At 37.4% G+C, this 267,390-nt stretch overlaps 7 protein-coding genes across 11 annotated transcripts; 2 read left to right on the forward strand and 5 right to left on the reverse strand.

Annotated features, from left to right (window-relative positions):
- Positions 1-25,200: 25,200 nt before the first annotated feature.
- MS3_00008093 (uncharacterized protein) lies at positions 25,201-36,759 on the forward strand. 2 transcript variants are annotated; one of them, XM_035732533.2, is made up of 8 exons: positions 25,201-25,462; positions 25,496-25,768; positions 25,803-25,928; positions 25,961-26,088; positions 26,126-26,228; positions 26,264-26,377; positions 27,517-27,641; positions 31,423-36,759. In XM_035732533.2, the coding sequence occupies exons 2-8, from the start codon at positions 25,601-25,603 to the stop codon at positions 31,502-31,504; spliced, it is 846 nt and encodes a 281-aa protein (XP_035587221.2). In that variant the 5' UTR covers positions 25,201-25,462; positions 25,496-25,600; the 3' UTR covers positions 31,505-36,759. The 2 variants fall into 2 exon arrangements, with proteins under 2 accessions (XP_035587221.2, XP_051067028.1); XM_051216438.1 differs by lacking the exons at positions 27,517-27,641; positions 31,423-36,759 and having other exon boundaries at positions 25,521-25,768; positions 25,961-26,377.
- On the reverse strand, positions 28,256-94,330 carry UHRF1BP1L (uhrf1 binding protein). Its single transcript, XM_035732534.2, has 26 exons — positions 94,241-94,330; positions 79,798-79,960; positions 79,709-79,747; positions 79,571-79,650; positions 79,411-79,522; positions 77,482-77,710; positions 73,661-73,824; positions 71,287-71,545; positions 70,271-70,363; positions 63,759-64,256; positions 61,451-61,557; positions 50,308-50,412; positions 46,937-47,017; positions 46,056-46,280; positions 43,385-44,689; positions 42,035-42,491; positions 38,564-39,093; positions 36,833-37,075; positions 29,481-35,105; positions 29,331-29,444; positions 29,174-29,298; positions 29,079-29,137; positions 28,830-28,993; positions 28,628-28,787; positions 28,471-28,587; positions 28,256-28,425 (listed from the first exon to the last, which is right to left on the reverse strand). Exons 6-19 carry the CDS (start codon positions 77,636-77,638, stop codon positions 35,052-35,054), a joined length of 4,278 nt encoding a protein of 1,425 aa, XP_035587222.2. The 5' UTR covers positions 77,639-77,710; positions 79,411-79,522; positions 79,571-79,650; positions 79,709-79,747; positions 79,798-79,960; positions 94,241-94,330; the 3' UTR covers positions 28,256-28,425; positions 28,471-28,587; positions 28,628-28,787; positions 28,830-28,993; positions 29,079-29,137; positions 29,174-29,298; positions 29,331-29,444; positions 29,481-35,051.
- Positions 83,780-90,754, reverse strand: CFDP2_19 (Craniofacial development protein 2). Its single transcript, XM_051216439.1, has 2 exons — positions 90,008-90,754; positions 83,780-88,602 (listed from the first exon to the last, which is right to left on the reverse strand). Exon 2 carries the CDS (start codon positions 85,220-85,222, stop codon positions 84,617-84,619), a length of 606 nt encoding a protein of 201 aa, XP_051067029.1. The 5' UTR covers positions 85,223-88,602; positions 90,008-90,754; the 3' UTR covers positions 83,780-84,616.
- Positions 94,331-106,107: 11,777 nt separating the features above from the next.
- On the forward strand, positions 106,108-108,436 carry MS3_00008097 (uncharacterized protein). Its single transcript, XM_051216440.1, has one exon. The coding sequence runs from the start codon at positions 106,868-106,870 to the stop codon at positions 107,204-107,206; it is 339 nt and encodes a 112-aa protein (XP_051067030.1). The 5' UTR covers positions 106,108-106,867; the 3' UTR covers positions 107,207-108,436.
- A 380-nt stretch (positions 108,437-108,816) lies between these two features.
- MS3_00008098 (uncharacterized protein) lies at positions 108,817-117,484 on the reverse strand. Of its 2 annotated transcripts, XM_012943886.3 has the most exons (4): positions 117,143-117,484; positions 113,855-114,079; positions 111,990-112,335; positions 109,063-109,390 (listed from the first exon to the last, which is right to left on the reverse strand). In XM_012943886.3, the coding sequence occupies exons 1-4, from the start codon at positions 117,290-117,292 to the stop codon at positions 109,131-109,133; spliced, it is 981 nt and encodes a 326-aa protein (XP_012799340.3). In that variant the 5' UTR covers positions 117,293-117,484; the 3' UTR covers positions 109,063-109,130. The 2 variants fall into 2 exon arrangements, with proteins under 2 accessions (XP_051067031.1, XP_012799340.3); XM_051216441.1 differs by having other exon boundaries at positions 108,817-114,079.
- Positions 117,485-135,918: 18,434 nt separating this feature from the next.
- THOC2_1 (THO complex subunit 2) lies at positions 135,919-197,621 on the reverse strand. Of its 2 annotated transcripts, XM_051216442.1 has the most exons (28): positions 197,514-197,621; positions 196,315-196,441; positions 196,213-196,270; positions 195,675-196,159; positions 195,541-195,633; positions 188,590-188,752; positions 188,315-188,544; positions 186,136-186,308; positions 184,759-185,083; positions 183,061-183,215; positions 179,785-179,886; positions 178,543-178,627; positions 174,974-175,067; positions 169,711-169,782; positions 169,198-169,294; positions 166,693-166,990; positions 166,084-166,248; positions 164,788-164,856; positions 163,205-163,426; positions 161,004-161,306; positions 158,820-158,990; positions 156,005-156,271; positions 152,410-152,917; positions 151,298-151,502; positions 150,279-150,346; positions 149,709-149,791; positions 143,229-143,631; positions 135,919-138,860 (listed from the first exon to the last, which is right to left on the reverse strand). In XM_051216442.1, the coding sequence occupies exons 4-28, from the start codon at positions 195,711-195,713 to the stop codon at positions 138,712-138,714; spliced, it is 4,539 nt and encodes a 1,512-aa protein (XP_051067032.1). In that variant the 5' UTR covers positions 195,714-196,159; positions 196,213-196,270; positions 196,315-196,441; positions 197,514-197,621; the 3' UTR covers positions 135,919-138,711. The 2 variants fall into 2 exon arrangements, with proteins under 2 accessions (XP_051067032.1, XP_051067033.1); XM_051216443.1 differs by lacking the exons at positions 135,919-138,860; positions 143,229-143,631; positions 149,709-149,791; ... (17 more) ...; positions 196,315-196,441; positions 197,514-197,621 and having other exon boundaries at positions 165,112-166,990; positions 179,785-180,955.
- Positions 197,622-245,877: 48,256 nt separating this feature from the next.
- ICA1_1 (Islet cell autoantigen 1) lies at positions 245,878-252,301 on the reverse strand. 2 transcript variants are annotated; one of them, XM_051216444.1, is made up of 7 exons: positions 252,198-252,301; positions 251,988-252,156; positions 251,885-251,957; positions 251,727-251,850; positions 251,135-251,345; positions 248,026-248,174; positions 245,878-247,989 (listed from the first exon to the last, which is right to left on the reverse strand). In XM_051216444.1, exons 1-7 carry the CDS (start codon positions 252,203-252,205, stop codon positions 247,980-247,982), a joined length of 744 nt encoding a protein of 247 aa, XP_051067034.1. In that variant the 5' UTR covers positions 252,206-252,301; the 3' UTR covers positions 245,878-247,979. The 2 variants fall into 2 exon arrangements, with proteins under 2 accessions (XP_051067034.1, XP_051067035.1); XM_051216445.1 differs by having other exon boundaries at positions 247,873-247,989; positions 251,885-252,156.
- Positions 252,302-267,390: the final 15,089 nt, after the last annotated feature.

Raw genomic sequence — 267,390 nt, forward strand, 5'->3', positions numbered from 1 at the left:
TCGTATATTTTCATATTAATTTTTAATATATAATATACACGACATGACGGATAGCGAGAAGAATACTATTAATGTTATAGACTCAGACGTACAGGCCATTCATTTTCGACCTGTATCATTTATCCCCCACGACCCTGACGTCTGGTTTGCTGCAATAGAGTCTCAGTTCGAGACTCGTCGCATCACGAGCCAAAGGCAAAAATACGCCTACGCTCTCGAATCGTTACCCGGGGACCATTTAGTAGCTGTTCGTGAGGTCGTCCTCAATTCTAACGTGCCTAATGTTTATGACCGCCTCAAGGAGGCAATTCTCCGACATTTCCTCCCATCGAGGGAGGAACGATTGAGGACCCTGTTAGCACGTCACCCCCTGGGTGATGCTAAACCAAGCCGTCACCTCACGCGCCTGCAATCTCTTGCAGGACCAACAGCACCTAACTCGGAGATAGTTAAGGAATTATGGCTCGAGTCACTACCAGCCCATATCCAACCTACTGTGACGGCCTTGCTCGAGGACTCACCGCTTAACCAGGTAGCCCTCATAGCAGACAAAATTTTGGCGAGGACTAGTAATAGAGACACCTATGTAGTTGCTTCGACGGCACGTCCTAAAGTAGACATGGACGCCGGTCATTCCTCGGCTCATGGTGACAGGGACGGGTGTATTCACACACGTCTTAGTTTTCGAGACCGTTGTAACGTACCCCAACCCTACGTCCCCGAGCCCGCTCAAGTTCTCGCAAACCCGTCACCACTCGCCCAAAAGGGCATCTTCCAGGCCACGCCGAAAGGCGGCTACGGAAGCGAGTGACAGTTGGTGCTGGTTCCATAGGTCCTTCGGGTCTGGCGCCCGCCGTTGTCGAGCACCATGCTCATACAAGGCGGGAAACGCCAGCGCCGGCGAGTAAAAGCGGCTGTACTCGCCGGCCCTTCTCCCCAGGTTGGTCGCCTATTCTATGTGCACGATTATCGCACAAACGCTAGGTTCCTAGTAGACACTGGGGCCCAAGTTTCTGTCGTACCACGAGGTAGCAGCAAGTCACAAGCCACAGTGCTTCGACTACGCGCTGCGAATGGCTCAGTCATTCCTACCTACGGTACACGACAACTCGCGGTCAACCTGGGCAACCGACGACGGTATCTGTGGACGTTCATCATTGCTGATGTTCCCACAGCCATACTAGGTATCGATTTTCTACAGCACTATGAATTGCTTGTCGATTCACGTAGGCTGCAGCTAATCGATACTTCGTCGAACAGCAAATTCATGGGCTGTAAAGCCCACATGGACGCGTACCGAATCCTCGGCACTTTTTACTCGCGTGACGATAAATTCCACGCTTTATTCGAGAAATTCCCCGTACTCACTAAACCACTCGAGGAGCTTCCATCGGTGACCAATCGTGTGGTACACCACATAGTCACCCGCGGACCGCCAGTCACGGCACGACCTCGCCGACTGGCACCGGACAAATTAGCTTTTGCTGAGCGTGAGTTTGACAATTTACTAGCTACTGGTATTATTCGTCCTTCTCACAGTCCATGGGCCTCTCCTCTACACATGGTGCGCAAAAAAGATGGGGTTAGTTGGAGACCATGAGGCGACTACCGAGCTCTAAACGTAGTTACGCGCTTTGATAGCTACCCCATCCCCCACATACACAACATCACGGCATCGCTCAAGGGCACGACTATCTTTTCTAAGATCGATCTGGTACGAGCGTATCATCAGATCCCAGTCGCTCTTGAAGATATCGAAAAGACCGCTATCACGACTCCTTTCGGTTTGTTTGAGTTTCTACGAATGCCATTTGGATTACGGAATGCTGCTCAAACTTTTCAAAGGTTTATCGATAGCATTGTACGAGACCTCGATTTTGTTCACGTCTATATTGATGACCTGTTAATCGCATCATCAAACGTAGATGAACATTATCAACATCTTACGCTATTATTCCAACGCCTTTCGGATAATGGAATAGTAGTTAACCCAGACAAATAATAATAATAATTTATTCTCAAATAACAGTTTGTTACATGAGGCATGCCAGTCTACAGGCAAGATCAAATGCGAGTTAGGTAAACGAGAAATAATATTTCTGGGTCATGTTATCAAGCAAGGGGTATTTTACCTTGTGAGGACAAAGTGCAAGCAATAAAGGAGTACAACGTGCCGTCCTCACTCAAGGAACTGAAGGCTTTTCTCGGTTTGGTTAACTTCTACCGTCGTTTCATCCCACACGCGGCAGAACGGTTACGACCACTAACCGACTTACTACGCGGCAACCCACGCAGATTGGAAATGAACGATTCTGCACGTACTGCATTCACTGAAATCAAAACGGCTCTTGTGCAAGCCACTCTTCTCGCCCATCCCGATCCATCAGCCACGCTTAGTATAGCGGTTGATGCATCCGATGTTGCTATAGGAGCAGTCATGCAACAAAACATCTCCGGTAGTTGGCAACCTCTCGAGTTTTTCTCACGACGCCTTACTACCACGGAGACGAGATATAGCGCTTTTGGTCGCGAGCTGCTAGCAGCCTACTGCGCCATCAAACATTTTCGGCACGCAGTAGAAGGACGTCGATTCATTTTATTCACCGACCATAAGCCCTTAACGTATGCTTTGCATACCAAGTCTGACCGCTACTCACCACGAGAGTACAGACATTTGGACTATATCTCCCAGTTCACGACAGACCTTCGTCACATCCAAGGCAAGTCGAACTGTGTTGCCGATGCTCTATCACGAATCCAAATGAATGCAGTTACCCTGCCGGTGCTCGATCTTCCTGCTATGGCCGCTGCCCAAGCAAACGATCCCAGCTGTACAAAAGCACCACACTCTACGTCCCTTCAGTATCAGGAAGTACCTCTAGCCACGACTTCTGGCACCATTCTATGTGATACTTCTACCGGTTTTCCTCGACCCATCGTACCCTCTGCTTATCGCCGTCTCGTTTTCGATACCCTGCATGGATTATCTCACCCAGGTATCGCAGCTACATTACGCCTCATCGCTGCACGATACGTCTGGCCGTCCATGAATAAAGATGTTCGTATGTGGGCTAAGCAATGCTTACAATGTCAACGATCAAAAGTGCACAGGCACGTAGCCGCCCCCCTCGGTACATTCGCTACGCCTGATGCTCGCTTCGATCACGTTCACTTAGACACTGTAGGACCACTGCCACCATCGCACGGGTATGATCACATACTCACGTGCATCGACCGCTTCACCAGATGGCCCGAAGCTATACCCATCGCGTCTATCACGGCGGAGACAGTTGCTCACCGCTTCGTAGAACGATGGATAGCTCTATATGGTTGTCCCTCGACTGTCACGACTGACCGAGGACAACAATTTGAGTCCGCACTATTCTCCTCACTCACTCGGCTGCTTGGTACGGAACGAATACGCACTACCGCCTACCATCCAGCTTCAAACGGTTTAGTTGAAAGGTTTCACCGGCAACTTAAAAGTGCTCTTCGAGCACACGAAAACGACGACTGGTACGGAACCTTACCGCTCGTTCTTTTAGGTATCAGAACGAGTTTGAAGGCAGATATCCAATGTTCCGCCGCTGAACTGGTATACGGCACGACATTGCGTCTGCCCGGGAATTCTTCACACCACGGAGCAGACCTAATTTCGCTAAATCAGACTACGTCCAACGACTGTCTGCATTTGTGCAAACGCTGTCTCCGGTGTCAAGTCGAATACAAAATCGACAGGTCGCTCTCCCTCGAGAGTTATCTACCTGTTCACATGTTTTCATACGAGTAGATTCGGTACGCAAACCTTTGCAACAACCTTACGAAGGCCCTTTTCGCGTGATCGCTCGTCACGAAAAGACCTTCAAGGTTGATCGACACGGCCGCGTCGAGATCGTCAGCATTGATCGTCTCAAACCAGCACACGTCGATGACAGTGCCCTATCTGACAACCTGAGATTCAATGCTAGACCTAGCAAACCTAGCGGGATCCTCAAATCATCTTCAGGTCCCACGCTAGATACATCTGAGACCTCATTCTCACGTCCCAGTCAACAGCACGCGTCATCTGCACCGTCTACGGACGAGACGACAGTCTCACGTCTAGATCAGCAGACCACGCCGCCCTTGACTTCGGATGAGATTGCAGGCTCACGCGACGCGAACGAGACTGCCGTCTCACGTTCCGGTCGCCGAGTACGGTTACCCGTACGCTTCCGCGAATAGTCGCACAGTCAACAACCGATACGGTGTAGGATTATTCCTATACTACACGTATGCTACACTCTTCTTTTTTTATTTTCTTTTGTTTCCTGAGCCCACGCCTTCGACCATCTCCATTTGGTTCCGTCGACTTCAGTCAACTTTGGCGAAAGCTGGCCTGATCACCCACGCTCTTGTCAACGTACTCAGTCGATATATTGGTTTCGAATGTTTGGCATACGCTTGGTCTCGAACTTGGTCGTTACGGTCGCTTCTGGTCTTTTGGCTCAACGTGCTTTCGTCCTACGTCTGCAGCGTTTCTGGTGCGCACCTCTACGAACGCCCTCTTCAGATCCTGGATACAAACCACTCTGGTGTAGCATGCCAACTCGAGCAATAAATACAACACATCGCTCCTGGTACTGTTCTCCGAAAACGACCTTCGTTGGCAACTCGACGATCAACGATCGCTTTCCTGTTCGCCAATTCTTCCGTCCTACAATCGCTCGTCAGCCGATCAGTCCCACGATTCAAACCGCTATTTATCGAAAGTGTAAACCCTTTCTAGCGGGGGCTCCTGTAGTGACTCACGTTTATCACGAGAACACGACTGGTTCAATAAAAATGCTTATTATTATAACCAACTTTACCAGTGTTTGTTTTAATGTGCTTTTGTTTAACTGTGCTAATTATAGCCATTTTGTGCTTCCATTACCTTCCATCATTGTTCCGCGGTTTTTGGTACTGTTCGCACGTACTCCTGTCTTCTGCTTTCGCTTGTACCTTTTCTTGGCACGATCTCGGTATTCGTTCAATACCACGAGATCGCCAACGAAATAAATCTGGTTACGTTCAATCCTCGCCTTCTGGTTTATCTGGCACGTGTTTCTTGGTAGCGGTGTTCACAGTTAATCTCAACTCGACGCCACGCTACACAGGTTTTTCACACCGAGTCATCAATTCTCGGAACCTGTTACCCGAAGCAGTGGTGTCCGCACCTTCGATTAACTCATGCAATAGAAGACTAGACACTTACAGAAGCATACTAGAAACGGAATAACATAAGCCGTGAGACTTCTACCTTTACTACACAAATCTGAATCTTAATTGAGGTTTAATTTTTTGTCTAAATTAGTGCCTTTGTTTTAGGGTGACGTAGTTGTTAAGACCAGTAGCCATCACATTATGGAACGAAGTATTGGTCGGTTGCATTATGAGAAATTATAAAACTAAATTTTAGGATCCAGTGGAGCAAAGATAAGCTAACAGACGGAATGAGTAAATGAATAGTTCAAACAAATAGTGAGAACAGGAAAACGTCTAGTGGTAACAAAAATATTGGATGATGTTAGTAGGGATGGGTTAGTAATAATAACAGAAGCTACGGCGATGTTACGAGATATGCATCAGATACAGTAGTTCCATACTGCTATCAATCAACCAGTCATTTACAACGAAGAACCTGGGACGTATGAACATTCGTTCATATTCCCATACCCTATTAGCACAGAAAGGTAAAATTCTCAAACCAAATCTTAGAATAGTAGAGGAAGTGACAGTATGAGTGGTTAGAGAATAAACTAGAGACCGTAGATACATTTCGAGAAAATACCAATTGGGGAAATAAGAAAATTACAGGAAATAAGCAGTTCATAATTTGGGAGAAGAAAAGGTTAGATTCGTGTTAGGATAGTCGGAAAAACATACCAGTAATTATCGTGTTAAGTCTATGGTGGCCTTGGACCTTAAATGTACATTTCTTATTGGTGGATGTTTATTTCACTTGTTAAATATTTTGTAAATGTTGTTTCCTATTTTATGATACGATGTGGTTTGTTTGTTTGGTATATAAATAGAGTATGTCTGAAATACAGTGATTCATAACTCAGAGGCTGTGACTTGTGTTCTTGACTCAACTGGCTAAGACAGACAGCGAAGCAGGGCCAATCAGGGCACTAGGTCGTCCACTACTTGTTTGCGTGTCCACTGTTACAGAAGCGATCGATAAATACGCTGTTTATCAAAACCTGCAGTCTCACACGTCACAACAATTCGCCTGCACCAGTGCAAACGATTTTGATCCATGTCATTCGAAGTCTCTAACCACTGGTTACGATAATCATTCAAACCCAACCAGGTAGTTTGCACTTATTAATATAGTTCATTTCAGTTGTCATTGACTTCATGGACTGTTAACATGTTTTGGGTTGGCTACCCCTAGCTTTCCTTCGGCCCGCTCCTGCACTAGAAAATATCGCTCTCTGGGGTAGGTAGTGGATGGACATACGTAACGCATGTCCTAATCACCTCATTTGATGAATTTTTTCCATCCTTACATCGTACTCCGCTTCTTATTCGGACACTGGTTACTCCCAAAACACACAAAAGATGCGTCGAAGAAACTTTTGATCGAATACTAGTAATCTACGAATATCCTCTATTCTTAATGACTGTGTTTTACATTCACAAGGTAGAAAGAAGCGAACTGCTGGGCAGCAAACTTGAAGAATTATGTTCTAATATGGTATTATTACTGCTCTAATAATAGACCTAATCCTAAAATTATAGACTTATCATGATATAACTTCCTAATCTATAAGATCTTACGTGGAAGTCACATAGTCGCCTACACCAACTCACTGCATCGTAACAATTACCAATTCGTGATAGAGAACAATCTTAGGCTAGGGATGGAACAATATATTTAATATGAATACAAGATATAAGGCAACGATATATTTAATATGAATAAAAGATATAAGGTGACCACGCCTGCATAGCCGAGCCATGCCATACGATCAACTCCAATTAATTCAATTCCTTCTTCCCGCCCTCGTTATCGTTGAGTTTTTCTCCGTGTTAAATGTTGAATGTCCATTTCCCATATTGTCTCGTGTTAGGGCCCACTACCACTACAAACTCTCTCATTGGTCGGTAGACGGATAATTCACCTACGTCACAAGTGACGCAAGCTGTCAAACACTAATCAAACCTTGTGAATCCTTGCTGAGATCTTGTCAGACACAAGGCATCAGGACGAGTGAGACTCCCAATATAGGTGAAGCGGTCAGTACGTTCAACCACTTTACTCCGTATCATTAATTCAGGGATGAAGTTAACCAATTTTGGAGCGATATTTTGCATTCGAAGTTAGAGAATCGCATCTTGAACATGTATGCGTTGTTACCTTAGATGGTCAGAAGACCAAATTTTGTCGGCATCAACTCTTGAAAGTCTTATCAGTAGAGGCATGTTTATGACAAAAATGAATAAAAATGGGAAAGCCGATAACGTTGACGAACACTACATGAAGTAACCAATTTTGATGACAGTTAATCATAAGTTGTGACACCATCATTAATGTTGGAGTAGAGAGCCTGTACAAGGTTAATGTACTTAGTTATTCCCTTCAATGGCAGACATTGCTATAGAACCTCACGATCAACAGAGTCGAACACTGCCTTCATTTCAAGTAATAAAACTATAATTGCACATCGGGAAGTATTTCAATGTTCCAGAACCTGTCAAAGGGTGAATATTTAGTCCCTTAACTTAATGCTGTTCATTAAGGCTGCTGTAGTAATATTGTATGTGAGAGCGTCTCATGTAGCGCTCACTCGCAGCAAAAACGAATGTGACCATATTTAGATATTAGCTTTTTGATGTGGAATTTATCGATAGGCGTAATGTAGAGGTACAGACAAGATATTTTTGTGTGAGTGACCAGGAGAGATAAGTGTGTTGCACACCGTTATCAAGTACCCTTATATAACAAGAACTGGAGCAGGTCGTCTTGCGTTTTATCCTCTAATTCTCTGACCGATTTTATGAGTTATCAGTGTGGTGCTCTCCACGATTTACGTTGTCAAGGCGCGCGCTTTGCTAATGGGAAGGTAAGCTCTAACGTGATTTGCATTTCTCAAACTTACGCAACAAAGGTGCCATTTTTAATCCAAAGAATCCGCCCTGAGTTTTACGTTTGGTCGATTACTTTTCTTTTTGAGTTTTACCTAAGTTAATAGTTAACTGTGGTTTTGCCTCGGCTTACTTATCAATACGAAATAGGAACAATGTTGATGGTAAGTACCATTAGTTTAGTAAACCACACACAGTTATTTGAACTTTGGTCTCCTGATAACGACAGTGCATAGTTATGATCAAGATATTGCACGTATTTCTAGGAAAAATTACATGGACTATGTCTACAAAGTTTACGGTACTCCATTATTCGTTTATCTTTCTCAAATGGCTCTTATTTTTGTTGTTTCAGAAGTTTTGAATGGATGTTGCTTGAAGATAGCAGAATACCTTAAGCAGTATGACGACATACATTTTCATTGGCGTAACAAAAACAACGTAGTCCCAAATTATCAAACATGGCTTTAGGAATAGTTGGCGGTAGAAATGTTTATCTACGAGATGTTGCTGTTATAAGGTGCTTCACTAATACAAAATTTAAAAGCCAGCACCGTGTAAATAAGTGGTTTATTTAGGTATTCACAGTAATGAAATAAAATTCGCATCGCAAGAAATCGTAATTCGCAGACTTCAATTACAGAAATTAGCAAATGTCACCAAATAAAGTTGCGCTATTTTGTTGTATGACTTCTTCGTCGTGCATTTCCTCGAATTTCGTGCGAAATTTTTCAGCATCTCTTAGATGTCGGCAAAGTAACTGGATACTTCTCTTTCTATTTCTGTTTAATACGTGTGCGGTGGCATTTATACTTACAACGTAACTGGCGCACAACATGCAGCTGTCTGTTAATAATATTATGTTTTTGTCAACGTTCACCATTAAGTGAAATGTCTTAGAATTAAAAGTATAGCAGAGTAACTTTCGTGCATGCAGTGATGAGGATAAAAAACGCACTATTTACATTCTTGGAAGCTGTAATCACAGTATGACTGGGATGTACAAGTAATACAGTGATAATCAACAAAAATGTGTGATGATGATGTAAATTGTCGGTCCCAGTTTTCTCAGTAATTACTAATACAAACACCCACATTCATATTCTTGTCCTAATATTTACGATGACTCCTTGCACCACAGCAGCTTTAATCTCGTCGTTTGCTAAATTTATGACTGTCATGATGTTGTTATTATGTTTGATTCAAGGTTGGAAGGCTCTAGTTTGAAGATCAGGTAACCTTCTCCTGGAGATATCGGTCGCCATGAATTTGGTTATGCAAGTGCATTTGTGTACGGTGTCGAAAGATGATATGCTGTGTTCTCAGTGATAAGACTGAGTTTGGAACAACAACATAAATATTAACACCTAAAGTATAATGGGGATTTTAATAACTAAACTTACACCTTGTTACGAATCCCAGCATACGAGTAAGAAGTGAGATCTTGAAAGTACGTTGGTGCACTACATAATGACAATTTAGTTCACCAAAACTATCAAGGTAGCAGGTTGAATTAACCATATGGCTGACATTGGATTCCATGAATGTTGATTATTTGGTCTTTATATCAATTATATAGGTTCATTAAACATCTATAAAAACTGCAGAGTGTAGCGTGGTGTCGATTTGGGATTGACTATGAACACCGCTACGAAGGATAGCGTGCCAAGTAAATCAGAAGGCGAAGGTTGAACGTAACAAAATAAATCCATAAAATCTCCGAGAAGCCAAATATCAGAAGGCAATTAATGGACCAAGTCGAGATATATATTTGCTGGCGATCTCGTGGTATCGAAAGGATACCGAGATCGTGCCAGGATACAAGCTTGGTTACAGAACGTAACCGAATTCACGCGAAGTTATAATCAAAGTGCGAGAATAAGAATAGAAATACAATATAGCTGTCATTAGCACAGTCAAACAAAAGCATATTAAAACAAACACTGGTACAGTTGGTCATAATAATAATTGTTTTTATTAAACCAGTCGTGTTCTCATGATAATTGTGAGTCACTACACTGTTGCTGTCATACATTATAAGATAGCGATATGTGTGTTTGGTTTTTGTTTCCAATCTGTACATCTATCACTGACCACATTTCATGATCACTGTCATTAAACGATTTCCCCAGCAATAACATCGGTAGCAAGATAGCTAAGCGTCTGAGCTTTTAGTTGCCCGCAAAACAGCAGTATACAGTCTTAGAAGATAAGTATTCTGTGTCTCAATGAAATGCAGCTGGCTGTGGACAAATGTTATGAATCTTTTTGACAACTGGGACTTTTAGTTTATCAGTCACTTACTCTGCTTGTATGTTTTCCTGTTAAACTAGACGCAGAAGCATGGGAACATTTAAATGGGAGCAAAATAATAACAGCATTGCAATACGGTACTAAGCCCATGTTATGCTTTGCGCAAGTAATAGTAGCTGACCTTATCTAATATTGATGAACTCAAGTTAAATCACAACTGCATAAATTCTTTGCTAAAAAACATGTGATTTAATTATTTATATATTCCACATTTCTGACTAAATTCATCAATATTTTTTCATTTAGAATGCAACAGTAGTGAGCCTTCACAGACCCTAAAAACTGTTTCGCCCATGGAACTATGGCCCTATGGAACTGTTTACGGGAGATCCAACGAACAGCAAATTTTAAAAAGGATGCTGGACTTCCATTTTAGTCTCACAACCACTTCCAGTACTTTTTTGACTTCTTTCACTCTTTCGTTTGGAAAAAAACAACAAAAACTGCAGCTTAACATTACCAATACAACTTTTAGACGGGAACTTGGTTTAAACCTTTGTTTGATATTAGATTCTTAGTGAAATTTCTTGAATAAATTTTTGAATCTAATGCTACTTTGTTTTATCTACTTAATCGTTGCAAGAAACTTGTGATAAGCGAGCCTCTCAGCACCTAGTTCATGTGTTCAAATGGTTGTGGACTGAATAGAAAAAGCTTTCGCTTAACAGGCTTCCGTGTCTAGTAGCAGGGGATCACCAATACCTCAAGGCAGGAAACTAGGTATGTTAACAATAAAAGAGGAAAAAGAAATCGGTAAATCACAGTGTGATACTATACTTAGTCCTTAAAAATAAATCCAGTTGCCTCTTCAAGGACTCCTGGGAAGTCGCTTGGACTAGCTCGGCCGGCAGCGAGTTCCAGCATTTGACAACTCTTAAGGAGGAGAAGTTGTGCCTACAGTCCGTTCTGCTATGTTGTGTCTCTAGTTTCTATGTGTTACCCCTTAGGTTAGTGTTGGAACTAAGCTTAATTAGGTGTTTTAGGGGATGTGCAGAAGTGTTAATGTTATTGTAAGCCATTAGGTCACCTCTAAGACGTCTATACTCTAATGAGTGGACGTTAAGTGATTGGAGGCGCTCTTCATAAGGTGATTTGGTGGATATCTTCTCCATTTCCTTGGGAGACCTACAGACTCGGGTCCTCCCATAGCTTATTCTAACCACCACGGGTTGTCACGCCAGCTGATGGATGGACACGCGTTAAACATCCTAACCGTACCTGCTTCTTATCTTATAGCTTCTAATCCAAATACCATATGACAAGCAAGCTATGCCCCTACCCGCACTAATGCAACACTAGTAACTCAAATGCACCCCGTATGGCACCTTACACTGGTTTACGCACTCGCTTAGCTCTTTAGTGAGAATATTAATACGGTCCTGCTGAAAATCCCATGAACCCCCCTACCTCCATCAAAACAAATAAGTCTGTATTTGCAGCATATAGCAATTTTATTATTCAAAAGTAAGATATAACAGCTAGAATTGGAGTAAAATGCCAGTATACAGCAGATGCACGTGGTACATGTCTTCATCGATTAACTGAAATAGAGAATACGGATATTAGCTTAACAGGCTTATTTAGAAAGACTAGTGTCTAATTTGAACTTACTGCGTGAGAAAGTTATACTGGAACTACGAATGTTGTAGAAATAGAGTTTCTTGGGGCGTACGAAGCACTCAGACTGTAAGACAGTTGTCCATAAATGATTCGAATATGAAGGTGAGAATTTGCAGGTTATTTTCATCGTAAGGGTGAACATATTAAGTACCGGTTGACATCATACCGTAAGAAAACACAAATTTGCGAGTGGTGAAATATGATCTATAAAAAAGTGAGCTTAATAACAGTTAATTACCTACTTACTCCCTGATCATGACCCTTCGGCTTCCTTTTATGGCCAAAACAGCAAACATACACTACACACTGGTAGCAGATTTCCGGCTTTTCAATGTTAAGCTTGCTTTTAACGCACTGAGTAATGGGTACAACCCCTCCATTACTGCTATATGGCATATTTTTTTATAACAAACCCTCTGCAATAGATTGGTAGCATCTGTGACTTCACCTATAGTTGTCGGAAGTCTGGGTCCTTTCGAAATCAGTACCGATATACCCTACTGCTGGGCAGTCTGTATTAGTTTGACTCGTTGGTGGGATAGTGTTGTCCATAATACTGAAGAAAATTAAAAACCGGAGATTGTTTCCTTTCATTTAGCCGATAACATCACAAAGGACAGTTAGGATAGAACATGAGGACAGTTAGTCACGGAGGGCAGCAACAATTATTTTAGCTAAAGAAACGAACTTCGGCTTTGGATATCTAGAAAACAAGTCAAAACAAAACCCATGACCATTTTAAAACATAAGACTAGCCAGCTTGGCTGAAGAAATACATTGACTTGAGTAGAAACAGCCAAAATCCAGAAAACAAAGCAAAATGAGGAAAAGTCTTGCAAAAACATTCAGAGTATTACATTAACTTCTGCATTTTAGCACACTGAAACATTAAATTCTGTAGCTACACAAAAGAAATAGCTGAAAAAAGCACAGAACGAAGAAAGCCGACCGACATTTTATAACACAAGACTAGTCAGATTGCCCGAAGAAATACATTGACTTGAGTAGAAGCAGCAAAAACCCAGAAAACATCGCTGATTCGAAATAAACTTCACACCGACATATAGAACATTACACTAACTGCGGCATTTTATCACACTGAGACATTAAATTACATGGGTACACAAAAGAATTAGCTGAAAGAAGCACAGAACGAATAAAGCCGACCGCCATTGCTTACAAAGATGGCGGATGTAACAATTCCCGCCTCATTCTGATTGGTTGCTAGGCTGAAGGGCACATTTAAGAAATTGAGTTGCGTTTAATTGCAGCCGTGAAAGTACAATTAATTGCATATTCCATCGTACAAGCTTTGCCGTTGTCTCAGTAGGTTGTAGATCACCAACGTAGATGATCTATGTCGAAATGATTGGAGGCCTACCCGAGTTAGACGTGAATGGTGTGACGAACCACCTAACGTCGAAGTCACACCTCGTGGTCAGCACCTTACGTGGACTACCTCCATTGACGTATTAAGGTACTATATATGCTTTGAAGATTGTACAACACAAAGGTCGTTATTACAGAAATATATTAGTTAAAGTAGATACAAGCGAAAGTAAGACCACTGCCGTATAGGCCAGTCCATTGTATACGATTAACTAATGCACGTTGGTTGTACATGACCTCGGCAGGGAGCAATGATCTGTTCGACATTCAGTGATCCAACTGCCGGGTGATTTGTTCAGGGCTCAGTGACATTTCACTGGCCCTACAAGGTCATATATGCACGAGACAACGAAACATCCGTTCCACACCGCTTTTTCAAAACACGTACGTCATCCCGGTGGACATGAAAAAAAAGTAATCGGCTTTCAAATGTAACTGCGCTTTCTTTTCCACGGCCTTGTACAGTCCGAAACACAGTGGATATTCCAGATTTAAACTTCTTGAGGTCAGTTGTGTGTGTGCATGCTAGCATGGTTCTCAGGTGCTTGAGTAAGTTTGTTGTACATTCTATCATAGCCAGGTAAGCTAATAATCTGGCCGAAAATCACCACACATTATTCTACAGATCTACGATCTCTGTAAACCATCGTCCTGTTCAAAGTTAAAGAGATGACTGACAATCAGTTAATTTGGACCTGTTGTTGTTCTCCGTTAATGTTAATGATACCTTCTGCACTATGGTTAATAAACTTGCTTTTTAATTATAATTTTTTATTTTCTAGTAACGCAGTACCATTCTTCGTGCTTCTTGTCCAAGAAATATTTCAGTTGACTCGACTGATGCGTTAAGGCCTAGTATGTTGGGCAGAAGGTTTATGATTTGGGTGGAATTCGGAACAACTTGGAATGAATTCCGGTACGTAGGAGAAATATGTTGTATGCACGTTAGATCTAAAACATGAACCCTAAAGCCTACGAATAATTGATAAACCATGGAGACCGTTAATATGAAGTGGAATTTTGGGTCTAAATTTGTGGATTGTCAGTCAATGCTTGGCGTGATTCTACAATAGAATGAGTATGTGAAAACGTCACTCCGGATTGCAAATAATCATCGTTGTGAAGGTTCGTGGATGATTTATGCTCCGCAGGAGAGGTGAATGGCTTCAGATGATAAGGACAATGTCAAGCCGTTGCTAATCTAACGATCGTCCTTAGACCAGGTGGTCACGTGTGTTAGAAAGCAGAGGTGCCTTGAAGTTGCTGCAACTGATTTGAAGACAGTGAAAGCACAAATGTTCATAGCTAAGTGTGTACACTTCTATTTTTTAAGCTGTAGCACCAGATTGAAGTCTTTAGTTTGCTAAGACGAAGAGGTGAACTGAGGAAATTTTCTTTAGAAGACGGACTCGTAACTAGACTTTGTTTTAGCAGCTACGATCACGCCGCTTTTGGCAAACGATATCTTGAAGTTGTTAGTATGGATTGGATCACCGACAGATTTGATGGTATTTGTTCGTTGACTATTGAACGGAGAGTCACCAGTTGTTATTAGCTAGTCAAAAAACCTAATTAAGAAATCTACTTCACATTCTCAGTACTGTAAATTGACCTTAGTAACTTCCTCAGCTAGCCGTTTGTCCTCTTTAATATCACGTTATATTTTATTCACAATTATGAGCTTATTGTTTATACGGAATGGTTTAGTTGTATAACATAAGAGCAAGTAAGAACAATGAGAATAAATAATTGTTTCAAATGTCATCGCAACTGCAGCAATACAGAAAAGTAGACCAGTACTTCTGCCCGCACGTAGGCACAGGCGGTCCGTGTACAGTAGACTACTGAAAGGGCTTTGTTAGTTGATGGGTACCATGGCAATAAAAGTATGTGTATCCAAGGTCTTCGTTGATTTCATGGTGGTTGTAGAAACAAGTGAATGATAACAATGGACATAGTCATATTAAAATATTGGGATCACGAAACGTACATACAGTAAATATTAAATTTATTTGTCCTCCATTTGTACATGGCTATCCAATAAACCCTCCTACTCACAGTACTTATCGACTATGCTTATTAGTCAAAATTAATGACTAAAAATATCTCAGCTGAACATAAAGTTGATATAGGGCATCTTAGCCACAGCAAATAATTTGTACAGTTAGCGCTGATATCCCTAAAAAATTTCTTGTAACATAAACCAAACGCAAAGTTGCGTCGGTATGACTGTGTGTAGACTGTACTGAGTGAATTTCAGTCAATGCAGAATTCATAACATGAATGCGTGTACCAAATGTATCACGCGTTATGTCTTTGAAATACTCCTGTAATCCTACAACGTCTTTGAATCGTTCTTGCCTGCAAAGAGCATATATAGAGGTGAGTCCTTGCCCAGCAACTAGCTAGATTAACAAAAAAATCAAAATAAGGTTGTTTTTATCCGTAACTTACCCAATTTTATCGGTCTGATAAGTTGAATCAATTCATACGACCGCTGGAAACGCGTAGTATATAGCTTTTTGCTCCCAGCGACTGAAACAAATAATTGAGATATTCTTATTTTTTCTGATACTTTTACTTCTGTGTTTGACTGGACTTACTGTAAAACACTGTTGATGTGTTTGGTGTCTGAAATCAATTAGTTAAAATGTACATTTGGCGACATGGATATGATTATGACTACATTTTGACAACATCGTTCTTGATAAGCTGCTTGTGGAACTTACTGGCGACCATTTATCAGATGATACATCTTAACATATCACTGAACAAAAATTGTCTCAAATATGATCCTTTGCTTGACATCCACTGTCATCTTGAAGGATCTGTGGAAATGTATCCTTCTGTGCAAGGATCGTTGTGCATGGTTTTAATAGACGTGACAATTAGCTCACCATTTACCGAACGGACCTGAAATCCAGACTGGTAGCGGAAATATTTAGACATGAAAGATAAATTCATTCGGAATGAAGGATAGCGATGTTTTCCTTGCTGAGTATAATATATAGTGTTGATCGTTTAGTTACTGATTAAGGCTACTGTTCCTGCGTTAACTGAATTTACTTCGGTTAAGGTAGTCGCCAAGAGTGTCATTTTTGTTTGAAGTAATTTATTACATGTGATTTTTGAGTACAGATACAAAAAGGTAGTGGTATTTTCCCTCGTTGAGTATATCTGTTAGTACTGTTTGTATCCAAAGATGTTAAGGTATTTGTATATCTATTTGTCTGACTTTTTGTTTATTGTTGTCAGTCACAGTAACATGCAAACCTCTATTTTTTGTGCTCAGTGTTTGCCATCTATAAAGCCTTAAGAGAACCTTATTCTGGAAATATGTTTTGTCCTTTATCTCTTTGCGAGATTTTATGACAGCAGAATATGGTTGTGGCAGATCTTCATGCTATTTCCCGGTCGATTATGGATTGCAGTGTGAAAACTCCTATAAGTGGCATTACATTGTGTGCACCGGGCAGACACCGGTTGTGTATAAAAGGTACTGCAGGCCATTTTCACGTTAGCCATGCAAAACATGTTGCTCTTCAAAGTCTCTGCTAATTCTTGAGGCTATTGGGCTGCTGAGTAAAGCTAAAAAAATTGCCCTCAGATAAAAACGCAAGAGCAGACGTGGAGAATTTAACTTTTAAGAAAACATTGAGAATTATCATGAGCACAGCACTGGGTTTGAATGAGACCATAAAGATAGAACCGATTAGAGAAATGGAAAGCAAGCATACAGATGTAAGCATGGTTACAAGATAAAAGAAGAAACGCGCTGAAAAGAAACTAATTGTAGGAAGCACTATGGTATGCAAATCTACCGTTTCAGTTCAGAATTCACATATCAACGCAAAACGAAATATGGTGAAGCAAAGACCGATCGGCGTCGATGATGCGATCAAGAGAAATAATGTGGTTAAAAGATTGGCATACAGTTATACCCAAAAACGAAAAGTAAGAAAACAAAGTGAGACCTCTACGTCTGACGAAAAATAGAGCTGCAAGGAAGGAGTGTTTTTAGGGAAGTAAATTTCAAAATGTATTGAGTCAGACCTCGTTGATAGGTCAGTCATTTTTCATAAATTGAGAAAACTCTTCCGAATAGATAATTGCGACCATTTACCTCTATAATGCTCGGACAACCGTCTGTTTCTAACAGACACCAACTTTGAACGTAAGGGGAAATATCATCTGACGTAGCGACCTTCACAACCGACTCATCGATGGACCTTAATTGATCACATCGTCGTTAGCCATCGTAGTAGGCGCTCAACAGAACACTGTAGCTCATTCTGAAACACACGTCTAGACTCGGATCACGCTCTACTTTCAGCGTGAATTTGTCTGCGTCTTACCAGATATAGAAAAGTCGCAGCACGGAAACTTGATGGTGAATAGGTTAAAAATATTTTTTAGGAACGCCTAGTGAAGTAGTTACTCAACCACTAAAGTGATATCCAATCCTAGGTATCTTTCCATGACATCCAGAAAGCTGTGGAAACAGCAGTGACATCTACCAATTACTTAGACAAAGGGGTTAGGATGAACTAGTGGATTCCAGAGGTGTCTACTGAACCGATAGATGGTCGGGAACTCATCCTATCTGGCTCCGAATACGATGACTGAATGGAGGCAGCTTAAACGTAGGCCAATAAAAAAGTCCTCTTATTGTGGTCTGCGTGATAATCATAACCGGTTGCTAAAGACTGAATGACATGGCTCAAAATTGTTTACATTGATACAGTTGCATTAATTTTTTGTGTTCCTCCAAATACCGAACTTCTGATTTAGTGATAATTTTTTTCTTTCACTGATTTATATTTTCTCGAATTGTATCTTTGATACCTGATGTTTTCTATCACCACTCGAACTGTTAATACTCCTACTATTCCGGGATTTGACCTGACAATTTGCGATAATTAAAAGCCTTCAGACTATTCTATGAACTAGGAATCCACGAGATAATGCAGTTTAATTCAGGTCGAACTATGTGGGCACAAACGAACGTATTGTATTTGGACCTCCAAACCAGGTGCACATCGAGTACAAAAGAATCACTAGTTCATATGAACACCATAAAATTTCACCTCTCTGTGCTAGTGGGGTATGGTGATGTGAACCGGTGGATATACGTACAAGGTTCTACGTTGCGACTTACTGACTGACATTACAGTTTGTTCCTCAATTGTCTGATATGCATATTGTCGGAGACGATTTATAATGACTTAGTTATAAGTAAAGTGACTAAGTGGGTTACCAAATGGATCGATAGTTTTCCACAGCCAGTGATACATGAGATTTAAGGTTTTCACACAAGTGGTGGACAGGAAAGCTTCTTCCGAAAATACGTATATATTTATTTTCAATTTCAACAAACTTTGGTTTGGAAAAGATCAGCCGAAAAAATATTGTGAATGTATGTTCATAAGTAATTTAATTTTACGAAATCAGTTCTCGCTGTACATTGGTCAACATTTCATTTACAGGTGAAAAAGTCTATCGCGTTCATTCAAATCCAGAAGCTATCATGCGAGAGCTAATGCAAAATGGACCAGTTGAAGTAGATTTTGAAGTGTATGCCGATTTCCCAAATTACAAATCAGGTGTTTACCAACACGTTAGTGGAGCCCTACTTGGTGGACATGCAGTGCGTTTACTTGGTTGGGGTGAAGAGAATAATGTACCCTACTGGTTAATTGCTAATTCATGGAATAGTGATTGGGGGGATAATGGTTATTTTAAAATAGTTCGTGGTAAAAATGAATGTGGGATTGAAAATGATGTCAATGCTGGAATACCGAAAACAAAATACTAGAGATTTTGGTAAAATATTTTTATTTGTATATCTGCATGTCTGCAAGTAAATTGGCTTCTGTAATTCATCATTATCATCATCATGAATACAATATTTACTTGGACACTGAGGAAAACATGAATAGTAATTAAAACTGGACAATCTCCCCAGTATTTTATTTAAAAATGTAGTAGCCATTTCGAATATTAAGTATTTTTTCTCAATATTTCAAATATTATTTATAAATATACCCCTAAACACATAGAAGACTTTTAGTCGTTGCATTTAATATATAAATCTAAATAAAATAGCAATTATATATATATATATATATATGCGTATATATCGGGGTCGTATTTTATATGTTTGATAACAGCCTAAGCCGTAGAATTCTGAATGGTTTAATGTTGTTGAAGATGGCTAGATTCTCTTGAAGCGAGCTCTTCTATACATTCAACCAATTAGATCCAGTCTAAAGAGTGAATCGATATTCTCGTAAATATCCTTTCTAAAATGCTGTTGCTAATGGTTCTTTCTATATTTTGCTGCAGAACAAAGTTTCACTGACAGGTGCTTCTACCAACCATAGTCTTTTTAAACCAATAACAATTTAATTAGAGTGAGAGCCCCTAAGGTACCATAGTCGTTTGTGATTTTTACGGACTTTTGATTATTTAGTATTCTGTCTCGGCCAAAAATGGTTGCATGGTCTCATTAGTGATTATTTTTTGAGACAGAAGTGATTTCAGAACATTTCTGGCTAACATTATGACATATTTCCATATTTTACCTCAGTGACTCGTTCCAGGTGGGTTAAAGTGCCATCCTCATCCTCTACCGTTAAGATCACTCTATACCTCATTTTGGTTCCGATATCTAATAATGTTTCAGACAATCTTCCGCTCCTCTATTATTCAAGCCGTTATTGCGAAATATTTGTCTTTGGTTTCCCGTTTCTGTGAAAAACCATGATAGTTCACATCAAAATGAGTCCGTACTAAAAGCATGAGTCATTTTTGTATAAATGCCTTTGATGTGAAAAAAAAATTAACAATTACTCTAAGGTAGTTTAAAGTAATATATACCAACCAGGCAAAAAGGCAGTACATGATTTTCTTGACAGCATTTCTGTTATGACTCCCTTATTCAGGAACATCGCGCAAAGTATAGTTTTTGATATAGATAGCTTTATTTTAAAACCATATGAATAGCAGAATGGCCCTTAATAATTCAGAACACCTCGCAAAGACCATTAGACTATTGTGTTATTCTGACATGCCCATCCCGTAGGTGATGTTGCATCACAATTAACTGTGCACCAAAGTGTTTATAGAGGAGTACAAATAACCGTTGGTTTCCGAAGGACAGATATTATAAATGCTGATGCTCATCTATGTGACTGACCTAGTTTAAAACTAAGTGATTAAGATTCCTCATCGAAGCATGGCATACCAGATTTTACATAACAGTTTTCCAACTATTTTTTCTGTGTCTTACTGCTACTTATGACCACCTTCACCGAGTCTTGACTGTACAGTATTCTAACGCTTATTTCAGGATAGCAACGAAGAACTTTGAACTAATCTAATCATTTCTCCCATGGCATTATTAGTACTTTCACTTTACAAAATGCCTGAGATCGATTACTTTCTATTCTGCTTACTTATGAAATTATCAATGAGCCATCTGTACAATAAAAGTGCTTTTACGAATTTGGAACATGATTTACATGTAATACTTGAAAAATTCCTATATTGTAGTTTTGAACAACATATATAAGTGAACAATATGGTTTTCGATTAGATCTTCATCAGGCTTTACTTGAATATACATGAATATGTAGATGCAGATCTGAAATCATTAAACGGATCAAGACAGTTTATAAGACAATGATAACAGTGGAATAGGTAACATAAATAAGCATAAAAAGTAAAAAGTAAAAATTGATAGTGTGATGTCTGGTGTACTAGTTGTGGTAAAAATAATAAAGGCTTGTATCAATGTTTCATAACAGGGAGTAGGTCGATGACTTGGAAAATAGACACTGAAATAACATTCATTAAAAGTTATAACATTATGCAATGAGGGATGTTCAGGTAAATGGACATTGAGGTTTACATTTGAGAAAAGGAAAGGGCAGGAGGAATGAAGAAAAATAATCGAAGAATGTGGAAAATAATAATAGATAAAATCTCTTAATAAGACCATGAGAGAGATAAAGGTGTTGCAAATTTCTTATGAACACAAAAACTTGGAATGTTAGCCCGAATTCCTGTAGATTCTGTTTTGTGTAAGAGACGAGATCGAACCCCGTAAAGAAAACTAATGGGGATACGATAAATAACATCAACTGATCTGTTTCTGTCTATTACATAACCGCTGTCGATCACTTGTGATAGAACCGAGATGCATATTTTCTTGGTAGTACCTTTTCTTAACTACAAAGGGAGGTGTTCACTGACTCATTGGTTCAGTTGTTTGGTGGACCCCATCAGGGAAATAGATAACAAGCATACCGATGTAGGCATTGTCACAAGGAAAAAGAAAAAGCAGGATGAGAATAAACTAGTTATGAATAGTACCAAGGTATGTGAATCTACGGTCTCAGTTCCGGATTCCCATATCAACGCAAAACAGACTATGGTGGGGCATACTCTGAGGGGTATATAGGATAATGATTGGCCTACAGTCACATCCAAAAAGTTGACCTCTTCTTTTGAGGCCAAACCGGAATTGGATTGAAAGGAGGAGAAGATTTCAAAAATTAAAATTCTGTAGACTGTTAAAACGGACCTCGCTGATAGGTCAGTCATTTTTCATAAACTGAGAAAAATCTTCCGAAAATGAACCAAAAGTTAGATTTGAACACAATCTCAGCCACATTAAATTTTTAATATACAAGCTACTTCCAGAAACAGTTTCAGGAGTTAGCATCTGTAAGCTTTATAGAATAGGACAATTGGTGGATTCTGAAAGTACTCAGAAAAACAGTCTCTTGAAGGTTACCTTTAGTTTGGCTGAAGAAAGAAACCTGATATTCAGAAACTCATGCAAACTGATTAGATCCGGAATGTACGTCCATGAGAATGTCGGCCTGGTTGATCGTATTGAGAGACGGTCGGAAGAAGTATGCTATACAAATGCTCGTAGCCTACCAAATAAAATGGCGAAGCTCAAGACAGTGGTGGATATAAAAAAACCCGGATCTGATTGCTATCTCAGAAACATGGTTACCGTCAGAAGTGGTTGGTGACTGTTTTTTATCCAGTAGGGCTGATAGATTGAACCGTAGGGGAGGCGTGGTTATCCTTTACACTCAAAGTAACTTAACCATACGACCTGTTGAAACAGTGGCACATGATTCAGGGAAATGTGAGCTGGTGTGTTGCAGGCTGAAATGTAGACGGCGAGATATTGAATTAGTTGCAGTATATCACAGTCCAGAATGTGTAGAGGACGATCAGAAAAAAGCAGGGGCTATGGCAAACTATTTTGGAGCAATTTTCACTCAGGAACATCTCATAGATGAAGAACTAGATCCTAATACAAAGTCAACAAACCATCTGCTCACCATGATCACTTAAGTCTCTTAGCACCGTAGGCAAGCGAAAGTCAACAGGACCGGATGAACCACATCCCAAAATCCTAAGACATATTGCAGCTCCACTGACTGTGATATTCTATATGTCACCTGACCAAAGTGTGTTACCTATGGACTGAAAGGATGCAATCGTCACTCCCACACATAAAACAAGACCAAGGCGACTTTCATCGAACTACAGACCTGTCAGCCTCACCAATGTTGTAGTTAAAATATTGGAAAGAATAGTCAGAAAGACAGTTTGACGGACGAACTTTCCATACAATCTTCAATAGTTTCATCCGTCCCCATTTAGAGTACGGAAACATAGTACTCCCCCTCACTCCATAAGGACAAGGTCACTTTGGAGCGTATCCAACGGCGAGCCACGAAATCAGTTCGAGGACTCAAATCTAAGCCTTACGAAGAACGCCTCCGTTCACTAGACCTTTACCCACTAGAATATAGGCGTCTTAGAGGTGATTTACTAATGGCTTATAGTATTCTTAACACTTCTGGACATCCTCTTAAACACCTACTTAAGCTTAGTTCGAATAATAATCTAAGGGGTAACACCCAGAAACTGGAAACACAACATAGCAAGACGGAATGTAGACACAACTTCTACTCCTTAAGAGTTGTCAAAAGCTGGAATTCGCTGCCGGCCGAGCTAGTCCAAGCGACTTCTCAGGAGTCCTTCAAGAGGCAACTTGACCTATTCTTAAGGACCAAGGACAGCATCACATTATGATTTACCAATTTCTTTTCCTTTTTATTGTTAACATACCTAGGTTCCTGCCTGGAGGATTTGGTGATCCCCTGCTACTAGACACGGAAGCCTGTTAAGCGAAAGCTTCTTCTATTCCGTCCACAACCATTTGAACCATTTGAACCATTTAGACTATAACGACATTTGTGGAAGTCAACAACATGTTAAACAGCGAATAACATGGTTTCAGAAAACGTTTATCTTGCACAACAAACCTCCTTATAGCAAGGGAGCATTGGGTGAAGGTGCTAGACAAAGGCAAATAAGCGGATGTTGTCTACATAAACTTCAGTGAGTCGTTTGACAAGGTGCCAACAAATGGACTTCTATTGATGTTAAAAAATCTTGGTATTGCCGGACCTCTCTTATAATGGCGTGAGGATTTCCTAGTAGGTCGCAGATAGAAAGTAAGAATAAATCCCAAGTTCTCTACCTGGAGACCAGTACTTGGTGGAGTAACTCAAAGTTCTGTCCTAGGTCCTAGGTATATAGACAATTTGTTAATTGCGAGTCCCGATTTAAAACCACACGAACAGCATGTGAGAGGAGTGCTAAAACGGCTGGATGAAAATTGAATGAACTCAAAGTTCTGTCCCAGGTCCTTTACTTTTTATACCGTATTTAAATGATCTCTCAAGTATAGTACAGTCTCCAATGTTATTATACGCTGACGATGTAAAAGTCTGGCGAGAAACAACGGGAGACGCAGATGCATGCGCACTTAGGGCAGACTTAAATAATATGACTAACTGGTCTGAAGAGTGGCTGACGCCTATCAATGCGGAAAAGTTTGTCTACATACACTTTGGGGATGCAGATCTCAATAGGTACGCCATAGGGAAGTGCCTGTACCCGTCGTTCTGTCTCATAAGGATTTTGGGGTGACAGTGAGTCATGATCTTAAGACCAATACCCATTGCCGGAGGTCGCAGCTAAGGGGTTTAGAATCCTCTGGGTCTTAAGACGGACATTCACTAATTTAGCTACGACCATGTTCACTACAGTATACACAACCTTAGTGAGGACTAAGCTTGAGAACTGTGTCAAGGCTGAAAGCTTCTGTTTAGAAGATGACTCGGATATCTTGGTAAAAGTACAGAGGGTAGCTACCCGTGCAATTCCAGAACTCCGGGAGTTACCATATAAAGAGCGGCTTGAAAAGCTAACCTTCCTTGCTCTGTCTTATCGTGGATCAAGTGGTGTTCTGATTTTGAATTATAAAACACTGGGAAATGATATAGGACCTAATATATCCTCCTTTTTCCTCCTACCAGACCAGGACATCTCAGAGGATTAGAAAAGCCAACAACGAAAAAACACCCGTGGCATACATAACGAGTCATCAATTCTTGGAACCTTCAATTGACTCTTTCAAGAGAAGACTAAACATTCACAAAAGCATACTAGAAAAGGGTTAACATAAACTGTAGGACTTTTGTCCTTGTATACTGTGCAAATAATTATTAATCTCAGAAGTCCTGTTACCTTATGTACTAATACAGAAGCTTCTTTCAGTCAAGCCTCAAAATTGTCTTAAGTGGCGAATCGTCATGATGACAATACCATTGAAGATTCATTCTATATTATGCATCATTACTATGACATCACTTTCATTGCTTACAGGACGGAGGGTGAAATCAAATCAAATTTTAAATTGTCTTGATTTGACCGTTTCTGGAAAAATTTACAAATTGTTGGGTTGGCGCGCCAATCGTTTTAAGACAGTTTGACCTTAAAGTGCTCAGCAATCTCCACCAATGAATGATTCGTTGCCTAGTTTTCTTGATCAGTTGACCATCTGATCCTAGTCTTGAACTCAAGATTCCATAAATCTGACGCTTGTGTTATTACTGATTATTTTATGTTGATTTGCTTAATAAATGTAAGTGCATTATGTGAATTTTCTAGGTCGTTGACTCACCTTATGTTCTCTGTTTCAGCCCTCCCCATTTACTCTTCATGCTACCCTAGTACATGAAGTACCTTCTGGCTAGACGACAACCGCTACAATCTTAACCTTATGGCTTTATCGTTTGACGACAAACTTCTTGGAGAAAAGGTCCATAATTACTGTAGCAGCAGTGAAGGCGAAGAGGACAGTGGCGAGAGTGGGAAGGAAAGTAACCCTTCTACTGTTGTTCCGAAAAGTTTAAACCCCCAAAATATATCCTATCTTGGCTCTCCACAGGTTAGGAATATTCTGAAATGTAATGTAGTTTTAGACTGGACCAAAGGGTGTAGTTGCTGATTATAAACGTTTTAAAAGACTGGAAAGTGAACGGAACGCTGAGAAAGAACGAAAACTTGTCGAATATACCAAACAGCATTCCTTTAGTTGCAGACCTTATGTATGTGGTTATAATTATTTTTTATTTTTAAGAGTAAAGATGAAAAGGAAGATGAACATACCCATTCGACCTTAAACGCTTCAGATGATAGCGACGATAACTTTTTGACTCAATATCGACAGAACAGAATAAATGAACTAAGAAAAGCCAACGAAAGTTTGTAAGCCTTTCTGTGTAAAAAACGTATAACTTTCAAGACCCACTTTCAACAAGATCTACGATCTGGTAGCGGATACATTTATTGAGGAGATAGATAACACAAACAAGAACACGACTGTTATTGTTTTTATATATGAAAATGTAAGTAACGTTTTGTATACGTTTTAAATACAAAGGGCAATAAATCATGTGCAAAAGTCAACACTTGTCTCGAAAAAATATATCACGGTTATCCTCATGTGAAGTTTTGTAGAATCCGAGCTTCTGAGGCTCATCTCAGTTACCGATTCGTAAGTTCTGTCTGTGGAGTTTATTTTCATATCTCATAACTGCATGTAATATATTTCGTATTTTCCCAGTTTTCTCCATATGGTTTGATCTACATACAGTTCGTTTTGTAAAGTGATCTCGTCTTTTGATTTCTTTTTCGCGGATTATGTGGCCATCTAACCACTCTTTTAACTGGAACGTTTGACCCTTAGTTTCGAAACACCGAACATCGTTCTATTCTTGAAAATGAAAGCCCTCTTGTCATGAGACCAAGCAGTGAAGTAGTTATGGATCCATGACTAGATAGCAGGTTATTATTGCAATTATACAAGATGATGTATAAAGCCATATCCAGAGCATTGTTATCACAAACAGCTCGATGTTTGTAGATTAATGCTTTTGGTGGAGTTTTGTTCTCTGACCTGGACTTCAGGTAGAAATTTGTGTTGATGGTTTCGTCCAGAAGAACGATGAAAGCTCCACAACCAAACTATTCAACTCAGAGGACAAAACTCCATCTGAGCTACAAATCCCCACCAGACTAATGTTTGCACAATTGTAGTGTCGCTGATTTGCCTGATGAACCGTGCATCCTACATATTGCTTCAAGGTCAGACGGATTCTGTGTTACATAAACATATAGTAAGTGGGAAATGCAAATGTGGGCACCTTGTTTCCAAATCTGGACCGCTTACCCATACATAAAGGTGATTTCTGTGGACACATTCAACTTTTCAATGGTTTCTCAAGCGTTTTGGTCTCCTGACGGATAGTGTCCTAGTCATGTATTTGATAATGTGAATTAATCATACTCCACTACATGTTATTGCATAAAGCCCTTTTCATATTTGAAAGCTAGGTTTTTACAGCATGGAAATCTAAATAATAGACAGCTCTTTTTGTCTTGAATTATGGTTACTAAGTTATGCTGACGAGTGTATCATAGAAAAGTGGCGTGATCTTAATTTTCTCAAATAATATCAAGTTTGACAAAGAGAATATCCCTGTTTGTCAAAAGGCTAGAAGTTTCTTACTCGATGGATAATGCGAATCATGTTGTAGTCGTAACTGGTTGTTATTTATACGTTGTATTTCTTAGTGTTTGACTTAATGGACGTTTCACTTGTTTAGTCCTTGTAATATGTGCATTCTTTAATAGTCTCACCGTGGTGTTCCTGCTATTGTGGTCTACAAAAATGGAGAGCTGATAGGGAATCTACTTTCCATTACTAAGGATCTTGATCTGGAGTTCTATCCAAACGATCTGGAGAATTACTTAGTTGAGTGAGTTATATGGTAGTCTTTTGTGTATTTTAATTGTACCCAAGCAATCAATAAAGGGAAAATAATGGGGTAACGCGCCTAAATGTCTGCTTCGCCTGTCAGGGGATTTTGCTCTGTTTTACATGTCGCTGAATTGTCTAATTTTCGTTTAAATACACGCCAAATTGTCTACTTTTCGCCTAAATACAATCCGGTTCATCTACTTTCGCTCCAATTTTTGGCACACCTTTGATCTAGCTTCAAATGTCTCGTATGTTCGCCTTTATTTCCATAGCAAACCACACAACTGCAATCGACGTTAAGAATGGTACATGTTTAAAGAAATTTATTGAAAAGAAAAAAACGTCATATTGTACATTATGAATAGTTGACATGCTAGAGCATCGATCGTTATGTATTTTGATTGTAATTGCCAAGTTTTGAAAAGATCTACAAAAGAAAGAACATGTTATGGGTTATTAATTAGGCACATGTACTTAATTACAAGTGCATTTAAAATCAGACAGGCTTTCTCAACACTCACTCAAAGAGCTTTACATGCAATTTGGAAAACAAGCGCATGTTTAAGAAAATGTTTCTTGAAAATGAAGTTGAATATATTACACTGGTAATGCCTTTTTTAAACTCCTGTTGAATTATTGAGAAGCGAAGTAATCTTCTTGTGAATTCTGAAATTTAATAAGCACAAAAAAATTACAACGATATCTAACTCCTATTGTTTTTTAAGCAACTACCTATGTGAAGTTCTACTTACGGTTATGTTCGTTAATACTGAACATCGCACCTACAAAACAGCGGTGAATAGTTATAAGTTTAAATTAGTACGTACATATTCTTGTTTTCTTTTATTACGCTTTTGCATTTTGTCTAATATCGTGAAAATATCCTTGCGTCGCGATGTCATGCAGTTTTGCAAGGTCTTTTCGTTCACCGATGAAGACAGGAACTGATCTGTTAATGCGCCTGGAAGTTAAAAGATTTCTTACTTCGTATGCAACCATAAAACCTGCATTTTTGACGTGCTCTTTCCGATGAAGTGCCAAGTATTGTGAAATGGCTGGCAACTTCAGGTGTCATGACGTATGACAAATTATAGCGCATAGACGTTCTAGGGTTATCATTCATTAACCACATCAGCATGGCCATCTGTAATACGAACAAATGATCCTGTTAATTTTGTTGGCTTACAAACTTGTCCCTTATAATTTCTTGCTGAAGACATGCGTCTAACATTCCCAGTCCCTCTTCAGATGACAAAGGGAACTGCTGGCTTAATAGTCCGCAATCGGATTGCCGCGGATGTTCACACCCACCAGACTTCGGCAGTAACTGCCTAATGTTGGCACTCAAGTCTGAAACGATTGACAATATGTTCTGCAGTACAGCATACAGTTTATCAAATTTTATAAACTTAACTCAGTGTGACACGTGACTTACTCGACCGCTAACGCACTGCCCACACGGACGTTAAGGGCGATGTGTCCAATTATGTCCAACTAGTTAATTAACATCTTCAAGGTAAACACGCCTACTTGGAGATTGGCGAGATAATGGTGTCCAGCAACCGATATTGGACGTGGCTGTTTCTAGCCTGCATCTGGGCCACATCCATGTCAACGGAATTGTAAAGAAACCCTTTTTCCGTTTCAATACACCTCTACGAAATGTTAATAAGGTTACTGTACTAACCTCTTCGGCTTCTCATTGGTAGTTGCAGGGTGTTTTCGTCCGTAGAAATGTTGATACGGTAAACATCTAATTTGTTGAAGGAAACCAACAACTCCTTTGCATTCTGGAGACTATCTATAGATAATGATCGTTTCTATGTTTGTAACTCACCGCATTCGTGAATGACCTTACACTTCAGGACTGATCAATTGTCCGTTGGATAGAGACAAAGTTCTTTCTCCACAAACCACTGTTTAGCTGCAATCATAAGCTGCCTCTTGCTCGGTGCATCTAAAATTATGTATTGTTTGTTGGCCGGCTAATGGGACATTAGAGGTAAGGAAATGGTTTATGGTAATATCATCAGCAAGATTGAAACAATACATTTACATAAACGTATATAGCAATGGAACAATCGTCATTTCATTTTATGGAACAATCTCTGAATAATTAACACAATTAAGGGCAATACATTTACAGTCAGTATATTCAATTGAAACCATGTGTGCTCATGACTAACTATCAAGCACATAAATATTCCTGTCACTATAATGGAAGGGTTCTTCGAAGTAATTGCGTAGGTCTGCGAATGACCTAATTTTCATCAATCCATTCTCCCCTTCATCAGTTACCAGACCAGGCTTCCCGTGTACTAGTACCACATTATCTGGCTTAAATAAAGTTATTTTAGTATTCTTAAGCATAATTACTTGTTTCCGTGAGTCTACCCTATCGGTTATCTGTGCACTATAAGTTGAACTACTAGCTTGGAGCCTATCACAAAAAGATATCTCCGCATAACGCTGAGCTACTTGCTTGGCTACAGCATACCCGCTATGCACTGATTTCTTAATTTGCCTCATATATGACTCGAATGGGAATGCTGAAAACAATCTAAAGGTCCATATGCACGAACATCGTCGCGAAGGTGCTGCAACAAATGCACATTGTAAACTAAGTTTTTGGACTCATAACACCATTCATATTTCTTACGAAAGTTCAGTAAACCCATTCTGACGGAATTTGTAGCGCTATTACGTAATCTTGGATGTGCTAACAAATAAATCGATAAATCTAAACGCCTGAAATTAGGGTACAAGGGTTGCGGTAAACTTTGTTGAAGAATTACGGGGCCTAAATATAGAAGAAACAGTCGGTACTCCGTAGCTTTCCATACTGAGATGAAGTCTAATGTGCGGTGTTTACGCTGAAAGTCGGAGGGAGTACTTGCCACGCAACTAGTTATTAACTTATTTATATCCCTAAATCCATGTATGTTCATTTTTCTTAGTCGTTTGTGAAAAAATTCCATCCATAGATTGACTAGTTTCTTCGTCACACCTAAGTATTAGTGATAATGAACATAAAAATAGATAGCACGCCACTCACTTGCATCTCGTAAGTTATTTGTGATGACCACCAAATATGTCGGGACACTAGTTAAACAACAAAGTTTGGATATATGGATGTAAGGAAAATCCTTGTCTACAAATTTCCCCCAAATATACGATGTAAGGGGGAAAAATCTACATTTACCCTTTATTGGTTGCTTCGGTAATTAATAGTGACACGCCGAATTTACAGAAAATCCTTTTTCTCGTTCTCAAAGTTGTTACGTCCAGGCGTTGACTTTATGCAACCACTAAAATTGTCAAACTTGTAACGTGTGCATTCCCACGTGGTTTTTGTTGAGGATTTATAAATCATGGCTAGCTGTCAATATTCAGAGGTCGATTTTAATGAATACAGTATACTTGTATTGGAGATTTACTATTATATATATTTTTTAAGAGTTTAGTATTTTACCATTTCATGGTTTTCGAAAGATTATATGCCAACCGTCTGTATAATTCCAAATAAATGTTTTATATTTTAAGTGGTCAGTTTAACCTACTTTTTGTTAATATTACTAAATTACAGTTTGAAGGATTTGCTAGGGTAAGCTGTTGAAATTCATGTTCACTTTTAATCACTTGGAAAATATGAGAACGAGTAAAATGTAGTAAAGATTCATGGATATAAGAATATTTCTTCAAACACTGTTCATCGTTCTATAATTTCAGTACTGTAACATCCATATGTATCTTTTCTCTTTAATCCGAAACTTCTGTAGGTATGGATTTCTGCCTGATAAAACAGTTGTTCAGTCTACTTCAGTGATAAATTCGTGTTCTCATCTTTGTAAAAAAAATTAAATCCTTTATTTTGTGTGCATTGAATATAAATTCAAAAGTATTTTGACTCAATTATATACATCTTCCCTTCTAAGTACATAATTGTTCCTTTTATGTGACCCTACGCAATTAATGTTTTTATGTTACTTAAAAATATTAAACCTTGTAATGATTGTTATATCTTAAAATCGGTAGTTTTCTTAAGAACTGTTTCTTTTTAACGTATTAGAATATGTTGCTTATGAGAGTAGAAATATTAAGATGTGAGAGTTTTCATTTTATCTTTGATTAATTTCACTGAATTAACGCTATTAAGTTCACTTCTGTTTCACTAGTATTGATCATCTTGAATTTGGAGTTGGATTCATATATATGACGCATAAAAAGGATAATGAAACTCCATTTATGTATAAAAACAACGATATTGTACCAGATGCATAAAGATCCACGGGGATCAATCTTGATATATCAAAATAATGTCATGGCATTAGTTTTTACATCATATTGCATTTTCATTACATTAATCGTATATACTTATTTCATGTCAGCCACCTAAAATGTTGATTAGACCACTTACCAATAATAACCGACTGGTCTGAATACGTCTACCAAATAAGCAACAGCTCTAATTTATCGCATAGAAATTTATTTGTGCAACTCAGTGTGCACGGATTTATACAAGGGGTTTGTAACCAAATTAAGAATGATGGCTAGTGATGCAACCTGGTTCCCTAGACAGAAGTGAAGCAATGTTTGAACTCATGGTTCAGTGGTTAAAAACCAGTTACTGTAATCACTAAGCCATTACTACTTAAGTTTTAAGATGGTCAGAAGTTGTATACTACACTAGCCAGTTATCAAACTATTTAAACGGAGTCAACATTGACAATCCCGTACTACAGGAATCCTTGTTTTACAGAAACATACACAAAAACCAACATGCTGATTGGCACTTGGATAATTATTTTGTATGTCCCAATGACTAGAATTATTGGGAAATGGTGTTCCTGAGAGATACAGTATAATGTCATAATAGATTTTAGAAGTTACGCAATTAATAGCTCTTCGATCTGAAGACTTGTTTGTTATTAGAGTGCCGTGTAAAAATGATTCGGCTGTCGTGATATGCGAAAATCTAGACATCTAGTTATTGATATAAACTAGTCTGTACAGGTTGAGCTAAATAACCAAGAGGGGGAGGTACTAGTTATTATTATTGGTAGCTTTATTCAATATTATATTTTTGGTGCAATCAGGAATTCTCAGCACAAAGCATTCCAACAAGATCCTTTTACAAAACAAAACAAAAACCAATGACTGAATACATAGATAAAGTAAATAAGCTAATTCAAATTACTGATGACTTACAACAACGTATCACTTGAACGCGTAAACATATTTTTGATTATCTAACAGACTCAATCAAATTTTGAACGTTATAGTAGCTATGCGTAAACTTTGTGATGCAATATTAGCATGTGTTCGTACAATATAGTACCATGAAGAAAAAACAAGTTCTATAAATAATCACGGTTGAACTGCTATTTATAGACTAACAGAAAATTTCCTACTTTTTAGTTCTTAGTACTGGTGTCTCTGACTACAATACATGGGAAGTATCAGTTCCTTCAAAATTCTGAGTAAGTATTCTTGATGATTGTCAACAAGCACAGGGCTTCGTAACTCCAATCACCTAACATTAAAGTGCAACCACTTTAACTGATTTGACACGGAAACACATTTGTTTTACGAGTTAATGTTCCCCAAAGGTAGGGTTTTTATCAAGGGGATCTCAATATTAATCTGAGTGGTATCTTGAGTGAAGCTTCAAATAAAAAGTATACTGTAGTGTCAACAAAATGAACTCGTTGTATACCCGTGGTGTATTCTTAACTAGCCCAGTTGGATAAATTGATAGCATTTCATTAACCAGATGACTAGAGCATTAAAGTATGTGTGCTATCAGGTCACGACACACTCCAAGCAGGAAATCCTAGTCCACATACAATCAAGCCATAAATAGCTGGAGACGGAACACAAGGTGAATTAGCAATAATCAAGGGATAGTAAGACGTCAAACAGTAATTATTAAGTTCAACTGAAGCTTACAACGAGAAATGTAGGAAGACAATAATCCGGATGCTTAGTAATTAGGCAATAGGTGAAGTGATAATACATAAAATATTTCGTAGTTACAACTTCCCTAGTATTCTCTCCGTTATGTTAGTATACATTCTAAGGTTTATGATAATGCTCTATAAATTAATCACATTAAATATAGTAACTTAAAAGTCAGGTCATGCATATATAAGCTTATAATCTTGTCTATAAGTTGGGGAAACAAGTAGTACAGTGGGCTATTATGAGGGTGCTGCATATTTTTATTTATAAAGGCTTCAAATTTAGCAATTCACCCCCGTTTTGATCTAACTTGAATATTATTCTTGAAGTAGTGATAGGAAGTACTGTAGTTTATACACAATAATCAGTAATCAAGTAGTATTTTGTCGATATCTCCCGTAACTGTGAAAAAGCCTTAAATACAATCAATGATAGAGCCTAAACTCATTTGCGGCTACATTTGATACTTTTCTACACCAAGTAAAAAAACTTAGAATCATATAGAAGCCCTTTACTATGTCCAGAGTAGGAAAATTATCACCCATGGGACTGAAATCTCAAATATAAACCATCTTATCACGACCAAAAGTCAAAAACCATGGTACTCGACACAAGACATGGAGGTTTTAGGTGCAATTCTTCTGAAGAGTCTCATACTAGGACGAAACAGCTCCCTAGGGAACTCGTAGCTGTTAGTGGTCTTCCGGATGATATTAATCGATGACGAAGACCGTCTCCAAATTCATCAAGAAAAATATGTGGCGCTTCTCACTAATGAGGTTTGGCCATCGCATTATGTGTGCGGATGGACGAGAAAAACAGGATCGAAGATCATTCCAATAGAATAAAATCTTTTATTGTTATATGTGTTTTTGTATACCTTGTTTCCCTCTTCATCCAGTGGATAAGAAAAAACACAGAGTAATTAGAGAATGCTCATTACAAAAAAGCAGTCAATATGTTTGGAATTCGATAAATCAATAAATGGTAAGACAAAGAAAGTGACCCGAGAAAAAAAGTACAAGATAAGTCCATGGACAAAGAAATTACTAAATAAATCGATAAGTGAAAACCAAAACAAACTGTAAACAAATAGTCTAATTTATGGTGATTGAGAAATAACTATGTACATCTAAAAAAGAATTTCCTATCAGGGATCTGTCCACGAGTGATGAACAGACAAGTGCACTGACATGTACATTGTTATGAGTTAATGATCGGAAGAAAAAAGAACAGGAATACTTTGATTTCTGATTAAAATTATGAACACAATTAGTTTTTCTGTACTAAAGATTTAGCGATATTCACTCTCACATGGAAAACCAATTTTTCGATAGAAAGAATTCAGTCATTAAAATGGTTAATTGTCAAAAGGAGAAATGCCTGTATAATTTGCAGTATTCCATAAATATATGGTAAATCATATTTTCGGAATCGTTGATGAGTATTAAGCATTATGCATTGATCTTAGTTTCATTAACTCATTTGTCAAGGCCTCAATCTACAATAATAATCATTATAAAATCCATTAAGATATGTAATTTATGAAGATGTGTTTGTTAGTTGGGTTTTATCACGAATTGGCATCAATTAGATAAACAATGAAAGCGAGGGTTGACTACATAACTGCTTCCTCCAAGTAGTACGAACTCACACCCTAAATCAACATCCAGTATTATACATTCTGAATATTTGTTAATTTTCTATACAGCGAGACAATCACTCAAAGCCGCTCGTTCATGGAGGTTGTTAGATTTCAAGGAAGTTCATATCATCGACTGACTTCAACTAGAGATATATACACAAGCTTTTTAGCACATATACGTTATTAGTTTGAGCATTTTATTAACATCCTTACTGGGTGGGTACAGAATATATGTGTGTCCAATTAAATGGTATATAAAAATGTCAAATGCACTGATAAGAACAATCAAATTTCAACTATTGGGTTAGAAGTTCGTAACTTGACTTTGCTTAATTCAGCTTGGATCGAAAATTTATGGTTTGAAGCCAAATTGGTCAATACTTGGTTACTAACAAATGGTTAACTTTTGCATTTTCATGAGTAGTCTCATAGGGCAGGGGTTACGAAATTACAACAGAATTAGGTTACAGGTTAAAATGGATTTCGATTTAACCATCTGAATGATAATTGTGACCCCTGTGGCGGCGTATAGTTTCATAAATTGCTCAGTGATCAAATATTAATTCATAAGCTACTCTAAAATTTAGTTCTGCTTTCGAACTACCATAATATATTTGGGGGCTGGCAGCAACACTCATAAGATCAGGACCGTTGTGCAATGCCATTACTGATTGAAATAATTGGCATAAATGTCTTTTGATGCTTGGTATACTGGAAAAAAAATGATAGAAAACCCATGTACAACGAATAACTAATATATTTTCCAAGTGGCGAAGCAAATTCAACCAACACATATCTGTGCCGGATTCTATATGGCTTATAAGTGACTGATCTTTTGAAAGTTGGGTTTTAATAGAGGAAAAGGTGTCTAATCCCTTCAATGTACTAATGATATCGTCAAATTTGTCCGTCAGACTGCTTTAGAAACGAACTGTTTATTCTGACATCAACCTTTCTTAAAAATGGATATGTTTAATTTAAAAAATTATGCGAGTTAGTTTACAAAACCCCATAGTTTTTAAGAAAATATCATTCATAAACCTTCAAATTTGGTATAGCTCTGAAGAAGCCAATCCGGTAAAACTCCATGCACCTAGTCTTTGCATAACATACTTTAGCCATCAGCTTAAATGGGCCCCAAATGAAGTGTAAGTTGTTCTGAATAAATAATTCGATGTGCGTATGTTAGTTCACTTGTATTTACGGTCTGTTACTCATTGCGTCCTTTCCTTTACGACATTCGAGGGTAACCGTCATCATGGTTTATCAAAGGACAAAAAAGGTGAGTTTCGACTATTTTATACTTTTTTCATTTCAATGACTTTCCCACATCTATTATTCAACGTAAGAATTTAAGTCGTCTTATCGACGTTGCTATTGTTACTATCGTATTCGTCGATCAAACTTTCTTTTCAGTCAATAACTCCAGCTCCATAACGAACACTCCCACCAAAGTATCTACTTAATTTAGTTTTCCTTTTTACAAAATACAAGTTTCAGTCAAGTAAGTCAGCGAGCATTATACAAATATAAGCATGGAGCTAGATCTAAAAAATAGTCCATAAACTTAGAGTTAACTTTACCTTATCTTTCAATATTTTATTCTCGAATGCATATCGATTGATTAGGATATTATGAAAAGCACTGGGTATATTTACTGGAGAGTAGGAGGATAATAACTCATTGTCAATACTCTTTGCACGGTTGCGACAATGATTAACACATTCCTTATTATTTTGTTCCATATTCGACGTGCATTTTTCAAATCCAATTTGAAATACGCCATATTCTGTTAGTTCAATAATCAATCCCTGTTGCAGAAACAACTATTTGAATATAATGTAAAACATCAATAGGAATTACTAATACTGATATGAATTATTCTTATTTATTGACCAAAATGTTGAAGAGTTTTAAGACTTTTATAGCCAGTGGGCTTTTAATACAATTCTAACAGCAGTCATGGATTTAATAGGAAATTTTCATTGAATGTAAAACGATGTGGGTTGAAAAGCTACCAAGTTCCAGCCACTGAGCGGTAATATGCCTTTTGATAACAAGGTTCGAACCTTAAATTGACTAAGGATGTGTATGTGTGTGCAGAGTGCTAAAAATCCTCAGATTAGAGGAAAAATAACTGTAAGATATTCTATGACTTTCACTTAATATCGGTTAGCAAAATGGCTTATCACTAATAATAATTATAACTGTAATTGCCTCATTGAAGTATTACATGTTTGGTTTTGTGATACGAACAAGTTGTCCGTAGATATGTAAGGAAAATCTTTCCATTTTATTAACTTAGGTTGTTTCTTCATAACGACTGAATAGGCAACTGAATCTCCTCTGTGTACTAATTGTAAATTAATTCTTCTTTTTCAAAAAATCATATAAGGAAGGATATATACGCGTCGAAATGGGTGAGAAAATAGCAAAAGACACTATATGTATATGCCTCAATACAATTATTTTGTATATCAATTAAATTAACAATTCAAACTGTTTAATCTGCTGCGAAAAATCATTTCACTAATGTCATAAGAATGGAGATGTCATAACTTATAAAACTAACTGGCACTTTGAATCAATCATATAGATACAATTAATTGATCCCCGTTAATCTACTGGCAAAAAAGGCTAAGTAAAAAATCCTTTGCACAGAATATTGCAACATATTTCTATTAAAGTCGGGTGGTGGTCAACAGTGGAATTCAGGACGTATGTTCCGTCATATTTAGAACTCGTCAGATGGATGCACCTGGTTCCCAGTATCCATGTTATCATAACGGGTACAAACACATCCAGCTAACGAGTTCCAAATAGGACGAGTCATGAACTTTATGTCAATCATCGGAGTAATCCGCTCAAGATACAATAAGAGACTGGTTAATTCCAGTCCTTAACATCAATAATAGAAAGATACAAAACCTTTCAAATAATGAATGAAAGTATTTCTCGTTATTACATGCACTCTAGTTGTGACGATGTAGAACGATGTAATAAAGGAATTACTACAACAGGGATTATCTGCCATGTAAAAACATTTAACTCGGAAATTTTCCGATTCGTCTCCTTACTTTTAAAGCCTTTTTCCGTGTTAAATAAACTATTTGTAGTGCTTTACAATCACAAATTTCAATATGGCTGTATCTTATTTCTCCAAAAGATAGATAAGGAAGGAAATATACTGATCACTGAAGTGTTGCCACTTATGATATTCAATACCGTAACTGTTTTTAAGCATTTCACAAAAATAGTCAATGATGACTGGGAAATCTGTAAATGATACATTTTAAAGGATAACATTTACACACCTGTCTGAAGAGTTTTAATTGTTCTGGATTTTCATTGGCACCTGATTCCAGTTTCAGCGATAAATTTCCTTGTTTTAACAATAAACGAATTGAACATCTTGGAGGTGAATTAATTGGATCGTTATTATCATTATTATCCATACTAACTCCATGGATGCTACTACACAGAGAAGAATTTAATGGATTTATGTTTTCATGGCCGCCAATTTGATGCCATACGTGAATAAATAATTGTTGAATATTTGATGGAATAATGAGTCTCCAATTTTTTAATAAAGTAGCATTGGCATATAACCATGGATAAATATCACTAGTTGTAGGCTTTAGTTTTGTTAGTCCAACCGTTGGATCACCACCAAAACTTAGGAAAACTGACCATAAATAATCAGATTGTACAAATTTATTATGTTGTTTTTGGTCAGGTTCAGCACGAGATGAAGCGATGGAACAATGAAGTGATTCTTCTGGTTTCATAAATAATTGAAGTGATTTAAATACAATCCAAAAACGTGTTTCTAAATTCATAGCATCTAAAAAACATTAAAAAAGTAACTTATTTACCAAGTGTACATTTGTGTCCTTAACCCTAAGCCATATAATCTTTGTGAGGGATAGTGACACAAACTGATTATAATAGCTTGACGTCGATTAGGCAGGATTTGGATTGAGTACTTCAACTGTTGAGTCACTGATTCGCCTTTTTTATGATATAGCTTACATATTTATAGAATGATCACTTGGAAATAACTAAGGTTGCAACAGATTAAGGATTTCTGAGTTTGTAACCATTTATATTATGTACAACACGAGTTTAAGCTATCTCAATTTATATTTACTTACACACTTTAATCGAAGTCGTTAGTGAGCACTGAAAAGTAACCATATTGTTGTTGACAAATTTATCTGTGACTTGTGAAATAATGACTATATAATAAGAGATAGCTCTACATAAATCGACTGTCGAATAAAAATGCGGGAGAAAGCACTGTTAGTGATTGTCGTTCGAAACTTGACGAATTAACGAGTGCTACCAAGTAATTAGATACAAAATATTGGTTTGTGGATTAGAATACGACTACGAACTATTAAGGTTACATGTTTTAACCACACTCCATTTACTTTGGTATAGTTAGCCACGTAGTATCACAAACTCTACATATTAAAAATTGTGGCTCAAAACCGAGTGCACCAATGCATACATTAAGAAACTTTATTTGGTACTGAACGTTAATAAAAAAACAACGATAAAGTTTTGTCTAATATACTTCAAAAAGTCAATGACTGTTGAACTGAGTCATTTCAGGAGGTGTAGACTTTGTAGTTCGGGTCCTCGAGACACTTGTAATCTGTAGTGTCAGTCATTATTTTAAGCCCATATACCTTATTCTAAATTTTGGACAAACCAATCTATTCATTCTACTTGAGTCATATGTTGACCTTGTCAATTATTCGCTTGTCAGTCTTGATTGTTTTTATATGAGCGTATGTGTGTGCCCTTCTTATTCCATTAATCACATGTCTGTAGCTTTGTTCTGTCTGACTATAAATATTGAGTAACGCTTGACCAAAAGGGAGTTGGCATCTCAGCCATCTTCCCTGCGTGTCATTTTGCTCTGCTCTGTTTCATTCGCTTCATATACAAAATATGTGTATTCTCAAGTCAATTCTCGTTATTCGACTTATCTAAATTCCGTTATTGACTAACGCGATTTAAGTTGACGATGATATACGAGAATCAGCGATAGCAAACATCCATACGATTTAAACAGGAGTCAGATCCATGGGCCACCAAAATTGGTAAGCCCGCCGACGACGAACGCAACGCAGCAAGCTACGTCGATGAAGAGATTTCTGCACTTGATACATTCGACGAACACACTCAACGGGTCCAGCTCAATCTCTAATCCGATGCACTCAGCAAAGCCTGTGCAGCACGACATGGACATGCACAAATCTTATTATCTTATCCATACGATCTAAATAGGAGTCAGATCCATGGGCCACTAAAAATCTATGGTTGAAGGGTATGATTCGAAATCAGTCGTAGAAGTGCATATGAATTTGCTCTAAACCACCAGTTGTAATATTATTTCATAGTCATTAATGATTTATTTAATGTGACCACTTTGAACTATACTTCGTATATATAGTTCTTTATTACTACTAATATTATTTCGAATTTACTGATTTTGACATGGTTTCTTCGTACTGTGATAATTTGAAATGTGGTGATTAAAAATCTATGTCAAATCCTGCAATTTTTATAAGTGAATGACTTTGTTTAACTAAGATTTCATACGTAATGGTACTGACCCATAAGTTTACGCTGGCTGTGAAAACCTGAATTGATGTAAGTAATTGCAGTAGAGGAGACATTATCGTTGAACAATATAAAGTCAGATAAAAATAAGGACGATTTTTGGTTTATAGAAATCATCTTAGTGATGCATAGGATATACGTTCAACAATCCATTGCTTATAAATATTAAACATATGCTTCATCTGATAGTGATTATCATCGTTCTAAGGCAATATAATTTAATCAACAAGTATAATGATAATGTATTCACTTGTGAGCTCTACTTTATACGTGAAACCTACTGATATGACTAAACTACTTGGAACGAATCAAGAAAAGCAATCCCACTCCCACTTGAGTTGCTACAGTTGAACGCAAGAGGCTCCATCTAATGTCCTCCAGGAGGGAAAGGTGATACAGTGAGGCAATCAGATGTCCGTCAATGGGAGCTTTCTTCTCATTCAAGTAGTTGGTTGGGTTTGTAGAGGTTATTCGATAGTATCAGGATTTGAAAACCCATAATATATAAAGAATAGTTCTGTTATACCCTAGTGAAGATTAAATTACAGGTAACTTCCGAGGACTATTAATGGACTAACATTATATAAATATTCTTATGGTATAATTATTCAATAATTATATTTTGTATATTTATATTCCACTTATAAGCTTCATTTTGACCCATACTTTATTATTATACCATTTACTGTCCCTAAATTATGTTCAGCTTATTAACTACTGATTTTCACATTCACAGCCACTTTTTGGCTTTATTGTGTACAAATGCTATTTCCTATTTTATGGTGCGTTGCGGTCCGTTTGTTTGATATATAAACACGGTATGTTTGGAAAATATGATTCGCATATTGAAGCTGGTATTGGTGTTCTGGACTCAAGTGGATGGGCTAGGCGGACGTAGGACCAATAAGGACGCTAGACTGCTCATACCGGTCGAACGTCATTGGTTTCGGCACAGTGCTAAGACTGTATAAGTCGTATTTCGACTGGTGGATAAATCACGTGATAGAAAGCCGGACATAAAGTCATAACAAGTTCGGGCTCTTTATCTAGCTTCTATAAAACTTTCATTATATTGACTACAATTAAACGAAATCTTTATTAATATATCGTTCAGTTATTTTATTATTAATCAATTTTGTAGTTATGCTTACCCGCTTCAAATGAAAATCCAGCCAACTGTATGATTACACTCGATATATTTGACTTTTTCCATTGACGAAATCTATCATGATCAGTAATATTTTCCTCTGATTTTGGCTCTTGATACTGTTCCATTGCTGCTGTCAGACCAGTAGTAGTAGTAGTAGCTGCATCGGGAGTATTCAACGTATATGGTGCAAAGACATCTACGTCTAACAATTCTGAACCAATCTCATCTGGACTTAATAGAAATGATGAAGAGTTGAGCAGATGCTGATGATTAAGAGGTGGCCATAACATATCGTCAGTTTGATATGTACACGATGAATTCAAATTAGATAAAACTTCATATGGCTTAGTCCAATCATCCATCGAACTGGATGTACTTTGTAGATCAGATAAATCACTGGAAATAGAAAACTGTTGACTTATGTTATTTTTAGATGAATTGTTTGCCCAAACTCCATCCTAAAGTGAGTAGTTAAATTAAAAACAATAGCGTGTTACTACTGAAAAGAAATCTACAGTAATTATTTTTACTACTTATCCATGTTGTACGTAGTTAAAACACCATACAAGGACTTGACGGGACACTCAGATTCATCTGAGATAACCATGAGTTGATAGGTCCTCGTTTTGAATCTGTGTGAGAATGACGGAAGCTAAACAACTTGCATAAACTGTGAATTAGTATTTAACCGATGTGAAAGTAGATCAGCACAGCAAGAGCAAGGTTGATAATGCACTCTGATAACACTGTGTTATTGAAACAGAGTGATAATAATAAAGGTTTACTTCACTTATAGAAAGTCGACTGAATAAGATGTCCCAGGATAGATCAACATATATAGCTCCCCGTTCTAAAATGGCCTTGAGCGTGAAAGATTACGTCTAATGTTATTTCCTCGTCATCCGAATAATGAGCTTTGGAAAATAACTTGATCTTCTTTTTGCTACCTTCATTTAAAGTCCCAAGGTGTTCCCAGTCAAACTCATATTCCCCGTAGTGGAGATTTGACTGATCATTTTTGTCATCAACTGGCGGACATCGGTAACTGAAGTTACTGGATAGCTGTTTCGTTATGATCTGCGAATCTAAATCCAAACGCATTCATGGCTACACACAAAACTGTATTCAAAACTTTCAAGTCCATCCACGAGAACGTAGTCAAAAACCAGTGGTTCACATTGTCAACTCTATTCATTTTCAGAGACAGAACGATGATAGTTCAATGTGACTGATAAGAACGGTTTTGCTTCTGATATACTTGAAAAGAACTCCTTATCCCAATCCATAACGTCTCATTAAAAAAGATACACTTATTTAAGAGATAAGAAAGTAACTTTTTATAACAACTTACCGCAACAGGATTAAGCATAAAAAGATCTTGTTCAGAGAGAGGTTTATTTTGTGACTCTTTGTTTCGATCAACCGCATTACATTCATTTTTTTTATTGACAAACGTAACTGTTGAGTGAGTTTTACGTTTTATTAAAAACCTTTTGGGTGATGGTAAATCGGAATTTACTAACTTATTCGTACATCTATTACTGTTATTGTTAATGCTATCAGTAGTCCCAATACTACAATCACAATCATTTTGTAATAAAGATTGTGGACTATCATCTGAGGAATTAATGCGCCCACGCATTGATCTCCGAAGATTAGTTCTATTTAATTTACTACTGTCTAACACAGAACCTTCGGTTTTTAATGATAACGAATCCCATGAAGGTGTAAACATGGGATGATGATAGCGAAGTGATGTCTGCAACGACAACGGTAGCACTGTGGCAGCAGAAAGTGGAGTAGGATTATGTGAGAATTTTGTTAAAGATGATGGTGATGATGACGATGACAATAGAGCAGTTGATAAAGATTTATTCGGGAAAAAATTGACACTTGTAGCAGATACATTTGGAGTATTCGGTAGACTAGTGTCAATATTATTCTCCGTGAAACTAGGAGACGATACTTGTTTCATACGAATTTCATTTTCATGACAAACATTTACGTCCAGCTCAATTGATCGTAGTGTGGAAAAACCTACACAATATAACAATTTATAGTGATTATGATTTGATTGTGGACTGACTGATAATGTGGATCGACTTTCGGTAATTTGTGTAAATTCTTGATAGTCTAAGTACAAACGTGTTTGTACATAAGAAATTTGCTGATATATATAATACAAAAATATGATTTGATCTAATGTGTCAGGAATTCTCAGTTTTTCACTGTTCATGGTAGAAAATTTGATAAGGCGTGATAATAAAATACGATTAGTGTATAATTGATCTGTAGAACCTAAAGAGATTTTGATTGGACATTGATCTACTGATTGGTTTATCATATGTGAGGATGATGATTTTGAATCCATAGGGATTAATTTATTATCAATATCAATTATTAACGATATTGGAGAATGATTGAATGGTTGATTCTTGTTGATAACTGTTGAAGGCACCGATACATCAATTGGCATTAATGACCATATAGTCAAAGGAAGAGATTCAATTAATGATTGACGGTATATTATACAATCATTGATTCGATGATCGTTGTTAACAAGATGGACAGAATTATATGTCGTCATATCGATTATTGTAAGAAATTCACTCCATACATTTGGACAATGAATGCACCAAAATTGTTCTTCGAAATTCTGCGAGAAGTTTTCAAAAAAATATATAAGTATATAATAAATGAGATTTTTAATGCATATACGTGTTTATGTACTGAGCTTGTAGTATACTTTTAAAGTGCTATGATAATATTACTCAACTTTCAAATTAAAGCAATTGGAGTAAAAATTGCCCTTGCAATTCAGTGTTAGTGGTAGTTGAATGATTCAATCAATAAGCCGTTGTTTCACACAAAGGTCAGAAGATTAGGCTATATAAGTAAAGGACAAATGATTTTGACTAAATCTGAAAACTATGAAATAGATGAATTTTTATTGTAATGATTCTAATCTAATGGTTGGTAAATGACCTAGAAAATCCTAATGATGATTTACACTAAAAGTTTTTAATCATGTTTATTTTGTGATAAATAGCTTGTGTACATAAGTTTATCATTTTTACTACATAAAATGGTCTATACGTTACTCATGAAATATTTTATTGATATTAGTTTATAGGGACTAAATTTAAATCAGTCCGGATTTTGAAAATAGCCATCACAAGATTGAATTGTTCATTATCAATTCAAGTGGTCGATTGTAGTCAGCAAAATTGAATAATCTTTAAACCGTAATCCTACCTTAATGTGCAGAAATAGATCATTTTCGAAAAAAAAAACATTGCATCAAGACCATCACATAGTGGAGATCCTGACTCATAAATTTGCCAGATTTAATTCACCCATGAAGGAAGAATTAATTAGCTAACACTACCTTCCCATACATCTAGAGTGAGTTCATTGTGAATATATTCACTGCAAATAAATCGGACATAAGGCCGAACTTTAGTTATTCAAACCTTCATATGAAAAACACAATGTTGATTTGTGAAAATTCATTGGTCTATTTTAAAGGAGAATCAACATCAAAAAGTGGTGTTAGTGAAATCTATCAAGTTGGAAGGGCAACACAAACTTCCGGGTGACGCTGAATGTGATTAGTGTAACATAGTAAACTAACACAATTTGGAAGCGAGGACTAGTAATAATGGCGTGATAATGTAGACGCATCGTACTCATTATGAGAACTGAAGATGCTAAGTCTAACAATCGCTCGTTTTCAACGGTTATTCGATCTAATCTATTATGAAAGGGAGTTTGAACCTGAGGCCTATTCTCTCGAGAGCCAAGTACATTAGCGGCAAACTACCACTTCATAAAACACTATCTTAGAAGATGAGAGCTAGTTCTAAAAGACGATTTTCACAGCTAACTTGATGATATACGATTGTTTACTCTTTTAAAGAACATATGTGAATCATAACTGTAAGCACAAACATGTACGTCATTCACAATAAAACAAATTTACAAAGAATGAATCAAATATTGTTTCATACCTTAAAACTTACGGGACATAAACTATGTAATTCTGTAGCTGACTGAACTAGTTTTTGGAATTTTGACAAATCCGGTGATTTGTGTGGAACAGCTTGAGAAATGAATGGATTATTACTCATACAACTGGTATCATATTGACCATAACTCAATTGCAAATTGTCTAACAGCTTTTTCAAACAATCAGCGACATGTGATGATATAGGAGCTGCTAGTGACTGTACGATAATTTGATCTGACTGAAAGAACAATTTTGGGAAAAAGAGTAAACTGAATGAAAAAGAAAGGGAAATAGGAAAATTTGTTTCATACGCTCATAAGCAATCATAGAGACAGTGCAGAAGCTATTATCAATACGTATCGATTCGAGTTACCTCTTAAGACTACTTCAAATCATGTCACGTAGCGTTAAATTGTATATTCCAATTGTTCTACAGAGTTCGACTAGAAATTCTGAATACCCTGAAATGAACCAGTTCAGTAGTTAGAAAGTTTGCAAAACGATATCATGAAATGATCTGTCCGCCCATAGCTTTTGTCAAATCCACTTCCATGGTAGCCAGTATATCATCTCCAGGTAGACACCGATTTGGCAAATAACAACAAATATCCCTTCATTTGGTAGATGAACATTCACAACGTAGTTCAAAATTTACTATCTTCCTCCAGTGTTTCGAAAGCAATGGATCACTAGACACTATCACTCAAGTATTTTACGAGTAAAACAGTCAAAATGAGTGACTCTTTTGAGTAATAGATTATAAACATGACTTGTTTGTTAAAAGTATTTAAAATCGACCTCTATCGTTTGGTGGCAACTGAAGTTAAGTCATTACAAAATAATCAATACAGTTTGAAAACATACATAGTATTAGTCATAGAAGTAATTAATTACTTGTAAAATAAGAGCGTGTGGTCCAATCCAATTGGATGAATTCGTATGACGATTGGACTGTCCAAATAGTGAGAATATCAACTATATTTGAAAAACAGTAATACGAGTTCGATCATTTAAATGATACAATGAGTTCAAACGAAACTTTCAATACTGATCAACAGAGAACAATAGTAATTTGAATCAAAGACCAGAAGAGGTTTACTGTTGTGGTCGACCGAAACAATAAACGTGATCATATATTTTAGACGGAACAGACTAGCAGAGACCATTTAAAATGTTAGACAACAATTATTAGTATCCGATCCCAATTGAGGTATTATTAAAAGTCAGGAAGCACTGAACAACTCTCTCGTCATGGTAAGGGGCTCCTAGCAATTCTCACTGACGACACCACTAGGAATCGGCGTCGGAAATATATACCGTCAGATGTTAGTCTGGTGGTCTAATAATAAATTACTCGCGCAATACATTTCGAACAATCTGGTCACACATATACTTGTCAGGGCATTTTTATATGAAAGTACTAAAGGTCAAACAAATAAAAGTCCAATTAAAATAACTAAGGGGAGAGAAAGAATAAGAAATTGTCGCGTTATCCTAGGCCATAGAATGACTTAGGAATTACCAAGGTAAATTCAAGGTTACGACAAATTGTTTTTGTACACAAGGTGGGGTTTAAATTTACGAATAGCCAAGGCTTCAATAAACTTAAGAATACGAACTTGACAAGGTCTATACAACGTTCTAAATGCTGTATTAATGTCAATTTTGTGCCCCGTCTCAATTATATGTTTCGCTATCGATGAACTTGGTTTTCTACCCCCTACATTGATCGGATCATTTGACTCACATTGATTTTGAAGCCATCTAGGCACATGTTCATTGACCCTTGATTGCATTGTTCGAGTACTCCTCCCTATGTATGTGTGTCCACATAAACATGTAAATTGGTAAATACAATGGGATGTGACGTAATCATTAGTGCATTGTTTGGGTCTATTAGGAATTATGGCCTTAAACTTTTCAATCACAACCAAAAAATCTTTCCCCTTTTTCCTATTCCGTTACCATTTTTGAAAGAATTATTTTTATTATGTACAGCTAATGTTCAATTTACGTTTGATAGTGAATATTTTCGACAAGTTGATGGTGTAGCTATGGGTAGCCCTTTGGAGCCTCTCTTAGCTGATGTGTTCATGTCATATGTGGAAAATATGACGAGCGACCTTATTAGTGAGACAACTTTTTATAGAAGATATATGGACGATATCCTAATTATATGTGATAAGGATTTTGATGCTTACTGATTATTGGATAAACTCAATGGTGTTCAAAACGATATTGTGATGACACATGGATCAGAAAGTAATGGCCAATTAGCCTTTCTAGACATACTCTTAAGTTGAAGGGATGGCACTATTAGACGGTCAGTGTATAGGAAACCAACTTGGACGGGACAATACTTAAATTTCCATAGTTTCTGTCCATTGCAATACAAGAGAGGTCTGGTTAAGTGTCTCTTTAAGAGGACTCAAAGTATATGTACCTCTGACATGGTGGAAAAAGATGAAAAGTTACTGACTGACACATTAATAGCAAATGGTTATCCACTCAAGTTTATTAATAGGTGCAAAAGTCAGTGAATGCCACGACCTCTAATTTATTCAGTGTCAAAGAAAAAAGTTTATATCAACCTACCATATAGAGGCGAATCTAACAGTAGAGTTTTAAGACAGAGATTGAAAGCAGCTATCGAGAATACGCATTATGCTGCTCAGTTGGTTGTGATTGAAAAGTTTAAGGCCATAATTCCTAATAGACCCAAACAATGCACCAATGATTACGTCACATCCCATTGTATTTACCAATTTACATGTTTATGTGGACACACATACATAGGGAGGAGTACTCGAACAATGCAATCAAGGGTCAATGAACATGTGCCTAGATGGCTTCAAAATCAATGTGAGTCAAATGATCCGATCAATGTAGGGGGTAGAAAACCAAGTTCATCGATAGCGAAACATATAATTGAGACGGGGCACAAAATTGACATTAATACAGCATTTAGAACGTTGTATAGACCTTGTCAAGTTCGTATTCTTAAGTTTATTGAAGCCTTGGCTATTCGTAAATTTAAACCCCACCTTGTGTACAAAAACAATTTGTCGTAACCTTGAATTTACCTTGGTAATTCCTAAGTCATTCTATGGCCTAGGATAACGCGACAATTTCTTATTCTTTCTCTCCCCTTAGTTATTTTAATTGGACTTTTATTTGTTTGACCTTTAGTACTTTCATATAAAAATGCCCTGACAAGTATATGTGTGACCAGATTGTTCGAAATGTATAGTGCAAATACATCACATTTTTCAGATCAACTCCATCTTCTCGTTGTTCTATCGAAATTTATAAAAGGGTCTAATTGCTTTAAATCAAGTACTCGCCACAAGACCTCAAATCCCATATTCCATTCTTGACGGGGTCTTATGTAGGGACAAGTTATCTGTTTAGTATTTCCTGGTCTTTAATAATGACCCAGGCTGAAATCGATTCGTAACGAGTATTACCTACAAATAATCTCATTTCAAACTTCAATTATTATATTGTTTCAATTTCATTCTGGAATACTGTTAACTATTATCAATTACATTTGTCATTAGGTAAATAGCGTATTCCATGTAAAGCATTTCAACCTTTTTCATTTTCTCTACTCAACAGGATTGTTACAAGTATTATTTTCACCTTACTCTTGTCCAGTAATAATGGAACTCTAAACGGTTTAGTGGTTAAAGCATTTGATTTCCAATTAGTATGCAGATTAGAACACAGTTCCGTCTGTTTGGCTTGGCAGACTAGACAGCATCATTATACATTACAAAACTAAATAACGGATACACGAACCTGAGCACAGAATATGAGTTACCCTTTTTACTTCCATAATGGATACACAAACTTACCAACATCCGGATGTTACAGTAAATATTATGAAAACCAAAATCATCATATTGTATTAAATAACCAATTCACTTAGTTAACAATAATTTAAAAGGTATATATATATATATATATATATATATATATATATATATATATATATAGTGGTCTTGTACCCTACACTCACGGTGAAAAATTATGAGCACAAAGTGTGCAATGTTACAACAAGTTCAGGTCATATATCCACTTAACTTGTGAACAGCTTGTAAACTTTTTATAAAGCCACGTAGGCACGTATTTCATTTACACAATTTCTTAATATCAGAGGTTGGAAAGTTCAACTATTAATGCTTAGAAATAAACGTAGAATCTTATTAGATTATCATAAATCTAGAAATAGTAAGCAAAACACTTTGAAAAATTCTACTTACACGAGGCATCAAAGCTTCAAGTCGTACATGATATCGATTTAAATCAAATAGTCTGTTAGGTTGTTTCGACGGATGGTTTGTATCTCTGCCGGATAAGAAAGTTGACTAAATAAATATAACAAAAATGAGTTCTGATTTAGCAAAAACTAAAAATGGAAAATAATTACAAAGTAGCACTATGAAAACCGAGAAATAAGAAACTTAGATACGCTTCACATAGGTTGACAAAGTATACATGCCTAAAAAGAATTTCACTGATAGAAATCCAATCATCCCCAATCATTATACAAGATCAAGAGTCAGACCGAAGTAAGATACAATAAAAATAAAGAGGGACATAATGACGGATCAGAGGTCAACAACAACTAGTCAACATTAAGGTCGACAGGAAAAGCTGTGATTCATATGCAGAGAAACCCGAACACTTCACTTCTAACTGAAGTTTTTGCCGATGATGTTGTTCAGAAGAACAATGAAAGCCACATGACCAGACTATCCAGATCATAGAATAAAACCAAAATTATCCACCTACGCTACAAATCTTTATTATATCAAGGTGGGAAAAGGGATTTCCATCAATACTCCAATAAGGGAACATATTTAAAAAGCGATAGCTAGCATGTTTCATTCTGTTCAAAGTTTATCACTTGAGCTTACCATGACCAACTTAGTATTTCTTGCACTAAGACATGAAATCACCAGCCTGGTGCGTTACAATGACCACATACTAACAGATCATAATTAAACCAATCTTCTAAATTGAAAACTGAACGACAATTGAATACTGCTTGTTGTCTTTTATTGAAGTAAGGAAAAGTCAGAGTCAACTTCGTTGATGTATGTTCACCTATCTTGTGCAAGTTGAGGCATTTTCCTTATCTCATCATTCGAAATAGCGAAATGTAGGGTAAATGGTCACAAATCTATTATTACCTTTTTAAGTACGTAATTAAAATGAGAGATCAGTGTAGCCGAACTGAATGAGATTGGAAATATCGGTTGGTGGACGTCAAATCGCTCAACGCTGGGACCGGAGTTATAGGGTTTTATTTTTTGACGAGGTCATGCAGTGTTCAGGAGGCCCGAAAGTGGGCGAAGCAAATGATCAATGCTTTCTACGTTTCAATACTTATCTAGTTAAATTTAGTTCGCCATGTAGACCATCTTGAGATATGACAATCATTGATGAATAAAAAAAACCTAAACACCGAAATATCAAGGAAAAACTGTTGAAATGTGCAAATTAATTCACAAATAATAAACTTTTCTTTTGACTACTCTTCTCAGCATCATTCACAACAACAAATATTAAGTTTATGGGTCAATTAAAGCTAGACCACCATGAAAAACCTGAAAGCACTGGATGGCCGTTTCGTCCTAGTATAGGACTCTTCAGCAATGCGCATCCACGGTCTAGCTGTCCAGTGCTTCCAGGTTTTTCATGGTGGTTTAACTTGAATTAACTCATGAACTCAACCATAAAATTACTTAAATGTTCACAAAACCGTCTTTTGATATATGGAGGCTAATGTCCTCAATATCTGACTCCAATAAATAATATCCCGTAAATGAGTGTTTTAGGTAGGAATTGCGAATTTACTCGAGATTATTGAGAAGACTGAACACCAGTTATAGAGATAGTTTATTGTTAATGATTAATAAAAATCCACAATCGTACGGTGAGCAAGCACACGATGAAAGGAGTGAGTATGTGTGTGTTTAAAATCCATATATATTTTTCCGAGTTAATCGGGTGTGGATAAATTATCGATTATCTGCACTTGAAACCAATAGGAGGATAGCTTAAGAGTTAATGTACAGACATGCATTCGATCATACACACCGAAATTAACATAGTGAATTAAGAGTCTGAGTTACAATGAATAGACATGATACAGTGGCCAAATGGGCTTGCCACAGATAAAAAAATGTTAAGTCATTTATATACTTGAGGTGTGATTTATTTATGCATCCACGACATACGACACATGGCTTTTTTTCTATGCAAAAACTGGCAGTACAACTTAAATGATCAATAAGATGATTAAAAATGGAAACCTGAAAGTCGTGGATAGGAACCCATACGAGGTTCGAAAAGATGCACTCAACAGTACACCTCAATTTCAAATGTTTCTACAATCGACGTCAGTCTGTAAAGAAAATGAACTTCAAATGTCAATTATCCGCTAGCGTTGATTGGCTAGGGAACAACCAATCAGCGTGCTCCAACACAATCATGGCCGGAATATGGTTTAATCCAATCTGTATCCTGAGAATAAGTACGGTCTTAATTTAAGATAGTAAACGCTTACATGAAACGTTCCATCCTCTATTTTTCTAATGAAGTAAAGTTAGCCATCTTTCATCCAAATGTCTTCGTGAATTAAACTAAATTAAAGATAGATCGACTTAAGAATTAAAAGTACCTCAGATAGTCCGTATTTATAAACGTTTACATGTATAAATTACAATAAGTTGAAAGCTATTGCCTTATTCAAACAGTTTCACATTGTGTCAACAATTGCAGCCTTGAAGTTAATAGTGTAAATCAATAACAGTATGTTTTATTTATTGACGAATAATACCGAACAACAAATAAATAAATAAGAACTGTGATTAACGAACAAAACATGTACCAGTAATAAATAAATAAATCAACTATTTTATAACTAATCTAGTCAAACTATTTCTAGGTAGTAAAAATCAAAATTCATGATTTGTTTTTGTTATGCTAAAGGTCCTTCAGTGCAACGATGTGAGGAACAAAATCGATCTTACAAATGCTTGGAGCTCAGATTTTACAGATATACATTAAGAATGTATGCATTTGTTTTATGTTTACTATTGATTAGCTTGGAGAAGAATCCCAAGAAGTTCTAGTGAGAATAGCTAATATTGGTTAAAATATTAAAGATTCTCATTGTGAAAATTAGAACAACACATATAAGCGAACAATTGTTTTCAATTAGACCGTCATCAAGTTTTACTCTAATATACATAAATATTTATACGAAAATGTTAAACCAATCAAGGCAATATGGGTCAATAATCACAATGAAATAGAATAGCTCACCACGCATAATAAGTAAAAATACAAGTCTTGATTGGTTTAACATTTTCGTATAAATATTCATGTCAGTCAGTAACAACGTATAACTTCGTACGTACGTACATCAGTTCGAATTGCCACACCACATTAGCACAGAGATACAGTGGTCGATTCAAATCCCGTAGTGGTAGAGGTAATAAGAGTATAAGCAGTAATCGGAAAGATTAGGGTTTGGAGATGTTATTCAAGGAGTATGATACAGTGAAATAAATTTGGGAAGAGAAGAAAGAAAGGGACATGAAGAATTCAGAAGATTAAAATTTGGGAGAACACAAAGTGGATGCACCCGCGCACACCATTGCAAACGATTTTGAGCCATGTCATTCAGGGTATCTAACCATCGGTTTCTATCATATCGCGATCCCCAATCAGGTAGTCTACACCTGCCAACATGACTCAGTCCATTTGTCAGTGACTTCATGGACTTGTGCCATGTTTTGGTCTGGCCGCACCTAGCTTTCTTCCAATCTACTCCTATACCACTGAACATCGCACGTCGAGGAAGTCGTTCGTTGGGCATACGTAACACGTGTCCCAGCCATCTCAACTGATGAAGTTTCACTACCTCATCAATTTCTTTGTCATCCTTACCTAGTACCCGTTTCCTAACAACTGTATTACTTACTCGATGGTCCCAGGATATACAAGCAATGTTTCGAAGACATCTATGATCAAATACTAGTAACCTACGAATATCCTCTACTCTTACTGGCCATGTTTCATTGACATAAAGTAGGAAGGAACGAACTACTGCACAGTAAACACGTCCTTTGGTTGATAGACGGATATCTCTCCTACGCCATAAGTGACGCAAGTTGGAAAAAGCTAGTCGAGTTTTCTGTATCCGTGCTGAGATTTCGTCACATACCAGACCACAAGGGCTGATGAGGCTCCCAAAATAAGTGAAGCGGTCGACACGCTCAACTACTTCACTCCCTATCACTAGTTCGAGTGTCGATGCAACCCAATCCTGAAGCAACATTTTGCATTTCGAGGGGAGAATCGCATCCGGAACATGCTTGCATTGTTGCTTAGAGTGGTCAGAAGACTGCATTTTGTCAGCGTTTCCACCAAATAGAACGACGTCATCAGCATATTCTAAGTCAACAAGTGAATCTCCCGGTAGAAGTCTAACCCCTCGGAATTTAGGTGAGGAAAGTGTTATCTCTAAAAGCACGTCAACGACAAAGTTGAACAAGAATGGAGAGAGTGAACAGCCCTGGAGAACACCACTTGAGGTAATCAATTCTGATGACAGTTCGCCATAAGCTCTCACTCGACCAGTTGTGTTCGAGTAGAGAGCTTTTACAAGGTTAATGTGCTTTTTTGGTACTCCTTTCAGTGACAAACACTGCCATAGAACCTCACGATCAACAGAGTCGAATGCCTCCTTAAGGTCGAGAAATACTATGATTGTGGGGCATCTGAATGTGTGTCTATGTTCTAGGACCTGATGTAGTGTGAATATCTGGTCTATACAGCCACGTCCAGGTCGAAAACCAGCCTGGTTTCTTCTAGTCCGCTCTTCACGAGCTTTAGTTAGGCATCGAAGTATTATTGAAGCTAATATTTTAGACACTATATTAGTCAAACTGATTCCTGTGTGATTGTCACAAGAGGACTTTTGTCCTTTCTTATAGACTGGCACAATCAGTGATTGAGACCAGTCAGATGGGATTGTGTCCGGTTCCAAAATTCTACCTAAGACCTCAGTTAATCTCACTGCTAATACTGGACCACCATCCTTAAAAATCTCAGGAGTAAACCTGTCAGGGCCTGCTGCTTTCCCTCGCTTCAGATTTCCTGTAGCTTTCTCAACTTCGTAAAGAGTCGGAGGACTTATATTAACTTTCCATCCAGGTCAACTGGAGATCGTGGGAAACCGAAGTGTGGCTAAAGGCCAGTTGAACTGATCCCTAAAGTGTTCTGCCCATCGATCCAATCTCCTGGATTGAGAATGTATAATATGTCCATCTTTTTCTGAGATAGTTTCGATAACAGTCAGGTTCCTAATACCGGTTTCCTTAATAAGTCTGAACAGTTGTCTGCTATTACCTATTGCCGCTGCCTTTTCCATCTCTCTTGTTTTCGCTATCCACCACTGTTCGCGATCATTGCGTAGGCTTCTTGTCAGCTTGCGCTTAAGCTGACTCCGCTCTTCGTTATGTTCAGAGCCAGATGGAATGAGTTTTCGAGCATCTATCAGTGCGGTAGCTGCTGCTGAGATTCAGTGTTGCTCCCTAACCTTACGCTTTACCGTACTAGCAGATATCACTGCGGTTTCCACAGCTCTTCGGATATCATTCCATGCTGCCTCGGGGTGGGCATCGCCTACATGGCTGCCTGTTTTTCTAGTGGATCCTGAAATATACTCTTAGCTTGACTATCATTAAGTAGGGCCCTAAGAGGTTTCCTTGCAGCATCTTTCTTACGTCCAGTAAGACGCAAGCAAATACGCGCTCGCACTAGAGCATGATCTGAATCTAAGCATATACTCCAGAATGAGCGACAGTCTTCTATTGAGCCCCTCCATCGGTGGCTGATAGCGATGTGATCTATTTGGGTCCAACGTTGGGACGATTTAGGGGGTCGCCATGTTAAAAGATGTTTTTCCTCATGCTTAAAGTTAGTAATTGCAAGAAACAGGCGGTTATCTAAGCATAGCTGCAATAGACGGTCGCCATTGTCTGTTCTTTGAGCCACGACACCATAAGATCCACCCAGGTGTCTTTCCCTTTCGCTTAGTTTACCTACTTGAGCATTAAAGTCACCAGCCACTATTACTACATCAGAGCGCCTAGCTTTTCGGAGGTCGGAAAGCTTTCTGTAAAATTCATCTTTTACATCATCTGAGCTGCAGTCAGTGGGAGAATAGGCAGAGACGACAAAGAGGCAACGACGAGTGTGCCTACCTTTCCGAGTCCTTACTGTTCCGTCTAGTCGTACAGCGCACAAACGACTGTCTACTGGGATCCAGTCTAAGAGAGCTATTTCTGCCCTAGGACTCGATGCTATGCCTACGCCGGCGAGGCCACGGGAAGCAGCATCAGGGCTTCCAGATACACGAAGTGTGAATCGAGTTGGCTCTCTATTTTGACATGGTGATGTCAATTGAATGACGCTACTCGGATCCTGTATGAGCGTTTTGGAGGCACAGCACATATCGATGGTGAGAGATTCTAAAGTCCTAGCTAAGGAAGCTTGTTGTCCTATTTGACACAGTGTTCGGACGTTATAAGCTCTAACATGGAGTTTAGAGCGTGATTTCAGGAGACCAGGAATAACGTTCCGCGTACTCCAATCGTTTTCCCTAGCGGTACGAGATGATAAAGGGATGTGATAAAGGTTAGTCATGGAGATAAGAGTAGTATTAGGAAGTGTAGGAAGGATTTGAATGTGACCAACTTGGTCTCGTGTGCTGTTACGGGTATGAGGGCTGGTGTCACTTTCCGGCTGCCCACACCGTGGAAGGGTATTTCTTGAGGAACCTGAAAAGGAAATTAGATTAGTGTTGGTCTTAACGACCTGGGAGCATGACCGCAGAGCCCAAGGGACAACTGCTTGAGGCCGGTCGCGCACGGCCTTTACGTGGAAGGTTTTCATGTATAATAAAGTAAAGCCTGATGACGATCTAATTGAAAACAATTGTTCGCTTATGTGTTGTTCTAATATTGGTTAAGTCTGATTTTATCGTTATAACTATCGAGATAATTGATGGTATTGACTGATGGTTGTACAGTAATGCGAATTGGTGTTTGAAAAATCGAATCTCAACGCAGTGAACTAAAAGGTAACATGCTAACTGCAAAACATCTAGGTCCTGAGTCCGAGCTCACTTAGTGTTGCAGACATGCTTTACTAAGGACCGTACAAAACTTGAAAATAATTGTCTGATGGTTTGTGGTTTTTGAACGATTCTGCAGCTAGAAAACATTTTTTCAGCGTAAGAATTCTCTTCGGCGAGTTTAATTTCAATACTGTACAATCGTATATGTATGTGACATATTACAGGTCTACGAATAATTCTGTTGGTTAGAATTTGATTAGATATTAAGTGAAATTAAACCACATGTTTTTAAACAAACAAATAAAGAGGGAATTTATGAAACATTAAAAATATTCAATTAATCGAGTGAACTGAGTAATTAGAAGCATCGTTAAGTTGAAATGAAGATATGTGGATGGTGATCCAGCAATCGATATCGAAACATTTGTGACAATAATAATGATAACTAATTCTGTAGATATAGGAGTAAAACAGTAAAAAGAAATTGAGCAACCAAACAAAACAAATCCATAAACTAACGGTATATTAACGAAAGGTTGATATCAAACAAGTCATTTTTGCACAAACAACGCGGACCATACTTTATGGATAGGTTAGGCTTCTATAAGAAAAAATTGGTTTAGATGTATATCTGTTGGTGTCTTTGACTGGATTTTATAAATGATGACAAAGGACAAGTCGGAGGTTGGATGTCCTATGTTTAATAAATATTACAAAATGGATGACATAATTGACATATGTTGTACCTTGTTAAAACATAGTGGTAGATGCTTCTGAATAGAATGAAGTCTAGAATAGAATGAGTCTAGACGAGAGACCTTTAACTAATGTTAGCCTGTGATGAAAATCTATGTTAAATAGAACAATCACCTCAATTCCTTTATTTTATTAACATATATACAAAATTTATTAACCATGTGTTTCATTCGAAGATTCAGCAGTCCTGAACGTACATGACAGCAATACAGGTAAACTCAAGATAATTTTACATTGAACGAAGTATGTGAAATAAATGGGTTTTTAATTTCAAATATAATCTTACTTATGATTATATAACCTGATAGACGCATTCTCAAAAACAGATAGATAGATAAATGAATACAATAATAAGAACAACAGCGGTAGATTAAACTTCACACAAGTAAACAAATATATTTTGGAAGATGGATAGTATTAAGAAAAACAAAATTGCTGCGTGCGTTTAGTACAAAAACGCTAGGACAACAACAACATACGACAATGGAATACTAATAATAACGACAACTTTTTTCCAAATAAGGAATTAATATTCAAATAAACAAACCTGAAATCGAAGCTAAAATTAATGAATGAAGAAAAGGGAGGGGGAAGTATGAGTAATAAAACAACAGAATACATGAAATATGTTTACTAGCTACAATTTTAATGGACTTATTTTTGAGCTACACAATTAGATGATTAGTAATATTCCTACCTAGTTATCTAAACAAAAGTAAGCCAAGTAGGATTTGAACATAGAAAATTACTGGTTAGAAATTGATTGCTTTAACCACAGCAACAGAGTAGTAACGAAAATACGATGGTGATTCATATGAATTAATTAAAATGATAAGTGGAAGTCAAAGTGATATTTATCATCATCTAAATGGGAGCAAACAAATTTGGAAACAGCAGTGAGATCTAACAGTAAATTAAACCAAAAGGTGATGATTTCTGTACCATCTATTGAACTAACAAATTCTTGGAAACTTATATCGTCAGGTTTCAAACACCATGAGGAGCGGAGTTGGCTTATCGTAGAACGGGAACAAGCTTGCGCAATGATCGTGGGCAGTGGTGGTTAACGAAAGCAAATTTGAAAAAAAAAACAGAAGCAAAAGACAGCAATATACAAATATTCAGAATTATCAGCGAAACATGCACTAAAAATCGGAAGACCATGGGACTAATGTCGACTCTCGGTCTAGAATATTGGACCGGTGGGAAGAATACCTTAGCGGACAGTTTAACTAGCCTTCAGAAACTCTTCAATTCCCTACTATCTCCAAATAATCTGTATGGCAAATTGACATAAATCCTTTAACTCTTAAAAAGGTTACAGGTGATCTAAAGGGAAGGAAAACAGCAAGTCTAGAGAGATTAATCCCAATGGCATTAGAAAGTTGTGGTCCAGTTTTAGAGGTTAGTTCGACTGAGACATTAGCTAAGATTCGGGGAGCGGAAAAATCACTTCTAATTGGTCTGGATCGTTGATTGTCTCAGTTTACAAAATAATACAAAACTCCTCTTGTAACATTCATAGAGACATCAGTTTAACTGACATAGTATCTAAAATGTTAACTTAATTAGTCGTCCAAAGATTAACTCAGTCAGCAGTCAGTCAGCTACAACGTAGGACCAGGCACATATATGCATCGATCCAGGTTGCCATACCTCATTAGCACAGCAAGATGAACACCAGATTCATAGGAGTGGTAGGTCAAAGGTGGTAATATATAGGAAAAGGATTGCATATAAGGATACAGTACAGGAAGAAAGAATTAGTTAGTAGAAGGAAAGATATGAAGTGATTTTAATCTCTTAGTTTAAGGGAAGATAAAGAGTGTATACAACTACGCCATTGTGATCGATTCAGAGCCATGTCACCCAGAGTCTCCAACCATTGGTTACGATAGATAAGCGGACCCCAACCAAGTAGTCTGCATCTACCAATATGGCTAGGACTAGAGGTTAGGGACTTCAAGCATTGATGCCACGTTTTGTTTTGGCCGTCAGTAATTCTCTTCCAACCATCTCAGTCGATGAAGATTAACAACCTCATCAACTGAATCACCATCATTCCCTAATACCCTGCGTCTAACCTCACTATTACTTACCCAATGATCCCAGCAGACGCCAGCAATATTTCTAAGGCATCTGTGGTCAAATACTAGTAGCTTACGAATATCTTAAACTCTTAATGGCCATGTTTCGCTGTCGTAAATTAAAACAGAACGGACTACCGCACAGTATACTCGTCCTTTTATTGATAAACGGATATCTCGTCTTCGCCAAAGGTGACGTAAGTTGGCAAAAGCCAAACGAGCTTTTCGAATCCGTGCTGAGATTTCGTCCGATACCAGCCCATTAGGGCTGATCAGACTTCCAAGATAAGTGAAGTTGTCGACGGGTTCGACTACTTCACTCCCTATCCTTAGTTCAGGTGTTGATGCAGACCAGTCTTGAAGCAACAACTTGCATTTAGAGGGAGAGAAGCGCATTCCAAACATTATGGCATTGTTGCTTAGTGCTACCAAAAGACTCTGCATTTTGTCAGCGTCTTCACCAAACAGGACTATATCATCTGCGTATTCTAGGCCGATAAGTGGACCTCCTGGAAGGAGACCAATGCCCGAGAATTCAGTCGACGAGAATGTTATTTCCATCAGTAGGTCTGTGATGAAGTTGAACAGAAATGGAGATATTAGACAGCCTTGACGGACACCACTTAAGGTTGCAAAATCAGATGACAGTGCTCCATAAGCTCTGACTCGACTGGCAGTGTTCGAGTAAAGAGCCTTCACAAGGTTTAATATTGTTATTTCCATAGATTGTGAAAATTATGAATAACCAATAACAAAAACAACAGATAGGAATAAGTAAACAGTGGCGTTCAATTTACACAAGAAAACTAAGAGTACCATTTGATCGTTGAAAGAGGACATTCAGTTTGCGAATCACTGACTGGAAACTAAATGTCTAAATCGATGCGCCAAAGTTTTTTGTAGTTCGTAACAAGAGTTGAGAGTATGGAACACCAAATCTCACGTGATACAGTTGACAATTTAAAAAAGTTTTACAACATTCTCAATATCATTGGACTTGGTCAGATTGTCTAAAACCAGAGTATTTTTTCTGTTGTCAACTCGCTGCTTTTTAAATATCCTTTTCCTAACAAATTTTGTAATAATTACTTAGGTATGGATATCCCACAAGAGGTCAACCACAAACCAAATAGCTCAGCAGTCAAAAGTTTAACAGCGATACTGGGTGACGACTTCGAATCGCATGAGGAGTTCCCTGAAGATTGTAGATACCTCTGGTTAAAAAGTGTCAACCAGAATAACACCTAAGTTGGTAGTTGCATACAAATTTGTATAAACCATGTTACACAAATACAGTATTGACCTCTAACAGTACACAATACAGACATTGCCAAAAGAAAACCACAGAAGGAACAACATAGAAATATGAACAAGAATAATAAAATGAACTATGCATCTAATTACCAAGTTTAACTGTAATGCCAATAGAAATATATTCAACCATATAACAGTATCTGGATCGAAATTTATATAAAATGGATTGATTTGACAAAACAATGAACATGGTAAAGCTGAAACAGAAATTGAAGATAATGAGAATAAGAACTCAATAAACAAAATCGGACGTGATGATGGATTGATAAAAATAACAGAAGTAACTGCGGTAATCTAATTGATAGTTATCTTTAAGAAACAGCCTATGAGACACGATTTTTAAACAAAGACTCCACAGAACGGTGATTGACTATATATATAATTACAGACATAAAGGGGTCATTGATGGTATTGAACAATAACTATATTTAAATTCAGAGCTCTGTGATGAAGTGAATATTTCGAAATATGTACCGTGTATTGTATTTAAAATAATTAAGTCTTGTAAATTACTCGTCAACTATCATATTAGAATCTAATATTGAGCAACTGGCATCAAGATTTGATCTCTCTGTCTCACCACTAATGTGAAATTTAATGGTACCCGGCTAATCAGCTGTAAACAATACAAGCATGGATAAGTCTTAGTTGCTACCATTTATATTAGCACAGTGATACGAAGTTAACAAAAGCGAAACAGTGATAATGGTAATAAGAGACTAAACTAAGCATACTAAACGAAACAAATGAATTCGAAATAATGAAAACGTATATAATAATATTTTATATTTAACAATTCGAGGAAGATAAAGAATGAATTAGTTAAACAGTAATGTGATAAATTTTGAGTAAGACTGCCCAGTCTACAACTATGGGTTAGAATTAGCTGGCGAAATTCAACTTGGACGTCTAAACCTCTCGATACTTCAATTAATGTATCTCATCTAACACATATGTACTCAGCTTTGAATAAGACTTTGTTTAGGGGCTAGTGGTGCTACCTAGTTACCTAAACCAAAGTAGATGGGATTTATTAAAGAGGTTAAATTCTCAAAAATATTGATACACTGCTCTTTATTCCTTGATTTTATACATCTGAGTCTCCGTTTTCTGTCATTAAATTTCCTCACACGAGTCGTCCATGACTAGAGACACTAGTTACTTATCAACCTTTTGATACGCTCACCGTTTATCGGTACTGACATGCTTAAATTGATATTCTTTAGCCTCCACTGTTAAATCTGCCCCATAAGATTTATCTTTTCGATTAGACAGAGATAGGAAGACTGAAAGAGAACTGTGGTATTCAATGTATTCTAATTAAGGCAAGGTGTTCCGACCGTGCATTTAAAGCACACCAGAGCTGAGTTCTTATTTGTGAACGATTGGTTAGCACCTGAATCCTTTGATCAATAACCCAATCCTTCTTTCACGTGATGAAATGGACCGGTTGCGAATGCATTCAGCTGTCAACCACAAAAACGATAATTCACATCCACATGCCTCGACTTAGACTTCGATAACCAACTAGCATCGCTAGCTTCTATCGAAAAATGTGGCTTGAAGCTGATTACACAAAGCTTTAATTATTTACTGAATTAAAATAAACACAGATGACATAAAACCACACAATGCAGTAAAACTGTGGCAACTTGAAATAATGCACAGATGTAATTGGTTATACGTTCTTCACATAATTAGGTGATTAACTAAACTTAGTAAAACCGTTTATTCGAATATACAATTATTCTTTAAATGATATAAATATCACAATGACAAATAAAGGGACTAGAATCATCCACAGAATTGGTTAAATTGCCTGTGAACTGTTATGTTAGGATACGATAGTAATTGTGTGTAACATAAAAGGGAAGAGCTTTCATCAGAGTGGCGCAAAAAATCGACAAAACAGATCGGAAATTCATAATAGCAAAATGTAACAAGTTCGAAATTTGAATGAAAAGAGTAATTCGTATAAATATGTAGCCATAATCAGTCTATCCACTCAACAGAAGCCGACTTTTCAAATTGAAATCAGATATAAGTTTATCAACCAACTGAATTCTCACAAGTCATAACAATTCTGATTCTACGTTTACAAGAAAAAAGGTCTCACAATGAGAACAAATTCTTTACACTACTACTAGTTTGGAATATAGCGATTCATGTTTCCAACTCCAACCAATTTGCGATATATAGTGAAGAGGAGCAAACGGGTTCGGTTTTAGGGAGCATTGTCTGAGAATACGGGAGCGATTAAAAAATCAAATGGTGGCTATTGAAAATTCTTTTCGACTAATCCAGGTCGAATTTTTGGGAATTATTACATTTTCCATCAATATCTAGTCGATAATTTGAAAGCAAAACACATCTGTACAACAATAAAATGAAAACTTACATTGATTTGATGAACTTGAGCTTGGTGTATCATCTACACAATAATGATTTTTAAATTCAATGGTAAGAAATGATGATGTATCAGGTAGATTATGTAACAATTTATCTGATCCAATGAAAATATTCTTATCAATTGGAATTTCTGCTTTTATACGTGCATTATTATTATTATCGCGAAATGTTTTATTGATCTGTGAAGATTTTGAAAACGATGTAGATGGATCACCCGGTTTCAACACGGAATTCGGATAAGATACACATGATACAGTGATGTCAACTAATCGTAGAATACCAACACTTTGTAAAATTGATGTATTCACTGTCTGCAATAAACCACAATCCAATATAACAAATTGATTATCAGTAGAAACAGTTGGAGAATTTGTACTGAATACTCTACGACCACCATAGGTAAAATGTATAGGATTAATACCTCTTAACCAATTATCACGTGCACTGTAGAATTCTCGACAACCAGGCCAAGGTAATTCTGGTGAAACTTTAAGGCATAAAACAAAGACGATTCTGAGTAAAATATTTCGAAATGGTCTAAATTGCAATAGGATACCTGTCCGTGAAATCGTAACACATTTGCTTCTCAATGTATGCAATATCTATCGGTTTACCGTTCATTTAGCGAGCGAATGCAAGAATTAAGAAAATAATTTTCATAGGAGAATTAATTTTAAGCTCCAACTTGCGCTTTATTTGCATTTTTTATCCGGCAAGTTGGGATGCACTACAATGTCCTGTTCATAGAAAGTATATGCAGATAGCTTTAGATGATTGGTATTAAATCTCCGGTTAAATTTCTTACTTTTATACCGCAGTACTGACTTACAAAATGAATGCAGAAGTGGTTTTAAACGCTAGATATTGTACTTTTATTGAATGTTGAAAAATGTGTAGTTATTGTAATATACTAGATTTTGTATAAGGAAATAAATAGTTAATAAAGTATTTACCAATCAAATGTTTGCTATTGAATTGAGATCATGAACCGATTGATGTTAGACCACCACCTTTGGAAACCTGGAAGCACTGGACGGCCGTTTCGTCCTATTGTGGGACTCCTCAGTAGTGCGCATTCACGATCCCGCTCGCGTGGTTCGAACCCAGGGCCTTCGGCCTCGCGCGCGAACACTTAACCAACTGGACCACTGAGCCGGCATCCAATGGTGATAGTGTCTAACGTCAACCAATCCACGAAATCGCGCGACCAACTTCCGTTGTACTGAGGTAGATACCTGTCTCTACCCGACATGGATTAGCTCCACTGGTCACCACTCGGTTCATGATCTCAATCAAAAACTTAATAATCTCTACAAACCCTATACTAGTTTGCTATTTAATTGGTCGAGTTAATACCTAGTTCAGTTAGTTGAAATATCTCATAGTTCAGTAAACAATTTTCAATAACCTCAATTTTATCTTCCGATTTCAAAGTTATTAATACATAGAGCCGAGTTATGATTGGATTAGGTAGTGTTAAAAGTTGAAAAGGATGGAGACGGATTTTTATTCAAATATGTAGCCAATATGTCGTTCGCAAGGTTGAAAGATTATGCTAGAACTAAGGCAGTAAATTCTTAATTTTGCATATACTTAAACCTCAACTGAAGTGAAATTGACTACGATGAATATATGACATTTGCTCTATCATGCACGCGCCTTAATACTGACCAATGTGTTGTAATAATTATGAATTCATAAGCATTGAGTTGGAAGATGGAATTATTGGAAACAATTGGAAAAATATACTTTGTTTTTAAATATTCTGTTATGTCCCGACAAGAATAATAAATGGTAACTTTTGGGATCTATTGATGGACCAATACTAAACGTATATTTTTTATCGTATAATTGTTAAATAATCAAACTATTCATATTCATATTCCTCCTATTACAAGCTTTATTTTGACCCACAAACTATTATTATACGTTTTACCATTCTTGAGTTATACCCAGTATATTAATTACTATTTCCCTCATTCATAGCCACATCTGGCTAATTCTTGTACAAATGTTGTTTCATATTTCTTTGGTACGTTGTGGTCTGTTTGATTGGTACATAAACTCAGTACGTTTGAAATATAATGATTCATATTGCAGAGGCTGAGACTGGTGTTCTGGACCCAACTGGCTGGGCTAGGCGGGAAGCAGGACCAATCAGGACTATTGGCTGCTCGCACGTGTTTTACGCGTCATGGATCCGATCAATAAGTCACTGCACATTAATCATCGGTCACAAGTCATAACATATTCTATGAGAATTTTTAAGTTACATTTATCTCTTACCGTAATTCAGGTTTGTGTACTCTCTGTTGTGATGCACTTGTGTGTGAGTACGATAGCTAATTAACTGTTAAATGAAATTTTGAGTCTAAAATCAAAAGGTTGAACATCAACTAAGATTTTGTTGGACATTAGCTAGTCTAAGAGTTGGTTGGAAGTTTATAAAATCAAGGCAATGATAATAAAATAATTTATAGCTTATAGGTGAAAGCTGGTGATATTATAAAATTGATTATTATAGTCTGAGATTATTGAGATAACAGAAGTTGTCAACTTATTCGTACATCATCCTGTGTTATCACAGTAGACAGTGATCTACCTGCATATAAATTCTATCACATTTTATTTATTGTATATTAATTACTTCCAAATTCTGTTAGCTTACTCTAATATCCTTACTACTTTAATTCTTATACTATTACTGATATTGCAATTTTTGTGACTTTTTTACATTTATTGTTAACCATTCATCAAGTACAGACTAATGTACTCGACTTCAGGTCACACTCTAGGTGTGTAAGAGAAAATTGTAATATCCGACTGCCTAAACGGAATTAAGTGAGATGGGACTCAAACATGTGACCTGTCGGTTGAAGACCAAATCTATTGACCAACAAGACATTGTTTCACACTCTCATGCTAATGTAGCGTGGTAACAGTTAGACAAACGTTTTATATTTTAAAAGTTGGGAATCATATAGTTGTAAGTGGATTTTTCCCCGAACATTCAAATCTCTCATATGTATAGCAACATCACTGCTTGGAGTACCTCAGGGGGCTACTGCCGGTCCCAAACCGGATAAAGGAGGAGAGTTGGGCAAGGGGTTAGCGACCCCACCATGTAGAAAAATAACTCGCTAAAAAACGCTAACCAGAAAAAATTATTCGAACCTTTTAAGCTCTGCCCTGGGAGTCAGAAGTCTTCATTTAAAAGAATTATGACGCCTCATGATGAAAGCCGAATCCCTTCGGAAGTTACGAGGCCGATGCCCCTTCTGACAACCAGAGCGACCATTTATTTAGGTACATGGAATGTTCGTACAATCTGGGAGACTGGGAGAGCCTTCCAAATTGCTGCAGAAATGAGGAGATACAACCTAGAGGTGCTTGGGATAAGTGAAACACATTAGACGCAAGTTGGACAACAACGACTAGCTTCAGGAGAGTTTCTGTTATACTCCGGCCATGAAGAAGAAAATGCTCCACATACACAAGGAGTTGCATTGATGCTGCCCAAACAAGCACAAAATGCACTTATAGGATGGGAATCTCATGGACCAAGGATCATCAAAGCCTCCTTCAAAACAAATAAAGGGGCTTTTCAATGAACATCACCCAATGCTGTGCGCCTACCAACGACCACAATGAAGACACTAAAGATCAATTCTACAATAGGCTGCAGTCAATCATCAAGAAGTGCCCAACAAAGAACCTGACCATTCTGATGAGAGATTTCAATGCCAAGGTTGGAACGGACAACACTGGATATGAAGACATCATGGGACGACACGGACTGGGAGAAAGGAACGAAAATGGTGAGAGATTTGCAAACCTATGTGTCTTCAATAAACTGGTCATAGGCGGCACCATATTCCCACATAAACGCATACACAAAACCACATGGACTTCACCGGATCACACTACACAGAACCAAATCGACCACATCTGCATCAACAAAAAGTTCAGGAGGATGATGGAGGACGTGCGAACCAAGAGAGGAGTTGATACAGCATCAGATCATCACTTGCTGGTTGCCAAGATGAAATTGAAGCTCAAGAAGCACTGGACAACGGGGCGGACAATATCACAAAAGTTCAATACAGCTTTTCTTCAAGATACTGATAAACTCAACAAATTCGAGATAGTCCTCAGCAATAGATTCCAGGCCTTTCATGATCTACTCAATGGAGAAGGAACTACTATAGAGAGCAACTGGAATGGGATCAAAGAGGCAATCACTTCAATATGCCATGAGGTTCTGGGTCACAAGAAGCACCATCACAAGGAATGGATCACTGTTGATACACTTGGTAAGATTCAAGAAAGGAGGAACAAGAAAGCAGCAATCAATACCAGTCGAACAAGAGCAGAAAAAGCCAAGGCACAAGCTGAATACACAGAAGTTAACAAACAAGTGAAGAGGAGCATCAGAACCGACAAACGTAAATATGTGGAAGATTTAGCAACGGCGGCGGAAAAGGCTGTAAGAGAAGGAAACATGAGACATGACACGACAAAAAAACTCTCTGGAAATCGCCGCAAACCAGAACGACCAGTGAAAAGCAAGGAAGGCAAGGTAATCACCAACATTGAAGAGCAACAAAACAGGTGGGTAGAACACTTCAAAGAACTCTTGAATCCACCAGCTCCACTGAACCCACCCAACATCGAAGCAGCACCCACGGACCTCCCAATCAATGTTGGCCCACCAACAATTGAAGAAATCAGCATGGCCATCAGGTAAATCAAGAGTGGCAAAGCAGCAGGAGCAGACAACATTCCAGCAGAGGCACTGAAAGCAGACGTAGCGGTAACTGCAAGGATACTTCACATTCTCTTCAGCAAGACTTGGAATGAGGAACAAGCACCAACAGACTGAAAAGAAGGAGTTCTGATAAAAATACCGAAGAAAGGCGATCTCAGAAAGTGTGATAACTACAGGGGCATCACTCTTCTCTCAATACCGGGAAAAGTCTTCAACAGGGTATTGTTAAACAGGATGAAGGACTGCGTAGACGTCCAACTTCGTGACCAACACGCAGGATTCCGTAAGGATAGATCGTGTACAGACCAAATCGCAACTCTACGTATCATTGTGCAACAATCAATTGAATGGAGTTCATCACTCTACATCAACTTCATTGACTACGAAAAGGCATTTGATAGCGTGGACAGAACAACACTATGGAAACTTCTTCGACACTACGGCGTGCCTCAGAAGATAGTCAATATCATACAGAACTCATATGATGGATTACACTTCAAAATCGTGCATGGAGGACAGTTGACAAAGTCGTTCGAAGTGAAGACCGGTGTTAGGCAAGGTTGCTAACTCACACCCTTTCTCTTTCTCCTGGTGATCGCCTGGATCATGAAGACGTCAACATCTGAAGGGAAGCGCGGGATACAATGGACATCTAAGAGGCAGTTGGATGATCTAGACCTCACAGATGATCTGGCCCTTCTATCCCAAACGCAACAACAAATGGAGGAAAAGACGAACAGTGTGGCAGCAGCCTCAGCAGCAATAGGTCTCAATATACACAAAGGGAAAAGCAGGATTCTCCGATACAACACAGAATGCACCAATCCAATCACAATTGACGGAGAAGATTTGGAAGATGTGAAAACCTTTACGTATTTGGGCAGCATCATTGATGAACAGGGTGGATCTGATGCAGATGTGAAGGCGCGGATCGGCAAAGCAAGAGCAGCATATTTACAACTGAAGAACATCTGGAACTCAAAGCAACTGTCAACCAACACCAAGGTCGGGATTTTCAATACAAATGTCAAGACAGTTCTACTGTATGGGGCAGAAACCTGGAGAACTACGGAAGCCATTATCCAGAAAATACAGGTGTTTATTAACAATTGTCTACGCAAAATACTTCAGATCCATTGGCCGGAAACTATTAGCAACAACGTACTGTGGGAGAGAACAAACCAGATCCCAGTGGAGGAAGAAATCAGGAAGAAGCGCTGGAAGTGGATAGGACACACATAGAGGAAAGCACCCAACTGCGTCACAAGACAAGCCCTCACATGGAATCCTCAAGGTCAAAGGAAAAGAGGAAGACCAAAGAACACATTACGCCAAGAAATGGAGATAGACATGAGAAAGATGAACAAGAATTGGATGGAACTAGAAAAGAATGCGGAGGACAGAGTGAGTTGGAGAATGCTGGCCGGCGGCCTATACTCTATTAGGAGTAACAGGTATAAGTAAGTAAGTAATCACCGGTTTTTTCCTTATTTTACAGATATTCATTCAGTAAAACATTGAGAAGTATGAAGCTACTAATAGAATATTACTAAGCCAGATTATAAATTATCCTCTCCCTTTCTCTCAATCTATCTACAAAAACAATGCATTGTTATTATGTCAACCTCATCGAAAAATCACGAAAACAAGATATAATTTTAACGAAACACAAAAATAAGTCATTTTAAGGCATAATGTAATATAAAAATAAAAAACAAAGAAAATGAACGTACAATCTAAATGATATGGATACCAATCTACAGATAATGTGGTTAAATTAACTCGCATTGATCCATTCGGCACAATGTTTGGATTGAGTCGAATTTCTAAGAAGAAAGTAAAATGAATGAAAATCTGGCTGATTTATGATAAATAAAAAAACTGAACGAATAATAACAGTTTGAAGTATTAAAAATTATGATTCTGGAGAAGCAGTATAATTAAATTTTATAGGAATGGTAAAGGATGGTTTGTTAAACTTGGGAAGACATTTGTACTTCGATGACGAGATTAACAATTTAGTGGTAGATGGTTCGCACCAATCTATAGAAAAACCTTGAATATAAGTTTCATCCTGGTTGGAGCATGTACGCAAGGCATACCTGTAATCTTGACGAGATTGACGCTTCCGTGAGATTTGGAACCTTTGTGATCTAGTGCTCACAATTGATTGATCACTGGGTGGCGATCAATGTCATGCTTGTCTAGTCCTTATTAGTGCAGATCGAATGCTATCGATCATGTTGCAATGTGGCCAACAATGTAGGTGACTCGACACTGCGGGCACTATGTATTGAGATTTAGATGGTGGTTGGAGGTAGTTAACAGGAAACCCTGGACTCGGGTTTCGTGCTACTTGGCACTCGTCAGCAAGGTGTACCTGTAATCTTCAGGGAACTGATGCTCCCTGGCGGATTCGATCTCGTGTCACCCAGCTTCACAGTCAGAGACGTTACCACTGAGCTATCCGAGCCGTGACTAACCTCCTGTAGGACTGAGATGTAATCACAATTGATTGATCAGTTCTGCATTCAACTTTGAGCTACACTGTTTGTGAAGAGGACTGCAGCTCTGTACGACTACCAAAAAAAGTAAAAACAGGTAACACTTAAAACCTTTATAAAACAGGTCACAAGTCAAATTTCTTAACCCAATTCTATACAGGTGGTACACACGCCGTATTTTTACGTAATGACAAGCGGTTAAAGGAGTAACTTACAACTCATTTACTAGAAATTAATTTACTAACTTTCTTTAGTTTCATCACAAAAGTTCAATTCTGTCCGATTAACAATCAAATGATAGGATGTTTCCAAAACATCATATTGATGAAACATATTCACAGCATTTGCATAATCCCATGTACATTTGGTATTTCGTACTACTACCGTGGGGTAAATATTACTATTAGTAGTATAGTTAGTATTACTACCATTATTATTGTTACTGTAACTATTATTCACCAAAGACTGAGTTTCTGATGATGAAACCAAAGTGACGGTTTGTCGCTAAATTAAAAGAAACAAGTAAAAAGGTCAAAAAGCTTAACGACACTACTTATTATAACAATAAGAATTTATTAGACCAATAAGTTTCTCAATAAAATACCTGTGCTGGTTAATAACACTGTGGTGTATGCTACTTATGTCGACAGACATAAGTGGTATGTAACATCAATCAGAAGTGAAATGCATGACAACAGAAAGCTAAGAAGATCGAATTAAAGAAAACAGAAAGGGAAATAGGAAGGCATTGTGAATTGGAACAATCATACAGAATGTAAAGAGCAGTTGATTGGATATTTGCAAATGAAGTATTTTATGTATGGTTCTTATATTTTACCAAGATACTTTGTAACTTTGTGTTAAAATACATTGGTTGTCCCCACCTGTATTCTCGTTCATTACTTATTTGCAAACTTTTCATCATAATAACTTGATTCGAAATCTAATTACATGACCTATCTAATTTACAAATAACTCAATTTTGAAGTACTTATTTGGTAACAGATGCAAACGTTGACCATTTTTAACATATAACATTCTCAAATTTATTGACAACTGCCTTATTTTGGCGTTTACAAAATATCATAATTATGGACTTATAACTGTAGAGTCTAATGATGAAGTTATTAAAAACAACTGTTCGCTCTAATATTCTTTATTTTTGAATACCCTATGGAGATTTTTAAACTGCTAATTATAACTATTTTACGTATTTTGTTGCTCTTTTTCAATGTAGTACTGTGATACAAAAAAAGAAAAAAACACAATATCAATCCTTATTACGTTAACATTTGTTTTAATATTTACCACTTATCTTTTGATTACTTAGCAGAAGGTTAATATCATACAATTGGTTCCCTTTATGAGTTTGAATAAAGGCAAAACAGAAACCGAGGCAAACGGTTAATAGTTACCATTATTGTTATATTTGTGCAGAAATCGATAAATGTGGAGAGAAACAACTTTAGTTGTTGGATGTATTGTTATCTTAATAGTTGAAAAAAAGTAGGTTTTCAGCTAATAGTTAGCAAGATGAAATACAGTTACAGCTTAAGTAATCATATTGTAATATTAAATGGCAAAGAAAAAAAGTTGTAGACATAAACTCTGCAAATGACACTTGAGTAGGAAGGAGATTTTTAAAGGGGATAGAACATTGATAAGATTTGTACGAGCCTGAATCGATTGAGGAGATAAACACAAGTATTAAGCATATCTCATAAACACCGCCCACCCTGATACACAATGCTGGCTGGTATAGGGGTATATATATATATATATATATATATAACTGTGATGCTGCAGATTAGAGGGTAGCGAATTATTGGTCGGACCAAAGGCGCGCAAACACGTAAGAACGACCTAGGGTTCTGATTGGTCCCACTTCCCTTTCTAGCCCAGCCAGTTGAGTCCAGAACACAAGTCTCAGCCTCGGATATATGAATCGCTATATTTCAAACATACTCTGTTTATATATCAATCAGGCAGACCACATCGTACCATAAAATAGAAAATAACATTGTACAATATTGGCCAACAGGAAAATGACACGTTAAATAAATATTGACCAATAAGATGATACCATTTCATGTCCAAGGATAGCATTAGGCTTAACAGGATAATTTTCGGGATATTTTCCTGAATATCCCAATATGTATATTCAGTATTAGTCCAATTTGGTAAGTAAACAGATAGGAGATTCGATTCATAATAATACAGTTTACATTTATATAAAATGTATTCATAATGTTATATCTCTACAAAACAATTACTGACTAATTGTTCAGTGTATTTAAATGTTCCATTAGTTAGTGATAATCCAATAATTATCACGTAGGACTTGTTTCATTAAGTTGGACGCCAAATTGGCGCTCTGAACATAGATAATCTTAGATTATTTTAATTAGTTTTATCTCGTACTTTTTTGTTCAGTTTTCTCTGTTGTAAACTTCATCTGTGCCCATAAGATCGCTCACTCTAAATGTTAATCGAATATGATTCCATCATAGAACCTGGTTTCCTAAACTCAGTAATAATAACAGTCAATTAAGGCAATCGAAATGAACTGATAGTTAAGAAAAAATTAATTTTTAAATCCACTACATTTTACATACTAACCTTAGCTTTCTCTGCTGCGAATCGTTTACTCTGTTCATTGGCTAAACGTATTGAATGTTCTAAAGAACGTGCAAATACAATGGCTGCCTCAACTTGAGATAATGTGAATACCCAAAGTATATCGTCTAGTATAAGACGAATACGTGAGCTAATCAGCGACCCATCTACGTGGGTAGGGTGAAGGAAGTAGGGAACAAAAATTAGAACAGAAATACTTAGAATTTGTGCAGAAAATAAGCTTTTTTAGTCATACACTGAAAATATATCGTTTCATCAATGTACTATAGGAGATACGCGCCATGATTAATTAAATAATCACGAAAAGTGTTGTCTAAGGCCAATAATTTACCGGTGAAGCCCACCACACACGTACAAAAGTGGAAGTAAATTCCAAAGATTGTGTTTATATTATTTCTTAATGAAGTTCATCAAACTCAGAAATAGTTACATTTATCTCAGCAATGTCTGTACGAAGTTCTTAAGCTTCAACTATGTTTATAGCCACTAGAATTACATGGTTCTTTTTACTTAACATTAGCCATCAAGTAACTTCATCTGGACCCCTCTGGGTTAAACTCGGTCCCAAGCCTCGATAGAATTAGCAAACCCCCTTGTAGGAAAGGACCTCCCTAACCAGAATGAATCAATTAATTCATCCAAACTCAGCCATGGAAATTGGAGGGTCTTCATACAGAAGAGTTATGACGTCTCATAATGAAAGCCGACATCCTTCCGAAGCTGCGAGGGCGACGACACTTCTGAAAATTAAAGTAACAATTGATATAGGCACTTGGAATATCATGGCAGTGTGGGAGACCAGGAGGGTCAGTCGAATGGGAACGGAAGGGGAAAGACACAACCAATTCTCTCAAATATACGGATGAGTTTGGAGGATTCTAGTGAACCAGCTTGACCCGAATTAACGAGATGTCCCTAGATTGAACTATTGACTAACTTATGTAGTCCTTTTGATAGCACTTAGACTTTTATTTCGTAGATGATTCACACTGAATTTTGTAACTGATATACCTCACAAGCTAGAACAGATCACACGCTGCCTGAATCCCACATGGCAGATAGGATGCAACCGTTGGATTACTCGCCTAGACTAGGTCACCGTTTACATGTTCTTGTTTGGGATCATCCATTCGGTAAATCTTCTGACAGATCTTACAAGCAACATTTTAAGTATAGTTCGAACCAAAAATCCATTGCGACAGGTTTTTTAGACTATCAGTCATCGCCTATCTATGCTAATTAATTTGAAAATAGTTTCGGAAGAGCTTAAAAAGTTACCAGATCAATATATGGTTTCAGTTCAAAAAGTTATTACCTGTTTACTTGAGACATGTATGGAAGTGAGAACTTCTTGGTTGGGTTAAACGAGATAATTCCCAGTTATGATTGGAGACTATATTATTCAAAATTGATTGTAATCAATTAAATGCATCATTTTTCATTCTTCCTTTAAACATTTACAGACATAACATTCCAATATTTAACATTCTGGAAATTCATATATTTTATGTTCTCGCTACTGACGTATTGATTTTACATGTGAAAAGATAGAATCGTATATGTTTGTGCCATCAAGAGCTGATAAACCTTAATTCACTTACAGTATTAAAACATAACATGTTACATACTTTATTTATGATCATTACTTTTTATTTGACCTTCGATTGTTTTCAAAGAAAATGTAGTGTGGCTAGTGTTCAAAATGGATTACGCAAATAAATCATACTTCCTAAATCAATTTCGTCTTATCATTATACTATGGAACATAGTACAGCCGACTAATGACAGTTTATTTTCAATTCACACATGCAACATCTTAAAAAGCAAGTGAGATGACAGTCTTAATCACAGAAACGAAAACCAAAAGTCTGTTCTACCATTGTACACGTAGTTTTTAGTTATACATACAACTTACCTGACCGAGAATAAAAGGAAGAGAGATTTTAAGTAGCAACGCAACTGTTGGATCACTAATGTGGGACTTCAGTCAAACTTTTACAAAATGTCATCTGAGGAAATTTATGACAAGCCAAACATATCTAAATAGCCATGTAAGGTCACATGATATGATACGGTTGTTTGTTAAACCAGATAAATGTATGTAGGAGTTGTGAAGCTTAACTAAACTATGACCCTAATCAAGGTCACTCCTCGCAGATTCACTATTTAGTTTAGTCTGAATACCTATGAATAAACATTACTATGATGAATTCACTTGATATTGTTTTATTTGAATCTTCCCATTGATGTTTTTGGACTGAAATTGATCAGTCTCTTATTGGCATATGTGCATACTGTGCGTATGCCTCGATATTGCCTTAATTTACAAGCATTGTAAGCAGAGATGGATAGTGGCTAGTAGTGGAATCCAGGACGCGCGTTTCGTCCTGTTTTGGGACTCGTCAGCTGGATGTACCTGCATCTCAGAGTTGATGTTACTCTGGGACTCGAACTCAGTACCGTTCGCTTCAAACGCCATTACTATGATGAGTATATATATATAACATTGATTGCATGTCTAGTTAGGTGAGTTACTGTCTTAAAACAGTTTTATCATTATAACTACAAATTTCGTTTTCATTATGTTGGTGTGTGTAAGGGAATATGGTTATCGAGGTATAAATATAAATAAACTTTTCACGTCTTACACAGTTTGCCATCTTTATTTATTTAATGATCACGCAACAATTCAGTATTGAGTTGAAACACAGAAACATATTTAAACATTCAAAAATGAGCGTACTTTTAAGACAGCTATTTTAACATACCACACTCAAACAAAATTCAGAATTTCGAAAAATCTGCGTCAAAAGTGAGAGATTATAAATTACACTTTTAGGTTATCAATGTATTAACTAAAGTGAAGGTTAGTGGAAAATATCATTCAGACTTATTTGCTTAGAACTTTCAGGTGTTCAAATAATCAGATATACAATCAGATTGAATTATTAAACTGAAGGAAAACGACGACAAAATAGTTATATCTTCGGAAAAAAGAATGAGAGGTGGTATTTTCGTACAGATAAAATGATAGACACTTTAAAATCCTGGGACTGTTTCTAGTAATAAAAGATTCTCGACAATTTTGAGCGATGAACATTGTACTGTTGAAAATATACATATTAATTAGTGTAGATTTCTTAAGCATTAAAAAAATATTTCCGTGCTGTCAATAATCAATAATGTTCTACAAAAAAGACCTTGAAATTTAGCATAAATTGTTTTTTACACGATTTCATTGGCGAATAATTGCAGCTAATCAACAGAGAAATTTCGCTCGAAACCTTTGACAGATCACACTTATTTGTTATGACCTAACTTTCGTAACTGGATAAAAGCTTTTACGAAGTTGACTAGGTGACCTGATTTTTAACCTACAGATATGAGTCTAAACAAAATGAAATATAACCAAATTGTCAGTTCATACGGAAAAAGTCAACCAATTACATGGTTGGAGGTCAACAAAACAACAGGAAATGGCAACAAGAAGACAGAGAAATATAAAAACAGATGAAGACACCACGTTAAGAGTGAGGTCATCAGTATGAACTGACTTAACACATGTGAAATGGTCAAGATATTCACTTCTACTTTAAGTCAGCGCTAATGATAATGTACAGAGCCATAATGAAATCTTTGAAATTAAACCATCTTGCTCAGAAAACTCGGCATCGCCAAAAATAAGAACAATTTTACGTTGCCGCGAGAATAATGTCGGTAATTCTGAAATTCTGTATTTGTTTTAACAAATGACTATAACTAAAGTATAAGAAATATCTATAGCCAAAAATAATTAAGCTTACCAGATAACCGCTTTTTCATTGTTAAACGCACACGAGATTGGTTTGTTATAAGTCTAACTGGTGTACCATGCAGTTCAGTTAGTAGACCATCGGCCACAATACGTGCTGATTCCCAAGAGACTTCCTTGAATATCAATATGGAATCATATTGTGGCATTGTCAGAGTGCTTAAATTTAACAAACAATTTTGCCAGTTCGGTGATTTACTCAGCACACAAAACCTGGACAACTAAAGGAAACCAATTGAAAGAATGGTACAATAAACTATGCGAAGACTGTATTTATTTCACAACTAAAGAAAATAAATAAATATTTTGTGACTCTAACAGCAGCCTAAGTAGAAAGGTTATGTTGGCTGAGGTACGGGTAGGTTGGTAGAAATCTAAGAGCAGCTAAAACAAAACATGGAATTAGTTTGTAAAGACATTAACAGTTGATATGAGCTATGTTGTTAGGTGCAAGCTACCTGGTTAGGACTCATGTAATCGTCATAAAAGACAGTTAGAAACTTTGGGCTGCATTGCTTGAAATTCGTCGCAATGGTGCAGATGGACTCACTCTTTATCTCCTGTTTGATTCTGAGTTTCAAAAATTATTGAATAATTTTTACCTTTGGAATTCATTTGTTCATCTTGAATTTTATCCTCCACGTGTACTGTTTTATGTTATCACTGATACTACCACTACAACTCCTACTAACTTGGTATTCATCTTGGCAATTTCATTTCATTTTGCTGATGTGGTGTAGCAATGTGAACTGATCTATATATGCGCAAGGTTCTACGCTATTTATGGTTAAAGTTATTATTAGGGTTTGAAACAGACGACTGATATTTGTGCACAACATATCCCTTAACCGTCTTGGTTGATAGAAGCAAACTACATCATTCAATAGCCAAGATCCCCCACCTAAAAAATATTTTATTCTTAGATTTTATGTTCTTTAGGCAGTAATTTAATCTGGTGAAATCAGTTCTATAATTGTACTATTGATCATCACACATACCTCATAGCTAGGAGGTCAAACATAGCCCCTTATATCTTATACATGAGTATAAGGGAACAATAAACTCAACAGTACAGGTATTAGAAATTAGAGAATGACAAATTACAACAAAATTTCGTTCATAAAATATACACACTGGTGAATACAGCTTTTAAAAAAATGAAAGGTCATATACAGATATCAAAATAATCAGGGGACATAAATTTTTACTTCGGAAATCTTTAACTAAATCACAAAAAGAAGCTCGAAACAGGATTTAAAAATACTTAAAAACCACCTTTTTGTGCACAGCAATACGAATAACGTGGATAATAAAGTAACACAACACAATTCGGGAGCTAAATACAGGTTGGAGTGCATCAGGGAGTGACAAAACGGTTAGTAATACAACAAACAAAAGTTTATGGTGTATGTCTTGATCACTCAGCTTGGATAGAAGAAATCAATAGACTTATCATACTATGATGACACAATACAAAGCGGATTTATAAACTGAAATCGATTTTCATTATTCTACTCCTAATGTGAATCAATTCGCATAACAGATACAGGTTTGTTTACTGAGCTTCGAGTCACACTTCAGTTGTATTAGCAGTACTGACCAAAAAATTAAACAGAAGGTGAGGCCAGGCTTGAGAGTGCAGCTCAGTGGTTTAAAGTCAAGTGCTTCAACCAACAAACAACCACCCTATAATACCATGACTATGATATCACTACTTGTTTTTTGCCATATGACTATGTAACGCTATCGCGACGGATGTATGTAAAATTAGTCAATTCTTCATCAATCACACCTATGTATCGATCTATGTCTAAATAACGAATATTATTTTGAGTATACTTCGAAACACATGACATACAGAAAACCACTATGGAAAAATATAATTTGCCAATTATCAAGAGCATTTTTAAAGAAGACATACTTCAACTGAGCCCTGAAAAGCTTGAGCGAAGAACTCAATAAACACTGAGTTCACTTGAATAGTAACTCCATCAATTACTTTATCACTGAACCCATATTTGCCAGATCCGCCTCTGTGATAGGGATAGAAACGTTCATTCAGATTTTATCAAAAAACAAACCTATAATTAGCTATAGGCGATTGTGAAGCTGGACGTGGTTCATTGAGCGCTTGTAATTCAATATTTACAAGATCAATACTCTTGATCAACGAGTAATTTTTCATGATAATAAAATGTGAGATTAATATGAATGCTTACAATGAAAACAGGATGAGTTTTTAACTTTGTCCAGTGTATCTAAAAAGAACGTTTTATTTGCTATTCGTGACACAAAATGGAGAACTTACTTTAGCTACAACATTTGTACAATATGCTTTACGTAAAAGTAACCAAGTTGGCAGATCAAGAAGCTCCATTAAAGCATTTTCTTCTAATTCTAGTGTTTCCAACTCCAAAACACCTTTTAATAAACTCATATGAAGTTTATTTGAAGAAAGGTTTTTCGTAAACCTGAAGTTGAATTTTTGATCAGTAGGTATAAAGAAAGCCCATTAAAGATGAGTAATAGGACAAAAACGGATTTGTTTACTTCAAACACAAATTGACATCAATAGGAAAATATTAATAATTATGAAACTCTGAACCGTTATATAGTTATCTTCACTGTTTGTCAGCATAAATCTACCGGTCCAAGGATCTCAAAAATATTATCATTCAAGGCACCAAATCAGGATTTCGTGATTCACATTATCGAAGATACGGAGCGATTATCGTACAATAACGCTGATGAGTACATATTGTTTTTCAACTGCAATGATTATACAGATTGGTATATAATGGAATATCATTCAACGAATTGGTTCGAAGGATTTGTCTGATTTAAGCGTAGTTTTTATCTGATAACACTTAAAATGCGACCAGCCACACGAGAGAACATGAAAGCTGTTTGCTTAAAATGTGGGATAAAATAAAGCGGGTAGTGCTATCAACATCAAAGCTGAACCTTGAACAAATGGACATCAATCGAAATTGACACACTTCATATTGAGACATCGGGAAGAAATTAACCAGATGTATAGCAAGGAATCAAAATGACGGTGAATTAATTGGTAACAAGAACGTAAACAAACAATATAGTTCAAGGACTATAAGATATGAAATAATATCGACACCTGAAATTAATTAGATAGAAAATAGATACATCTACATCACCAATCATTTCTTGATGCAGTACAGTCTTATAACAATAAAGTAATCCAAAGACCTCCGAGTTTGGGTTTTTAAGTCATTTTTGGCATTTAACGTATCCATCCCTTGGAAATACCAAGATGCAACTAAGTAGCTCTCCAAGATTAATCGGTTGTCAATGGTATTTTAGATGGCAACAATCCTTTATGAAAACTATTTTCAGAATAAGGAACTACGATTTAACGATGTGAGTGGAACAATGGATCATATCTACATTACTATCTAATAGTCTGAGATTCGAAACAAGTAAATTTCACTCTAGATAACTAGGTTTGAAATCCTTAAGTACTGGTGAACGCGTAGACAATTGAATGCTTACATACACAACACCACATACAGAAATATCTACTAAATCCCATTTAGTGAGATTTTTATGAGAAACACCTACACATGAGTTACGACACGAGACATCTATATTACTAGTATATCATCTAAAAAGTGTGAAGAACAACAGGCTCTCTGTTTTTTACCTGAAAAATATTGCGGATTGTTCAAGAGACCGTAACCGAATTTATTCGAAATCCTCCAAAAATATACAAGATGTAGTCTATCTCTGAGTGTCCAAAACATCCCCCATCAACTTTTTAAATTTACTTTCGATTTGACATTTAAAACTATTACTCTGAATGATTCGCTACATTTTAAGGATTCTATATGATATAAAGCAATGATTAAGGTTATCGATCGGTAAGATGTGATCACCAATTGACTAAAATTTGGTAGTTTTGAAAAAATATGTTATTCATTACTTGAGCATGATATTCTACCATATTCTGATAGTGTTATCATGTATTTCGTCCAATTTTGAGATGAATTTATCAAAAAGTTCATTTTACGCAGTGATTATCTGATTATAATTATTGATTGTCAAGAAGATAGTCTGAAAAATATTCTGTTTTTTTGTACCAGACGTACTTCTTCCCAAACCGGTTTGTTTCCTTACCACTTGAAGGCTGAAACGATAATATTGGACACATAATGTTGACGCCAAATCGCAGCTTTCGATGACTGCCTTGATTCATTACGTTTACTACGGTGTTGATAATTTAGAATCGGGCAGCCAAGTACACTTTACAACACTTTGAACCTTTACGTCAAAATAACATTTTAAGTCTCCAGTTTACCAATAAAAGTTATAAATGGTTTTTCTAAATACGGCCCAGCTACTCTTATTGTTTAGCATTCATACATTTCATTTCACTCGATAAGTCTCCAAAACAGAACATGGTTGAACAGGAACATAATTACAGTTCAAATAAACAAAGGTGAATGGAAGTAGAAAACACAATAATAAAAACATTAGTATATTATTAATTTTACACAACAAGATTCTAGAGTCTTCTCCGAGTATCCGCTAGCTCTGGTTAACAAATGGCCGATTAGCGTGCTCCAGTCAGTAACAACGTATAACTTCGTACGTACGTACATCAGTTCGAATTGCCACACCACATTAGCACAGAGATACAGTGGTCGATTCAAATCCCGTAGTGGTAGAGGTAATAAGAGTATAAGCAGTAATCGGAAAGATTAGGGTTTGGAGATGTTATTCAAGGAATATAATACAGTGAAATAAATTTGGAAAGAGAAAAAAGAAAGGGACATGAAGAATTCGGAAGATTAAAATTTGGGAGAACACAAAGTGGATGCACCCGCGCACACCATTGCAAACGATTTTGAGCCATGTCATTCAGGGTATCTAACCATCGGTTGCTATCATATCGCGATCCCCAATCAGGTAGTCTACACCTACCAACATGACTCAGTCCATTTGTCAGTGACTTCATGGACTTGTGCCATGTTTTGGTCTGGCCGCACCTAGCTTTCTTCCAATCTACTCCTATACCACTGAACATCGCGCGTCCAGGAAGTCGTTCGTTGGGCATACGTAACACGTGTCCCAGCCATCTCAACTGATGAAGTTTCACTACCTCATCAATTTCTTTGTCATCCTTACCTAGTACCCGTTTCCTAACAACTGTATTACTTACTCGATGGTCCCAGGATATACAAGCAATGTTTCGAAGACATCTATGATCAAATACTAGTAACCTACGAATATCCTCTACTCTTACTGGCCATGTTTCATTGACATAAAGTAGGAAGGAACGAACTACTGCACAGTAAACACGTCCTTTGGTTGATAGACGGATATCTCTCCTACGCCATAAGTGACGCAAGTTGGAAAAAGCTAGTCGAGCTTTCTGTATCCGTGCTGAGATTTCGTCACATACCAGACCACAAGGGCTGATGAGGCTCCCAAAATAAGTGAAGCGGTCGACACGCTCAACTACTTCACTCCCTATCACTAGTTCGAGTGTCGATGCAACCCAATCCTGAAGCAACATTTTGCATTTCGAGGGGAGAATCGCATCCCGAACATGCTTGCATTGTTGCTTAGAGTGGTCAGAAGACTGCATTTTGTCAGCGTTTTCACCAAATAGAACGACGTCATCGGCATATTCTAAGTCAACAAGTGAATCTCCCGGTAGAAGTCTAACCCCTCGGAATTTAGGTGAGGAAAGTGTTATCTCTAAAAGCACGTCAACGACAAAGTTGAACAAGAATGGAGAGAGTGAACAGCCCTGGAGAACACCACTTGAGGTAATCAATTCTGATGACAGTTCGCCATAAGCTCTCACTCGACCAGTTGTGTTCGAGTAGAGAGCTTTTACAAGGTTAATGTGCTTTTTTGGTACTCCTTTCAGTGACAAACACTGCCATAGAACCTCACGATCAACAGAGTCGAATGCCTCCTTAAGGTCGAGAAATACTATGATTGTGGGGCATCTGAATGTGTGTCTATGTTCTAGGACCTGATGTAGTGTGAATATCTGGTCTATACAGCCACGTCCAGGTCGAAAACCAGCCTGGTTTCTTCTAGTCCGCTCTTCACGAGCTTTAGTTAGGCGTCGAAGTATTATTGAAGCTAATATTTTAGACACTATATTAGTCAAACTGATTCCTGTGTGATTGTCACAAGAGGACTTTTGTCCTTTCTTATAGACTGGCACAATCAGTGATTGAGACCAGTCAGATGGGATTGCGTCCGGTTCCAAAATTCTACCTAAGACCTCAGTTAATCTCACTGCTAATACTGGACCACCATCCTTAAAAATCTCAGGAGTAAACCTGTCAGGGCCTGCTGCTTTCCCTCGCTTCAGATTTCCTGTAGCTTTCTCAACTTCGTAAAGAGTCGGAGGACTTATATTAACTTTCCATCCAGGTCAACTGGAGATCGTGGGAAACCGAAGTGTGGCTAAAGGCCAGTTGAACTGATCCCTAAAGTGTTCTGCCCATCGATCCAATCTCCTGGATTGAGAATGTATAATATGTCCATCTTTTTCTGAGATAGTTTCGATAACAGTCAGGTTCCTAATACCGGTTTCCTTAATAAGTCTGAACAGTTGTCTGCTATTACCTATTGCCGCTGCCTTTTCCATCTCTCTTGTTTTCGCTATCCACCACTGTTCGCGATCATTGCGTAGGCTTCTTGTCAGCTTGCGCTTAAGCTGACTCCGCTCTTCGTTATGTTCAGAGCCAGATGGAATGAGTTTTCGAGCATCTATCAGTGCGGTAGCTGCTGCTGAGATTCAGTGTTGCTCCCTAACCTTACGCTTTACCGTACTAGCAGATATCACTGCGGTTTCCACAGCTCTTCGGATATCATTCCATGCTGCCTCGGGGTGGGCATCGCCTACATGGCTGCCTGTTTTTCTAGTGGATCCTGAAATATACTCTTAGCTTGACTATCATTAAGTAGGGCCCTAAGAGGTTTCCTTGCAGCATCTTTCTTACGTCCAGTAAGACGCAAGCAAATACGCGCTCGCACTAGAGCATGATCTGAATCTAAGCATATACTCCAGAATGAGCGACAGTCTTCTATTGAGCCCCTCCATCGGTGGCTGATAGCGATGTGATCTATTTGGGTCCAACGTTGGGACGATTTAGGGGTCGCCATGTTAAAAGATGCTTTTCCTCATGCTTAAAGTTAGTAATTGCAGGAAACAGGCGGTTATCTAAGCATAGCTGCAACAGACGGTCGCCATTGTCTGTTCTTTGAGCCACGACACCATAAGATCCACCCAGGTGTCTTTCCCTTTCGCTTAGTTTACCTACTTGAGCATTAAAGTCACCAGCCACTATTACTACATCAGTGCGCCTAGCTTTTCGGAGGTCGGAAAGCTTTCTGTAAAATTCATCTTTTACATCATCTGAGCTGCAGTCAGTAGGAGAATAGGCAGAGACGACAAAGAGGCAACGACGAGTGTGCCTACCTTTCCGAGTCCTTACTGTTCCGTCTAGTCGTACAGCGCACAAACGACTGTCTACTGGGATCCAGTCTAAGAGATCTATTTCTGCCCTAGGACTCGATGCTATGCCTACGCCGGCGAGACCACGGGAAGCAGCATCAGGGCTTCCAGATACACGAAGTGTGAATCGAGTTGGCTCTTTATTTTGACATGGTGATGTCAATTGAATGACGCTACTCGGATCCTGTATGAGCGTTTTGGAGGCACAGCACATATCGATGGTGAGAGATTCTAAAGTCCTAGCTAAGGAAGCTTGTTGTCCTATTTGACACAGTGTTCGGACGTTATAAGCTCTAACATGGAGTTTAGAGCTTTCTCAACTTCAGCAAGATTTGGGGGACCTACTTCAATGTTCCATTCACACTGTCTGGGAATGGAGGGTAGTTGTAGAGTAGCTGAAGGCTAGCTGAACTGTTCTCTGAAATGTTCCGCCCATCGTTCTAAATGTCTGGACTGGAAGCAGATGAGAATGTCGTCTTTTTTTACGAAATAATCTCACTTACACTTGACTTATTAGTTCCAGTTTTATTAGTCTGTAAAGCTGTCTTGTGTTCCTTATAGTCGCCGCCTTTTCCATTTCTTTTGCTTTCGTTGCCCACCACTGCTCACGGTCGTTTCTTAGACTGTTTCTTAACCTAGATCTGATTTGTTGTCGCTCTTCATCATGTTCGGAACCTGATGGGAAGAGTTTGCGAGAATCCATCAGTGTGATAGACTTTGAAGAAATCCACTGGTTCTTTGTAACTCTGTGGTTTAAGTCACTAATAGATTTCATTGCTGTTTCCACAGCTGTTTGTATATCTTTCCAAGCAACATCTGGGTCAGCCTCGTTTTCAGAACTACCTAAGTGTGACCTCAGTTGTTCCTGGAACCTACTTTTGGTTTTCTCGTTGCTCAACTCAGTTCTAATGGTTCGTTTTAGTGTGGCTTTTTTGCGTCCAGTGAGGCGCAAGCAGATGCGTGCCCGTATTAGGGCATGGTCGGAGTCCAAGCAGGTACTCCAGATTGAGCGACAACCTTTTATTGAGCCTCTCCATTGATGACTGATGGCAATATGGTCTATTTGAGTCCATTATTGGTTTGGTGTAGGGGGTCGCCATGTTATGCTTAAAATTTGTGTTTGCTAAAATCAAGCGATTGTCTGAGCATAGTTGCAGCAGACGATCACTATTATCTGTTCGTTGTGCCGGAATACTAAAATACCCACCTAAATGCCTTTCTGTTTGGTTTAAACTACCTATCTGAGCATTAAAGTCACCTGCTACGAGTAATATGTCTGAACGTTTAGCTTACTGAAGAAGTTCAGATAGCTTTCTGTAAAATTCATCTTTCATTTCATCTGAGCTGCAGTCGGTGGGAGCGTAGGCAGAAACGACAAAAAGGCAACGACGTGTGTCCCTATCCTTCCGAGTTCTCACGGAGCCGTTTAGCCGAACAGCACATAAACGACTGTTGACGGGAATCCACTCTAACAGTGCTTGTTCCGCCCTCATGCTTAGTGCTATGCCTACTCCTGCCAGTTCACGAGAGCTGGGCGTCAGGTCACCAAATACACGGAGGGTGTATCTCGTTGGCTCTCCGTTTTGCCGAGGTGAGGTCAAGTGAATGACCACACTGGGATCCTGTATGCGTGTTTCAGAGACACAGCATACATCAATGGTACGAGATTCTAGGGTTCTAATCAGGGAAGCCTGTTGACCGATTTAACTTACGTTGAAGGCTCCAATGTGTAGTTTGGAGCGAGGTTTCAGTAGACCTGGGACAGTGTTTTGAGCACTAGAATCGTTGGCTGTGGTGACACTTGGGGGGGATGCCGAAAGAGGAAGTGTAGAGGTGAAAGTCGATGTAGGAGTAATAATATGAATTGAAGAGGGAGGTTGATTATGAATACAGTGGTCTTGAGTCCTGTTTGAGGTATAAGGGCGGTTATCACTTCCCGGTTGCCCACACCGTGGAAGGGTTTTTCTGGAGGTACCTGGAGAGGAAATAGGATTAGTGGTCTTAGTGACATGAGGGCGTCATCGCAGTGCCCAAGGGACAACTGCTTGAGGTCGGTCACACACGACCTTTTTATAGGTAATTTTTGTGTTAGCTTCGTACTTGTTAAGACCGTATCGCCGGAGACGCATATCCGTGAGATAAGGCGAGGTGTGCATTTTTAGGGTCAACCTTTTCTAACCCCACCCCTCCTTGTGGGAAGGCAGCACCGCTGTCAAGCTGGTTGTCTGAAGGAAACACCTTACTACTGTCACACCCCTATACAGTCAGCAGTACAACTTCGCCTTCGGACCTTGGGTTTGTTGCTTTTAGTCTTACCGCTCTTCAACCGACCTGTCTGACATGGTAGGACCTTGAGGAACAGTTATTCCAGCCAATATAGCTCGGTTGCTTCATCACGATAGGCAGGCCCGACCACCACGTCAAGGTAGCGACAACAGTTATGCACCCACCAATGACAGCAACGAAGATGATAAAGATCAGTATTATGAGAGATTGCAGTCATCATAGAGAAGTACTCAGGAAAGCAACTGACCATCATGATGAAAGACCTAACCGGCCGTTGAAATGGACAACAAACGGTATGAAGATATCATGGGGCGATATGAAATGACTGGGAGAAAAGAACGAAAATGGTGAGAGATTTGCAAATCTATGTGCATTCTCGAAATAGTTATAGGCGGCACAATATTCCCACACAAACGCATACAACAAACTATATGGGTCTCACCGGATCACAATACATAGAACCAGATAGATCACATTTGTATTAATAAAAAATTCAGGAGGTCAATGGAAGACTTAAGAACCAGGAAAGGAGCTGACGTTGCTTCAGAACACCACTAGCTGGTGGTTGCCAAGGTGAAATCGAAGCTGAAAAAAATACTGGACAGCTGGGGAGACGGCAGTACAAAGGTTCAACACAGCCTTCCTTCGACATGTTGACAAACTCAACCAATTCAAAATAGCTCTCAACAGCAGGTCCCAGCCCTACAAAATCTCAAAAAGGAAGAAACTAAGATGGAGGACAAGTAGAAAGAAATCAAAGAAGCACTATCTTCAACTTATCAGGAGGTGCTGGACTACAGCAAGCATCATCTAAAGAAGGGATTTCAATCGAGACACAAGACAAGATTCAAGAAAGGAAGAACAAGAAGACAGCAATTAACAGCAGTCAAAAAGGAACAGAGAGAGTCAGGGCACAAGCTGAATATACAGAAACAAACAAACAAGTGAAGATCATTGGAGCTAACAAGCAGAAGTACGTGGAAGAGCTAGCAGCGACAGCGGAAAAAGCTGCAGAAGGAAATGTGAGACAACTATATGACACAACGAAGAAACTGGAAAGGAAATATGGTAAGCCAGAGTGAGCGGTCAAGGACAAAGAAGACAAGCCAATCACTGAGATTCGAGAACAGAGGAAGGATGGGTAGAACATTTCGAGGAACTCTTGAATAGTCCAGCTCCACTGGATCCAACAGACATCGAAGCAACAAACACACCTTACTATAGATGTCACTCCACCAAGGACGGAAGAAATCAGGATGGCTATCAAACAAGTCAAGAGTGGGTGACGTTTCCTAGGGTCAACCTTTTCTAACCCCTTCCTTCCTTGTGAGAAGGCAGCATCGCTGCAGATGCTGGTTGTCCGAGGAAAACATCTTACTGCTGTCACACCCCTATACAGTCAGCAGTACAACTTCGCCTTCGGACCTTGGGTTTGCTGCTTTTAGTCTTACCGCTCTTCAACCGACCTGTCTGACATGGTAGGACCTTGAGGAACAGTTGTTCCAGCCAATATAGCTCGGTTGGGCCATCACGATAGGCAAGCCCGACCACCGCGTCAAGGTAGCAGCGTGCTCTAACACAATCCTGGACGGAACAGGCTTTAATCCAATCTAAATCTCGCTAGCGAACGGGTTCCCATATGGTTTTTTTATGAAGTCAATACAAACATAAGTTCAATGTGGCTTGTGCAAAGAATGATCTGTTCCGAACATGTAAAGATTTTGGCTGTCAAGCTTTAAGCATTTCAAAAGATATGGAACAATAGTATGGTGGTAAGAAAGAGATTTCTGAAAGCCTATATGTATACCTAATTATGTTGAATAAAACGAATTTTTAGCAACTGAGCATTGGTGTTATAAGAAGAATACTGGAAGAAGCGAACACAAGAGAAAGAAATTCACTGCTAACTTGTGTTGCAAATGAAATACCTTATTGCATATGAAACAGAGATTATAAAGTAAAAATACTCTGAGTAAACTCCTAGTTTGTGACCAAAAATATTGTCAGAGCATTGCCTGTGTAAAATGGGATTAGAGTGTGTAATCGGGATGTAAGACTAGGATGTCAAACAGGGATAGTGAATCAAATCGATAAGGATGTGAAACTTAATCGACTGAGGTGGCTACGGTATGTATTACGCATTTCTATCTACCCATTACGCCAATACGCTACACTGGTAGGCACGAAATCAGGTTGAATAAAGGTTACGAAAGCCATACAACAGTGTAATATGTGAGACCGCTAAATCTTGATTAAAGTCACCAGTAAGTGCAAGGGTTCTTGAAGAAGAGGTATGAAAGGTAGTAATACTTTGTTTTTGATTGCTAAGTGTTATGCTCTAAAAAAAATTACGTAAACAGTTGAATTAGGAAGAGATATTTTATTCTGATTAACTGAACTTATATCAGTTCAGTTAATCGTAGCTGCTACCTTGACGCGGTGGTCGGGCTTGCCTACCGTGATGGCCCAACCGAGCTATATTGGCTGGAACATATGTTCCTGTAGGTTTGGCAATGCCAGGCAGGTCGATTGGAGAACGGTAAAACTAAAAGCAGCAACTCAAGGTCTGAGGGCGAAGTCGTACTGCTGACTGTATAGGGGTGTGACAGCAGTAAGATGTTTTCCTCGGACAACCAGCATCTGCAGCGATGCTGCCTTCTCACAAGGAAGGAAGGGGTTAGAAAAGGTTGACCCTAAAAATGTCACACCTCACCTTACCTCACGGATTTCCGTTTCCAGTGGTAAGGCCCTTTGAAGAACGGAGCTAACACATTGAAAACCTTCCACGAAAAGGCCGTGCGCGACCGGCCTCAAGCAGTTGTCCCTTGGGCTCTGCGGTCACGCTCCCAGGTCGTTAAGGCCGACATTAATCCGAATTCCTTTACAGGTTCCTTAAGAAATATCCTTCCACGGTGTGAGCAGCCGGAAAGTGACACCAGCCCTCATACCCGTAACAGCACACGAGACCAAGATGGTCACATTCAAATCCTTCCTACACTTCCTAATACCACTCTTATCTCCATGACTAACCTTTATCACATCCCTTTATCATCTCGTACCGCTAGGGAAAACGATTGGAGTACGCGGAACGTTATTCCTGGTCTCCTGAAATCACGCTCTAAACTCCATGTTAGAGCTTATAACGTCCGAACACTGTGTCAAATAGGACAACAAGCTTCCTTAGCTAGGACTTTAGAATCTCTCACCATCGATATGTGCTGTGCCTCCAAAACGCTCATACAGGATCCGAGTAGCGTCATTCAATTGACATCACCATGTCAAAATAAAGAGCCAACTCGATTCACACTTCGTGTATCTGGAAGCCCTGATGCTGCTTCCCGTGGTCTCGCCGGCGTAGGCATAGCATCGAGTCCTAGGGCAGAAATAGCTCTCTTAGACTGGATCCCAGTAGACAGTCGTTTGTGCGCTGTACGACTAGACGGAACAGTAAGGACTCGGAAAGGTAGGCACACTCGTCGTTGCCTCTTTGTCGTCTCTGCCTATTCTCCCACTGACTGCAGCTCAGATGATGTAAAAGATGAATTTTACAGAAAGCTTTCCGACCTCCGAAAAGCTAGGCGCACTGATGTAGTAATAGTGGCTGGTGACTTTAATGCTCAAGTAGGTAAACTAAGCGAAAGGGAAAGACACCTGGGTGGATCTTATGGTGTCGTGGCTCAAAGAACAGACAATGGCGACCGTCTGTTGCAGCTATGCTTAGATAACCGCCTGTTTCCTGCAATTACTAACTTTAAGCATGAGGAAAAGCATCTTTTAACATGGCGACCCCCTAAATCGTCCCAACGTTGGACCCAAATAGATCACATCGCTATCAGCCACCGATGGAGGGGCTCAATAGAAGACTGTCGCTCATTCTGGAGCATATGCTTAGATTCAGATCATGCTCTAGTGCGAGCGCGTATTTGCTTGCGTCTTACTGGACGTAAGAAAGATGCTGCAAGGAAACCTCTTAGGGCCCTACTTAATGATAGTCAAGCTAAGAGTATATTTCAGGATCCACTAGAAAAACAGGCAGCCATGTAGGCGATGCCCACCCCGAGGCAGCATGGAATGATATCCGAAGAGCTGTGGAAACCGCAGTGATATCTGCTAGTACGGTAAAGCGTAAGGTTAGGGAGCAACACTGAATCTCAGCAGCGGCTACCGCACTGATAGATGCTCGAAAACTCATTCCATCTGGCTCTGAACATAACGAAGAGCGGAGTCAGCTTAAGCGCAAGCTGACAAGAAGCCTACGCAATGATCGCGAACAGTGGTGGATAGCGAAAGCAAGAGAGATGGAAAAGGCAGCGGCAATAGGTAATAGCAGACAACTGTTCAGACTTATTAAGGAAACCGGTATTAGGAACCTGACTGTTATCGAAACTATCTCAGAAAAAGATGGACATATTATACATTCTCAATCCAGGAGATTGGATCGATGGGCAGAACACTTTAGGGATCAGTTCAACTGGCTTTTAGCCACACTTCGGTTTCCCACGATCTCCAGTTGACCTGGATGGAAAGTTAATATAAATCCTCCGACTCTTTACGAAGTTGAGAAAGCTACAGGAAATCTGAAGCGAGGGAAAGCAGCAGGCCCTGACAGGTTTACTCCTGAGATTTTTAAGGATGGTGGTCCAGTATTAGCAGTGAGATTAACTGAGGTCTTAGGTAGAATTTTGGAACCGGACACAATCCCATCTGACTGGTCTCAATCACTGATTGTGCCAGTCTATAAGAAAGGACAAAAGTCCTCTTGTGACAATCACACAGGAATCAGTTTGACTAATATAGTGTCTAAAATATTAGCTTCAATAATACTTCGACGCCTAACTAAAGCTCGTGAAGAGCGGACTAGAAGAAACCAGGCTGGTTTTCGACCTGGACGTGGCTGTATAGACCAGATATTCACACTACATCAGGTCCTAGAACATAGACACACATTCAGATGCCCCACAATCATAGTATTTCTCGACCTTAAGGAGGCATTCGACTCTGTTGATCGTGAGGTTCTATGGCAGTGTTTGTCACTGAAAGGAGTACCAAAAAGCACATTAACCTTGTAAAGCTCTCTACTCGAACACAACTGGTCGAGTGAGAGCTTATGGCGAACTGTCATCAGAATTGATTACCTCAAGTGGTGTTCTCCAGGGCTGTTCACTCTCTCCATTCTTGTTCAACTTTGTCGTTGACGTGCTTTTAGAGATAACACTTTCCTCACCTAAATTTCGAGGGGTTAGACTTCTACCGGGAGATTCACTTGTTGACTTAGAATATGCTGATGACGTCGTTCTATTTGGTGGAAACGCTGACAAAATGCAGTCTTCTGACCACTCTAAGCAACAATGCAAGCATGTTCCGGATGCGATTCTCCCCTCGAAATGCAAAATGTTGCTTCAGGATTGGGTTGCATCGACACTCGAACTAGTGATAGGGAGTGAAGTAGTTGAGCGTGTCGACCGCTTCACTTATTTTGGGAGCCTCATCAGCCCTTGTGGTCTGGTATGTGACGAAATCTCAGCACGGATACAGAAAACTCGACTAGCTTTTTCCAACTTGCGTCACTTATGGCGTAGGAGAGATATCCGTCTATCAACCAAAGGACGTGTTTACTGTGCAGTAGTTCGTTCCTTCCTACTTTATGTCAATGAAACATGGCCAGTAAGAGTAGAGGATATTCGTAGGTTACTAGTATTTGATCATAGATGTCTTCGAAACATTGCTTGTATATCCTGGGACCATCGAGTAAGTAATACAGTTGTTAGGAAACGGGTACTAGGTAAGGATGACAAAGTAACTGATGTCATTTCGTGATGAAAACCCTAGATCTAACTCGTAACCCTACCTATCAACTGTATATTATTCTCAATTCCTCATACTAGTTTATAACCCTCATTTAGCCGTAGTATGTAGGTGGACATTCTCAAAATCTTTCTTAGTGTCGCTCAAAATCGTCCATGAATTAAAGTGTCACTAACTCGAATTTATGGACGGGCCAATCAGAATCGTTGGAAGGATTTGAAGGTTATGGCGCCAACTTCAGTGCGTAATGCTAACGTACGATGGGTTCACAATGGATTTTGTACAAAACCTGATAAGGGAGCGCTATAACAAAGAAAACGGCGAGAATATAATTCTGTGGACGAACCAATCAGGTATAGGACAACAGAACTCAGATTTTAACGCGGAAGCTTTTCATCCATTTGGCTAAAAAAATTCGTTCTAAGGTCGATCACCCATTCTCTAAAATCTGCTGTAAAACGATCGAATGTGAGCATCTGGCATTGAACTTAGCGCCGCGACCTTGAAACTCCTTAGACGCTTCTGATTGGCTCGTCCATAAATTAGAGTCCTACCCTTTCTTGTGACACTTTTGAGATCCACAGGAAGGACCGTATCCCCAAGTAGATATTAGCATGAATGTACAAGACACAGCCATCTAAAGAAAATATGGTTTCAAGTTGAGAAAACAGCACATATCATGTCAGGAGTCGTTGCGCAGCAACATATATAAGGGGTTGAAGTCACTATGACATTAAATCAGATTCAGCAGGTCAGGTAAGGGAGCGAAAACGAAAAGACACTCACTCAATTCATCATATAAACCGGATCTACTGATCTAGCCGTAAAAATAAAGATATAAGCTGAAATGTGGCTTACTGCTATACTTCACACAGAAGCGCTTACGCAAACACAAGAACCTCTACCTACGTTGAAGTAAAAAGATTTATTTAGAATTTCACATGAAACGCTCGATAACAAAACAACAAAACCTATAGCAGAAAACATAGACAGGAATTTGATGGAAAAAGTCATACATTTCATCGTTAATTATAAATCCATGTATATGTCTATTGATCATATTATGATCAAGAAGTCGTTTATCTTTTAATATGTTTTGGCAGATGAACCAAAGTGAGCATTAAATACATACAATGCTTACTTAAGAAATGGTTTCAAAATCTTGTTCTTTAGAACCGATGACATCACGAGTAAGAGTGTAACGCGCCGTCTAATTAAACCGCCTTTCTTCAAATGTTTGTGGACGGAATAGAAGAAGCTTTCGCTTAACACGCTTCCGTGTCTAGTAGCAGGAGATCACCAAATCCTCCAGGCAGAAACCTGGATATGTTAACAATAAAAGAGGAAAAAGAAATTGGTAAATCATTGTATGATGCTGTCCTTGGTCCTTAAGAACAGGTCAAGTTGCCTCTTAAAGGACTCCTTAGAAGTCGCTTGGACTAGCTCGGCCGGCAGCGAGTTCCAGCTTTTGACAACTCTTAAAGAAAAGAATTTATGTCTACATTCCGTTTTGCTATGTTTAGTCTCCAGTTTCTAAGTGTTACCCCTAAGGTTAGTGTTCGAACTAAGCTTAAGTAGGTGCTTAAGAGGATGTCCAGAAGTGTTGAGAATATTATAGGCCATTAATAGATCACCTCTAATGGGTAAAGGTCTATTGAATGGAGGCGCCCTTCGTAAGGCTTAGATTTGAGTCCTCGAACTGATTTCGTGGCTCGCCGTTGGATACGCTCCAAAATATCGTTATCCTTTTGGAGTGAGGGACGAAATACTATGTTTCCGTACTCTAAATGGGGACGGATAAAACTGTTGAAGATTATATGGAAAGTTCTTTCGTCGAACTTTCCAAAAATGCGCTTCAACGTTACCAGTGCAGGGTTTGCTCGGAAGGCATTTTTGTCACAGTTAGCGTAAGACTTTAAATCATGGGGCACCAGGAATCCTAAATCTTTTTCGACTTGGGATACTACTAGAGACGAGTTTCCTAAGTTATAACTGCAGTCTGCGACATGTCACAGATGAACTACTTTACACTTTGAAGTGTTAAAAGTAAGTCCAATATTATCTGCCCAACTTTGGAGTCGAGTCAGATCCTCCCGAAGTGCATGTATATCGTTTTAATTGCGTATCTCTCTCCAAAGTTTAACATCATAGTCGTTTAAACAATCGCATATCAGGGACTCTGGAGTTTTGGAGGTGATGAAAGAAGAGCCTCCGGCCGATAACTTGAAGGTTCATTGCGTCGACCACCTTTGTAAATTGGTGTGATGTGAGCCAACTTCCAAGTTTCCGGTAGTTTGCCTCGGCTTAGCGAGTTTGAGAACATCACGCTAAGCGGAATTGCCAGGATTGAGGCTGCTTCCCTCAGTATGGCAGAGTGGACCATATCCGGGCCAGGAGAAGTGTCTAATCCTAAGTGCTGCAATTTCCGGAACACCAAGTCAGAGCTTGGGTTCACTTCGGTAAGTCCTGTAGAATTGCATATGAAACTGTCATCAGCAAAGTTGATGTGGATCGGTTGAAATGTCTGAGAGTAATGTTCAGCCAGAAGGTTAGCGGCATCGCCATCGTTGTTGGTCGGGCCGTTAAGACCTACCAGTTGGGAAACTCCAGTTTTGGCTTGACGCAAGTTATTGGTGGGATACCTTAGCTTAGTTTTGCTGACAAAACTGAAGGCTATGACGGCATGATCGCTTTTTCCCAGGGGAGCCAGGATTGAGAGGTTGTCAACTAGGAATTCTCCGTTTGTGAATACACAGTCTAAGCGCGATGGTGTCTGACTGTTTCTCCAATTATTTGCCGACCTGACATTTTCGTGAAATCCCAAGTCCTCGATGAGGTTGAAGAACCGAACTTCAGTTGAGTTATCGCCTCCAGTATACGTGTGATCCGCGAAGTTGAATCTAGAGAGATTAAAGTCCCCTAGAATCAGGATGTGTGTGAAACCGAGACGATTAGAGCGGGATAGTCCTCTCAGCATACAACTATCGTACTCGATGTCGGCAGTTGGCTTCTTGTAAATGACTCCGACTAGACCTCGAAGTACTAGACAATCTTACAGAGTACCATATGGATTCCTCAAGATTGTTAAACTCGAGGTTATGAACTTGGTGCACCTCCAAGCAAGAACGTATGTATACGGCTACTCCGCCCCCAATTCCTTATTTTCTGTCGTTGCGGAACAAAGACATCCCAGGTAATGCTAACTCTTGGTCCGAGAACTGAGAAGATATCCAGGTTTCAGATATTCATATCAGATGGGCCTTCTTAGCGTTGTTAAGTTCACGTAATTCATTCAATTTGTTTGGTAGACTCGCGGGGTTCATGTATAAGCAGCCTATGCTTTCTATTTGGAACGCGTGAGCTTCGTCCTGTTTGTCTGTATGAGCCATACGTGAATGGACATGTAGCCCACCTACATGAGGTTTGCCGAGGTGGTAGGCCCTTTCCTTTACACGTTTTTTTATCATCTAGACAGTCCACAAGTGGAATGGTCAGTACCAACTTGCCTTTGTGTTTGGTCCTAGCTTCGTATGTCTTATCCGGATGCATGTGGATTCCAGGTGGCAATCGACATCCGTTTGCACGAAATGCTTCCAGAGTTGCAACCGCCATGTGGGAGGATGGGAAGGTTATCTTCATTAGACGGGGTCTAAGATCACCGTCCTTCTTGGCTAGTCTCGTCACATGCTGAGTTAGTATGTTTTTGAGCCTCAAGGACTGTTTGATGAATTTCCATTCCCTGATGCCAGAGTTTGATTGAGTAGGGTTCGTATTTTTCGGCATAACTTGCACAATTATGTTTCTTCCGCGGAAAGACCCCTCGCGAGATTCTTTAGGGGTGTTCCGTATGATATTGCGCTCAGAGTACGATATGTCGGGCAATATTCTTACGTTCCCGTCGGATTTCAGCAAGTGACTGGCTAGCAAGACGTCCTCTACGTCGGTAGCATTCTTAAGTGTTACTCGAAGAAGCCTCGAGTAACTTAGATGCTTAGAATCCTTTCCCCGAGTGAGCCGTGTGACCATCAGAGGCTCTATTCTAGGAAGTTCGAGCTTCTCGTTCAATCCACCCCAGAGAATCCTATCATTTTTGTCCTGCGGACTGAGAGGAAGGTCAGGATTGTCAATGTGATTCATGATTATGAGAGAATCGTCACGAACTGTCTGTAAGACGATGATGTTACTCAGCTAGAGTACAGCGTCCGTGCTGCACGTGACACATGCCTGCTTTTGGTCCGACTTGCTGAGTCTATTGTAAGCAGTTGCCATCAGATCTGTGCACGGTTAGTGGAACCAACCTTTGCAGTTGTCCCACTGCATGCCAGTTGTAACAGCAAAACGGTATCCCGGACGTTTGCATGAGTTTTTCATGACTATGTTGAAGCAAACTATGTTATGGATGCTTGCAAAAGCCTAAGACCGTAAAAATACACACTGAAAACCACACTGAAAACGGACAAAATGGATAAAACAATTAGTCCTTTTGATAAATTTCGATAATGATATTGGAAGACGAAGATTATCAGAACTATGTGATATATTAGCGCAACACATTTCAAACAATCTGTTCATACATATACTTGTTAAGTGCATTTATAATATCAATATCGAAATTTATCAAATTGACTAATTGTTTTAAATTTCTAAAAGAAGACTCCCTGCACATACTATTAAAAGGTTAGATGAACTTGTCAACCTTAAATGTAAAATGGTATCGGAACGCGTGAAACTGAACTTCTATAAATCTTGTTTGTCGAGTCACATATTCCCAAATCAACTATACTAGAATTTACGTTCAAGTAAAATACAACCAAATATTCAAATCTTATTCGGATGTCGAAATCAATTTAATTGAATTACACACTCAAGCACTGCCTATATTAAATGAAATATCTATAGTCTGCCATATTAAATTCACCAACTTTTGCAGTAGTGTCATTTTGAAAACAAAGGAAAGGACCAGTAAAAAGCTCGAAAAATCTTGTATTATTACTAATCAAGTTAAGTTATTCCCAGTAAATCCTGAAAATTATGTCACTAATTTATCTTCCATTGTATTATCTGCTAATGAAAAGAAAGCACTTTCTCTTGGTTTGAATTTCTCAGTCCCTATAATGCAAATGTCTTAATTGGAAATAAATGCCCAATTTGAAAATCTATATGATCAACTGAGTACTCTAACCCCTATGTCTTTAAATAATCAAAGCTGGTGTAAAGCTAAACTGGTGGATATAGCGCACCAATTTCATAATGTTGGACCAAAGCAGAGAAGCATATTAACTTCTCAGTATTTTAAATCATTAAAAAAACTACGAACAAACTCTGATATTATCTTGTTAAAACCTGATAAAGGGTCAGGCTTAGTTATCATGAATAAATGTGAATATAAAAATAAGATGTTATCCATCCTTAGTGATGAAAGTAAATTTATACCTGATGTTGAATTTGAAGGTATTAACAAACTAGAAGGAAGAGTAGATTCAGACCTAGAAAAATTGCTACTCGTGAATATTATTAATAAAGAGGAATTTAATTTTCTAAAACCTATGGGTTCCGACTACCCTCATTTATATGGACTACCTAAAATTCACAAACCTAATGTCCCATTACGTCCAATTCTATCAATGTGCAGATCACCTACACATAATCTGGCTAAATGGTTAACAAAGTTGTTGGACCCTATTCGAAGACATCTATGTAAGTATTCTCTAAAGGATTCCTTTGAACTGTTTGATCATTTAAGTGATATTAATATCAAAGAAAAAACAATGTGTTCATTTGATGTCAATTCCTTGTTTACAAATGTACCTTTGAAAAAAGCAATTGATATATTATGTGATTGCATATCTGTAAACAATTTTCAATCACGTGTACCTGTAAAACTTCTTAAACATTTACTGTTATTATGTACTGACAAAGTTCAGTCCACTTTTAAGGGTGAATACTTTCGTCAGATTGATGGAGTTGCTATGGGTAGTCCGCTAGGACCATTACTAGCCGATGTGTTCATGGCACATGTTGAAAATCAAACTGATGACCTAATCGGAAACATGTCACTTTATAAGAGATATGTGGGCGATATCTTAGTTGTTTGTGAGAGAAAAGAGGATATGTACCGTTTATTAAATAAACTTAACACTCTCCAAAACCATATTAGTCTCTCATGTGAAGAGGAGAAAAACGATCAGCTTCCCTTCCTAAATGTACTTCTGAGTAGACGAGAAGATGGCTCAGTCAAGAGACCTGTTTATAAAAAACCAACGTGGACAGGTCAATATCTTAGTTATTGCCCTGTGCAATACAAACGTGGTTTGAAAAGGTGTCTTTTCAACAGACTCGACCGTATTTGTACCAATGACGCCATTGATGATTATGTTAAGTTGTTAAATAAAACGTTAATAGAAAATGGCTATCCTCTGAAATTCATAAATAGATGGAAAGTCCATGGTACAGCGACACCTGCTGTAGCATCGGTAGAGAAAAAGTCTGTCTACATCACCTTACCATTCAGAGGGGATTCAAATAGCCTCTTATTGAAACAACGACTTAAATCAGTCATCAATAAAACCTATTGCACAGCAAAGGTCATCATCAAAGAAAGAACAAGGTGCATGCTTCATTCAAAACCTAAAGTACATGGAGACGATTGTGTCACATCCCACTGTGTTTACCAATTTAAATGTGTATCTGGCAACACATACATAGAGAGGAGCATTCGTGAACATGTACCCAAATGGCTTCAGAAACAAATACAGTCAAGTGACCCAATAAGAGCAGAGGATAAACATCCATCATTCTCTATTGCTAAACATATGATCAAAACAGGCTTTTGTGGTGTTGTATAAAAGTGTTAAAGGGAATATACTAAGGTTTATTGAAGCCTTAGCCATACGAAAATTCAAACCCCCTTTGTGTATTCAAAAACAGCTTGTTCTTATCTTAAACCTACCCTGGTAATATGGACTTATTATCCATAGTGATTAGGTATCAAACTGTGTTCACATTATTATTACTCTTATTATTATCATTATCTCTTCTTACCCAGTTTCCTGTCTAGCTGACCTTATATATTTTTTATATATCAATGCTCTTAACAAGTATATGTGTGATCAGATTATTTGAAATATATTGCGCTAATATATCACATAGTTCTGATAATCTTCGTCTTCTAATATCATTATCGAAGATGGATAAAATGAGTGAGATAAACTGAATCAGTCTTTACGTGAAAAACAAAAAAAACCGAATAGTAAGCTGAGGCAAAACCACAGTTAACTATTAAATATGATATAACTCAAAAAAAGTAATCTACCGAACGTATAGCTCAGGATAGATTCTCAAGAACTGAAATGTTACTTTTGTTGCGTAAGAACACAGCAAAAGTTTGATAAATACAAATCACGTTAGGACTAAACTTCCCGTTCGAACAGCGCGCGTAGCGAAGTCAATAGTGCAAAAAGATGTGGGCGAAAGGGCATCTTTCGATTATTGGGCCTCCATATCTAGTAACATTCAATCAGCTATAGGTCTAAATATTTATAAGGGCAAAAAAGAAGCATTAGAGTGTAGTGATCGACTTTTATCAAGAGAGCACGATTGGTATAATGGAAGCAATGATTATTATAACCAATTGTACCAGTGATTGTTTTATTGACTTGTTTGTTTAACTGTACTAAAAACACACATTCTCCCGTTGACTGTGACCTGGCGCGCTCTTGCGTACGCTCAGTAGTTCCACTTGTACTCTTTTGCACTATCTCAGTATTATTTCGATACCACGAGATCGCCAACAAATATATCTTATTGCGACTATCATCTGCCTTCTGGTTTCTGGTCTACGGAGGCATCTAACGCAGTAACTGACACGTAGTTTCAGTGTAGTGGTGATCATACTTAACCGCGAGTCGATGCCTTACTACAACGCTACAAGGGAACTATGATCAAGTACTATCTTGAGTCTTTTGGAATAATATTAGGTTTCCTCCTGAAGAACTCCTGGGAAGTCCTCCAGACCACTTCAGCCGGTAGTGTATATCAGTTATCGGTTATTCCTAAGGAGTATATCTGACAAAAACTCAGTTCGCCATGTTTTGTTTCTAATTAGCAGCGTTTCCAAGTACAGTATATCTGTGACATTTGTAATGGTTACCAGGACATGATCCTGTACAACAACAGATAAACATTGAGTCTGTCCCTTGTTGTAACACTGTATATATACATATTTATATATATCGTGACACGATTTGTGTTTTTTCATTTACCTCTTATTTGTATTTTTTTACTTTCATAAAGTCAGAAGAAACCCAAACTTCTGATGATCAAAACACTCACCCACCTCACCTTGAATCTCATACCGTTCTGGACTAACATTACCGAAGCGTGATTCCGCGTTTCAGAAGCTGAATTCCACGAGCATGGCATGACAGGTCGATAATCGCAACTCTTTGCAGTAGTGAAGGCACCAACATGCGATTTTAACAGGAACTATGCATTCACTGTATTCATTAGTGATTTTGCTGAACCATACAACACTGAAAACGGCTATCATTAGGCGCGAAGACTTAATCAGTCGATAGACCAAGAGAAACAGATAACCCTGATTAGTGTTGGTAGTGTAACAAGTGTAGAAAACCCTCCAGAAATTGCTGAAAATCCTGAACATTCCCGGAACCTTAGCTTCCTCTCACCACACACCCTTCGGAAAACTTCCCAACTGCCTATGTCAACAACAGCGTCAGCGGGTGGACATAGCCATCTATTATTAGTCGCTGGTTTTACCACAAAATTTCGCTAATTCACATACACTGGTGTGGAAGAAAGCATCCCTCCTGAAAACACTAATGACCGTCTGCAAGAACCAGTCTCCAGCTTATAGGCAGCAAACGGTAAACCGAACACCAAATACGATAGTGGACGTGTTTAATTTAACGTCGGTTTACGCAAACTCATTCACCAAATTTTCGGTGAAACGGATATTCAATGCCAATGATTTCCACAAGTCTGCAACAACACAAAAGCGTACTCACTGACACAAGCAAACGGATGGTAGTAGACAGAAATAATGGAATGTCTGTTTGCGGAACTTCATTTTCTAGTTGTAGATAATGCCTAGGTGCGTTAAACAAAAGCGATCCATGCCCTCAACAGGCACTCAACAAGTAGCCGAACTTTACAAAACGCAACAGAAACTAACATGTGTTATTAGCAACGATTCACAACACATCACGACTATATACAGAACCTGTATTTTTGAAAGCGCGCTAACTAACTCCTTAAAAGTTAAGGCTGGTGAAAAACGAGTTTAAGCATACGATAGACTTGAGAATTATCCGGCCATGGAATGGCCAATAGCCATTCGCCTTTCACATGGTCCATAAAATGGCAGCAACAATCGGTACTTAGCTGCTGAATACCATCAGCTGAATACGACAACCACACTCAGCCGTAACCCGTTGTCAAACATCCACGACCTAGCAGCTGCCTTCAAAATATGCGAGTATCTCAGTGAAAACCTACTTACTTGAATTGGAGTTTTTCTTCCACGAAATATTTAGATTTCCTTGAGATAACTTTGAAAGGACCTTCAAATACAGGAAAAGCGGTGCTTTTGTTTTGTCACATCTTATCCAGATGTGCTTGTAATTCCTTACATATTTAGGTACATATGTAGCTCGGGGTTGTTCACGAGTATTAATTGGTCTGAGTTTGGATAATACGATCCCATAGTTGATCTATGTAATTTTCTAAATCAAGATTTTTACTGTCGGTATGAGGGTTATCAAACTCATCCGGTAGTCCCAGAGTCGTTCCGTTAACTAGTTCCGCGGCTGGACACTCTGAGTCAGTTCTGACAGCTGTTCGTATTATCAACATAACTAATGGGAGGAATTCTGTTCCCTGATTGGGATTTGAGTGCGATGTAAGGGCAGCATTTAGTTGACGGAAGAAAAATTCTACCATCTCATTAGCCTGAGGGTAATATGCAGTGCAACGTACTCCCATACCAGATTTTCCATAACAGTCTAGCTCTACTTGACTCGTGAACTTAACCATAAAATTAATAAAATCTCCACAAAGCCTCCTTCTCATGATATTCTATTGTAGCCGAGAACTTTGGTTAAGTTGTTAAATAGTTCAAGCTCAAATTGTGCCCCTCTATCTGTCGTTATTGTCTTAGGTGTGCCGAAAATGGTAGCCTAGTTCTGCGTGAAAATCTTGGCGACTGTTTCGGCTGTGATGTCCGCTGTCGGTATGGCTATAGGGAATCGCGTGAATCTACCTATGCATGTAAACAGATAATTAAAACCATTTGACCTCGGTAAAAGGACTACTAAGTCAATATGTATATGGGCAAAATACTTATCTGGTTGTGAGAAAACGTAGATGGGTGAATTTGTGTGACGATTAACTTTGGACTGTTGACAAGCCTAACACCCGTTAATGCCTTTGTGTACGTGTTTTGTAGACTTGGCCATATATATCTGGCATTGATTAGTTTGGTTGAAGCTTTTATACAGGATAATACAAGAAGTGAAAATTAGTTAATATTAATCTTCGCATACTTTTGGGGTCGATATTACCTTGGTCGTGTCACAGTAAATCAGAATACCGTCAAAGGGCAATGGTAACTGCTTTAGTGTGAGACTAGTGTTGTTTGTTGTAAGCAGGTCTCGTAATTCTTGATTGTCTCTCAACCTCTCGAAATTTAATGCAGCCTGTTGTTTTACGCTCATTGTGGTCGAGATAATTCATCTGCCACCTGATTTTTCTGACCTTTGACATGTTGAATATCACTTGTGAACTGTAAAATAAAATCAAGGTGTCAGACGTCTCGAGGTAGGTATTTATCGGCTCTCGCTTCTAGTGTATTGGTCTGTGATTTGTTATCCGTAAAGACTATGAAGTCCCTGCCTCCTAACATGTGTCGGAAATGCCTAACGGTCAGGCAGACTGCAAGAATTTCTCGTCTGAAGGCAGAATACTTTGTCTCTGTTGGAGAGAGTTGATGATGTCACAGGTATTCAGTGTTTGACAACGCTTCTACCAGTAACACCTTCTAATATATTTCGTTCCCGCCCAGAGAAATCAGAAGACAGAGTCGAGGAGATCGGAAGAGTATATTTGGCGATGACCAATATATCGGAATTCTCTGATCTAATCTGGCTAGCGATTGCGGTTGATGTTGAGCACGGCGTTACCACACGTGATCTAGTGCGGATGCCTGACCGAGCGCCTTCAGCTAGGTGAGTCCACTAAAACATATGGCCAGCATCCAATGTCGAAAACGTAGTGCTATTTATTTTGGGGATTTATTTACCGCTACAGAGTCTTTTTGAGAAGAAAGCAATTGGTTACCAGGCGTTTTTAGGCAGATATTTAAGAGTAACACCTACTGCTTTGTGGGAGCATTCATAACCAAAGAAGTGGGGAAAAGGAGTTTAGGTAGATCAACGTAGATGCTTGTGCCAATTTGACTCTAAGATGTTCATTAGCCTCAACAACCTTAGAAGTCAGCTTGAATTCTTTTGGTTTTCCCCTAGTGAATCTGCCAAAGGTTGCATTGTTTGTGGACATTCGGGTATGAATCTGCTATAAAAGTTAATTAGACCTAGGAAATTTCTTAGTTGTGTTTATTATGTGCCCGAGAAATTCTAGAGTTTGAACATTGAAAACACACTTCGATGTATATATTCATTCAATTTTCATCCAGCCGTTTTAGCACTCCTCTCACATGCTGTTCGTGTGGTTTTAAATCGGGACTCTTAATTAACAAATCGTCTATATACCTAGGACCTAGGACAGAACTTTGAGTTACTCCACCAAGTACTGGTCTCCAGGTAGAGAACTTGGGATTTATTCTTACTTTCTATCTGCGACCTACTAGGAAATCCTCACGCCATTATAAGAGAGGTCCGGCAATACCAAGATTTTTTAACATCAATAGAAGTCTATTTGTTGGCACCTTGTCAAACGACTCACTGAAGTTTATGTAGACAACATCCGCTTATTTGCCTTTGTCTAGCACCTTCACCCAATGCTCCCTTGCTATAAGGAGGTTTGTTGTGCAAGATAAACGTTTTCTGAAACCATGTTATTCGCTGTTTAACATGTTGTTGACTTCCACAAATGTCGTTATAGTCTTTCTGACTATTCTTTCCAATATTTTAACTACAACATTGGTGAGGCTGACAGGTCTGTAGTTCGATGAAAGTCGCCTTGGTCTTGTTTTATGTGTGGGAGTGACGATTGCATCCTTTCAGTCCATAGGTAACACACTTTGGTCAGGTGACATATAGAATATCACAGTCAGTGGAGTTGCAATATGTCTTAGGATTTTGGGATGTGGTTCTTCCGGTCCTGTTGACTTTCGCTTGCCTACGGTGCTAAGAGACTTAAGTGATCATGGTGAGCAGATGGTTTGTTGACTCTGTATTAGGATCTAGTTCTTCATCTATGAGATGTTCCTGAGTGAAAATTGCTCCAAAATAGTTTGCCATAGCCCCTGCTTTTTTCTGATCGTCCTCTACACATTCTGGACTGTGATATACTGCAACTAATTCAATATCTCGCCGTCTACATTTCAGCCTGCAACACACCAGCTCACATTTCCCTGAATCATGTGCCACTGTTTCAACAGGTCGTATGGTTAAGGTACTTTGAGTGTAAAGGATAACCACGCCTCCCCTACGGTTCAATCTATCAGCCCTACTGGATAAAAAACAGTCACCAACCACTTCTGACGGTAACCATGTTTCTGAGATAGCAATCAGATCCGGGTTTTTTTATATCCACCACTGTCTTGAGCTTCGCCATTTTATTTGGTAGGCTACGAGCATTTGTATAGCATACTTCTTCCGACCGTCTCTCAATACGATCAACCAGGCCGACATTCTCATGGACGTACATTCCGGATCTAATCAGTTTGCATGAGTTTCCGAATATCAGGTTTCTTTCTTCAGCCAAACTAAAGGTAACCTTCAAGAGACTGTTTTTCTGAGTACTTTCAGAATCCACCAATTGTCCTATTCTATAAAGCTTACAGATGCTAACTCCTGAAACTGTTTCTGGAAGTAGCTTGTATATTAAAAATTTAATGTGGCTGAGATTGTGTTCAAATCTAACTTTTGGTTCATTTTCGGAAGATTTTTCTCAATTTATGAAAAATGACTGACCTATCAGCGAGGTCCGTTTTAACAGTCTACAGAATTTTAATTTTTGAAATCTTCTCCTCCTTTCAATCCAATTCCGGTTTGGCCTCAAAAGAAGAGGTCAACTTTTTGGATGTGACTGTAGGCCAATCATTATCCTATATACCCCTCAGAGTATGCCCCACCATAGTCTGTTTTGCGTTGATATGGGAATCCGGAACTGAGACCGTAGATTCACATACCTTGGTACTATTCATAATTAGTTTATTCTCATCCTGCTTTTTCTTTTTCCTTGTGACAATGCCTACATCGGTATGCTTGTTATCTATTTCCCTGATGGGGTCCACCAAACAACTGAACCAATGAGTCAGTGAACACCTCCCTTTGTAGTTAAGAAAAGGTACTACCAAGAAAATATGCATCTCGGTTCTATCACAAGTGATCGACAGCGGTTATGTAATAGACAGAAACAGATCAGTTGATGTTATTTATCGTATCCCCATTAGTTTTCCTTACGGGGTTCGATCTCGTCTCTTACACAAAACAGAATCTACAGGAATTCGGGCTAACAATCCAAGTTTTTGTGTTCATAAGAAATTTGCAACACCTTTATCTCTCTCATGGTCTTATTAAGAGATTTTATCTATTATTATTTTCCACATTCTTCGATTATTTTTCTTCATTCCTCCTGCCCTTTCCTTTTCTCAAATGTAAACCTCAATGTCCATTTACCTGAACATCCCTCATTGCATAATGTTATAACTTTTAATGAATGTTATTTCAGTGTCTATTTTCCAAGTCATCGACCTACTCCCTGTTATGAAACATTGATACAAGCTTTTATTATTTTTACCACAACTAGTACACCTGACATCACACTATCAATTTTTACTTTTTACTTTTTATGCTTATTTATGTTACCTATTCCACTGTTATCATTGTCTTATAAACTGTCTTGATCCGTTTAATGATTTCAGATCTGCATCTACATATTCATGTATATTCAAGTAAAGCCTGATGAAGATCTAATCGAAAACCATATTGTTCACTTATATATGTTGTTCAAAACTACAATATAGGAATTTTTCAAGTATTACATGTAAATCATGTTCCAAATTCGTAAAAGCACTTTTATTGTACAGATGGCTCATTGATAGTTTCATAAGTAAGCAGAATAGAAAGTAATCGATCTCAGGCATTTTGTAAAGTGAAAGTACTAATAATGCCATGGGAGAAATGATTAGATTAGTTCAAAGTTCTTCGTTGCTATCCTGAAATAAGCGTTAGAATACTGTACAGTCAAGACTCGGTGAAGGTGGTCATAAGTAGCAGTAAGACACAGAAAAAATAGTTGGAAAACTGTTATGTAAAATCTGGTATGTCATGCTTCGATGAGGAATCTTAATCACTTAATTTTAAACTAGGTCAGTCACATAGATGAGCATCAGCATTTATAATATCTGTCCTTCGGAAACCAACGGTTATTTGTACTCCTCTATAAACACTTTGGTGCACAGTTAATTGTGATGCAACATCACCTACGGGATGGGCATGTCAGAATAACACAATAGTCTAATGGTCTTTGCGAGGTGTTCTGAATTATTAAGGGCCATTCTGCTATTCATATGGTTTTAAAATAAAGCTATCTATATCAAAAACTATACTTTGCGCGATGTTCCTGAATAAGGGAGTCATAACAGAAATGCTGTCAAGAAAATCATGTACTGCCTTTTTGCCTGGTTGGTATATATTACTTTAAACTACCTTAGAGTAATTGTTAATTTTTTTTCACATCAAAGGCATTTATACAAAAATGACTCATGCTTTTAGTACGGACTCATTTTGATGTGAACTATCATGGTTTTTCACAGAAACAGGAAACCAAAGACAAATATTTCGCAATAACGGCTTGAATAATAGAGGAGCGGAAGATTGTCTGAAACATTATTAGATATCGGAACCAAAATGAGGTATAGAGTGATCTTAACGGTAGAGGATGAGGATGGCATTTTAACCCATCTGGAACGAGTCACTGAGGTAAAATATGGAAATATGTCATAATGTTAGCCAGAAATGTCCTGAAATCACTTCTGTCTCAAGAAATAATCACTAATGAGACCATGCAACCATTTTTGGCCGAGACAGAATACTAAATAATCAAAAGTCCGTAAAAATCACAAACGACTATGGTACCTTAGGGGCTCTCACTCTAATTAAATTGTTATTGGTTTAAAAGACTATGGTTGGTAGAAGCACCTGTCAGTGAAACTTTGTTCTGCAGCAAAATATAGAAAGAACCATTAGCAACAGCATTTTAGAAAGGATATTTACGAGAATATCGATTCACTCTTTAGACTGGATCTAATTGGTTGAATGTATAGAAGAGCTCGCTTCAAGAGAATCTAGCCATCTTCAACAACATTAAACCATTCAGAATTCTACGGCTTAGGCTGTTATCAAACATATAAAATACGACCCCGATATATATATATATATATATATATATATATATATATATATAATTGCTATTTTATTTAGATTTATATATTAAATGCAACGACTAAAAGTCTTCTTTGTGTTTAGGGGTATATTTATAAATAATATTTGAAATATTGAGAAAAAATACTTAATATTCGAAATGGCTACTACATTTTTAAATAAAATACTGAGAAGATTGTCCAGTTTTAATTATTATTCATGTTTTCCTCAGTTTCCAAGTAAATATTGTATTCATGATGATGATAATAATGAATTACAGAAGCCAATTTACTTGCAGACATGCAGATATACAAATAAAAATATTTTACCAAAATCTCTAGTATTTTGTTTTCGGTATTCCAGCATTGACATCATTTTCAATCCCACATTCATTTTTACCACGAACTATTTTAAAATAACCATTATCCCCCAATCACTATTCCATGAATTAGCAATTAACCAGTAGGGTACATTATTCTCTTCACCCCAACCAAGTAAACGCACTGCATGTCCACCAAGTAGGGCTCCACTAACGTGTTGGTAAACACCTGATTTGTAATTTGGGAAATCGGCATACACTTCAAAATCTACTTCAACTGGTCCATTTTGCATTAGCTCTCGCATGATAGCTTCTGGATTTGAATGAACGCGATAGACTTTTTCACCTGTAAATGAAATGTTGACCAATGTACAGCGAGAACTGATTTCGTAAAATTAAATTACTTATGAACATACATTCACAATATTTTTTCGGCTGATCTTTTCCAAACCAAAGTTTGTTGAAATTGAAAAGAAATATATACGTATTTTCGGAAGAAGCTTTCCTGTCCACCACTTGTGTGAAAACCTTAAATCTCATGTATCACTGGCTGTGGAAAACTATCGATCCATTTGGTAACCCACTTAGTCACTTTACTTATAACTAAGTCATTATAAATCGTCTCCGACAATATGCATATCAGACAATTGAGGAACAAACTGTAATGTCAGTCAGTAAGTCGCAACGTAGAACCTTGTACGTATATCCACCGGTTCACATCACCATACCCCACTAGCACAGAGAGGTGAAATCTTGTGGTGTTCATATGAACTAGTGATTCTTTTGTACTCGATGTGCACCTGGTTTGGAGGTCCAAATACAATACGTTCGTTTGTGCCCACATAGTTCGACCTGAATTAAACTGCATTATCTCGTGGATTCCTAGTTCATAGAATAGTCTGAAGGCTTTTAATTATCGCAAATTGTCAGGTCGAATCCCGGAATAGTAGGAGTATTAACAGTTCGAGTGGTGATAGAAAACATCAGGTATCAAAGATACAATTCGAGAAAATATAAATCAGTGAAAGAAAAAAATTATCACTAAATCAGAAGTTCAGTATTTGGAGGAACACAAAAAATTAATGCAACTGTATCAATGTAAACAATTTTGAGCCATGTCATTCAGTCTTTAGCAACCGGTTATGATTATCACGCAGACCACAATAAGAGGACTTTTTTATTGGCCTACGTTTAAGCTGCCTCCATTCAGTCATCGTATTCGGAGCCAGATAGGATGAGTTCCCGACCATCTATCGGTTCAGTAGACACCTCTGGAATCCACTAGTTCATCCTAACCCCTTTGTCTAAGTAATTGGTAGATGTCACTGCTGTTTCCACAGCTTTCTGGATGTCATAGAAAGATACCTAGGATTGGATATCACTTTAGTGGTTGAGTATCTACTTCACTAGGCGTTCCTAAAAAATATTTTTAACCTATTCACCATCAAGTTTCCGTGCTGCGACTTTTCTATATCTGGTAAGACGCAGACAAATTCACGCTGAAATTAGAGCGTGATCCGAGTCCAGACGTGTTTCAGAATGAGCTACAGTGTTCTGTTGAGCGCCTACTACGATGGCTAACGACGATGTGATCAATTAAGGTCCATCGATGAGTCGGTTGTGAAGGTCGCTACGTCAGATGATATTTCCCCTTACGTTCAAAGTTGGTGTCTGTTAGAAACAGACGGTTGTCCGAGCATTATAGAGGTAAATGGTCGCAATTATCTATTCACTGAGACACAACGCTGTCATATTCATCTAATTGCCCTTCTGTTTGGTTCAGTCTTCCGACTTGAACGTTAAAATAAAACTCAAGTTTTATTACATCAAAGCGTTTAGCTTTTAGGATAAGGTTTGATAGCTTGCTATAAAGTTCATTTTTAACCTCATTGTAGCTGCAATCAAGGGGAACGTAGGCAGAGATAACGAAAAATCAACGGCGTGTGTCCTAATATTTTCGAGTTTCTACTGTCTTCTTTAGTTGAACAGCGCACTTCCCACTGGGTACCTGTGTAATAGAGCCTGTTCTGCTTTAGAACTGAATACTATACCTACACCAGCGAGGCCATAGGAAGTAGCGGTGGGGTCTCCAGATAATCGACAGGTAAATCGTGCAAGTTCTTTCCGCTGACAAGATGAGATCGAATGAGTGGTTGTACTCAGGTCCCGTATGCCTGTTTCACGGACGCACAACACGTCGAAGGTGTGAGATTCTAGAGTCCTAACTAAAGAATCTTGTTGTCGTTTATAATACAAGGTTCGAAAATTAGAAGCTCTAACATGTAGTTTAGAGTGTGATTTCAGGAGACCACAGATAACATTTTGTGATAAAAATATACGAGAAGGGTTAGTTGTGGGGATGATAGATTTGTTAAAAGGTAAGGGAAGCATTCTGTCGTCAACATTAAGATACTGGTTGGTGATAGGTGTATGAAGGCAGTTGTCACTTTCCGGTTGTCATCACCATAGAAGGATATTATTCTTGAGTGACTTGAAAAAGAAGTTCAATCACAAGTGGCCTTAATAATCTGCAGACATACATTTTTTAACATATACAACTATATCAGATTGAAACTCCAGGAATAATGAATCACTTTTAGCTTTATATGTCTTTAGTGTTTAAATTATATCTTATTACCTCTAAGATAATTCATAGACTATAGAAATCCCTAATTTAACGGAATCTAAAGAATGCTCAGAGCTAACAATATAAAAGTTATACTGAATGAGGTAAATTATTTCAAAATATCTATGCACACATTTCATAATAGTATAGTCAGTGATCTGACTCTAGAAGCGAGTTCTATCTGTGAGTTTAATAACAAGGTAACTAATGATTCATTATTGAAGTGACTATTATAATATATAACGTTTCAAAACCATAAATGCATCATGCATATGTACATATGTATACTGTGAATCAGTGTTTAAATCGTTCAACTTACCATACCATTTATCCTTCTCATATGATATATTATATCCTGGTTGGCAAGTTGTTTTACATGGAGGTGTTACAACATCATCACCACATGAAGGTAATGGACCGACCACATGGTGTTCACACGGTGGAAATTCATAGGGCTGACAACCGTTTGTTGTATTATATAAATCACCTGTTACTATACCTTGGTTTTTCCAATATAACCATGCTGAATGTGGGAAACCACCATTACAACCCATTCCACAGGATGAACAACAAGATACCAGATTTTCTGCACTTAAAAATGGCTTATGCTTCCCTTTTGATTTTATACAAATACGATCAGACATAGCTTCAACTGCCCCAAATGCCTGTGAGATTGTTGTAATGCAGGAAAGATAATATATTAATGAAGTGAAAATTGGGTTGACTGTATTTAGTGCGTGTGGAAGGATTAAACGAAATGAAATTATTTTGTTGAGATTTAAAAGTGATAACTTCGTAGGGACAAGCAACAAAATTAGTGCGAACATTGATTGTCCTGTACCAAACAAAATATTGTTTACCACAATTAAAGATCGACAGGTACCCCTTATATGATATCCCAAACAAAGTGCATAAATTTACACATATTTACCCTTGCAATCGCGCTGGTCGAGCGGAAAGAAGAGTCTACATTTGGTTCCAAGAACATATTCCAAAAGAAAAACGAGTAAATCTTTCTGCACCATAACAATATTAAGCTAATTTCATAATGTAATTTTTAAAACATTTTCTCATATATTGACTATATTATTTCCAGTCGTTCTAAACTCATTACTCTACTTTTAAATGACTGATCAAAACTTATGTTATTCCTACTTATAAGCTACTTCGTAAAATTTACAAGATTTTTTATTTGGCTCTGTGATCTTTAGTTATTAGTCTGATGTTATAAAATAGTTTTACCCACATTTTATTTGTTTATAATTCTTCTCCAATCTTAATAATTCTATTGAAATCATTGCTCCACTATGATGATAACAATTCACTTCTAACCGACTTCACCCAGGGAATAAAATGAATTTATGCAATTCTACTTATATAACTGAACTTACGGTGTGAGTATGAAAAAAAAGGCTAACTTGTTGAAATAAATTTTTATTCGTGAACTTAATGTAGACTTTATTTGCTAATAATTTTCTGTTATTAATCACGTATTCCATAAATTCATTTTATTTCTACAATTATTCTTATTAACTACAAATTTTTATTTAGGTCGACCTCAAATTTTGCTGTACCCTATTTCTATGTTGCACTGAGTGTCGTTCATTAGATACACGAGTTACATATTACCACATCTCGTTCTCTCTCAGTTCCCTGGTAAATCAACAGGTCTCTAATATATCTGTTACATACACATTTACAGCCTCTCAACATCACTTGGGTTAATCATAAGTCATCATCTTGAACAGTAATCCATATATTAAAGTTGTCAGTTCCTCGTCATTATTGTGGACTTATTTTTTCAACCTATTGGGCATGCAACTACTGATAATTTGGAGACAAATTACGGATAGTGTAAAAATATATATATCTCCCATATTATTAACTCAATTTTATACGTTTTTCTTAGAGTAACATCGCTAGACTTTAAATATTTTCCTTTTAGTCCGCTGAAACATTACGGGCTATGAGGATAGTCAATTGTATTTGTGGAAAATACTGCATACATTATTTCCCTTTGAAGTTGAAAAATAATTTTATTATCTGACATAACGACGGTTGTTTCTCCATCAAAACAATTTTAGTTAAAGTCGTAATACACTAGAAAATAAATAAGTGACATATGATAATATAAACGGTGTAAACTACTGAAAGGTATTTAACATTTTAACACTTACTACTTACCCAACAAGAACCACAAGATGACTGGTCACGTATTTCAGAGATAGAAGGACAATGTGGCCATTCTACCCTCGCATCAAAGCTCTTGGGTAATTCATCTGATGTGTAACCAGCACATAAAGTCTCTAGTTGTTCATTATTTGGATCTGGAAGTGTACCTAACATTCTACGAATATCAGATACTGTCCTAAATCTTGTAGTAGGAGCAGCTTTCCAAGTCGTATTGGCCTTAATATTTTATGACAGAAAGAAAAAAAGGAAGATGTTCAGATATATTATTGTGACTTATGATGGCCATTATTGAATTTAAAACTAATTCTCAATATCTTCAAACCAAATATTCCGTTTAGAGTTTTCTAACTTTCTTGTATACAAATGTCAAACATAAATTAACTTTGTTTGCTCAGGTGTGTGGGTGTGTGATCGATCCTCTAAAATAAAGTGACACGTGATGAAGTGATAATTGTTAAAGGAAACCAAATTACTGACATGGAAGTTCTCTCAAGTGATTGTAGAGTACAGGGTTTTGTGGGTCATTAATCAACCAATAAAATTGAGACGTGACCATCTGGTTTAATTTTTGACTACTATATCGAAAACCCTAATGATGATCTTTATTATCAGTCGCTAGCGATGTAACGGAAACTTCGAATTGGTTTTTCACAATCCAGGTTCTCAAGGATGTGCAGCAAAAAATTAGTAGTATTAGTAACTAACATAACTGAACTTTTTTCTTGATTCATTTAACAACGACATTTCCAATTAAGTGGTTGGAATAGTCTTATGATTATTTAGGCAAAAAATTATCATTGAAAAGGAAATAAGTGATAGCCACTTAGGATGAGGGGAACAAATGATGACTACCTTTTGTTTAATTTGTTTGTCTATTTCAAGAGAATATTTATTAATTAGTTGTTATGAAATTTTTCTTTTTACGCAACCATCATTGACTCAGTGACTGTTTCTGTACTCTTTAGTGTTTACAAACTACAAGTTAGATAACCTTAAATCTAGTATTGAGCTTTGTACAGCGGTCATGAATCTAATGATATTTATTGTCTGTAATGCGTTATGCTATATTTTACATAAATAATTAGGTGGGTTTTTTGAGTTTACGTAACAACAGATCATAGTGATTACTGAACAAGGTAACTACTGAAAATCATAAATTCCGGTGTCACATTTATCAGTCTTATGGGAGATTTCCTAATTGACTGAACATCGCGCGAAACGTCAATTTTTGTAAGGATATTTCATGTACTCACCCAAAAGTAGATTCATTCTGTCTCACCTTAATTATTTACAGGCAGGATATAAAGTACTATTAGGCAGATGAATTTTAAATATAAAATATGAAAACCATATTCATTTGTATCTTTCCGTTGACGTTGAGGACTGCAATCGGTCAGTCTCTTATTGACATATGTGCGTGTTGTGAGCATTGCCTCGATATAGCCTCAAGTCACAAGCATGCTAAGCAAAGACGGATAGTAGCTAGCAGTGGAATCCAGGACGTGGGTTTCGTGCCATTTGACACTGGTCAGCTGGATATACCTCTATCCTAGAGTAGATGTTTACAACATGCACATATGCCAATAACATGCTGATCAGTTGCAGTCCTCGACTTCAATAGGAAGAATCAAACAAGTGATACAAATAAATTAAGCTTCACCCGATTGCATAAGCTAGTACCTCTGGACTCAGTAGCTAAATTGATAATGCAGTGGCGTTTGAATCTAACGGTACTGGGTTCGAGTGTTCAAGTAAACATCAACTCAAGGATGCAGTCACATCCGACAGACTTACCACAAATAGGACCAAACTTTTAGCCTGAATTCCGCTGTTAGCCATCACCCATCTTTGTTGAAAACTAGGTTTCTTGGATTTTGATTTTGTTGAGCTGTAATATATATAACCAGCTATTGTTTTCAATCCACTAGTTTTTTGTTATTGCACTTGTTGTAAATTTTAGAGTTGGTTTCAGTAGCGTATGAGACTGCATTTACGTACCGTAAATAAATCCCAGACCAAGCTAAAGTAGTTATTTAGTATTTTCTGGTTTTTCAACTGATGCTAGTCTATCTTGAAAACAGCCTTTAGACTGAACGAATTTCTATATACTACTCGATCATAAATAACTAATAGTTATCAGTCTTGTATAGGATTACACAGAAAATTAGCTTTCTGAATGATTAATGCATAAATAGAACAGTAATATCTGTTACTGAATTTCATGACTAATTTTAATTTCTGAAGGAAAGTAACTATGAGGCAAAATATTTTAAGACTACTTAAATGTAAGTGATTATAATTTCAGTAAAATATGTTGAAAAATATATGAAGATAAAGATTGACATACCGGATCAAAAAGATCGTCTTATTTTTTCTATTAAGTATTTAAACAATCATATGTGGTCAAACATAACTTCAATGTAACAGTACCGTGTTAGTGTTGAGTTCCGAATCAAGATAAAATAATTACTCTATAGATTCTGATTTTAGAGAGAAGTATATCGGAAGAACAGAAATGTGACTATCAACCCGAATCACTAAGGAAATTTTGTAGGATATATTTTCTATAGGCTAAAACGTTACTGATAGTTTTATCATGCATTCATCTTATTCACTTCTCACTTGTTCATGAATAGACTTGAATCTCACATCTCTTGATAAAACGACGATTTGGAATTCATCATCTTGAATTTACCGAATTCAATGAGTTTTATAAATTAAAATATATCTAAAAAATATTCCCTGGCGTCCTTCGAAGACTAAACAGTGTTGTACATTTCAACTGCAAAATAATTCTTAAGTGGTGACTTATTTTTGTTTTAACACGATACAGATTTCACGTTTGAGATAATAAATATGCCAACCTGAAAAGATAACTACTATTCTACTATGAAGATGGTCGACGAATTTCGGTCGATGAAGTCTTATAAACTAGACGACATTGGTTAGTCATTTCGTTATAGCTTCCCGGAACACAGCATTTAGCACATATGCCCTTATCAGAGATCAAACATAGACTCACAGGTCACTCCTTAAGTGAGAACGATTTTTAAATAGAACTAAGTTGAAGTTTAATAATTTATATCTATAACTTCAATCAATTATTGAATTTATTAGACGGTATCATCAGTAAGGAGTGTCACACTATCGACATGCTTGAATTCCATTTGCCATAGATTCTCAGAACTTCCACTTGAAGTTATTTATCATTAAACATATTATATAATGATAATAATAATTAATTTACATATAATATAACTTAATGTATATTTCATTTACCTCATAATTGATATAATGGATTAGTTCCAACGAGAGAGGTTGGTACATACGTTTATGTTGTTTAGCATCAATTTCATTGAAAGTATAACTTAGTAAAATTATTATGTAATATTGTAATAAGTAAATATTGTACTGAATCATTATCATCATATAAATAAACAATCTAAATAGTTTAGAATATTTATATACTAAAATGTAAACTTTTTTCTCTATAAATTATTTATTCAATTATTATACTGACTATTTGTCCATACAATTGAACATACATACAAATATCCTGGTTCTTGTGTGTCCATTCTCACAGCTTACAGATTACACTATAATATATAAACAATTAACTTTCCATTACATTATCGTAATTTGATTGATTTCTTTCGAATAATGTTACTAATCTGTATAATAACACTATAAATGACCTCCATGATTTAAATTTCGAGTAATAGTTAGTGTAATAGGCATACAATATACGATTTATGATTTTCTGCAGTGTTAATTAATTGATAACAGTTCTTAAATATCCAATGGGTGTGAAGTAATAAGATGTTCTTCAGTGTAGGGTTGTGCAGGTTGTGTAGATGGAAACTCAACATTCTCCACAACCCTATACTGATAATTACGATGTACTTACTAGTGCGATAAGCCTAACATGGAAAGGCTGGGACGCAGCCGATCATTTGTAAATGACTCCAACTTATTGAAGATATGTTTTCCAACGCATAAAGAGGGTTTCAGCTTGCGTAAAGTCACGGCTTCGATAAAACTTGGTATGCGACCTTTAAGACTTCTGTATAACACTACATTGGCTGACGTTTTATTAACCATATGACAAGTCTCAACCAAATACTTATCAATGTATGGAGATACTTGTCCATCCTGTGATCTTATTTGACCATTGGAATTCATCTGTTTCAGCAGCTATTTAAGTATGTGTCCAACCACCTTTTATCGGAGATCACGATTACATCTGTCTATGTATGTGTTTCCGCACATACATGTAAATTGATAGACGCAATAGAATGTGGCAATAGTTTACATGGTGTTTACGTTCCTAGTGAAACATAGATCTTGAGTTTTCGATAGTGATGAGTTGGGCTACGTAAAAGGTTTTACTGATATCCAGTTTACGCCGTTTTCAAGATAAGCCAATTTGTGTCATCTCTGAATGGTAGGGAAAACTATGATCGATTTTCGGGTCTCATGATCTTGCTGCCTTTTCGATGGTTTATAAACCTTAATGAGCAACCGTTATTTATCAATGTTTCAATTAGGGTCTGTACATCTCCCTCAATCGTATCGCTAGTGCAAGTACGACTGATCCTATTGAATAAGCCCCTTATAATTCCACGTTTGTACCAGATTGGACAGTGACCATGGAAACTAAGATACTGCTTTGTCCATATCAGCTTTCTATATACAGAACGTTTTGATGGAACCATTATCTTTCCTACTGATTAGTATGTCTATAAAAAGGACCCGGTTATTCCATATATACCATAAACACATCGGCCACCAATTATCATAAACAGCTACCCATAGCTATGCCATAGATCAGTCCAAAATGCTCTTCCTCAAAAGCGAATTTCACATTGTCAGTACATAGTAATAATAATAAATCTCTAAGAGATTTGACAGGCAACGTCAGTTGAAGACTGTTTAATGGGGCGTAGTCACACAAAGCACTAATGGTCTTTCTAAGAGATACATTTGTACACAAAGCGTTTACTCAAAGGAAGATATTGTCTTGGTTTCTGTATTAGCATCCAATAAGTAACTAATTGATTCCAATGAATATTTCAAAGAATACTCACAAGGTTGGTATCGAATAGGGTTTAGTACTTTTTCAGCTATTTCCTAATGCTATGTGTAGGTGACAGACACATGGATAGAATTAGACGTAAGGGGATATTGCACTTATGAATTTTCGGTGGTGCATATAAATGAGGATACATCGAACCGATAGGTTTCAATAAATTAAACTTTTTTGTTCATAGCATCCACGTTAAGCAATTTCTTTTCTAATTTACGTAATACATCACAGTCAACATTGGCCATAAATTTGCTTTCATGACTGACAATGGTTGTTATTTTATCAGTATTACTTCGCTATTCTTTTAATGCCTTGAAATGCTCAGAAGTTAATGTGCTTGTTTACTTTAGTCCAGGGACACCAAACTAATGCTCTATATCCACTTACTTACTTACCTACTTACTTACTTACGCCTGTTACTCCTAGTGGAGCATAGGCCGCCGGCCAGCATTCTCCAACTCACTCTGTCCTCCGCATTCTTTTCTAGTTCCATCCAATTCTTGTTCATCTTTCTCATGTCTATCTCCATTTCTTGGCGTAATGTGTTCTTTGGTCTTCCTCTTTTCCTTTGACCTTGAGGATTCCATGTGAGGGCTTGTCTTGTGACGCAGTTGGGTGCTTTCCTCTATGTGTGTCCTATCCACTTCCAGCGCTTCTTCCTGATTTCTTCCTCCACTGGGATCTGGTTTGTTCTCTCCCACAGTACGTTGTTGCTAATAGTTTCCGGCCAATGGATCTGAAGTATTTTGCGTAGACAATTGTTAATAAACACCTGTATTTTCTGGATGATGGCTTTCGTAGTTCTCCAGGTTTCTGCCCCATACAGTAGAACCGTCTTGACATTTGTATTGAAAATCCTGACCTTGGTGTTGGTTGACAGTTGCTTTGAGTTCCAGATGTTCTTCAGTTGTAAATATGCTGCTCTTGCTTTGCCGATCCGCGCCTTCACATCTGCATCAGATCCACCCTGTTCATCAATGATGCTGCCCAAATACGTAAAGGTTTTCACATCTTCCAAATCTTCTCCGTCAATTGTGATTGGATTGGTGCATTCTGTGTTGTATCGGAGAATCCTGCTTTTCCCTTTGTGTATATTGAGACCTATTGCTGCTGAGGCTGCTGCCACACTGTTCGTCTTTTCCTCCATTTGTTGTTGCGTTTGGGATAGAAGGGCCAGATCATCTGCGAAGTCTAGATCATCCAACTGCCTCTTAGATGTCCATTGTATCCCGCGCTTCCCTTCAGATGTTGACGTCTTCATGATCCAGGCGATCACCAGGAGAAAGAGAAAGGGTGTGAGTTAGCAACCTTGCCTAACACCGGTCTTCACTTCGAACGACTTTGTCAACTGTCCTCCATGCACGATTTTGAAGTGTAATCCATCATATGAGTTCTGTATGATATTGACTATCTTCTGAGGCACGCCGTAGTGTCGAAGAAGTTTCCATAGTGTTGTTCTGTCCACGCTATCAAATGCCTTTTCGTAGTCAATGAAGTTGATGTAGAGTGATGAACTCCATTCAATTGATTGTTGCACAATGATACGTAGAGTTGCGATTTGGTCTGTACACGATCTATCCTTACGGAATCCTGCGTGTTGGTCACGAAGTTGGACGTCTACGCAGTCCTTCATCCTGTTTAACAATACCCTGTTGAAGACTTTTCCCGGTATTGAGAGAAGAGTGATGCCCCTGTAGTTATCACAGTTGCTGAGATCGCCTTTCTTCGGTATTTTTATCAGAACTCCCTCTTTCCAGTCTGTTGGTGCTTGTTCCTCATTCCAAGTCTTGCTGAAGAGAATGTGAAGTATCCTTGCAGTTACCGCTACGTCTGCTTTCAGTGCCTCTGCTGGAATGTTGTCTGCTCCTGCTGCTTTGCCACTCTTGATTTACCTGATGGCCATGCTGATTTCTTCAATTGTTGGTGGGCCAACATTGATTGGGAGGTCCGTGGGTGCTGCTTCGATGTTGGGTGGGTTCAGTGGAGCTGGTCGATACAAGAGTTCTTTGAAGTGTTCTACCCACCTGTTTTGTTGCTCTTCAATGTTGGTGATTACCTTGCCTTCCTTGCTTTTCACTGGTCGTTCTGGTTTGCGGCGATTTCCAGAGAGTTTTTTTGTCGTGTCATGTCTCATGTTTCCTTCTCTTACAGCCTTTTCCGCCGCCGTTGCTAAATCTTCCACATATTTACGTTTGTCGGTTCTGATACTCCTCTTCACTTGTTTGTTAACTTCTGTGTATTCAGCTTCTGCTTTGGCTTTTTCTGCTCTTGTTCGACTGGTATTGATTGCCGCTTTCTTGTTCCTCCTTTCTTGAATCTTACCAAGTGTATCAACAGTGATCCATTCCTTGTGATGGTGCTTCTTGTGACCCAGAACCTCATGGCATATTGAAGTGATTGCCTCTTTGATCCCATTCCAGTTGCTCTCTATAGTAGTTCCTTCTCTATTGAGTAGATCATGAAAGGCCTGGAATCTATTGCTGAGGACTATCTTGAATTTGTTGAGTTTGTCAGTATCCTGAAGAAAGGCTGTATTGAACTTTTGTGATATTGTCCTCCCCGTTGTCCAGTGCTTCTTGAGTTTCAATTTCATCTTGGCAACCAGCAAGTGATGATCTGATGCTATATCAACTCCTCTCTTGGTTCGCACGTCCTCCATCATCCTCCTGGACTTTTTGTTGATGCAGATGTGGTCGATTTGGTTCTGTGTAGTGTGATCCGGTGAAGTCCATGTGGCTTTGTGTATGCGTTTATGTGGGAATATGGTGCCGCCTATGACCAGTTTATTGAAGGCACATAGGTTTGCAAATCTCTCACCATTTTCGTTCCTTTCTCCCAGTCCGTGTCGTCCCATGATGTCTTCATATCCAGTGTTGTCCGTTCCAAACTTGGCATTGAAATCTCTCATCAGAATGGTCAGGTTCTTTGTTGGGCACTTCTCGATGATTGACTGCAGCCTATTGTAGAATTGATCTTTAGTGTCTTCATTGTGGTCGTTGGTAGGCGCACAGCATTGGGTGATGTTCATTGAAAAGCCCCCTTTATTTGTTTTGAAGGAGGCTTTGATGATCCTTGGTCCATGAGATTCCCATCCTATAAGTGCATTTTGTGCTTGTTTGGGCAGCATCAATGCAACTCCTTGTGTATGTGGAGCATTTTCTTCTTCATGGCCGGAGTATAACAGAAACTCTCCTGAAGCTAGTCGTTGTTGTCCAACTTGCGTCTAATGTGTTTCACTTATCCCAAGCACCTCTAGGTTGTATCTCCTCATTTCTGCAGCAATTTGGAAGACTCTCCCAGTCTCTCACATTGTACGAACATTCCATGTACCTAAATAAATGGTCGCTCTGGTTGTCAGAAGGGGCATCGGCCTCGTGACTTCCGAAGGGATTCGGCTTTCATCATGAGGCGTCATAACTCTTCTAAAGAAGAGCTTCTGACTCCCAGGGCAGAGCTTAAAAGGTTCGAATAATTTTTTCTGGTTAGCGTTTTTTAGCGAGTTATTTTTCTACATGGTGGAGACGCTAACCCCATGCCCAACCCTCCTCCTTTATCCGGTTTGGGACCGGCAGTAGCCCCGTGGGTGGACTCCAGGCGGAGCTGCTATATCCACTAGTTCAGCATTATACAAAGTTTGATTCTCTAAGAATGAAGGGGTTGAAGTGTTCATTCGATCATAGAGGTTTTCGAATTGGATATCAATTGCCAATCAACATGTTTGTTGTAGGAACAGAGAAATTAAAACCCAGAGAAAGTGCTTCCTTTTTATGAGCAAACAATACAATGAAGGATAAATTAGGGAATATCTATTAGAATTGATTAGGAAACGAATTGGCATGATAGTTAAAAGGCGTGACCAGTGGAGTTCAAACGTGTAGAATGTGAAGCAGTTACCCATTGAAGACAATGGTAGATAGTCGCGCAACGACGCCGATTGATTGATGTTGGACACCAATGCTTTTGGATATTAGCTAATTAGTCTAAAATGTAAACGTTCGCTATTGATACCGAAGGCCTTGAATTTATTTCTGAGTGCGGAATCGTCTATATGCACTGCTGAAGAGTCTCACATTAGGACGAAACGGCCGTCTACTGCTTTCAAGTTCTCAATGGAGGTCGAACACTGATCGTTTCGTGATCTCATTGAAATTCGACAATTTTCGCTCTGTCATATATATTCAAATACCCATTTATTTAACTCATAAATTTATTTTGCATTACAGATAAACACGTAGATTACATGTAGATTATATTAATTTTTCAAGAGAAAGTAGATAATACATTCAGAATTGTATGTATTTAGTACTAGTTCATTCTCATATCATGTTCACTTACAATATATACATAAAATGAATAATATAAACAATTTTAAATGTTCATTCACATTAAAAACACAATACACATGAACAAGGACATAGATACAAATGTTATAATAGATAAATTATATTCAATATTATGATATTTATTTTAATGAACCTATTGAATTTAAAAATTTCACCTTTTCATATTGTTTATTGTTCATGATTTAAGTTGACAGTATACGCATTTATGCACTAGTCTATATGGGTATGAATGGTTGATAATGAATATAGACAATTTACAGTACGTTTTACTAGTCATATATTCATATTTTATATGATTTTACTTATATAAATGCCAATTCATTATGTGCTTTCAAAGCGCTAAAATCAAACTCATATAGAGTACTTTGAAATGTATCCAATATCAACTCATTTATAGTTTAAATAGTTGAATATTTTAAAACAAATTCTAGTTAGTTACATGTAATTTTATAAGGTTATTCGATAAATGTTAATACTTTGAATTGTTTTAATTCAACTTTTGAAAAATTTGTTGAGATGCACTGAATCACTTGAGAAATATTTGAATTGAAATAGCACGTTTATGAAGACAGTTTAATTTGAGAGTAGTCAGTCAGCTGTAGTGCTCGTTATTCAATATAATTCTTCGTATACAGTTCGTCTTGATAACCATTACTAGATAACACCCCAACAGTGTATTAATCAAAAGGCTAATACGAAGTGTTGATTACGTTTATTATTGGAACACACAGATATCCAAATTTACAAGTACGCTAAGCAAGCATGAAAAAGTAGTGCCGTAAAGCTAATAGGCAAGCGAATGAGCGTTCGAGTCGATGTGCGAGCGAGTCAGCGAGTTCTCGAGTCATTGAATCATTTAAGAGACTAATAGTAAGGCTAGCAGAGTGAATATATGCGTAGGCAGTAAGCGATGCTCAAGCATAAATATTCATACATGTGTAACAGTAATAAAGGTACAATGATATAGATAAGTTTTTATAGTAATGATGACTCCATCCGTTAAATAACTTAACGAAAAGGGCTTGACCAAATTAAATGTGAACAAACTCAACTGCACTTGAGCTGCTATACAGCTATGGAAATCTAAGTCTTCGTTATTAAGTAGAAAACGTTTTGGAAGAATTTTGTATATCTTGAAGGTAGTTAATACCGTTGGCTGGTGGATCATAGAAAACTATGATCCAAATGGACCATTATATTCACACTTACTAGTTTGAATGTGCAGAGACTCGGGTTGGATTCCATAATGAAGTAATAGATGCTAGCTAGAAAGAAATATTCGTCCATTACTCTCTGCACATATAATTATGCTGAAGTTTATATCTTGTAATTATTGCCCAAATACCCTTTGAACTATGATACCCACTGAGGTACCAGATCATTTTCTGGGTCATAGTAACCAATGTGATTTATTATTACTATAGACATTTAACACTTGAACTTAGTCACTAACGAATAATTCATTTACATTTACATTAAAAATTGTCAATCTAACACAATAAACATCCCTTTAATGTTCGATATGATAAGAAAAGCGCAATTTTACATAGTGTGTTTAGTTATATATTCAGTCACCTATAATATTTGTTTAGAATAATAATTAGAACATCAAATTAGTTAGAAATTCAGACAGTCATACCCACACGGATGTGAAATTTCAGACAGAATAATGAATTAATGAGAAAAATACTGATGTTCAACAAATAGTTTGTAGTTTTAAAGTTCTCTGAACCTACTTCAATTTGGTGGGGATAAGAAGATAAGTGAGTGGTTCACGTATATTACCTTTAGTCACAAGCATTATAAGCAGAAATGTACGGTGACTAGTAGTAAAAAACAGGGCATGCGTTTTGTCTTATTTGGGACTCCTCAGCAGATGGTGAATTCAAAATAGGACGAAAAGGGAGTCATGGATTCAAATGCTAGCCAACATACATCTCTACCTATAATATCTATCGTAGCTTATAAAACAGGTTGCCTTTAATTGTACAGCAGAAATATGACATGTTATATTGAAACCCTATTATGATGATAGATTGGCTGTGTAGTGATGGTATTAAAATCAGTAAATTTAGGTTTTGTACTGTTAACTAAATTGAGCCTAGTGACAGTAGGATATTTCATTGATGTAACTTACATACAGATGGAAGAAGTTTGAAAAAGCTATGTCATCATTAGTAATTAACTAACATACTGTAACTTTTGTCCTCAGCTTCATTTATCAACGTTCATCAACTGAATGAAACTCACTTCAGAGATTATCATTACTGAAATTATTGAACTACTTGAGACAATTTCAGTAGTTCAAAATAATTAATAACGGAAAGAGATTTAACTAAAAAACACTCCAACTATTTTATAAGATATAACTACTACCCGGTGTCTGACTGCTCATGAACAGATCATTAACTCATATTTTTGTACCCAGATTTTGGATTTTTTAAGCTCAATCTCCTATTTCAATGTTTCTGCACCTTACCTATTAAGGTGTTCAATTATTTTCATAAGAGAATGATAATATATTTTCTGGAATCATGCATTTTTTCATTGTGTTTAGGCTTTGGGTAACAAAGTGTTCAATTCTTGACATTACTAATTACCTATGAATATGAGACATATTATGAACTCACGTACTCTTTTATCGACCTTACAACTGGTTGTGAAGCTAATTACTGTGACATTGAGTCGAAAATACAATGTTCGTTGGTACACTTTCCGCCTTGTCTGTCTTCGAGAGAAAAGAGATTATTTTAAACTGAATATATCGAAGGAAATGTTAATTTTGGAAATTCGTTTGAATTATTTCTTGTTCTGTGCTCAGAGTTTTTTAATGTTACTTAATATATAGTATTAAACTGACCACTTGCTATTACTGTGTCACATTTTACCCTTTACTACTATGTGTTCTTGAATAACTATCAGTTCTTTACATTTATATTATGATATATATGCGTGTGACTTCACTTTATCTTGATAAACTTAAACATATTCAGCCATGAATAGTTTTCATATTATAAATAACCATTCATAGTTGAGCATCAATCATGAATTAACCTTTAAAAGAATCACTTTCAACCTCTTCTGTTATAACTAAATATTTGAAAAAGTTAATTAAATCATATCACAAAATAAGTACTGAATTTTTTTCAAGGTGACTTATTCACTTGATGAGCATAGACCTGAAATATAATCTACTTATTTTTTCTAAAAATATGTAAATAAAAAATAAATGTTTCTATCAAAATGTGGTACGTCTGATTTTATTTTAATGTGCAAAAATAATCCAGAATGGGAGACAACAGTAATTGTCACATATACTTAATAAGTCCATTCTGATCCTCGTAAATAGTCGAAGGTATTAATTAATAATAGTGAAATTCTTCGTGAATTGTATCTTACAACACATTACTTCTGAGGCGAGCCGTCTAACTCATTACGACAAGAAGTCGATAAAGTCAAACTGAGAGTTGTATATAACGGTTTACCTATTGTTAACAGCTAAGTTCCCGAAACATGATCTCTCTGAGACTACATTGATCTCAACTTTGAAGAGAAGAGAAAGACGCTTTGAATTAGCATTTATAAGGCGGATAAATAAATGATGTCATAAGTTGTGGACGATAAATGAAATATTGAGAAGCGAAATGAAACGTTTTGAACAGAAAATACCATAGAGGAAGATAAGTGGTGAAAACATCAAATAAAACCAGACAAATGGTGCGATATCTCATGGGATGATAAAAAACTGATACTCGGGTGCGAGTTAGGGGATTGTGAGTGGATTATTCATCTAACAAAGGTCACTGCTTACAAATCGTTATTTGGGTTAGTTCGTTCACTGTATATGAGTAAGAATTATGAAAGCGAACTTGTTAGCCTATCGGGAAAAAAGTGATATATACCCGATTAATTTTGTATGTCATTAGTACATCAATCACTGAAGCCTGCTTACCACATCATGATATTTTAAAATAATCAGTGTCAGTTTGCTTAGCAAATTAGAAAGCTATGTGCCGTTGACCTATTACTCTGACGTTCTTTTATCTACATATTACTGAATGACATTGGCCTTTGGTATGATGATTACTTCAGGAGTGTTCATTTTTATGTTATCTCATAATGCTTGAATTTGGTCTGGTAGAAATAACACAGCATTTGCTTTCCTACGGACTGATAATTACGTGACATCAGTTTAATTTTGTTTTAAAAAGTATCTAACACAAACATTTACACTGAAAAACATACATCGAACAGAATATTAAAGCTATCATAACATTTCATCAAATAACTGTTTTGTACTGATAAATATTAACACTTAAAAATAGTAGATGTGACTGGAAGGATTATTATAATAAAAGTAACAGTTTTGCACTGATGGCACACTAATACATAATAAATACAACTGCTTCTCTGAACCCAGTAACTTATACCTCATTAAGCTCCTGAGTATCAGGAGATGATAAGAGTCCTGTGATAGCAAAGAATCATTATTTAGCAAAAATGCCTCTCAGTATATTCATTTATAGGCAACCAAGAATCATAGTGATAAGAAGAACAAATAATCCATCCTAATTGGTTCAGTAACAGGACAGATTGTCCAATAGCGTACTGGCAAGGAACAAATTTTGGAATAAAAATCTCCTACTTAACGGCACAATCGCCTAAAATATAGATTTCTAATTTAGCTATTTCCTATCTGTTAGATGACCCCATCCACATAACCGTTTTTGTATGGTTTTCGTCACAAACTGATATCCTTCAGTAAGCTGAATGGTTGTTGTATCCTTGTTCGTCAGCTCATAATGATAATCTATAATAAAAAGTGGGACTGAATCAATAAATGTAGTATACACTTCCGACTTAAAATCACTTTATGGTAAAATTTGAAAATCTATTAAAATCATCTATGAAAAGTGTTTAATTTTTAACAGGTGAATTCTGCAAACAGTGAAATCTTATTAGAATTTGCAGCAGTTCATGGTACATTAAGTCACTGATTAATGAGAAAACAATTATCTTTCAACTGAGTTGCGAATATTGTTTGATTTGTATGTGACTTGTATCATGAAATCCCATCGTTCTTTATTATTTCTACTAAATAGATTCCACTACCGGCTAGTTAAATTTTAGTCTGAAAAATGTCGCTGGCTAGTACCGTTAGAAGAATGTGTTATCGGAAACAAGCATTAGACACATACATTAAGTGGTTTCTTAACTTTTATGATTATTGTTCACCTGATGTTGGTCTGAGACACATACTTTCACACTGAATCAATATTCATTTACATATTAACCTAAATATGTTAACACAATACAGCTCAAACCGTAGTACCCACCAACTGAAACACCAAATTATCGTTTAATGTGCTGCCTTCATTTGGACACTAATCTATTCATTAGATGGAATACTTATTCGTAGCTTATTGTATCGCCATTTTAACGATATTTAAGACTGATTTCTTGGTTATGTTGGTTTATATGGATTCTATAAAAACTGATTAAAAGTCAGTCTTAAACATTCAGAAAAAGAATTATACACAAAACTGCTGATAAATATTACACCCTATTAATGTGTTAGTAGGTAAATAAACATAGAAACCTAGAGGATAACTCATTGGCGTTTTAAGTGAAGAGTACTGGCTTCCAGTCTTAATGTAAACATAAATATTCGAATGAAAGTACATCAAACTGGAGAGTCTCAAGAAATAGGGACAAATCATACATCCTGGATTCCTCTGTTAGCCATAATTCTAAAAATATACTAATTCTAATTATCTCTTGGTCCCATATACTGTTGTAATTGTAATCATGTTAATAAAATGGATATGCAAATTTGGTTCAAATCATTCACGCACAAACTAGAGGTGTAATATCACTGAACGATGAGGGTGTAGATTTTTACTATAAATATATGAACTCTAAATACTGCAAAGACAGTATTCTGATCAAAAGCCACCAATAATCTTGGCGTAAAGTAAGGAGAAACAAAAACTTGGCAACTTCCCAAACTATCAGAATTAATTCTGATGAATAAGACAGTTTATATAGAAAAGAAGAGTACAATAATTGGTGATCAAAGCAAACTTCAGAAATCATCTTCAAAAGACTGAACGACAATTGACTCAATATGACTTATACACAATATGGATATGGTAAAGCCTAGACAAGGGAGAAGAATAAAACTACAATCTCATTTCCTTTCTAGATGTTTAATTGACGAGAACGGAAGGGACAATAAAAGAAAATGTTGATCGTAAACTAATTAAACAAAACTAATGAACACAGTTTTTGAGCTTTGCCCCATTATAATGCAACGGAAACTTAGTAGAATGCTTGATCCTTAGAGGCAAAACTATTTGTTTTGATAACGCTCTAAAAGCGCGGCCAAAACTCATCAGTGGCTTATTAAGTAAACAAGGGTACATATAACAGTTCCTAACAAAGCATATGTCTAGAACTAAATCTTAGTTAAAACTACCGATGGTGCTAAAAATGCCTTCATTCCTGAAATTACAGTCCAAAGGTAACATAGTCATAAAAGCAGTAATTCGACGTATAAGAGAAGCAATAAGACGTAAATTCGATGAAGCAACGTTATACCCTTCTTTCATCAGTGATAAAATATTTAATTAACGAAATAAAGATAAATTGCCTGATTCAGCGGCCTCCATATGTATTTAACATTTCAACTGCTTTTGCAGTGCTCATTCGGCGTACAAGGAGATAAATATATAATCATCGTATTTTTGAATATAACCTTTCATGGTTGGTCAAAAGACAAAAGAAAATAATAACAAACTCTATTTTGGCCCGCCCACTTGGTACTGATCACGATGTCAACACAAATTCAGTTTTTAAAGTGATCTACAGATTTCTATTGAACCTACCCTAAGTTTTCCAAATTTAGATCCATGGGAATATAAATCAAAAGGCCTAACCTTTATATACAGAAAAAGTTTGTAAAGCCTCTTAATTCCCCTTGACCTTCTGCATGGTCAATGACCTATTTTACAAACTTTTTTTCGAGTTTTTCACATAATCATTGTTGTTCAACTTTGATTTCTAATTTTAATCTTACACAAAATGCTTGATGATCTGATTACCTAATTTTAATTGCACATTTTATTGCTACTAACTGATCACTATATTGTTAGATTGATTAACCATGATTTATCAAGTATTGATTAAGTCTAGTATCTATATATTAGTATAGAACGTTGATGAGTAACAAACGGAAAAGAAATATTTCTTTACTTGTGTTGTATTTTTTAATTCTTATTATTCAGTTTATCAACCACATATAAACATCCGATCTGAAATGTTCAACTTTTTCAATCAACTGATAAAGTTGATACCGTCAGACCCAAAAGATATTTATATTAGAACAACACATATAAGCGAACAATTGTTTTCAATTAGATCGTCATCAGGCTTTACTCTAATATACATGAATATTTATACGAAAATTTTTAAACCAATCAAGGCAATATGGGTCATTCATCACAATGAAATAGAATTAGTCTCTACACATAAAATAGGTAAAAGTACAAGTTGATAGTAGTAGGAAGACAGGTGAACTGATAATAGTGAGAATAATAAAATACAATAACAAAACTCTTATCAATAGTTAAACGTTGGCAATAGAAGGTCAAACAAACGTGGGTAAATAGACTTGGAATAGTAATCACAAAACATTTAAATTATTACGTAATAAGATGTGTGTAAATAATTAGATGGTGAAGAATACAAAGAGGCGGATAATGACAAACAAATAATGGATGTGGAAATAAGGTTAATGATAACACAAATAGAATAAAGTAAATAATGACAATAATAAAATTTAAAATAAAAATAATGATAATGAAAATAAATAATAATAATAATAATTGTTAGTTAAGTTATAACTGGCCATGGAAGGGATAGGGGAGTCACGTATTTCTTTTGTACACATAAATTGGGGTTATATGTACGAATTCCAATGGCTTCAGCTATATATAGGAGACGGGAACGGACTCCGTCGGAAATGATGGAGGTATACGATAGATAACTCGAAATGATTTCGATTTATCTACTGCATGACCACTATCAATAAGATGTGCCAATATAGAACTGCGAATAGTTTTTCTCTGGCCCTTTATGTACCAATTTGGTAGGTGTTCACTCATTCGTTGGTTAAGTTGCCTGGTAGTACGCCCTATATAGCTATCTCCACAGGAGCAGCTGAATTTGTAAATGCGCATGGAAGAGGCCAACTCAGGTAACTTATCCTTCGCTTGAGTAGACATCGCTGGTCGACAAGAGAAGGTCAACGCAAAATTGGCTGCGTAGAATGTCCTGGTGATTACTTTGGTTAACCTATATTTCAGAGTGTCACTAGCCACATCCCCGTTGAATTGCACTTTCATGTATAAAGGTTTCTTACGAACAGTCGAAATCTCCGACTTCTTTATTATATCCTGCATGTAATTCTTAATGAACGCGCTGGGGTAGCCGATCTCGGTCAGTGAGTTGTTGATAAATTCAAGTTCCTGACTTAGAGTGTCTACTGTACAGATCTTTTTGCTTTGCTCGTGAGACATCTGACCAAATTTCTCTTGTAACGGATGGGTGTGAAACTGCAGAAGTGAGTATATTGGCATGAAGAGGGGTTTCTTCTATACACGCTTCTACTTAATGTGCCGTCACTTCGTCTGCTTAGTGTGACGTCAAGGAAGCTCAGCTTCTTATCATGCTCGCTTTCACCAGTGAAAGTGATCGCTGGGTGAACACTGTTGAATTGGTCTAGGAGTTCCTCTTTACTAGTGTTTTGATCTACGATAATGAATGTGTCGTCAATGTATCGGCAATATAAATCCAGTTTCTTAATAGTCTCATTGAGAGGTCCGTTTTCTAGCTTTGCTAGGAAGAGGTCAGCTAAAATCGGGCCTAGAGGCGAGCCCATGGCTATCCCGTCTATTTGTCTATAGTAAGTATTGTTGAAGACAAAATGTACATTCAGAGTGCATCTTAGGAGCAGTTCTCTTAGGCTATCGTTAGGCAAGCCAATGTTGATTTGTTTTTTTTATATTTGCTTGCATATAAAATCAATAGTCTCTAAAAGTGGTACGTTGGTGAACAAAGATTCTACATCCAATGAGATCATATTTTTCATACTGACATTAATATTTTCTACTTTGGAGGTGAAGTTGAAGACATCTTTTACACTATTTCTAACAACTGATTTGTGTAAAGGTTCTAACATTCGTACTAGCCACTTTGCGATTTTGTGGTAAGGAGAATTGTACATATCTAGAACTGGGCGTAGAGGAAGACCCGATTTATGTACTTTAGGCAAACCATACAATCGTGGTGTAAATGATCCAGTCGGCTTAATTGAATCGTAAATCTCAGTCGTAATTATTCCCTTTTTCGTTAGGTCTTTAAGGAAATTGGCCAATTGACCCATATTGCCTTTATTGGTTTAAAATTTTTCGTATAAATATTCATGTATATTAGAGTAAAGCCTGATGACGATCTAATTGAAAACAATTGTTCGCTTATATGTGTTGTTCTAATTTTCACAATGGGAATCTTTAGATATTTATATGACATTTGACTTTTTACAAGGAAAAATTGAAGTCAGACATTAACACTTTTGGATGTCGGCTTAGTGGTCTAAAGGTTAAATGTTCGCTCGCGTGATCAAAGATCCTGAGTTTACGTTTCCCGTGCGGTATCATGGATGCGAACTGCTGGGGAGTTCCATACTGGGACGAAACGGCCGTCCTATGCTTAAGTCAACTCATGAATTCAGCTATTAGGATTTTATATGAGTTTGAAATGAATCTTTTTTCCAGTTTATTCTACGGGAACAACAAGAAAAGACAACAATTAAGTATGATTGCAGCTTTTATAAAAAGGTGTCCGAAGAAAGAAGAAATTAATTAACTAGTAGTAAACTACATAGAATAAGAGAAAAAAATGTCGACATTTTCTTTGTGAAATAAAAACAAACAAGCAAACAAAATAGAAGACATTATAAAGTTTCGAATTTCTTTTCTTTGAATACAATAATAAAATGGAATTAAAAATCAATTTGAATGTGTATGGTTGCTTTAACTTTTTTATTGTGCAAGACATGATGTTTTGTTGTTTCCAACCACATTTCATTTGAACTCATTTAGTTATTCTTGTTGTCAACGTTGTTGTTTGCGTTGAACAGTTAAGTTTTCATTATTTTGACTTCAATTTTTTTAAAATCGAATCGGAGACAAAAAAAACAGGAATTAATCCTAATGGAAAAGCTTTTCAAATAAATAGTGAACAAGATTATGGATCATCAGAGAAAACTGCTATGGAATTTATAAACAGCTACATCGAATCAGATCGTTACCCGGAATTGTGATATACTTCATAACAACAGTACGGAGTCTATCAGAATAGAGTGACACTGAACAAAACGGATGCCTTGAATTCTAAAATTGCAAAGATACGTATGAATGTTTTTCGCATAAAATAAGCCAACGGATGATCCAAGAATTCCCTTCACGGACTATGTAACAAAACTTAAGGAATCATTCTAACCACATAGATACAGATATTCAGTTCAAAAACCTATATAGTCAAACAAGGTATCCAGTTGCGATTTCTGATCAGGAACTTGAACAGTTAAAGTCCGATCTTGTAGACTGTTGTTATCAGAGTAAAAGCAGTAAATGTAACTCCAAAAGCATTCTTTAGATGAAGTTTAGGAAAGTTATTCACATGCTCCCAAAGGACGAAACGTTATTTATTACAACAGGGGTTGTTTTTAATAAAAGTGATTATATTGAAAAAATAGGTACCATTTTAGATGACAAATTAAAATTTCAAAAATGAACTGACCAGAAAGATCTGAATAATAGATAAAGAATGACGCATCACTTTACTGTCGATATATGGATAGCACGTTCACCTTCTGTAAAGGTAGCATATTACAACTAGTGGTCTTTAAGCAGCTTATTGAAGTACACTCGGCCATTAATTTTACATCTGAAGAAGAAAGTGAAGGTAGAATAGCCTTTTTGGACAATCTATTAACAAAAAGAGCTGATGGATCAATAAGATGAAATTTAATAAAGAGTACCTGAACAAGGCATTACAAACATCTCTTTATTTTCGTACCTTTACAGTACAAAAGAAACCTGATCAAAACTCTTAGTTATCGGACACGTACTATATATTCTATGTGTATAGTTGATGAAGAACCAAACACCTTGCGGAAAGTTTATAAACAGATATACGATCAATTAGGTTAGAATAGGCGAAATTCGAATAGTGAATAAGAAATCCGTGTTCATACGCCTACAATTCAGAAAAGATGCAGCTTGTGAAATATCAATCCAGAGATAACGCGGAAAAATCCTAAGAACATTCAACGCCAGAAACACTATAACTAGTGTTTTCTACGCGCTCATCGGTGGCTAAAAGATGAATTAGCTAGAATGACCGCCCCATTTTGTATCTATAAATTCTACTGTTCTTGCAGAGGAAGTTATATTAGTTGGAGTTCTAGGTATTTGAATCTTCGTGCTCGTGACACATCCTAGTGAGGCTAAGCAAAGGTTTAGTGAAGTAAATGAACAGCTCTATATTGGCCCATTTAGTGCAGTGATCATAGTGCCGGTATAAACCAATCCTGCTCAATATTTTACCGGGTCAGTAACATTTTGCCTAGGTCTGTCAGACTCAGTCCTTCAAACATCAGTGATAGTAGTCGTTAGGATTAAAAAGCTATAGCTATATGTGCAAAATAAATATCTTTAACCGCTTCTCCTACCTTGGTCAACCTTAGGGTCAATTATTTTATAACAATATTAACTATCGAGCAACTTAATTTGACCAATTTACACACAACCTTCCTTAATCAAATATAATTGTCTTTATTATCTTTATATTATTATTGGTTTAACATTATTATTAATCTCTTGAATACATAATTAATTTACTCAGCACTCATCCAACTTTATTATTTTCTAATAATTTCACATAAATTCTGACACAAAACTTTCGATTGAATTTGTAATTGCCTAATTATTTTTTTAACCAATCAGATTCATATTCGTTAACTCCATTTTCAAGTTTAAATACATAGCAGTTAACTAAAAGGTTTATTACTAATCAGAATTGTAATTTAATGTTTATATTTGTGTTTAAACTTAAGTGATTTTGTAATATCATTTTCTAAATGAATATTCTCTGTGGACAGTAATTATTATGGCAAATAAATAATCAGCGTATAGGTATATATAGCTAATCATTGTCAGGTAGAGACAGGTATCTACCTCAGATAGTGGAAAATGGTCTCAAGATTTCGCAGATTGGTTGAAATCAGCCCTTAACACCGTCGGATGCCGTCTCAGTGGTCTAGAAGTCAAGTGTCCGTGCGCGAAACTAAGGGTTCCGGGTTCGAATCGAGCACGCGGGGTTGTGGGTACGCATTGTTGAGCAGTTTAATACTGGAACGGCACGGCCGTCCAGTGCTCCCAGGTTTTCAATGGTGATCTAACCTTGATCGATTCATGATCTCAATCAAGGCTCAGCAATTTCTACAACCCCATACTGATGTCACATATTGTACCATGTAATAAACCCTATTCGATACCAACCTTGTGAGTATTCTTTGAAATATTCATTGGAATCAATTAGTTACTTATTGGATGCTAATACAGAAACCAAGACAATATCTTCCTTTGAGTAAACGCTTTGTGTACAAATGTATCTTTTAGAAAGACCATTAGTGCTTTGTGTGACTACGCCCCATTAAACAGTCTTCAACTGACGTTGCCTGTCAAATCTCTTAGAGATTTATTATTATTACTATGTACTGACAATGTGAAATTCGCTTTTGAGGAAGAGCATTTTGGACTGATCTATGGCATAGCTATGGGTAGCTGTTTATGATAATTGGTGGCCGATGTGTTTATGGTATATATGGAATAACCGGGTCCTTTTTATAGACATACTGATCAGTAGGAAAGATAATGGTTCCATCAAAACGTTCTGTATATAGAAAACTGATATGGACAAAGCAGTATCTTAGTTTCCATGGTCACTGTCCAATCTGGTACAAACGTGGAATTATAAGGGGCTTATTCAATAGGATCAGTCGTACTTGCACTAGCGATACGATTGAGGGAGATGTACAGACCCTAATTGAAACATTGATAAATAACGGTTGCTCATTAAGGTTTATAAACCATCGAAAAGGCAGCAAGATCATGAGACCCGAAAATCGATCATAGTTTTCCCTACCATTCAGAGATGACACAAATTGGCTTATCTTGAAAACGGCGTAAACTGGATATCAGTAAAACCTTTTACGTAGCCCAACTCATCACTATCGAAAACTCAAGATCTATGTTTCACTAGGAACGTAAACACCATGTAAACTATTGCCACATTCTATTGCGTCTATCAATTTACATGTATGTGCGGAAACACATACATAGACAGATGTAATCGTGATCTCCGATAAAAGGTGGTTGGACACATACTTAAATAGCTGCTGAAACAGATGAATTCCAATGGTCAAATAAGATCACAGGATGGACAAGTATCTCCATACATTGATAAGTATTTGGTTGAGACTTGTCATATGGTTAATAAAACGTCAGCCAATGTAGTGTTACACAGAAGTCTTAAAGGTCGCATACCAAGTTTTATCGAAGCCGTGACTTTACGCAAGCTGAAACCCTCTTTATGCGTTGGAAAACATATCTTCAATAAGTTGGAGTCATTTACAAATGATCGGTTGCGTCCCAGCCTTTCCATGTTAGGCTTATCGCTTTGCTTTCATTCCTTTGTGACTTTCTGTGGTTCGTTTCGATCCTGTTTTGTATTGCAATGGATTTTTTTCGTTTCGTTTATTATTAACAAGACTTGGTGGACATTATTAGTTTTATCAGCCGTTTTCTTTTTATGAGAGAGCTTAACAAAGCTTATGTCACTAGTAGTTAATTTAGACAAGGCTAGTGATGACAAAAAGACGATTGACTTTCAGAAAATGATCGCTAATATCAGTTCGCAAACATAGAAATCGGAAGATATCTGTCTGTCTAAATCAGCCGTGATACTTGCTCATTGAGGCCACACCTTCCAATAAGGATACTTTTCATTCATTAGAATTCTAGAGCTAGTCTAGGAGCTTTAGATATATTTTGTAATTGACGTTCAAATTAGATAAACACTTAGACGAAGAGTATATAAGATCCTTGTCAGTTCCTTTAGGACCACCCTTCCATAAGTACACAGACGCCTTTCAAACAGGAAGCGGCCTACGTCGGCTCTTTCTTCACTAGAATATAGCGGTATCCCGACAAATGTAAACGCATGAGAAATATCTACTGAACCCACAAACACATGTAATGTTTAGTACTGATTTAACATATCCGTAGAATGGGCAAAGCAAATAACTATTTGAATCCTATTGACGTCTTGGAAGGTGGAAAATATATCCATGACTCAAGGCGATATACTTCACATAATCACTGACTATTGATAATGTGTATATAGGAAGTTGTGGAACTTCTAGTTGTGCACCGCACAAAAATCGTAATCTATGGTTGGAGAGTATAGATCACATAACTAGAAATCAATGAGTTTAAATAATTCCTTACTTTAGTGTAATTTCATGGGTTTCATTATTTGATCTCATTAGTTGTTTTGAACCAACTACTGAATTCAGAATCACATGTAATATGTAGTACCGATTCAACATATTAGTAGAATGGGCAAAGTAAATATTTTGAATTACAAATATATCTCACTCATACAACAAACGTGCATAGAGCACAACAACTTGCCTCTGAGTAGTTACTTAAGTGACTTAAATGGAAAGAAACGAATAGGATCGTATGGGATTCTATATTTTACTGAAACGCTATTCCACTTCTACGATTTTGTAAGAAATGTTGTTTAACCCCTCCTTCCGACAAATTGTAGGACGAAAAAGAGGATTGATGTGTACGAACAGAGCAATTCATTTTATTTGTCAACTTGCTGCCAATACTGTCTATCATAGAAAGATACACGGGATAAGGAACAAAAATTGATTATTCTCATGCGCATGTACTTATACACACACAAACGTGCGTACAAGGATTAAATGTTTAGCTTATAAAAAACTACATATTAGAAAGTACTTTAATTACGGAAACAAAGGATAAGAAAGAATATGATACAACTCAGTAGATATTTTCACGATAACTGTGCAATTCATAGGAAAGTATGAACTAAATGCGATCGAACATGATGATTATGTGATCACTTGTAATAAGAGTTTGTGTATGTGAGAGAGATAGATAGGAGAAAGGAATTTAAGGAAAAACAAGAGAGAGAGAGAGAGAAAAAAAATAAGACCGTAGAATAAAACCGATGTGATTTTCATCGGTGTTTAATATTTATCTACGTGAATGTCGAGATGGTCCTTGGGATTCTGAAGTTGAATATATAGTAATAGAACCCGGATTATTATTAATATTATTGTTAAGATTAGATTCCATATTCATTGAATCTAATGACGAACGTTGATGATGGTGGTGATGATGAGCTGAGGAACAAGAAAGAAACAAGACGAATTTAATAAAACCCACAGTAGTTTACGTATCGTTAATAGGCTACAATATTGATACCACACAAGTAATACATTAGAGAACTGACTAGTAGTAAATAAATAGTAAATAGTATAATTTGTAATATATTTTTAATTATTGATGATAAATTATAAAGTGAATTGTGCAACTATGACCCGTAACTTAACAATACTTACGAATGATCGATTAGTATATGAGGGGAAATAAAAAATTAGAAATGTAGGTATTTATAATGACGTTTTCACTAAATAAGAACTTTCGTCTAAATTTGAACGAATAGTTTCACAATATTGGGGCGCCGAGTTAATGTGAGACGTTTTAACTTCTTTTATGAGAATTCCCCCACATCACTAGTTATAACTTTGCATTTAATCAACAACAATATTAATGATAATTCTCATCAAGAACCGACATCAACTTGTTAACAAATATTGTAAATCAAGGAGAACTGAACATATTATATGTTTAAAACAATTAGTCCCTTTGATAAAATTCGATAATGCAATGAGAAGACGTAGTTTATCAGAATTATGTGATACATTTGCGCAATACATTTCGAACAATCTGATCACACATATACTTGTTGAGAACATTCATATATGAAAATTAAAACGTCGACTAGACAGGTTAAGGGTAAGTCATAACAAAGGAAAAATATTAAAGTACATAAAAACAAATGTGATTACCACTCTGGATAGTAAATCAGTACTACCAGGGTAGGTTAAGTGTAAGCACAGATTGTTTTTGAACATATAAAGAGAGTTTCAGTTTTCGTATAGCCAAGGCTTTTGTACAACACAACAAATGCTGATTTGATATCAACCTTATGACCCGTCTCAATCAAATGTTTCGCAATGGATGATGATGTCTGTCTATCCTGTGATCTTATGTATTGCGCAAATATATCACATAATTCTGATAAACTACGTCTTCTCATTGCATTATCATATTATATGTGAAAATTATATTTGAAATATTCTCAGCGATTGAAATTTAACTAATTCCGACGTTTCGTCCAGCTAACTTGTCTGAACTTCTTCAGGGTGATAATCAAAATCAAAATTATCAAAGAAATATATAGCTTTTCAACAATCAGGATTATATTGTGTTAAACCAATCATATTTGGATGTTGATTTTTTGTAAAATAGGATAAAATGAGTCAGTTAACTAGAAATCGTGTGGAGAAATCAACTACATGGAAACAAACCGTATGTGTGTGTGTGTGTAGGTATGTATGTATGTGTGAGAGATTGATATGAAGGAATAAATAAAGTTCAAGTTCAAGGATGAAAAATTGATAATGAAACATCGATGTACATGTCAAAACATAAATTGAATTGTTTAAAAACTCATTGAATTCTTTCAAAAATAATAACGATGCATGTGATATTAAAAAACAGGTTTAAACAAGAGATAGGTTCCAAATTTACTTGTCAAACGAAATTTGCCAGTTGAATACCATCTTTTCGGTTCAGGCTGTTCTTGTTCGCCCATATTATGCAGCGCTTCTGCTGTCAATCTTTCTTTATGGGTGTTAAAATCTTTCTGAAGTATTTTGGTCCCTTCAAAATTATTTTTGTGTCCTGTTTCTAACGCATGTACCGCTATCGCTGACTTATTTTCAAGTTTCTTTAAATCGACCGAGGATTTTTGAACATTTTTCAAGCATTGTTTGTGTTCCTTCAATCTTACATTCAATTGCCTGGATGTTTCTCCAACATAGGTAGCATTACAGTGAATCTCATACACAATTTTCTGTTGTTCTTCCGTTGCTAACTTGTCCTTAACTTTCATTAATGTCGATCTTAATGTGTTATTCGCTCTAAAATATACTCTTATATCATGTTTGTTTAGAATCCGTTTGATTTCTTCTGATGTTTCACTACGGTAAGGTATGACTACGGTGTACTTCCATTCTTTTCGTATACATTCTAGTTTAGTTTTTCTTTCATTTTTAATAATCTTCTTTAAAAACCTTTTTGGGTAGTTGTTATCCCTAAGAGTAGAAAATGCTTTATTTAATTCGGTTCGTTGGTCATCCTTGTCTGTAACAATCTCGATACTTCTGTTCATTAGATTTTTTACTACATTAATTTTCGTGCTCTGTGAATGGGCTGAATTAAGATCCAAGTATCTCTCGGAATGTGTTGATTTTCTGAAAACATTTATTTTTAACTTCTTATTATTGTGTCGACGATCAACCAAACAATTTAGAAATGCTAGTTTGTGGTCAACTGATTCTAATTCCTTATTTAGTTTAATGTTTTCAGAAATGCTGTTTACATTGTTAAATAGTTCTTCCATACCATCCCGTTTATTGATAACAAAAATATCGTCTACATACCTTAACCATAACTTTGGTAGACATAAACTTTTTGCGATTGCACTAGTTTTTAGGGAATGCATGAATAAATTCGCTACAATCGGAGAAACTGGTGAGCCCATTGCTATACCCTCTTTCTGTCTGTAAAGTTGACCTCGAAATATGAATAAGGTAGATCTTAACCATAATTCTAAGCATTTTATAACCTCTGATGGATCTAATGGGCATCGTAAATTTAAATCTAAATCAGATTCTAAACAATCCATGATAATATCCATAGCTCGACTGATAGGTACATTAGTGAATAAGGAAGATACATCATTCATACCTACACACACACACACATACGATTTGTTTCCATGTAGTTGATTTCTCCACACGATTTCTAGTTAACTGACTCATTTTATCCTATTTTACAAAAAATCAACATCCAAATATGATTGGTTTAACACAATATAATCCTGATTGTTGAAAAGCTATATATTTCTTTGATAATTTTGATTTTGATTATCACCCTGAAGAAGTTCAGACAAGTTAGCTGGACGAAACGTCGGAATTAGTTAAATTTCAATCGCTGAGAATATTTCAAATATAATGACTTCTCTATACTCGGCGCTCAATTACTGTCAAACTATTCGTTATAATCTTGACGAATATTCGTATGAACTGAACATATGTTTTTCATTCAGCTTTGTTGCTATTGAAGGCGCTTGCCAATATGCAAACACATTGTGTGAGGATGACCCACAGGTGACTTCGGGGAAGCTCTAAGAAGCTCAGAAAGAGCCGAAGATATTCCATCCAATCACCATTCGGAAAAACATCCCAGAATCACTACGTGTAGCTTACCTATTGACAAATGCTAAAAACCACTGTATGAGGATTGGATAACTATAATGATGATTTCGTTTATAATAAAAACTATAAATACCTGAGAGTTTTGTACTATATTCGACACTGTTTAGAATAGCGTCCCTTTAACTTGTCTTCTCTCCTCGCTACCGTTCGAGTGCTCAAGTTGTACGCGATATACCAAGAATCTAAGATCTAGATATAACAGCTGGCGATGGGGTCAACTTATCAACTGGTGATCAAATTTAGCACTTTTAAGTTGTGCTATAAAGCAATGATTCGATATTTAATTTTGTTAGTTATTGTCATGCAATATCATCAGTCAGTCAGTAACAACGTAGAAGTTCGTACGTACGTACATCAGTTCGAGTTGCCACACCACATCAGCACAGAGATGCAGTTGTCGATTCAAATCCCGTAGTGGTAGAGGTAATAAGAGTATAAGCAGTAATCGGAAAGATTAGGGTTTGAAGATGTTATTCAAGGAGTATAATACAGTGAAATAAATTTGGAAAGAGAAAAAAGAAAGGGATATGAAGAATTCAGAAGATTAGAATTTGGGAGAACACAAAGTGGATGCACCCGCGCACACCATTGCAAACGATTTTGAGCCATGTCATTCAGGGTCTCTAACCATCGGTTGCTATCATCTCGCGGTCCCCAACCAGGTAGTCTACATCTACCAACATGACTCAGTCCATTTGTCAGTGACTTCATGGACTTGTGCCATGTTTTGGTCTAGCCGCCCCTAGCTTTCTTCCAACCTACTCCTATACCATCGCAATATCATCAATAAAGTTGCTATCCTACTATAGCATTACGGTCTTTACAAATATAAATTTATTTACTGTATATGAGTGGAGCAGTTAAAGCACCTAAATTGCAGACCATGAGCTCCAGGTTCGAACCTTGCTCGATCTACTTTGATTCGAGTAACTAAAGAATATCACCAGACATATACATACAAAGTGTGGCTTTGAAAATATATTTGATAAATAAATTACTGTATCGGAGCAATGCAGCATAGAATTAGCAAAAAGAGATTTGAATAGGTAACCTGCTAAACAAGCAACATCATAATATTCCATAAAATATACATTACAACATAATTCGGGAAGTGAACTAAGACCTACCTTTATTTTCGCTTACCTTTCTTTGCTTTCTTTACCAAACCTGCTGAACTGGAAGCAATTAAATTTCGTTCATTTTCTAAGCTTGGTTCTCTACTTTCAGTAGAATTACCTGATGATGCTCTTTGATGACTCGACTGTCTAGATTGATGATGATGATGATGACGTAGAGAAGAATTAACAGGGTAAACATTTTCACCAGGACTTGTTGTTGAACGACTACCAGTACCACTACTACCGCCGCTGCAAGAATTAACACTGGGAACAGTGTTGGAAACTATACCGGCATTTGTGTAGCGTAAATTTTGTATAGCAGTTTCTGGAGTGATCGGTGCACTTCCTGGAATAGTTGTGGGAGTTGAACGTTTACGTGTGGAAGATTTATGTGACTCACGTGGTTCGTCAACTGTGTTCACTGATGCCTGTTTCAAAGAAAATAAATACGCGTACTACATTGAAACATAAAGATGGGAAAAGTCAAAGAAAGATTATAGATGTTTTACTATCAGCCACTCAGTACAAGTAATTATAAAGACGTTCTTTATAAAAGGAAATAAGCCACCCTTATTTCACTTTTAGCAATTATACGAGTTATAAGATTAAAGCTGAAAATCTTTAAAAAGATATATCATGATTAGAATTTATCGCTGGCTTCTTACAAAACGTTTTATCTCAATTAGCTCTGTAACATGATGAACTAATACATAGTCAAAATAGATTGGTAAAATTTATACGTAAAATAACATGTCATGTAGTTTACCTGATATCACTCATGACAACTAATTAGCTTTTGTACAATAATAATTACTTTTAAAAATAAAATCAAATTCATTTTAGCTTAACTAAAAACATCTGGTACTGTTAGCACACAAACAAGTGAACGTTTATTCCAAGTGTGTGCAACCATGCAAGATAATGCAACAGAAACCAAATAAACTTAAAAATCAAAAGATGTAAGAATCGTTACGACTAAGATGTATATCAAATTAACTTCTGGATGTATAAGAAAGTGACAAATAAAGCTACGAAGTAATTCTTTCTATTGTTCGCATTAACATTTTTTCTAAACTGTTCAAATGAGGATTTTTCCGTCTAGTTCATACATACTACTTACATATTGAATTAAAAGTGAATATTAACCATTTTAATTTCAATAAAGAAGAATAATAAATGCCAGCAATTAAAGCATTAAAATTTAACACTGAGATGGACGGTGGAGTTGTCAAGGTACAATTCTGATTATGAACAATACAAACAGTCTATTTTAAACACAAATCAGTTTAAATAAAAACTTCCATGTGAGTTACATCAACTTATCACGGACAAGTACGGATACAAATTTTATCGGGAAAATATCAGGTATTTAAAAATGTTACAGATACCAGAGAAGCGTGATGATAATTTAATTACCAATCAATAGATGTATCGACATATATCCGATATACCAATGCGAACAAGGTCGATCAACCACCAGATTAAAGATTAACGTAAATGTACATTAAACAGTAAGAATTTTGAAGAAATACAATTACAAACTAAGCTAACAGAACAAAATAATTATACAAAAACAAACACTTCTTAACACAAACTTGATGATATTTGTGTTCCGTAGACCTGCGAAATCTTGAAATTGAGGTTCAGTACGAGCTTAGGGTAACTGCTAATAACGGGAACTGAGATTTTGTGATAAGAACCCAAGCATATAGAAACTCGGAAATACAAGGTGGGTATCACATAACAACGTTTCAAAGATAATAATTGACATCTTGATATGAGACTTTCAGATGTTCAATCTGAAATGGAACTACTCAATGATCTTCGGATAAAACAAAATTAGCAAACCCAAAATGACAACAGTCAAGCAAATAATAACAAAGGTCACTGTGAGTATATGAATTAGGAAACTTTTATTGGGTTTATACTTCAAAGAACGCATGAACATATAATAGTAAAGAACTGCCTAATTTGAGTCCTCCTTATTAGAACCGATTCAGCTATTGATTCATGATCTTATGGAAAACCGAACGCACATGTGAAGCTCTATTCCAAATAGCTGAATAATAATTTACCCAACTCATGTGTCTGTATATAAATTAGGATACTGAGTCTGACAGTAGTGGAGGTGACCTACGCTGAATGAGCTACGAATAGTTGTCAATCTATACCATATGGCTTAGTTGACATCATGTAAGCCGTTCAGGTTCGCCCAACATGTAAGATCGGACTATTCAGTACCGCGTTACAAGTGTTCTAAGACATTAATATTTTTGGTATTACATTTTAATTATCATTAACCATAGAAAAGTATAAGCTAGTTGTTACATTACTTAAACACAAATAGTTTTATCAATTTTAAGCCAATACCGATATCACATTTTTTTTATTAAAAAATGTTCTTTGGGTTGTCTCTCATTTTTCCTTAACATCAACATGAGATACAGTTAAGAATCAGTGAAATGAAAAGTGGAGAGAAAATGGTTTTAAAATGAACAAGTGAAACTATTTTTAGGTTTATTAATGACAAAGAATTTAGCTTATTGTATGTCTAACTTATTGATAAAAGTATAACAATAATAACTATTATTAAAAGTGGCTGGTTGAAGAGTATCATTCACATAAATGGACAAGATTAGAGATAGTAGTACAGCTCGGTTATCATGTACAGGCTTATATTTCCGGAGGTTTAGTATCCTCTGAGTTGAAGGGTTTGATGAGGTTGTGAATCTTCATTGACAGAGATGGTTAGGCCACGTGTTATGTATGCCTGAACACCGATTACCACGACGTGCAATGCTAACCGGTGTTGGGGATGGTTGGAAGAAAGTTAGCGCCCGTCAAACGAAAACGTGCCATCAGTCCTTGAAGTCATTAACTTCTAGTTTCAGCCATGTTGGGAAATCCAGACTACTTGGTTGGGGTCCGCGTGACTATCGTAACCAATGGTTGGAGACTCTGGGTGACATGGCTCAGAATAGATCACAATGGCGTAAGTGTATACACACTTTGTCTTCCCTTAAACTATGAGATTAGAATTGTTGTATGTCTTTCTTTCTACGAACTAATTTTTTCTTTCTGTACTATATCCTTACATGAAATCTTTAGTTTATAAATTGTGCCATTGAGTTAACTGCTTCTATGAATCCGGTGTTCGTCTTGCTGTGCTATTGAGGTATGGCAGCTTGGACCGATGCATATATGTGCCTGGTCCTTGTAGCTGACTGACTGATTGAATGAATGCAGAGGTTCGGCATCGTGTGTTCGGGCACAGAGACGATAATCCAATTGGTGTCATTATCTTGAAACATGTACCTAGTCCTACGTTTTAACTGACTGACTGAAGGGTTTGATGGTAAAGCTTTATCGTCCTTTTAAACAACATCAGAACATCAAAAAGGAGCGATCTATTAGAGTTTCTCTATAGTCTCTTGTATTGAGTATCAGTGATCATTAGTTGTACCATTCAACTTTGAAACATCTACTCATTGTGATGCCTAGAAAGATAACTGAAGGTTTGTGACTAAACAATTCAACTAAGACAACACAAGACCTCCAAGATCCCAATTCTAATCTCTAAATGCATTCTATCATTGCATAGGTTTGTTTATTATGTTGTAAGTCACAGTTTTCTACTAATCACAAGATCCAATTAATCGTGAAGATTACACTGTTATGCAGACAATAAGTTGGGTTCAAAAAGATTAACCAGAACTAATTCAAGATATTTATCGTGGTCATTATCTAGTAGCATCACAATAAGTATTCATTTCGCTTTGAACTTGATTGACTATAACGGATGTTAGAGAGCGTTATAAGATAGATACACTGACACAAAAGACAAGTAAACAAGAAAATTGAATCATTTTCAGTTTTTTTTAAAAAAAAGCAATTACTTTTCTGCATCACTGCTTCTGCAGAGACTGGAAGTCTCGATCATGCCAGTGATCAAACCAAAAATTTTAATTCATTATGTGGACGACATATTCGTCATCGTAAAAAAAGATGACCTGGAAAACACCTTCAATCGAATCAACGTCTTTGATGACATCATAATCTCAATATAATAGGAATCAAACAACAAACTACCATTTTGAATGTAATAATCACCAGAACCGACACAGGAAACCTGGAGAAAAGAGTATATCGGGAAATGAATCACACACAAAAAATTCTCAATTACAGTAGCAACAACGAAAGAGCTCACAAAACCAACTACGTACAAACTCTGTTCAGGAAGGCGAGGACAAATCGCAACACACTTGTAGTGCGGAAAAATGAAGAACAGCTGAAGACAATTTTTCACAAGAACGGCTAAACAATCAAGTTCAACAAAAAATATCAGAAGAAGCCAACTCCAGTTAAAAAACCAACAAACAGATCATTCTACGACATATAAAAGGCATTTCAGAAACTAAGACGAGATTGTTGAAGCCTTTTGGAATAGGTGTAGCACACAAACCAATCAAATTATTCCGATCAATCCTATGCAAACCAAATGACGAAATGAAAAAAGAAGTAAAACCGAACATCATCTACAAAAAACAATTGTTCCGATTGAGAAAAACACAACATCGGACAAAGCGGTCACCTTCTTCATCGTCGCCTGAATAAACATCAATTATTGTAAACTCATAATGTTGTCAATTTATTTGACCGAGAATAAGGTGATAGCACTTCCTAACTACTTACAGACATTTTGAAGTTGGAATGATCAAGATAATGTAATCAATAAGTAAAAAAACTTTCAAAATGAACTTAATCACCATGTACTTCAGTGAGAGCTATACTTTAATTGTGAGAAGGGTTCGAACCCGGGTAATGTAATACTGGCAAAATTAGTAGATTGTTATTGATATCGAAGATAATGAACTTTTAATCACGATCTGACTCCAGCTAAACGAACATTGGAAACCAAGGACTGCTGAACAGCCAGTTCATTCTAATATAGGATAGCTCAGAAATGCATATCCAAGACCATATAGAGGATCGAATTCAGGACCTTCAGGTCTTACAGTGAGTGCATTGTCTTTGGACTAGTCAGAAGTCTTCGTTTTCTAACATCAGCCATTGTTCATTGAGTTGAATATTACCTGTCCCACTTTCTACATCACTAAACTTTATAGTCGATTTATTTAGGCAAAATTCATCTTTAAAATTGAGCTAATCTCCACAATATACGCAATCAAATGATGATATTTAGTAAATTTTTTGTTGAAACAACACAAATCATCAGTATTGTACGCATAATATTAGGACAGTTTATTAAACTGTTTGAGTTTAAGAGCCGCCTTAAGTTTGAGCAACAAGTATATTAAAGTCATGAAGTAAGTGAATAAATTCCTCAACGCGAAATATTCAGCGTTTTCGTCAATTAATCTTGCAAGATCAAACCAAGATAATATTACAAAATAAATGTTTGAATTTTTAGTTCTATTCAATAAGTATAAGATAATAGACATAATACCATAAGGTAATTGTAAATACTAAAAAATCAAAAGCAACTAGCAACCGGAAGTCATTTTCTAACCTACCATGTTGATTCAACTCTCACCTAAAAAACATAGAGATGGATGTCCCTAGTGTATTGATTGAACAGACAAATCATATACACTGGTTTCTTTTACAAACTTAAGCAAAATGTCCGTATCAAGAATCACAAACCAACAACTATAAATCATGAATGAACATCAATCTATAACATCATCGTCCCGGAAAAAAGTTTCTTGAATTTTGTAAACTACTTTTTTCCGCTTATCATTTAAACTCTTTATCAGTATAACTAGGAGCAGTTGTCTAGTGGAATTGGATATTTTTTTTTAGTTCTGTCGCTGAATTGACTAAATTTTAATCTAGTCCCTCTAATTCATTTTCATTTTCCCTTACTAATGACGGTCAATAAGTGAAGTTAATGGCTAACAAAACTGATTGATATCCTTTTGTTCATAATGCATCCTATGCCAGAAAATTCAAAAAGCTCTCGCTTTCTTTATAGTTCTTCCTTGATAAAAATTTTATCTGTCAATCCTTGTAAAATATGATAAACCAATTATTTATTGATGTCATACATAAAATGATTGTTTCATATCTGGTGAAGTTCACCAGTCGTAGGTTAGTTAGATAATTGGAATTAAATGTGGCTTTCTCTATCCCTAAACCATAGTACTTCAAGTCCACGTACAGTTTGAAGTTCATAACTTAACATTCCATATGAAGATTGAACATTGATTCGTTTGGTAAGTTTACTTGTGATATAAGCGTATACGTTCTGTATATTGTCTTCAAAACACTATTTTCAAATATGTTTACCGATATATAAAAAGAACTTTCAAGAGGCCGAATAAAGCATACAAATGGTACTGTTCATTTGTTTAAACAGTTGAATAATGTGTAATTGATTAACCCTACTGGATTTTGAATACAAAATGAGGAAATTATCCCATATTTTTTGCATTATATTTCACAAAATTGCACATAGGTTGAGAAAAATTTTTCAATTGCTCACCTTGGATGTTGTCACACTTAAAATGCACCCATTAGGACTAGTCAAATTCGCGCTGGCCGCTTCCATTCTGCGTCGTTTCGATGCTGTTGGTAATAATTAAACGAGGTAAAAACAATAACAACTAAATAAAAACTAGACACGTAATCAAGATAAATGTATCAGTAAATATGTAATATTATTACCCACTTATTTACAAACAGATTTTTATCTGAGCCTCACTTCAATTACGTTTAAGTTTACTTGATATCACTCAGTTGCTTGACAGGATTAAATGGAGGGTAAAATCTGCGACATATTCACTAGAAGTTGAGTTATTCAGTCATTAGGTGCATAAGTATATATTAGGCAATAACATTTTCGCAGCTTGTCGTTAAAGCTTGTGAACGTACTATAGAATATGAGTAACATATGCTGGAAAGGAAACAAATGATGATATAGCGATATTGACAAGGTGAAAGTAGAAAGATGAGACAACTGAGTAATCCTTTGACTTTTTTCAAACAATTGAAACAAGAATTTATAAAAATAAACTATGTATTAAAATAGCAAGAAACGTTATTCATAACTTACAATGTGATTGTGGTCCCGGTACAGAAGCAACATCATCGTCTGGAGGTGGTAGAGATGACTCAAAACGTCTGTTAAAAAAATTTATTCGGTAAAATAAAACACAAATATACCAATTTACAATAAACTGATAAGCACCAATCAAATCCAACAAGATATTTGTCAACAAAGAGAGAAATTATATTTATCGATCTTTTCGTAGGTTTTAAATGAATCAATCAGAAACAAAAACATTTTATATGATCAGTTAAATCACTCAAACCATAATTAAATTTTATAACAGCTTTTCGATTTAAGCAACCAAAATAAATTCACTAACACACCTATACATATAAGGAGTGCGGCTGAAATTTTAAAGTTCCACAAACCTGTAGTAGTTGGTTACTTTTGAACTATACAACAGCATGAACTAATAAAAACATGTGTCAGATTCTAACCCGGTTATTTTAAAGTTGATAAAAGATGGTGTATAAAATCAATATGATAAAAGCACACTGATTATTTGAGTATTAGTTGCAAGAAATCAGTCGCTTGAATTGAACAAAGCAGAAAAAGAATAGTTAATAAACAATTCTAATAGTATTTCGATGCAAACATTTTATTGCAACAGATAAGTGAATATCTGATTTCATACAACAGCAACGGTTACTTTCTGAAGGTCTGAGGTCGCATGTAGATTGGATCCCGAAGTGTTAAAGTAACATTATAAATGAGTTACTTTAACGTAATTCTTAATGTATTGCAACTATATCTGTATTAACTGTACATTTCTTTGAAGAGCCAACAAAATTTCAATGATATTCATTACGAACTTATGGTTTTCCTTCAAAATATACAACCCAACTCTCCACTATATATTCACTTGTATTAATAAACAGCATTCGAAATGCAAATGTCGTTAAGAATTTATGATTACATACTTTAAGAGAAAAATCTATATGCTAGCTTTTCTTAAATACTAATTTTAACAAATAGTTATTTCTGTCTGAATACAAAACAAAAGTGGTCAATTATTTACTTACTGACTAGATCGTAATTTACTTTGGGTAGTTGTTGGAATGGAAGGTGAATTATTGCTCAAATTATTCGAACTACTAGAATTGCTCACAGCTGTTACCGAGGACAGTGACACAGACCCGGATAGTTGACCAGAAGGATTGCATTTCGAAGACTCTACGGCTGTTATAGACGCATTCACTGTTTGAGGTCGTGACCGTGTTTCCAGAACTATTTGCAAAAAAACACATCAAAACAATGATGGATGGCAATAAAATCATAATCTACGCATCAATGATTGATTTTAAATGCGTTTAACCGAACAAAACACGTATGCATTGCTTTCTGTGAAAACAACCATTTATTTTAGTAATATTCCAGTTAGCTTTTGTTATAAACTTGTAAAAATTGCAGAACTATTGAAACCCAAGGAGCAATAGTTAACTATTTCAGGTTATTAAGTGGATCATCCGCAGTAAACAACTGACTCAAAAGAGACCGAACCCAATACATTTAGTTCTTCTAGCATGAGTTACCTGTAGAGCAATAGGTTGGGACTCAATGACACATATTTCAATCTCCTCCATGTCCACATAAAAGAATGAAGTTGTCAGAAGACTGTTTCACTGCTCACATGGTTGTCAATCAATTAATGAGGAATTCATACCAAAACGTTGACAATCCATTTCGAAACTAGTCGCTCATGAGCACAAGACCAGTGTTTGCTTCAATTCTTGAGCAAGCTGTGAATATGCACTTCTGTGGAGTACAAAACTAAACAGCTATTCAATTTTCCTTGATATCCCCCAGTTTGATTTTATTTGTGCTGAAATCTCTACACTCCTTTAAGCCAAACATCCTATTTTAATTATACTTCTTTTCTTTTTCTTCAAAATAGTTGGTTCCCATGTTTTTAATTCTTACTTGTCTTTTCAAGAATAAGTTTTTCGGCATTGGAAAAATACAATTAATTACTTGTGAAAAGGCTTACATTAGAGTTAGTCAGTGTATATAAATAAGAAAAGAAGTAATAACAATAATGTTTATTTATAGAGTTGTTAAGTTAATATGCATGTGCTGAAAAAGAATATAAACAGAGTTGAGAGGAATAACATGACTATGCATGTATAAGACTTACCACTACCGCTTGGAGCAACAGTTGAGTTGGATGGGATTTTACTAGTTTGATTTGATGGTGGTGGTTGTGTTGAAGTACGTCGAACAGATACTGAAATATGTGGAGGTTCAAGTGTCGCAGAACTACTAGATGAATTACTGATGCTAGTAACAAAAATTGTGTTGTTGCCTCCACTACCACTACTACTGGTATTAGTATTGGTGATACCACAACTAGTGTTGTTTATATTTGAAGGCGCATTCGAAAAACTGGTCAATTGATTTGAACCGGAATGTCCACGTGGATTATGACCGTAACTAGTTGAGTTGACAGTAGTTCCGGAACTATTGTCAGGATTTGATACAGTACGATTAGTGTTACCACCACTGTTGATGCTTTGATGATTACTTGAATAATTTGTATTCGTCTCTGAGCGAATTGGTTTAGTTTCTTTCAAATGAAATTCTTCCTCACTAACCCATTTAACTTTACGTGGACGCATTAGGCCAGCATAACTGAATGCTAAAGCCTACAAACAAACAAAAAATAAAAAGTACACTGAAATTTAAATACAACAAATGCACACTGATTGGAAATATTAGAAAACGAAATTTTCCAAACATATTTCTAGGAGCTTGGAAAATAACTCGTTATATATTTCTCTAATCTGATAGGTCGAATAATTAGTTTATTTAAGCATCTATTCTAGAAGCAAAGCGTCGCGAGATCAGTTCTAATTCCATAAATAATTTGATTTATGTATCTGATTCAGCCTTGAAAAGCAGAAGGACTTACTATTTTTGTCTACTATTCTTGGTCAAGTGTCAGGAATTGCTACAGTCCAGAAATCAGTTAGAAAATCATCATATTAAGCGTTTGTTTAGTGCATCAAAGTTATCAGGAGGGTTACGAATAAACTGAATAGTCTATATTGATATTATCGGTAATGAAGTAGTTTAAAATTTTAGTGAGGAAATGTGAACACAGTTAATATAAAGGTTATAATACTAGATTACGTAATATGAATAATAACAATAACAATAGATTTAGTGATTATAATAAGATGATTAAAATGTTTTTGATATAATAATTAAAGGTCATAGAGGTGTACAAAAATAAAAGATAAGCTTCCGCGTCTGGTCGCCTCCATATGCATCTACCAGTTCACCTCCTCTTGTGGAGCAAGGTACATTGGCCGTAGCCAGTGCTCGCTTTCAACTCGGATACGAGAACATATCCCAGCCTGGTTCTATAAGGGTGAAAGGAAAGCAGTTAGGAGTTCTATACTTGAACACCTAATCGACTATAACCATTTAACAGATCCACAAATTGACTTTAAGGCTGTTTATATGATTCGTTCAAATCTACCCAGATTTCTTCGTATTCAACTTTTAAAGATAGCCGAAGCTCTTGCCACCCAAGAGCTTAAACCAGAACTATGCGTACAAAAGAAGTACGTCTTATCGTTATCGTTACCTTGGCCTTAATTAGTTTGATTATCCTACTATTAATGTTATTATTATTATTTCACAGATCGAAATCATGAGTCAGTTGAAGCTAGACCACCATTGAAAACCTGGAAGCAGTGGACGGCCGTTTCGTCCTAGTATGGGACTCCTCAGCAGTGCGCATCCACGATCCCGCACCACGTGGGGCTCGAACCCAGGACCTACTGGCTTCGCGCGCGAGCACTTAACCACTAGACCACTGAGCCGGCATCCAACGGTGTTAATGTCTAACTTCAACCAATCCACGAAGTTGCGCCACCGTACACCATTGTCTTCAGTGAGTTCCTATCTCACAACAGACCTGGTTGAACTCCACTGGTAACGGCTTCTCACTAGAACTTCGGGAGTTTTTCCTGAAGTCAGTCACTAGTGAGCAGTTGATTATTATCAGAATGGGTTTTGTGGAGATTTTACAGATCGAAATCATTCCCCCTTTACTTATGTCTTATATTCTCATTGTTTTATTCATGAACACTCATCATATCAGTTTATTTTTGTACACCTCTATGACCTTTAACTATTATATCAAAAACATTTGAATTATTTTAATCATCTTATTCTAATCACTAAATCTATTGTTACTGTTATTATTCATATTACGTAATCTAGTATTATAACCTTTATATTAACTGTGTTCACATTTCCTCACGGAATTAGTACTTTTACAAAAACAAAATTTTCATATATATACGATTGTACAGCTTGTTAAAATTTTAGTGGCGTAGAGATGACATGATGCAGAACAAGATTAACCAGACCAATCATCAGATTTTTCATTACTCATAGCAAGGGAATACGATGGAAGCTCTTAAACTTGAAATAAGTAAAATCAATTTTGCGGGTGTGTATAAGTAAATTATAATAGAATGACAGTTACCTTATAATTACCCTCATGGCGATTCATATCATATTACATAATAATCAACTAACGCGAACATGATAACAAAACTTAAGGGTTGGATTAAACAGTATGGGAAGAAGGCATAATTCCATAACGATACTATATACATAGAGTTGACTGGTCAATATATGTTGATATATTTTTAATACTAAAAGTAAAAGCACACTAGTCAATTATGAGAAATGACTAAAACGGTACTTCCAATGTAAAAATCTGCACTTTTCCGTTACTTATTTTTGGACAAAACAATCCTGCTATTTCTTTTTATTGTGATAAATAAATCACGGAATAAAAAAATACGTATAATGTAACAAATACATCTCGATATATCTCTTTCACTTTCTATAGTCCAGTTAACCAAGCAGGGGAGACAGAAAACTATAAATAAATAATTTAAATGAGAGCATTAATTTTACAGGTTGAATACAACAAGTGAACTTCTATCTTGTATGTGCTTTGATAAATTTAAAAAAACCGATCGAGAAATTTAGAAATTATCATTTAATGATTAATGAACATCTACATTTTAACAGTACATAGGAAATCACATCTATAATAACGTTATATGAGATGTTATGTAATGAGAATGAATCATAATCAGTCTAGACCCCATTGTACGTGTGCATTAGCTTAAAATAGCATAACAGATATGCAAAATGAGATGAAATTAACCAGATGAATTCATTTATGTCAGAAACACAGAAAATATACGACTAATAATAGGAATAAATCTAATCAACACCACAATGTTTGGCAACAAAAAAGGAATTTCAGTAGGAAATTCCACTTTAAAATAATGCTCGTTTGTGAATATTCAAACAAAACATATCAAAGTCCAGCAGTGGTTTTCGTACCATCTTCAACTGCAAAGGTTTTTCGAGGTGACATAAAAAATAAATACATTTATATCAGTGTGACTGACTGTGAATACTGTTACCCAACATCACAGATTGATCACAATTATGATATGGACTCTAAACAAGTAAACTAAATTGACTAACACAGTTTATATCAACAGCCAGTAAACCCATGGATTGACTTCATATCTCGGTTTGACCAGCCTATTCAATTCAAGTAAAATTGCGCATTGAAGTATGAGATGGTTATGGTTTAATTTTTACTAGATCAAAAAGCAATATTTAACTGTTCAAACTAAAATTAGATGAAGCGGAAGTTAAAATCAAAAGAGAAACACTAATAAACAAACCTTTAAATCAGGACGTCGATCTTTCTCTTCATCTTTTAGTTTATTTACACGTCGTTCAACAGCACTTCCGAACTGTGTGATTTTCGGATATTGAGGTAGAATTCGTGTTAATACAATTAATGCGTTGCGAATTTGAACATAATTACCAGATTCTAGACAAGCAACAATTGCTTTTGTAATACGATAATGCCATTTATGTACAACATGACGATAATTCTCATACTGCAATTGGTCTGGTTTAGTATTCGCATCTAAACCTTGATATGTCTTGAAATAAAACAAACCGAAATAATAAGAAATAGATTGTGGCTCATACTTCATTTGACTCTATGTTAACATGGATAAAACAGTGAATTAGTAATAACTGAATGTCGACTGTCGAAAAAAAGATATACCATCCTTACCTGTGTATAAAAAAGCATGGATTGGGAAGTAGACATCAACCATATAAACATACTCAAACAGATATGAATACGGATTCAGTGTAAAAACAGTGAATCTATAAAAAGAAATACTGAATAATTCCCAGAAGAATACGGTATTCACATAGACCAGTTGTCAATGAGGATATCAATATGCAGTGAACGTTCAACTTCATATGATAATCAAGGGGATTAGAAGAACACATGAGAGATAACGAGACTATTGAAGTTTTTTGGAATAGGTGTAGCACACAAACCAATCAAATTATTCCGATCAATCCTATGCAAACCAAATGACGAAATGAAAAAAGAAGTAAAACCGAACATCATCTACAAAAAACAATTGTTCCGATTGAGAAAAACACTACATCGGACAAAGCGGTCACCTTCTTCATCGTCGCCTGAATAAACATCAATCAGCGGTCAAAAGCCATGACATGTCCTCACTTATATCAATGCATGTGGACATATATTCGACTGGGAAAATGTTGGAATCTAGGATAGAGGCTATTATGAAAACACCAGTAAATTTTAAGGAGCTCGGTACTCAAGTCAACCAGCAATCAACAAGCATATTGAAATCTATCTAACTTATCAACCAGTCAGAAAAATTATGATCGATTAAATCTATTAACCAATAAGACGGATATAGGACCAGAAATCAAATCAAAGGGAAATACAATCAAAATGATGTAGACAATGACAGGTTAAAGGTCAATACTGACCAATCAACATCGAGGACTATAGGACAAGCTGTGAGTCATATGTGGAGAAATTCGAACACTTTGCTCTACCTGAAGTTTGTGCTGATGATGTCGTCCAGAATAACAATGAAAGCTCCACGACCAAACCGTTCAGCTCAGAGAACAAAAATCCACATGGATCATCTACCTGAGGTACGAATTTCCACTGTCTTAGAATGAACAAAGGGTATCAAAATCTTATGATATCAGATCATGATATAAATTGTCCATAAAACATCTATATGAAAATCTTCACAAAAAGTAATTACTTGAGAATCAGAGTATATTTGATTTATACAATATTAATAAATGGCATAGACTGAAAGAACGCTACCCAAATCACACTAAGATCAAGTATGTAAAATATGAGTCAACTCTAGATGTTTACTGTTGTCGTAAAACTTCTTTTACCTGGAAGATCACAATAGGTTGTCATTGGTGAGTCAATTTATACGTTTATTCATGGTTTAAATGACAACTCGTGATAAAAATGATCTTTAAATTACGAAAGTCCCCCACAAACGAAGAAGAATTAGTCATGTGTCCTGTTTTGATTAGACGGAAATTCATGACCAATTAAAATCACCTAATAGTGAATAAGATTAGATAATGGTTGTGCAACATCAAAAATTGACTGGATCTAGAAGTGGTTTTCACGGAATTCTGATACAATAACTGTTATGACTGGTCGCCAATTGTTATGTCAGAGTCGCTTATTATTTATAATTGAGAAACGAGGAACCACAACAATTCTGACGACGCGAAGCAAGAACAACCAGAATTGTACAAGTGAAAATGTATTCACTCTAAAACATGATGACGACCCTAGTCGAAAATACACTCATTATTATATATTGGTTTGTACACCTATTTTGATTATTAATTAGAATAAAATCATATATATCAAAAATACCAAGGGATATAACAAACTACATGCTGAGTATAGTTCATGTTAATTGAATACAAGGATAATGTGTCTTAAAGAAACATTACACTCAATTAAATTAATGTCATATCGAATAAAATATCACACTGAAAAACAAAACAAATATTACACTGAATAATCATAGAAATGAATTTTTAAAAAAAACGCCAGTATTGTTGTAAAAAATACACAATGAGTAAACAAAATGTCATTTTGCTTTTTAATTTCGTCGTTAAGTAAAAAATTTTAAAGTCCATCTGATTATCATTTTAAACTTTTGTATGCCTTCCTGAGGTGAGAAAAGCAACGGAACTACAGCAAACTCATGCTTTTTGGTTACATCAATGATCTAAGGCCATGATAAGGATCACCTTTAAATTCGAAAAGGTCTCTACAGAGCTACCTTATATATAGGTTTGTATATTTTTCCCGTGGTTGACATTACGAGGACAGCGACTGATAAAACTGCACTAATATATGCTCAGTTTTGTTACATAGGTACAAACGCGCGTCCTGGATTCCAATGCCAGCCACGGTACATATTTACTAGAATCATCTTAGTTTTACAAAATAGTTGAAAATGTTGTAAAACAAAGTAATTACCACTGACAACGAATTAAATTCGTTTCATGAATATTCTACTTCTTTTCTTTTCAGAAGGAACAATGACAAACATAGGAAAAATATTCTTGCGGGTAAAATAATATTTTTAGGTCAAAACTAACCTTTCTGAAGACAGTAACAAAACCAGGATATTGACCACATTCTTGATTGAACACTTCTTCACTGGCATGCCAACGCATCACAAGTTCTAAGACTGCACATAAAAATCGACCGTAACGATGCGCTTCATTTTCTGTACACATACTGGTTGGCAACGTTATATCATTAAAAATCTGATGGGATGGGAAAATATATAAGAGAATGGGAATCATGTATCTTTTTGAGATGACATTACTACAATAAAGCTTATAAAAATAATGCCATCATGGGAAAATATTGTCTTATAAGATGAAATCGTATAAGAATCACAGTGATAGGTTCTTAATGATTTTTTTGCTCTTATAAGGTCATCAAACGATATTTAACAACGAAACAGGCCAAAACCTCTCCTCGATCACCGAATATTTTTCATAATTGTTATTTGAAGAAAGAGTATATATATGCGAAATTCATAAAAATCCTCTATCTGCGAGAATTAATAAAAATAAGACACCGAGAAAACGATAAAGATTGTCATATATTTGACAAAAATGGAAACAAAAACAGGCTGATTATATTTAAAAGTATTAAATTAATATAAACAAATAAATGAACTTCAAGATCAAGCTACTAAATTGATCGACTGCATAGTATCTATATCCAAAAGAAGTGACAATTCTACTTCACAATCATCCTTTCATCATAGCCGGAATACTCAAAATATAGACTCTGTGAATTAATATCTATTAAGTTAACACCTTCAATAGGGTTTGTTACACTAAATACACAATTAAGTAAATCTCTTACTGAATTTTTATAAGCTATCATGTTTACTAAAATAGGGGACAATTAAGGTTGGTTGAGAGCTCTATACTAACCGAATTAACAAAAGAATATCAAATGAACCTAAAGAAAGCATTTCAATTCATCCACTAAAATTATCGTATGATATATGTATACTTCATTTTGTATACAGTCAAAGGTAACAAAATCCATTTTACCAACTTGCGAAATATCCATTCATGAAAACTTTGTATAATCATTCTTCTTGCTTTAGCCATCAAAATAGCACAGGACACTAAGATGTTAATATTCCCGTCGTCTTTCTGTTCCTTTACATGACTGTAACGTGTCTTTGATATTTCTTAGGTAATCAATATTATTATTATAAAACTTTCCATCAAAATTGTCATTTTTCTTAATAAAAATAGAAACATTTCATATAATGACAGGTTGAACACCTATTCCTATATGTTGAAATATTCGTCAATATATGAGAGAATAGTTTGACAGAAATTGGGCTCCGAATATAAAGAAGACATTGTCTGTGAAAATTATATTTGAAGTAATTTCAGGGAATAAAATTTAAATAATCCCAACTTTTCGTTCAACAAACTTATTCGAACTTGTTAAGGGTAACATTTAAACTTGAAATTATCATTACAGAGTTATGGAGATTTTTGAGTTATTATCAAAGAACATATAATATTTGAACGCTTATTCAATCATATTTTCAAATTACTTTAGAGCAGAGAGAAAATGTGTAATGCATGAAAGAAATCGGTAAGAATTCTTGGTTTAAGCTTAGTTTACACTCATTACAAAAGCGTATCTGTGCCCAATAGAATTGGGACCGTTTTTATGGATATGGAAAGATGGACTTAGTGATGAATCCCTTTACATTTAAATCAATAAATTCCAGAACGAAATTTCTGTTTTCTTCATGAACATTTCAAACAGTTAATATTTCCCACCATCCTCGTTTAAGGTTTTCTAACAGTCTACTTGCTGCAACTGATTTTTTTTACATCCATCGTATATAAGATGCGTGAATTATAGTATATTCGTTTCTCATTATTTCCAAAGAATAAACGGCGAGGAAAATATGCCTATAGCTACAACATTTTCACTTCAGTTTTTCGGCAATAACTTGTACGCTTTTGATGGTAGTGTCTGTGTGTACATGCAGTGAAGATGTCCAAACAAATCTATTAAAAGTTTAGCTTTGATATTGACTCAGGTGAAAAACAGGTAGCCTAACCGTTTGAGCAGGATATTGATACTTCACCCGACTTATCAAAGAGTATTGACTGATTTCAACAAGATTTCGTGGATGATTTTATTCAGAAACAACTTAAAAATACACGTAGCAGGTTTAAAAAGAGACGAAAATCTAACCTATAATATATTTTTACAAAAATACTTACTCGATCCAAACAAATCAGCGTAGAGAATCGTGCAGTCTTTAATTGATGCAAAACATGCATAAATTGTGCCGCATAGATAGCATCAGTTGCGGTGAAACACACTCTAGGATATATACATAATTGTAAGAATTGTGTAATAGTATCAGTTTTTGTAGCTAATCGTGTTTGAAACCAATTATCACGTTCAGTCATAAGCCAAGCACGTACACGTGTTACATGTTCTTCCCGTTCAGCTTGTTCATTGGTTAGACGTTCAATTAAATTTTCTAAACGTTCTATCTCACGTTTCTTTTTTGTTGAATTCTAAATTTACGTGAGTATTTGATATAGATAGAGAGAGGAGATTTGAAAAAAGGATCCTGTTACTAAATAGATGAGTACTAAGCAAAATGCTAAAGTCGAAGTTAAGATTTTTACAGAAAATAAATTTCTGAGATGTTACGATGATGATGAAGTCATGCATAGTTAAAGTGACAGTAAAAGCATATACTAATTAGTATTGCCACGTTGCTAGAATAGACTAAACAAACACATACTTATACATTCAACATTTAAAAAGGGGAAAGATTCATTATATTGCTTTTTGACTAACATACAAAAACACTATATGTTTGGACTGTACCCATCAATGGGATAATTATCAGCAGCATTGAAAGGTTTCTCTCACTAATCATTGATCCAGATAAAAATACAGAGAAATATATGCATATTCGTTTATTCGAAAAATACTTTGATTGTCCAGAAGACCTACTTATTTACAACCACTTTATGAATACATTGAGGTAATGCTTTAATAATTTTTTAGTAGTAATTAGTAATAGTAGTAATAGTGGTGGTAGTAGTAATAATAATAATTTTTAATGGATATTGACAGTTGGAAACAGTTACTGTCTTTGTTGTTCGAAAGGTATTGTGCTAACATCGATATTGTTACATAATAATATTTCCTTTTTATCATATCAAACAAATAACTTGTTAAGACAAATATTGCACCGAATGCTTTGTATTAAGAATAAATAAATTTCCCATCAACCACTACAATATATATATCAAGTACAAGTTTTCTAACTCGACAGTGAATTACATTTGGTGTTAATGCTAATTTGGTTATTAAATTTGAACAAGTAAAAATAAAGAAATTCTAATTTTAATACGCCATTAGGAAATTGAAATAGATCGATTCCTAATGTTTCCTGAGAAATATCAAGAAAACAATAAGTTTCTTGTTTAATCATATTGAATTTTAAAACACATCAAAATTAAGAGACCTTCAGTGATAATTTGGGACCATTATGTCACAAGCGGCAAACTATCAGTTATGGCGTTCAGCTTTGAAGGTCCAAACCCCAGTCCGCTACCACAGTTTCGAAAGCTGCATAGTATAATCAGCTCTCACATACACAAGAAAACAAGTAGCCGAAATTGAGTACACAACTTTGTACCTAATAAATAAGTAAAGTTAGCAACATAATTTGAACCAAAGAGATTGTAATTATAAGCGTCCCATGTCGCAGAAATTCCCTATCTCACCACATAAAACCTCCGGTAAGAAGAGAAGATAAAGATGTAGGCACAAGATCTTTGCCGACCTTGTTGATACAGAGTATATAGTTTTTCACTCATCTTTTTGAAAGGACAGAAAATTCGGTAAATAATAACGAAAACAAAACATAATTTAAATGAAATCTGACAAAGTGAATGCTCATTAGTGAAGTTGCACAGAGTGACCTGTTGGAAAGTATCATTGAAGAGCAGAGTACTGGAAACTTTGGTGCTTATCATGCTCACGGGTAAAATGACGAATTTCGGTGATAAACTGTGGAAAGTGTATCATAACATGTCGGTAGTAGAAGAGTCTTTACCCATGACATTAGACGGTCGTCAAGTTTATCATGAGATAAGTTGGAAGTGTACGAGATTGATTGTTAATCCAGGTGTCTAGTGATTAGGCACTTGCTGTGAGATATGAAGGTACTGGGAATGAACTCTAAAAGAGGGTTAAACGGGTACTTAAGATAAAAGCCATGATGTGATGTCCCACCACTCCAACTTTTTCAACAGTACTCCGTTTGAGTCTAATTTGTGACGAATATCAGCTTCCAAACACAAAAATCTACATCTAAATGAACATTTATTCACAGAGAGAGAAAGAAAAACAAGAAAATATACACAACTAAGGTTTACATCATCAATGCATTTACCCATCCACTAGCCGGCGTATCAATTTGTTGAATCTGCTCTTTTAATTGTTGTATTTGTCGTTGATAGGCGGATTCGGGGACAACTAAATCACTTGACTGTAAGCTCCAAAATGTGATAAAGAACACAATGCCTAATTCATCCCATACACGAGCTGGATATAATGGACGTATAGCTGCAGCTATTTCATTGCACACATGTAAAGAAGCAGCTGAGAAAATTGTCTACAATTTTACGAAGTTAATAATAATAATAATGAAAAAGAACGATTAGCAATATTAAATGATATAAAAAATAGATGAATAAACACACTTGATAAACGTTAACATTTAAATTGATCAAGTGAGTTAAAAAAACCTTTGGACTAGTAGATTCTGAAAGACATTATTATACACAATATGATTTCTTTAGATAGCATACATCATGGGTAATTAAACAACTGAATGACGTCAAGCTTCAGTAGATTAGACATCAGAATTTAAATAATAAAAAAGGAATCCTAACATAGAAACTGTGAAGTATGTTAACGGTCAGCTATAGTTTCTCGAAAAAATCTTTAAAAATCCGAGTCACCAAAACATAACTGGAAATATTATGGAAATTCTAAGAGAAATTTACAGAGCAACTGTATTTTCAAAACTGATTAGAGAGTGATCAGTTTTATTATCAAATTTACCTTTTTATGGAAGCTTCCGTATTCGCAACATTAAAAGTGTAATCATATCCGTTACCCTCGTTTTCTGTATATAAGCTAACCTCATAAAACTTTTATTTTATCAGTAGTGTGCCAGTATATTGAAGCGATAACCTTCCAACCATAAAGTTGCAGGTTTGATATATTACTCCACCTCACTCGAGCTGGATTGCTGAGTAAAATCATTAGTCCTTATACAAAACAGAGTGTGCCTGAAACGCTTGTGCATGAGTCTTTAATTATTTATTATCCTGATAAAAATTAATTAACATTGCCTGATGTTTGATAAGGTCGAGTATGAGTATGATTGAGTACTACTCGATATTCATTTCGGGAGCTTTTGATGCATCCATCATTCAGCAAGTGACTCAACTTGTTCGTCTTAGGGTGCCTTTATAAGATTTATTCAAGGTCTTGAAACAGGACTTAGAATTATAATATCGTACGAATATGCTGCTATACATGATTAAGAATAAGCTACAAAGACTTTAAAAGCTTCAAACAATAAAATTATTACTTTTATGATTCAAGGATTTTGAAATAAATGGTTGGAAATTGTACAACGCTTCAATGACCAGTAATAAACTATCTCAAAAAAACTAACTACCAAATATAAGCTGGGCTAGTTCAAGACAAATAATAGGTGTTAATTATCATAAAGCACAGAAAGATTATACTTGCTAAATCTAATCATAAAATGCTTCATAAATTTTGATAGAAATTTGTTCATCCAATGACTAACAACAGGCAAATTTGGATTATACGATCTTCGGTTAAACTATGTGCAAGTAACAAAATTAACAATACTCCATCCAGGAGAAAGAAGGAGAGGAAAGGAGAAAAAAGAAGCTACTCTAACTTAACGTATTGAACAAAAAACTGATCACTGACCTTGCTGAATGACTTTGATTTTTCACCAGATTTCATTGTTTCTGCTTGTTCTTTGCTTTCAAATAAACGCTGTAAATAATTTATGGCAAATGCATTTTACCTATTCAGTTAAATGACTGGATATATCATTTTATCAATTAAAGATAATATTCAAACTAGTAAGTTATCTAACAAAGATTCACTGAAGTTAGGAATGCAAACTTCGTAGGTGCGTTGCATTAGCGTTGTAATCAGCTATATATATATATATATATATATATATATATATATATATATATATATAATACACCAGATGCTATTGTAATGCATTATATCCAAGACTTCCTCATCTATAGCCATTTATCATATATTTCTACATGTAAAGAGGTTCATCCTGGTTATTTTAAAGATCCTAGAATCAGTAAATAATAATAATGTTCGTTTTTTTAAAGTAGAACAGACTGATAAATAAGTACTTTGCAACAATCATTATCGATATATAGAACATCTACCAATTTTTCGCCTGAGGATGAATTCCAGAGGAATATTTCATTAATCGCATATGAATAACATTCTAAAATCTGGTTCGTTCTGTTTTAAAGACAAGAAAGTGAAATATTTCGGTAGTTGTAAAAAACAAATCACTTATTATATACCATTCTGACATCAGTACACCGATTGGCGATATGGTTTGCTTCAGATTAATTAGCAAGGAATATTGTCAATTCGAAGAAAATTTAGACCATAAAATCAACAAATTTGTGTATAAATGATAGAAGCGAATTTTGAAACTCAAGACATTTGCTGCGCTTCATACACAAGTCCATCAGTTGAAAAAAGAATTGTAAAGAATAATTTCAAATTCGTCAGAATGCTACAAAATTACACTGCATGTAGTGCATGTGACATATGAGAGTGGTTTGCAAAATGCGAATTTACTGAAAAAGACCAGACTGTATATTCATGTAATAACTTTTTAACATAATCGCCAGCAAGTAATGAAAATTAACAGTGTCTTGGTGGAAACATGACTTATTTATCAACCAGGAAGCTGTGGATTAAAAATATAATTTATTTACTACGATTTCGGCAGTCGAACAGTATCATTAGTTCATCCACAAACTGTGTGCTGCAAAGTCTAATACAAAAACGTGTACCCTGGGAGTGATATATATAACAAAAGTAATATCGAACGCTATGATAATATTAACCAGAAAATTGATTTCTAGAACTCAAAACCTAATCAATTAAACTTTTGTACAACGAGAAAATTGGGACGACAACAACAACGAATACAATTGAAATAAAAAAACCTACAGCAACTTTTTGTTCAAACAGATTACGATGAAAACAAAAGGCAGTATCAGCTGGAACATGAAATTCACCCATCATTCTGTCAATATTTAAACACTGAGTTTGCATTTCATCACGAGTTAATTGAAGACTAAGAAATGTTATGAATTGTACAAGAGTACCTTGACACTAAAGCAGAAATAATGAAAACAAGAGAGATAATAATTTTAAAAAATGGTTAATTATATTACAGCAACCATAGAAATTGAATATTCAAGAGTAGTACAGAAAGGTTTCGTAACAACATTAGTAGACCATAATTCTGGCACTCAGTGATTAGAGCAGAGATCAGGTGTCTGGGACCATCAGCTGACTAGCTTTATTCAGAATTGCTACAAAACATTACCGCACTCCATACTATGTAGAAAAAGGCAATCATCTTAAGTTTTTCAACCTTGAAGGTTAGTAACTTTAGAGTGTGCTCAGTAGAATAACATAGCTGAACTTGAAGACGATGGTAATTTTGAGAAGAGCTATATTGGAATCGATTGGTTCGGTATTGCTTTTAATAGAGGAGCATTGACCTTTCTGTAGAGTACGAAAAGGTGTGGAACTTTATGAAATTCAACTAACCTGATCATATAAACGCCCAGCTAATTTACAGTGACGTTCTGGATCATCTAGAAATATGATAGCATCACGCTGTTGAGCCATTAAAAAAATAAATGGCATGATCAAATTATGTTCAACCAAGGCATCTTTAAGACGTCCAGCATTACGACGTGTGTTACGTATCTGTGCATAATAACCACCTTCTTGCAATAGTAATTCACCACCTGACATGGATTCTAATTGTTCTTCCGTCATTTCTTCCGAGATATCGATACCAGACATACGATGGAGAATTTCACGTAATATTGCCAAATCATAACTATAATTATGTTTTATTTGAAATGGTGAGAGGAATAAACAAAAAACAAAGTAATTTTATACTTAAAGTGTACATAGATAAGTAACTATCATTTATCTGTAACATATTACTTACAAACGTTAACTGTAGCCACTATTTATTAAAATGTGCACGAAAGATAACTGCATAAAATTTTGCAGAATACGACAATTTCTCTCAAAATACATACAACAGTAGCTCAGAGTTTGTAGTCTTTTGTCCTGTTATAACTTGTGACCTTGCACCCTACTAATATTTAACGAGGTGATACCGCCAATTAGAGAACAGTGACTTATCGACCGAACCAACAATGCATAGAACCGTACGAGCAGTCTGGAGTCCTCATAGGTTCTTTTTCCTGCCTAGCCCTGTCTATTGAGTCCAGAACACCAATCTAAGCCTCTGCGATACGAATCACTTATTTCAAATATACTACATTTATATACAAGCCAAACAGACCAAATCACACCATAAAATGGGAAATAACATTTGTACAAGATCTAGCCCAAAGTTGCTGTGATTGTGGTAGACTAATTAATAAACTGGGGATAACTTAAGAATGGTAAATCGTATAATAATAGTCTATAGGTTAAAATAAAGCTTATAATAAGATGAATATGAATATGCATAGTTCAGTTACTTAATCACACAATAAAAATATATGTATAGAATTAGTCCAGAAATAGATCCCAACAGTTACCATTCATACTTCTCGTTGGGATATAACATGTCTAAACCTAAAATCCATTTGTTATCGAAATGTGAAAATATTGTAAGACATCTTCCTGCTTAGGAATTGATTTGGCTGAATAATTATTTGTATTAACTATATAGTGTTCTAAAGCGGTTTCATGAAAAAAGGGAGGCAAATTATCCTGGAGATAATCACTGTAAAATATAAATTAAACCACTACGGCTGTTCGTAAATATGTCTCACTGCACATTGAAGAAGTAGTAGAGGAGATAACAGTGGCATCCACATAAGTTGATAGCAAAGTTTTGATAATCATAATAAAAGAGAATTAACCTCTGTTGTGATAAATAGATAGACGGATGGATATCTTAAATTTTTGCACAGCAAAGTGGAATTTAATGCAGCAGTACATATTTTATTCTGAAAGTTATCTACTGTAATCAGAGATTTTGAATTGAATACAAAAATCCTTGATATCCAGGATTTAAAATATTAGGTGATAAGGTCGAAAACATTTCATAAGTCTCCGTTATCAATTGGAATTGTTAAGAAAATAACTTGATAATAGTGGTAGTAAAAGGGATTAGGATTGAGAATAAATGTGAACATCAACATTGAGATGAAAGTAGATTAAGCTGACAAGTAGTATGGAATGTATGTTTGTTAGCGGGACATAGACTAGATTAAAGCATGCTCAATGCATGATTGTTTTGGTGCACGCTGATTGGCTGATTCTTATCCAATCAGCACTAGTCGATTGTCGGAGAATACTCTGGAATCTTATGTAAAAACTATAAATATACCGACGTTTTCCCCTACTGTGCTTCTGATTTGCTATTTGGAATATAATCTTTTTACTGTTCAACCGTGTTCTGATTTGGGGACTTGTCGAGTGAATCGGTGTCCGAGAATACTAAGCAATAGGAATAGCTGGGTCATTAACCGGTAAGAAGAAAAGAGATTATAACAATGTTGTAGACCGTATTGGTAGCCATCATCTAAAGTATAATCAACTAAGAGCAGCTGAAGAACCAATAAAAACTGAAGAGTACTAAGACAGTTATTTAGATTAAGTTCAGGACTTCGGATAGGATATATTCACGACCCTCCTTGTACGCCTAGTCAAATTGTGTAAATATCCCAAATTTAAAACCTGGAGAAGACCTCAAATTAAGGAAACAGTTGTTAATAGTTTAGCGTGTTGGTGACTTAGACACTGTACTGGATAGAAATTTCCGTCGCTATGACACACATGACTTTTTGTTAGTGAATATTTGGTTCAATCACATTAACACATCAATGAAATAATAATTTTCAAAATCCAAGTGCGTTGCTTATCATTGCTTGATGGACAGTTGTTTTAATTTACCAAGGAAGAAAACAAAAATGAACGACTACAACTGGTTAGTCTGAAAATAATCAGTCATTGTCATACATGATCATCCGAAGTTCAGCCAGAAAATTAAACACACCGACGCATATACTAATGACTTACCTTTTACCAACTTTTAATTGATTCAGTACATATTGTAACAAACCAGCCAAATCGAATTGATACTTTCTGCACAACAATCCAGTAAACAACGACAATGCTGATTAATTATGTAAATAAGAATAAGGAGGGGAGAATGGGTAAAACAATCAATACTAAAATGTTTTCTAAATAATTATGTGTGAGATTTATTGACGATATTACCATAGATATGAAACTGGAGGAGCGATCACATATTTCTTGATGTGACCATTTATAACTAATGTTGGATCAAGATATTAAAACATCTCGAACTTCTCTACAACTGTGAGAAATGACTTTAAAGAATTATTCTTCTCATGCAAAAACCGTTGCATAAGAAATAAAGCAGTTGATTGACTGTAAAAGGATTCCTGTAAAATTAATGGTACATATTCGCTGTTACTGTCATTTGAAGACAAGCTATAAACTAGAAATAATAACAAAAGTATTAACATGTACATATATTGATGGGGATACAGTAAACAATCAGTGTACCTTGTAAACCTTGACTTAATTGTAAATCTTCCAGTTTCGATTGATCTGTGGCAAGTGCTTCAATAATACAAACTGTGAACATAACAAAAAACAGCCCGAAAGTAAAAAGCAATCCACAAATAGTCACACATTGAAATGTACAAAACATTTGAAATGAATGTTTCGCAAAAACGCGTCTGACATTAAAAAATTCGAACGTTTCATTGAGATGGACTGTCTAAATTTCGTAATATAAAAGGAATTGAACTGCATTTCAACCAGTTGGTCACATACAGTAGTAAGCGTGTCTATAGTAATTTTTTCTTTATGCATAGGAACTTATTTTCCCGAAATGAAATAAGAATAGCTGTTATAAATTGTGTCATCTGCATCACTGTTAGTCCATTTTCTTGCATAACACCTTCAATAACTGATAGAATGGGTCATAATATCCCGAGTGCATTTTCAATACTGCTATAGGAGATAGTTAGGCATTTAAAAAAACATTGATATTCTTTGCAATGCCACTCCGTAAGGTATCGACGTTAGGTGAGTCAAATAAGTGCTTACATTTGTTCACCTCCATTAAAATGAGCAGAAATACATTGTGACAATTTGTTCTACAAGTAAATTTAAAGTGACCAATTTGGCAGAAAAACATCTCGTATACGCAACAGTTGATCTAAGTAATCAAACGTCTAGTGACCCTAGTCAGACCATGACGATATCCCGTCTGTTAAAAACTTATCACGAATGAGATTCCCAAGGTAAGTGAAGTGTTCAGTACTCTTAACTACTTAACTCCCTATAATCATTATAAGCGTTGACACATACTAATCCTGAACCAATTTTTGGCATTTAGAGTGGCAGAAATGCTTTCCAAACATGCTCGAAGCGATTAGAGGACTTTAATGTGTTAGAATCAACGAATTTAACTACAAATCCACACAGACACACGCATGATAGGCATACAATTGATGAGTTTAAGTTATATTTTTAAAAAAACTTATTCAAGTTAACGACTTCATATTAGTCAGCCTCAACACTGACGATTTGATTTTATTTTATATGACAAAACAACAATCCTTGATTTACATGTTACAGTTCTAAATGATGCACTTTGCCTTAAACCTAGTCAATTTCATGGATTATTAATTTCGATTTATAATTGTTGAATCTGATGAGAAGTTATTTAAAATAATATTCTTCATTGATTGATAATAATAATAATAATAGTGATAATTTTACTACTACTACTACTACTACTACTACTACTACTACTACTACTACTACTACTACTACTACTACTACTACTACTACTACTACTACTACTACTACTACTACTACTACTACTGCTGCTGCTGCTGCTGCTGCTGCTGCTGCTGCTGCTGCTGCTGCTGCTGCTGCTGCTGCTGCTGCTGCTGCTGCTGCTGCTGCTGCTGCTGCTGCTGCTGCTGCTGCTGCTGCTGCTGCTGCTGCTGCTGCTGCTGCTGCTGCTGCTGCTGCTGCTGCTGCTGCTGCTGCTGCTGCTGCTGCTGCTGCTGCTGCTGCTGCTGCTGCTGCTGCTGCTGCTGCTGCTGCTGCTGCTGCTGCTGCTGCTGCTGCTGCTGCTGCTGCTGCTGCTGCTGCTGCTGCTGCTGCTGCTGCTGCTGCTGCTGCTGCTGCTGCTGCTGCTGCTGCTGCTGCTGCTGCTGCTGCTGCTGCTGCTGCTGCTGCTGCTGCTGCTGCTGCTGCTGCTGCTGCTGCTGCTGCTGCTGCTGCTGCTGCTGCTGCTGCTGCTGCTGCTGCTGCTGCTGCTGCTGCTGCTGCTGCTGCTGCTGCTGCTGCTGCTGCTGCTGCTGCTGCTGCTGCTGCTGCTGCTGCTGCTGCTGCTGCTGCTGCTGCTGCTGCTGCTGCTGCTGCTGCTGCTGCTGCTGCTGCTGCTGCTGCTGCTGCTGCTGCTGCTGCTGCTGCTGCTGCTGCTGCTGCTGCTGCTGCTGCTGCTGCTGCTGCTGCTGCTGCTGCTGCTGCTGCTGCTGCTGCTGCTGCTGCTGCTGCTGCTGCTGCTGCTGCTGCTGCTGCTGCTGCTGCTGCTGCTGCTGCTGCTGCTGCTGCTGCTGCTGCTGCTGCTGCTGCTGCTGCTGCTGCTGCTGCTGCTGCTGCTGCTGCTGCTGCTGCTGCTGCTGCTGCTGCTGCTGCTGCTGCTGCTGCTGCTGCTGCTGCTGCTGCTGCTGCTGCTGCTGCTGCTGCTGCTGCTGCTGCTGCTGCTGCTGCTGCTGCTGCTGCTGCTGCTGCTGCTGCTGCTGCTGCTGCTGCTGCTGCTGCTGCTGCTGCTGCTGCTGCTGCTGCTGCTGCTGCTGCTGCTGCTGCTGCTGCTGCTGCTGCTGCTGCTGCTGCTGCTGCTGCTGCTGCTGCTGCTGCTGCTGCTGCTGCTGCTGCTGCTGCTGCTGCTGCTGCTGCTGCTGCTGCTGCTGCTGCTGCTGCTGCTGCTGCTGCTGCTGCTGCTGCTGCTGCTGCTGCTGCTGCTGCTGCTGCTGCTGCTGCTGCTGCTGCTGCTGCTGCTGCTGCTGCTGCTGCTGCTGCTGCTGCTGCTGCTGCTGCTGCTGCTGCTGCTGCTGCTGCTGCTGCTGCTGCTGCTGCTGCTGCTGCTGCTGCTGCTGCTGCTGCTGCTGCTGCTGCTGCTGCTGCTGCTGCTGCTGCTGCTGCTGCTGCTGCTGCTGCTGCTGCTGCTGCTGCTGCTGCTGCTGCTGCTGCTGCTGCTGCTGCTGCTGCTGCTGCTGCTGCTGCTGCTGCTGCTGCTGCTGCTGCTGCTGCTGCTGCTGCTGCTGCTGCTGCTGCTGCTGCTGCTGCTGCTGCTGCTGCTGCTGCTGCTGCTGCTGCTGCTGCTGCTGCTGCTGCTGCTGCTGCTGCTGCTGCTGCTGCTGCTGCTGCTGCTGCTGCTGCTGCTGCTGCTGCTGCTGCTGCTGCTGCTGCTGCTGCTGCTGCTGCTGCTGCTGCTGCTGCTGCTGCTGCTGCTGCTGCTGCTGCTGCTGCTGCTGCTGCTGCTGCTGCTGCTGCTGCTGCTGCTGCTGCTGCTGCTGCTGCTGCTGCTGCTGCTGCTGCTGCTGCTGCTGCTGCTGCTGCTGCTGCTGCTGCTGCTGCTGCTGCTGCTGCTGCTGCTGCTGCTGCTGCTGCTGCTGCTGCTGCTGCTGCTGCTGCTGCTGCTGCTGCTGCTGCTGCTGCTGCTGCTGCTGCTGCTGCTGCTGCTGCTGCTGCTGCTGCTGCTGCTGCTGCTGCTGCTGCTGCTGCTGCTGCTGCTGCTGCTGCTGCTGCTGCTGCTGCTGCTGCTGCTGCTGCTGCTGCTGCTGCTGCTGCTGCTGCTGCTGCTGCTGCTGCTGCTGCTGCTGCTGCTGCTGCTGCTGCTGCTGCTGCTGCTGCTGCTGCTGCTGCTGCTGCTGCTGCTGCTGCTGCTGCTGCTGCTGCTGCTGCTGCTGCTGCTGCTGCTGCTGCTGCTGCTGCTGCTGCTGCTGCTGCTGCTGCTGCTGCTGCTGCTGCTGCTGCTGCTGCTGCTGCTGCTGCTGCTGCTGCTGCTGCTGCTGCTGCTGCTGCTGCTGCTGCTGCTGCTGCTGCTGCTGCTGCTGCTGCTGCTGCTGCTGCTGCTGCTGCTGCTGCTGCTGCTGCTGCTGCTGCTGCTGCTGCTGCTGCTGCTGCTGCTGCTGCTGCTGCTGCTGCTGCTGCTGCTGCTGCTGCTGCTGCTGCTGCTGCTGCTGCTGCTGCTGCTGCTGCTGCTGCTGCTGCTGCTGCTGCTGCTGCTGCTGCTGCTGCTGCTGCTGCTGCTGCTGCTGCTGCTGCTGCTGCTGCTGCTGCTGCTGCTGCTGCTGCTGCTGCTGCTGCTGCTGCTGCTGCTGCTGCTGCTGCTGCTGCTGCTGCTGCTGCTGCTGCTGCTGCTGCTGCTGCTGCTGCTGCTGCTGCTGCTGCTGCTGCTGCTGCTGCTGCTGCTGCTGCTGCTGCTGCTGCTGCTGCTGCTGCTGCTGCTGCTGCTGCTGCTGCTGCTGCTGCTGCTGCTGCTGCTGCTGCTGCTGCTGCTGCTGCTGCTGCTGCTGCTGCTGCTGCTGCTGCTGCTGCTGCTGCTGCTGCTGCTGCTGCTGCTGCTGCTGCTGCTGCTGCTGCTGCTGCTGCTGCTGCTGCTGCTGCTGCTGCTGCTGCTGCTGCTGCTGCTGCTGCTGCTGCTGCTGCTGCTGCTGCTGCTGCTGCTGCTGCTGCTGCTGCTGCTGCTGCTGCTGCTGCTGCTGCTGCTGCTGCTGCTGCTGCTGCTGCTGCTGCTGCTGCTACTGCTGCTGCTGCTGCTGCTGCTGCTGCTGCTGCTGCTGCTGCTGCTGCTGCTGCTGCTGCTGCTGCTGCTGCTGCTGCTGCTGCTGCTGCTGCTGCTGCTGCTGCTGCTGCTGCTGCTGCTGCTGCTGCTGCTGCTGCTGCTGCTGCTGCTGCTGCTGCTGCTGCTGCTGCTGCTGCTGCTGCTGCTGCTGCTGCTGCTGCTGCTGCTGCTGCTGCTGCTGCTGCTGCTGCTGCTGCTGCTGCTGCTGCTGCTGCTGCTGCTGCTGCTGCTGCTGCTGCTGCTGCTGCTGCTGCTGCTGCTGCTGCTGCTGCTGCTGCTGCTGCTGCTGCTGCTGCTGCTGCTGCTGCTGCTGCTGCTACTGCTGCTGCTGCTGCTGCTGCTGCTGCTGCTGCTGCTGCTGCTGCTGCTGCTGCTGCTGCTGCTGCTGCTGCTGCTGCTGCTGCTGCTGCTGCTGCTGCTGCTGCTGCTGCTGCTGCTGCTGCTGCTGCTGCTGCTGCTGCTGCTGCTGCTGCTGCTGCTGCTGCTGCTGCTGCTGCTGCTGCTGCTGCTGCTGCTGCTGCTGCTGCTGCTGCTACTGCTGCTGCTGCTGCTGCTGCTGCTGCTGCTGCTGCTGCTGCTGCTGCTGCTGCTGCTGCTGCTGCTGCTGCTGCTGCTGCTGCTGCTGCTGCTGCTGCTGCTGCTGCTGCTGCTGCTGCTGCTCTGCTACTGCTGCTGCTGCTGCTGCTGCTGCTGCTGCTGCTGCTGCTGCTGCTGCTGCTGCTGCTGCTGCTGCTGCTGCTGCTGCTGCTGCTGCTGCTGCTGCTGCTGCTGCTGCTGCTGCTGCTGCTGCTGCTGCTGCTGCTGCTACTACTACTACTACTACTACTACTACTACTACTACTACTACTACTACTACTACTACTACTACTACTACTACTACTACTACTGCTAATAATAATAATAATAATAATAATAATAATAATAATGGGAGAATAATAGGATTTATCAACTTACAAGTTAGCATATCATAGCCTAAACTGCTAACATATTTCAATGCTTCAACAACAGGATTTATAAGATTTGTAAACAGTTGAACTGTATGCAAGACCTGTGAGTATAACGAAATTGGAAAGAGTGAGAGAGAGAAGGATAATAAAATTGAAATGGTAGGATAACTTACAGAAATAATAAAACACACATTTATACATTCACTTGGTATTGTATGCTTGTATCGTCCCCTTGTTCTTTAGGACTGTAATTTGTCAGTTTCGTGCCGATATATATACATCCTTTACGGGTTGCCTCGATAAGTCACAAGCTTTATAAGCAAAGACAGATGGTGGTTAGCAGTGGATGCCACTGCTAAAATACTGGTCAAATTCATAGTCTATAGTCAATCACAGTGGAAGATGATTGTTTTTCGGGCATAGTTCTACATACTTTCAAAAGAATTATCCAATTATTATAGCTCCGATGCACAACCTTGTCGAACTCAACTCCAGAACTTTCACGTCTCCAGGCAAACTTGTTGCTTTCAAATAAGTCTGAAAGATTTCGATGATTTACATGTCTAACTTCAGTTGATTGGCGACATGGCGTGGCAAAAATTCTATCACATCGGTCTGAAAATACTTTACATTTTGTATGGTTGAACATTTGGCCTAATTAATTTCTCAGTCACCGACAAAAAATAGTTAAAATAAACTTTGTCATGCACCTACGGTTATGTGTTGTAATACAAGGTAGTTTGTTATGCCATTTGGTCCTTATATAAGCGGTATAAAATGGTATCAGTGTGTACCTCAAAATGAACCTTAGAGATCAGCACATCCAGATATGAATAGATTTACTTTGGTGATCATTTTCTCAAATTCGGCATAGCTATAACCGGTAATGTAATCAAGGTTTAGACTATAAATTTAGATGCATTGGGTTTAAACTTGACCCCCCTATAGAAGCAGGAACTGAAACTAAACCTAGTTTGTTTTTGAAAAATACTACATAAACTATCTTTTATGTCCAGTGCTGCAATCCAATATGCAGAAATACCTAGTAGTGGCATTCATAACTCTTTATCCAAAGTGAAAGTGTCTCATTTTTAACATTAAAAAACTTTCCAAGACTCTGGGATAACTTTATACAATATATATTTGCGAAACGAAATCGTTACCATCGTTTATATGCAACATAAATGATTATCGTCATCTGGTACAAATTTGTTTATAAAATAACCTATCACTTATATTACGATGGATCTACCACAGTAACTATAGATGTAGTACTGTGCTGTGTTTTCATTTAGAATTCTGTAGCTGTAGATGATTATATTCACTTTGTAATAGCACTAGAATAGCCCCATCAATATGCTATTCATACTTCGATAGGACCTCTTAGTCCCCCTACTAAGAATAACTAAATCCCAATACCTGTCTTACATTATTTTAATCGTGGTGTGGTGCGTGCTACTTATATTGATATAAGTAGTATATAACGTGAGTCAAAAGAACGTAATGTCTGGCAGCAGAAGATGGAGAAGATCAAGAAAAGAAGAGCGAGAAAACAATGGAATTTGTAAGAAATTGCATGATCAATGAAATGCGAGACAATGGATTGATGTTTGCAACAGCAACAGCCCGGTTTGATATGATAGAATGATATTTTAACGATTTACTATATGGTTTTTCTATTTTACCAAGTAATTCTGTAATTTGTCCCAAATACAATTTGGCTGTCCTCACCCGTGTTCTTCTTCACTACAATGGTAACAAACGATCTCTCAGAGAAACATTATTTCAAATGATTTAATCTCAGAACTCTATCCTTTAAATGTAACATTTATTTCTCTACCAAAGTGAATTAGCATGGATTCTGTAATTGTTTCCAAAATATAATCTGGTTTTTTATTTACAATGAGAGTACGTAACGACATAGAAACATATATAATAATAGTGAGCTGGTATAGTGATACACCTATCAACCAACAGGTCCCCAGTTCCAAACGTTGCTTCATCTACTTCGGTTCGGGCAGCCGGTTAGTTTCACTAACTGGTGAAGCAAGTATGAAGCAGTCCTTCACTTCGTAAATAAGTTAGATCACCGTTTATAGCACCTACTCGACAATCTATTAAGTATAAGGTCTCAACAGACAATAAATAACTAGTTAACCTAAAAATTGTGAGACATTTATTTATTTATTTTAACACCTAGATATTGGTACAAGGATGCACCAAATACATATGCGCCACACAAATCTCATTTGATTTGTGTGAGGGCTGCGACACTGCTCGGGTGTCCAAACCGAAGCAGGTGGCTTTCTTAGGGAGCCACAACCGGAGCATTCGGCCTAAAGGTCGGATTCACAAGGCAGTGGAGCAACGTCGGAAGATGCAGTCCCATGGTAGCCAGTGACCAACTATTGGTTCATACGCCATTTGTTCCCTCAGGATACTGGGGCTCATGTGCACCATTGGTTTGGAATCAGGGTTTTCCAACTCCCTTAGGAGGACTCTCCATGTCCATCAACTCGGTTAAAGCTCTGAATATTCGCTTTTCGTCCTCTCAATTTCGTAAACAACACTCCTCGCCGCGATAAGGCAGTGAGTAGGACTTCCCTGGGAGTGGTTGTATACGCGTGGTCATGTGAAAGCATTTCGAGGGGGTGAGCGGACTCTCCTCACTCTCGGCCGTAACAAGGCATTTGGGGACTGTGAGACATTTACTATCTGTAAGATAACTATGCAACTAAAATCATAAATATCATTATCCTGATAGATGCAAATTAATTTATCTACAGTTCAGAAATCAAGCAAAAAGAAGCGTATGAGATAATGTAGAAATTATAAATTTAGAAGAAATGAAGGATCAATATATCTAGAGAATTGGGACCTATTTCAATCATATCGACTATCATCAAGCATAGATTATGATTATCTAATTAAATCGAACTAAAATGGGTCTATTACACTTGATACTAGCTATGACCAATAGTTATAATATTATTGCAAGTTAATGACGCCAGTGCTTAGTCTGCCAGCCAGTTTAAAAAAAAGCTAAGTTTTGGTAAAATTAAAAAGAATAATGTTACTTGAATAAAAATAATACCTATTTATGATAAAGTGATTTAAAATGTTTTAATACATATTCATAATGAATCAACCATTTAAGTAATGTTGAATCCAGTGTTCGCATGCGCTAACAGAAAGATTGGTCAAACAGAGTCCTGAATATAAACAAAGGGAATAGAAAATCTTAAAAAACGTCATGTCAATACCTCCTGGATGAGACTTGCAAGATCATCCACAGATTAGCGATATTAACAAAACTAATTAATTCCGATTCCCTTACGGTTGCAAATACTGTGACTACTTAATTTTGACAATTATTCAGTTGCATTAAAGAGTATTTTATTGGTCCGTTGATCGTTTTGAAAAGCTCAAGAGTACTAGATAGTAGTCTGTGAAACTTGTGACTCTAATTTAATCTTTGAGACAAAGTTTACTCTTTGCATACAATATGTATGGAAAAGCCAAAGCATATACAATACGAATAAAACAGAAACCTATGAAAACAATCGAAGGACTTACGTGATCAAATAATAAACCTGGATTACTGTGTGACAATTTTCCAAGATGTCTACCCATTGGTTTAACGTTTTCCTTGCTCAATCGTCTAAATAAACCAAAAAACGAAATATATATATGGTTTTGCCATGAACTGACATCAGTGGGGTGGTTCTGAAAATCAAGAAGTAGGACAGTAATTCCATTCTAGTGTGGATATTCAGAGCAGTAGAAGCTCACGATCCTATGGCGGACCGTGATGCCATACTACATCACGAATCGACTGGAGACCTGCTATGTGATATGAAAACTAGGCACATGTTGTGAGGCCTTAAGATTCCATAGTGGAAAAAAACACCTGGTCAAAGCTATCTATCAGCGAATGATGTCAAATTCCGCGACAAAAACAAGGCATGGAGTGAAAAAATCCATGCAAATATCTCAACCAACAAATATGATCATTTATTTAAGCAGTAAAAGTCAGTTACTGACACAAAATATACCACCACAGTTATTATATATATATATATATATATATATATATATATATATATAATTTGAAGATAACGCAACTCCGACAAACTATATGCTTGAGAGCTGGTGATACTGTGATGTAAGCCAGTTATATTCTCATAAGTAGTGCATAACGATGGTCAGGAATAGGATGTATTTCAATAGAAGATCGAGAAGGAAAGAACGGGAACAGAAGGTAATTAGTATGAAAATGCAGGAACACTGAAATCTGAGACGATGGACTGATATTGGCAAAAGGAACAGTCAAGTTTGAAACAACTGATTGATATTTTGGAAATTAAGTATTTACCTTGAGGCTCTATGATTTTAGTAAGATGTTCTGTATTTTTGTGTTCAAACATTTTCAATTGCCCCTACTTGTGTTCTTGTTCACTACAATACCATTAGATCGCTCAGACCGAAGTAGAAGAAGGATCGCAGTTCAAACAATTAAGCCAGTGACTGGAAGTCAGATCGTTCAATTACTGAGTCGCAACTCATAGAAAGATTATTATGTAGTAAGTTACAATATAATCGACTGGGAAGCCCTAAAATAAATCTGAAGTTTTAAAAATCTCATTTGATATATTTACCAAAAAAGGCGTGAATAGACCAACAACCACAGCTACATTTAGTTTCATATGCAATTACTATTTCACCAGGAAAGTGGTGGTGAAGTACACGGACCCAATAAGACTAGCAAAAAATCAATAACAACACCAAGGGAAAAACAAGACTATATGTTATATTTACTTCATAATCGCCTTAGCATAGCACATTACTTGAGCCCGCCGACGTATTAGGCTAGGTTCAGTTTGAACGTTGAAATGTTTCCATTGTCCATATAACCGATATCTTTTTTGTAAGGATAATAAAATTAGAATAAATAGGATGAAAATAATTTCTAAAATACGGATATGATTAATGAGGAAAGCAACGTAAAATTTAAATACACATCTGACATAACCAAAGTTTTTGATGCAATTGTGATTACCTAACTATATGATTTGATTGAATAATCAACAGGAAGTATACATCAGCTAGTGAGAGCTCTACATCTAACACAGAGAATGTTCCCGAAGGATTTGGATCGATTTGCAAACGACAGATAGATTAATATAAACCGAACCAGTCAACATTTGAAGATAAGAACATTTATTCTCACGGTAAGAGACTGACCTGACAACAAAATAATGTTCATTGGAACAATCATGAAAGATTGAATATAAGACTACTCGACTCAGAGGATGTAGCATTATTAGAAAAATCCACCTGATCAAAACATTTTGCATACTATTTCAAAAATAAATTCCTATCAACCGATTAATCCACAGCTGAGACAAAGTTATTAAGTAATAACCAATGAACCATCTTTGGTGACGTTCATTTACAAGAGGCAACCATAAGCTCAAAGTTGAATGAAAATATTACCCAAAGGCAAATATATACTTAAACTCGAGTTAATGAAATGGTACACAATACTACATAAAGCTTATTGACGAGTAAGATAGCATCAAAGCATTACTACATAATCCGAACCTAGCAACGCGACACAGATAAGCAGTTAATGACTTCGTGGATGGATGCCATGTATCCGTTTGTTCTCTATCAGATTTCTCCCAAAAAACCATATACCGCACAACAAAACATGTCAAGGAAAGCAACAGTTAGGTCCACTTAAAACACGTTCCAACCAACTATGTCAGTCAGTCAGTCAGCTACAACGTAGGACCAGGCACATATGTGCATCGGTCCAGGTTGCCATACCTCATTAGCACAGCAAGATGAACAGCGGATTCATAGAAGTGGTTAGGTCAAAGGTTGAAATAAGGATATAGTATAGGAAGAAAGAATTAGTTCCTAGACAGAAAGAATGAAGTGATTTTAATCTCTTAGTTTAAGGGAAGACAGGGAGTGTATGCACCGACGCCATTGTGATCGGTTCTGAGCCATGTCACCAAGAGTCTCCAACCATTGGTTACGAAAGTCACGCGGACCCCAACCAAGTAGTCTGCATCTACCAACATGGCTCAGACTAGAAGTTAGTGACTCCAGGCACTGATGCCACGTTTTGGTTTGGCCGCCCCTAACTTTCTTCCAACCATCCCCGACCGTTGTTGCTACCTTGACGTGGTGGTCGGGCTTGCCTATCGTGATGAAGCAACCGAGCTATACTGGCTGGAACAACCGTTCCTCAAGGTCCTACCATGTCAGACAGGTCGGTTGGAGAGCGATAAGATTAAAAGCAGCAAACCCAAGGTCCGAAGGCGAAGTCGTACTGCTGACTGTACAGAGGTGTGACAGCAGTAAGGTGTTTCCTTCAGACAACCAGCATGACAGCGATGCTGCCTTCCCACAAGGAGGGGTGGGGTTAGAAAAGGTCGACCCTAAAAATGCACACCTCGCCTTATCCCACGGATATCCGTCTCCGGCGGTAAGGTCTCAATAAGTACGGAGCTAACACAAAAATTACCCATAACAAGGTCGTGTGTGACCGACCTCAAGCAGTTGTCCCTTGGGCACTGCGGTCACGCTCTCAGGTCACTAAGACCACCTTTAATCCAAATTCCTTTTCAGGTACCTCCAGAAGAACCCTTCCACGGTGTGGGCAACCGGGAAGTGAAAACCGCCCTCATACCTCTAACAGCACTCAAGACCACTGTATTCATAATCAACCAACTATGTACATGAAGATTTGAAAAATTCATCAACCAGTAAGCCATATTTGCCTACTACCCTACCTCAAGCATCAGCATTACTCATTCAGTGGTCCCGCCATACTCAAACAATTTTTCGAAGACAACTACGATTTAATACTAGTAAACTACGAATGTTCTCTACTTTTACAGACAACGTCTCACAGCCGTTGTAAAGTACACGGTGGAAGATTGTTGAGTAGTGCAATTCCTTTTGATTGGGAGACCAACACCTCGTCTACGCAACAGTTGATCTAAGTAACAAAACGTCCAGTGACTCTACTCAAACCATGACGCTATTACACCTGAAACAAAATTCTCTTCTAACCTGTATGCTATAGACGAACGTTGATAAATCTGAATAGTCGAGAAACAAACGGCATGTAATGAAGCAACTGTACAAAAAGGTTTTATAAAATCTCAACACGGATTTTTTAACGTTAAGTAATCCATCAACTATTACTAGCATACACATAAGACATGTAAAGCGATTATTCCCTTTGATAAATAATAATAAGAGTAATAATAATAATAATGTGAACACAGTTTGATACCTAATCACTCCGGACAATAAGTCAATAGTACCAGCAGCAAAGGTTATTATCATGGAAAGAACAAGGTGCATGCTTCATCCAAAACCTAAAAGACATGAAAACGATTGTGTCACATCCCAATGTGTTTACCAATTTAAATGTGTATCTGGCCACACATACATAGGGAGCAGGAATCGTGATCTCAACATTAGGGTGTCTGAACAGGTACCAAAATGGTTGCAGAAACAAATACAATCAAGTGACCCAATAAGAGCAGAGGATAAACATCCATCATTCTCTATTGCCAAACATATAATCGAAACAGGCCATAAGATTGATCTAAACTTGGCTTTTGTGGTGTTGTATAAAAGTGTAAAAGGGAATATACTAAGGTTTATTGAAGCCTTAGCCATACGAAAATTCAAACCCCCTTTGTGTATTCAAAATCAGCTTGTTCTTACATTAAACCTACCCTGGTAATATTGACTTATTATCCAGAGTTATTAGGTATCAAACTGTGTTCACATTATTATTACTCTTATTATTATCATTGTCTCCTCTTACTCCATTTCCAGTCAAGTTGACCTTTTGTTTTTATATATAAATGTTCTTAACAAGTATATGTGTGATCAGCTTGCTCGAAATGTATTGCGCTAATATATCACATAGTTATAATCTTCGTCTTCCTATTGCATTATCAAAACATGACTATGTGATCTTAGTTTTTGCATAAAGCTTATTTTCAAATAGTTAACCTAACACCAAAGACAAGTACTTTCATAGCACCAACCAAAACTTACCGATGTTCATAAGGCAAAAATCGTAACATCTGCCAAATCTCTTCAGCCAAACAACAATTAGCATCAACCAAACTCAACGACGGAAGAAGCACTTCATCTAATAAATTAAAAAATCCTTGATAAACAATTCCAATCTTGTCAGACCGAAGGTTTTGCTACACAATAAAAAAAAGATGAACAGAATCCTAAAATGACCAATTTGACTAAAAGAAAGTTACCGAGAAAAAATGACTTCATATTAACATCTTATTAGTCACTGAGTGTGATGACTAGTGTCATAGTTGTCTAGTCCTTTAGTGTCGATAAGATTTTATGGACCAAGTTTTAGTGTGACGAATATCCTAAGTGACTTGACATCATGTGCACTAAATTGAGACGTAAAGTAATTTGGAATGGCCAGCACGAAACCATAGACCATTGCCTACAAAAACCCAATGTCTGTTGGTGTAGGAGAAGGTTGGAAGAAGGGTAGGGATGGCCAAACCAAGACATCGCACTAGACCATGAAGTAAATGATTGTGGGTCTGAGACATGTGCGGAGATGCAGGCTAACTTGTTGGGGCCCACATGATAACCGCAATCAGAAATTGGAGATTTTGGGTGACATGACTCACAAATATTCATAATGGTGCTAATGCAGTTACATCTTATTTTCCTTTCAATTTCAAAATTCCTTCATAGATACCTTTCCATTCTCTCGTTTTGAAGCATATTTCTAGTATTCGATCTTTCGTATTTTTGGTACTGTATCATTTCGATCTCTAGAGCAATTCATTTTATTTTTATATCGTAATGCTAACACAGTCTTTGTTGATGATGTTTACCTGTTTGTCCGCTTTGCAATGGTTGATACTTGAATTCCATAAGGAGCATCAATTAACACAAGATTGAAAGTAGATTTTCCTGACGTCACAAGTAGCATGAAACCTAGATCTATTATTTCGTACCACCTATAACCATTTAACACATCAAGAATTTATGTTAAAATGTGTAATTCAAAGTTATGTTTACTAGAATTCTGTAACAGACATAAAAAAGAAAACATCGTTTTTGTAGGGCGATGTGATAGATAGTAATACTACCATTATTACTAATATAATGACTTAGCAACAAAAAACTACAAGACGTATATAAATTTATGAATCGATGCATGAGACAGACAAAAATGGTTATTATATTAATATGCTCTACTCGGTTTTTCTTGATGCTGTTTATGATTTTCCTTGTCCTTTCTCTTAATTTCTTTCATTGAATCTGATTGCTCCTTCACTAAAAATTGTTATTATTGTCGTCGCTATACCATAAAATAATGGACACATGGTTCCCGAGGTCTTAAATTCCAGTAGTTCGTCAGTTGACATAACCGATCGATGAAAATAGATACACATACAAAGTAACTTCATAAGTTATCATGTTTCAAATCCCATACTTTATCTAATTCGGTTTTGGTAATTGGTTGTTATCACTAGCACTTTACACAAAAACAAAGTTTGATTCAAAATCGAGTGCATGAAAATGCTCAACTGCTATAAAATTTTATTCTTAATTTTTTACTAAACATTTCTTTCGTCAAATGGGTAATCATTCATTGTTCACCACCTGGATTATCATTTACAAGTATTCCAAAATATATAAAATGGATAAAATAAAATGATAAGCTTAAAGAAATCCGAATATTATTACGGGTGAGCTACTCACTTGCTGTTCAGAAAGATATATTTGACCAAGACGACAAAACTTCACTATTAATATTAAATCATATGACATATGCGGGCCTAAATAAATTGCTATTGGTATTACATACTTGGCAAGGCCAACAAAATCATGAACAGGTGATAATAGAATACAATCATTATTATTGTTATTATTATTTGTAATGGTCCGACTGTCTTCATGTATTTCACAATCAACAGACGATTTCTCATCAATACCATGTAAATTAATAGATGCATTTAATGCTTTGAATGACTCGATTCTCGGTCGAAAACGATTACGTTGTAAACAGGCAGGTAAAGGGCAAGCTCTAAAACAATTAGGAAAATTTTTATGATTCAAACTGCATAAGAAAAAGACTAATACTGAGCAATAAATAACATTTCAATTTCACAAAACGTATGGAAACCACAGAGTCTGAATATGCAATATACCATTAATTCTCGGAAGACTCAGTTAACTAACTCATTGTTTAAGACACAAATGTGTGCTTTTTCAAGCCTTTATGTCTTAAATTAGCACAGCAATAGTTGATATCAACAGAATTAAAATGAACTACAATGGGAAACTGAACACAAGAGATACACTGGAGAAGTAACATATGAGACACGAATAAATTAAACTGAGTCACTGAAAGCTACGTAACTTGATATCTACAAGCATTAAGCTACAATACCAATTTTGTCTTGAGCAGCTTGGTCAAAAATACACTACGACACAAGAACCTGAGGAATAATACGGTGTTATACAAAATGTAATCAACAATATTTTGCGACAAAACAATCAGTCAACTCAATTCCATTCAAATAGATAATTTATTTGCTACATACAGTTCCATGTGATCGAATTTGAGTCAAGCTGAGAAGAGGTCGGTGAGACTACCAGGCTGTCTGAGGAAAGACATAGTTATAGGATTTGAACCACAAACTTAGTAATTTGACCTAAGTGCTTTAAATACTCCATTTTATTGCAGGTGGTATGATGTAAAGAGTGGAGCAGTTTCGTGGATTAGACGCTAGGCTACCATCGGAACCCTATTAATAATTTCAAGCAATGTGGTGAGCTAACACAGTGGTTAGAAAGACTGGATTGTTGAGTAAATTGAAAGCTTGGTGACTAGGTACATATGTGGGCATCAGGATTTGGAACCTAGATTGGTATACGTGAATAACAATTTATTTCGCCCAGATTAAGCTGGGACAGGTTCAAAATTTTTTTAACCGAATGAATGCGTAAATATTAGAAACGCTTAACGATGGTACTCATATATCTAACCCTTAATAACTTATAGAAATATTTACTTGTGATAACTTTGTGGCTTTTAATATGAAAAATATATGGATGAATACGTTAAGTACTTACTTATTGTACAAAGGTTCAATTAAACAATGCAACAAATTGCATATGTCTCGTGTTAAAGGTTCATATGTAGTTGCCCAGTAACCAGGTAGGCGTTCTAACAGACGTTGAGCATTTGTCCAATCGCCTAAACGAACCATGGCAGCACATAACTCCAATTTTTGGTTATTTTCATACTTTAGTAAAATTAAAATATTTTGTGGAAAAATTAATCAGTGGATTTAGTGTTCGTTTAAAAATAATTGAGAATTTAACGAACCGAGCAAAGAAATTTAATAAAAATCTAGACAAATAAATCCCAGAAATGAAATTTTCATCTAATGCAGATCAGTATGTACACAATTTTTAGAATGTTAAGTTCAATAAGACTGAGTTAGAAACGCTACCATTAGGCAATGAGTTTCGCGGCTCTAAGGAAAAGGTTAATAAAATGGACTTTGAAATTCAATTTGAAAACCTTTATGCTCAAACGCCAGAACCAGTAACTTCATGAAAAGATAATGTTGATATTTAAATCAACACTAGTGGACAGTTGCTATGGATACCCAAATCACCGACATAATTTGTGAGGGATATTGACGAGAAAATATAAGGAAGCTTTAAAGAAACTTACAACTGTTAGGGATGCAAGATCCCCAGAAATCACTTAATAAACGTCTTATTTTTGTAACTTTATTTTGGGAATTCGGATTTTTCGTTTTCGGTCCAAAAGCGCTCATTTTTACCTTCAGATTGTTTTTCCCATTTGAAAAGACCCTAAATGTCATTGGTTCGTTCCTTCTTTTAATATGCTATTTTATGACGTTTCCGAAGGACATTTTTATGCTGTGTACATATACGCTTGAGTTATGGGCTTGGTTGTTTGTGGTTCTGGGTGCTTGTGGAATAACCTTCCCTTACCTGAACAAGGTCTTCTCCTTATAGATAACGGGGCTGGGCGGCATTGGAAAAGTTAAACTTGTCGTTGTTTCGCTGATCCTTCATTTCGTTGGCTGATTTTAGGTGATCTCGTAGTCTCTTCAAGCATAACAAAAGCTGATGACAATTTAATAATCACGAAACGAGGCAAAGGTTGTGGCGTAGTACTCATGGATAAAAACAACTATTTAAACAGAATGAAGGCCCTTTTATATGATAAGAGTAAATTTCAAAAGCTGGTAGTGAAGAATGATGTGGTAGACAGGATTGAAAAACAACTAATACTCATTGAAACAGGTTAAAGTGTTCGGAATGTTGAGACCTACAAGAGCAACAGGACCAAGGCTATATGGTTTGCCAAATATACAAAAAAGGCTCACCCCTCCGATAACTTTTAAATATGAAAAACAACCTATCATATTATAACAAAAGGGTTAGTGCAGATTTTCAAACCATTACACAAAGAAAGTGTCAAGCATAGCGTCAAAGATTCCTATGAATATGTTAGTAATATAAAAAATCTGTCAGTCAAGAATAACTTCATGATATCATTAGATGTATTGTCTTTATTCACCAACATTCCCCTACTTGAGACAGTGGATTTCATTTATAGTGAAATAACAGGAATGTACATAGAAACTTTAATTCCCATATCTGCAATAAAACAGCTAATTATTAGACGCACGGCGAATATCCCACATACGAATTGAAAATGAATACTATAGAAAATCGGATAATGTAGCCATGGGGTTTCAATTGGGAGATATATTATCAGACATTTTTCTTGCAAAACTAGAAAATCGATCACCTAAGGACACAAACAGTCACTTACGGTATTTTGCAGCAACTTTAGCTGAATGCAACATTGATACGTCATTCATTTAACTCCACGTTTTACGTGAACACCTACTATCAAAAAAGCATGGTTTGAACACATCTAAAATTTTTGTATCACTAATAGAAATCTTGAATTATCCTACTTAGATTTAAGTGGCTGAGCGATATTAATAACTTTACCACACGCTTTTAGGCCCAAAATCAACCGCATGGGTCTGAGAAAAGTTCAAAATAATTAAAATACATGTGGCGACATCAGCGTCAAAAAAGCCACGTCAAGGAAGGAAAAATATGTTTCAGCGTACGAAACCGTCTCTATTGACAAACACTGAAAAAGTTAATGTAGGGAGTGCCGGATAGGATGATAGGTGTTTACACACTTAAAAATTCACTCGAATAAAATAAAAACGAATTCCAAAACACTCACCAATCCATCTTGATCAATACTTATATCTATCATACCAACTTCACTAACATCATGTGAATTCGTTTTACTTAAATTTACATCGGGATTCTCCTCCAATTGCATTAGCTCTTCTGCAGAGCGAGAAGTTAGCGCTCCTGACGTCCTAGGACCAGTCCAATCGTTCGTCATCAATGTCCCAGAAACAGAAGTAGTACCACTACCACCAAGTTGAGAATCCTGGCTCAATAGACCTAAACATAAAATGATATTTTACAGAAAATAAATCCGTAAATTACCATCAACACGAATTAAATCACAGTTGATTGCAGTATTCAACGAGGTATTGATCGCAGAAGTTGCTGAATAAGATAAACTTGCCGGCGGTTGTGGACGATAAGATTTAGCCAAGTTAATTTGACGATTATGAGATTGCTGAATATCCGCATCGGATGGAGTTAACTAAAGGCACAGATAACAACAACGAAAATAAACATACATTCAAAAACGAAAAGGTTAGATTTAAAGTGGTTTCTACATAAAGATAATGGTGTTAAATATATTTTTCAGATTAAGAACTTGATGCGAATATATGATAGTGATCTGTTCGAAATTCCGGTTCACCCACGTTTGAACAGTGCAACTATTGAAATAAATTAATCAGATTGGTTTTAGAACTGACTTTTTATTTATTTAGTCGATATAAAATTCAATAGTTATTGACCGAAACTTTGTGCGGAACACGAATAAAAAGATAACATTGTGAAGAAATGGAAGGAAGGAGTACAACAAAAAATAAGTGAATGATTATATTAGGCAGTAAGAGATATAGTTCAGTAAAAAGAATTGGGAGAGACTTCTTCCAGTTAACGGAGTTTACCTAACTGTTATGAAAAATGCGCAATGAAATTACATCACGATTGTCACTAAATTCCATTATCTGAAGGACCCCATCCAATCAGATGTTCATGATGGACCGGCAGATGCTTTTCATTATGAATTAATTTCCTTTCGCAGATTTTCATATTGCTGTTCATATTGATACCATGTGACCACAATATAAGTACATTTCTAGCACATAATAACGCAATATCGATAAGGATTCATGAGCATAGAACATTCATGGAAACACACCGTTGTCTTCTCGTTATATCTGTTTATACTACCACAGTCGGCAACTCGGAAATTGATAGAATTTTGTGAAAACCATTTGACCTTCTTTCCGAAAGTTAAATACACAGATATTGTATAGTAGTAGAGGTTAAGTGAGTCTGACAATGTTGCATCTCAGTGCATAAACAACCACACTCAGCTACTCCAATGATGCTACGATAATAGCTTATCGCTTGTAAGCATCGATTTTAAGCGTAAGGAAGGTTGCTAGACATAATGACCTCCGAATTTGACCTAACGATTAACTCGAATAGAAAACAGTACCGTCAGCCATCGTTGTAGGGGCTCAATAGGGCAATATAGCTTATTCTGGAGTACACGTCTGGACTCGGATCACACTCTTGTTCCAGAACGAATTTGTCTGCGTCTTACCGGACATAGAAAAGTCACAGCAAGAAAACCCCTTGGAGTTCGACTTGAAGTATTGTCTTTTACTTTTATTTATTTCACTTATTTAACAGCGCTACTTGAGAAGCCTACTGTAAGCAAACCAATGTTGTAACTTATAGATCATGCACATAAGGATTAGGTGTACCTGTCCTCGCAAATATATATTATATTATTACGAATAGAGAATATCCGTTGGTTGTTGGTGTTCGATCAAAGGTATCTTTGAAGCGTCACTCGTGTATTTTGAGATCACTGAGTCAACAATGCCAAGGATAGGAATAGGGTACTAGTTAAAGATGGAAAATCGATTGAAAAGGTAGTAAATCTTCATCGAATGGGGTGTTTGAGACACGTGTTGCGTATACTCAAACACTGACTCCCTCGACGGGAGATATTGTCTACTGTGGGAGTGTACTGAAAGCTCGTCGTGGTCAAACCAAAGTGTGGTACCAATCCTTGAAGTAATTGACAATCAAACTCAGCGATGTTACTAGATCTCGATTACCTGGTTGTGGTCCGCGTGACTATCATAACCGGTGGTTAGAGACTTTGAATGATATGGCTCAGAATCGTTTGTAGTGTTTTCGTCCAAATTTTGAACTTCTGATTTCCTGATCTTCTGATTTATATTTCCCAGAATCGTATCTTTGGTCCCTGGTGTTTTCTATCACCACTCATACTGCTACTAACCTTACGATTCTGGGATTTCGTCTGACAATTTGATTTTGTGCTTATGGAGTATGTCATTTTGGACCGATGTGAATACGTACAGGGTTCTACGTTGTAACGTACCAACTAATATAGCATAGTGACTTTCCGAGAGAGGCTTTTCTTATTTCAAACTGTGTATCATCGAACAATCAATAAATCTACTTTAAGATTAGGAAGTTTCCTAGTTAGGACAAGTCCTATCATTCACACGCATAGAAAACGGCATAATTATCTACTTTTCTGAATCGCTCTACTTCACATTAACAAAGCGGCAGAGGAAATTATCGAAATAGAATGTAAATTATTTGAGATAATTTCAATAATAAGGCAAAAATGGGATATGTAGTTAAAAAGGGATGAATTAAATCAAAGAATGATAAATTTAACTTCGATCTGCTCAATCCTTATAGATTTTGAAATTTAGTTAGGTAAGGTCTTTAAAATTAGGTTACGAATATACCTCGTAAACTCGAAACAAGACATATCCACGTTCAAAAATTAATTGATTGATCCACTGACATATTTTCAATGAGTTCCAGTATATAAAAATACAATTTACGCTTATTCGGATTAGTATAGGCAAACGTCTAATTCCATTTTTTTAATACACTTTACCTTAAGCAATACTGATAATGAAGCTTACAGGAGTTGATATTGAAAACCTAATTTTAGTGAAAAAACAAACAACAGTGCTTTTTTCAAACCATTTGTCATCCATTCATGCTAAAGTAGGCAACAAATGTACATTGTATATGTAGACATGAATACTGTTCTAAACAATTGGTTTACAATTCAATAACGATATACACTTAGGAAGGAGGAACAGGAAGATGGAGAATACAGACAATTTATTTTACAACCAGTTTTTTTGGAAATAACCTGAAGGTCATGTGATGAATTATATTGATGTATTATTATAGCAATTAGAGATATTGGTTAGAACATTTATCCTTAAAAAATATTGAGTTCAACGACGGTTACTTATCTCAAGTAATGTACTCCAATTTGAGCAACATATAGTTTTTGAATTACATAACGTTTTGTTTCCTATTATCACCAGCCCACTTATTTAAACTGATGAACTTTATTTGAAGTTGTTTTTACTGATAGCGGGCAGTGGAATACGAAAACCATTAATCTATTAAAGCACAATCCAATAAAGTGTGTAAATCAGGCATTCATTTGTGGAGCAATTTAATAAAACATTTACATACTTCTTTTTCAAGCCTATAAAAACTTAGTTTGTTTATAAGGCCTCCAGTCGGGATTTCTATCTAAGGATATATTTAAACTAATTAAACCTGTCCTAATCAGATCATATTTGAGCGGGATTCACACTTACAACCTACTAATTAAAAGTTAACAACGGTAATCTTTAAGTCACTAATGCTACATGCTACTTATATGTCAAAATAAGTAGCAGACATCACAACCATCTTTATCCTAGTGAAATATAATTTCGCTAACATTTTTTCCATATAATCTCTTTTACTATTGATGTTATGCTTCAAATGTTATTTCCATGTTCAATTGTTGAGCATACAAAATGTGATCACAAGTGAAAACACACATTTCTACTTTAGATTATCATGTACACAAACGTTATTTCCTTGCATACGCATGTTAATCAGGAAATGTTTTGTACTTATAATGAATGTTCACTAGTAAATTATTAATAACAATTACCCAAAAAGTAGAATCAGATAGCAACACTTATGCTATGTAGTGTATCACAAGAATTTATATCGTTTTTAATAAAGGACGATAAATTACAGTCAGTTTATTTCTCTATAATCTGTAATATGTAACAGTAAGTTCGTCCTAAAAGTAATTTTGAGCAAGAATTGATGTCAACTGAAAAGCTATTAGAAGTCAAGCAACAGTAGATTTATTCTACTCTTAAACACTGCACATTCCCAATTAAACATAAAACCAAAACCGGTATCGACAGGTGATATACAGAGTAAACCAACTCATACATAAATCAACAAGCATAGTGATGTTAGATGATATTTACAGTGTATAGTAAATGGTCTGAACCTAAAAAATCAACCCAATAGGTAACCGACTTAAAATATTAATTATAAAGGAGGAATATTCTCACTATATATTTACTAACGGCACTTTCACAACGGTGCATTTTAATTACCCTATAATTGCTGATAAAAAAAGAATAAAATTTGTGAGAATTGATATTATATATTTATATCTGTTTTTATACTCTTTCTATCAATTTGAGAAGAAACTTGTTGACTGGAAATCGAAAGTGTTAACCACTAAGCCCTCGTTTCAGTTTTTAATAATCAAAAGGTGACATGAATAAAGGATGCATTTTTGAATTGTTTTCATAATACTACACACTAAGTAAAAACAGAAGCGGTTAATTTAATTTGTTCATCCTTTTTTTATTTTTCCCCCACCCATAAACCTGATAGGTCAAACTAATAGTGATCTAGCCCTGTGCTTAGTTTGGTATAACTTCGATATATTTCTCACTGCAACAACTACAATTCACGAGTAGTATGTCACTTGACGGATATCTGGCTTAACGACAACCATTAAGTCCAGCGAAAACACAACCACTTCATCCACTAAATATGCTCTCAGTATTATCTTTTCACTGTTAATACCATTCTCAAAACCTGGGTCATTATTTCTTTATGCGCTTATCAAACAAGAAAAAAATTTAATGGCACATGAACCACTGAAATGGATAATAATGACAAATTAACAATATTCTTTACATGTAAAAATAATCCATACCAACTGATCCTAATGACACTACTACGCCGGAAGACTACTTCCATTTAAGCCGTGATTTAACGCTTCCAAATGAAAAGAAAAACGGTCATAACAAACGAGACAAAGTCCACACCTATCGTCTGACGTTTTCTCGAAATTTTTAGGATGCATGTATGTTTACAATTTTTTAATACACCAAAGATGAAACTCTAAGTCTAGTCAATATACAAACACTTTGATAGTCACATCTCTTACTTCCTGGGCGTAAAGCAGTACCATGACATGAAGTCTATTCTGAAGTGAAAGTACACTTTTGTAAAAACGTCAACAGTATTTAGTAAGTTCAAGCAATTTAAGTAAAAAGACAAAAGTTTTAGCTTGTAGTAACGTAAACCAAACACCACACAACGTTAACTGAAATAACTATCAGTAGAAGTCAATTTCACTAGCAAATACTTGATTGTAACATTCAGGTCATAGGATATCGTGCTTGAGTTAGAGCTAATAAGAATACACTACTATCGAATGAAATTCTTCTGATAACGCGAAGAGATTGGTGGCGACAACCCTGAAATGCACTAATGAGTATTCAGGCGAAAAGGTTACATACCACTGAATTACGTCAATCCCAAATCTTAGGTTAAATTACGATGTAGATTGGTACATAATAATCTGATTTTTCAGTAATTATCAAATCTATATTTCTATAGATTTCGGGGATATAGGAAATTAAGCCTGCAGGATTACACATGGAATACAGAAGGATTGCTTATAATCCTAAATACTGATTCTGTAATTTTTTACATTACTTTTAAAGCTTTATAAAATCTACTCTCAATACACGTTCTGTAGACAATCCTATTACCAATCTCACCTAGGAACATGGCCCCCAAATGCCTTGTTACGGCCGAGAGTGAGGAGAGTCCGCTCACCCCCTCGAAATGCTTTCACATGACCACGCGTATACAACCACTCCCAGGGAAGTCCTACTCACTGCCTTATCGCGGCGAGGAGTGTTGTTTACGAAATTGAGAGGACGAAAAGCGAATATTCAGAGCTTTAACCGAGTTGATGGACATGGAGAGTCCTCCTAAGGGAGTTGGAAAACCCTGATTCCAAACCAATGGTGCACATGAGCCCCAGTATCCTGAGGGAACAAATGGCGTATGAACCAATAGTTGGTCACTGGCTACCATGGGACTGCATCTTCCGACGTTGCTCCACTGCCGTGTGGATCAAACCTTTAGGCCGAATGCTCCGGTTGTGGCTCCCTAAGAAAGCCACCTGCTTCGGTTTGGACACCCGAGCAGTGTCGCAGTCCTCACACAAATCGAATGATTTATGTGGTCCATATCCATCAACTCGGTTAAAGCTCTGGATATTCGCTTTTCGTCCTCTCAATTTCGTAAACAACACTCCTCGCCGCGATAAGGCAGTGAGTAGGACTTCCCTGGGAGTGGTTGTATACGCGTGGTCATGTGAAAGCATTTCGAGGGGGTGAGCGGACTCTCCTCACTCTCGGCCGTAAAAGGGCATTTGTAGGCCATTACACGGGTTCCAGTAGAAATATAATCTCAACAATTATATTAATGTATGTAGTCAAAATATTAAAAACCTCTGTAGAATATGTTCGCAACAGATATCTAATGAGCTAGTTGATGAAAAACATTCAACCATTCAAGACCTATTGTGAACGGCTACATGATGATCTGCGGAATATATGTGACACGATAATCACTCGTCTAACGTTATCACGTATACAGTGAAATTCATTTGCTGCATGGGAATCAGTCCATGACCATGTAACTTGGTTAATTGTTTAATAAATAACAATCCGAATAAGCAACCAAATTTATCCCTACATAAGCTGTGAACCACACCAATATAAGACCGCTAAACACTGTGTATGACGTATAATGTCGAATTCCAGTATATGACACCCTATTGGATGAGTGTCTGAGTAATGAAACAAACAGCGAACTCATAACAACCAATAAAACAGGATCTACAACACTCCACACCAGCTATCACTATGTAGTGAGTGGTAATTAAACTACACTTGACGAATAAGAAATGGATTCTTCTAGATGAGAACCAAATGTTTCGCCAACTAACCGAAACAAGTTACGATATAAAGACCATCGATCATCAAATACATCGAAAACTGTACTACAAAAAATATGTAGTTTGCAAAATTTTCCCATTTCCCTTTTTTAAATGACTGAATAACTTACGTGTCCGTATAATACATCCAAGTCAATTAACTTTTTCCAAATTAAAAATGCTGAAACTTTGTACAATGACTCTGGTGTATTGACACCGGGTTCCTGGAGGAAATGGATAATTGAAAGAATTAGACTTAAAATACTTGTGTAAAATGATATTTGTGTCCCAATATATTAGTCATATCTATTCTATCAGGGTTGTAAAGTCGTATCAACTGAACAAATTCCTCGTACATATCACCACGGAACTCACAAACATCTAATATCAGGTCCAGGACACGATTTGGATCCAAATCAAAATAACCAATTAATGATCGAATCTGAACCATTGCGGCCTCCATCGACGCAGTTGACTTTATTTGACATAATTCTGTGATCAGCTTGGCATAGCCTTCATTTTCTTCACGTAGCAAATTAAATTTTTGTTGTTTGAAAAATAAACGCGTTTTAGTGCGAACATAACGCGTTTGGAACTGTTGTTTCGATTGAATGAATGACAGGTTTTCCAAGGTCTCTTCACAAAATCTCTCCATAATCAAAGCAGGATTCACATGATTCTTCAGAATTTCTATTAACCGATAGAAACGATCTCGAACAGATTCTGATTTAATATCAGCAATTGACGAGTCTAAATGGGAAGTTTGGAATTTGCAGATATTTTTAAAATACGTATATACTGACCAATTAACCAAAGGGAATCTAACAGGTCGGATTCAAAGGATCCATTACCACCAAATATCTAGTAAAAAAGTAATGAGTTCCAGTAAATTACGTCAAACATACTTTAAATAACTCAGGAACTAATTTGGCAAGTATATCAATTTTCCCTTCTCCATTTATCAACTTCAATACCAAATCCGTGAACAATTTGACAGATCCAGCCATTCCACCTTCCTTGCACTTTGTTAGACTGTAACGGAAAACAGACTTGATTTAAGCAGCTGAATCTTGAAACATTAGTTTGAAATATAACCTTAAGGAGTTTCCCAAAAACAGATTGGCGAAACGAATCATACGTAATTAGAATAAATTGATAAATTTTAAGCTACGCATGAAGAATATTAACATTATAAATTCAAAGGTTTTCGAGACCTAATCGCAGCTTCGGAAACATTTAGGTGACTGTTACTACGAAGTAGTTGTACTTGCGAATAAAGTTAGCCTCTGATTACGCTTCCAGCAATCAAAATGGTTTACAAATAAAAAGCATCATTCAAGTGCATGAATGTACGCTTTGAACTAAAACAATTTTCTTACAATCGGTTAACCTTCAAAGTACAAAACTTAGCTTCAGACTGATAGTGGTGTTACTCTTCTGCTGTTCTCGCAGTTGCCATGATCTCCTTTCTTTTTATAGTGGACCACTATCAATCGACACAAAAGTCAACTGCTATCGTGTTCAGACTACATTTGGATGAATTGTGCCTCGATTAAACAAAAGCTATTAAAGTCTGTTAGCTTATTTTTACACTATTTTAGGCCGCTGTATTACATTAAGGCTGGTTTAACAGGATAGGAACAATACAAGACTATCCTGAGGTTTAAAGCTTACAAGGGATCTAAGAGAACCTAGTTGCTTGTCACTTTCTTACGACAAAAACCACGAATTTTCATTCTTATTGACTTTTATATGACGCACTTAAAATTCCACACATTCCAAACACAATATGTAATGTAAACGAAAAGTGAATAGACCACATAGCAGGCATTCCAAGAAATGAAGGCGCGAATATACGCGCTTACGATGAGGTTTAACGTCAAACTTATCGCGGCTACTAACCACGAATGGGCGAGTCGCACATAAGCAACCGTAAATGAACGTCAATCGAAAACAAAAATCAAGGATGGTATTGTCAAAGTAAAATCAGCATTTTAAATACCCCTTACAAACTGAAAATAACAGTATCAATCTGTTTTTACAGCGCGACAGAACTAGCACCGAATCAAACTACTAATTTTGTGGTTTCTCTAAAATCACTCACAAATTCTTCCTGCCGAACTTCTCCCAATCCTTCAAACATGATGTCGTAAATATCGGACTGCAGCAGAAAGTAACAAGGTGTTCCATTTTACAAAACCCGGCGATATATGACCGTGGGTTGTTTCCCTTAATAGTTAAATGTCCAATAAAATTTTTATCGTCTTTTTGACGAGATTGTATAAACCAGTTGATTACTTTACTCTCTTTACTCGCTTCTTTTTGCAACTGTCAACCATCAGAATACCAAGATGAAGGTTGGTTGGTAGCAATTATAGAAATAATGAAGTGAGAACTCAAATGTTAGGGGGAGACGATTGTCACAAGAACTTACTAAACGAATAATTTCATTAACTTGTGGTCCAGACAGTATGAGGAGAATGAAGTGTGAAAGCAAGAGGGAAAACGGAGATGATAATAAGCAAGGTAGAAATTAGTTGATATTATGTGATGATGATAAAATTTACGAGACATACATCAGGCACAGCTGATTCAAGAGGGAGATGGTAATCCAAGGGTGAATATTTGTTCGTCATGTCTCCAATTGGGGCCTTTCACTGAGGAGGCTTTAGTCGGTTCAGTCGGCAGAGCATCCCAAATATGAGCAACTCTCAATGAGAAAAAGTGAGAACGGACCTGGGTGTTCTCTCTTCCACGTGCAATTTTCCGAGGGTTGCCTCGAGGAGCGTGGCAATGATGTCTTGATAATATGCTCGTGTTGAGGTGGCTTGGCGCATTCAATATTTTGTATTTCGTTATCAAATCACCTATTCTCCTAAAGCTCGACGAGAATAATCCCAGGAGCTGGGATTTGTCCTTATAAGATTAGTGTTTCAGCTATATTATTATTATACACAAACATCTTATGGGTACATAAGTGTTGTGAAGAAACCATTTTGGGTTTCTTCAGAAAATGCAATAATACACAATTTTCAACAATGTTAGCATAATACTTGCCATATTTAAAAAAATTAGAGTAATAATAGTAGAATATTAATTATAATAAATAGGGTCTGTGTAATTGAGAAGAATATTGAATTGAGTTTAAAGAAGGAAATGGATAAAATAAGGGAATAGAAATAAAGGAGACGTGAAGTACGCAAACAGTTTAATTGGCGTATTTATGAACATAAAACAAGAACAAACGACTATGTATATATCGTCAAATTAGTAACAGAAAATAATTAAGAAAAAACAACTTATTATTGTAGTAAGATATGACGCTAGAATAAATGTTTGTGCAGTCATAATTTGGAGTGATGCGATGAAAGTCCCAACTCAGTGAAAAGGATAATGAAATATCAATATGTATGAGTCATATATGCATAGTGAAGATAAAACGGGTCTGAGAAGTTAATTTAAGTGTAGCACAAGTTATTGTCTTAATTACAAACTTCGTAATCTTAAGAATATTTATTTAGAGGGAAAGAAAAGAGAAAAGAAGTGAACACCTAGTGAAAAATTTCATCCATGATAAAAATAATAATTGCGTAATGAATATCAACCTCAGAAGGAAACCAACAATTTAGAAAAATAAAATAAAAATCCTTTAATGCACTCGAATAAATACCATGTAGATTTATGTAATAATATACAGTGTGAAACCTGATATTAGTATAAACATAAATGCAATAATAATTAAGAATGATGCTATGAAAGTCACAATTAATTTAAACCTGTTTGATTGCTGATCTCTGTACTTGATCTAGTAGGCTTATATCTCTCTAGAGGAAAATGAGGAATTATCCTGTAGATGAACGCGCGTTATATCAGTTGTGGTTCAGAGGCGTTTTTGCTTCACTGACACAGAGTGGGATAGCTTTTAGATAGACTCTCTCACTAACTCCGAGTGGTCATCTACTCTCAGCTTCCACCACTATTGTGACCATGGGTTGTTTTCAAAGTGTTCACTCATGATCTCGTAGTCCCCCACTGTAGCATGGGCGAGAAGTATTCTCGTCCTTCTGAAGCCCCTTGTTTGTGACCAGGTTGATCATGTTTGTACATTTGATTTTGCTGGATAAGTCTTGGTAGAGCTATAACATCCCTAAAGAGCTTCATTTGGATCCTCTAGATTCCTAACGTTTACACCCATCACAGGCAGGGAACTAGTGTTAGTGAGGTGTAAAAAATAGGGTGGCCGAGACTTACTGATTGCCATAGTATCGTGAAGACTAATGCTACTTGATAAGCAACGCCGCCATCGCATGTTGTGTCCACGATCTAATCCCCGACACTGGTACAATACATAATATCGAGCAGTTTCATCTCACTTTTCTGTCCTCGCATTATGACCTTATGTTAGCCATTTTGTTGCCATATATTTCCTAACGCCTACTCATTGTTCCTTATCACTAACAGGGACTGAATTTTATGCAACGGTCGGTAACTTCACTGGTGTATGGATATGGTTTGTGACTTACTTGACTGTGTGTCTCTTTGCGGCTGTATTGAATGAGTTATTAACAGTATTGAGGATAGATACGTTTGTTTCCGATGGGTTCCTATGTCTCTTCTTTATTAGTTTCGATTATACGAGCATACCACCGAAACGACTTAAAAAGGTGTCTCAAATGGACTTATTGTACTGGCTAGCTGCTTCAGTATCACAGCGATTGTGGACTTGGCCATCACGGAAGTTACTTTCAAATGTCGATTTGTAGTAGTTGAAGTTAAAAGAGGGATTAATAACAGTCTGTATATATTCAGCCGCGCTTACCAGTGTTGGTGCTTAGAGTGGAGTTGTTGCGCTTTAGAGGCTATCAAAAGAACAATAAAAATCTCGGTATTGGTATACTGAGAGAGATTAGAAAGAAGGCGGAAGTAACCGATCGGGAACTAGACCGAATCAGACTATAATCCCACAGAGCGATTTGGTGTATTCTTCACCCGCATTTCTTTTTTGCTCGCTAGTCTTACTAGGGATGGGTACCCGAGTAGTGGTGAAAAATACTGATTGGTTGGGGACCTAGTTTGGTCGTTTGAGTTGAGCGATCCATATCGCACACATTGCCCTCAGATTTCTTTTCTAGTATTATCTTGAGTTTTATTATAATCCTACTGTTAGAAACGGGAACATTCATTTTATTATCAAACCTTCATTTAAGACTCTTATCCCTGCGAGTCGTCCTTGAAGTTATAGTGCGAGTACTGGTTGTCATATAAGAACAATGAATAAATAAATGACAACCGACTGGAGTTATTTGTGGACTATTGTGGACAGATATTCTTATTTCATAATTAATGAAAGACTGGATTTTAAATATATTCTTTTTGTCATAAGCTTTCAGTCGAATCTATTGGCTATTGTAATACTATATACCATCCTTAACTTTCAATTTATTATTAGTAGTAGTATTCCATGCTCTAAGCTATTTTTGAGTTCATCCTGTATATTATTTTTTATTTTAGGATATGATGCGGCCTGGTCTGCTTGCATATAAACTGCGTATGTCAGAAATGTTCAACTCATACAGCGCAGGCTGATATTTGTTTTCTGGACTGAATGGGTTGGTTTAGGCTAGAAGCTACTGTACTGAGGACAAATAAGGATTCAAAGTTTACTCAAGGTTACTGGTGATGTTTGACGCATCATCAGTTTAGCACAAAGACAAAGTCATAGTAATCGATATAACAACTGGCGGTTTTATCACATGGCATTTAACGGACTATAGGAAATAACACTGGCGGCAACTCCATTACGACACATGCTACTCAATAGACCGAAATGTAAAATGTGAGACTATTTAAGAGGGAAGTATGTAATTCAAAAGTTTCAGAGGAGGAAAATAAAAGAGATAAGCGAACTTTTGCTAGACGGTAAGTGAACCTGAAAACAGTTAAAATTGCAGCGATACCCATGACCACCATAGCAAGCAACTGGGCGCTCATCCAGTAACTTCCACAGGCCCAGTGTTTTTAAGTAAACACATGTGACTATGTCTCACTTGACGCCACTAGGAAAGAGTAGTTGGTCTAGACAGCTAGGTGAACCGCACACTGGTTCAACCTTGACATGTTTATGTCTGTTCCATTTATCATCGTGCTTTTCCTGCTGCAAGGAAAGTCGTAGTGTGTCATTAAAAGTGTTTAAATATTACAATCTGGCTGTGGAAACTGGATAGTTTTCTCTGTTTGTGAGATATCAGCGAGAGCAAGTCAGGTTCAAAGGGTAAAATTTACAGGTTCTTATATAGCTCAATAAACGGGATATTTAAACGATCGACTGTAAGCCACTTAGCATATTTACACCCGTTTTCCGTTGATAAATTATCGTCACTGGTCCTCTTTATCATTTGGTGTGTGTATTGTGGCCCGTGGCTACTCTGAAAAAATTATAACAATCATAAGATGTTTCTGATAAAGCAAATACATACAGCTTTTCAGTCACTGTGAATTGTACGCAAAAATGTTTCCAACAAAAGTTCGCAGACACGGTGCAAACCCAAAAGAAATTTTGAAAGACAAAAATAATAAATCATGGAATTTTCGCAACAAGGTGTTCAGGTAAATTTACCTGCTAAGTATTTACGTAATAGTACTGCGTCATGAGTTTGTACTTCTTATAAGGTAATAGTTGGATTGCTCTTTGTATAAGCTGTTATCGTCATAGCAGTGTGGTATACTGAATGGATATCTAAGCCACAATACTGAAGCACTAACCATCTCATTTGCTTGTAACATGGAAATAGTAGAGACAGTGTATTCCAATAATGAGTTAAGACCAAAGGAATATTCATACACATCACAAACGTAAGAGAGCCCAACATCACAAAAGTAGGGAGGGTGGCGTTTCTGACCAGAAAACATGATGATGAAGAGATAACATCAGAAGGGGTTTGTGGAGATTTTAGAAATTTCACAGATTGAAATCATGAGTCACTTGAGGCTAGACCACCATGGAAAACCTGGAAGCACTGGACGGCCGTTTCGTCCTAGTATGGGACTCCTCAGCAGTGCGCATCCACGATCCCGCACTCCGCCGGATTCGAACCCAGGACCCACTGGTTTCGTGGATGCGCACTGCTGAGGAGTCCCATACCAGGACGAAACGGCCGTCCAGTGCTTCCAGGTTTCCCATGATGGTCCAGCTTCAACTGACTCATGATTTCAATCTGTGAGGAGGTAATAATAATAATTTATTCTCAAATAACATTTTGCTACGTGAGTCATGACAGTTTACAGACAAAATCAGATTGTTGCAAATGACACAATTTCCACTGTAGTAAATTACTCAGCTGGGTTGATAATTTATAAGGTATGGATGTAGATGGTTTTAGTCAGTATCACAGTTGGCGCGCTTTATGAAAGTTGCATTGCGACGTGCAACTGATGGTCAAGGATAGGTCCATTGAAGTTGGGAGTTTCTAGAACTCGCAACCGTATATCCCTTTGAAACATCTGAGGCTTCAATGATGGTGCTGGACGAAGTCGCCCGTTCCATATCTGTTTCCAGTGGCATATCTCAAGGGGCTGAAAAAGGGTGCAAGAAAAGAAAGGACGAGAAGCAGAGCAGACAATTTTCATGAAGGAATAGTTAAGGTATGACTACTCAGTCAAATTCGCTTTTATTAAAGTATTTATTAAACAAGAGCATTCTAATAGGTTAAAGGAAATAAGTGTAAACAAGGTATGAGTGGATAAACAACTGACAAATGGAGGTGGTTCAGAAAGGAGCTGAGAGTATGGGATTATGTGTAGTCATATAATAAAGGGCTAAAAACATTATTATGATCCACGAGTAACCGTCTCTTTTGTCAGAGCCATTGGACCCCTTTTTAAGGTTTTATATGGTCTTTAGTAGGCTTTGTTTTCAGCGAATTGCCTTGTTTGCTTGTAATAGGATTATTGGGTAGGAAGTGAGACCAATTCAACGTTCAAAGCACGATTTAATGAGGACGTTTGCGTTATAAATCAGCATCAATATGTAGCGTGGCGTCGAGTTGAGATTAACTACGAACACCGCTACCAAGAAACACGTGACAAATAAATCAGAAGGCGAGGGTTGAACGTAACCAAAGAAACCCATAAAATCTCCGAGAAGCCAAATATCAGAAGGCAATTAATGGACCAAGTCGAGGTTTATTTGCTGGCGATCTCGTGGCATCGAAAGGATACCGAGATCGTGCCAGGATACAAGCTTGGTTACAGAAGGTAACCGAATTCGCGCGAAGTTACAATCAAAGTGTAAGTATAAGAATGGAAGCACAAAATAGCTGTCATTAGCACAGTCAAACAAAAGCACATTAAAACAGTCACTGGTACACTTGGTTATAATAATAATTGTTTTTATTAAACCAGACGTGTTCTCGTGATAAATGTGAGTCACTACAAATACCATTGGTTCGTGACATTCCACTAGACCATAAGGAGCCGTTTTTAAACAAAATATTCTGCCCCAGAGACATGGGTGGGTTGAAGTTATCTTTCCACCATCATGTTTTATGGTCAGTAGCGCCACCCTTCATTCTTTTGTGATGTTAGGCTCTCTTACGTTTGTGAAAAGTATGAATACTGTTTCAATCAAAGCCCATAGTTAGAATACCTGTCTCTACTAGTTCTATGTTACAAGCTCATCAGATGGTTAAAGCATTTTTACTATGCGATAGACATCCACTTAGTATATCACACTACTATGAAGATAACTAAAGGTGAAAGTTAAAAAAACAGGTCAGATTTTATGTGGTTTAAAGATGGAAAGGGCTCATGGCAAATCAAAGGATATGAAATAGTATACAATTGTAAAATTTTTAGGGTAAGAAAAAGAAAACATTAAGCAACTCGCAAGACTTTAGGACATTTTGAGCTTCGTAGTATCAGCCTTAGTAGATCAGCATCCGTAAGATTAGTGAGTTATCTGTCTACTTGTAATAGAAAAAATGGACATGACACGTAGGAACAATAATGTATATTTAACCTGTAGAGAGATTTGGGAACTGAAAGTGATGGTTAAGAACATAAGGCCATGAATTATAAACAATGAATAATAGGGAAGGGTAAACCATATGTTCTGTAATATAGTTATCTTCATCTTATTAACAATGGGGCTCGTTATCTTCTCGTTCCGTCTAGATATTAGGCGGTCCATAATAGAGTGCCTCATTGGTGGGAAAAGTTCATGACCCTATAAAATCAACAAAAATAAAACTGAGATGAAGTAGCTTCGACTAAATTGGAGATGGCCATTTGTGTATCAGAATACTATTTTCAGTACTAGATTTTAAAAAACTTAACGTAATCCCATAATTTTAACTTCTTTTTGAACCACATGCATTTACACAGTTCTTTATCCATTCATACCATATTTACGCCTGTTTGCATTAACCTACTAGAATGCGATTGCTTAAAATGTACCTTGATGATAGAAAATCAAATTTAGTTGTTTTGTCTTCAATATTCCATTAAAAATGACTCAGCTTGAGTATCCATGAAAGTTGTATGCTTTACTTCTCGTCCATTCTCTTTCTTACACAGTTTTTCACCCCTCTCAATATATGGCACCGATAACCCATGTGGAATGGGTGAATTTGTCTGAACGCCTCAGATGTCCCAGAGGAATATAATGTCACAGTTTATAGAACATCTCAAATTTACGTGGATTTACTCCCAACTGTCAGTTGCACGTCGTGACGCAACCTCCAAAAGGCGCGCCAAATGTCGTATTAACAATACGGATCTTAATAATATTATTTGCACTCATATGTGAGAAATGTTATTCCCCAAACTTTGGTGATCAGTGTACTTTATAAAATATTGAACTAACTGAGTAACCTACCTCGGTGAAGACTGTATCTTTTGTAAACTGGCATGCCTCATGCAACAGGCTGTTATTTGAGGACAAATTATTATGAAGATTGGAAAAGTGCGTTCCTCAGGTTTCTGTTCTACGGCTGTGAACTCCAAACGTGTTTCTAAAAGACAGGAAAAAACTGGAAATAAGATGGATGGAAACCAGTAATAATTAACCGTTTGTTTTGTAACAAACAAATATTTGTCAAGTTAATAAATTAAACTCATATCAGCTGCAAGACCTGTAAACAATTATATAAAGAGTCCCAAATGCTGTCGTCTCTCGTTTAAATTCGAGAAATCTAAACGACGGATATTGTGTGCTTTTACTCAGAGAGTGGAACAAAGAAATTGGAAGTGTGAGGTTTTCATTTAAATACAAAATCTCTCAATATTTGGTAAGCGATATAGGGGCATGTAATGCCAGCAAAATGAAGAACGGAAATAAATACGCACAATGTAATGACACTTTCGAGAAGTCTCGAAATAAAGCTTGAACACCTAAATTGATCTGTTACAAACCTGTAGACAAACGGACACAATGATAATGACAATCACTTGTGAAATGTAACAAGGTGGAGTGTGTCCGAATAACTAGCGACAACGAGATACGATTCTGAGAAATATTAATTAGAAGATCAGGAAATCAGAAGTTCAAAATTTGGACGAAAACACTACAAACGATTCTGAGCCATGTCATTCAAAGTCTCTAACCACCGGTTATGATAGTCACGCGGACCACAACCAGGTAATCGAGACCTAGTAACATCGCTGAGTTTGATTGTCAATTACTTCAAGGATTGGTACCACACTTTGGTTTGACCCCATTCGATGAAGATTTACTACCTTTTCAATCGATTTTCCATCTTTAACTAGTACCCTATTCCTATCCTTGGCATTGTTGACTCAGTGATCTCAAAATACACGAGTGACGCTTCAAAGATACCTTTGATCGAACACCAACAACCAACGGATATTCTCTATTCGTAATAATATAATATATATTTGCGAGGACAGGTACACCTAATCCTTATGTGCATGATCTATAAGTTACAACATTGGTTTGCTTACAGTATGCTTCTCAAGTAGCGCTGTTAAATAAGTGAAATAAATAAAAGTAAAAGACAATACGTCAAGTCGAACTCCAAGGGGTTTTCTTGCTGTGACTTTTCTATGTCCGGTAAGACGCAGACAAATTCGTTCTGGAACAAGAGTGTGATCCGAGTCCAGACGTGTACTCCAGAATAAGCTATATTGCCCTATTGAGCCCCTACAACGATGGCTGACGGTACTGTTTTCTATTCGAGTTAATCGTTGGGTCAAATTTGGAGGTCACTATGTCTAGCAACTTTCCTTACGCTTAAAATCGATGCTTACTAGCGATGAGCTATTATCGTAGCATCATTGGAGTAGCTGAGTGTGGTTGTTTATGCACTGAGATGCAACATCGTCAGACACACTTAAGCCTCTACTATAATAAAATATATGTGTATTTAACTTTCGGAAAGAAGGTCAAATGGTTTTAAAAAAATTCTAACAATTTCCGAAATGCCGACTGTGGTAGTATAAACAGATATAACGAGAAGACAACGGTGTGTTTCCATGAATGTTCTATGCTCATGAATCTTTATCGATATTGCGTTATTATGTGCTAGAAATGTACTTATATTGTGGTCACATGGTATCAATATGAACAGCAATATGAAAATCTGCGAAAGGAAATTAATTCATAATGAAAAGCATCTGCCGGTCCATCATGAACATCTGATTGGATGGGGTCCTTCAGATAATGGAATTTAGTGACAATCGTGATGTAATTTCATTGCGCATTTTTCATAACAGTTAGGTAAACTCCGTTAACTGGAAGAAGTCTCTCCCAATTCTTTTTACTGAACTATATCTCTTACTGCCTAATATAATCATTCACTTATTTTTTGTTGTACTCCTTCCTTCCATTTCTTCACAATGTTATCTTTTTATTCGTGTTCCGCACAAAGTTTCGGTCAATAACTATTGAATTTTATATCGACTAAATAAATAAAAAGTCAGTTCTAAAACCAATCTGATTAATTTATTTCAATAGTTGCACTGTTCGAACGTGGGTGAACCGGAATTTCGAACAGATCACTATCATATATTCGCATCAAGTTCTTAATCTGAAAAATATATTTAACACCATTATCTTTATGTAGAAACCACTTTAAATCTAACCTTTTCGTTTTTGAATGTATGTTTATTTTCGTTGTTGTTATCTGTGCCTTTAGTTATCTCCGGGTTTCCATCTGTGGAAGTATAAACAGATATAACGAGAAGACAACGGTGTGTTTCCATGAATGTTCTATGCTCATGAATCCTTATCGATATTGCGTTATTATGTGCTAGAAATGTACTTATATTGTGGTCACATGGTATCAATATGAACAGCAATATGAAAATCTGCGAAAGGAAATTAATTCATAATGAAAAGCATCTGCCGGTCCATCATGAACATCTGATTGGATGGGGTCCTTCAGATAATGGAATTTAGTGACAATCGTGATGTAATTTCATTGCGCATTTTTCATAACAGTTAGGTAAACTCCGTTAACTGGAAGAAGTCTCTCCCAATTCTTTTTACTGAACTATATCTCTTACTGCCTAATATAATCATTCACTTATTTTTTGTTGTACTCCTTCCTTCCATTTCTTCACAATGTTATCTTTTTATTCGTGTTCCGCACAAAGTTTCGGTCAATAACTATTGAATTTTATATCGACTAAATAAATAAAAAGTCAGTTCTAAAACCAATCTGATTAATTTATTTCAATAGTTGCACTGTTCGAACGTGGGTGAACCGGAATTTCGAACAGATCACTATCATATATTCGCATCAAGTTCTTAATCTGAAAAATATATTTAACACCATTATCTTTATGTAGAAACCACTTTAAATCTAACCTTTTCGTTGTTGAATGTATGTTTATTTTCGTTGTTGTTATCTGTGCCTTTAGTTATCTCCGGGTTTCCATCTGTGGAAGTATAAACAGATATAACGAGAAGACAACGGTGTGTTTCCATGAATGTTCTATGCTCATGAATCCTTATCGATATTGCGTTATTATGTGCTAGAAATGTACTTATATTGTGGTCACATGGTATCAATATGAACAGCAATATGAAAATCTGCGAAAGGAAATTAATTCATAATGAAAAGCATCTGCCGGTCCATCATGAACATCTGATTGGATGGGGTCCTTCAGATAATGGAATTTAGTGACAATCGTGATGTAATTTCATTGCGCATTTTTCATAACAGTTAGGTAAACTCCGTTAACTGGAAGAAGTCTCTCCCAATTCTTTTTACTGAACTATATCTCTTACTGCCTAATATAATCATTCACTTATTTTTTGTTGTACTCCTTCCTTCCATTTCTTCACAATGTTATCTTTTTATTCGTGTTCCGCACAAAGTTTCGGTCAATAACTATTGAATTTTATATCGACTAAATAAATAAAAAGTCAGTTCTAAAACCAATCTGATTAATTTATTTCAATAGTTGCACTGTTCGAACGTGGGTGAACCGGAATTTCGAACAGATCACTATCATATATTCGCATCAAGTTCTTAATCTGAAAAATATATTTAACACCATTATCTTTATGTAGAAACCACTTTAAATCTAACCTTTTCGTTGTTGAATGTATGTTTATTTTCGTTGTTGTTATCTGTGCCTTTAGTTATCTCCGGGTTTCCATCTGTGGAAGTATAAACAGATATAACGAGAAGACAACGGTGTGTTTCCATGAATGTTCTATGCTCATGAATCCTTATCGATATTGCGTTATTATGTGCTAGAAATGTACTTATATTGTGGTCACATGGTATCAATATGAACAGCAATATGAAAATCTGCGAAAGGAAATTAATTCATAATGAAAAGCATCTGCCGGTCCATCATGAACATCTGATTGGATGGGGTCCTTCAGATAATGGAATTTAGTGACAATCGTGATGTAATTTCATTGCGCATTTTTCATAACAGTTAGGTAAACTCCGTTAACTGGAAGAAGTCTCTCCCAATTCTTTTTACTGAACTATATCTCTTACTGCCTAATATAATCATTCACTTATTTTTTGTTGTACTCCTTCCTTCCATTTCTTCACAATGTTATCTTTTTATTCGTGTTCCGCACAAAGTTTCGGTCAATAACTATTGAATTTTATATCGACTAAATAAATAAAAAGTCAGTTCTAAAACCAATCTGATTAATTTATTTCAATAGTTGCACTGTTCGAACGTGGGTGAACCGGAATTTCGAACAGATCACTATCATATATTCGCATCAAGTTCTTAATCTGAAAAATATATTTAACACCATTATCTTTATGTAGAAACCACTTTAAATCTAACCTTTTCGTTTTTGAATGTATGTTTATTTTCGTTGTTGTTATCTGTGCCTTTAGTTATCTCCGGGTTTCCATCTGTGGAAGTATAAACAGATATAACGAGAAGACAACGGTGTGTTTCCATGAATGTTCTATGCTCATGAATCCTTATCGATATTGCGTTATTATGTGCTAGAAATGTACTTATATTGTGGTCACATGGTATCAATATGAACAGCAATATGAAAATCTGCGAAAGGAAATTAATTCATAATGAAAAGCATCTGCCGGTCCATCATGAACATCTGATTGGATGGGGTCCTTCAGATAATGGAATTTAGTGACAATCGTGATGTAATTTCATTGCGCATTTTTCATAACAGTTAGGTAAACTCCGTTAACTGGAAGAAGTCTCTCCCAATTCTTTTTACTGAACTATATCTCTTACTGCCTAATATAATCATTCACTTATTTTTTGTTGTACTCCTTCCTTCCATTTCTTCACAATGTTATCTTTTTATTCGTGTTCCGCACAAAGTTTCGGTCAATAACTATTGAATTTTATATCGACTAAATAAATAAAAAGTCAGTTCTAAAACCAATCTGATTAATTTATTTCAATAGTTGCACTGTTCGAACGTGGGTGAACCGGAATTTCGAACAGATCACTATCATATATTCGCATCAAGTTCTTAATCTGAAAAATATATTTAACACCATTATCTTTATGTAGAAACCACTTTAAATCTAACCTTTTCGTTTTTGAATGTATGTTTATTTTCGTTGTTGTTATCTGTGCCTTTAGTTATCTCCGGGTTTCCATCTGTGGAAGTATAAACAGATATAACGAGAAGACAACGGTGTGTTTCCATGAATGTTCTATGCTCATGAATCCTTATCGATATTGCGTTATTATGTGCTAGAAATGTACTTATATTGTGGTCACATGGTATCAATATGAACAGCAATATGAAAATCTGCGAAAGGAAATTAATTCATAATGAAAAGCATCTGCCGGTCCATCATGAACATCTGATTGGATGGGGTCCTTCAGATAATGGAATTTAGTGACAATCGTGATGTAATTTCATTGCGCATTTTTCATAACAGTTAGGTAAACTCCGTTAACTGGAAGAAGTCTCTCCCAATTCTTTTTACTGAACTATATCTCTTACTGCCTAATATAATCATTCACTTATTTTTTGTTGTACTCCTTCCTTCCATTTCTTCACAATGTTATCTTTTTATTCGTGTTCCGCACAAAGTTTCGGTCAATAACTATTGAATTTTATATCGACTAAATAAATAAAAAGTCAGTTCTAAAACCAATCTGATTAATTTATTTCAATAGTTGCACTGTTCGAACGTGGGTGAACCGGAATTTCGAACAGATCACTATCATATATTCGCATCAAGTTCTTAATCTGAAAATATATTTAACACCATTATCTTTATGTAGAAACCACTTTAAATCTAACCTTTTCGTTTTTGAATGTATGTTTATTTTCGTTGTTGTTATCTGTGCCTTTAGTTATCTCCGGGTTTCCATCTGTGGAAGTATAAACAGATATAACGAGAAGACAACGGTGTGTTTCCATGAATGTTCTATGCTCATGAATCCTTATCGATATTGCGTTATTATGTGCTAGAAATGTACTTATATTGTGGTCACATGGTATCAATATGAACAGCAATATGAAAATCTGCGAAAGGAAATTAATTCATAATGAAAAGCATCTGCCGGTCCATCATGAACATCTGATTGGATGGGGTCCTTCAGATAATGGAATTTAGTGACAATCGTGATGTAATTTCATTGCGCATTTTTCATAACAGTTAGGTAAACTCCGTTAACTGGAAGAAGTCTCTCCCAATTCTTTTTACTGAACTATATCTCTTACTGCCTAATATAATCATTCACTTATTTTTTGTTGTACTCCTTCCTTCCATTTCTTCACAATGTTATCTTTTTATTCGTGTTCCGCACAAAGTTTCGGTCAATAACTATTGAATTTTATATCGACTAAATAAATAAAAAGTCAGTTCTAAAACCAATCTGATTAATTTATTTCAATAGTTGCACTGTTCGAACGTGGGTGAACCGGAATTTCGAACAGATCACTATCATATATTCGCATCAAGTTCTTAATCTGAAATATATATTTAACACCATTATCTTTATGTAGAAACCACTTTAAATCTAACCTTTTCGTTTTTGAATGTATGTTTATTTTCGTTGTTGTTATCTGTGCCTTTAGTTATCTCCGGGTTTCCATCTGTGGAAGTATAAACAGATATAACGAGAAGACAACGGTGTGTTTCCATGAATGTTCTATGCTCATGAATCCTTATCGATATTGCGTTATTATGTGCTAGAAATGTACTTATATTGTGGTCACATGGTATCAATATGAACAGCAATATGAAAATCTGCGAAAGGAAATTAATTCATAATGAAAAGCATCTGCCGGTCCATCATGAACATCTGATTGGATGGGGTCCTTCAGATAATGGAATTTAGTGACAATCGTGATGTAATTTCATTGCGCATTTTTCATAACAGTTAGGTAAACTCCGTTAACTGGAAGAAGTCTCTCCCAATTCTTTTTACTGAACTATATCTCTTACTGCCTAATATAATCATTCACTTATTTTTTGTTGTACTCCTTCCTTCCATTTCTTCACAATGTTATCTTTTTATTCGTGTTCCGCACAAAGTTTCGGTCAATAACTATTGAATTTTATATCGACTAAATAAATAAAAAGTCAGTTCTAAAACCAATCTGATTAATTTATTTCAATAGTTGCACTGTTCGAACGTGGGTGAACCGGAATTTCGAACAGATCACTATCATATATTCGCATCAAGTTCTTAATCTGAAAAATATATTTAACACCATTATCTTTATGTAGAAACCACTTTAAATCTAACCTTTTCGTTTTTGAATGTATGTTTATTTTCGTTGTTGTTATCTGTGCCTTTAGTTATCTCCGGGTTTCCATCTGTGGAAGTATAAACAGATATAACGAGAAGACAACGGTGTGTTTCCATGAATGTTCTATGCTCATGAATCCTTATCGATATTGCGTTATTATGTGCTAGAAATGTACTTATATTGTGGTCACATGGTATCAATATGAACAGCAATATGAAAATCTGCGAAAGGAAATTAATTCATAATGAAAAGCATCTGCCGGTCCATCATGAACATCTGATTGGATGGGGTCCTTCAGATAATGGAATTTAGTGACAATCGTGATGTAATTTCATTGCGCATTTTTCATAACAGTTAGGTAAACTCCGTTAACTGGAAGAAGTCTCTCCCAATTCTTTTTACTGAACTATATCTCTTACTGCCTAATATAATCATTCACTTATTTTTTGTTGTACTCCTTCCTTCCATTTCTTCACAATGTTATCTTTTTATTCGTGTTCCGCACAAAGTTTCGGTCAATAACTATTGAATTTTATATCGACTAAATAAATAAAAAGTCAGTTCTAAAACCAATCTGATTAATTTATTTCAATAGTTGCACTGTTCGAACGTGGGTGAACCGGAATTTCGAACAGATCACTATCATATATTCGCATCAAGTTCTTAATCTGAAATATATATTTAACACCATTATCTTTATGTAGAAACCACTTTAAATCTAACCTTTTCGTTGTTGAATGTATGTTTATTTTCGTTGTTGTTATCTGTGTCTTTAGTTATCTCCGGGTTTCCATCTGTGGAAGTATAAACAGATATAACGAGAAGACAACGGTGTGTTTCCATGAATGTTCTATGCTCATGAATCCTTATCGATATTGCGTTATTATGTGCTAGAAATGTACTTATATTGTGGTCACATGGTATCAATATGAACAGCAATATTAACATCTGCGAAAAAAATTTTTCCGTAATTCAAAGCGCCGTCGATCATGGAGCTGTAAAACTTTTTTACCTGTGAAATGTCCTATATGCCTGATTTCCATAAATTGGTTATTCTACCACCAATATTTACCTTCTTTGTCGCTTTTTAAGTGAAGGATCATCTAGGACTGTCTGCTAGTTCTACATTTCAGCTCTGGATCAAGCAACGGACGGTCGACGGAGTGAGGTGATTGAGTGATTTTGTTACTAATAATGGCTTTATTCATTAATACATTCTGGTTCAATATAAAATTTTCAGAATAATGTACTACAACAACAAAATATAAGGTATAAAAGGATTCGGATTTGAACAACATTTCATTTAGAGACATATTTAATAATACGGCTTATTGACTAGGTTAACTGTAACAACCTGTTCGTCACAGAGTGTTTTTACTATATTGCTTGATATAGAACTTTTATACCTTTAGTTGCATGCATAGTCTTTAATATATTTACGTCTCCTTCTACCAGAAGATATACAAGGAGAAAGATATGAATGAAGGGGTTGGTAATTATCTGATAATATAACACCTGCCAGGAGTTTGCATAAATAGATTCCTGTCCACAACTATATTAATGATGACCTCAAATGATCCATTGCACACCTTGCTAATTGTCTTCAGCACTCTCCACAATTTAGCAAAAGCTTTTCCCAAAAACCCGAGAACGAATAATGGAAAACAGTAAACAGTTATAAGTAATACGAAGGAATTAAAAAATTTAAGTGTAAATGTCGAGTAATCCCAAAAGCATTCAGCCTCTTTATATAGTAAGTCAGACGGAAAACTTTCTTCGATAACAGTAAAACATGAGGATACCAAGAGAGATCAGAGGGAAAAGTAATACTTATATAATTGTAATTCGACACTGTTTATCAGTGTCTCCAGTGACACAAGCGTTATGGGATACCGACATAGTGTTTAGATGCTGTTCATGTCTGAGGCTAAAGTTAACAGCTTGACGTTTAGACAGATTAAGTATGACTGTCGTGGCATTGGATATATGACCACAATCCTTAAAGCTGAACATGAAATAACTGGAAAACAGACTTTCAGCATGTAGCACTAAGGGAAGGTCAATAATGGTGAACTCGGTGGCATTCGATCAAAATTCAATTCATCGGATGGCATGGCTCGGACTTGCAAGTGTGGTCATCCTTATGTAACATCACCTTAACTCATATCAAATATATAGTTCTGTCTCCAACCTAAACCAGTTCTCCATCATATGTTGATGATTGTCACAATACGGTGAGAGAGCGTAGATATTGATGTTGTAGAATTACGACCTACTTCGATTTTAGTACTGCTCTAATAATAGACATTATCCTAAAATCGCAAATTTTTCATGATATTACTGCCTAATCTATAAGATCTTGCGTTGAAGTACGGTATGACGATCTATTTGCAACTTACGAACTCAAATTAACAATAGAACCAAGCATCTATTTAGGTACCAAAGTTTATTTGCAATTTACAGATAGTCGACTCAAATGTCGTTCCAACAATAATTATAACAATTGCAAAATAAACCTTCAATTTTGTAGGTCCTCGGAGCAAAAACTCTCATATACCAAACCAAAGACTAAGAGAAACAAAGATATCCGAAAATCCTGATATAAAAAAACAGATCTAGAATTTGAGTAAAATAGGTTCATCCAAAAAACAGTGAAATTATTAATATTCAATACAAAAAGTTTAATCCGTCAAATATCTTTAGTTCTCCCGCAACAGGTTAACTTGTTTAGTATCAGTTGTCTTGAGACAGAAACAAATGCAGAAGTACAGTTCAGGAAAGCGCATCGAAAATACTTCTTACTGTTTCCCAAGCTGAAAAGCATATTGGGATGCACAATAGCAACGACATCTACGGTGCTTCGCTTGCATTCTAAAGCAAACTGATACGGATCAAAATGTTCTTTTGGTAGCAACGAAATTTCCATTGTTTTGAGGAAAAGTGAAGTTATTGCTATGGGTCTGAATTTCACATTATTATCTTCAGATACTTTCCTAGGTATAGGGATTTTCTTTATCTTACTTCACTTTTTCGGTATGAGATTAGTTGAGAAGGATCTGTTAAAGATACTCGCCAATGGATAACATAGAACGTCAGCAGATTTTTAAAAAGAAAGTTTAGGATTCCATCAGGTCCCAAACATTGACGTGAAATAAGTTATTGTAGACAATTTTGGACCTCATTTTCAGTGAAAATTGGAACACAACTATTCTCCAAACCTGTGGATATAGGGAGCATGACATCAGATGACTGATATACAAAAGACTTATTTAAATCACAAACATTCAGCTGGTTATAATCTCTAATGTGCCTGTCACCTATAAGTTCTTTAAAGTGTTTCAACACAACTGAGGAGGTTTTACAAGACAGGAGTTTTTGGGTAAACATAGATCTGAGACGAATGAAGAAGTAGCTCACAGTGAGCTATGAAACGTCAGAAAATCTGATTTTTCTACTCACTGGGATGTTACAAATATATTGATTTATGTATAGCAATCTACCCAATGCTCAATTTATTCGAAATCATCAAGTCGAACCTTGGTAATGATGTCTAATGTCTTGGTTTATTGGACTGCTTAGCTTACGGACCTTAATAAAGTTTCCTCCTTGTGTATTCTTCTTTTAAACCTCTGTAGTCGTTTTAGTTGTGGAGATATAACTCGATCAAAACTTAAAAACTGGTTTCAATGGTACAAAAGACAGAACTTAAGATAACAAGTGATAAAATCAGTAGTGTTTTCCAGTGAGTCACCTGTAAATAATTCCCAGTTAGTCGTACAAAACATGTTTCCCAAATTTTGAATATTTTCTGAGTAATTCCTATATTTGACTTTCTTGGTCTGATGTAAGATTTTACTCTTTCCACGCTTTCAATACACTTTAGGTAAAACACGAATTATACAGTGATCCGAGCTAGACAATGGTGCACGTTTACAAATTACATATGTACACGTATTATTAATGAAAACAAAATCTAAATGAGAATCCAAACAATTGAAAAAAATCTACAACATTTAGGTGGCCTAGTGATGAAAGAAAGCTGCAGTCACATGGATTGAAACCATCTTGTACAGTTGAGAGTGAACCACTAAAGACAATGACAGCGAAGTCATTGAATTCATGAGCGAAAACAGATAGTGCAAATGATGTGCAGTCTGGAGTCACGTGGATGTTTGGAACACAAAAATAATTGTATTTATTCAAGTGTTTTGGGTGGCATCTTCGAGTTAGACTGTTGATAAATTCATTTAAAAACTCAAAACATGCAAGAGTAGATCGACACCGGTTCACGTTTACAAACGTAGCTACACCGCCACCACACCTCTTTTATTGCTTGACCGATCCTGAAGATAGATATTGAAATGACGTAGTGATACTAAGCAATCATCCTGCAAATCAGCCAACCAAAGATTCTTGAATTGCGATGATGTTTTGACTTTGTAGGAACTGAAGATAGACCATCTTGCTAATTGGTGACCTGCAGTCAGAATTTAAAAGCTCGGGAATGGACATATGACTAACGTTTATTCTCTCCAGCACTACGACGTCGCTGATTGTACTTTTTTGAAACTTGTAGAGTGAAAGGTCGTAAACTGTTCATAATCGCGACTGGTTAGGTTATGTGGTTAGTAGACAGGAGGAGTTGCCGAAACAAAATAAAAAGGATAACTTGCTTAAATATTTAGATGGTAGAAAATAAGTAATCCAGATATCCAAGCAGGACGCCTAGCAGCTATAATAAGTAAATAAATTTTAACACCTGATGATCAATCGCAATATGAAATCTTACATCAAACAAGTAGCTGTATAGTCTTTTTACTGCCTACACCGCAGCTAGAGCCTTCTTATTGGGTCCAGGAATATCCTCGTTCACATTTTTTAGAGGTCTCAAAATGAAATAACAGGTTTCCCATTCCGTCCCGAAAATTCAACTTAGCCCGATGGGGATGATTCTTTGGCACGGAAAGATTTTTAGTCGACGAAAACGGCCAAGGAAAAGCCTCACCACTTAAAATTTTTGGAGTGCTCCTTAGTATGTATTCACCTTGTTAACCCCATAAGAACTCTTTACTAGAAACCAAGTCTAAAGGTGGAAATAACACTGTAAATTAAGGACTAGGTCTGGAATAAAACAGATCGCCAACCTATGGCCTGGATGCTGAGAAACTTGTAGGCAATGTTGCTTGAATCAATGGATCTAGATGACTCATAAAGGTTTTAAGACCCTACTTTAGTAAAACAAATGGACCCCCAAAATCCACATAAAATATCTTCAGTTTTTTCAGTCGTACAATCTTGTTGCAGTAACCCGAGAATTTAGTGTTGGGCAGAACCAGAAAGTTCCTCGAAGACAGCTTAAAGGGACCCTGAAATCACTAGGAAAGTTTATTCAATCAGCACTGAATCGAGCTTCTCAGAAACCGGTAGAAAGTGAAGTGTCATGTCTTACATTTCTGACCAGATGATTATATATCCTGCTACTATGTTTAGTTGGGTTCCAAAACTTTCCAGAGTCCCAAGGCCATCTGAAATGTTATGAATACCGTCATTTTCTGTACATAAACTAACCTTGGACGAAAGTGTTCTTTCCATATTATGCTCCTTTTCTCTTGTGTTCAGTCTCTTGTATAGATTTGATCTGGCTTTATTAGAAGAGTTTAGGAAACCGAGTTAAGCGTTCAGTCAGAAGATTTGTCACTCAAGCGGTAGTTACCGAAAATTCTATGTGTATTTCCATCAGTCTTTAATGGAGTTACAATGCAAGTAGCTCAACTGGACGACTCAGCTATCAATATTATCCGTTTCGCAACCACTTTATCTAGTTCATTCTTAACAGCCTCACTTAAACCATATGGACCTAATCTAAGCCTCAAGAAGATGAGCTCTCCCTAATTCTTAGTGCACTGGGTGAATATTCATGTCTCTTACAGCCTTCTAACATTGTCATAGCAGATCTTTGTTAAAGTTACTGTCGGAATCTGTACAAAAACAAGTGTGCACATCCAGCAATCTTGGGCCTGTTAGCCCAGACACAGATGGACCACACTCAGTGACTACCAAAGGAATAATGACACAACTACCCGATTTTTACTCAAGGCGGCATTAACTGTATCCAAGATGGGTAACTGGTGGCCAGTAATGTCATTAATTGCACTACTTATAGGTTTTAAATTATTAAGAAACAACAAATTCCTGTTAGAAATGATTAACTCTACGCTACGATTATCAACACCTCCGCCTGAAGTTCCTCCGGGGGCTACTGCCGGTCCCAAGCCCGGATAAAGGAGGAGGGTTGGACATGGGGTTAGCGTCCCCATCCCGTAGAAAACTAACTCGCTAAAAAACGCTAACCAGAAAAAATTATTCGAACCTTTTAAACTCTGCCCCGGGAGTCAGAAGCTCTTCATTTAGAAGAATTATGACGCCTCATGATGAAAGCCGAATTCCCTCGGAAGTTACGAAGCCGATGCCCCTTCTGACAACCAGAGCGACCATTTATTCAGGTACATGGAATGTTCGTACAATGCGGGACACCGGGAGAGCCTTCCAAATTGCTGCAGAAATGAGGAGATACAACCTAGAGGTGCTTGGGATCAGTGAAACACATTAGACGCAAGTTGGACAACAACGACTAGCTTCAGGGGAGCTTCTGTTATACTCCGGCAATGAAGAAGAAAATGCTCCATATACACAAGGAGTTGCATTGATGCTGTCCAAACAAGCACAAAATGCACTTATAGGATGGGAATCTCATGGACCAAGGATCATCAAAGCCTCCTTCAAAACAAATAAAGGGGGCTTTTCAATGAACATCACCCAATGCTGTGCGCCTACCAACGACCACAATGAAGACACTAAGGATCAATTCTACAATAGGCTGCAGTCAATCATCGAGAAGTGCCCAACAAAGGACCCGACCATTCTGATGGGAGTTTTGAATGACAAGGTTGGGACGGACAACACTGGATATGAAGACATCATGGGACGACACGGACTGGGAGAAAGGAACGAAAATGGTGAGAGATTTGCAAACCTATGTGCCTTCAATAAACTGGTCATTGGCGGAACTGTATTCCCACATAAACACATACACAAAACCACGTGGACTCCATCGGATCACACCACGCAAAACCAAATCGACCATATTTGCATCAAGAAAACGTTCAGGAGGATTATAGAGGACGTGCGAACCAAGAGAGGAGCTGATATAGCATCAGATCATCACTTGTCGGTCGCCAAGATGAAATTGAAACTCAAGAAGCACCGGACAATGGGGCGGACAATATCACAAAAGTTCAATACGGCCTTTCTTCAGGATACTGACAAACTCAACAAATTCAAGGTAGTCCTCAGCAATAGATTCCAGGCCTTTCATGACCTACTCAATGGAGAAGGAACTATTATGGAGAGCAACTTCAACATGTCATGGAGTTCTGGGTCACAAGAAGCACCATCACAAGGAATGGATCATTGTTGATACACTGGATAAGATTCAAGAAAGGAGGAACAAGAAAGCAGCAATCAATACCACCCGAAAAAGAGCAGAGAAAGCCAAGGCACAAGCTGAATACACAGAAGTAAACAACCAAGTGAAGAGGAGCACCACAAACGACAAACGTAAATATGTGGAAGATCTGACAACGACGGTGGAAAAGGCTGCAAGAGAAGGAAACATGAGACAACTGTATGACACGACAAAGAAACTCCCTGGAAATTACCGTAAACCAGAACTACCAGTGAAAAGCAAGGAAGGCAAGGTAATCACCAACATTGGAGAACAGCAAAACAGGTGGGTAGAACACATCAAAGAACTTTTGAATCGACTAGCTCCACTGAACCCATCCAACATCGAAGCAGCACCCACGGACATCCCAATCAATGTTGGCCCACCAACAATTGAAGAAATCGGCATGGCCATCAGGTAAATCAAGAGTGGCAAAGCAGCAGGAGCAGACAACATTCCAGCAGAGGCACTGAAAGCAGACGTAGCGGTAACTGCAATGATACTCCACATTCTCTTCAGCAAGACTTGGAATGAGGAACAAGCACCAACAGACTGGAAAGAAGGAGTTCTGATAAAAATACCGAAGAATGGCGATCTCAGCAACTGTGATAACTACAGGGGCATCACTCTTCTCTCAATACCGGGAAAAGTCTTCAACAGGGTATTGTTAAACAGGATGAAGGACTGCGTAGACGCCCAACTTCGTGACCAACAGGCTGGATTCCGTAAGGATAGATTGTGTACAAACCAAATCGCAACACTATGGAACATTACGAAACAATTAGTTGAATGGATTTCATCACTTTGCGTCAACTTCATTGACTACAAGAATGCATTTGACAGCGTGAACAGGACAAAACTATGGAAGATTCGTCAATATCATACAGAATTCCTATGATGCATTAAACTGCAAAATCGTGCATGGAGGACAGTTGACAAAGTCGTTCGAAGTAAAGACCGGTGTTAGGCAAGGTTGCTTACTCTCACCCTTTCGCTGAGGCCTACAGATGCAGAGACTGCTGCTACACTGGCTGTCTTCATCTGCATTTGTTCGTGCGTATGGGATAGGAATGCCAGGTCATCTGCGAAGTCCAAATCGTCTAATTGTTTATGAGCTGTCCATTGTGTTCCGCGTTTTCCCTCAAATGTCGAGGTCTTCATAATCCAGTCGACCATCAGAAGAAAGAGGAAGTGAGAGGGTATACAGCCTTGTCTGACTCCGGCCCTTATTTGGAATGCATCTGTCAGCTGTCCTCCATGCACGACTTCGCACTGTAGTCCGTCGTATGAGTTCCGGATAATGTTGACAATCTTCTCAGGAACTCCGTGGTGTCGAAGAAGTTTCCATAACGTCCTCCTATCTATACTGTCAAATGCCTTTCAATAGTCAATGGAGTTGGTGTACAGTGACGGGTTCCACTCAACTGGTTGTTCGACGATGATCCACCGTGTCGCAATATGGTCTGTGCACGACCGATCCTTACGGAATCCAGCCTGTTGATCTCGAAGTTGGGCGTCTACTGCGTCTTTCATCTGGTTCAGCAACACTCTGTTTAGGACTTTCCCTGGTACTGACAGTAGTGTGATGCCTATGTAGTTTTCACACCTGCTCAAATCTCCTTGCTTCGGGGTCTTGATGAGGTGTCCTTCTTTCCAGTCCATCCACACTTGTCCCTCCTCCCAAATCTTTTTGAATAGAAGGTAAAGCATGTTTGTAGTTATTTCGATGTCTGACTTCAGTGCTGCAGCTGGTATATGGTCGGATCCTACTGCTTTCCCGCTCTTGATTTGTCTGATGCCCATTCTGATTTCTTCCGTCGTTGCTGGATTAACATCTATAGGAAGATCTGTATGTGCTGCTTCGACGTCCGGTGGATACATTGGAGCCGGCCTATTCAAGAGTTCCTTCAAGTACTCTACCCATCTGTTCCGCTGTCTTTGAATTCCAATGATTGGTCTTCCTTCTTTGTCCTTGACCAGTCTCTCTAGTTTACTATATTTCCCTGCTAGTTTCTTCGTTGTATCGTAAAGCTGTTTCGTATTTCTTTCGGTTGCAGCTTTTTCCGCTGTCGTTGCTAGTTGTTCCACGTATTTCTGCTTGTCGGCTTTAATGCTCTTCTTCACTGTGTACTCAGCTTGCGTTCGTCTGTTGTTAATTGCTGTCTTCTTGTTCATCCTTTCTTTGATCCTGCCCAGTGTTTCTATAGAGATCCATTCCTTATGATGATGCTTTTTAGACCCAGAACCTCTTGACACGTTGGAGTTAATGCTTCTTTGATGCCTTTCAAATTTTCCTCCATAGTAGTTTCTTCTTCATTCAGTAGATCCTGTTAGGCTCGGAACCTGTTGTTGAGAGCTATCTTGAATTCGTTGATTTTGTTTGTATCTCGAAGGAAGGCTGTATTGAACCTTTGTAGCGCTGTTTGTCTAGTTGTCAAGTTTTTCTTTAGCTTCAGTTTTAAATTGGCTACAACTAGGTGGTGTTCTGAAGCTATGTCAGCTCCTCTCCTGGTTCTCACATCTTCCACTGTCCTTCGGAATTTTTTATTGATGCAAATATGATCTATCTGGTTCTCTGTGATGTGGTCCGGTGAGATCCATGTAGCTCTGTCTATACGTGTGCCGCCTATGACCAGTATGTTGAATGCACACAGATTTGTAAATCTTTCCCTATTTTCGTTTCTCTCTCCCAGTCCATGTCGTCCCATATCTTCATATCCGATGTTGTCTATTTTGACTTTGGCGTTTAGATCTCCCATCAGAATGGTGAGGTTTTCGTGCCTCTAGGTAACCCTCGTACTATTGACAGAAGAAACCAGACAAGTAGTGAATATGTATTTATTTAGATATTCGCGCAGTCACAGTGGAGCATGGGATTATTTGTTCAGACAAACAAAGCCTCTCAACATTCAATATAAGATATTAGGGAATATAACGCTTATAAAAAATAAGGAAGTGAGTGAATACTTGAACTATACTGTTTTGACATATGCTTAGTTGTTTGAGGTGAACTCCTAACCAACCAACCTAAGCTGTTTCATTTGCTTCCCCCTAGAATCGACTTCCGTAAGAACGTCGGTTCGATTAACTTATCTATCAAAAACACCTTAGTACTGTTTTCTCAGCCCAAGGGAATATTAACTCGCTCACTGTTTGACTTCCAATCAATGATGACTAACTGTCGGCGATCGCCGATAGCCCATGGATGTCTCTTCATTTGCTAGCTTGTCACCTTATTTCGCAGCATGTGATTTCTTCTACAACTATCGCTGACCGTTTGCTACGTGCTCGCAAGTGAAAGAGTATGAGAATGAGGAATAAGAATATCTGAGGAATTGCCTCGAGCGGGCTACCCAACACCATGTTGGTGAGGTGCGATTTTCCCATGCTGAGACCGACTATCAGGTGTTTAATCACCTGCCTCTTGAGTCTCCCTCAAGTAAAAAGTAAAGAAGAACCTGAAGAACTGCTCCACTGCCTACATAAAATAATAAGATACAAAGTGGAAATAAATAAATATAATTGATAATTGTTCGGTTCCACGTAAGCGATTGGCCTCCAAAACGGCTTGGTATTCTGAAAGGAAATAGACATAGTGTAGACATCTTGTGTACGAAAAAGTATGAGAACAAAAAAATCTTTGATAATGCATATATGAAAAAGTGTGAACTTGCTAGGAGTTGGATTATTTGTCAAACCCGATCAAATTTATGACCTTGAGCCTATGATGACCGCCCTTTATAACCAGGTACGATGTGACGGACATATACTATCACGAGATACCCAATTTTCGAGGCATCACTGAATAGATGAAGTTCTAGAAGCGAGCGTGCGATTGCGGAAACGCCAGGCAACGTGGGATAATAATGCTGTCAACCCTCTGAAAGTCATTTAAAAATTCCAACTAACGATTCCCGTCCTCCTCTGAAATCCCATCGTCCAAGCCTAGTCTCATTTTGCTGAAATTTTAAAGTAACTGATTCATGCGAAGTATAAATAGTGCTAACAATCCCAGGGGATCATAAAATGAGGCTCCACTCGACAATATACCTCGCCTAGTGAGGAGACGTTTTGGTATGCGGACCTCAAACTCAAACGAATCAACTACATTATTCCAGAACAACTCCAACATGCATTCCACAGGAAGCTTATCAAAGTCGATCACTTTAATAGCATCTACTGTTTCTTCTGGATCAATTAATTCGAGAACCTGTGAACAATTACTTATCCACTTAGTATAAATTCACTCTTCTTTAAGAACTAAACCAGCTCAATTGCACCCTGCGAATTGTCGACTGACGTTAAGTAGTCATCAACACAGAAACGACTTCCTGGACATCTTTCGTCAACTTACTGAATGTATCCACGGTCTTACTAAGAGCGAAATCAGCAAAAAAGGAGAGGATACGGCTCCTAAAGCATGAACTGTCAAACAATATTCCTGAGCTTCCCACCTTATATCACCTTCATCCCACCGTAACAGACGAAACGCACCTCCATCTTATCTCGGAATCCTAACTTGAAAAAGCGTCTCTTCGATATCAGCGTTTAATGCTGTTTCACCCAGTCTGTGTCGCAGAAATACACTAACTAAACTATTTACAGTATTTGATCGTCTTACAAGCTGATCATTGAGAGAATAACCTTGACAGATAGCCGCACAATCAAAAACAATTCTCAAATTTACAGGCTTCTTAGGGTTGATAACAGGGTGGTAGGGAATACACCAACAATCTGCTTCACGCTCGAATCCCTCCTTACTAGCTTCAATGATATAGTCCTTACTTAAATGTTTATTCATCACGATTCAACATTTCTCCAGAAGGCTATAATCTTCTACGAACCTCGTCTTTAACATTCTAGTCTGCCTTCAGCTAGCTCCAAATTATTCGGTAGCCTTGGCTCGTCATACTTCCAGAAAAGACCAACTTGGAACGTTCTTCCATAACTCAATGTGCGCCTGGATCATCACACCCAATCAGTACTCCTACCAGATTACATTGCAGCGCAGGATTATGTCCTTCAAACGCTTCCACCGTCCCAGGGGAAGTATCTGAACCACTATCTAGAACGGTGGACGTTTCCAAAATTCTTTTGGAATCGTACAGGCTGACCGGGACGATACCCAAACAAACGTTCGACGAGTTCCAATCCTTAGCTAAGTTCATTGCATGATTATTAATATCGCCAATGTGTAACAATGAATTATGCCGAATCTTGCAATTCTCAAAGTCACACTTGATTACAAGTTGCATGACTTAGCTATGTGACTCTTCCTCAAACACAGGTAACATAAACCACATCTTCATGCCTCTTGTCTCTTTTATCTCAATTTCATTTTTGGTAACTTTGTACAGACTGTCCCCTTGTGATCACCTAGGCTGAACTCGCAACTTATAACCTTAACTGAGTTGCTTGGTTCCCACTTAACTACATTAAGCGTCATCTCTTATCAACTTGACCTTCATAATTTCTTACACCGTACTTTGAAATACTCCGTACCAATGTACGATAACTTGTCCGAGCAATCCTGGCCCTTTAATCTACAAAGACTACAAATTCTTCAAACCTGGGCTCCTTCCCGGCCATCATGATTTATCGGCAACTTCCACTTATGATAGGCATGACACTATTATTTGCAAATAAGCCATGCGATTCACATCGGACATATACCCCATTTCTTTTGTAGTTATGCATACACTACGTAGCTTAATCGCGAATTCAGTTAAAATATCAGCTGATCCTTCAGCAGATTTATGGTTGAATAAATCCGTAATTAGTTCGCGAGCAACAAGGTATTCTTTACCAAATAGAGCATATGAAATTTGTTTAGCTGTATCATAACCCAAATAACTGGGCAGAGATACACCAGTCATCCTAGCCTTTCCTTTACAACAGTGTAACAGATAAAACATTTGGCCTTTAACGGATAGTTTGCTCTCGATTATGTTAGTAAACTGACTGACAAAACGGTGGTATTAACCCAGTTGTCTGATGTTTGTGCTGATGATGTCGTTCAGAAGAACGATGAAACCTGCACGACCAAACCATCCAGCTCAGAGAACAAAAATCCACCAAAAAAGATCTAACATCCCAAGCTTCGTTTCTAATTCAAGTCTCCTTTCTAATTGCTCCTTCCTAAGTAATGTCATGCCAAACCAGTTTAGGAGAACTAAGCCGGTCAAGACACATACTATTACCACTTACATCATCATATTCGTCATCGTTAACATCGAACACACTACAAACAGCTCTAGAAATCTCATATTTCATTTCGGCATTCTCCTCCTACATTCCACTACTCGTTTTCATTGTATGACTTTGTTCGATTGAGTCGGTTACCAGCCAAATCTGAATTAATCCAAGAGAAGTCGACAAATGAAGTTAGAAAATTGGATCCAAAATGAATGTCCGAACAAACCCAAAGTGTGAAGAATGGAGAGTCAATAACTGAAGAATTTTTATGTAACGTCCAAGTTTTTGCTCTCTTCCGATGTTGAAGTACGGTTTGTCGACATACTTGTACATCACGAACCCAAAATAATAAAAGAACCAAACTTCAATTCAGGCATCGAAGTTTATTCGCAATTAACAAACAGTCAACCTAAATGTCGTCTGATAATAATCATAACATGTGCAAAACAAACCATTAAATTTTTGGGTTCCCTGAGCGAAATAATCTAAATACCAAACCAAAGGCAAAGAGAAACTTAAATGTCCAAAAACAAAGATACAAACGAACAAGTTCAGAAGTTGTGGTTCCAGATTCAGGTTTATGTAGTAAACACAGAAGAACTACGGCCTATGTTGTTCCTTTTCTAGTAGCCTTCTGTGAGTGTCTAGTCTTCTCTTGAATGAGTCAATTGAAGGTGAGGACATCACTACTTCGGGTGACAAGTTCCAAAAACCGATGGCTCAGTGTGAAAACCTGTGTACCAGGTGTATTTTGTTCGTTCTTGACTTTTCTACTTTACAACAGTGTCATCTGAGATGTTCTGATCTGGTGGGAGGAAAAGAGAGGATATATTAGGTTCAAAATCATTTCCTGGAATTCTATAATTCAAAATCAGACCAATTCCTAATCTGCGGTAAGACATACTAAGAGGTTTGGCTCTTCAAGTCGCTCTTTATATGATAAGCTCCAGAGTTCTGGAATTGCACAGGTAGCTGTCCTCTGTACTTCTTCCAGGATATCCGTGTCACCTTTGGAGCAGGAGCTTGCAGCCTGAACATGGTTTCTAAGTTTACATCTCACTGAGGTCCTGTGTACTGTATTGAACATGGTAGTATCTAAGTTGGTGTATGTCTGTCTTGGAGCCCTTGGGGTCTTACATCCGTCGGCTGCAACCGTCCGGCAATGGGCCGTGGTCTTAAGATCATGACTAACTTCCACCTTAAGATTCTTGTGAGACTGGGCCACAAGCACAGGCACTTTCCCTATGCTGTAACTAATTACCTTTGTATGCTCAAGGTGCATGAATACACAGTTCACCGCATTGATAGACATCAGCTACTCTTTAGACCATTTAATCACCATGTTTAAGTCTGCCTCAACCATACTTCGGAGTTCATTTATATACAGTATATAAAGTGAAGGACCTAGGACAGAACCATGAGGTACTCCACTAAGTACCGGTCTCCAGGTGGAGTACGCGGAACTTACTCTTTCTGTCTGGGAAATCTTTAAGACATTTTAAAGGAGGTCCGGCAATACCAAGATATTTTTTAAACTTCAATAAGAGTCCATTTGTTGGTACCTTGTCAAATGCTTTGCTAAACTCTATGTAGACAACATACACTGATTTTCCGTCGTTCAGATTCTTTATCGATTGCTCCCTTTCTATAAGGGGTTTGTTGTGCAATATAAACGTTTTCTGAAATCATGTTGTTCACTGTTTAACAAGTTGCTAGTTCCCACAAAAGTCATTATGGTCTTTTTTTACTATTATTTTCAGTATTCTAACTACAATACTGGTGAGGTTGACAGGTGTCTAGTTCGATTGAATTCGACTTGGTCCTGTTTTATGTATGGGAGTGACGACTGAGTCCTTTCAGTTTATAGGTAACACACCTTGGCCATGTGACACTTAATGTCACAGTCAGTGTGGCTGCGATATATTGTGCAATATGTCTCAGGATTTTGAGGTCTAGTTCAACCGCTCCTGCTGGCTTTTCCGTGTCTAGAGTACTAAGAGACTTAAGTGCATCATCTAGATAAAATTTCTTGGCGAGCAGACGGTTTATTGGTTTTGTATTAGGGTTTAGTTCTTCTTATAGGAGAGGTTCCTGAGTGCGAAACTGCCCCAAAATTGATTGCCATAGCTTCTGCTATTTCCTGATCGTCTTCTATCATTTCAGACTCACTCGCCTCCTTAATTAGCTATGGAATCCAATACTGCATCCTTGTTCTGTAATCTACATACGAGAATAGTCTGTTAAGCTGCATGATTACAGAACGGACCGACTGCATTTCATATTTTATCTGACTTTCCTGGATTTTACTTGCGCACTTATGTCATATCGACCTGTAGCGCTCCATAATACTTGCTGTGCCAAGGCCAGTGGCAACGTTCTAACATTTCTTGCTTTGTCCAAGTAAACGTTAAATATCCCGGCCAGTCTAGGAATGGTCGTGCTTCCTCTTTTTCGGGGCTGCCAGTTTATAAATGGTTGAGTAACCCAACTGTATAAGTGTCTGAAATGAGTACATGTTTCTTCTGCTGATGCCTCTGAGTCAATTATCCAGCCGCTGTGGCAGAGTTCATTACCTTCATGTCTGTCTTCCAAATGTTAGGATGGGCCGGCGCAACTGTTTGACAGGCTATCCCATCCGTAAACGTGAATGGAATGACTGCATGATCACTCCACCCTGAAGGTGGTAGGAAAGTAATTTGCTCGACATCATGACTGTGTGTGAAAACTAGGTCCAAGAGAGACGGGGAGCTTCGTAAGTCATATCTGGTGAGATCTCCAATGTGCTGAAATAAAGCCAGTGCAATTAAGTTTTCCAGCGGTTTGCAATCAAGTGACATTGTCAATGACCCTACTTCTAAGTTTACCCAGATTATATACGGTGCATTAAAGTCGCCTACTATAAGGCTTTCACTTCTATTACACCAGGACTTAAGTTCACTTAGAAGGATGTTATCTACTACACATTCTGGACTGCGATATGCTACAACTAATGCAATATCTTGCCGTCTACATTTCAGCCTGCAACACACCAGCTCACATTTCCCTGAATCATGTGCCACTGCTTCAACAGGTCGTATGGTTAAGTCACTTTGAGTGTAAAGGATAACCGCGCCTCCCCTAAGGTTCAATTTATCAGCCCTACTGGATAAAAAACAGTCATCAACCACTTCTGGTGGTAACCATGTTTCTCAGACAGCAATCACATCCGGTTTTTCTATATCAACCACTGTCTTCAGCTCCGGCATTTAATTTGGTGGGCTGCGAGCAATCGTACAGCACACCTTTAAATCTGTGGGGAACTTTCTCTTACCATACAGAACTGTTTGAGGATCGTTTTCTCTGACGGTTTACAATTTAACAACCTTTAAGTATGAGGTTTCTTTTATCGTTTCGGAGGCGCTCATTTATTTCTACTTCTGCCGATCGTCTCTTAATACGATCAACAAGGCTAACATACTCACGCACGTACTGTTACATCCACGTTTTGCTCGTTCCAGTTATTGAAGTAGGGACTATCGATCATCTTGCAAATTACGAACCCAAATTAACAACAGAACCAAGCTCCAATTCAGATACCAAATTTATTCGCAATTCACAAATAATCGACCAAATGTCTTTCTTCAATTTTGTAGGTTCCCGGAGCAAAACTCCCAAATACCAAACAAAAGAGAGCACCAAAATACCAAACCAAAATGTCCGAAATAATGATATAAACAAACAAGTTCAAAAGTTAAGTAAAACAATTACATCCAAAAACACAGTAAATTAATCATGTACAATAAAAGGTTTTAATCCGCCAAAAGTCTTCAGTTCTCCCGTAACACTCCCGACGAAAAGAACCTTAGTTCTTTTCACAGACAAATAAATAGACAACAAGAATCCAAGTATATTCATCACAAACAATCAACAACAAACACTCAATATACCAACAATCTCGTGATCCCTACGACTTACACCAGTACGCCTAGGGATCCGAGTAGCTACATAATATCTACAACTTCTAGACGCAGTTTTCTAATATCTCTTACCAAGATCCCTTCGCTTGTCCACAACTCCATCGGTCTTAACCTATCACTATTAGGTATCACTTTCCTTACCAGACCTAATAACCATTTGTCTTTCTCTAAAAACCCAGTACATGTCATCACGACGTTACTCTCTCCTATGTTCATCGCTGGTTGAGTCTATTTGTGTCTAAGTTGCAACAATGAAACATATTCCTTAGACAAACGTTTCCAAAATATTTGCGCCAACATAAACAACCGCAATATCAACCATCTAACAAAATGCTTCATCCTCCATAAAAGCTCATATACGCTAACGTAAACATGAATATATAATCCCATATAGAGGACCAATGCATTAATTCCTTTATTTACCGCGAACTCTCTATTCTGATTCCAAATCGTAACATTGTTGGACCCTTCTAGTTCTTTTAGAAAATGAATAACCATAACACATGGCTTCAGGCACCATTGCATATTCACACACAAACAACTATTTGAGTCCGCAGAACATAAAGCCCATCTTCCAATCATCATTGGATGCAAAGTTCGTAACGGTGAATTCGTTATCTTCACCTTGTTAATGGTATCAGACGATAACATTTCAATCTCTTTCCGAAATACTATGCGTTGGACATATAGAATTAAATCTAAACAAGCGAAATTTAACTCATCAAATTTAAGCATACCCACCTGTAGAGACAGATCAGTTCTACCAGAACGCATTACCAGTAAATATCGCTTAAATCGGGTTAACCACGCAGCAGCCTTAAGTAATCTAGTCCAATCTGAATAATAATTAATAAGTAGATCAACAGTGGATTTTTCAGCCATTTCATGCGCCGACATTGCCTTCTTTATTTCCAATAGATGGGGGTGAGGACCTTGTACATCAGCGGCAGGCCAACACTCCTTCGGCTTCTTGAGAAAACGTGGACCCTCCTCCCATACCTTGAAATCATCCATGTCAAACTTGACTCCTGTGGATGCAAAGTCTGATATGTTTTCTTTAGAAGGTACGAGCCTCGATTGGTCCACCTTAGTAAGACTGTGAATAGTCGAAATTCGATTTGCTATGAATGTTTTAAACTGGCTTTTCTCATTTCTAATATAGTGTAAGACAATCATGGAATCCGTCCAAAAATTAACCTCTGCAAACTTAATGTCTAATTCTGACTGCAGCTGGTATCCCATGCGAGCTGCTAAAACTGCTGCCGTAAGTTCCAAGTGCGGTATAGTTTGGACCTTCAAGGGGGCTACTCTTGCCTTAGCCGTAACAAGACGAGAACATATTTCAGTGTCAGAAATGTAAGAGCGAACGTGTGCCACTGCACCATATCCAGTTTCCGAGGCATCACTGAAAATATGAAGTTCCAGGAGAGAACGATCTGATTTCGGAAACAATACGCAACGTGGAAAAATAACGTTCTCAACCCTCTGAAATTCACTTAAAATCTCTAACCAACGTTCGCTTTCCTCATTTGGAATCTCTTCGTCCCATCCTAGTCCCAATTTACCTAAACGCTGAAGTAACTGCTTCATGGGAAGTATAAACGGTGCTACCAATCCCAGGGGATCGTAAAGTAAGGCTTCACTTGACAATATACCTCGCCTAGTGAGGGGGCGTTTCGGTATGCGAACTTTAAATTCAAACGAATCAACCATAGTATTCCAAAATAATCCCAACGTGCGTTCCGTAGGAAGTCTTTCAAAGTCAATCTCTCTTACGGCTTCTGCTCTCTCTTCTGGATGAACTGATTCGAGAACTTGTAAACAGTTACTTATCCACTTCGTAAGTCTGAACCCACCTTTTCTGAGGCGAAAGTAGCGCAAAAGGGGGAGGACACGGCTCCAAACGGATGAACTGTTAAACAATATTCCTTAGCCGTTCGTCGTATATCACCGTCTTCCCACCACAATAGACGAAATGCTCCCCTGCCTTGTCTCGGGATCTTTACTTGAACAAACATCTCTTCGATATCAGCAGCTAATGCTACGTTACCTAATCTGAATCGTAGTACACCAATTAAACTATTTATAGTATTCGGTCCTCTCAAAAGCTGGTCATTAAGAGAACAACCTTGATAGACAGCTGCACAATAAAAAACAATTCTCAATTTTCCAGGCTTTTTAGGGTTGTTAACAGGATGATGAGGAATATACCAACAAACAGCATCATAGTCAAATCCCTCTTCACTAGCTTCAATGATGTAGCCCTTACTTAAATGTTTATTCATCACAACTTGATATTTCTCTAAAAGACTGTTATCTTTCATAAACCTATTCCTTAAGCATTCTAGTCTGCATTCAGCTAGTTCCAAATTATTCGGTAGTCTTGGCTTATCATACTTCCATGGTAGACCAACTTGGAAATGACCACCCTCCAATCTAAACGAACTGCTAACTACTTCTAGAGCTTTTTTATCTTCGACAGAATATCCATTACGAAACGTATCTGCATCCTCGAACTCATGATCATATAATCTTTCTAAATCTCGCAAAATATCATTAGTGGAACAATGACACCACTGAACATGATGTAGAGACCTTGATACTCCCTTAGGACCTATAATCATCCAACCAAGATGAGTACGCAGAGCAGACGGATGCTTTCTGTCCCCCAGACGTTGTTCCAGGACCCAATGTGCATCCGGAGCATCACACCCAATCAACATTCCTACAAAATTACTTTGCAACCTCGGAAGGGTTATGTCCTTTAGATGTTTCCACCGTTTCAGTTGGAGTTCGGTTAAAAGTGCTGCATGATCGATCGGAAGTTTCTTGGTCGTGTAAACTTTGTTGATCCTTATAGAACCCCGTTCATTTAATGAAAATACCTCTAAATTTACCTCCAAACATTCACAATTGGTAGTTCCGTTAACAGTCGCCACCTTTATCGAAGTCTCTTTACCTTTGATACCCAACTGATTAAGTAATTCTTCACATACAAGAGAAGCGTCCGAACCACTATCTAGAAGTGCATATGTTTCCAAACATCCTTTGGGACCGTATAGTCTGACTGGAACGATCCCCAAACAAATCTTTGAGGAGTTCCAATCCTTAGCTATGTTCACCACATGGTTATCAATACTATCAATATGCAATAATGAATTATGCCTAACCTTGCAATTCTCAACGTCACACTTGATGCCTGAGTTGCATGTCATAGCTATGTGACCTTTCCTCAAACACAAGTAACATAGACCACGTTTTCTTACCTCCTGCCTCCTTTCTCTTACATTCATTTTTGCTAACCTTGGACAATCTGTCGCCTCATGATCACCTACGCAGATTTCACAACGTGATACCTTGACTGGGTTATTTGGGTCTCGTCTAATTGCATGAAGGCGTGATCTCCTATCAGCCCGGCCTTCAGAATTCCTTTTACCGAACCTTGAGTTACACTGTACTAATCTACCATAACGGGTTCGGGCAATTCTGGCCCTCTCTTCTACAAAGACCACAAATTCTTCAAAGCTCGGCTCCTTCCCATGCATCATGATCTTATCGGCGACTTCCACCCACTTATTCTGCAATTCTAGTGGTAGGCATGAAACTATTACCTCCAAATTAGCCGTAGAATTAACGCCAGACATATATCCCATTTCCTTCAACGTTATACATACATTACGTAACTTAATCGCAAAGTCAGTTAATATGTCAGCTGACCCTCCGACAGGTTTATGGTTTAATAACTCAATAATTAGTTCTCGTGCAACAAGATGTTCTTTACCAAATAAATCATACAAAATTCGTTTAGCCCTATCATAGCCCAAATCACTGGGCAAAGAAACGCAAGATTTAATTGCTGTTCTGGCCTTTCCTTTGCAATAATATAACAAATACGACAACAATTGGCCCTTATCTGACAATTTACTTTCTATAAGGCTATTAAACTGACTAATGAAACATTAATACTGACCCGGTTGCCCATCAAAGTACATCATATGGATCTTAGGTAAAACCATGTTACTAACCATTGTATGTAACGTGTCCTTCAGCTCCCCAACCCAATCGACTTTTGAGATGTTACATACCTCCCCTGAGTGATTATTACACCCAGTATCACAATCCAAATAATTTTCCACTTTAGCATTTATCCCACATTTATCTACGGGTAATCGTTCATCGTCCTCGATGGCCTTGCATTCTAGTTCAGCGATATCAACCTCTTCTTGTAGATCTAACATCTTAAGTTGCCGTTCTAATTCAAGTCTCTTCTCTAAATTCATTTTCCTCAATAATGCTTTATCTAACTTTAATCTAGAAGTACTTAGCTGGCTAGAGGACATATTATTAAGACTAACATCACCACATTTATCATCATTAACATCAGACATACCACAAACAGCTTTGGAAGTTTTGCCATCCATTTCGTCATTTTTCTTCAGCCTTTTGCTACGAGTTTCTATCGTTATCGTTGTTACAAATAATCAATTACCAAAACAAATCTGAATTAATCCAAACAAACCGACCAATAAGACCAGGAATTCGGACCCAAAATATCCAGACAAATCCAAGGTATGAACACAAAACGAATAATTGAAGAACTTTATGTTACATCCACGTTTTGCTCGTTCCAGTTATTGAAGTAGGGACTATCGATCATCTTGCAAATTACGAACCCAAATTAACAACAGAACCAAGCTCCAATTCAGATACCAAATTTATTCGTAATTCACAAATAATCGACCAAATGTCTTTCTTCAATTTTGTAGGTTCCCGGAGCAAAACTCCCAAATACCAAACCAAAGAGAGCACCAAAATACCAAACCAAAATGTCCGAAATAATGATATAAACAAACAAGTTCAAAAACTAAGTAAAACAATTACATCCAAAAACACATTAAATTATTCATGTACAATAAAAGGTTTTAATCCGCCAAAAGTCTTCACTTCTCCCGTAACACGTACATTCCATGAGTTCCCAGGATCAGATTGCTTTCTTCAGCCAAAATACAGGGTAACCTTCAAGAAGCTGTTTTTCTGTGTATTTTCAGAATCCACCAATTGTCCTATTCTATAAGGCTTACAGATGCTAACTCCTGAAACTTTTTCTGGGAGCAGATTGTTTATTAAGGAATTAATGTGGCTGATGTCATTCTCAAATTTAGCTTTTATTTCCTTTTCGGAAGATTGCCCTCAACTTGCGAAAAATGACTGACCTGTCAGCGACGTCTGTCTTAACACGCAGTAGAATTTTAATTCCTGAAGTCTTTTCCTCTCTGCGATCCGATTCCAACTTGGCGTCTGACGCAGAGGTCATGTTTTGTTTTCTCATTTATCTTTTCATGGGTGTGACCGTGAGCAAATAATTTACATTATTTCGTCTCTTGATCACAACATCTACATCGCTCAAACTCTGCTCCACATAGTCTGTTTTGCGTTGACATGTGAGTCCGGAAATAGAACTGTAGATTCATATACTTTACTACTGTCTCTAATTAGTTTCTTCTCTTCCCACTTTTTCTTTTTTCTTATGACAATGCCTACATCGGAATGCTTGTTATCTGTTTCCCTGATGGGGTCCACCTCCATGGTCTCATTCAAATCCAGAGATGGGTTCGTGATAACCCTTGCTATTTCCTTGAAGGCGGAAATCTGCTCATCTACTGTTGCCTGTTTATCTGACGGCAATTTTCTAGCTATTTTCAGTAGCTAAGTCGCCTCTAGAATCCGCAGAGACTTGCAGAATAACATGCTTCGCACAGGCAACGTGATAATGGCTTGTAGCACACGTCGTGATAACACTTATTGCAGTTGTCAAACTGTATTCCATCATTGACAGGGAAATTAATAATATTCAGTATGAAAGTTTTTACTAAACCAAATGTATTCAGTTCTCCTGTAACATATCTTTTGACGTGACAGCTATGAGGCATCTCGTGAATCTGTTTATGCATGTTAACAAATGCGTTAGAGAATGCTATAGGTTACAAAAGTTTGTCGAGATTTTGTTGGTTTGCTATGACTGGACAACATATCACGATTTGAGGAGACAACACACCTACTGCATAGTTTTCCTTGACGTCTATATGACGTATGTTATCTGCAAACTGTGAAACGGGTTCTAATTGACGAATTTTGTGCGGACTATAATTATCATGATTGTGCATCAAGACTTTAGTTAGAGATCTATGGTCAGTAAATATCGTGAAGAAATTGCCCTTCGACATGTATCGGAAGTGTTTAATGGCTAAGTAGACAGATAAAATTTCTCCACCGAAAGTGCTATGTTTCCTTTGTCGTGTCTAGGTTTTTAGAGAAACATGCAGGGGAATGCAATTGTTGGTTAACACGTTGCTGAGGTATGGCACCTACTGCTACATTAGAGGTCCTGGTCATTACTGCTATGGGTGCATCCGCCCTTCACTGGGAAAACAATTCTTATGCACTTAAGGCGCTCTTCAATTGATCAAATATCTAAATTGCTTGTGGTGCCATCATAGATGATCTAGCGCGTCCTCTCGATAAATCAGTCAGCGGTTTCGCTGTGTCATCGCATTTCGGAATAAGACGTTAGTAAAATTTATTCACCTTCAGGAAGGATCGTAGTGTCTTGAATGAATCGGTTATAGGATATTTTGATGGCTCATGTTTTTCCAGGAACTGGTCCGATACCTTAGTTTGTGGAGATATGACTGACAAGTTTATTTTGTGAATAGTTTTTAATATTATTTGTATTTATTTTGTCAATCTTTCACTGTATGTACAGTTATCATTAAATGACTCTACGTGTTGCTTATGTGAATGACCTTGAACACACTTTCCGTTGTGTAACTACATAGCGTGACATATTGTTGCTTGCTAACAAATACATTGCTACACACACAGCCCTCGTTCCATTTTCGTTTGTGATTGAGCTAACTGGAACCTAAATCAAATATTACTTACATTTATAGACTGTGAGTGGGAATATACCATACCTTGCATTGGATTACACTACGTACTGGAGAGTTCATCAACCAGATTGGAATTACCAAGCATTTATAATTGTGGTTTCTTAGTACCAGACCAAAGCCGAACACGCATCAATTCGGTGAACTTAAATAAAGTCCCAACTTTCTATCATATTTGTAATAACTAACTTATATATATTAACATTACTATTGATTTTTATTAATTTTGTTGATACTTTTTGCGTTTATATATCGTCTGGTCCACCACAAGTTATACAGTAGATGAAGCAAGAAGTTGGAAGATTATCTTACAAACACATATTCACCGCTAATCAATACTCTATTAGCTTCTTGAAGAGCACTCTTACAAGAGCTGGATGTTTGCATTCATCTTTGATCGTGGTGAGTGGTCATCTATGGAAGCATATACATGCTGCTAGTTGTATATTACTTGGACAATAAAACTCTAAACGTTGTGTAGCATTCCTTGACCCGAAAAGCACGCAGACATTCCTTGTAGCTCGAAAGAGTAGTAGTAGGTGTTTTAAGAACGTCATCTGGATGAATTAGAATTTGATTATATGGACGGAAGAAATCGAGTTGCAAAATCGCTGTATCAGATAGACCATGAGTAAAGTCATGTCAGAGTGGAAGAGAGTATCTATCTGGTATAGTCCGACTGTTAAGTGCTCTATAGTCGCCCCATGGTCTAAAATGGGAAGAGTGCTTCATGATTATCATACGGAGTGTCGATGCCCACGGACTACCGGAAGGGCTTATGGTGCCTCACTTTATCATCTTGTTGAGTTTGTTCTTTGTGAGAGCAAGACGAGAGGTCTTGGAGGTGCAAACACTTGTGATCCCTCCGTCTTAATGTGGTGTGTGACGGTATCAGTTTGTCACGTTTAAAACTCAGCTGTAGTAACTATGGTGACTGTTCGAGCAAAGTGGTATACTTATCCTTCTCATAGTGACGCTTTATCAATATTTGTATGAAAGTCGCGTCGGATATATTTCTTTTGATTTCACAGTTATCATTGGCAAATGCAAATTTCCGGATTCTAACGTATACGAGAATTTCATGGGATTGCAAGAATTCAATGCCGACTATGGAAACTAAGTCATCGGATGCGACGGAGCTTCAGGAAAAATCGCAATCGTGACCAAAGTATAATTATAGCTGTCTATTCCCACACTTTTTAATTTTTGATCTATTTGTAGCTTGTATTTCTAGTAGGAGGTTAGGTGATTTTTTTCAAGTTTAGTAGTTGGTACTACATTACCCTTAACCTCATTGTCGACTAAAAACTGTGTTCCAGTCCTTTTATCTGTGACATATAGCAAACAACTGTCTTCGGAGTTGTGGCCGGAGACCGGAGTCATCAATCGTCAGCTTTAAGGTTTCTCTACCGTGTTCGTAAAGTTGCAGGAAGAATGCTTTTTTTCGGTTAAATGCCTTAAGTTTCAAGATAACGGCATGTGTCATGTCGGCTGGTGTTAAGACTACGGTGTTTACAGTTCCGGAGTCTTCGTCAACACATGCATCGGGAGGAATATTCCAGAATGGAGGTTGAGCTACCTGATTGGTGTGGATCTTGAGTTTTTGTTGTAACTCGTTAGTGGAGTTTGTGTGTGTTTGTGGTAATAATTGGGTTCTAGTCTGCTCTTAAATTTTGTCGCCTACGTCTCCTTATCTGTCAGAATCGACGTCTACCTCTCAAATTGCTAATATTTGTTGAATTTTTTGACGGAGGCCTCTGAACCACAACTGATATAACACGCGTTCATCTACAAGACAATTCCTCATTTTCCTGTAGAGAGATGTAAGTCTACTAGATCAAGTACAGAGATGAGCAATCAAACAGGTGATATAGCTGAAACACTAATCTTATAAGAACAAATCCCAGCTCCTGGGATTATTCTCGTCGAGCTTTAGGAGAATAGGTGATTTGATAACGAAATACAAAATATTGAATGCGCCAGGCCACCCCAATACGAGCATATTATCAGGACATCATTGCCACGCTCCTCGAGGCAACCCTCGGAAAATTGCACGTGGAAGAGAGAACACCCAGGTCCGTTCTCACTTTTTCTCATTGAGAGTTGCTCATATTTGGGATGCTCTGCCGACTGAACCGACTAAAGCCTCCTCAGTGAAAGGCCCCAATTGGAGACATGACGAACAAATATTCACCCTTGGATTACCATCTCCCTCTTGAATCAGCTGTGCCTGATGTATGTCTCGTAAATTTTATCATCATCACATAATATCAACTAATTTCTACCTTGCTTATTATCATCTCCGTTTTCCCTCTTGCTTTCACACTTCATTCTCCTCATACTGTCTGGACCACAAGTTAATGAAATTATTCGTTTAGTAAGTTCTTGTGACAATCGTCTCCCCCTAACATTTGAGTTCTCACTTCATTATTTCTATAATTACTACCAACAGAATTCCCGTCAGACAGTCTTCTGTCCAGTTTCATCCTCATATTTTGGACGAACCGTTAGCGGATATTATCAGCACTTTGGATCAGGTCTTACAACTACTAAATTGATTCAAAATTTTGTCTCACTGATTCACAGTGGGTATGTCTCCTAGTTAATCTGTGAACAAATGGGCCTCATACCTCTGAGCCAACAGTCCCATCTCATAAAGCACTCCCTAGAACGCTCTGCGTCTCATAACGGATTTCGCCGACAATTATTTTGTAAAATCAATTTAACTAGTAAGACAACTGAGCTATAAACCAACTGGGTCGAATATAGAAGCTATATACAATAAAATGGTTCTCATCATATGGGTCGCCTTGAATTCACACGCTCTGAATTAGATATTATCCATTCGAACATTCCACTCTATTCCTATTGTCCTTTCATTTCTTTCCGTAGATAAACAGATGTCTACATTTCTTCCTATTAGGTCTTCTGGAATAAACTTCATTAGTTCAATACTGTTGCTCGTCGACTTGGTCAGACTAAAACTTAAATGTAGGATTCCCTTCAACTGAGTGCATCACGATCCTGTGGTGGGACAATCACTTGATGAAACATAGCTTCAATATCTGCCGTGAGACCTATTGGCCGTCACTAAAATATAGTGAAGACATCTGCCCGATGATTGACTAAATCTGGTCCAGAATACAAGATTTTATTCAGCGACATATATTGCACTACGTTGTAGAATACGATTTTTATCTCATCAGATTTTTTCGGATATAAGAAAGATGGGGCAGCAAGTGCAAAATCCGGTACCTAATGCGATTCTCTGAAGCCTTTTCGGCGCAGCCTCGTTCAACATATTGCGTCCATACATTTAAATTTTCCTTCTGCAAACTTTTGTCACAGATGACCCGGTTCCCCAAAAAATTTAATCTACTCACTGCTAGTTCTGTATTATTAGGTAGGTTTTCTTAGTGACACCAGGGTAGAGCTATTTGGTAATGCCCGTTTAATACCTGCATAGATTTAGATATAGCGCCCAAGGTTTTACGGCATTTAGATGTGTGCGCACGGTGAATCGGGTCTATTTTAAACCTCACATTATATAATTCGTCTGATCTAGCTCCTCCTCTATACTTAGACGATAGATAATTTGTGATACACACATATTTCGTGGTCTCACTGCAAGGACCAAACGACACCCACCCTAGAGGAGTTTTCATAGCATATGGCTCGTTAGATTTTTTATCTCTCTTTTCTGTTATCTCATGTAAATTGCAGTCTATCAGTACTTTGAAATCCTCATTGGGTTACTGAATAAAATGTACAGACACTTTTATGTATGTATCCATAGAACTCTAACCCTTAAAAAATTTATCTATTTCTTAGCCAATGAAATGCACTTGTCCATCAGGTCACTTCTGATTGCCACCGACTGACATTCTCATTAGGCTGCTTCTGATTGGCTTACTATGTCAAAAGCTCCAAGCATTTTTGAAGAGACCTCCTGATGAGATGTCACCTGTACGGGAAAAATACTCTAGAATCGATTGACATCGAGAAAGATTTATGTGAAAAGGCATTCCTATAAATGTTGAACTAACAAGTCTCAGCTCCATAACAAATTGGATACTAACTCATGATCCGCAAACTGTAGCCCGTAAGCATAAGGTAAGATTGTGGAAATCAGAGATGCGAGTTCAGATATATGTCGCAACAAACCTTACCAGAAGTTTAACACTAACTATGATATATGTGAAACAGATATTTACTAGCGTCTTCATCAGCCGCTAAGTATGATCAAACACCAGAGGGATCATATAATTGTTTATGTTGTGAAAAATATTCTTTTTACTACAGAAAGCAAAATAAACAAAATGTAATTAATTGGTGCTAATATTTACCAAATTAGTAAAACAATGGTGGAAAAAAACATGGAAGCGTTTTTCTGATTGCGTAACATTATAATAACTATCACAGTTAACACCAGAAATTTAAGTTTTCAAAATATAATATGATAAAATTTTCAGAAGGGACAAAAACCAAAGAAGGCATAAATATAATAAATGAATTAACACAGTAACAAAGGAAATACACACATCACATGTGTAACTAATGTGTAATTGGAGGAAAAAAAGCCATATAAGCGAATACATTTTGCCACAACAATATGATGTTCAAGCGTACTTCTAGGCATCCGTGACTTGACCAGCCTTTTTCGATATTGTATCTGGATTACCGATTGGTCCAATATCAGAAAACAGATTTAACCAAGCATCTAGATTTGTGGGCTATTGTAAATTCAAAGTATAAACGAAAACAACACAGTGGTGAAAAGATAATAAAGAATCATAACTAATTATTACCGCAAGACGAATATTAGTAATAACAGTTAAAATGTAACGGTTGAGAAAATCATCAAAATTGACTAACCATATATTATTAAACGAAGCACTAGTCACTGATACCATATAACCATTAGATTTTAAGTAGGAAGATTGATTTCTTGCAAAGTGAACGCTCGACTTATTTAGTAAGAATAGGTCAGATCTGTATAAATTGGACAATAATAATTTAATGGCTTACTGTGTGAACACGTATTTACAATAATATACAGTTAAGCATCTCTAATCATTCTTAAAACGGCCGAGGGTGAGGAGAGATCGCTCTTCCAATTGAAATGCCCACATATGGCCACGTGTATACAGCCACGGCCGCGGTGTTGTTCACGAGACTGTCAATCAGCAGTCAACAAGCAAACTGAAATCGACCCAATCTATCAACCAATCGGGAAAGTTATGGACAAACATGGGACAAAAAATTAAACCAATCGGATATACAACCAAAACAAAGAAGTGAACAATGACAGGTTTAAGGTCAACAATAACCAATCAACATCGAGGTCCATAGGACAAATTGTGAACCATATGTGGAGAAATCCGAACACCACTTCTATCTGAAGTTTGTGCTGATGATGTCGTTCAGAAGAATGATGAAAGCTCTACGACTAAACTATCCAGCTCAGAGAACAAGACTCCATCAAAATCTGGTGTTGATTGAGTCTAGTATCTATATATTAGTATAGAGTATTGATGAGGAAGCAATTAGAAAGAAATACTTCTTAATTCAACTTGTGTTTTAAATATACACAGATGTCATCTTTCACCTTCAGTTGGACAAAAACTGGGGCAAGATAAATGCCATGTCATTTCGCCAAAAAGCTAATGAGTAAATAAGCTACTCGAAAAAGACATGTAATCAGTAGGTACCAAACAACAAAAGACTTTATGTATAGTTTATTATCGCTACGCTATGATACACGAGATGGTTCAGTCGTGAACCAGGTTGCCTCAAAAGTTGTTAAAAGTGTGTGGGTGGATTTCATTTGCCTAGGACTCAGTATCTAAGTGGATACCGCGATGGCGTTTGAAGCGAACGATACTGAGTTCAAGTCCCGGAGTGGACATCAACTCTGGGATGTAGGAACATCCAAACGACGGGACCCAAATAGGATGAAACGTGAGTTCTGGATTCCACTGCTAGCCACCGTCCTAGCCCCCAAATGCCCTGGTACGTCCGAGAGTGGGGTGGGCCCGCCCACCCTCTCGGAATGCTCTCACACGGCCACGCGTATACAACCACTCCCAGGGAAGTCGTACTCACTGCTTTATCGCGGCGGGAAGTGTCGGGAGGACGAAAAGCGAATATTCGGAGCTTTAGCCGGGTCGGTAGACACGGAGAGTTGGGAAACCCTGATTCCAAACCAATGGTGCACATGGGCTCCAGGATATTAAGGGAACAAATGGTGTATGAACCAATTGTTGGTCACCGGCTACCATGGGACTGCATCTTCTGACGTTGCTCCACTGCCTTGCGGATTAAACCTTTAGGTCAAAGGCTCGGGGTGTGGCCCCTTATGAAAACCACCTCTTCCGGTCTAGGAACCCGGGCAGTATCACAGGCCACACACAATTACAATAAAAATGATGATATTTACTGAAATTCTATTCTCGCTTCGACTTACAGTCAAACAACTCACATTATTACTATTTACTACGTCATTTATTCACTCTCGTTTATTCCCACTTGATATATCCTTATTTTTCGACTTGTACAGCAACCCGCCTATGGTGGAAACTCTGTTCTATCTAAACGATCTTGATTCACTGCCTGGTCGAAACTTGAATGCTTCCACCGAATAAGAATACTGAAACAATTTTTCTGAAACCACGTGCACCATTCAAACAGGCTGCTTTCAACGTTCGCACACTTATGCAGGTCGGACAACAGATAGGGCTGGCTATGTCTTTAGAAAGTCTTAGTATCGACGTTTGATGTCTATTCGATACCCGTATTCAAGACTGGTGAAGTACTACAAATTCACTCTCCATCTGTCGCTTTAAAAGGCTTGTTTTACGTGCGCTTATCCACAGATCCTGTGGCATCTTCGTCTGGTCTCGCTAGCGTTGGTGTCGCACTAAGCGCTAGAGCTGAGGGAGAACTAATCGATTGAATCCCCATTAACAGTCGGTTATGTGCTGTTAGATTAGAGAGTTCCATCAAAGAAGAAATCGGCGTGAGAAACCATGTATTTTCGTCATCTCCGCAATGCCCCGACAGATTGCAGCCCGGATGCAATCAAGGATGGATTCTACCACCAATTGTCTGTTCTTCTCCAGAAAGTGCGTTCAACAGATATTGTAGTACTAGCCTGAGACTTGAATGCTCAGGTCGGACGTCTAGGCACAGAAGAGAGTCGTTTAGGTCGCCGATGGAGACTTGTTGGTCGCAGGACATATAACAGGGATCGTCTACTGCAAGTGTGCACAGACCATAATCTGTTTCTGGTTAGCACTAACCTTCGGCACAGTCATCGCCGATGTGCCACCTGGCGTCCTCCCTCTGCATCTCAAGCCTGGACTCAGATTGATCACATCGCGACCAGCTACCGCTGGCGTGGTTGTGTACAAGACTGCCGCTTCTTTTGCAGTACCTATCTGGACTCTGATCATGCCCTGGTCTGTGCCAATCTTACCTTACTTTTCAGTGGCCAACGAAGTGACCAGTACCAAAGGATTGGTGTCAGCAAGTTGATTGCAACTTCTGTTGCTAGTAAGTATCGAACCGAGCTAGCTTCTAGGCTAGCCACCATTCCACCGAAAAGTATAGATGAGCATTGGTTGCAATTGCATGACGCCATGAAAATGGCGAGTACAGTCAGCTGTGAGATCGCGAAACGCCCCGCTTATAAGCACTGGGTTTCTGCAGGTTCCTTATAACTCATTGAAGCCCGTCGGTCTACTCCGGGTAACCGTGAGTTTGACCACAAACGAAGGATGTTACGTAATGAGATTAGGCAAAGCTTGCGTAAGGACCGAGAAGCCTGGTTGTCGGAGCGTGCTAATGAGTTGGAAGCAGCAGCTGCATCTGGTAACTACTGGAAGCTCTTCCAACTCATCCGAGCCACTGGCAGCAAGAAGTCTGGTGTGAGCTAAACAATCTGTGAGGATGACGGGATGCCAATCACTAACATCCATCGACGTCTTGGACGATGGTAAGAATTCTTCGAAGGGCACTTCAACTGGCCCGCTGCCTCGGAAACATCGATGACTCATGGAATGAGTCGATAGTTGTCCCTATCTTTAAAAAAGGTTCACGTCGTTCCTGTAACAACTATCGGGGGATAAGTCTACTTCCGATTGCGTCCAAGCTATTGGCTTCCGTCATACTTCGTAGGTTGTTCACAACCCGGGGAAGATTGACTCGCGAGGAGCAGGCTGGGTTTCGTTCTGGTCGAGGATGTATTGATCATATCTTCACCCTCCGCCAAATGTTAGAACACCGTCATACTTATCAAAGGCCAACAATCGTAGTGTTTCATGACATCAAGGCTGCTTTCGATTCGTTGGACGGGATTGTTTTCTGGGATTGTCTATTGAAGAAGGGTGTGCCTGAGAAGTTTATTAACATCCTAAAAGCCCTATATACAAACACCTCAGGTAGAGTGAGGGCATAAAACCACCTTCCTCCATTGTTCCATTCAAGCAGTGGGGTTAGACAGGGTTGCCCAATCTCACCATTCCTCTTCAACTTTGCCATCGACGACATTCTGGAAACAGCTCTGATGGATGTAAGTAATGGTGGTGTGGATCTGTTGCCTGGAGAAAGACTTCTCGACCTTGAGTATGCGGATGATATTGTCTTACTGTGCGATAATGCCCAAGCCATGAAATCCGCACTTAATCAGTTGGCAATCTTTGTCCGTAGGTACGGTATGTGCTTTGCACCTTCGAAGTGCAAAGTACTTCTACAAGACTGGCAAAACTCTAATCCTGTACTCACTCTGGATGGAAAGCAGATAGAAGTGGTCGAGAAGTTCGTGTATCTGGGTAGCTGCATAAGTGCTGGTGGAGGTGTGAGTGATGAGATCAATGCACGTATACTGAAAGCCAGAGCGGCTTATGCCAATATGGGTCATCTTTGGCGCCTATGTGATGTCAGCCTGGCTGTAAAGGGTCAGATCTACAACACGCCGGTGAAAGCAGTTTTGTTCTATATTTATGAGGATGTCAGACGACTCTCTGTGTTCGATCATCGCTGTCTCCGAAGGATTGCTGACATTCAGTGGCAACACCATGTTAGTAATGCAGAGGTTCGGCATCATGTATTCGGGCACAGAGACGATCATGCAATTGGTGTCACCATCTTGAAACACCGACTTCGGTGGCTTGGACATGTTCTACGAATGTCGTCCCAAAGAATTCCACGTCGTACATTATTTGCCGACTCTGGGACTGGTTGGAAACAGGGGAGAGGTGGTCAGTGTATGACATGGTGTCGTGGTATGAAAGAAAGCTGCAAAGGGCTGGCTTCTGTCGGTCCTTCACGACTCCGTGGCTGAGGTCCGAGAGATGGTGCAAAACAGTGACTAGAGACGTTATCAGATATGGTTCAGAATAAAAGCCAGTGATCCTGCTGTAACCTTCTTTTACTTTCTTCATAAAAATAGGGTTGTTTCTTCCTTAACTGAAAGATTTCTTCTGGTTGAACCTTCCCATTTCCCCATTATTATTACTATCATTATTATTGTAATTATTATTATTACACTACTTTACACTAATCTGGTTGTTAATGTTCTTTTTTTTCTCTTCCCATTCTCATTTTTTGTGTGACGCATAAATATTTTGTGCTCTCTTGTACCAATATTTGTGTTCAAATAAGTAAATAAATAATTCATTTGCTAGTCACCTACACCTTGGAAGGATACTTTATGAAGTAACTGAAAATGGAAGTGAATCAGTAGAAGTATTGGCGAATCAAGAAGTGGACACAGAGCCTAGAAAACAACCACTTGACACCAATCACACGTTCCTTTTGTGGGAAGTTCTTGGTGTATTACCTCCATACCCTAAAGGCCTTACCACTGGTGACAAAAATCTGTAGGTGTCCTGTTTTTAGGACTAGCCTCGTCTAACGTCTCTTTCAGTTGTAGGAAGGTATTATTGCTGTAGGTGTTGGTTCTTTGGGGGAAACAGCATACTGCCGTCACAGCCCTGTACAGTCAGTAGTGTGACCCCACCCTCAGATCTTAAGTTTGTGCTTTTAACTTCATTGTTCTCTAACTGAGCTGCCCACCACGGTAGGACCTAAAAGAAAGTGTTCTAGCTAATATAGATCGATTGGGTCATTACGACAGCTGAGTCTGGCAACCACGTGAAGGCAACAGGTACGGATGGGCGAGGTTGATAACGTAAAGATTATGTGCTTATGGTGGTGAGGTTACAGCTGAGTTGTAAAATATGTTTGAAGCAACTATTATATACAGTTAACGACACTCATTTTCAAAGTGAGACGAAGGGAGCTGAAATGGCATGAAATCGTTAATTGTTGATACGAGTTATATTTCACATATTCTAGTATCTCTTTCAAGAACATTACTATAGTAAACAAAAGATCTTGAGTTAAACCGCTGAACTGAACTAAATGTATCTAATGGAGTTACAGCCTTCTGAATATGGTCATTTATTCTTAAAACTACATACACAAAATTAATGAGAACCCAAAAGTATCCAATTGCAAAGAATTCTTTGGGGGTATAAGGACATAAAACCCATCCAGGTACTTGAAAATCATATATGTGTCAGGAGTAGAACTAGCGAGTTGAAAGATCATCTAGAACAGAAAATTTGTTGAATAGCATGGAACAACATACGCACATAATGAAGTTTAAGGTAACGCAATCAGGTATTTTTCTGGAATTACTTTCAAGATAAAAGATATGCCACGTAGTATTCTCAAATTTTGTGTAAATTCCATTTAAACAAGAATTCTGAACTCAGAAAGAGCTTCACGTTCACTTATTAAGAAAAAATAAAACTTACTGAGACGTTTTTTCAAGAAAAGTCAACAAAGTATTCTGATAGCCGACAAGTACATGACTCAGCATATTACATCGACTGGCTGCTAACAGATCTATTTTTTGCATACTGTCCACTTTTAGGCGATCGAATGATGCTTTTGCTTTACGAACCTAAATGATAAAAATGATGAACAATGGGCTTATTATCGATAAGCTTAAAAAGTAAACAACTTAAAGAAGAATAAAATCAATAAGAACATCGTTGGTTTATATTAAATGGGGACTGATTTACCTGAATTTCCGATCACTAAGTCTGACACAAAAAGATATTGGCTCATAGGAAGCGTGACTTCCTTTTATGTTACGGGTTAGGTTTAATCGGTTAGTGCTGATAAGTAAGAAATATTGACTCACAACTACCTTCAACATAGTACACAATGATATCGAGTTACTTGGGTTACTGGCTATATCACATTTTTTAACTGACCACTACAACGCGATATAACAGCGTGAATGTGTTTACAACTTGATGAACCTTTTGAGTGCTATTAAATCTTTTGGAGTTTCTAATAAGTTGTTTTGTAATGGTGGAGTAGATTTGTGACTCATGTAGATGATTTATGTGGAGTTTTGTTCTCTGAGCTGGATGGTTTGGTCGTGGAGCTTTCATCGTTACTCTGAACGACATCATCAGCACAAACTTCGGGTAGAAGTGGTGTTCAAATTTTTCCACATATGACTCACAGCTTAACCTGTCGACCTCGATGTTGATTGGTTATTGTTGACCTTTAACCTGCCATTGTCTTCTTTATTTTGATTGTGTCCCCATTGATTTGATTCTTGGTCCCATATCTGTTCATGATTTCTCTGACTGGTTGATAAATTGGATCGATTTCAATGTGTTTGTTGACTACTGATTGACTTGAGTGACTAGCTTCTAAAAATTCTTAGGTGCTTTTAGTATTTCCTATCCAAGATCTCAACATTTTCCCAGTCGATTATATTCACGGTTGTCCACATGAATTGATATAAGCGAGTTGACCACTAAATGATATCCGTGTAGACGAAGATGAGGAGGACGTCCACTTTGTCCGATGTGGTGTTTTTCGCAGTTAGAACAATTTATTTTGTAGATGATATCCGGTTTGTATTCTATTGTCATTTCGTCGTTTGGTTGAATAAAGAATAAAAGCCGAAAATCATCTACCATCTAAACTGTTCCAACTATGAAAAACACTAAACTGGACAAAGTGGTAGGCTGACGAATTTCAGAAATATTGTTTTTCGTATACACCACTGACATATTGTACAACGTGCTAAACATAAAATAAACTGGACAGATATAAGGAAGATATATATCACAATTTCTGGCTCAGAGTAGATAATGGTAATGATCATCTTTAATTACTGAGCAGAAAAAACGACTATATGGCGAGACGAAAAGCTAAATTGTATTAAATCTAATATTCTGATAATTACACTGGTGAGTAAAACTGATGATGGAGCTTTTGTTATTTATCCAACAACTAATGTAATAACAAATCCTAATGACAAGGAAATTTGATTAATTATATAGTATTCATAACTGCTGTGATAATCGAAAATTTTGAACGACTGGGAATAGGTTAGGGAAGGTATCAATGACTTTATCCGTGAGACGAAATAGTAATATGAATAAGTATTAGTACAATAAAGAAAAGAGAATGTATAGGAAAAATCCTTCGAAGAGTTGGATGAAGATACAACAGGAAATCATTCCGAAACTCAATATGAACCATCCCTGAAGTTTGAGGAACTAGGGACCTGTTTCGGAGTGGGGGTCCGGGCAGTGTCCTACCACATACAAAAATATGATAATGGACAGTTATGGAAATGTCCTGTTCGTTATGCCTATTTGTCTAATCACGTAATATGCAGTTTATTAGAAATGAATTTATTTCACATTGTTTCAACTCCCTGTCTCCCCATATTTCTGTTCTGTTTACTTCTATACTTCGACTCAACTAGTAGTTCATCCTTGTCGAAAGTCCTGTCTTATCTAAACTATCACAAACTGATGAACAGTCGATCTTATGGATTATATCAGGATATACAAACTCTGACACAGCTTTCTGAAGCTACGAGCCTAAATTAGAACTATCGCCGACTTTCGTGCTTGGATGCAAGTCGGACAACAGACAGATTGATCCATCATTGGAAAAGCTTACTATCGACGTATACTATGAGTCTGAGGCTCACATTTAAGACCGGTGATGCCAGAAACTCCTCTCCTGTAAATGAATTTGAAATGTTTGTTCTATATCCCTCTAACCTGGAGACCTTGTAGCACTACCGTCTAGTGTCGCACTGAACGCCAGAGAAGAGGCAGCGCTAGTCGACTGAATCCCTGATAACAATCGTTTATGTACCGTTAGGTCAGAAGGCTGAATTGGAGTGAGAAATCGATGGAAAAACGGAGTACCTCTCCCTGCTCCCCAAATCCCCTGGTACAGCCGAGAGTGAGGAGAGTGCGCTCACTCCCTCGGAATGCTTTCACATGACCACGCGTATACAACCACTCCAAGGGAAGTCCTACTCACTGCCTTATCGCGGCGAGGAGTGTTGTTTACGAAATTGAGAGGACGAAAAGCGAATATTCAGAGCTTTAACCGAGTTGATGGACATGGAGAGTCCTCCTAAGGGAGTTGGAAAACCCTGATTCCAAACCAATGGTGCACATGAGCCCCAGTATCCTGAGGGAACAAATGGCGTATGAACCAATAGTTGGTCACTGGCTACCATGGGACTGCATCTTCCGACGTTGCTCCACTGCCTTGTGAATCCGACCTTTAGGCCGAATGCTCCAGTTGTGGCTCCCTAAGAAAGCCACATGCTTCGGTTTGGACACCCGAGCAGTGTCGCAGCCCTCACACAAATCAAATGAGATTTGTGTGGCGCATATGTATTTGGTGCCTCCTTGTACCAATGTTTGTGCTTAAATAAATAAATAAAAACGTCCATATTAAACAATTCAACGACTGTTTTATTAACCATTATCATTTTTGCCCAATTATCTGATAAAATCTGACTAAATCAAGTCAACGTTTAAATGGTGCATACCGAATTATTCAGAATATCTATATATGAATTACCTGTGCTTGAACGCACCGAAACTTCTCCAATTGTTTGTATGTATCTGGGTCCAACTCTTCGCTTACGTTTTTCATCCATAACAATGCACCTCGATATTCTGTGCGACCTTGTTCCATAATTTTAACTGTATTTGTTGTATCACTGATTGCCTGTTGTCTGAATGTTTTGACTTCTTGATGAACACGATCAAGTGGACTGAGTAAAGTAAGTCTATTTAAAGCAAAAATTCAGAAAACGATACAGATTGACAAAAACAAGAATCACGACTCCAATGTGGTGTACACGTTTATATGGAAACAGATATAGACTCGATTTGCTTCACTGTACATCTAAATGGACGTACAGACAACCACATATGTGGTTCTTCACAGCACATTATTTTGCTAGAAGTAACGGATCACATCCCTTTTTTCTTACATTGTCTCAGGGTTGCCCTGATGCTCGTGGTTATGTAACAAGGGTGCTAAACAATAACAGTACGTCAATCATAATGTTGTGTACTCAGGCAATCGTAAGTTGGTTGGTTAGATGTAATGATTAATGAAGCCGTAGTGAGTCCAAATGCGTATAACAGAAAAAATGCAGTTTTACCTTTGTTGTGCTGAGCTACTTAACGCCTTTCCGACAGCAGACATAATCTTCCCAGCTTGTGTTTTATCTTCTAAACTATATTGTTTTAGAAATCGTCCCATTTCATTTTCAGCCTGAGACAGATCTGAACAGTCGTCAGGGTAATAATGAAAACTTACAGCACAACGTTCTCTGATAACGTGCCAACACATTGTCAAGATCTCGACATGTCAACTGAACAGATTTTAACAGCTGAAGGAGTGATAAATAGGGTGTTTTTACCTCCAACTTTGCGTCGAGATCGGAGTCGGAAGCTACAATATTTTCGTCTTGCTTTCGACGCAGTTTCTTTATAACTGCTTGTTTGGTAGTCCAGTAAGCATTTTTCAGTCTGTGAGATGTTGAATCATTTGTTCTTTGAATATACCGCTCGCAGCTGGGGTTGTAATAACTAATTCGTAATCAGTAATAGACAACCACCAACCAACATACCTTGTCATCGCCAACGCAACGCGTTTCTGAAATTACGCGGATGCTAACTCGTCAGTCCAATACCCAATAGCTTTGTCATGGTTTTGTATTAAACGAATGATTTCTTTGCTCTCTCGCCTTGTTTTTTTCGGTACGGTGCCGGATGAAAGACACGGTGAGCGCTCAACTTCGAAATACTCAACATCCATTGTCCGGATACCATCAGTAACAGTGGGAGAGAACAAACCAACTTCCAGTTGAAGAGAAGATTTGGTGGGTGGTCCGTGCTCCTCCGTGTAAGTAAGTGTGGAAAATTTGGAGATAGACAAAACGTTTTTCAAAGTTCCAAGTCGTTTACTACTAAAACACTGGATGATAGTGGGTCAAAACCAGTTGAGTTGGACAAAAGGATGGATTCGCTATCATTCATTGCCACCTGAAGCAGTGACTCAAATTCGACGCAAATATTAATTTCCAAAACAGGCTAATCCCACTCACTTATTGTTGATAATTGTACTTACTTACTTACTTACGTCCGTTACTCCTAATAGAGCATAGGCCGCCGACCAGCATTCTCCAACCCACTCTGTTCTGAGCCTTCCTTTCTAGTTCCGTCCAATTCTTGTTTATTTTTCTCATGTCTATCTCCATTTCTCGACGTAATGTGTTCTTTGGTCTTCCTCTTTTCCTTTGGCCTTGATGATTCCATGTGGGAGCTTGTCTTGTGATACAGTTGGATGCTTTCCTCATTGTGTGTCCTATCCACTTCCAGCGCTTCTTCCTGATTTCTTCCTCCACTGAGATCTGATTTGTTCTCTCCCACAGTGCGTTGTTGTTAATAGTTTCCGGCCAATGGATCTGAAGTACTTTCTGTAGACAACTGTTAATAAACACTTGTATCTTCTGAATGATGGCTTTCGTAGTTCTCCAGGTTTCCGCCCCATACAGTAGGACTGTCTTGACATTTGTATTGAAAATCCTGACCTTGGTGTTGGTTGACAGTTGCTTTGAGTTCCAGATGTTCCTCAGTCGTAGATATGCTGCTCTTGCTTCACCGATCCGCGCCTTCACATCTACATCAGATCCACCCTGTTCATCAATGATGCTGCCCAGATATGTGAAGGTTTTTTCATCTTCCCAATCTTCTCCGTCAATTGTGACTGGATTGGTGCATGCTGTGTTGTATGGGAGAATCTTGCTTTTCCCTTTGTGTATGTTGAGACATACTGCTGCTGAGGCTGCTGCTACACTGTTCGTCTCTCCTGCGTTTGTTATTGCGTTTGCAGTAGAAGAGCCAGATCATCTGCGAAGTCTAGTTCGTCCAGCTGCATTCTAGCTGTCCACTGTATCCCGTGCTTCCCCTCAGGTAATGACGTCTTCATGATCCAGTCGATCACCAGGAGAAAGCGAAAGGGTGAAAGTAATCAACTCTGCCTAACACCAGTCTTTACTCCGAACGACTTTGTGAACTGTCCTCCATGCACGATTTTGCAGTTGAATCCATCATATGAATTCTATATGATATTGACTATCTTCTCAGGCACGCTGTAGCGTCGAAGAAGTTTCCATAGTGTTGTTCTGTCCACGCTATCAAATGACTTTTCGTAGTCAATGAAGTTGATGTAGAGTGATGAATTCCATTCAACTGATTGTTCCACAATGATCCGTAGAGTTGCTATTTGGTCTGTACACGATCTATCCTTACGGAATCCAGCCTGTTGGTCTCGAAGTTGGGCGTCTACGCAGTCCTTCATCCTGTTTAACAATACCCTGTTGAAGACTTTTCCCGGTATTGAGAGAAGAGTGATGCCCCTGTAGTTATCACAGTTGCTGAGATCGCCATTCTTCGGTATTTTTATCAGAACTCCTTCTTTCCAGTCTGTTGGTATTGTTCCTCATTCCAAGTCTTGCTGAAGAGAATGTGGAGTATCATTGCAGTTACCACTACGTCTGCTTTCAGTGCCTCTGCTGGAATGTTGTCTGCTCCTGCTGCTTTGCCACTCTTGATTTACCTGATGGCCATGCTGATTTCTTCAATTGTTGGTGGACCAACATCGATTGGGATGTCCGTGGGTGCTGCTTCGATGTTGGGTGGGTTCAGTGGAGCTGGTCGATTCAAAAGTTCTTTGATGTGTTCTACCCACCTGTTTTGCTGCTTTACAATGTTGGTGATTACATCATCATACAGTTGTCTCATGTTTCCTTCTCTTGCAGCCTTTTCCACCGTCGTTGTCAGATCTTCCACATATTTACGTTTGTCGTTTGTGGTGCTCCTCTTCACTTGGTTGTTTACTTCTGTGTATTCAGCTTGTGCCTTGGCTTTCTCTGCTCTTTTTCGGGTGGTATTGATTGCTGCTTTCTTGTTCCTCCTTTCTTGAATCTTATCCAGTGTATCAACAATGATCCATTCCTTGTGATGGTGCTTCTTGTGACCCAGAACTCCATGACATGTTGAAGTTGCTCTCCATAATAGTTCCTTCTCCATTGAGTAGGTCATGAAAGGCCTGGAATCTATTGCTGAGGACTACCTTGAATTTGTTGAGTTTGTCAGTATCCTGAAGAAAGGCCGTATTGAACTTTTGTGATATTGTCCGCCCCATTGTCCGGTGCTTCTTGAGTTTCAATTTCATCTTGGCGACCGACAAGTGATGATCTGATGCTATATCAGCTCCTCTCTTGGTTCGCACGTCCTCTATAATCCTCCTGAACGTTTTCTTGATGCAAATATGGTCGATTTGGTTTTGCGTGGTGTGATCCGATGGAGTCCACGTGGTTTTGTGTATGTGTTTATGTGGGAATACAGTTCCGCCAATGACCAGTTTATTGAAGGCACATAGGTTTGCAAATCTCTCACCATTTTCGTTCCTTTCTCCCAGACCATGTCATACCATGATGTCTTCATATCCAGTGTTGTCCGTTCCAACCTTGTCATTCAAAACTCCCATCAGAATGGTCGGGTCCTTTGTTGGGCACTTCTCGATGATTGACTGCAGCCTATTGTAGAATTGATCCTTAGTGTCTTCATTGTGGTCGTTGGTAGGCGCACAGCATTGGGTGATGTTCATTGAAAAGCCCCCTTTATTTGTTTTGAAGGAGGCTTTGATGATCCTTGGTCCATGAGATTCCCATCCTATAAGTGCATTTTGTGCTTGTTTGAACAGCATCAATGCAACTCCTTGTGTATATGGAGCATTTTCTTCTTCATTGCCGGAGTATAACAGAAGCTCCCCTGAAGCTAGTCGTTGTTGTCCAACTTGCGTCTAATGAGCTTCACTGATCCCAAGCATCTCTAGGTTGTATCTCCTCATTTTTGCAGCAATTTGGAAGGCTCTCCCGGTGTCCCACATTGTACGAACATTCCATGTACCTGAATAAATGGTCGCTCTGGTTGTCAGAAGGGGCATCGGCTTCGTAACTTCCGAGGGAATTCGGCTTTCATCATGAGGCGTCATAATTCTTCTAAATGAAGAGCTTCTGACTCCCGGGGCAGAGTTTAAAAGGTTCGAATAATTTTTTCTGGTTAGCGTTTTTTAGCGAGTTAGTTTTCTACGGGATGGGGACGCTAACCCCATGTTCAACCCTCCTCCTTTATCCGGGCTTGCGACCGGCAGTAGCCCCCGGAGGAACTTCAGGCGGAGGTGTTGATAATCGTAGCGTAGAGTTAATCATTTCTAACAGGAATTTATTGTTTCTTAATAATTTAAAACCTATAAGTAGTGCAATTAATGACATTACTGGCCACCAGTTACCCATCTTGGATACAGTTAATGCCGCCTTGATTAAAAATCTGGTTGCGAAACGGATAATATTGATAGCTGAGTCGTCCAGTCGAGCTACTTGCATTGTAACTCCATTAAAGACTGATGGAAATACACATAGAATTTTCGGTAATTACCGCTTGAGTGACAAATCTTCTGACTGAACGCTTAACTCGGTTTCCTAAACTCTTCTAATAACCCTCCCCCTTTATCCGTGCTTGGGACCGGTACTAGCCCCGGGCGAGATCCCAGGCTGATTTTCCAATTAAGGTTCCAGATTTTAGTCGAAATTTAGAAATAGGTTTCCCCAATTGTCGTTCTGACAACAAGTTATAACAATTACATATCTGTTCTTCAATTTTGTAGGTTACCGGTCAAAAACTCTCAAATACCAAACCAAAGACAATAGAAACCAAAATTGTATAACGGTATAAATTTGGAAGTTTAGTAAAACAAATACACCCAAAGAACACAGTGAAATTATCAATATACAATGTGAAGGTTTTAATCAGACAAATGTCTTCAGTTTTCCCGTAACGCTCCAAACCGAAAGAACCTTTGCTGTTTTCACATGCAAACAAATAGGCAGCGAGGATTCAAGTATGTGCATTTCAAACGATCAAAGACAAACTCTCAGTGTACCAACAGCCTCGTGATCCCTAGGACTTAGACCAGGACGCATATGGATCCGAGTAGCTACATAACATCTACACCTTCAAGACGAAGTTTTGGAATATCTCTTGCTAGGACTCTCTTTCTTGTTCTCAACTCCTTATGATGAATAAGAGTATTTGAATTATAGTATGAACTAAAAATCCCAAAAATTTCGTAGTCGGATCAAGAAGTACTAGATGAGCACAAACGAATGTATTGTATTTAGAATTCGAAATCAAACATTCTACAAGTACAAAGAAATCATCAGTTCATTCAAACACCACATCCGCCACAGCTTAAATTGGAGTCTTAGTGCTTGTAATTGATTGTACGTCTTCTCCTTAAGTTCATCCTGTGTCTGTCCGAGTTTGTTAAATAAAGACTCTGTATTATCTAGAATTCACTCATTAGTATTAGAATTAACAATCGAAATCGAAACAGACTCACTTGCTTCCTGGGATTGTGTACAATCCCCATGTCGGTTGAGTACTGAAACTACTGCTACCTAGAATTTGAGCCATAGAAATTCAGACTATCCTCCCCCACGAAATAATGTCGGATCTTCATATCCCCAAGTTATTAATAATGTGGCTTCATTTAAAAAATATTTCTTACATTGATTATAATATACATTGGAAGTGAATTTGTGATAAGGATGAACAGCATTTGATATGAAATCATCTGAATTGTGATCAAAATCGAGCTCACTTAATACTCGTGCTTCGCATTGAACAAGATTCCCACAACAAAAAATGCTTTATGAGGACAAATAATATTTGATATGACATCAAGATTCGATTCTTCTGAAATAGTTTCCTCAAATTTATTAAGAATGTCATTGCAGTGCAAAGGATCGTTAGGGAAATCAGCATCCATCAAAACTACATCAGGTTTTCGATCATAATTATGTTCACTCAACACATTTTCTTCAGATTTGTAAGAAATTTCATCAGAAATATGTGAATCATTAGGAAAAACTATATTTGGTACAATAACATGAGAAGTCTGACAAATTGATTGATTAGAAAATGTTGTCTCACAAGGATTCTGAGTTTCTGGTGATGAACAGCGTGAAAGTCATAACCACCCTGGCCCCCAAATTGAACAAAAGTGGCGTCATACTGCAGATTGATAATGCAATAATACTCTTCTGTGATTGCGTTAAGTGTCAGTGTCTCGTTCAAGGCGGTTAAACAACCGAGTTCTGATGTCGGATAATTCGGGTGATTAAACACTGCATATAAGTGCTAGGGACTTGAATTGGTCATCAGTAATTGATCTGAGCTTGAACCGTTCGCACTCACTTTTGAAAACGCCAATATGTGTCAAGAAGTCATCGGACTCATTCATGACCAGTTTTAAGCAGCGATAGTGAGTATTGAAAAGCGAATGATGATCATCAAAAAGTTGCCTAAGGGATTGAATAGTGGCGTCGAAGGTACGGTCCCGTGGGTTCTGTGGTAGAATGAATTTGCAATAGTTGTTCAGCTCGGACGGATCAAGTTTCCGAAGGAGAAGACGCACCTTTCACGAATCATCTCTGTCAGCAGTCAAAGTTGCTAAGGTCATCATAACGTCTGAACCAATTATCAAATGTAATATTGGCATTAGGATCATAAAGAAACTCTGAAATAACACTGGCAATACCATCAACTGATTGTGGGGTTGTCGGTGTAATTGGGACTCGAGAAGATAAGTGCGCCTGAGTAATCATATCCATCACCTTCAGCTGTTCGAACAATTTTTCTAATTTGGCTGGATCCATAGTTAGTCACCAAATCGTTCGCCAAATTATTGTAGTCTGCGGGGTGGCTACTCCAAATTTTACCGATTGACCAACTTCATATATCCCAGTACGATCCCAATACTGCCCCCCAATCTCCAATATATCAGAACACGAACAGTCAGATAAATATTGTTTATGTGGTCAAGAGAAGAAGAATAATGCTTTAAAGGCAAATGCATATTTATACACATACACACGAACAAATGCAGATAAAGAGAGCCAGTGTAACAGCAGTCTCCGTATCTGTAGGCCTCAACATACACAAGGGGAAAACCAAGGTCCTCAAATACAGCACAGAGAACAGCAATCCAATTACTCCTGATGGCGAAATTCTGGAAGATGTAGAATTCTTCGCATACCTGGGCAGCATCATCGATGAACAAAGAGGATCAGATGCAAACGTAAAGGCAGGGACTGGCAAAGCAATTGAAGAACATATGGAACTCAAAACAACTGTCAACCAATATCAAAGTCACAATCATCAATACGAACGTCAGGACAGTTCTACTGTATGGAGCTGAAACTTCGAGAACAACCACAACCATCATCGAAAAGATACAAATATTTATATATAGCTGTCTACGGGAGATATTCAACATCCATTGATCGGATACCATCAGCAACAACATGTTACTGCGGGAGAGAACAGCGCAGCTTCCAGACGAAGAGGAAATTAGGAAAAGACGATGGAAATGGATAGGACATACATTACGCAAATCATCAAACTGCATCACGAGGAAAGTCCTAACTTGGAATCCTAAGAGGAAGCGGAAAAGAGGAAGGCCAAGGAACACATTACGCCGAGAAATAGAAGCAGATATGAAAAGGATGGATAACAGCCGGAAAGAGCTGGAAAGGATTGCCCAGGACAGGGTTGGATGGAGAATGCTGGTGAGCGGCCTATGCTCCTTCACGAGGAGTGACAGGCGTAAGTAAGTAAGTAAGTAAGATCTCTGGTCTAAGCTTGTTCTCCATTATGTATTGGTGATTGTTAAGATGCAATGAGTTGGTGTAGACATTGACGTGACTTCCACGCAAGATCTTGTAGATTGGGCAGTTATATCATGACAAATCTACAGTTTTAGAATTAGGTCTATTGTTAGGGTTGTACTTTTCGTGCCTTAAGGTAACCCTCGTGCTATTGATAGAAGAAACCAGAGAAGTAGTGAATAGGTCTTTATTTCGATCTTCGCGCAGTCACAGTGGAGCGTGGGATTATCTGTTCAGACAAACAAAGGCTCTCAACATCCAATATAAGATAATAGGGAATATAACGCTTATAAAAAATGAGGAAGTGAATGAATACTTGAACAATACTGTTTTGGCATATGCTTGGTTGTTTGGGGTCAACTCTTAACCAACCAACCTGAGCTGTTACATTAGCTTCCCCCTAGAATCGACTTCCGTAGGAACGTCGGTTCGATTAACCTATCTATCGAAAACACCTTAGTTCTATTTCTCATGCCAAGGGAAAATTATCAACTCGCTCACTATTTGACTTACAATCAGTGACGACTAACGCTGTCAACGATAGTCCATGGATGTCTCCTCATTTACTAGCTTGTCATCTTATTTTGTAGCAAGTGATCTATTCTACAACTATCGCTGACGGTTTGCTGCATGCTTTCAAGAGAAAGAGTGTGAGAATGTGGAATAAGAATATCTGAGGAAGTGCCGCGAGCGGGCTACTCAACACCATGTTGGTGAGGTACGATTTTTCCATGCTCAGACCGGCTATCAGGTGTTTACTCACCTGCCTCTTGAGTCGCCCTCAAGTAAAAGGTAAAGAAGAATCTACTTCAAAGGTAATGGTGAAAATCAAGCAAACCTGAAGAACTGCTCCACTGCCTGCATAAAATAATAAGATACAAAATGGAAATACATAAATGTAATTGATAATTGTTCGGTTCCATGTAAGTGCTTGGCCTCCAGAACAGACTGGTATTCTGGGTTTCTTTTTAAATTCGTTGTATTTGCCAGTGTTAGTTGTATGAGTTTGATTGAAATCCGCAGCCATCGTTTCGGAATACCTAGCTTATGTGTCCAGTATTTAAAAAAAATATTTAACATAACACTTATATATCAAAGGCAAAAGGTCTGGGGAGTTGTAGGTGAGACGGAATGAGGAAAAAAATTATTTTTAAGTAGATGCAGGGTGTGATTAGCTACGTGGTTAGATTTTATCCTGCAGCCGAAACTGTCAACATCCTTGACTGACTAATTGGATGTGCCCAGCGAACCGTTTTAGTCATTTGTAAAGATTTATTATCTTTACATTTCGATTCCGTAATGGATTTGTCAGTTAAACGATCTAACAACACGTATGGTGGTTCATGATCTAGATAAGCCGGCTTTAGCCTATCAATACTTACTGTGTCGATGTTTCCATGTTTTTCTATCACGAAATATTTAGATTTTCTTGAGACGACTTTGAAAGGACCTTCAAATGGAGGACTGAGTGGTGCTTTTATTTTGTCACATCTTATCCAGACGTGCGTGCAATTGCTTAGGTCTTTAGGTATATATACGGCGCGCGATTGTTCACGAGTATTAATCGGCTTAATTTTAGACATGTGGTCCCGTAGTTGATCTACATAATTTTCTAAATTAAGTTTTTGACTGTTAGTATTAGGGTTAATAAATTCACCTGGTAGTCTCAGAGTTGTTCCGAAAACCAGTTCCGCAGCTGAACACTGGTAAATCGATCTATGCATGTAAAAAGATAATTAAAACCGTTTGAACGTGGTAAAGGACCTACCAAGTCGATATGCACATGGGCAAAACGTGCATCTGGTTGCGAGAAAACACCTATGGGTGAATTTGTGTGACGATTAATCTTTGATTGTTGACATGCTGAACACTCTCTAACCCATTTGTGTACATCCTTCTGTAAATTCGGCCATATATATCTGGCATTGATTAGTTTTGTTGAAGCTTTTGCGCCAGGATGAGACAAAGAATGAAAGTTATTATATATCAACTTTCGCATACTTTTGGGAACGAAAGGTCGCGGCATTGCCTTGGTCGTGTCACAGTAGATTAGAATACCATCGACAGGTGATGGGAACTGTTTTAAATTAAGACTTGAATTGTTTGTTTTAAGCAGGTTTTGTAATTCTAGATCCTGCTCTTGTTCGTTTCTCAACGTCTCGAAGTTTACTGTGGACTGCTGTAGCACGTTCATTTCTAGTCTAGATAAAGCATCTGCCGCCTGATTGTCCTGACCTTTGACATGTCGGATATCGCTTGTGAACTGTGATATATAGTCAAGGTGTCGGACTTCTCGAGGTGAGTATTTATCAGCTCTCGCTTTTAGTGCATTCGTTAGTGGTTTGTGATCCGTAAAGACTATAAATTCCCTGCCTTCTAACATGTGTCGGAAGTGTTTAATGGTTAGGTAGATTGCAAGAAGTTCTCGCCCGAAGGTAGAATACCTTGTCTCTGCTGGAGCAAGTCTTTTTGAGAAGAAAGCAATTGGTTTCCAGGCGTTTTTAACCAGTTGGTTAAGGGTACCGCCTACTGCTTTATCTGAAGCATCCACCATCAAAGCAAGTGGGGAAAGAGAATTCGGATACATCAACGTAGTTGCTTGAGCTAATTTATCTTTAAGCTGTTTAATAGTTTCGACGGCGTCAGAAGACAGTTTGAATTCTTTTGGTTTTCCTTTGAGTGAATCTGTCAAAGGTTGTATTAATTGTGCACAACCTGGTATGAATCTGCGATAAAAGTTAATTCGACCTAGAAAACTTCTCAGTTGTGTTAGAGAACTAGGTATGGGGTATTGTTTGATGGTGTCTACTTCTTTTTTGATCGGTTTAATCCCTTTATTATTATTATTATTATTCACAAATATCTTATGGGTACATAAGTGTTGTGAAGAAACCATTTCGGGTTTCTTCAGAAAATGCAATAATACACAATTTTCAATAATGTTGGCATTATACTTGCCATATTTAAAAAAAATTAGTGTAATAATAGTAGAATATTAATAATAATAAATCGGTTCTGTGTAATTGAGAAGAATATTGAATTGAGTTTAAAGAAGGAAATGGAGAAAATAAGGGAATAGAAATAAAGGAGACATGAAATACGCAAACAGTCTAATAGGCGTGTTTATGAACACAGAACAAGAATAAACGACTATGTGTGTATCGTTAAATTAGTAACAAAAAATAATTAAGAAAAAATAGCTTATAATTGCAGTAAGATATGACGCCAGAATATAAATGTTTGTGCAGTCACATAGTTTGGAGTGATGCTATGAAAGTCTCAATTAAATGAAAAAGATAATAAAATATCAATATGTATGAGTAGTCATATATGCATAGTGAAGATAAAACACAAGTTATTGTCTTAATTAAAAACTTCGTAATCTTAAGAGCAATAATTATTTAGAGGGAAAGAAGAGAGAAAAGAAGTGAACACCTAGTGAAAAGTTTTGATCCATGATAAGAATAATAATTGTGTAATGAATATCAACCTCAGAAGGAAACCAACAATTTAGAAAAATAAAATAAAAATCCTCTAAAGCACTCGGATAAATACATTTAGATTTATGTAATAATATACAGAGTGAAAGTGAACATTAGTATAAACAATTGTTCAATAATAATTAAGATTGATGCTATGAAAGTCAAAATTGATTTCAAAGGACAATCTGGAGTTAAATATGTTTAGAAGGATAAGAAGAGATAAAAAGAATATCTAATGTGTCAGGGAACTAATAATGATATTAATAACGGTAATAATGATAAACACGAACATAAGCAGATTTCATATATTAAGATAAAGAGAAATAAAACAAAATAGACGTGAAAAGATTTAAAGGTTTTATTTTGCTTTTCAAGCAATTAGATAAATGACGGACCTTGTTTGTATAAATCATTATTGAATACATTGATATTCAATAGGTGACATAATCCACTTTCGGAAAGAAAATCGTCAAGGAGACTTTTGAACCGGGTTGTAGTTTCACTGCAACGGAGGTTCATTGGCAGTCTGTTCCACATGGTTGAGTAGCGAATAAGGAAAAAATTCTGACGTAAGTTTGTGTGGGTTCTTGGAATCGCTAGAATATTCTCCTTATTGCGTAGATTGTGGGATGATATTATAAGGTATGAAGGGGTAGATACCGATGAGTAGGAAATACCGTTAATGAGCCGGTAGATAAAGACAAGATTTAATTTGATACGTCTGATCCAAAGAGGTTCTAAGTTGAGTTGTTGACATCTTTGGTAATAGTCTTTGTTATCGGAATACCCCAGAACAGCTTTGGTGAACTTTCTTTGAACACCTTCAATTCTAATCAGATCATTATGTCTACAATTACTGTAAACTAAAATACCATATTCAAGAATGGGCAAGACACATTTTCTGTATAGTAACAATCTCGATTCGATATTATTGAAGTTTATCATTATCAATCCGATCAGCTTTCTAGCTTTGGATACTTGAGATATAATGTGTTCAGAAAAGTTCAGACTATTGCTATATCTTAAACCCAGGTCACGAACAGTGTTGAAAGGTTTGAGTGTATGTGTCTGTACAGTCAGATTTAAGTTAAGACAGCGACCAATGTGAATAAATCCACTTTTGTCAACATTAAGTGGCATATTCCACGAAACAGTCCATTCGTACAACTTGTTTATTTCCTCTTGGATTACCGCTGAAATATAGCTTTCTTTTGTGGGAGAAGAGAATGAATAAACTACTTTCAGGTCATCAGCAAAAAGGAAAGGCTTACCATACTGAAAGAGGGAACACACATCATTGATAAAAAGGAGAAAGAGTAATGGACCAACCACACTTCCTTGTATAACCCCACTGGTTACATTCACAGGTTTAGAATAGCAAGATCCAAAGCGAACGATTTGGCTACGTTCTTCTAAAAAAGATTTGAGCCAAGATAAAAGGGGATTCTGTATGCCAAATGAAGAGAGTTTTAAAAGAAGTTTGTGTGAGACACTGTCGAAAGCTTTACTAAAATCGAAGTAAAGAATTATCACTGACTGACCAACATCTCTTCTCTGGGTAATTTGATCAAAAAACTCCAGGTGCGATGTGAAACATGAGCGTTTAGTCATGAACCCGTGTTGGGATGGGCTGATCAGACTAGCCGAAAGTAAAAATGATAGTAGCTGTTTGTGGATGATTTTTTCCATGGTTCTTGAGAGCACGGATGTCAAATTAATTGGCCTATGGTTAATAATATCACTACGTGGTCCTGTTTTGAATCTGGGGGTGATAAGGGATGTTTTCCATACAGATGGATAGGTCCCATATTCCATAGATAGATTGAAAAGTTTCAAACAAAATAGTGGAAATTCTTTACTTCCATATTTCACAAATGATGTAGGTATCCCGTCAGGTCCACCATCATAAGACTTTTTCAGGGCAGTTATGGCCTGCTTGATGTTGGAGGGTGTGAAATCAATTTTCGACAGATGTCTGGATGTTAGCATTGGAAATGAAATGATGGAGCTTTCAGTTCTAGTCTTGTAGCACTGCGAGAAGTGCTTGCTGAATTGTTCGCATATAGTATTCGGGTCGTTAACAATGCTTCCGTTAACTATGAAGAATTTGGTCGTGCCAAGGGAATTTGACTTTACACGGGATTTAAAAAGTCGAAGTATTGATAATTCTGGGCTTTTACTACGTAGAGTTTTATTTTTTATATTCATGAAATACTTATGTTTAGATGAAGCATTTCTGTCGATTAATTTAAGTATACTCTGAAGTGCATACACATCATTCTGCTCATAGTAGCGGTATTTTAATTTCCTCAGCTTTCTTTTAAAAGTATTTTGGCCCCTATTAGCATTATAAGCCACACGGCCAATAACTGGAGCAGTGCAGTCAAGACAATATATCAGGTTGTGATATAGATTGGAAAGCGCAATGTCAACATTATTTGTGGTAAAATAAGTTTCCCATGGTAAACATCGAATGAGAGTTTCAGTCCGTTTCCATGTTTGTTGATCAAAATATCTGCTCTGGTACGTCATTGAAGCTTTAGAGTTCAATTGTATGGCGTTTAAAGAGTGAATAATGCTCAATACAACTCTATGGTCACTCATAAAAAACTCATGACTGGTATGCACTGAGATAGAGTCTATGTTGATTGTGAACATTAAATCAAGTGTATTATTCCCCCTGGTTGGTTTTTGTGACCTGTTGAACCCATCCACAAATTTCTAATGTTTCAACTAGCTTGTTATATCGACCTGGCACCGGAGTCAAGCCCCATGTAATTTTTGGCAGATTAAAATCACCTCCGATGATTTTAAAAGTATGAGGTTGATGCGAAGCAATGGAAAAGATGTTTGTTAGTAATCTGTCAAACTTAGTATCCGCATGAGGTGGTCTATATATGCATCCCACCAGTAAATAATTTTGGGATCCACAGTTTACAGTAACCCAAGTGGAGTCTTCTATAGCATCAAGGGATTTATCCTCAAATTTGCACGCTTGAATGTCTGAACGGACATAGATAATTGTACCGCCTCCTATTCCATAACATCTATCGGTTCTAAAGAAAACGTAGTTATCTACATTCAAGGAATGATCGGATACAGATGAATTACACCACGTTTCCGTAATAAGTACAATGGTTGGATTTACAAGGAATAAAAGAGTTTTAAGATGAATAATTTTATTAGACAGAGAGCGGGCATTGAACGAAAGAATAAGAAACTCAGAGTCATCATAGTGAAGCAGGTTGGAGTATAAATCGCAATTGGTAGTTCCATGAATACTCATAGGATTAGCTAAGGTAAGAGTTGTGTTGCGAGGGGAAATAGATTCAACCACTTTGTCATCATGTGAAATATGTTTACCGTTGCCGGCAGGAAAGCCGGCGGAATTACAAAAAAAGTTTTCTCATTGCTGTTGGATCTAACATCTGATAAGGGCATAGTGTACATATTGGGAGCCGGACCAAGAAGGCTATCTGGTCTATGGTTTTGACCAAGTGGCCAATTACAATTCAGATAACTATTTATACCTGACGTATGGGTAACGTGTTTAGGACGTTTATTTCCAAGGGTTGTGGTTGGTTTCGGCTTCTTCATATGTTGGAGGGGATTGTGTACTGTTAAACATACTTGCGATGGTTTGCGAGGTTCGAATATATCAACGTTAAGTGCGTGGTCAGTTATATGGATGTTATGATTAGTTTTCCTGTTATCCGTTGCACAGTTACTGTAACTGGGTGTTGCACTAACAGGGGTTTGGATTGTGTTATCCCATTCTTCATCAGCACAACTACTTCGGGTTGAATCTAAGTCAACATTCTCAAGAGGATGGACACCACCTACATCGGGATTACTTTCTTCTGGGTTTTGAACTTTAGGAGATTCAGAAGAGTTTTCCGGTGACGGCAAAATTGTTAAACTAGACGTCCCCTTAGAATCGGACTTAATTTTACGACCATTAGGATTACGATGCGTTTGAGAGTTTGACGCTGGTGGTCGGTAGTTATCTCTTCCTGCTTTTCGCTGGCATGGTGTTTTATCCGGAAGAGTCTTAATATCCTTGAAAATCTGTTTTTGTCTCAATGAATTGGAGGAATTTAAAAATTCACTGGCGTCTACAGATGAGTTGAATTTGAACAAGATCGGTGAGTGCATACCAGGATGACTTCTTTTTAATCTTGTGCATACACATGGTACGTGTGTCATATTGCTGGCTCTAAGCAGACTAGATTTGATATTTTTAAGGGCATTTGTATCCGGTATATTAAACACAATTGCATTACTAGATCGTCTTATTCTTTCAAATACCTCTGATGCAACACGATCTAGGAAAATATTTATGTCATTCATTTGATCTGGAGTCTCTGTGAGGTTGGGGTTGATGAGATATTTAAGCGGGTTGAGAATGTTCATGTCTACTTGCAACTTTTTTATAGCATCCATATGGTTGCAGTTGCGATTATCATCACTGTTTACCATCAGAGTTTTCAACATGTCTGGAATGGAGACAACTGGTAAAAGCTTGTCTGCTTCCGGATGAACGG

This window comes from Schistosoma haematobium, chromosome 4 (assembly GCF_000699445.3).
Source record: "Schistosoma haematobium chromosome 4, whole genome shotgun sequence".
NCBI classification, from domain to species: domain Eukaryota; kingdom Metazoa; phylum Platyhelminthes; class Trematoda; order Strigeidida; family Schistosomatidae; genus Schistosoma; species Schistosoma haematobium.

Coding starts and splice junctions, on each gene's coding strand:
- CFDP2_19 (XM_051216439.1), bottom strand. CDS start 85,222: ATGTGCTGTGCCTCCAAAACGCTCATACAGGATCCGAGTAGCGTCATT.
- MS3_00008098 (XM_012943886.3), bottom strand. CDS start 117,292: ATGATGATAATGATTCAGTACAATATTTACTTATTACAATATTACATA. Junction 112,336..113,854: donor CATCTTGTGGTTCTTGTTGG/GTAAGTAGTAAG, acceptor ACAATCTCACAG/GCATTTGGGGCAGTTGAAGC. Junction 109,391..111,989: donor TGAGAAGGATAAATGGTATG/GTAAGTTGAACG, acceptor TTTCATTTACAG/GTGAAAAAGTCTATCGCGTT.
- THOC2_1 (XM_051216442.1), bottom strand. CDS start 195,713: ATGACTAATATATTGGGACACAAATATCATTTTACACAA. Junction 152,918..156,004: donor ATCGACGTCCTGATTTAAAG/GTTTGTTTATTA, acceptor GTTTGTTTGTAG/GCTTTAGCATTCAGTTATGC. Junction 149,792..150,278: donor ACCGGGACCACAATCACATT/GTAAGTTATGAA, acceptor TATTACCAACAG/CATCGAAACGACGCAGAATG.
- MS3_00008093 (XM_035732533.2), top strand. CDS start 25,601: ATGGCTTTATCGTTTGACGACAAACTTCTTGGAGAAAAGGTCCATAAT. Junction 25,929..25,960: donor CCTTTAGTTGCAGACCTTAT/GTATGTGGTTAT, acceptor TTTATTTTTAAG/AGTAAAGATGAAAAGGAAGA. Junction 26,089..26,125: donor AGAAAAGCCAACGAAAGTTT/GTAAGCCTTTCT, acceptor ATAACTTTCAAG/ACCCACTTTCAACAAGATCT.
- ICA1_1 (XM_051216445.1), bottom strand. Junction 251,851..251,884: donor TTATCAGAGAACGTTGTGCT/GTAAGTTTTCAT, acceptor ACGACTGTTCAG/ATCTGTCTCAGGCTGAAAAT. Junction 251,346..251,726: donor AGTAGCTCAGCACAACAAAG/GTAAAACTGCAT, acceptor TGCTTTAAATAG/ACTTACTTTACTCAGTCCAC.
- MS3_00008097 (XM_051216440.1), top strand. CDS start 106,868: ATGGTCTTATTAAGAGATTTTATCTATTATTATTTTCCACATTCTTCG.
- UHRF1BP1L (XM_035732534.2), bottom strand. CDS start 77,638: ATGCCACAATATGATTCCATATTGATATTCAAGGAAGTCTCTTGGGAA. Junction 71,546..73,660: donor TCGCAGCAGAGAAAGCTAAG/GTTAGTATGTAA, acceptor CTTTTAATTTAG/CGACAAACCGTCACTTTGGT. Junction 64,257..70,270: donor GTATCCATATCATTTAGATT/GTACGTTCATTT, acceptor TATGCCTTAAAG/TTTCACCAGAATTACCTTGG.